This window comes from Triturus cristatus, chromosome 1_1, assembly GCF_964204655.1.
Source record: "Triturus cristatus chromosome 1_1, aTriCri1.1, whole genome shotgun sequence".
NCBI classification, from domain to species: Eukaryota; Metazoa; Chordata; class Amphibia; order Caudata; family Salamandridae; genus Triturus; species Triturus cristatus.
In genome coordinates this window covers 752161843-752450200 of record NC_140579.1, presented here as the reverse complement: position 1 = coordinate 752450200, position 288358 = coordinate 752161843, and positions in this window count along the sequence as shown.

The window sequence follows — 288358 nt, the reverse complement described above, 5'->3', positions numbered from 1 at the left end:
CTCATGAGGCATCTTTGCGATCCCTTGCCGGCTGGCTTGTGGGTCCCCTGAAGACTTCTTCATCAAACTAAAGGGCTTCCCTGGTTGCTCCAGGGCTGCCCTGACTTACCCTTGCTGGGTGAGTCCCTCAGACCTTGCTGGTCTGCACCGCTGACTTTCTTTGATTTCCACGAGACTTGCTGTTGCCAAGGCTTGTTGGCTCCAATCCGGTTGCCGACACCTCAGTAAGCTGCAGACTTTGTGGGACACTCCGAATCCAGCTCCTGGTCATCGTCGACGCTTCCTGGACCTCGTGGGTGAAGTCAAAATACCCTTGATCACCTGAAATCACCCGACTTCCATGGGAATCCCTCTTCCTGGCCCCGGGTCACTGGCAAGTGACTGTGAACACTGTCCCTTCTGCTTTCAGGTCATCTTCATCTTGAATCCAGCCTTGGATTCCACTGGACACTTCTTCAGTCTTCACAAGCAGCAAAACTTCTTCGGCTTCCATAGAAAACGACGACGCGACCCGACGCCAAAAGACACCTATGCACCCGGCTTCCCTGGGTGAGGTAACTCGTGCCCTCCGGTGCTCCAGTGGGTTTTGGCCCTCGAACTATTTACCTTGTAACTGACTTGCTTGTAGACTTCCTAGAAGTACCCTTAAACTTTAAAAATCTAACCGCGACCTGCTCCATTGAAATCAATAGGGAACACACTGCATACGTCTTCCGTGGGTCATTTACTTACCTTCCTTGGGTGGATTAGTGAAGCCCCAGATATTCCACAGGCCCTAGGCCTTGTCTCTTTACAAGTCGACTTTCCTAAACCTCTTTTTTAGTATATGGTCTGGTACGCCCCTAGGGCCTCAGCCATATTTGTGCTTAACTTATTGTGAAATGTTGATCTGTGCATATGTTCCTGACTTCTAATCTCATAAAGAGATTAGTAGAGTGTGTCTAGAAATAAATACATATATATTTTATATATATACCTGTGTGGTGTCCTTTCATTTGGTAATTCAAGAGATTATAAGGTAAAACAAGCTGCTTTACATTCCTCTGAGACTTAGCCTGAAGGCTGCTCTCCACAGCTACCACTAGGATAGCTTTCTTTAAAAGGTTGTCTTAAACCTATCTACCATAAGAGTCGAATTGGACTGGTGCAAGGTGGCCACTATAACTAGTGACCAGCATGTGCCAGGCCAACTTCTTACATTGGTGGGCAGCGTGTGGGATTCCAGCTTGCCATTGTTTTACCAGAAAATCTCTATTTGAATTACTAACTGAAAACCACTTAAGGTACTCAAGGTACATATAAAGTCAAGCTTAGTATCAATAAGTTCTACTGAACGTAGAGCTGTTTCTGAAGGGATAGCACACCCTTGCTACAGCTCAAGCTAGGATCGGTAGGCCACAAACTAGTGTAGGTAGTACAACACTGCACAACACTAGAATGTCCTCAAGGGATGGAGCCAGTGGGTCCACCCAACCTCAGTATAAGGACATGACCTTCTTTGACTTGAAGGCCATGTGTGTTGCAAGACACCTCTGGTTAGGACAGAGTCCCTACACACAACACCTGATAAATCTGCTGACAGCAGATGATCTTAGACTAGCTCTAGGAGCTAGTGGATCTGGACCAGGGGGTGGGTCAGCCATAGTCTCTGGGTCAGATGATGAAAATCAAGATGACCTGGAGTCTGTGATTGAAGAGCCAGACCCACATGGGTCTGAAAAGGACAGGGGAATTCTCCCTAAGACAGCTGACTGAGGTGAGGAGAGGCCTAGGTCCCCTTCAAGGGAATCTAACCACTCATATCACTCTGACAGAGAATCCTCTAGAAGAAGGTACAAAATGCTCCAGTATGAGGAAGCAAGACTTGCCCTCAAAACCAAGCAGCTGGCCTTAGATAGAGAAGCCTTTGAGCTCCAGAGAGCTTCTAGAAAAGAGGGGTTAGAACCCCCTGGTGGCAGCAACAGTGTCCCTACAGGCAGAGATTACATTCCAGATCATAGGAACCTGTCCAAGGTTGTTCCTCCCTACCAGAGTGGGGATGATATCCACAAGTGGATAACTGCTATGGAGAGGGCCTGTAGAGTACAACAGGTCCCCAGAAACAGTGGGCAACAATCTTGTGGCTCTCCTTTTCTGATAAAGGTAGAGACAAGCTCCTCACTGTTAGAGAAGAGGATGCTGATGATTATGGAGTCCTGAAGAGTGCACTGATAGATGGGTTTGGCTTAACCACTGAACAGTACAGGTTGAAGTTCAGAGATACCCAGAAAGCACGGACTCAGGACTGGACTGACTTTGTTGATTGTGCAACCAAGGCTCTGGAGGGTTGGCTGGTTGGTAGTAGAGTTACTGATTTTAAGTGATTGTATAATCTTATAATGAGAGAACAGATCCTTAATAATTGCCTAAACTAGTTGTGGCATCAGTACCTGGTGGACTCTGATCTGACCTCTCCCCAAGAATTGGGAAAGAAGGCAGACAAATGGGTCAGAACCAGGGTGAGGCAGAAAACCCAGAACCAAGGGGGTGACACCAAGAAGCAAGATCCTAAAGGCTCTGAGAAAGGTGGGGATAAGGCAAAAGACCAGAAGTCTTCACAAGGACCCCAAAAATCTGCATCTGGTGGGGATTCACAGTCTTTAAAGGGAAAATGCCAAACAAAAGAAGCCCTGGTGCAAATTCTGTAAACAGAAAGGGCACTGGACTTCTGATTGTACCAAGTCCAAAGACCAAACCACCACCACTCCTGCCCCTAAGGCAACTGTTCCCCCTAGTACAGCTACTGGTGGAGGTGGTAATCAGAATAAGGGTGTAGTAGGGTTGACACTGGGTTCTGAAGAGGGCTCTGGCCTAGTCAGAGTACCCACTCAGGCATTACTGGTTTGTAAGGGAGACATTGATATGTCCTTCCTAGTGAGCCCCAGTAATCTGGGCAGATACAAACAGCAGCCTGTAATAAATGGCAAACAGGCTTTGGCATTCAGGGACACAGGTGCTAGTGTCACCATGGTGGCAGAGGATCTGGTGGACCCTGAGCAGATCATCCTGGGTGAAATGTACCAGGTTACCAATGCAAGCAATGTCAGGACCAACCATAGTCTGGCAGTTGTGAATTTCTCCTGGGGAGGGGTAACTGGCCTCAAAAAGGTAGTAGTCAGTGCAGACCTCCCTGTCGAATGTCTATTGGGCAATGATCTAGAGACTTCAGCCTGGTCTGAAGTAGAGTTATGGACTCGTGCTGAGATGTTGGGCATACCTTCAGAGGTATTTGCTGTGACCAGGTCACAGGCCAAAATGCATAAAGATGAACCAGCTCTGGATCCTGAAACTATGGACCAGATGATACCAAAGAGGAGGAGCAGTAGGGTTAAGGCAGTGCCTTCCCCTCTGTCTCAGATCTCAGATTGCCCTCCTGAGGGAGGAAAAACAGATCCTGAAGAAGGAACTGCCCAAGAGGGACTTGAGCCTGATCAGGTTGAGTTCTTGGGGGCAGGGGGACCTTCCAGGGAAGATCTGAGTAAGGAACAACAGTGCTGCCCCTCTCTTGAACCCCTCAAACAGCAGGCTGCTGGGAGTGCTAGTAGGTCCCATAAGATTTATTGGGATGAGGGACTCCTATATTCTGAGGATAGAGATCCTACCCCTGGAGCCACCAGGAGGTTGGTAATACCTCAGATGTTTAGGGGGTTCCTCTTGACCCTAGCACATGACATCCCATTGGCAGGACACTTGGCCCAAAAAAAGACCTGGGACAGGCTTGTTCCGCATTTGCATTGGCCACACATGTCAGAGGACACCAAGGAGTTTTGTTGCTCCTGTGTCACTTGCCAAGCCAGTGGCAAGTCAGGTGGCACAACAAAGGCCCCCCTGATACCACTACCTGTGGTGGGGGTACCCTTTGAAAGGGTAGGGATTGACATTGTTGGTCCCCTTGACCCTCCAACAGCATCTGGGAACAGGTTTATCATGGTGGTAGTGGATCATGCCACCAGGTACCCAGAAGCAATTCCCCTCAGGACCACCACAGCCCCTGTGGTGGCAAGAGCCCTCTTTGGAGTCTTCTCCAGAGTGGGTTTCCCTAAGGAGGGTATATCTGACAGAGGTACAAACTTCATGTCAGGGTATCTGAAAGCAATGTGGAAGGAGTGTGGTGTCAATTATAATTTCATTACTCCCTATCACCCACAATGAAATGGGTTAGTTGAAAGGTTCAACAAAACCCTAAAGGGAATGATTAAAGGCCTCCCAGAAAAGCTTAGGCGAAAATGGGACCTTTTACTTCCCTGCCTTCTGTTTGCATACAGGGAGGTCCCACAGAAGGGGGTTGGCTACAGCCCTTTTGAACTTCTGTTTGGGCACCCTGTCTGAGGTCCATTATGTTTGGTGAAGGAGGGCTGGGAGTTACCTCTCAAACCTCCCAAATAGGATGTGATGGACTATGTACTTGGTCTCCACTCCAGGAAGGATGAATACATGAAGAAGGCGACCAAAAACCTGGAGGCAAGCCAAGAACTGCAAAAAGCTTGGCATGACCAAAAGGCTGTGCTGACTGTATACCAGCCAGGACAGAAAGTGTGGGTGTTGGAGCCTGTGGCCCCAGCAGCTCTCCAAGAAAAGTGGAGTGGCCCCATACAATTGTTGAGAAAAAGGGAGAAGTCACCTATCTGGTGGTTCTTGGAACTCCCAGGAGCCCTCCTAGGGTGTTCCATGTCAACAGATTGAAACCATATGTTGACAGGGCTGACATGGGCTTGCTCATGGCAACTGATGAGGAACAGGAGGAGGAGAGTGACCCTCTTCCTGACCTGCTCTCACAGAACGCTGATGATGGGTCAATAGATGGTGTTGCTTTGGAAAGCAGCCTCACTGACCATCAGCAAACTGAGTGCAGACAAGTTCTGCAGCAGTTTAGACATATGTTTAGCCTGACCCCTAGTCAGACTTCCTGGTGCACCCATGAGGTGGACACTGGAGACAGTCTGCCTGTCAAGAGTAAAATCTACAGGCATCCTGACCATGTTAGGGACTGTATCAGGACTGAGGTCCAGAAAAGGTTGAAACTAAGAGTGATTGAGCCTTCAGATAGCCCTTGGGCTAGTCCAGTAGTCCTTGTGCCTAAACCTCATACCCAGGGTGGTAAGAAAGAAATGAGGTTTTGTGTAGACTACAGAGGCCTCAATGCAGTCACCAGGACTGATGTCCATCCAATTCCCAGGGCAGATGAGCTCATTGATACTTTGGCCTCAGCCAAATATCTGAGTACATTTGACCTAACAGCTGGCTACTGGCAAATCAAGTTAGCTAATGATGCCAAGGCCAAAACAGCATTTTCAACCCCTGGTGGGCACTACCACTTTGTGGTGATGCCCTTTGGTTTGAAAAATGCACCTGCCACTTTTCAGAGGTTGGTGAACAAAGTTCTGACAGGTATGGAAACTTATTACTTAGCTTATCTAGATGATATTGCTGTCTTTAGTTCCACCTGGCAGAATCACCTGGTCCACCTCAGAAATGTTCTGAAGGCCCTGCAGAAAGCAGGCCTCACTATCAAGGCCACTAAGTGCCAGATAGGGCAGAGTCAGGTTGTGTACCTGGGCCACCTTGTAGGTAGAGGCCAGGTTCAACCTTTGCAGAGCAAAATCCAAACCATCATGGAATGGGTAACTCTAACCACCCAGACACAGGTGAGAGCCTTTTTAGGCCTGACTGGGTACTATAGGAGGTTTGTTAAGGGATATGGATCTATAGTGACCCCCTTAAATGATTTTACCTCTAAGAAAATGCCAAAGAAGGTTCAGTGGACAGCTAGCTGTCAAAAGACATTTGATGACCTAAAGCAGGCTATGTGCACAGCCCCCATCTTACAGAGTCCAGACTACACAAAAAAGTTAATTGACCAAACAGATGCTTCTGAGCTGGGTGTGGGAGCTGTACGTGGGAGCTGTACTGTCTCAACTGAATGATCAAGGTCAAGACCAGCCAGTAGCTTTTATAAGCAGAAGGCTGACCCCTAGAGAGAAACGTTGGTCAGCTATAGAGAGTGAGGCCTTTGCTGTGGTGTGGGCCCTAAAGAAACTGAGGCCATACTTGTTTGACACTCACTTCATAGTTCAGACTGACCACAAGCCCCTCCTATGGCTCGAACAGATGAAAGGTGAAAATCCTAAACTGCTAAGGTGGTCTATTTCCCTACAGGGGATGGACTATACAGTTGAACATAGACCTGGGACCCAACATGCCAATGCAGATGGACTCTCAAGGTATTTCCACTTAGAACACGAAGACTCAACTGGTCAAGGTTAGTTTAGTGTCCCTGCGTTTGGGGGGGGGTTGTGTAGGAGAGTAGGATCTGCACTTATGTTGCCCCCACTTTTTTCCTGATGCTAACACTGGTTTCTGGCTATAGTCTGGCTGGGTCCCTGCTAATCAGGGCCCCAGTCTCTCTGTTCTCTCTAAACAACTTGGAGTGCATATTAGATGCACTAGTGATTGGATACTGTGGTGCCTTATGAGCCCCTAGTATATGGTACCTTAGGTACCAAGGGCATAGGTACTTCACAGGCCTACCAGGGGCTGAAGCATGTATTATGCCACCCCTGGGAGGCAGACTAAATATGACACCACAGGCCTGCTACTGCAGCCTGGGTGAGGTAGTGTTAGCACTCCTTACTGAGGTATAGGTTCCTATATCTCACCATACACACACATATAAACCTATCAGTCACCCCTAAGGCAGGCCCTTTCAATCCTGAGGGCAGGGTGCTTGGTTTACAATGTGAGGGGGTGCCTCTGCCTGAGCAGGGCCCCTCTGAAGCTGGCAGAGTCTATTCTCTGTGGCTGTTTGTGGATGCGGTTAAACCATATACTCTTAAGTGCATTATAACCTACCGGTAAATGCTAACTTTGGAATGACTGCATCAAAACATGTTGTGTTTGGTGTCAAACAACTTGGAATCATACCCCCACACCAGAAACTGGTGTGGGAGTATGATCCCACCCTTCTAGAGGGGACGACATGTACCTACTGTGGGAACACAGTAGAAATCTGAAAGAGCCCTGGCATCACAAAATGGATGCCACCAGCACAGACACTGGGCTGCCCTCCTGCTGCTGACTGAAACTCGCAGTGGAGGAGGCCCAACAATAGGCATCCTGTCACAGGGAGGTGTCATCACCTTCCAGACAGGATTTAGTGTATTGGGGCTGGGTGGGTACACTCCTAGAGTGCTTTGAAGTCCTGAACTGGGGGAGCAGTAGGCTCCTCTGTGCATATGCCAGCTCAAACCGGTTCAGGGGCTACCTGCCCCTGCTCTGGCACGAAACTGGACAAAGGGAAGTGGGTGTAGCCACCCACTCCCCTGACCCTCCCAGAGGAGTGGTCATAGAGCTAGTCCCTTCCTTCCTTTTGGTATAAGTTAGGGAACCCTTGCCATTGCAAGTTAGATATCCCTGGATGACGCTTTACAAGAAGAATCCTGGCCCTTCGACGTTCCACTACCTTTGGAAGACAGAAGAATCTCCCTTGGAGTCAAGGGGTGACTCCCCTGCTTGGCAGGCACCAAAACTTTGCATCAACGGTCGCAAACTTTCCTGCTCCCGCCGGAGTCTGAAGTCCCTGCAGCCCCAGAAGTAGATTTCCTGACTTCTCCACGGCCATTGTGAGTCACCAGCGAAGCTGAGGCAAGTGGACCCCACGAGTGACGAGGAACTGCAATACCCGGGTACCGTGCACTATTGTCAAGTGCAACCCCTTCACAACATTCTACGAACTTGTGCTTTGGACCACGTGGTTCAACACATTTGACCACCGTTAAGCAGCGTTAAACGTCTTTCCGAGCCATTGCAGCCCACGAGTGACTCTTCCAACATTGCAGTCACCTTATATTTGAAAATTTGTCCTCGCACACCAAGATAGCAGCGACGCGCCCTATCCATAGTCTTTTTGGACCCAACCGATTGATCTTCTCTTCATTTATCAGAGGTCCTGATGAGAGACCCTTCAAATTAAGGGTTCTCGAAACGCGTAGACCTTGATATGTGACCACAAGAATTTCGAAATAGTTCAAAATCAAACAATATTGAAAGTAATTATCTCATTGATACTATCTGTGGTCTTATGAAATAGAATATTAAGTGTTCATGTTTTTTTCACAAGTTTGATAGAGTTGTGTGAATGCTTCATCGGTACCAGTATGCTTGGAATAAAGAAGAGTGTTTTGTCTAGAATGGTTGAAATGTATGCTTGAAAGGTATTTGTCTCACTCACGTATTATGTTTCATTTATGTGATTTGTAATTTCTTTGTTGCAATGTTTTTCATGGAAGGACGATAAAGTTTCCTTGATGAAAATAAATTGATGGATTAAATCGAAAAAAGAAATTTTCTCACGCATTTTGTTTTCCTTCAAAATGTGTCCTCATAAGTTGTTCTGAGGCTGAAATAGTAGCAGTATTAGCAATTTTGTTGTTCATTCTATTACGGTCTCAGCTTTACTGCTTTTGGCCTTCCTCCAGTTTTGGTGTGTGTTGGACCACGTGTGGCCCAAGCCTCCAGCAGGATTTCCCTCGAAAATCAGAGGCCTACCTCGTCCCGAGTGACCGTGGGCTCCTGTGAAGCGAATCCTCATGAGGCATCTTTGCGATCCCTTGCCGGCTGGCTTGTGGGTCCCCTGAAGACTTCTTCATCAAACTAAAGGGCTTCCCTGGTTGCTCCAGGGCTGCCCTGACTTACCCTTGCTGGGTGAGTCCCTCAGACCTTGCTGGTCTGCACCGCTGACTTTCTTTGATTTCCACGAGACTTGCTGTTGCCAAGGTTTGTTGGCTCCAATCCGGTTGCCGACACCTCAGTAAGCTGCAGACTTTTTGGGACACTCCGAATCCAGCTCCTGGTCATCGTCGACGCCTCCTGGACCTCGTGGGTGAAGTCAAAATACCCTTGATCACCTGAAATCACCCGACTTCCATGGGAATCCCTCTTCCTGGCCCCGGGTCACTGGCAAGTGACTATGAACACTGTCCCTTCTGCTTTCAGGTCATCTTCATCTTGAATCCAGCCTTGGATTCCACTGGACACTTCTTCAGTCTTCACAAGCAGCAAAACTTCTTCGGCTTCCATAGAAAACGACGACGCGACCCGACGCCAAAAGACTCCTATGCACCCGGCTTCCCTGGGTGAGGTAACTCGTGCCCTCCGGTGCTCCAGTGGGTGTTGGCCCTCGAACTATTTACCTTGTAAGTGACTTGCTTGTAGACTTCCTAGAAGTACCCTTAAACTTTAAAAATCTAACCGCGACCTTCTCCATTGAAATCAATAGGGAACACACTGCACGCGTCTTCCGTGGGTCATTTACTTACCTACCTTGGGTGGATTAGTGAAGCCCCAGCGATTCCACAGGCCCTAGGCCTTGTCTCTTTGCAAGTCGACTTTCCTAAACCTCTTTTTTAGTATATGGTCTGGTACGCCCCTAGGGCCTCAGCCGTATTTGTGCTTAACTTATTGTGAAATGTTGATTTGTGCATATGTTCCTGACTTCTAATCTCATAAAGAGATTAGTAGAGTGTGTCTAGAAATAAATACATATATATTTTATATATATACCTGTGTGGTGTCCTTTCATTTGGTAATTCAAGAGATTATAAGGTAAAACAAGCTGCTTTACATTCCTCTGAGACTTAGCCTGAAGGCTGCTCTCCACAGCTACCACTAGGATAGCTTTCTTTAAAAGGTTGTCTTAAACCTATCTACCATAAGAGTCGAATTGGACTGGTGCAAGGTGGCCACTATAACTAGTGACCAGCATGTGCCAGGCCAACTTCTTACATTGGTGGGCAGCGTGTGGGATTCCAGCTTGCCATTGTTTTACCAGATAATCTCTATTTGAATTACTAACTGAAAACCACTTAAGGTACTCAAGGTACATATAAAGTCAAGCTTAGTATCAATAAGTTCTACTGAACGTAGAGCTGTTTCTGAAGGGATAGCACACCCTTGCTACAGCTCAAGCTAGGATCGGTAGGCCACAAACTAGTGTAGGTAGTACAACACTGCACAACACTAGAATGTCCTCAAGGGATGGAGCCAGTGGGTCCACCCAACCTCAGTATAAGGACATGACCTTCTTTGACTTGAAGGCCATGTGTGTTGCAAGACACCTCTGGTTAGGACAGAGTCCCTCCACACAACACCTGATAAATCTGCTGACAGCAGATGATCTTAGACTAGCTCTAGGAGCTAGTGGATCTGGACCAGGGGGTGGTTCAGCCATAGTCTCTGGGTCAGATGATGAAAATCAAGATGACCTGGAGTCTGTGATTGAAGAGCCAGACCCACATGGGTCTGAAAAGGACAGGGGAATTCTCCCTAAGATAGCTGACAGAGGTGAGGAGAGGCCTAGGTCCCCTTCAAGGGAATCTAACCACTCATATCACTCTGACAGAGAATCCTCTAGAAGAAGGTACAAAATACTCCAGTATGAGGAAGCAAGACTTGCCCTCAGAACCAAGCAGCTGGCCTTAGATAGAGAAGCCTTTGAGCTCCAGAGAGCTTCTAGAAAAGAGGGGTTAGAACCCCCTGGTGGCAGCAACAGTGTCCCTACAGGCATAGATTACATTCCAGATCATAGGAACCTGTCCAAGGTTGTTCCTCCCTACCAGAGTGGGGATGATATCCACAAGTGGATAACTGCTATGGAGAGGGCCTGTAGAGTACAACAGGTCCCCCAGAAACAGTGGGCGGCAATCTTGTGGCTCTCCTTTTCTGATAAAGGTAGAGACAAGCTCCTCACTGTTAGAGAAGAGGATGCTGATGATTATGGAGTCCTGAAGAGTGCACTGATAGATGGGTTTGGCTTAACCAATGAACAGTACAGGTTGAAGTTCAGAGATACCCAGAAAGCACAGACTCAGGACTGGACTGACTTTGTTGATTGTGCAACCAAGGCTCTGGAGCGTTGGCTGGTTGGTAGTAGAGTTACTGATTTTAAGTGATTGTATAATCTTATAATGAGAGAACAGATCCTTAATAATTGCCTAAACTAGTTGTTGCATCAGTACCTGGTGGACTCTGATCTGACCTCTCCCCAAGAATTGGGAAAGAAGGCAGACAAATGGGTCAGAACCAGGGTGAGGCAGAAAACCCAGAACCAAGGAGGTGACACCAAGAAGCAAGATCCTAAAGGCTCTGAGAAAGGTGAGGATAAGGCAAAAGACCAGAAGTCTTCACAAGGACCCCAAAAATCTGCATCTGGTGGGGATTCACAGTCTTTAAAGGGAAAAGGCCAAAAGAAGCCCTGGTGCAAATTCTGTAAACAGAAAGGGCACTGGATTTCTGATTGTACCAAGTCCAAAGACCAAACCACCACCACTCCTGCCCCTAAGGCAACTGTTCCCCCTAGTACAGCTACTGGTGGAGGTGGTAATCAGAATAAGGGTGTAGTAGGGTTGACACTGGGTTCTGAAGTAGGCTCTGGCCTAGTCAGAGTACCCACTCAGGCATTGCTGGTTTGTAAGGGAGACATTGATATGTCCTTCCTAGTGAGCCCCAGTAATTTGGGCAGATACAAACAGCAGCCTGTAATAAATGGCAAACAGGCTTTGGCATTCAGGGACACAGGTGCTAGTGTCACCATGGTGGCAGAGGATCTGGTGGACCCTGAGCAGATCATCCTGGGTGAAATGTACCAGGTTACCAATGCAAGCAATGTCAGGACCAACCATAGTCTGGCAGTTGTGAATTTCTCCTGGGGAGGGGTAACTGGCCTCAAAAAGGTAGTAGTCAGTGCAGACCTCCCTGTTGAATGTCTATTGGGCAATGATCTAGAGACTTTAGCCTGGTCTGAAGTAGAGTTATGGACTCGTGCTGAGATGTTGGGCATACCTTCAGAGGTATTTGCTGTGACCAGGTCACAGGCCAAAATGCATAAAGATGAACCAGCTCTGGATCCTGAAACTATGGACCAGATGATACCAAAGAGGAGGAGCAGTAGGGTTAAGGCAGTGCCTTCCCCTCTGTCTCAGATCTCAGATTGCCCTCCTGAGGGAGGAAAAACAGATTCTGAAGAAGGAACTGCCCAAGAGGGACTTGAGCCTGATCAGGTTGAGTTCTTGGGGGCAGGGGGACCTTCCAGGGAAGATCTGAGTAAGGAACAACAGTGCTGCCCCTCTCTTGAACCCCTCAAACAGCAGGCTGCTGGGAGTGCTAGTAGGTCCCATAAGATTTATTGGGATGAGGGACTCCTATATTCTGAGGATAGAGATCCTACCCCTGGAGCCACCAGGAGGTTGGTAATACCTCAGATGTTTAGGGGGTTCCTCTTGACCCTAGCACATGACATCCCATTGGCAGGACACTTGGCCCAAAAAAAGACCTGGGACAGGCTTGTTCCCCATTTGCATTGGCCACACATGTCAGAGGACACCAAGGAGTTTTGTTGCTCCTGTGTCACTTGCCAAGCCAGTGGCAAGTCAGGTGGCACAACAAAGGCCCCCCTGATACCACTACCTGTGGTGGGGGTACCCTTTGAAAGGGTAGGGATTGACATTGTTGGTCCCCTTGACCCTCCAACAGCATCTGGGCACAGGTTTATCCTGGTGGTAGTGGATCATGCCACCAGGTATCCAGAAGCAATTCCCCTCAGGACCACCACAGCCCCTGTGGTGGCAAGAGCCCTCTTTGGAGTCTTCTCCAGAGTGGGTTTCCCTAAGGAGGTTATATCTGACAGAGGTACAAACTTCATGTCAGGGTATCTGAAAGCAATGTGGAAGGAGTGTGGTGTCAATTATAAATTCATTACTCCCTATCACCCACAATGCAATGGGTTAGTTGAAAGGTTCAACAAAACCCTAAAGGGAATGATTAAAGGCCTCCCAGAAAAGCTTAGGCGAAAATGGGACCTTTTACTTCCCTGCCTTCTGTTTGCATACAGGGAGGTCCCACAGAAGGGGGTTGGCTACAACCCTTTTGAACTTCTGTTTGGGCACCCTGTCTGAGGTCCATTATGTTTGGTGAAGGAGGGCTGGGAGTTACCTCTCAAACCTCCCAAATAGGATGTGATGGACTATGTACTTGGTCTCCACTCCAGGAAGGATGAATACATGAAGAAGGTGACCAAAAACCTGGAGGCAAGCCAAGAACTGCAAAAAGCTTGGCATGACCAAAAGGCTGTGCTGACTGTATACCAGCCAGGACAGAAAGTGTGGGTGTTGGAGCCTTTGGCCCCAGCAGCTCTCCAAGAAAAGTGGAGTGGCCCCATACAATTGTTGAGAAAAAGGGAGAAGTCACCTATCTGGTGGTTCTTGGAACTCCCAGGAGCCCTCCTAGGGTGCTCCATGTCAACAGATTGAAACCATATGTTGACAGGGCTGACATGGGCTTGCTCATGGCAACTGATGAGGAACAGGAGGAGAGTGACCCTCTCCCTGACCTGCTCTCACAGAACCCTGATGATGGGTCAGTAGATGGTGTTGCTTTGGAAAGCAGCCTCACTAACCATCAGCAAACTGAGTGCAGACAAGTTCTGCAGCAGTTTAGACATATGTTTAGCCTGACCCCTAGTCAGACTTCCTGGTGCACCCATGAGGTGGACACTGGAGACAGTCTGCCTGTCAAGAGTAAAATCTCCAGGCAACTTGACCATGTTAGGGACTGTATCAGGACTGAGGTCCAGAAAAGGTTGAAACTAGGAGTGATTGAGCCTTCAGAGTGCCCTTGGGCTAGTCCAGTAGTCCTTGTGCCTAAACCTCATACCCAGGGTGGTAAGAAAGAAATGAGGTTTTGTGTAGACTACAGAGGCCTCAATGCAGTCACCAGGACTGATGTCCATCCAATTCCCAGGGCAGATGAGCTCATTGATAATTTGGCCTCAGCCAAATATCTGAGTACATTTGACCTAACAGCTGGCTACTGGCAAATCAAGTTAGCTAATGATGCCAAGGCCAAAACAGCATTTTCAACCCCTGGTGGGCACTACCACTTTGTGGTGATGCCCTTTGGTTTGAAAAATTCACCTGCCACTTTTCAGAGGTTGGTGAACAAAGTTCTGACAGGTATGGAAACTTATTGCTTAGCTTATCTAGATGATATTGCTGTCTTTAGTTCCACCTGGCAGAATCACCTGGTCCACCTCAGAAATGTTCTGAAGGCCCTGCAGAAAGCAGGCCTCACTATCAAGGGCACTAAGTGCCAGATAGGGCAGAGTCAGGTTGTGTACCTGGGCCACCTTGTAGGTAGAGGCCAGGTTCAACCTTTGCAGAGCAAAATCCAAACCATCATGGAATGGGTAGCTCTAACCACCCAGACACAGGTGAGAGCCTTTTTAGGCCTGACTGGGTACTATAGGAGGTTTGTTAAGGGATATGGATCTATAGTGACCCCCTTAAATGATCTTACCTCTAAGAAAATGCCAAAGAAGGTTCAGTGGACAGCTAGCTGTCAAAAGACATTTGATGACCTAAAGCAGGCTATGTGCACTGCCCCCATCTTACAGAGTCCAGACTACACAAAAAAGTTAATTGACCAAACAGATGCTTCTGAGCTGGGTGTGGGAGCTGTACGTGGGAGCTGTACTGTCTCAACTGAATGATCAAGGTCAAGACCAGCCAGTAGCTTTTATAAGCAGAAGGCTGACCCCTAGAGAGAAACGTTGGTCAGCTATAGAGAGTGAGGCCTTTGCTGTGGTGTGGGCCCTAAAGAAACTGAGGCCATACTTGTTTGACACTCACTTCATAGTTCAGACTGACCACAAGCCCCTCCTATGGCTCGAACAGATGAAAGGTGAAAATCCTAAACTGCTAAGGTGGTCCATTTCCCTACAGGGGATGGACTATACAGTGGAACATAGACCTGGGACCCAACATGCCAATGCAGATGGACTCTCAAGGTATTTCCACTTAGAACACGAAGACTCAACTGGTCAAGGTTAGTTTAGTGTCCCTGCGTTTGGGTGGGGGGTTGTGTAGGAGAGTAGGATCTGCACTTATGTTGCCCCCACTTTTTTCCTGATGCTAACACTGGTTTCTGGCTATAGTCTGGCTGAGTCCCTGCTAATCAGGGCCCCAGTCTCTCTGTTCTCTCTAAACAACTTGGAGTGCATATTAGATGCACTAGTGATTGGATACTGTGGTGCCTTGTGAGCCCCTAGTATATGGTACCTTAGGTACCAAGGGCATAGGTACTTCACAGGCCTACCAGGGGCTGAAGCATGTATTATGCCACCCCTGGGAGGCAGACTAAATATGACACCACAGGCCTGCTACTGCAGCCTGGGTGAGGTAGTGTTAGCACTTCTCACTGAGGTATAGGTTCCTATATCTCACCATACACACACATATAAACCTATCAGTCACCCCTAAGGCAGGCCCTTTCAATCCTGAGGGCAGGGTGCTTGGTTTACAATGTGAGGGAGTGCCTCTGCCTGAGCAGGGCCCCTCTGCAGCTGGCAGAGTCTATTCTCTGTGGCTGTTTGTGGATGCGGTTAAACCATATACTCTTAAGTGCATTATAACCTACCTGTAAATGCTAACTTTGGAATGACTGCATCAAAACATGTTGTGTTTGGTGTCAAACAACTTGGAATCATACCCCCATACCAGTAACTGGTGTGGGAGTATGATCCCACCCTTCTAAAGGGGACGACATGTACCTACTGTGGGAACACAGTAGAAATCTGAAAGAGCCCTGGCATCACAAAATGGATGCCACCAGCACAGACACTGGGCTGCCCTCCTGCTGCTGACTGAAACTCGCAGTGGAGAAGGCCCAACAATAGGCATCAAGTCACAGGGAGGTGTCACCACCTTCCAGACAGGATTTAGTGTATTGGGGCTGGGTGGGTGCACTCTTAGAGTGCTTTGAAGTCCTGCACTGGGGGAGCAGTAGGCTCCTCTGTGCATATGCCAGCTCAAACCGGTTCAGGGGCTACCTGCCCCTGCTCTGGTGCGAAACTGGACAAAGGGAAGTGGGTGTAACCACCCACTCCCCTGACCCTCCCAGAGGAGTGCCCATAGAGCTAATCCCTACCTTCCTTTTGGTATAAGTTAGGGAACGCTTGCCATTGCAAGTTAGATATCCCTGGACGACGCTTTGCAAGAAGAATCCTGGCCCTTCGATGTTCCACTACCTTTGGGAGACAGAACAATTTCCCTTGGAGTCAAGGAGTGACTCCCCTGCTTGGCAGGCACCAAAAACTTGAATCAACAGTCGCGAACTTTCCCGCTCCCGCCGGAGTCCGAAGTCCCTGCAGCCCCAGAAGTAGATTTCCTGACTTCTCGATGGCCATTGTGAGTCCCCAGCGAAGCTGAGGCAAGTGGAGCCCACGAGTGACGAGGAACTGCAATACCCGGGTACGTGCACTATTGTCAAGTGCAACCCTTTCACGACGTTCTACGAACTTGTGCTTTGGACCTCCTGTGGCCCTAGCCTCCAGCAGGATTTCCCTTGAAAATTAGAGGCCTACCTTGTCCCGAGTGACCGTGGGCTCCTGTGAAGCGAATCCTCACGAGGCGTCTTCACGATCACTTGCCGGCTGGCTTGTGGGTCCCCTGAAGACTTTTTCATCAAACTAAAGGGGTCCCCTGGTTGCTCCAGGCCTACCCTGACTTACCCTTGCTGGGTGAGTCCCTCAAACCTTGCTGGTCTGCACCGCTGACTTTCTTTGATTTCCATGAGACTTGCTGTTGCCAAGGCTTGTTGGCTGTAATCCGGTTGCCGACACTTCAGTAAGCTGCAAACTTCGTGGAACACTCCAAATCCAGTACCTGGTTGTCATCGACGCCTCCTGGACCTCGTGGGTGAAGAGTCAAAATACCCTTGATCACCTGAAATCACCCGACTTCCGTGGGCATCCCTCTTCCTGGCCCCGGGTCACTGGCAAGTGACTGTGAACACTGTCCCTTCTGCTTTCAGGTCATCTTCATCTTGAATCCAGCCTTGGATCCCACCGGACAGTTCTTCAGTCTTCACAAGCAGCAAAACTTCTTCGGCTTCCATAGAAAACGACGACGCGACCCGACACCAAAAGACACCTATGCACTCAGTGGGTGTTGGCCCTCGAACTACTTACCTTGTAAGTGACTTGCTTGTAGACTTCCAAGAAGTACCCTTAATCTTTAAAAATCTAACCGCGACTTGCTCCATTGAAATCAGTAGGGAATCCGCGGCTGTGTTCTCACACTGCATACGTCTTCCGTGGGTCCTTTACTTACCTGGCTCGGGTGGATTAGTGAAGACCCAGCGATTCTACAGGCCCTAGGCCTTGTCTCTTTGCAAGTCGACTTTCCTAAACCTCTTTTTTAGTATATGGTCTGGTACGCCCCTAGGGCCCCAGCCATATTTGTGCTTAACTTATTGTGAAACGTTGATTTGTGCATATGTTCCTGATTTCTAATCTCATAAAGAGATTATTAGAGTGTGTCTAGAAATAAATACATATATATTTGATATATATACATGTGTGGTGTCCTTTCATTTGGTAATTCAAGAGATTATAAGGTAAAACAAGCTGCTTTACATTCCTGTGAGATTTAGCCTGAAGGCTGCTCTCCACAGCTACCACTAGGATAGCTTTCTTTAAAAGGTTGTCTTAAACCTATCTACCAAGAGTCGAATTGGACTGATGCAAGGTGGCCACTATAACTAGTGACCAGCATATGCCAGGCCAACTTCTCAAACTAAATCTTTTTTATTTCTGTTCACAGCTTCCTGAGGGAAAGTATTTAAAAAAGAAACCATCCCATTTATAAAGATTGAAAACATCGAATTCAATGCATAGTATTGAGATAACATAAGATATATCTTAGCTTTTCCTCCAGTATTTTGAAAGGTTTCTTTGTTTTATATTTTTTTAACAATACTTTACTGACAACCATTAACAAAGCCAATAGCTTGCTACTCACATTAGTGGAATCTATTGACTTTGCGGACGCTTGTTTCTCTCTCTCCCCTTGAGCATCAGTTTTGAACTAAGGGTGGACATAGTCCCAAATTCCACACCCTAACTATACCAATGACACTTGGCAATAGTCACAATCTGAAGTCTGTTTATTCATGTGCAGAAATATCTGAAAGGGCCCACATGCCTTTTGGATATGCATGGGGATGTCCAGGCATGGGACACATTTAACTGGCCAGGAGAGGATACTGAGAGGGCAGACATCTTGGGTTGTATAACACTGAGTGCCCAAGGGTGCAACAGGCATATGTGCGCACTTACTGTACCCAAGGGATATTTTGGTATTACTGAAATTGCTGCAGACACTGTTGCATCCCTTCTGTAATGCAGATCAGACTGGTGTGTTCTCAAGGGGGTAAGCCCTCATTTGCACAGGGGCATATTATATCGGAGCAGAGACAAAGGAGCTGTCATGGGGCATGCCCCATGGACCCCCACAAAATATCCCTGTGCTTCTGGCTACAGTTAATGAATGCACCCAACTTCAGGTTGATCTCTGTCCCCTTTGAGCGACACACGGACCACTTTAAACAGCTGGTCCATCTTTTACTTATGGCTTCCCCCAGGGTAACACAGTTTGTGGATGCTGTGGGGGCAGTGCACTAACCGTAATATAGTGCACTGTTCCAATCTACTCCAAGTGCATCCATTTAAAGGTGCGCTGTAGCTCATACCAGTGCAACCTCAGGCCATAATTGGGAAGTGCACTGACTGTGCGTCACAGTCAGTGTGCCCCTGTCAGCTCCTTTGACTCAGCGCCTCTGTGTGTAATATGGTTTGGGTGCAGAGGCAAAGTGTTTCTTTGTTTGTATGGGGCAATGTCCCCATGCAAATGAGGAACTCCTCCCCTTGAGATTGCGCGGGTGCACCTGTAGCGTCAGTAATATCTGTATTACAGAAGGGACCGCAGAAGCGTGTGCAGCTCCTTTTGGAATACAAAAGTAGTCTGGGTAAAAAAAATACAGGCGCATACACCTGCTGCGCCCCTGGGGCACTTTTAGTAATACAACCCCATGTTTCCACAAACAGGCCTAATTTATGCAACAACAACAAAAACACTGAACGATGTTGCCACATATAGACCCATGTTACAACTACCCTCTTATTACTGAGTTGGCTGAAAACTGTAGTTTCTGTCTTAATCAGCCTATGAGGTATGCAGTTGTTCTGCACGTGAAATTACCAGAGATCAAAACCTCAAATCAAAATTGTGTAATTTGAGAGGACATAAAGGTCAGGAATCACAGGATAACAAGCGAAAACCCTGTGACACCGATTTTCAATTTACATTCTATTTTACAAGTGGATTACTAATTTTATCTGTAATTCCCTCTCCTGCACTATCGCTGATACAGATGATGTTATTACCAAGAGCAGACTGTGTCCAAAAATAGACCCGGGCACCACAATGAAAGTGCCACCAATTATTGAACCAGATAGCTAAACATAAGTGGTCCACATTTGCAAATCAGGCCAGTGTTTACCTTGTAAATAAATGCAGTGTGTGTTTTTTCCACGTTATGTGAGACTGAATGCATTTGTCTGCTGCAAGCAATGATTGTGATAGTATCAGGAAATTCAACAATAAAAACTGATCCACCTGGCTATTAAATAGGCCCATAAACTGCTAAAAAAAACTGGCCCACACATTGATCTGTCAGACCAGTCCATTGGGCAGTGTTTGATTTTCCCTTCAGGCCAGTCTACAAGAAAAAAGGAAGAAAGCCAGGAGCTAGATTTTTAATGCATTTCAGAAGTCCGACAATTGGCACTATGACATATAATCAGGGCCACTAGAGTTATGCCTTTCTGCAGCTGCAACATTTTCCGCAGATTTTACTCATTTGCCACATGCTGCATCATGTGCTGCATAATTTGAAGATTTCACTCCAAAATAGATTTTGTTTCTAGCTCATTGGATCAAATGTATGAGGTTACCATTCAGTTGCTCATTGCTGTAGTCAGGTGTTCAGCTGGTACTGGTGGTGCACCTTTGCCCACTTCCAATAATTGCTTGGACGTCAAAATAAAGAAATAATACTGCTACAGATTGTGTCGCATTATGCCACATAATTGACTTTTCCAGGATGCATAATTTTGTCAGCTCTGTCATACAATTTGGTCTTCCACTGCTGCATAATTCCAGTGGCCCTGAATATAACATCCGCCATGCCTGTTTTTTCAGACAATACCATGCTGCATTGTGGGGCTTATAGTTTTGCTTTGAATGCTGCCACTATTGGCTCAAAGCCCAAGCATACAAAGTGCTGATGGATACACTGCAAGATGTTATGCATGGCATTAAGCCCTTCATAAACTTTGTTTAAAGTTTTACAAAGTTATCTAGCCCAATAAAGAAAACTGCTCATTCCGCACATATAATCAAAAGTTAACTCTGCTCACATATTTTGTGAGGATTCACTCTTTCATTCACATAATGCATTAAAACAAGCATTGGCAATGCAAATCGTTTTGTTTTTTTGTGTAGTGGTAAGTTTAATACCGAGCTTCACATCTCAACTAAGGTACAGCATTTGCAGCAGCAGCACAACTTTTCCCAAAACAAAGATTAAGTAAAAGACAGGCGACAGAAGCAGGGGTGGCATCACATGCTTCTCTCACACACACGACAAGTAGAAACCAGGCAGCTAATATGCTAAATAGGGTGTGAGAGGATTTAAAGGACTGTTGTATGCTCTCCGTGAACAGAGATCAACTTACAAGAAGTACAACAGCCCTGAAATAAACAGCTACATGCCCTGTGGAATTACCATATACCCATGCTCTCTCATAGGATGATGAAACCTCACCTACCTAGTATGATATGCTTCATCAGTGGGTTTCATAGCTAGCACTGGAAAGCATCCAAGAGTACTACTGTTCACTGGTTCAGTTTCCTAGTTATGGGCGAGGTTATGGCCCTCAAGTCGACAGTTACGCTCTTCCTTTGTTAAAGTCAGACCTATATTCAAATTGTGTGGGTGAGCTAAAATGTTTTAACTGGTGCCTCCTTTATACAAGATTTAAAATAGGAGGGTTGAGCAACAGATGCTGCTTCTCGTTTCCATCAACAGGTTCTGATGCTCATATACTACCCCTATGAGATCATGCACCGTCCTCAGAACTAAAGGTCTTGGTATCTCACATCAAATATTGTGAGTCATAGGCCATTTTATGCAAGCATATTCAATACAGCCTTTGTTTTTCCATAGGATGTAGAAACAGTGGGGGAGCAACCCATCTTCATATAGCAAGCAAATATTGGGCAGAAAAAGTGTTAGCTTCCTTCCATCAGAGGAGAGGTACATCTTGAACAGGAGCAGCGCAAGTTTCCCTCATCACAGCACATGTACAAATTACGTAGAAGCAGTGCAGGTTTCTGACACAATTCTCACTTATGTGATATTCCACATCAGCATCCTGAAAATTCTGCTGTCACTCGGAGACCTGCTATCCCTGCTTGTCTCCTAATGTCAGATTGTGCGGTCTTACTGCTGTCACTTCCTTTAGATGCAACTGCTGCCATTCACAGGCACAGTTGGTAAAGGACTAGGCCTTTGCTTTACCACCAAAACACACAAAGTACAGAGGGGTGAGAGGATGAACCCTCTTCGACTTCCCGCTCAATAATTAAATATCACAAAAAGAAGAGGGATTAAAAAGCTACGTGGAGATGAATAAGTGTGTGGAAATGCACTAGTTTTATAAAACTGCCCTCACACACAGCAAGCTGCGTCATGCTTCATCATAGGGCTGCTAACACACCTCCGCGCCAGCCAAACGCTGGAGGTGGAGCAATAGGGAAGGGAAGACAATACAACACACAATGTGAAGTGGAACCATAGGTGAGCTAACAGTGCAGAATAAGTGATAGCAAGTGATATAAAAATGGTACCGGGAGATCCTTATTACAATTTTAATATTAGGTGCCCCGTCCAAAATTTCAAAACAAAAACGTGGGTGGCAGGTTGGAGAGCTTATAATGAGATTCCAACCCCCCATGTTTCAGCCAGCACTAAATAATAACCCGGCTTTCCTCAGGACTTCTCACCACTATAATCCCTAGGTGCAGAACCTTCCTCCTCCCAATTTAGAGGATAAAAGGAAAATGTCACCTTAAGTGGAGCCCCTCGCCTTTCGAGAGGAGCCTTTAACAATTAAAAACAAACATAAATTTAATTGTGAGATACACTCAATCCCACTATGTGTAACAATAAGTGTCATTGATATGGTGAATCATGCCCAAACACACATAAATCTCCACTCAAGCATACTCACACCTCCCCTCGGAAAAGGATGAGGGTGGTTGCTTCCAATCCTAATGCCCTATAGCTGTTATAGCTACCGGCCAATACACTCCATTCGAAAAGTTTTCAAATCAGGAGATGTGGTTGTATACATTAACCTACTAAACATTGCACCGAACACCACAAGTATACCCGGCACCGTTCACTGCGCCAAACTTACCAAGTTTATTAAATTCGTAAACTCGAAATGGCGGGGAAGTGAGAACAGCTGCCCACACGCACTCTCTGTAAAGAAAGAGAATGCGAAGAAAAACTGGTAATTTTTTAAAATTTAAAAATATGTTGCACAATAGTAGGACTTTTATTATGAAGAGCCTAGTGACCTCTTACACATCAGATGAATATAGGTTCGTGTACTCTCGCCCTGTTCAGGTGCACCCTGTCTCTCAAGAGAAACCTCCTTGTTAGATATAGATTTGGAACAAGGGTCATCTGTATTACGGAACACAGCCCCGAGTTTTCCACCACCCTTAGTCGTCTCATTCTAGGGTGGAGTGCTACCAAACTTCCTCAACAAATGGAGATATCCTGCTGATCTCAAGATGCCAGCGAGACTAAAACACCCCGTCTGTGTGAGAGGCTAAGGACCCATGCCACGCGCCCCACCGTTAGCGAAATTCAATTATAATTTTACTATCTGACAACCAACTGCGTAGCCTCCAAATGCCCCCTACGTCCCGCTTACTGCTTTCAAGGTCAGCTGTTTGCCACCGTATTTCGTCTCTCCTGCTCCGCTGTGTAGGGTACTGCACTGGCGTTCTCTCAATACTTTTGAGGACGTCCAGGCCACACCCCTCACGGTGCGTCGTCCCTCGAGACCCACTAACAACACAGGTGTCACAGAGAAACACTAGATCGCTCAGAGAAATTTGAGCGCTCCTTCTCGGGTATTAAACTGAAGGACCCTGCCTAGTCAAAAGTTAAAAAAATATATATATATTGAGATAAAATTTCTCGTTTTTTTATATTAGTTTATTATATGAATATATTGGAACTCAAATATATATTGCAACACCTCTCCAACAGTCGGGCACGGCATTTTTATAAGAAAGGAGCCAGACTAACTAAATTGGTTCCAGATGCCTCATCATTCTGCCACACAACCAAATCGGGGTAGTATGGACTAAAGGGAGTAACTAAATTAATAAATACTAGGTATGTAGTGGTTAAACCTTACACAGAACTAGAACAACTAGAGATGAGTTAGAACCCAGAGAGACCCAAACAGGGTGAATGGAACTGTCTCCACAAAGGGCCCTAGATGTAATCAAAGTGTAATATGGTCTTCTATCTATCGCACTGGAAGGTTGGAAGTCTTTTTTATCTTATTAATACAGGCCCGAATCAGAGGAAAAGAGGATAGAAAAAACCAATGATATTCTATACTATACAATCTAGTATCTCTGATGATCCCAAGGAAGTAATACTCCATGTTATGCAGAAATACTATCCAGTGCGGCTCAAGGATTATAGAGGCTATTCCAAGGGATATCATCATTTAATCCCCTGATGGAACTCTGAGCTCTATAAATCCATTTCTGTTCACGCAAGAAAAGTGCTCTTTCTGGATTACCGCTGCTCAAGTTGATGTTCGGTTTGTCTATCACAGTCCAGAAGAAGTCCTCAGCCGAGTGCTTCTTCTCTTTAAAATGATTAGTCAATCTACTTGTTGTCCGTTGACATCTGAAGGTCGACCTATGCTCCATGATCCTTATCTTGACCCGTCTGGTCGTCATACCAAGGTGTAGTAGATCACAGGGGCATTTCAGCAAGTAAATTACGTAGGAGGAATTACAGTTTGTGTGACTCCTTTGTTCCCAAGGGTGGAGCAGCCCTAAGTCTATACATTTTGTATTTGCTGTTAGATGACAAACATCGCACATCCCACATCTTGTGTGCCCTGAGACTGGGGGAAGAAAACGTCTCTGATTCTCACCACCTGTTTCCTCTTGCCTGTTTCTGGTTTTTCTAGGTCTTGTGTGAACCAGAATATCTTTGATATTCTGGCTGCTCTTAAATGAAAACAGGGGCTTCTCAAAGGCAAGTCCCTTAGAATTTAAAATTCTCCAGTTTCGCAAAATGATTTTTTGAATGTCGTTTGAGGCTGTATTGAACGTAGTCACACAGACTGTTCTCTCAGTGGATGTTTTTTCATTAGACTCAAGAAGCGCCTCGCGGTGGCAGTTGGACGCTCTTTTCTTTGCCCTTCGCACTACTCTCGCGGGGTAGTCTCTTTGCAGAAGTTTCTTTTCAAGGGTTTCAGCTTCCAACTTGAAGTCTGTGCGACTTGAACAATTTCGCCGAAGCCGCAAAAATTGACCCACAGGGAGATTTTCCCTTAGGGATTTAGGGTGGAAGCTTTTGAATGACAATAAACTGTTTCTGTCTGTGGGCTTATGAAACATTCTTGTATGTAGGCAGCCACCTTCACAAAAAATAGTCAAATCCAAAAATGGAAGACTGTCCTTCGAGATAGTAGACGTAAAGAGAAGTAAGGGATTCCAACTATTCAACTAAGTCAGAAAATTGTCCAGAGAATCCCTGTCACCCTTCCATATCAAGAGGACGGCGTCAATAAACCACCTCCAGACCTTGATATGATTGAACCAAGGACCTCCATGGGTGTAGATGTACTGGTCCTCAAAGGCCGACATGTACAACCCAGCTAAGCTAGGAGCAAAAACACTCCCCATGGAGGTCCCATGGGTCTGGAGGTAGTAAGTCTCCTGAAATTCAAAAAACTTTCTGGTCAAGGCAATTTCTGCCAAATGTAGAATGAAGGGTCTGGGCGTGCTATATTCCCAGTCCAAAGTATACAAGATATCTTCAACCACCCTTAATGTTTCTATCTGCGGTATGTTTGTATATAAGGACTCCACGTCCAGACCTACCAAGAAATCCTCTGTGGGATCAAATTCCACGTTATTCAATAGTTTTAAAACCTCTGTCGTGTCCTTCAGATATGCTGGTCTAGATTGAACAGTAAGTTTAAAAAAGAAATCACAAAACTGTGACAATGGCTCCAAAAGTGACCCCGTACCCAAAACAATCGGCCTCCCTGGTGGGGGCCTTGTTGGTTTGTGCACTTTCTGGAGAATATAAAAATATGGGGTCACTGGTTTAGATTGGCAGAGGAATCTTCCCTCTTTCTCTGTGATCCAGTCATTTTGAATGGCTTCCTCCACCATCATTGCGATTTCCTTCTTAATATCCTCAGTAGGATCCTGTCCTAATACCCTATTGTTCCTCCTATTGGCAAGGAGTCTCAGACATTCTGTTTCATAAGCAACTCTACTTAGTACTACAGTTGCTCCACCCTTGTCTGCCTGCTTTATTACAATGTCATTGTTATTCTTAAGCTCATCAGGGGCTCTTCTTTCTTTAGCTGACAGGTTCATAAATGTAGCAGTCTTCTGCCTAGATAACAGTTCTACTTCATGAACAACAGCTTGTTCGAAAGCCTCTACTTCAATTGGGAGTTGTCCTAACGCTGGTATAAATTTAGATTTTGGGCAGAGGTTTGCGTCCCCCTTCTCTAGTTCCTCAACATTATGATCACCAAAGAACACCCTGAGTCGAATGTTCCTAAAGAAACCTGCTAGTTCTTGTCTGATCTTAATAATGTCTGGTGTGTTGGTAGGAACGTACCCCAACCCCTTCTCCAATACTTCGATTTGGGTATCCGACAATGCGGTTTCTGTCAGATTCATCACTAGGGATATCCTTCCCGGCTCGTGCCTGGGGTAGATTCCTTCGCCATGCTCCTGGTCACTCTCTGTTCCAACTCCTCCCATTGCACCCCTGATGTACCCTTCTGCTTGCCCCTGCCCCACCCTCGGCCTCTCCCTAAAAAAGGAGGATTCGGCATTTGGGGGAATTGTGGCATAGGGCCTCCCTGCATGCCTGGAAATTGGGTCGGGTATAATGGGGGCCAACCAAAGTTATTGTTGGGATAATGAGGGTATGGTGTATTAAACTGAGGGTGGGGACCTCCAAAGTATCCCCTCCCTTTCCCCCTTGTCCGAGGTCTTCTCTCATAATCACTGTCCTCACTGCCGGAGCTTGTTCTATCGGAGGTTCTGCTCTCCCTGTTGTTACCCTTTTTCATGTGATCCATTTTTTTTCTGGGCATAATCATCAGTGATATATGGATAGACTTTCTCCTTTGAGAATCTTTTCAAATCCCTCTGGAGTTTGTCCACTTTGGATCTTAGCAGATAATCCTTATGCTCTGCTATATCATTATTTATTTCCTCCAGCTTCTTTTTGAAGGATCCAGACAAGATGGTAGTCTTTATTCCCTGTTCATTTTCCTGGATTTTAATGTAGAGGGCATCGGCTGTTCTCTTGGCTGTATTAATAATGAGAATCAGCCAATCCCTCGTACATTTCCAGGTGATCAGGGACCAATCTTTACGGAAGACCGGGTCCTCCAGAAAGATCAAAGGCTCATTAGTCACCAGGAGTCCTCTGGGCGCCGCATTCCCTCTCAAGTATTCTGTTAGGATTGCCCCATGCAAGATCGTTTTAACATGGGATCTTTTCAGCTCTAAAAGAGTGTCCCAACCTTCCCCTTGTGTTAGGACCTGGGTAATTGTGGTGTCTCCGAGCATTGATGGCCCTCTGAGGATTGCTGCAACTGCATCATCCCCAAATGCCAAACCCTGTTCTTCAGCCATGTTACCAGGATGGAAATCCCAACCCGGCTATCCCCAGTAGGGTTATACTAGATGTGAGTTCAGGGAAAATCAAAAATTAAAAAACAGACCCCTGCGGCTCAGTGGCCGCGCTCAAGACCAAAACACACAAAGTACAGAGGGGTGAGAGGATGAACCCTCTTCGACCTCTGACTCAATAATTAAATATCACAAAAAGAAGAGGGATTAAAAAGCTACGTGGAGATGAATAAGTGTGTGGAAATGCACCAATTTTATAAAACTGCCCTCACACACAGCAAGCTGTGTCATGCTTCATCATAGGGCTGCTAACACCCCTCCGCGCCAGCCAAACGCTGGAGGTGGAGCAATAGGGAAGGGAAGACAATACAACACACAGGTTTCTGACACTATTCTCACTTATGTGATATTCCACATCAGCATCCTGAAAATTCTGATGTCACTCGGAGACCTGCTATCCCTGCCTGTCTCCTAATGTCAGATTATGCGGTCTTACTGCTGTCACTTTCTTTAGATGCAACTGCTGCCATTCACAGGCACAGTTGGTAAAGGACTAGGCCTTTGCTTTACCACTACAGAGACCTTCCCTATTCGTGATATGAAAGAAAATGGAGGGAGTGACTTGCTGAGTATGGACTGTTTAGAGAATAAATGGCAAAACCAAGCAAAAAAGCCTCTATGCTGCTTTTTTTGTTTTCCTCCACCATTGCTCCTTCTGTCTTCATTTCCCCTCTTTTTCTATTAAATATCCCTTTCTCTCTCTCTCACTCTTTCTATCCAGCCTCTACCTCTATCCATGCTCTCCTTTCCTACCTTTTCCCTCTTCCTTATTCTCTTTCCCTCCCTCTAGCTGCACCTCGTTGGGTTAAATTTCTGTCTCTTCTCAGTATCTTCTCATTTTCTCTTGCTTCACCTTTATTTGTCTTTTCGCCCTTTTCTCTTACCATCATCACCCTCACCCTCATGCTCACACCTGCCCCATTCTCGCCCTCTTCTTTGATGATTTAATCTCTTATAACATTCTGCTGCCCTACTTCTAATTTTTCCCACTCTCTCCCACCCCCAATATTTCTCAGTTGTATCTACTACTTCTGTCTTCATCTGCACCACCCAAGGCCAACACAAGGATTTTTGTCAACCCTAGTTCAAGGTATATTTTTATGTACCACCCACTCCAGTAATGGTGCCACATTTGCTGCTTGTAGTGTCAATGACACCCCCAGCTAGTGGCAGCTAGGATTCTCTTTCCCATCAATTGCCTCTGCTCTTATTTGTGTCACACTGACCTCTAGATGCACAGATACTGTGTTTTGCTCTTTATCATTTATCCCCTTCGTTTTCTGAAATGCATGAGCCTCGCATTTTCTCTTCCGAGCCCTTCACCCCCTTTCTCTATCTAACACAGTCCTGTCTCACACTTTTCACACAAACACACATTTCTGTCCATCCTCTGATACCCCGCTCTTTCTGCCCGTCTCACTTCCCTCATGCTCATCACCCACCTACTCTTTCTAGCAGTCACCTCACTATTGCATCTCATAAACTCATCCTTCCTTTCACATGGTTATAGTTTCACCTTCCCCTCACACCCTTCTCTCTTTACTGTCCCACACAATTCTCTTACCATCCCTCTTTCACTCACACGCACTCGTATCTTCACCTGTCAATGAAATGCTCCTCTCACATGCACACATTAATTCCCTCTTTCAAATCCTCCTTTCTCTCGCAAATCCCAATTACTTTTTCCCTCACACACTGAGCCTCCCTCACACTGAGCCTTCTCTTGCTTGTATCATTCTTTTTCTCAGCTCCTGTTTCTAACAAGCACTTTCACTTTTATATCCTCTGTCTTGCACAGACAAGCAACTTAAGGATGCCTTTGGTTGTTATAGTCCCTATCAACAGTTCACATGTTGAAGGACCATTTCTTAAATTTACATTGTTGAAAACAAAACTGTGCTCCGCAGTTTAGCAGCACCAACTAAGAGATTATGCTGTGAAGGCCTCGAGAGAAAATCGTATTCAGAAGCCTAGATGTAAATCGACGCAGGGATGATTTCATGATGAAACATGGATATGTAGCTGGGAAATTGGGGCCAAATGAAAGTTTTGGGCCATTTACACATTACTGCAGTTTGTGTAAGTTCTTTGCCTTTCCACATTTTGAGAAGTTGCCATTACCTCATGGTCATTGTTATTTTGAGAGCCCAGTAACTGCCTGACTAATGTTGCTTTAGATGGGCACACAGATGCCAATCTCTTCTAAAAGGTTGTGCATTCCCAGCCTCGGTGCTGCACTTGTTCAAGATGTGAAGAGCCACCAGTGGAATGGTCACTGATAGGAAAAATGTGTTTACCAGGAGAGGAACTTTATTGTTTGATTAATAAAAATCATTACAATGGTAAACATGCATCAATAATAATAATAAAAACATGAATCGATATTTTCCTTCTTATTTAAGAATCTTCCCAGGAGCGGCCAATTAGTCCGTTTGCATCGTCACAGTGAATTGAAAGATAGAGTTCATCTATAAATAGAAGAAAAAAAAAATCTAAAAATCTATGTTTGTTGATATAAGAAAATATTGACTTCATCTAGGCGATACAACTTCATTGGGAAAAAATAGAAGACAGTTAGGGGCCGTAATTGGCCCTTCTGGTTTAACGTCTACTAGGGCCACAGAGCAGGACCCTAGTTGTTAAGAGTTAGTGATTAATACCACTGGTGGCGCAGTTCCATTAATATGGTAAAATCCCTACATGCAGTGGTTTGAATGATCCTGGGGCGCGCAAGAGGTCAAGAAGTGATCCATATGAAGACGGCCATGGTCAACTGCTGTTTAGTGGAGCAGAGGACTTAATCCTCCCTTTTGTGGTTGACCGTTGTTTGCTTGCTGGCTCTCTCTGATTGTGAATCTTCTTAATACTCTTGTCAAAAACTTTGTGAACCGGATGTTGAGCAGTGAGTTATCTGGGTTCATTGATGCAAGGATAGCTTGTCGGCACGTGCGAATGCCAAGTTTATTCCATTTGCTCTTTAACAAGATCTTCCTGTCTTTGAGTAATGTGGGACAGAGACATGCCACATGCTCAATTGTTTCCTTGCTACTCCCGCACCCTCTGCACATTACATTGGTGTTTACGCGTTGCCAGCTCGGCAGATGGTGCAGGAATGGTCATTCGCCCATTCTGAGGGCCATGAATCTTTTTTTCCACAGCACGGAGTAGGTGCTTAACAGATATGGGGCCATAGTCCCTGGCTTGAACCGTGGTACAATTGTCCAGGCATGCTTACGTTGAGCCAGTTGGGCTCAATCCGAGTGGAAGGACCAAAGGCGGACATTCCTTTTGATGTGGATTTTGAGTGCCTGCTGCGATGGATTCGAGCTCCAGATTTCTTCTGAATCCAGGAGTTTTATGGAGTCTTGCAGATAACGCCAGTATGATCTTCCAAGTTGACCGGCTGAGATTTCCTGCCACAGGAAGGCCTCCAGGCTTCCTTTTCTGGAGGTACGCAACTTATTGCACAGCCTGATAAATGCTCCAGCTCCTACTGCTTGGTGGTCTTGAAGGCCAAACTAAAGACGTATTTGAGCAGGAGATGAAGATTTCGGAAGGCTCAACACTTGTTTGAATATTTTTGTTGATATTTTATTCACAAAGGTGATGTCCTTCCCTTGCATGATCTCCTGGCTGTAGGTAAGGGAGTTGATAATTTTTGCCTTCATAACTGTTATGAGTGGAGTCAGGCTGGGCCCAGACAGTTGCCTGGCAAGGGTCTTAAATGCCACCTGGATTTTCAAGGCTTTGGCTTCTACCTCATCTCTATGTTTGGAGAATGAGCCCCTTCTGTCCATGTGAACCCCCAGGTACTTATATGAGACGGCTCTATCAACACTTTTACCGTTGTATAACCAACCACCGCCTCGGTATTTCCTTGACCCAAAAGTGATTGCCCTTGTCTTTGTTAAGTTCAATTCTAGTTTGTTTCCAGTGGTATAAAGGGACAATCGATCAAGAAATCTCTGCAATCCAACCCTGGTGTGGCTTAGCAGGACTAAATCGTCTGCGTACAACAGATTACTAACTCTTACCCCGGCAAGTTTTGGTGGATGAGAATTAACTTCGAGTGACTCCGACAGGTCGGAAATAAAGAGATTGAAAAGAAGGGGCGCCAACACACAACCTTGTTTCACTCCGCGTGATGTTTGTATTTTTCTTGAGGTATATGATCCATCCCCAAGTTTTATGCAGATCCATGTTTTGGTGTGAAGCGCGATTATGGCTTGAAGAAGCATTGGTGGGATCCCCCATTTCTGCAACTTGAGCCATAATAGGCTTCGGGGTACACGGTCAAAGGCGGCCTTAAAGTCCACAAAGCAGCCATGCATTAGCGATCCTGATGAAGCCGCTTTGTCCAACAGAACAGATATGGCAAGCAAATTTGTTATGGTGCCTGATTTTTGCACAAATCCTGTCTGGTTAAAAGGTATTAGATGATCTTTTATTGCCCAGGACACCAGGTCTTGAAGGAGCAATTTGGAATAGTATTTTGATTCTACGTCCAGTAGAGTAATCATCCTATAATTTTTTGGGTCTGATCTCTTGTCTCCTTTATAAATTGGGTGTATGATGGCACCGCGCTATGATTCTGGTAATACCGAGTTGGACCAGCAGTAGGAAAAAAGGGGTGCCAGTTGATGGGCCCAAAATTCTGTGTCTTGTTTAAACAAAGACTGGGGTAGGCCATTTGGCCCTGGGGCTCTGTCTGAGCGACCCTCAGTTATAGTTTGAACTATTTTTTCCGTAGTGATTCCCAATGTTGTGAATGAATATTGGAATGGTTCCGCGGGTTTAGTGTTAGTTGCCAGTAGCGTCCTTGTGTTTGAATCGACTTTTCCTTTGGGGAGCCTACATCCGTTGTACCTGACGGTTGGCAGCCGTTGGATTGTTGGGCCATTACCAGGGGCTTGGCCAATGGACCGGCTTCTTTTTCTTGCCCCTCGAAATGGGTTGTTAGGTAGAATGCCCATTCAACTTCGGAGATATTAGCGCTACTTTGACCTCATTGCTTATGTATTTTGGAGTTGACGAGAAGGATTTTGAATTATGACTTCTACTTGCGTGTATCAGTTTTAGCCAAAACTGTTCAGAACGTTTGTTTTTTTCAAGGAATATTGCTTATTGAAGAGCTTTCTGGGCTTCCTTGTATTTATTGAGTTTGTGATCTTCCCCGGGGTGCCTATGAACTTGTCTTAATGTACTGTTACGTATTGATTTTAATTTCCTGATTTCATCTGTTGTTATTACTGGGTTGCATTTTTTGGTTTTTCCTGAAGTACGTGGAAAGTTTTTGAGCAGTTCCCGGGAGAAGGGATCCCATGCTGTAATTGGCGATAGCTCGTCGGTACTCCTTATGTCTTGCAAGACTCTGCATTTGCTCATTATTGCTGGTATTATTGGGTCTGACCATTTCAACCTTTTGAGATTTTCTGTATAATCTCCTCCTGAAGTTTGGCTTGTCACAGCATGATGTGCTAGGTGAAATGACATAGTGATCACTGTCACCTCGAGCAGCTATGGTGTAATTCTCGATCATGGGGAGGATTTCCTTGTTACAGATGGTGTAGTCTATGAAGGAATGAGTATGACAGTTTGATCTTGTCCAGTTCGGTGGATTGTCCTTGGGGAAACGACCATTCAAGATTGTGTAGCCCAGAGCACTGAATTGTAGCACCATATATTCACCGAGTTTGCTGTATTTGGTGCCGACAGGTTTTGTTTGTTCTAGGATGTCTGGCCATGGTGCAGCATATTCTTCTGGAAGTTCTTGAAAAAGGTTTGTGTTATAATCACCGGATACTAGACAGGCAGGACTTTTGTAATTACTTTCTATATTACACAGGGGCTGAATTAGGTGGTTGAACTTCGGTTTTTCCTCCCTGGTACTTGGTGCGATATAAACGTTGATCAAGATCAATTGGTCAGTGATTTTGATGTTATCTATCCTTACGCCGGAGATCCAATCTTCCTTGAATGTCAGTTGAGCGATATTGACATTTAACTTGGCTGAAATATAGATTGTGAGACCGCCGCTGGGTCGGCCAGATTTATGCAGCCTCTGAGCGGGGACTCTATATTCCAGATATCCTTCTATTGGAAGACTGACCATGGACCATGTTTCCTGCAATAGTACGACCTCATGTTTTTTTAAGAACTTTATCACGTCGGTAGATTGAATTTTCGGGGTAAGACCGTTGATATTCCATGAGCATACTGAAAGACCGGGTAGAATACCAGTTCAATTATGATTTCCCCCGTCCAGGGCCGCTGGCAGCCAGGCCCAGTCAGACGCCGTTATTTTGATCTCTGTTTCGGGGCATGTGGCCCTTCCTGGGGATCGGCCTTTGGCAGATCTTAGTATTGAGTATAATGGTGGTCCTGGTTGACCTAATGAAGCCGGAGATTTTGCAAGGACCAATGGGTACCGTGGTTCTGCTTGTTGGACTATTTTAATTCCCCATGTGTTAAGTAAATCGGACATTAGTAAAACCTGCTCCTTGATTACTGCAGTTGAGAAGGTAATTATCGTTGGTTCGGTGAGTTGATTATTTCCAATGGGTTTGAATTCAATCGAAATTATATCGTTGGATTCGATGTGACGCAGTTCAGGGATATTTTTAAAGAGTTTCAAAATGTTCCCTTTATTCAGGATGTCATGTGGTCCTTGAGTGTAATATTCGGGGATAAATAACAATTTGGTTTTTAGATTTGTTATTGTGGAGACCTGACCGAGGGTCTTATGATCTATTATCTGTGGTGGATTAATTCTCCTTTTTGTACGGTGTGATTGTTGCTTATGTCCCACTTGTTCTTCTTGAGGTTGGTAATCCTCTGTATTGGGGAGATGTTTACCCGTTTGTATTAGGTCCCGGTTCTTGAATAGTGTTATTTGGAAATTCTCTTTGCGTCTTAACCTATACTCATTCTCATGCTGATCTATCTTTTCCCTGTTTTTGTTTTTATTTTCCCTTGGTAAGTTTGCCATATCTGTTGAAGCTGTCGGGTCTTCAAGTCTGGTTTTAACCATGTGAGGCAATGTTTCCGGCTCGATAGCTCTTCCTTACTCGTCTAAAGTCAAATGATTTGGAGACTTTACTAGGACCTCACCCTTGGCCATGGATGAATCCTTATAGTTTTTGCTGTGGACGGGTGATGAAGGTGTCTTGCTGATTGACTCTGTGGTTACTTGCAGAGATGTGTTTTGTGATGGTGAAAAGAGACTATCATAACTAACGGAATTGGTTGAGCCACGTTGTGTGTTGTCCTTTTCGACATAGCGGGGAACACTAGTCGTATTTTGGGTCACTGTACTGCGTTTATTACGTTCTTTCCTTAGTCTCTTCCTTTCCCTTTTGCTTAGATGTTGGTTTTGAGGAGATTTATTCATTGATCTCGACCTCGGGTCGACATCTCGAGTATTGATGTCTTGCTTTGTCTCAGTCGTAAACAATGTTTCTGTTTATAACGTGATATTATTTGTATTGTTTGATTTGGCAATTTGAAGATACTGAACTCCTTAGGAGACACTTGGTTATCAAAAGACGGTACCACTGCTGGGACATTGGTCGGGCGAGTATCAATTTTTGCTGGTAAAACCTTGTTACCGTTGCTGGTTTTATTATGGTTTGTACTTTGGTCATTAACATTCTGAATAATTGCATTGTTTGTAGGTGGGCGTAAGTGATATGGTGTGTCTTGTGAACCTGATGGTAATTTCCTTATTTCTGTCAGGACCATAGTAAGGAATTGCGGAAGCGTCGACAGACTGTCAATGATTGGTGAGCAGCAGCATATCGCTTGGGTCAGGTTGACTTTGGATTGTGCTTTTCTAATTAAGGCATTCAGGCCTGCCAATTTGTTGTAAATCCCTGCTGTGTATACTGCTAGTGTGTTTAAAAGGTCAACTTGTAAGTCAAGTTTATCCGAGTGGTAATTTAATGCAGATTCTGTGGATTGTAGAGTTTGTAAAAGCTGGGGCCAGGCGGCAGTAGGTTCAAACGCTGTGGGGTCATGGCCTTCAGTCTCGTCTTTTGTTTTGTTTGGTTCAGATTTGAAAAATGATAAGTCCAGGAGGGAATGAAATTAAACATGAGCATTTATACAATTTCAGTGCACAAAGGCGCCTTTTGGCACATTAAAAGAATGCCTTGGCACATGGGGACTGCAAACTGTTGCAAACCTCTCTCATTGGATTGTAGAACTCAGCACATTTTTTTGTCATTTAAATCCAGAATTAACCCCTTTCATGCTCTTCACGGAGCGGTTCCGTCATGAGCATCGGTTGGGCTGTGCTTATGACGGAACCGCTCCGTCATGAGCACAGCCCCTGGGGGAAGCGCTGGTGCTCCCCCCCTGGGGCATCGATCCTGCCCCCACAGAGGGGGATGGCAGCGGAAGAGTTTCCGCTGCCACCCCCGAGCCCCCCCACGCTTCCCCATGATGTCAGCGCGCACAGCGCGCGCCGACGTCATCAGGAAGCGCTGGGACGCCTGGAAGCCATTTGCTTCCAGGTGTCCCAGGGAGAAGAAGGTAAGTTTCGCTGGCTGGTGGGGCCGCGGGGGTGATTTTCATTGTGATTGAGGCATCGGGGAGAGGAAAGAGTATTTCCTCTCCCCTGATGTCTCAATACAGTGCATTCCTGCAGCACGATCGCGTACAGCGTCGCAATCGTGCTACAGGAATGCCACCACTAGGCACCAGGGATGCTTTGTTGTTGAAACGGAAGCGACCCCTTGGGCAAGGGTCGCTTCCTGGGCCCCCATTTTTTTGGTAAGACTTTTCTGCCCCCTCTGGGGGCAGATCGGTTTCATTTTGTTGCCGTATCCGCTCCCAGGGGGGGCAGAAAAGCCCACTAGACACCAGGGATGTGTTTGTTGTTGTAGGAAGCGACCCCTTGGGCAAGGGTCGCTTCCTGGGCCCCATTTACTTTGGAAGACTTTTCTGCCCCCTCTGGGGGCAGATCGGTTTCATTTTGTTGCCGTTTCCGCTCCCAGGGGGGGCAGAAAAGCCCACTAGACACCAGGGACGTCTTTGTTGCGTGAAGGAAGCGACCCCTTGGGCAAGGGTCGCTTCCTGGGGCACCATTTTTGTTGGAAGAGTTTTCTGCCCCCTCTGGGGGCAGATCGGTTTGATTTTGTTGCTGTTTCCGCTCCCAGGGGGGGGGGCAGAAAAGCCCACTAGACACCAGGGATGTCTTTGTTGCGTGAAGGAAGCGACCCCTTGGGCAAGGGTCGCTTCCTGGGGGCCCAAATATTTTTCAAGACTTTTCTGCCAGATCGGTCTTTTGTGTAGCCGTTTCTGCTCCCAGGGTGGGCAGAAAAGCCTACTAGACACCAGGGATGTGTTTTTTTGAGTAAAGAAAGCGGCCCCTTGGGCAAGGGTCGCTTCCTGGGGGCCCAAATATTTTTCAAGACTTTTTATTGGAAGAGTTTTCTGCCCGGTCGTTTATGTAGCCGTTTCTGCTCCCAGGGTGGGCAGAAAAGCCTACTAGACACCAGGGATGTGTTTTTTTGAGTAAAGAAAGCGGCCCCTTGGGCAAGGGTCGCTTCCTGGGGGCCCAAATATTTTTCAAGACTTTTCTGCCAGATCGGTCTTTTGTGTAGCCGTTTCTGGTCCCAGGGGGGGCAGAAAAGCCCACTACACACCAGGGAATTAGTGTAAATAAAAATGGAAGTGACCCCTTGGGCAAGGGTCGCTTCCAGGATGCAATTTTTATAATATGTATTTGGCCCACCCGCCCCGGGACAGAGTAGCCTTTTTTTTCCTGCTGTTTTCTGCCCCAATTGGCACACAACCCATTTGACCATTTGGGTAGTAACATAGCATGTTATAATGTTTATTGTTATATTTTTTGTGAATTGCAATTGCAATGTTTTTTTTAAAAACTTTTTTGTTCTAGGTGAAGGCTTTTGCTCTTTCCAGTTTGCCGTTTCGTTACTGGTGGTTCTGCTGTTTGTGTAGTTTGGTAAGAGACTTTTTTTTGTGCAATGTAAATGTGTTTCATTTCTCTGCATGATTTTTTTTGCAAATGGTGTAATAATAGCAGTATGTTTGGTTTTTGAGTGTCAAAAACTGTTTGCATTTGTGCTCGATGTGTATTTTGTTGTCTTGTAAGTAATTTGTTTTTTTTTCTTCTTTCTAGTCGGATATCGTTGGTTTTTGCTGTGTCACTGCAGAGTAGGTTCTGGTGAGTGTAGCTGTCTCTTGTAATTGAATTCTATAGCTTTTGAGTACATTGATCTTTGTGATAAAGGTACACATTTCTTTACTTACTTGGTTTGCACATTGTTGGTTGTTGTTGACTTGTTTGTGCAGTCTTCTATCTTAGTAAGTATAATGGCTAGCTGCAGGATTACTGCTCAGCAGGTTGTTGGTTTGCTGTTTGAGTCTTCCTCTGACCATGGTTCAGAGACTAACTCTGTATCTGAGGGAGAGGAGGCAGGAGACGATTCTGGCAGTGAGTTTTCTCTCCATATGGAGTCATCGGATGATGAAGATACTCTTAGTGCGGATGAAGTGCCAGTGTTAGAGGAGGAGACTGATGTGCCGATAGTGCAGCAAGAAGCATCTGGGCTGCAGCCTGAGGCTGCAAGGCTTCCCGTTGGTGTAGTGCGGCAAGAGGCTTCTGGGCTGCAGCCTGCGGCTGCAAGGCTTCCCGTTGGTGTAGTGCGGCAAGAGGCATCTGGGCTGCAGGCTGGGGCTGCAAGGTTTCCTTTTGAAAGTGATGACCTCTGGGTTGCCCCTGGCATCGTGCAGCCGGCATTGCCAGACTTTACTGGTGTTCCAGGGTGTAGAGTGAATACTGAAAATGTTTTGCCGATAATTTTTTTTCAGATGTTTATGGACGATGTGTTTTTGGCAGAGATTGTTGAGCAGACTAATTTGTATGCCGAACAGTTTTTGAGGGACAACAGTGCCAGTCTTAAGCCGCACTCTAGAGCTACCCGGTGGACTCCCACAAATCTTGAAGAGATGAAGAAGTTCTTGGGTTTAACTTTTTTGATGGGCTTACTAAGGAAGCCATCAATGTCTTCATATTGGTCTACTAGTCCCTTGATGGCAACTGCTATTTTTCCGGCAGTCATGAGTCGTGACAGGTATTTGCTTCTGATGATGCATTTTGTTGATAATGGTTTAGCGTTGCCACGAGATCACCCTGAGTGTGACCGTCTTTTTAAGATTAGGCCTGTCCTTGAACACTTTGTTGATCGATTTTCTGAGATCTATGCTCCTGGGAAAGAAATTGCAGTGGATGAGTCTTTGGTGTTGTTCAAGGGCCGCTTGGTTTTTAGGCAATATATTCCTAGTAAGAGGGCACGCTATGGAATTAAGCTGTATATGCTGTGTGACAGTAGGACTGGATATGTCTCTAGTTTCAGGGTGTACACCGGTAAGGAATCCAGGATTAACCCCCCTGGTTGTCCGTCCACTTTTGGAGTGACTGAGAAAATTGTGTGGGAACTTGGTAGAGGAATTTTTAACAAAGGCCACCATTTATATGTAGATAACTTCTACACTGGTGTGCGGTTGTTCAGGGAATTGGCCAAAGTGGACACTGTTGCTTGTGGCACAATCCGCTCTAACCGTAAAGGTTTCCCAAAAGAACTGGTTTGTCAAAAGCTTGTGCGGGGACAGTGCAGTGCGTTGCGTTGCGAGGAGCTTCTTGCTGTGAAGTTTTCAGACAGGAGAGATGTCTACATGCTGACTACCATCCATGATGAAAGCACTGCACCTGTGACTGTTTGGGGTCAGGTCGCTGAAGTGCGTAAACCTGTGTGCATTTTAGACTATAATAGGCACATGGGTGGTGTTGACAGAGTAGATCAGAGGTTGGCACCTTACGCTGCTCTTCGTAAGGCTTACATTTGGTACAAGAAGTTGGCTATCCATCTTTTCCACTTGGCAATGTTTAATGCTTTTGTTGTGTTCCAAGATTCTTGCCCTGAGTCAAAGATGACTTTTGCTAAGTTTCAGGAGTCTGTAATAGGCAGCCTTGTTGTAGTGGAACAGGCAAGTGTTCCTAGAGTTGGAGTGGTGGAGGATGTTGCTAGATTGAGAGATCGCCTGCGGCGGGTACTTGGGCCTCCCACACAAGTGAGGCACCATTTTTACCGGGAGACCTGGGGGAACGCTGGGTGGTGGTAAATTTGTGTGAGCCCGGTGATGCCACAACTTTCCCACACCAAAATGTGTGAAAAAAGTGATTTTTTCAGTTAAAATTGAGGTTTGCAGGGGATTCTGGGTAAGGAAACGTTGGGGGATCCACGCAAACCATACCTCCCTGGAAGCCGCCGGGTGTCTAGTTTTCAGAAATGCGTGGGTTTGGTAGGTTTCCCTAGATGGCCGCCAAGCACCGGGACAAAAACCCAAGTGACCCCCCTTGCAAAACCAGGTGGTTTTGCGATAGGCCACTTTGATGTCGCCTCACTACGTTTTGGGCCCTTGCCTGCCGCGGGTACTTGGGCCTCCCACACAAGTGAGGCACCATTTTTACCGGGAGACCTGGGGGAATGCTGGGTGGTGGTAACCTAAGGCACCGGAGAAGTTCGGACTTTCACCCGCTGGTTGAAGAATGTGGGTACAGGTGCCTGTAGAAGTCCGGGCTCGGAATATTCCCGCACGTACTCTCCCTCCAGAATTTCTCCGCGTAGGAGCAGGTCTCCTCCTGGTAGTCCAAAGCCACCTTCTCCACGCCGGTCACGATCCAGGGATCGTCCCTCTTCTCACAGAAGGCCAAGATCTCCTTCCAAACACAGATCACGGTCCAGGGGTCATCACAGCGACCGTCCCCACAAGAGGCGACACACTAGATCACCCACCTGGTCTTCCTCCACAAGATCCTCGGTCCGGGACTATTCTCCGACCTTGTCTTCTACACCCCCGTCACGAGTGTCCCCTGTGGATGACATCGCTACTTTCTCTGACGTCCTGGGTAGAGGTGCGCAGAAATTGAATATCACGCTGCACACCCCTCTGGCCCCAACATCAATTATATTTGATATGTTGCATCACCGGTCAGCACCCAGACCTTTGCTACCATTGGTGCCAGGATTGTTGGAGCCAGCGATGGCCACATTTCTCACTCCTGCTACGGTGGGCTCTGTGCCTTCAAGAATAGCGAAAAAATATAAGGCTCCTGCTGAGGATCCCTTGTTTCTAAGGGCGGACCCACCAGCGGACTCAGTTATCGTGGCGGCTGCCATGAAGTCCCATTCTGCCTCTGTGTCCTCTTCTGTCCCCCCGGAGAAAGACAGCAAGCAAATGGATTCGTATGGCAGAAAGATGTGCAACACTTCTGCCTCACACATGAAAGTGGCTAGTGCTTCAGCCCTGCTAGGACGGTATGATCGCTCTCTGTGGGATTCCCTCTCCAGATTTGCTGAGAAACTGGCAAGGGAAGACAGGCAGGATTTTAATGAAATTCTCCTGGAAGGTGGGCTTGTAGCCAATCAAATTATCAGTGTGGCTGCGGATGCTTCGGACCTCGCCGCACATGGCTACTCTCATGGCGTTTGCTCTCGGCGCTCAGCCTGGCTACGGCTAACGGGCCTCAAGCCTGATGCGCAGAAAAAAAATCTTAATCTGCCTTTTAACGGGTCATGTTTGTTTGGGGCTCACGCTGATGACCAAATGAACAAAATGAAGGCAGATTTGGAAACCGTTAAAGCTGTTGGGCTGGAAAAGCACAAGGAATATCGAAAGCGCTTTCGCCAGGGTGACAAGCGTGCCTTTCATCAGCACGTTCAAACAACCCAATGGTCCTCCCAAAATCAGCAGAGGTCCCAGTTTCAACAAAGGGGTTGTGGCAGAGGGAGAGGAAATGCAAAGCAGCAACAGTCCTCCACCAAACAGCCCTCAAAACAGTGAGACCTTACTTCCTCCGCGCTCGTTCGCCACTCCGGTAGGAGGAAGTATCAGTGTTCATCTGGCAGAGTGGGACGCTATTACAACAGACAGATGGGTGCTGAATATTGTACAGCATGGCTACTTGCTGAGGTTCAAGTCTCCCCCTCCGCATGTATCCCCACGGAGGCAGCACCTCCCTCAAATCCAAAATCGGCTTTTACTGGGCGAAGGAGCTACTCTTCTCTCCAAGAACGCCATAGAGGAAGTTCCTCCCCTGCAAAGAAATCAAGGAGTATACTCCCGGTATTTTCTTGTTCAAAAACGAGGAGTAGTCAAAGAGTACAGACCCATTCTCGACCTCCGTCTGCTCAACGGATTTGTCAGGAAGGAAAAGTTCAGAATGCTGGCTCTGCATCAGATCTTCCCGCCTCTTCACCAGGGAGACTGGATGTGTGCCATCGACCTACAGGATGCCTACTTCCATATTCCTGTCTCAGTGAAACACCGGAAATTTCTCAGGTTTCAGATCTCTCATCAGCACTATCAGTACAGAGTTCTGCCGTTTGGCCTCAAATCCGCCCCACGGACATTCTCAAAGTGCATGGCGGTGGTAGCTGCCTTCCTCCGCAAACGGAAGATATTCGTCTATCCCTATCTAGACGACTGGCTCCTGAAGAGTTCCACTCCTGTTCGACTCCAGAGCCATCTCTCGTTCTGCCTCAATCTCCTACAGTCGCTGGGATTACAGGTCAATTACAAAAAGTCGGTCCTCAATCCCACTCAGCGGATTCACTACCTGGGCGCCTCTCTGGACTCTGCAAAGGCAAGCGTGTGTCCTTCGGAGGAGAGGTTATCATCCATGCTTCAGAAATGCCACACGCTTCTCAACGCGGCATTTCCCACAGCCAGGCAAGTGTCGTCACTTCTGGGGTCGATGGCTTCGTGCATTTACATTGTGCCCAATGCACGTCTTCACATGCGCCCTCTGCAACAAGAGCTAGAGGATCGGTGGTCGCAGAGGTCCGGCTGCTGGGAAGATCTCATCTCTCTTCACCAAGCTGCCAAAGACTCCATCAGATGGTGGATGAAACGCTCCCATCTACTTCACGGCGTCCCCTTCCATCAGGCGCCTCCGACACAGACAGTGGTCACAGATGCCTCCATGCAGGGCTGGGGTGCTCATATGGACCAGCTTCAGGTACAAGGTCTCTGGTCCAATACCGAACAGAGTTATCACATAAACTTCTTGGAGCTACGAGCAGTCCATCTAGCTCTCAAATCCCTGTATCCGTCCCTCCAAACCAACCATGTGCAGATTCAGACAGACAACACCACAACTATGTTCTATCTGAACAAGCAAGGAGGCACCAGATCACGAGTCCTATCTCTGGAAGCTCAGTCCGTTTGGCGATGGCTACTGGCGAGAGACCTTTCGATCATCGCTGTTCACCTGCCAGGGACCCTGAACGTCCAGGCAGACGGCCTCAGCAGAGACTTCGTCCAAGCGCACAACAGGGTGCTCAACGAAGACGTCGCTCAAGAGATCTTCCGGCAGTGGGGAGTACCGGACATAGATCTTTTCACAGACGTGGCAAACAAAAATTGCCCCGTCTTCGCCTCCAGGTTCCCCCAACAGGGATCTCAGGGGAACGCACTTTTGATCAGCTGGTCACGGACATTGCTATACGCTTTTCCTCCTCTCCCTCTCATCCCAGCTGTGATACAGAAATTCTACAGGACCAGAACGAGGATGATCCTGATAGCTCCGGAGTGGCCCCGTCAGTGGTGGTACCCGGGTCTACTACAGCTGTCAGAGGTGCCACACCGGAGATTCCCTTGCCGAACTTACTGACCAAGAGCCAGGGGAGAGTGTTCCATCCCAACCTCCCCTCTCTTCGCTTGACGACATGGCTCCTGAACTCATCCAGTACGGACATTTAGATCTTCCGGCGGACTGTATGAACATTCTGCGAGAAGCTAAAAGGCCCTCCACTAGGAAGTCTTATGCCTTCAAGTGGAAGAGGTTCTACATTTGGTGTAGAGATAACACCCTTGATCCGATCCGGGGTCAAGAACAGGTTATTCTCCCCTACTTATTGCACTTGGCAAAGTCTGGTATAAAGTATACTTCCATCAGAGTCCACTTAGCTGCTATCACAGCTTATAGAAAATCTCCTACCCAGGCCTCTTTCTTCCAGATGCCGGTAGTCAAAGATTTCCTAGAAGGGCTTAAGAAAGTATTTCCACCAGTGAGGTCTCCCTCCCCTCCCTGGGAACTCAACATTGTTCTCTCTAAGTTGATGGGAGCTCCTTTCGAGCCTATTCATAAGGCATCCTTACAGCATCTGACCTGGAAGGCTGCCTTCTTAGTAGCCATCACTTCTGCCCGCAGGGTGAGTGAAATTCAGGCCCTCTGCTGCAAGGAACCTTACACTGTTTTCCATGCTAATATAGTGGTACTACGTACTCATCTGAGGTTCCTGCCCAAGGTGGTCTCGGACTTCCACATTAATCAGGTTATCACGTTGCCCACTTTTTTTCCTCAGCCAACCACCCCCCCGGAGAGAGCTTTACATTCTCTTGACCTCCGGAGGGTATTGAAATTTTATCTTGCTAAGACCCTTTTGCTTAGAAAGTCTGACAGGCTCTTTGTTAATTACGGTCCAACGAATACCGGGCTGGCTGCCTCCAAGAGGTCCATTTCTAGATGGATTTTCTCATGTATAGCCTTGTCTTATCAGCTGTCTCACAAGGTTCTACAGGTTAGACCAAGAGCACACTCTACTAGAGGGAAAGCTTCTACTGTAGCTCTCCTTCGCAACGTTCCCATGTCTGGAATTTGCAAAGCGGCTACATGGCGCTCCATACATACTTTTACACGCCATTATTGCCTAGATTCAGACGCACAGGGCGACGCCCAGGTGGGGCAGGCCTCTTTGAGGAATTTGTTTGCATAACTGCTATGCTTATGTGATGTTAATGCATGTTCTAAATGCTATAGTGCTCGTCCGCGAGACTTTGGGTTTGGGTTTGCTACTCTATTCATAGATTATGACTATTGATGAGTATCCCCTGGATGAGAAGGATTAGTTATTTACCTGTAATCCTAGTTCTCATCCAGGGGTATACTCATCAAAGTCATAAGCGACCCACCCACCTCCCCGGACGAGCTTTTTCTCCTCAAGTCATTGTTTATTAATTGCAGATCTACTCAGGTGCGAGTGCACCGTCAAAAAGAACTGACCTAACTACCACCTGTGGTGCATTATGGGAGCAAGGGGTCTCCTGCAGGTCTTAAAGGCATGGTCCCCTTACTCTAATGCCTTAAAGGCAAGGTGTCAGTTTTCTTTGTTTCTTGATACTCTACTGCAGCCTACAGGCAAGTGCCTGCAATTACAAGTTTGCTTTATGGCAATAAAGCATTGTTGTGTGACAATTGGCTTGGTGCTTCCTTTTTTCCTTATGGGTTAGGGGGCACTACAATGCAAACCTATGTAATTTACAGCATTGCCATGTTTGAAACATTTTTAGGCTGCATGTATATGTTTTCACATATGCATATATATGTATATATATATGTATTTTCTATATGCTCCGGGATCCCGCACGTGGGCGGGGATTATTCATAGATTATGACTTTGATGAGTATACCCCTGGATGAGAACTCGGATTACAGGTAAGTAACTTATCCATGCAGTCCTGCCCGCCTGATGAGCCAACTTGCACTGTGGTGAACCCAATCAGTGCTACACATTATGGGGTGATCCTCTTCGCCGGATCACGTGACACATTGGTCCCTTATTACTCACGCCTCTTTTAGGGCGGAGCGTAGCAAGGCAAGCCCCCGGTTGTTCAGGCCCACAACCGCCCGAAGGGATAACGGGGCACCGACGTACTCCTTCCAGGAATTTGCCATGAGGACTCCTGGGATTTGGCTCTGGCACCCTTACTGTGCTCCTGCAGAGGTACCCTTCTGTACCCACCTGCTTCCAGATCGCCCTGTAACTCCACCACAGCTCTGGAGGCGGCCCGTCGCCTAAAGAGCCCCCCACCAACACAGCTAATTTCTCACCTGCAATCTGCTATTTCCCGGACCTCCTTCATGTCCAGCAGGGACAGGTCCATTTCCACCTGTTACAAGTGCACCCCCCACTTTCCACAATCACCTTTGGTGTTCGTCTGGGTTAGCCCATGCCTGATAAAGCAAAACCTCATGGCTCTGCGAACCTGCGCATGGCGCTGTTCATCCTTCTCCAGGACTGTTCGACTGCCTCACATGACCTGTAGGAATGTAATAGCGACCCAGGAGGGAGTTCTACTCTTAGCCATAGCTATGTTACCCTTCAAGCTAATGTAGGCTACGACCTTCCACAACCTGTGGTTGGTATCCCTCTAGCACTTTTGTGTGCCTAACACCTGTTTCCCCAATTTATGGACAGCAGCACACTTGTTTAGATGACTGTTTCCACAACCAGCCTGTCTACTATGGCTATGAGGGCGGGGAATTTTATGCATAACTAAAGCAACCCATAACCTGCCCAGAGAGCAGCGTGCACATACTTCGTTGAACTTGACCGGACCTTTGTACGGGCATTTCAGATTGCTCAACCATGGCGACCAAGAATGCTTGTATTGCGCACTTTAGTGCAGCCACAGCACCCTGGGCGGAGTCACAACTTCCTCCGTCTACCAGGCTTGCTTAAATAACTTTCGATCACGTGTCCCTTGAAGCTCAATCCAGCTATAGACCTAGTTCACTTTGTTATCCCTGGAATGATTGCCCTCCCCTAAATCAAATCCGCATTTTGGCTTACCTTTTGGTCACCTTAAATTTCAGGGTGGGACATACATACCCCGCATGGCCAGGGAGTCGTGCGTATTTTTAACAATGATACTGTTAGAATCTAATATTCCCAGTTGCAAGTATTGCCGCAGCCCCCTTTTGCGGGAAGCTGGGACCCCACTGCCTCACCGCACGTTACCTCCTACCTCATGCAACTATATTATGCTCTTGTGTGTCCCTGAATAGCACCTGGCAGGCTACCATCTGATGAACTAGGAGTCAGTGACAAAAGAAAGTGTGTCCTCTTGTACTTGCCATGAATCACTTTTTTCTTACAGATATTACAGCTGTTCGGTGGGAAAGGGAGTTCTAACCTTAACCACAGCTATATTACCCTTCGGGCTAATATAGGCTCCAACCTTCTGCAATCTGTAGTTGCCGTCCTTCTAGCACCGTATGTGCCTGAACACCAGTGACCCCAATCTATGGGACAGCAGCCCACTTGTTAGGTGACTGCTCCCACAACCCGCCTGTCTACTTTGGTTATCAGGGTGAGAAGTTTTATGCTTAACTGAAGCAACCCTTAACCTGCCCATGGAGCAGAGTGCACCTATTTGTTGAGGTTGACCGGACACTTGCACAGTCCATTTCGATTGCTAAATCAGGGCGCACAGGAATGTTCATACCTAGAAGTCTGTGACAATGAGCAAGTGTGTCCTCATGCACCTGCCATGTATCCCTTCTTCCTTATGGGAATTTCGCCTGCTCAGTTCCCTCGGTGGTGAAACCCCCTAGGCTTTCCAGGTTTGTGATTCTGTCTGATTTAATCGAGTGTGCACTGTCTGCAATATAGTGGTTAACATTCAGGATTGACTAAGCCCTTGTTTACCCCCATACTAGATTATTCCCAAATTTGGTGTTCAAACTGCCCACCCTGTGCAGCCCCAGAAGTGAAAAATTACCAGCTCCGTAAAATTTTAATTTTCTTGAATACTGAACATGCCAAATGTTCTTTTTACATAGTAGCTGTTTGTGCTTGACACCTTGTTTCCCCAATTATTAGGCCTGCAGCACACTATGTTGGCTGACAGCATCCCCACCCAGCCTGGCTAATATAAAGCTATCTGGGCGGGGCATTTGAGCTTACTGAAGCAACATGTCACCTACCCTCGGTTCTGGAGTGCACTTACTTTGCCACGTTGACCAGACAATTGCACAGACTTTTTTGATTGCTAAACCTTGGTGAACACATTATGATGTCAAATCTGGTTTGAAAGATATATGTATTGTGCCCACTATTGGAGACACCTCACCCTTTCGTGGAGTGACAACTGACGCAGCTCACCAGGCTTGCTTAACTGCCGTACGATCACAGATGCACAATACCTGCTAGATGCTTAAACCAGCAAGAGTTTCGGAATCCAAGATCCCCAGTTTCATGTTTAGCTGCAGCCCACCTTCATTGGATCCGCTGGGACCCTTCTGCATTCCTGCAAATGACCTCGTTACTTAATACCGCCCCTTAATGCCCTTGCCTGTCACTCAACGACACCTGGCAACAAAATGCCCAGCAGCTTGTTGAAGAGAATTTTTGAGTCCAACGGACCTCCGTCTGTGTTTCCAGCATTTATTCTTTATAGGGGCTCCAGTTCGTGTGAAGTGTGTGTCACTGTCCTGGCAAGGCATACCCAATAGCCTGTCCCACCTTGGTGACTATCCTGCCATGGAATATGTGACATTAAGCCAGGGAGTCCTCGTGTACTTGTCATTTATGCCTCCTTCCATACAGGAATTTTGCGTTACTGCTGGCCAAGTGTGCAGCTGCTGACGTTAATAAGGGGATCTCCCAGTTGCAACTTGCAATAAAACACTGCCCACCTTAATGTGCTACGTTGTAAGCGATTAAGTGCCTAACTTATATCTCTTCCCCTTGAAAAGATACCACAAACCGCATTGGTCATGAAAACCTTAAGAAGCACACAATTTTCACCTGGGCGTACCTCTAAATGATAATGGCTCTACACAGCCGCAAGGCCAGAGACACATATAACCTATTTACTGGTTTTTGCTACTTGGTACCCTTCTGGTTGGTGATGTGGAACCTCCTACCCAGCATAAGCTGACTGTCTATCGTTGCCGTCACACCACCCGTGTCCCTTGAATCACCCTCCATCCTCCTGTGCAATAGTCATACTGCTAAGTGGGCAATCAATTCAACATCCCTCCTTTCCTGCCGGACTGTTGCCTGTTCGGTTTAATCTGTGTTTACTGCACCCAGACTTCCTAGGCAGCTTTATTGCTGACAATGTGGGCAGTTGCTGACATTGAGGGAATCTCACGCTTGCAACTTGCAACTACAGCGATTATTTAACCCCTTCTGTGCTCATGATGGAGCGGTTCTGTCATGAGCCACGGTTGGCGTGTGCTCATGACGGAACCGCTCCGTCATTGCACCCACCCATGGGAGAAGCGCTGGCACTCCCCCATGGGCAGCCCAACATCATGCCACATGGGGGATGGCAGTGGAAGAGCTTCTGCTGCCACCCGACCCTCCCCTTGGCGATCCTGTGACGTCAGCGCGCAACAGCGCACGCCGACGTCATCAGGAAGTGCTGGACGCCTGGAAACCATTTGTTTCCAGGCATCCAGGCGAGGAGAAGGTGCGTTTCTGTGCTCCGGTGGGGCGGGGGGGGGGAGATTGGCAGGCATTGCGGCATCAGGGGAGAGGAAAGAGTGTTTCCTCTTCCCTGATGTCTCAATGCAGGGCATTCCTGCTGCACGATCGCGCACAGCGTGGCGATCGTGCAGCAGGAGTGCCCCCACTAGACACCTGGGATGTCTTTTTTGTTGAAAGGAAGCGACTCCTTGGGCAAGGGTCGCTTCCTATGGGGGATAATTATTTTAAAGACTTTTCTGCTCCACCTGGGGACAGATCGCCCGATTTTTTTTGCGTTTCTGGCCCTGGAGTGGGGGGGGGGGGCGGGGGGGCTGAAAAGCCAATGGGCAAGGGTCGCTTCCTTTTGGTCCTAAATTTTTTTAAGACATTTCTGCTCCCCTGGGGACAGATCGCCTGCATTTATTGGCATTTCTGGCCCGGGGGGTGGGGGGGCAGAAAAGCCCACTAGAGCCAGGAGGTTTTAAAAATTAAAATGTAAGCAACCCCTTGGGCAAGGGTCGCTTCCGGGGGCCATCATTTTTTTTAAAAGTATATCCGGCTCCCCGATGGGGGCAGATCGGTCTGTATATTTGGCCAAAAACCGCACTAGACATCAGGGAGTGTTTTCAATTTTAAATAGAAGTGACCCCTTGGGCAAGGGTCACTTCCTCATGGGCCTAAATAATTTTAAAGACTTTTCTGCCCCCTGGGGACAGATCGGTGCATTTTTTGGCGTTTCTGGCCGGGGGGGGCAGGAAAGCCCACTAGAGCCAGGGATTTAAAAATAAATAAATTGGAAGCGACCCCTTGGGCAAGGGTCGCTTACAGAGGACATATTTTTTAATGTGTATTCTGCCCCCGCCTGGGCAGATCGGCCAGTTTATTTGGCCTTTCTACCCCATGGGGGCAGAAAACCCCACTAGACACCAGGGAGTTATTTAAAATCAAAATGGAAACGACCCCTTGGGCAAGTGGCGCTTCCAGGGTGCAGATGTTTTTTAGTGTGTGTATTCTGCCCCCCCCCCCTCCGTGGGGCAGATCAGCCCTTTGTTTGGGCCTTTCTGTCCCCAGGGGGGGCAGAAAACCCCACTAGACACCAGGGACTTCTTTAAAATTAGAATGGAAGCTACACCTTGGGCAAGGGTCGCTTCCAGGGGGCAGATTATTTTTTAGGTGTGTGCCTATCGACCTTTTTTTGGCACCGGAGGGGGGGCAGAAAATCCACTAGGCACCATGGATTTTGTTTGTGTGTAATGGAAGCAACATGGTTGCTTCCAAGGGGGTAAAATTTGGTTAATGTTTTTTATGCCCATCCTGGGGACAGATCTGCCCCTTTTTTGGCCTTTCTGCCCTAGGCGGGAGAGGGGAGGCAGAAAACCCTACTAGGCACTAGGGATTTCTTTCTTTAGCAAGGGGGGCACATTTCAATCTTCTGTTTTCTGCCCCACCTGGGGGACAGATCGGCCTGGCAGAGAACCTCACCCGATCCCTTGGGCAAGATCACCCTCATTTTTCTCAGCCCTATTTAAAGGCCCATCTGGCAGATTGACTATTTGGGTAGTGACATAGCGTGTTATAATGTTAATTGTTTTATTTCTTGTGAATTACAATTGTAATGCTTTATTTCTCCCTTTTTGTTTTAGTTCAAGGCTTTTGCACTTTAGACTGTTCCAGGTTGCGGTTTCGTTACTGGTGGTTCTGCTGTTTGTGTAGTTGCATGTGTTTGGTAAGAGACTTTTTTTGTACAATGTAAATGTTTTTCATTTCTCTGCATGAATGTGTTTTTAGGTCTCGCCTGATCCAGCGCTTGCGCTGATCTGGCCGAGACATTTTGTATACAGGCTTTTCAAAGTGCTGCCGTGGCCTAAAGCTTCAGTGCACGTGAACGTGCACGCGCGCAGCGCCATGTGTCTATCCTCCGTAGCACGCGATCGTAATCGCGATCACTTTCACTTTCACTTTCACGGCCGCTTTTGTTATTTTAATGCTTAACGTTAGTTTTCATGTGCTGCATACGATGTAACTTTTGTGCAATATATATTGGCTTTGCCAATAAATGTTTTTACTAAATCCCACTTGACATTCTTTCTCTAAAGCCTGTCAATCTTAGAAAAGAAGATACTTGGGAAAAAGACGAATACTCCTCAACTTTCAAAGCTGATGTAAGTCGCTGATGCTCACAAATACGTGAGGTCACTTCCGGGCATGAAAGCTTTTTTATCAAGTTTACTGCGTGCACTTATTGCACAGTAAATATCCCTGTACGTCACGGGAAGGCTTCCAGTCTCAGTGTAGCTGCGTATGGCATCATGTCACTCCGCATTCTCCACTCGTCGTTTGTCCTCCTGGTTGGGTTCCTTCTAAAGACCTATTTGCACGCATTTGCCGACTGACTGTGTCAATCAATCGCATTACTTAATGCACAGTGTTGAGCTGCTCGCGCCTCCCGTTTTAACCTTGTTTCACGTGACCATAGAGATGGGGCTTGCATCAGCAGACCCACACACAGCGTGATTAGATTCTGTGGAGACATTTCTGCTCGCATTGAGGCTTTAAATGTAACCATGATGTGGTCGATCTTTGGGGGTAACAGAACAATTTATATTGATAAATAACACAACATCAAAAGAGCACTTTTAAGAAAAAGTATCTGTTTATTTATACATATATAACATTATGTTTCTCGATAGCTTTTGGAAATAAGTCACTTTGTATCGGAAGGAAATTTCTCGCATCGTTATAAGGGAAGTAACCTCTTCTCCTGGCCATACTTAAGGACAACAATCCGACCCCTTTATTCATTTACCTTCTATAGTATCTTCTTTCGTTTTCAGCTCTAATGACTGCCTCTCTCATTTTTCCCTATGCTGACCTCTGCTTCAGGAGCGCTGCCATTGCACAACATCAACTGGTAACTGGCGGTGCACGGATGGGGATTCACAGCTCAGTGCCAGCAAGCTATGTCCGAGAACAATTGCATTTACAGTACAGAGTGGGACATAGCCAGTGGCGGCAGGTTGCATTTGAAAGTGGTGAGCCGTGAAAGTTTTGGAGTGGTGCATCATTAGGGAACAGAGCGAGTGAGCACAACTGTCATAAGGGAAGCTAGGGGGGTTTCTCTCATCCCCCCCCCCGCCCCCCAAGAATTCGTTTTTAAAAAAGAGTGTAAAGCCAATATTACAAGCATGACGGTTCATAAAGCAATTTTGAAAGTGCAGACTTGAAATATTGACCAGAGAGCATAAAGTACGCACTCGGAGTATGCTAGTGTGCGGCCGGATTAAAATAGTTTGTGATGATACTGTGTCACTTGGCCACGCACAGTATGTCTGATGATCATGTAAATTGCAGAAGAAGCTTCGAAATTAAAACCATGATGATACTTTTATTTACGAATACCCTCATTGGCTTCAAAGTGCGCAGACTAAGCCCAGTCACAGCTTATTTTTGAACACACGTGTGCGCACAACTTCGGATTCAAACATGAAGCGTCTCGGCTGTTTGCAAATCAAACCAAAGAAAATATTTCTGCATTAACGGTAGTTTTCATGTGCTGCATACGATGTAACTTTTGTGCAATACATTGGTATTTTTTAACTTTTCGACAAGCACTTTTATTGAGTGCATGTCCCTGCAGTCCCTCTCCTTCCCTCCTGCTTTTTACTTTTCGGCGTGCTACCCTTTCTTTTTAACCTATGCTTTTTTTATTGTTTATTCCGTGTCAATATGGCGCAAACTCAACAGAAGGTATTGAAGCACTTTAAATGAGCACTGCACAGAAACCCATGTTTGCCTCCCATCGCCCGCCACGTCTTGATGTTCTGCTCATTTGAGAAGCGGTCCTTAGCACTGGGGCAGGTCAGGGGTGGCAGGGGAATCAGGAAGGCTAGGAAAAGATGCAGCATACTTTCTCTTCCTAAGCAGTGTCCTGAGCCACACGAGCAAGGCACCACAAAAGATAAACAATCATTTGCAAAGTCAATAGGTTTTGCCTACACAAAATCTTTTGGGTTTTTCAAATTATTTTGACATGTTGCACAGCAGTAGAGGTGCTTAAAGTAAAAATAAAATGCAATGACGAGGTTTAAAAAAGCACTATCATGCAGCCAGCAATTACAGCGTCATAGTGCTTTTATTTTACTTTAAACCTTGTTGCACAGCAGCTCAATTGATGTGCAACATGTAGAACACGTTGATAAAGCCAATAGATTTTGCATAGGAGAAACCTATTGGCTTTGCCAAGGTTGGTTTTAAAATGATCTTTATTGGTTTTATCACAGTTACAGGTGAATGTATTCTTTGGTTATTTTACAACTTCCGTTGTTTCAGTATACATGTTGTTGATGGATATATAGCCTCATAAGCTAGTACAATGCCATAGTTCCAGGTACTTTTTGTGGATTTAAGAAAAATGGTTGGAATTCTGAAGAGACCATCATATTTTTGCTATTTCAAACTGAGATTTGGATAGATGTGCCACTTTCTTTTGAAAAACTGTGCAAAATCAATGTACACTATTTTTTCAAATTTCTATTATTTACGCATATTTGTTCTTAAGGTTTATGTTTCATTTTTCGGTCTCAGTTTGAATTTATACAACATATTTGGGACAGATTCCTGAGGTCCAGGGAATTATTCCCAAATATCCGGGTTGCACCTGAGTTTTAAAGTATCTGAAAGTTTATTTTCTTGTTTAACTAATCAGCTTCCCCAGGATACGTATATGGCAACGTTTTACAGAAAAGGGAGTTACATTTAAATAATGACATGTGATTGCATCGTCTTAGATCCTGTTCACGGTGATAAAATGTTCTTACAGAATTTAAGGCATGCAGAAATAATTTTCACCGTGCTTTTGCACGTTTTCCTGGGGCTAAGGTTCATAAATTTATTAATTCCAAGAAATATGGGAAACGTCTTTTGAGGAGGGATTAGTAAATAAATCAGATTTGTTTTGTAGGAAATAGGGAGTCTTTATTAGAGAGAATGATAGTTAACATAACGGGGACACAGAAAGAGACACAGAGAGTAAATGAACGAGTTAATTAATTTATTTGTCTCACTTAATGAAAACTGCTACAATTAATCACAAAATAATAAAATCAATGAATAAAATCAGTTAGGAGCATATGAGCAGCAATCCCAAAATAGAACAATATTATAAAAATACAACTGTATAACAAAGAAGCATTTGCAATGCAATGCAATAGATCTCACGTTATTGAAAGTTTGAGTGTTTGGCTTTGCAAATTATATTGTTTGTTATGTTTTTTGTTAAAAAATATCCCAGCAGTAGCATTAGTAGAAAAGGGTGCAGTAACCCAGGCTGTTACTAGGTGTCCCTGTGGAGTTGTAAAGGGACCTTTATTAGCCACATAAGGTACTACACCCTCACTTATGCTACTGCTGGGAAGATTAAAAAAAAAAAAAATCTAAAAGGCATTATTATTTGCAATGCCAATAGCTCAAACTTTCAGTAATGCGAGACCTATTGCAGTGCAAATGCTTGTTTGCAAATGGTGTAATATAAGCAGTATGTTTGGCTTCTGTTTTTTGAGTGTCAAAAACTTTTTGCCTTTGTGCTCGATGTTTATTTTGTTGTCTTGTGCGTAATTGGTTTTGTTTTTTTCTTTCTAGTGGGATATTGTTGGTTTTTGCTGTCTCTCTGCAGAGTAGGTGCTGGTGAGTGTAGCTGTCTCTTGCAAGTGAATCGCATTGTTTTTGAATATATAGATCTTTGTGATAAAGGCACACATTTTTTTTACTTACTTATTTTGCACAGTGTTGGTTGTTGTTGACTTGTTTGTGCAGTCTCCTTTCTTAGTAAGGATAATGGCTAGCTGCAGGATTACTGCTCAGCAGGTTGTTTGTATGCTTTTTGAGTCTTCCTCTGACCAAGGTTCAGAGACTGACTCTGCATCTGAGGCAGAGGAGGGAGGGGAAGATTCAGGCAGTGAGCTTTCTCACTACATGGAATCATCGAATGATGAAGCTACTCTCAGTGCGGATGAAGCTACTCTTAGTGCGGATGAAGCGCCTGTTTTAGAGGAAGATATTGATGTGCCGATAGTGCAGCAAGAGGCATCTGGGCTGCAGCCTAGGGCTGCAAGGCTTCCAGCTGTAAGTGAGGACCTCTGGGTTGTCCCAGGCATGGTGCAGCCGGCATTACCAGACATTACTGGTATTCCAGGGTGTAGAATGAATACAAACTTTTTTTTGCCAATACATTTTTTTCAGTTGTTTATGGACGATGTGTTTTGGGCAGAGATTGTTGAGCAGACTAATTTGTATGCCGAACAGTTTTTGAGGGACAACAGTGCCAGCCTTAGGCCCCACTCTAGAGCTACCCGGTGGACTCCCACAAATCTGGAATAGATGAAGAAGTTCTTGGGTTTAACTATTTTAATGGGCTTGCTAAGGAAGCCATCAATGTCTTCATATTGGTCTACTAGTCCCTTGATGGCAACGGCTATATTTCCGGCAGTCAAGAGTCGTGATAGGTATTTGCTTCTGCTTCGGATGCTGCATTTTGTCGATAATGGTTTAGCATTGCCACAAGATCACCCTGAGTGTGACCGTCTTTTTAAGATTCTGTCTGCCATTGATGACTTTGTAGATCGATTTTCTGAGATCTATGCTCCAGAGAAAGAAATAGCAGTGGATGAGTCTTTGGTCTTTTTCAAGGGCCGCTTGGTTTTTAGGCAATAAATTCCTAGTAAGAGGGCACGCTATGGAATTTAGCTGTATATGCTGTGTGACAGTAGTACTGGATATGTCTCTAATTTCAGGGTGTACACCGGTAAGGAATCCAGGATTAACCCCCCTGGTTGTCCGTCCACTTTTGAAGTGACTGAGAAAATTGTGTGGGAACTTGGTAGAGGACTTTTTAATAATGGTCACCATTTATATGTAGATAACTTCTACACTGGTGTGCGGTTGTTCAGGGAATTGGCCAAAGTGAACACTTTTGCTTGTGGCACAATCCGCTCTAACCGTAAAGGTTTCCCAAAAGAACTTGTTTGTGAAAAGCTTGTGTGGGGACAGTGCAGTGCTTTGCGTTGCGAGGAACTTCTAGCTGTGAAATTTTCAGACAGGAGAGATGTCTACATGCTGACTACCATCCATGATGAAAGCACTTCACCTGTGACTGTTTGGGGTCAGGTTGCTGAAGCGCGCAAACCTGTGTGCATTTTAGACTATAATAGGCACATGGGTGGTGTTGATAGAGTAGATCAGAGGTTGGAACCTTACACTGCTCTTCGTAAGGCTTACATTTGGTATAAGAAGTTGGCTATCCATCTTTTCTGCTTGCCAACCTTTAATGCTTTTGTTGTATTCACGGATTCTTGTCCTGGGTTAAAGATGACTTTTGCTAAGTTTCAGGAGTCTGTAATTGGCAGCCTTGTTGTAGTGGAACAGGCAAGTGTTTCTAGAGTTGGAGTGGTGGAGGATGTGCCTAGATTGAAAGATCAACAAAACACGAAGGAACCACATCCTGGAACCATTCTGGCTGCACCCTCAAAACCTGGACTGTATGAATCCAATAAATCAAATGTTCCCATGCTTCTCTGTGTACTCCTTATTTTTACCATTTTAATCCTCTTTTCACATTTGCTTAATCAATTTATTTTACTCATGCGTCTCTCATGCTGTGACTGATGACTCAAACACAAATGGAGTGTGCGTTTCCACAAATCACGATTTTATTGGCATCACCCAATGCATTTCGGGAATAAACATTCCCTTCGTCAGGGGTATCTACAAAGCAAAGAGAGTATTCAAACACCACCATCAGTGTCCTGTCTTTTTACTAACTTCATTAAAAAGTTGCATTTAAAACCATGAAGTGTGTGGGCAGGCTTTCGAGGAGTCGTGGTGCTCATCTGCAATCCTTGGGAGGCGGGAATCCGGATGCGCCTGTCATCTACACACTTTCCTCTACTGGGCACAAGAAAGGTTATGCGTAGACTGCATTATATATTGTGCTGTGGTGCTAATTGATAAGGAACAGTGCTCCCCTAGGGTTGGCGAGGTGAGGAGACATTTTCAAATGTGAGCATCTTCCTTGTGCGAAGGGGGGCCAGCAGCTGAAAGGACAAGTGTTTTTGGGACAGGAGAGCGAAGGGTCAATACTTGAAAGCTGTACACTGGCGCTATTATAATTCTGCTAACATGGGCAAACCAGATAAAAATCAACCGCGCCTCAATTTTAATTTACGCAAGTCAGGTAAATCTTTGCATACTGCTGTTTCTGACTCTGAGCTGGACTCCGCCTCTCCGCACCCGACTGCTTTGGAACAGACCCTGATTGCCATCCAGGCCAGCTTGCAGTCCATTGACGGTAAGATAGAGGCCCTCAATGGTCGCATGGACCACATATCCGCTAAGCTGGATAAACATGCGGTGAGACTTGGAGAGGCGGAACAACGCATCTCGAATACTGAGGATGGGCTGCAACAAATCATCACAAAGACCACCGACATCGAGAACATTCTTGCAGTTATTCAGGCCAAGAACGAGGACCTTGAGGGGCGCTCACAGCATAATAACGTGTGCATTTTGGGCCTGCCAGAATCCACAAATGTAGGCCGGCTGGAAGCATATGTGGAAATCATGGTTCGTGACATATATGGTGCCGAAAATCTGTTTGCTCTGCTTACTGTTAAACAGGCTCATGGCTCTCTGGCGACCAGCCCTCCTCCGGCGACCCTCCTAGGCCCATTATTGCAAGGTTACTCAACTTTAGGGATCGAGATGCAGTCCTTCGCATCACTCGGCAGAAAGGCACCATCACCTACCAAGGAAATACTTTATCCTTTTACCCTGATTTCACGCCAATGTTCAATCTGCACGGAAGGAATTTCAGACTGTGAAAAAAATGCTGTTTCACGAAAATATCCCTTACGCCATGCTGTATCCAGCACACCTACGGATTGGTGCAGATGACAAGGCTAAGATTTTTACCAGCCCTAAGCTAGCGATGGACTTTGCAAAGTCCCTCCGCCGTAAAAAACAGCCTGCCCCCGATACATCTGATAATGAAGATTGATACATTGGATCCATGCCCCGAACTTATCACTGTGGGTTATTGTTAGAGCCCTGATGTTACTAGGAACACTGTTGTAATACTATAGATTCACTGAGGCTCAGTCGCTGAATGTCATGATGGGCACAGGTGGTGGGCTGTAAATGTAATTTCGTAGAATAGTTCGCCCGCTGACATGGTTCTCCTTATATAGTGCACCCTTAGATGTATGGGAATCAGGACATAACTGTTTCTCCTTTGCAGAGGGGGATGGCTCTGAGGAGCATCAAGTAATCGATTGCAGTTGCACTGGTTGTATGCCATATCTGATGTATGCTTAGATACATGCCACTGTAAGTTGTCCTTTTACTAAGATGGATGTGGACTCGAAAGAGTGTGAATTTGCCTTTGGTGTCCACCTCCTGGTCTCATCTGGGAGTTAGACGTGCCGCTGCAGCCCCCAACGAGTATACCCCATATTGAGTTACACAGTTTTTCTAACATGTTGGGGAAAGCTGGGTGTTTGCGAGATGGCTTTGGCACGTTGGGAATGCTAAAGTGGGTGGGGGTGGGAGGCTCTATGTTTTACATTGGGGGATTGTTCAATGTGATTGTACCCTTATCCTGGTTAACATGTCATTATATCACTGCACCCGAGTACACCTTGCTTTGTACCTTGTTTGCGCTTGGATTCCTCATACCTAACCATGGGTGATAAATACACCTGCCTAACCTGGAATATCCGCGTGTTAAACACGCCCAAAACGATTCGCCAAGTGTTTGCCTACTCCTACAGGAGACACACTTGACTAAAACGACTGAGACTAAAATAGTGCTTAAATGGGCGGGATATAAACTGGCCTCATCGTACTCCTCTTATGCTAGGGGGGTACTCATTTGACTGAAAATAGGTATTCCATTCACACCAATCATAACCCATACTGATGCCGAGGGGCGTTGGGCTATGGTGCATGGTAAGCTGGGAGCATCAATGGTTACGATAGTCAATATGTATGGCCCTGTAGTGGATGAGCCACAAGTATTTATACTACTGCTCAGCGTATTGCTCACCTGGCCGGAGGCAGCCATCTTGTGGGGCGGTAATCTAAATGCACACTTGGACCCTAATATGGACAAATCTAACTCGATGAGCTCACGCACAGTTAAAGTTGCCCAATGCTTATGAGACGCCATGGCGGAATTCGGGCTTGTAGATACATGGCGTTTACGAAATGCCACAATCAAGGGGGGCACACATGCCACGCCAGCACATAACAGCTAGTCCCGCCTGGATTACTGGTTACTAAGTGATGGGGCGAATGACTGGGTTACAGACATCTCACATCTCCCGCGCACTCTGTCTGATCATAACCCCGTGCGACTCAACCTCAATATTCCCACAAACACGCACCGCCCCTTCACCTGGCGCTTCCGTGCTGAAGCCTTACTAGATCCCATATACGAGGACACTGTTAGGAAGGCAATAACAGACTACTTCCAAATAAACTTGGGTACGGTCGATAGTGCCGCCACCTTATGGGAAGCCTTTAAGGCCACTGTGAGGGGGGCCTGTATTAGCACAACAGCAGGCATATTACATGACATCAGGGGTCAACTTTCGAAGACGGAGGAAGCGTTGGGGGTGTTGGAACAACAATACACGGCCACGCTGGTAGCCTCCATTCTAGCCCGCATACATGAGCTGTTACTGGAATACAACACGTTAGCTGAATCTGAAACACGCTATATTTCACGTCGGCATGTCGCCAGAGCATATGGCGAGGGGGGACAGCCAGGCAGACAGTTAGCAATGAGATTGAAATTCCGGGCCGAACACCACCATATCACCAAGATAGTGGATAGCCATGGAGAAGAACATTTCACACCTCAAGCAATTGTAGATCAGTTTAAGGAGTGTTATGCGGATATGTACACCTCACGAGGGGATATGGATGATGATGATTTGAACGATTACCTATCTGATATCACCTGTGCATGGTTATCGGACGGGCATCACGAGTATCTCAGCCAACCCATTGATGACGCTGATATTAAAGCAGCGATATTCTCCCTCCCCAATAACAAAGCACCGGGGCCGGACGGCCACACTGCCGAGTTTTGTAAAGCATATGTTCACCTATTAGTACCCTATTTACAGGAGATGTATGCGGAGGCACATGTGTCGGGCATACTACCGCCTTCCTTCGACAGGTCCAATCCGGGTTTACACCGGGACGCTCCACCTCCCTTAATTTGAGGACTATTTTCACCATGTTCCATGTCTTAGACCCTGCACTACCCGCGGCAGCCGTAATGTTGGATGCTGATAAAGCATTTGACTCCATTGAATGGAGATACATGTTTCATATCTTGAGCAGAATAGGGCTACTTGGCGTCTTTTTAGGATGGATATGATTGCTATATGCAGATTCATCGGCGCATGTTCGAGTGGGGGGCCTCACGTCTACACCATTCCGAATAGAACAAGGCACCCGTCAGGGATGCCCCTTATCGCCACTTCTATTTGCTCTCATACTCGTGCCACTGGCGTGCGTGATCCGGCAACGTCATACAGAATCAGTACTAAATTTTATGCGTCGCCCTATCGGAATATCGCTTTACGCAGACGATATGGTGCTTATCTGTGAACCGCAGACGTATCTGTCCCCAGTCCTACGGGAATATATTAGTTTTGGTTTATTTTCCGGCCTTACCATCAACTGGGACAAATTGGTGATAATCCCATTGACTACAAATACGGCACCTCCTCAGATGGAATACCCACTGGTCTGGTCAACTGAGCCTGTGGAATATCTGGGACTATGGGTGCATCGCGACCCGGAGATTGTGGTGCGTAAGAATTATGGTCAGGCCTACGCTGCCCTGGAGTCTCAGGTGGATAGATGGTCACCTCTCCCTAGCTGACCGCATTGCTGTCATTAAAATGGTTATATTGCCTCGCTTTTTATATCTCTTCTGTAATATTCCCATACAGCTATCAAAACACTTCTTTGTAACAGTGAGAACGCAGTTACTTAGAATTATATGGGGGGGTATACAAGCTAGAGTAGGGTGGAACATTTTAACACTGGACTATGCGAAGGGAGGCTTTTGTGCACCAGACTTCTACACCTACTGTATCTGTGCACAATATGCTTATTACTGGTATCGTCCGCATGCATATACACCTCATGTCGCAGTAAAAGATGGGGATGCACACCCTATCCCCCTTGCTGGTATAATAACGCACACTCGCAGAGGCACACCGAAATCGGAGATAAATACCTTAGATACCACAATTTCGGCTTGGCAGAACATAGGCAAACTCACGGATAAACTTCCTCTATACGCTCCGGCCATGCCGTTGGCCTTTTATGCGGCACTATCAGTGACACGGGAGATTGGCCCAATGCGTTCTCTCAAAGAGGCTGGTTTAGACCGCATTCAGGATCTATATCTGGATGGGGAGTTTCTAACATCGGAAGAACTTACATACATTACAAACCAAACCCCGCTCTTTCAATTCACATTCCACCGTCTGAAACTCGCAGTGAAAACACACTACCTGACTTTTCCCACTGAGCCGCCGCCTCTACACTCCCTGCAGCTGTTATTAGTGGCTCTCACTAGACGTCAGCCAAAACTGTATAAAGCAGTGAGGGGCGAGACAGTTAGAAGTGCGGATAGAAGTTTAGATTGTTGCTATGCTAAAATGCCAACCCCACTAACGATGTCTGAATGGGAACACATTTGTACCCTGACCGGACGGCTCACGCCTAATGGTAATCTGAGGATCATTCATTTTCAATACATTCATCAAATATATCACACCCCTCTTAAACTCTATAAAACTGGTCTCTGGGACACGAGGTGATCCATGCAAACCATACCTCCCTGGAATTCCACGGGTGTCTAGTTTTCAGATATGTGTGGGTTTGGTTTCCCTAGCTGGCCGCCGAGCACGGGGCCAAAAACCCAGATGACCACCTTTGCAAAACCAGGTAGTTTTGTGATAGGCAATTTTGATGTCACCTCAATACGTTTTGGGCCCTTGCCGGTCACGGGTACTTGGGCCTCCCACACGAGTGAGGCACCATTTTTATCAGGAGACCTGGGGGAACGCTGGGTGGTAGGAAATGTGTGTCAGCCCAGTGATCCCAGAACTTTCCCACACTAAAATGTGTCGAAAAAGTGATTTTTTTTCTGCAAAATTTGAGGTTTGCAGGGGATTCTGGGTAAGAAAACTTTGGGGGATTCATGCAAGCCGTGCCTCCCTGGAATTCTAGTTTTCAGAAATGTGTGGGTTTGGTAGGTTTCCGTAGCTGGCCTCCGAGCACTGGGCCAAAAACCCAGGTGACCCCCATGCAAAACCAACATGGCTCCTCAACACGTTTTGGGCCCTTGCCTGTCGCGTGTACTTGGGGTTCCCACACAAGTGAGACACCATTTCAACCCCGATCCACTCCGACGGACACAACGGTACAGAAGGCTCCCCACTTAAGGACCTCCTACACCACATTTGAAATCCAATCACCCAGGATTTTGTCCAGTTTGAGACATTATCACGTGTCTGCAACCGCCCTTTTTATTACAGTGCAATTGCACTGTGAGGTCTACTTTGACTGCACGATACTCTTCAATTATACTCTACATGCGCCTTTGCGCTTCATTGGCTGTCACTATTTGCCCTGAAGAAGCCCATGTTTGGGCGAAACGCGTTGGCTGTGGTTGTACCGAACTCTAAACATCTAAAGATTAAAGAACATTTGAGAATACAAGCTTCTGCGTGGACTCTCCAATTAATTGCACTACTGTATGAACACAGTGAAACGTATAACGTATTGCCTCTCATACCCTTGCAAATGTGAACTTATCTTATGGTCTTTCAGGCAGCTGGCCATTTGAGGTGGGCAATACCCTCATTGCTATAGAGTGACATGTCTAGGCAGTGCATTCATCTATAACCTAGCTGCTTTCTTCTGTATCTCTAGACACCATTTTTATCAGGAGACCTGGGGGAAAGCTGGGTGGTAGGAAATTTGTGTCAGCCCAGTGATGCCACAACTTTCCTACACAAAAATGTGTGGAAAAGGTGATTTTTTTTAGCTACATTTGAGGTTTGAAGGGGATTTGGGGTAAGAAAGCTTTGGGGGATCCACGCAATCCATACCTCCCCGGAATCCCCCGGGTGTCTAGTTTTCAGAAATGTGTGGGTTTGGTAGGTTTCCCTAGATGGCTGCCATGCACGGGGGCAAAAACACAGCTGACCCCCCTTGCAAAAATAGGTCATTTTGTGATAGGCAATTTTGATGTCTCCTCAATAAGTTTTGGGCCCTTGCCTGTTGCGGGTACTTGACCCACCCACACAAGTGAGGTGCCATTTTTCTCGGAAGACTTTGGGGAATGCGGGGTGGGTAGAATTGTGTGGATCCACGGAGATTCCAATACTTTCCACCACAGAAATGTGAGGTAAATGTGTTTTTTTCTTTTTTTTACAAATTTGGAGGTTTGCAAGGGATTCTGGGTAACAGAACCTGGTGTGAGTCAGACAAATCACTCCACCCTGGATTCCCCTGGGTGTCTAGTTTTAAAAAATGTATAGGTTTGCTAGGTTTCCATAGGTGCCGGCAGAGCTAGGGTTCAAAATCTACAGCTAGGCACTTTGCAAAAAAGGGTCAGTTTTCACTGTGAAAATGAGATGCGTCCACGTTGTGTTTTGGGCCGCTTCCTGTCACGGGCACTAGGCCTAATGTAGTAATGTAGTCCAGACAGGTTGAGGTATTTCAAGAGGATTTATTGTTAGATGATAAGTATCCTGGAATAAGCCCCACCAGGAGCAGCCAGCAGGCAGCTCAGCCCCATCATAACTGTGGCTTATCTTCAATCAGCACCCAACATTCCGTAGTACATCACAGTGCTGAAGCATTCCACTAGAAAGGCATTGAGTGGGTAAAGGCAGACATAGAAATATGCAATAGATAGAATACAACATACCTCCTTTTCTTCCACAACAGCAAACTAAACATAGAAGTATAGGAACACCTGTCAAAGAAAGCGTACCAATCATTACCCTCTATCACACCCACTGGCCAGACAGATGTGACAGAAAGCAATGCACAGCATGCAGAAAATACAGAAAAAAAGTGAAAGAATAAAATCAGACACATTCCTTCTCAGAGAACACAATGCAATAAAAAAATACAGAAAATAGAACAATAAGACTTGAGAAGTAAAACCGAAAAGTACAAACACATAAATAGACACTATTATTACCTCATCCAACCAACACATAAAAGGAACAAGAAGAAAAGTTAGACTGAGAGGATAGGTACTCTTCTTCCCTTCTCCAATGAATACACAAAAGAAACAGGAAGATATAAATACTTAGAGGAAACCACCTAAAGGTACGAACACAAAACAGTACTCTTGGAATAAGCCCCACCAGGAGCAGCCAGCAGGCAGCTCAGCCCCATCACAACTGTGGTTTATCTTCAACCAGCACCCAACATTCCGAAGTACATCATAGTGCAGAAGCATTCCACTAGAAGGGCATTGAGTGGGTAAAAGCAAACATAGAAATATGCAATAGATAGAATACAACACCTACCCACACAAGTGAGGTACCATTTATCTCGGAAGACTTTGAGGAATGTGGGGTGGGTGAAATTTTGTGGATCCACACAGATTCCAGAACTTTTTTAATAAATGTTGAGGTTTGCAAGGGATTCTGGGTAACATAACCTGGTGAGAGCCAGACAAGTCACCCCATCCTAGATTCCCCTGGGTGTCTAATTTTCAAAAATGTATAGGTTTGCTAGACTTCCCTAGGTTCCGGCAGAGCTAGGGTTCAAAATCTACAGCTAGGCACTTTGCAAAAAAAGGGTCAGTTTTCACAGTGTAAATGAGTTGTGTCCACGTTGCGTTTTGGGCCGTTTCCTGTCGCGGGCCCTAGACCTACCCACACAAGTGAGGTGCCATTTTTCTCGGAAGACTTTGGAGAATGCAGGGTTGGTGGAATTTTGTGGATCCACGCAGATTCCAGAACCTTCCACCACAGAAATGTGAGGAAAATGTGTTTTGTTTGACACATTTTTAGGTTTGCAAGGGATTCTGGGTAAGAGAACCTGGATTCCACACCACCAAAGCGTATTACCACAGTTGCTTTATGTCAACCTGTTGGAATAAACAATACTTCTCGTTGGTAGTATACTCATATTAACTTTCCCCCCTGATTTCAAGGTGTTCAAAGGGAGGCAGGATTTCAACCCCCACCTCCCTCAAGTCTGGCCTTTTACTAAGCTCATTAAAAGGAAACGTCGGCCCCGTCTGCACAAGCAAATTCAATGCAGCTGTCCAAGAGATAATATGAGTATACTACCAACGAGAAGTATTGTTTATTCCAACAGGTTGCCATAAAGCAACTGTGGTAATACGCTTTGGTGGTGTGGACTTGTACACATCCCCACGAAAGGGGGTTGCCGGTATGCATGGTCTGGGCAACTACCTGGTAAATATCCCATATGTTTGAACAAGAATTTTTATCATACACGCATCACGTGTACTGTTTTTAATATTGTGCTCTGTTCTAACTCTGTGTTGTGTGTTGTGTGTTGTGTTGTTGTCTGTGTCATGTTTCCCCAGGCATATAATCAAATTCAAAGTGTGGCAAGTACTGACCCCTCGCCCTGAAGAAATTGCCGTAAGTTTAAATGGCAATGAAACATGTTGGCCTTCCATAGAAACTGATGGTTTGCAACAGTGTGTCTTGGTTTTTAAATTGAGCAGACCCACAGCACTGATTAAAGTTAGCAGTTTTGCCAGTGGTGGTCTAGCTCGTTTTTAGCTTGGAGGAGTGAAATTCAGTGGGTATTTTGCTTTTTCATGAGGGGGTCAGAATAGGGTTGCATGCGGAAATTGTTCCAAGTGCATGGTTCACGTTTTTTCACACATCTACATAAAATTTTGCACATTTTTTCTTTCTTTTCTTGAATTAAGCACTTTATGGGTTACAGACTGGGGAATGACACTGAACAACTTTTAACTAAATGGACAGGAGCACCTAGGATTGAACAGCATTGAGGAAGCTGTTGTGAAGTATCAGAGCCAAGACATGGCATGGGGCATGCTCACAAAGATTGTCCTATATTAGATAGGGTCCTTTTTTGGTCGAATATGTGAGGGGAGGGCAGCCTGATCTGTATCCCTCTATAGCTCCTTTGTGTGTATGGCAGTAAATGACACCTAGACATCTGAAATATGCAGAGCCAAAAGTATTGTGTGTATAGTGGATTTTGTCTATACCCACAGATACCTTCAATCCATTCCCCATGTTTTTAGGTCTCGCCTGACCCAGCGCATGTGCTGGTCTGGCGAGACTTTTTGAGAGGGCTCCAAAAAGTGCTACCAGGCCAGCCTAGAGCTACAATGCACGTGCGCGGGCGCCCGCACCGCGCTCGACCGCGATTGCCTTCACTTTCACGGCCGTGGGGCCGCTTTGATGTTTACCGCGATTACTTTCACTTTCGCGGACGCGATCGCGATCACTTTTGCCAATAGGTCTCGCTTTTGGGACCTTATAAGTATTTAGTTATGCAAACTTATAAGGTCCCAAAGGCGAGACCTATTGTTGAAAGTAGTAATGTATTTTCTTCTCTTCTAATCTTCTCACCTGAAATCAGACTGGTCACAAGCTGGACCCTAACCATGGCTGCTAAACATCTGCTTTGCAACATGGGTGTATGCATGGTGTTCAGATGTTCTGTATCACAGGCATGGGACATGAATCATGTGTACTTGAAGAACACACAACAGGTAGACTCTGGCCTTTGCCCAGGTGTGCATGCTGTGAACAGAATGATGTTGATAAAGCGGCCGATCACAAGTGCTCTGAACTGTTGCACTCCCAGGGATGCTGGTACATTACAAACAATAACATAGGTACAAACAATAACATAGTTAACTATACCGTATAAGGCAACTCAGGTCTGAGTAACTTGCACTGCTCTAGGATGCCTTCAAATGTGGTGAGTGCCATGTTGAGTCCCACACTTCTGTAGACACTCACTCTTGGTGCCAGCACTGGGTCTTTCATGTGCGCCCATGGCCAGGATTTCTTCCACTGCTCTGGTTAATCAGAGCAACAACTGTTTCAGGAGATGGGGAGTTGAGAGGGAGTGAAATACCTGAATGACTCTTACACTACTATACATAGGTCCGCACACAAGCTGATGATGTAGCGCAGTATATAGTCCAACATCCAAACCTGATTCAAGAATTTACTGGTACCTTTGTCTACTGACGCGAACCGTAAGTGGAGACCACAAGCAGGTAATATCTTTCAGGTCTTTATTACAGGTTCTGCTCATATAACAACAGTACTTTTAGCCCTCACTGCAGCTCTCTTGATCCTCTGGCAGAGTTTCTCCGCCATCCCTTGTCTTTGTTCCTCAGGAAGGCTCCAAGCTCTTCGGAGCAGAACAGGAAGGTAGTCCCTTGACTCTCACTGGCTCCCTGAGGCGAGGACGTTCTTGCATCTTCTCTAGAAAGTTCTCCAGCAGGCTGGCTGTCAAGCAGTCAGGCAGAGCTCGCCCTAGCTAGGAAAGCAAGGAGCCATAGCAGTTCTGTTCCTCAGTCTCTCGAGAACCAGTACAAGGTCCTCAGGTCATGGCAGGTCAGCCGCATCTTGCCATACTTCACTTAAATCTGCTCCTAGAAGTGGGGCAAGTATTCATCTTCCAATCAGTGCAAGGATCCTTCGTACCAAATTCTTGGTGGGGATAAATCAGCAGTATGGCCACATTTCAGGGCATGACATCAACAGAATTGGTTGACACTGACATCAACTAGCATGGGTTCCGGGCCCGCTTTAGCGCTGGTGGCACCCGATGCATCTCTGGTGCATGACCTCCTTCTCCATGAATTCCCACACTACCACTTTCCAACATTGCGCCTCATCCCTTCAGAGCCTCTGTCTGACATACATTTCATTTTTTATAGCGCTACTCATAGTTCACTCACACTCAGTTCTGTGATCAGCATGGTATACGTTCTTTGCAGCAAGCACATTAACCCTTTGCACTACTTTGAGTTAAAACAGCCACTGGACAAAATTGAATCTCTCAAAAATAGGAGCATTAATCACAAGGGTTATCTTGACATTTTTATTGTTGCCCAAAAACTGCTGCTTTATTGTCAGAAACAGTGGTTCCTGTGGAATAATAGAATCATATATAGATAATAAGATGCACAATCGCAATGGAAGGGTTAAAATGATGTCGGAGGGCGAACAAACCACATACAACTATGGTTTTGGTTTGATACAATCGTATTTTATATTTCACAAACAAAATTCTATATACAATGAAAAAGAAAAATGTGCGTAGTGTCCCCAGTAAGAAACAGGAACCTAAAACATTGGTGACATAATTGTGACAGTATTTTACAAGGTTTCCAAGGTATTCTAAAAAGTCGACCATTTAGCAACTCAATACACAATATCAAAAACAACAGTTGATGGACAGAATGCAGAACAATGTCATACATTCACCCCAGTACAGAGATCTGGGCCTAAATCCATCGTTTTCTTGCTCATCATGCCATTCCAGTTTGAACCCAGCCATATGCAAACCAGTCTTGACCCTGTGCCTCATGGGAACAGTCCAGCCCGAACTGCCAAGCCAGGTCCTCCCTGGACTGGAAACAAGCATACTAGGACCGGTTTTGGGGTTTCACCCCTCTTCAGCCAGGATAGCTTGATTCCAGTGGCATGGAGAGCACGGGACCCACGTCTGGGCATACCCTTCCCACTCGGGGTGACAAAAGCAAAAACAACAGTTGATGGACAGAATGCAGAACAATGTCATAAATTCACCCCAGTGCAGAGCTCTGGGCCTAAATCCATCTTTTTTTGCTCATCCTGCCATTCCAGTTTGAACCCAGCCATCTGCAAATCAGTCTTGACCCTGTGCCTCATGGGAACAGTCCAGCCCGAACTGCCAAGCCAGGTCCTCCCTGGTGTGGAAACAAGCATCCTAGGACCGGTTTCGGGGTTTCACCCCTCTTCAGCCAGGATAGCTTGATTCCAGTGGCATGGAGAGCACGGGACCCACGTCTGGGCATACCCTTACCACTCGGGGTGACAAAAGCAAAAACAACAGTTGATGGACAGAATGCAGAACAATGTCATACATTCACCCCAGTACAGAAATCTGGGCCTAAATCCATCGTTTTTTTGCTCATCATGCCATTCCAGTTTGAACGCAGCCATATGCAAACTAGTCTTGACCCTGTGCCTCATGGGAACAGTCCAGCCCGAACTGCCAAGCCAGGTCCTCCCTGGACTGGAAACAAGCATCCTAGGACCGGTTTCGGGGTTTCACCCCTCTTCAGCCAGGATAACTTGATTCCAGTGGCATGGAGAGCACGGGACCCACGTCTGGGCATACCCTTCCCACTCGGGGTGACAAAAGCAAAAACAACAGTTGATGGACAGAATGCAGAACAATGTCATACATTCACCCCAGTACAGAGATCTGGGCCTAAATCCATCGTTTTTTTGCTCATCATGCCATTCCAGTTTGAACCCAGCCATATACGAATCAGTCTTGACCCTGTGCCTCATGGGAACAGTCCAGCCCCAACTGGCAAGCCAGGTCCTCCCTGGACTGGAAACAAGCACCCTAGGACCGGTTTCGGGGCTCTTCCGCCAGGATAGCTTGATTCCACTAGCATGGAGAGCACGGGACCTACGTCTGGGCATACCCTTCCCACTCTGGGTGAGAAAAGCAAAAACAACAGTTGATGGACAGAATGCAGAACAATGTCATACATTCGCCCCAGTGCAGAGATCTGGGCCTAAATCCATCGTTTTTTTGCTCATCATGCCATTCCAGTTTGAACCCAGCCATATGCAAATCAGTCTTGACCCTGTGCCTCATGGGAACAGTCCAGCCCGAACTGCCAAGCCAAGCTTTGTTCGCCCTAAGTTGGCAGGGTATGCCCAGACGTGGGTCCCTTGCTCACTTTTCCACTGGATTCAAGATAGCTTGGCTGATGAGGGTTATGAACCCGAAACCGGTCCCAGGATGCTTGTTTCCGGTCCAGGGAAGACATGGCTTGGCAGTACGGGCTGGACTGTTCCCATGAGGCACAGGGTCAGACTAATTTGCATATGGCCATGTCTGAACTGGGGTGGTGGAGTGAGCCAAAGAATGATGATGGATTAAACCCAGATCAGTTGACTGGGGGTGAGTGTTTGATTTGCTCAAATGCTCCGTTCATCATCCCCTTTGGTATCGCTTTGTTCGCCCTAAGTTGGCAGGGTATGCCCAGACGTGGGTCCCTTGCTCACTTTGCCACTAGATTCAAGATAGCCTGGCTGATGAGGGTTATGAAACCGAAACCGGTCCCAGGATGCTTGTTTCCGGTCCAGGGAAGACATGGCTTGGCAGTTCGGGTTGGACTGTTCCCATGAGGCACAGGGTCAGACTGATTTGCATATGGCCATGTCTGAACTGGGGTGGTGGAGTGAGCTAAACAATGATGATGGATTAAACCCAGATCACTTGACTGGGGGTGAGTGTTTGATTTGTTAAAATGCTCCGTCCATCATCTCCTTTGGTATCGCTTTGTTCGCCCTAAGTTGGCAGGGTATGCCCAGACGTGGGTCCCTTGCTCACTTTGCCACTGGATTCAAGATAGCCTGGCTGATGAGGGTTATGAACCCGAAACCGGTCCCAGGATGCTTGTTTCCGGTCCAGGGAAGACATGGCTTGGCAGTTCGGGCTGCACTGTTCCCATGAGGCACAGGGTCAGACTGATTTGCATATGGCTATGTCTGAACTGGGGTGGTGGAGTGAGCTAAATAATGATGATGGATTAAACCCAGATCAGTTGACTGGGGGTGAGTGTTTGATTTGCTCAAATGCTCCGTCCATCATCCCCTTTGGTATCGCTTTGATCGCCCTAAGTTGGCAGGGTATGCCCAGACGTAAGTCCCTTGCTCACTTTACCCCTGGATTCAAGATAGCCTGGCTGATGAGGGTTATGAACCCGAAACCGGTCCCAGGATGCTTGTTTCCGGTCCAGGGAAGACATGGCTTGGCAGTTCGAACTGGACTGTTCCCATGAGGCACAGGGTCAGACTGATTTGCATATGGCCATGTCTGAACTGGGGTGGTGGAGTGAGCTAAAGAATGATGATGGATTAAACCCAAATCAGTTGACTGGGGGTGAGTGTTTGATTTGCTCAAATGCTCCGTCCATCATCCCCTTTGGTATCACTTTGTTCGCCCTAAGTTGGCAGGGTATGCCCAGATGTGGGTCCGTTGCTCACTTTGCCACTGGATTCAAGATAGCCTGGCTGATGAGGGTTATGAACCCGAAACCGGTCCCAGGATGCTTGTTTCCGGTCCAGGGAAAACATGGCTTAGCAGTTCGGACTGGACTGTTCCCATGAGGCACAGGGTCAGACTGATTTGCATATGGCCATGTCTGAACTGGGGTGGTGGAGTGAGCTAAAGAATGATGATGGATTAAACCCAGATCATTTGACTGGGGGTGAGTGTTTGATTTCCTAAAATGCTCCGTCCATCATCCCCTTTGGTATCTCTTAGTTCGCCCTAAATTGGCAGGGTATGCCCAGACGTGGATCTCTTGCTCACTTTGCCACTGGATTCAAGATAGCCTGGCTGATGAGGGTTATGAACCCAAAACCGGTCCCAGGATGCTTGTTTCTGGTCCAGGGAAGACATGGCTTGGCAGTTCTGGCTGGACTGTTCCCATGAGGCACAGGGTCAGACTGATTTGCATATGGCCATGTCTGAACTGGGGTGGTGGAGTGAGCTAAACAATGATGATGGATTAAACCCAGATCAGTTGACTGGGGGTGAGTGTTTGATTTGCTCAAATGCTCCATCCATCATCCCCTTTGGTATCGCTTTGTTCGCCCTAAGTTGGCAGGGTATGCCCAGACGTGGATCTCTTGCTCACTTTGCCACTGGATTCAAGATAGCCTGGCTGATGAGGGTTATGAACCTGAAACCGGTCCCAGGATGCTTGTTTCCGGTCCAGGGAAGACATGGCTTAGCAGTTCGGACTGGACTGTTCCCTTGAGGCACAGGGTCAGACTGATTTGCATATGGCCATGTATGAACTGGGGTGGTGGAGTGAGCTAAAGAATGATGATGGATTAAACCCAGATCAGTTGACTGGGGGTGAGTGTTTGATTTCCTAAAATGCTCCGTCCATCATCCCCTTTGGTATCTCTTTGTTCGCCCTAAATTGGCAGGGTATGCCCAGACGTGGATCTCTTGCTCACTTTGCCACTGGATTCAAGATAGCCTGGCTGATGAGGGTTATGAACCCGAAACCGGTCCCAGGATGCTTGTTTCCGGTCCAGGGAAGACATGGCTTGGCAGTTCGGGCTGGACTGTTCCCATGAGGCGCAGGGTCAGACTGATTTGCAGATGGCCATGTCTGAACTGGGGGGGGTGGTAGAGTGAGCTAAAGAATGATGATGGATTAAACCCAGATCAGTTGACTGGGGGTGAGTGTTTGATTTGCTCAAAGGCTCCGTCCGTCATCCCCTTTGGTATCGCTTTGTTCGCCCTAAGTTGGCAGGGTATGCCCAGACGTGGGTCCCTTGCTCACTTTGCCACTGGATTCAAGATAGCCTTTCTGATGAGGGTTATAAACGTGAAACCGGTCCCAGGATGCTTGTTTCCGGTCCAGGGAAGACATGGCTTGGCAGTTCAGGCTGGACTGTTCCCATGAGGCACAGGGTCAGACTGATTTGCATATGGCCATGTCTGAACTGGGGTGGTGGAGTGAGCTAAACAATGATGATGGATTAAACCCAGATCAGTTGACTGGGGGTGAGTGTTTGATTTGCTCAAATGCTCCGTCCATCATCCCCTTTGGTATCGCTTTGTTCGCCCTAAGTTGGCAGGGTATGCCCAGATGTGGGTCCCTTGCTCACTTTGCCACTGGATTCAAGATAGCCTGGCTGATGAGGGTTATGAACCTGAAACCGGTCCCAGGATGCTTGTTTCCGGTCCAGGGAAGACATGGCTTGGCAGTTCGGGCTGGACTGTTCCCATGAGGCACAGGGTCAGACTGATTTGCAAATGGCCATGTCTGAACTGGGGTGGTGGAGTGAGCTAAAGAATGATGATGGATTAAACCCAGATCAGTTGACTGGGGGTGAATGTTTGATTTGCTCAAATGCTCCGTCCATCATCCCCTTTGGTATCGCTTTGTTTGCCCTAAGTTGTCAGGGTATGTCCAGATGTGGGTCCCTTGCTCACTTTGCCACTGGATTCAAGATAGCCTGGCTGATGAGGGTTATGAACCCGAAACCGGTCCCAGGATGCTTGTTTCCGGTCCAGGGAAGACATGGCTTGGCAGTTCGAACTGGACTGTTCCCATGAGGCACAGGGTCAGACTGATTTGCATATGGCCATGTCTGAACTGGGGTGGTGGAGTGAGCTAAAGAATGATGATGGATTAAACCCAAATCAGTTGACTGGGGGTGAGTGTTTGATTTGCTCAAATGCTCCGTCCATCATCCCCTTTGGTATCGCTTTGTTCGCCCTAAGTTGGCAGGGTATGCCCAGACGTGGGTCCCTTGCTCACTTTGCCACTGGATTCAAGATAGCCTGGCTGATGAGGGTTATGAACCTGAAACCGGTCCCAGGATGCTTGTTTCCGGTCCAGGGAAGACATGGCTTGGCAGATCGAGCTGGACTGTTCCAATGAGGCACAGGGTCAGACTGATTTGCATATGGCCATGTCTGAACTGGGGTGGTGGAGTGAGCTAAACAATGATGATGGATTAAACCCAGATCACTTGACTGGGGGTGAGTGTTTGATTTGTTAAAATGCTCCGTCCATCATCTCCTTTGGTATCGCTTTGTTCGCCCTAAGTTGGCAGGGTATGCCCAGACGTGGGTCCCTTGCTCACTTTGCCACTGGATTCAAGATAGCCTGGCTGATGAGGGTTATGAACCCGAAACCGGTCCCAGGATGCTTGTTTCCGGTCCAGGGAAGACATGGCTTGGCAGTTCGGGCTGAACTGTTCCCATGAGGCACAGGGTCAGACTGATTTGCATATGGCTATGTCTGAACTGGGGTGGTGGAGTGAGCTAAATAATGATGATGGATTAAACCCAGATCAGTTGACTGGGGGTGAGTGTTTGATTTGCTCAAATGCTCCATCCATCATCCCCTTTGGTATCGCTTTGATCGCCCTAAGTTGGCAGGGTATGCCCAGACGTAAGTCCCTTGCTCACTTTACCCCTGGATTCAAGATAGCCTGGCTGATGAGGGTTATGAACCCGAAACCGGTCCCAGGATGCTTGTTTCCGGTCCAGGGAAGACATGGCTTGGCAGCTCGAACTGGACTGTTCCCATGAGGCACAGGGTCAGACTGATTTGCATATGGCCATGTCTGAACTGGGGTGGTGGAGTGAGCTAAAGAATGATGATGGATTAAACCCAAATCAGTCGACTGGGGGTGAGTGTTTGATTTGCTCAAATGCTCCGTCCATCATCCCCTTTGGTATCGCTTTGTTCGCCCTAAGTTGGCAGGGTATGCCCAGATGTGGGTCCCTTGCTCACTTTACCCCTGGATTCAAGATAGCCTGGCTGATGAGGGTTATGAACCCGAAACCGGTCCCAGGATGCTTGTTTCTGGTCCAGGGAAAACATGGCTTAGCAGTTTGGACTGGACTGTTCCCATGAGGCACAGGGTCAGACTGATTTGCATATGGCCATGTCTGAACTGGGGTGGTGGAGTGAGCTAAAGAATGATGATGGATTAAACCCAGATCATTTGACTGGGGGTGAGTGTTTGATTTCCTAAAATGCTCCGTCCATCATCCCCTTTGGTATCTGTTTGTTCGCCCTAAATTGGCAGGGTATGCCCAGACGTGGATCTCTTGCTCACTTTGCCACTGGATTCAAGATAGCCTGGCTGATGAGGGTTATGAACCCGAAACCGGTCCCAGGATGCTTGTTTCTGGTCCAGGGAAGACATGGCTTGGCAGTTCTGGCTGGACTGTTCCCATGAGGCACAGGGTCAGACTGATTTGCAAAAGGCCATGTCTGAACTGGGGTGGTGGAGTGAGCTAAAGAATATTGATGGATTAAACCCAGATCAGTTGACTGGGGGTGAGTGTTTGATTTGCTCAAATGCTCCGTCCATCATCCCCTTTGGTATCGCTTTGTTCGCCCTAAGTTGGCAGGGTATGCCCAGACATGGGTCCCTTGCTCACTTTGCCACTGGATTCAAGATAGCCTGGCTGATGAGGGTTATGAACCCGAAACCGGTCCCAGGATGCTTGTTTCCGGTCCAGGGAAGACATGGCTTGGCAGTTCGGGCTGGACTGTTCCCATGAGGCACAGGGTCAGACTGATTTGCATATGGCCACGTCTGAACTGGGGTGGTGGAGTCAGCTAAACAATGATGATGGATTAACCCCTTGCATGCCCGCCCCTTTCCCCGCCCAGTGCCGCGCCTTCCATTAGCGGGCGGAGTTCATGACGAGCTGGACTCGTCATGGGCACAGCGCCACCGCAGCCCATGACGAGTCCAGCTCGTCATGGGCACTGAAGGGTTTAAACCCAGATCAGTTGACTGGGGGTGAGTGTTTGATTTGCTCAAATGCTCCATCCATCATCCCCTTTGGTATCGCTTTGTTCGCCCTAAGTTGGCAGGGTATGCCCAGATGTGGGTCCGTTGCTCACTTTGCCACTGGATTCAAGATAGCCTGGCTGATGAGGGTTATGAACCTGAAACCGGTCCCAGGATGCTTGTTTCCGGTCCAGGGAAGACATGGCTTAGCAGTTCGGACTGGACTGTTCCCTTGAGGCACAGGGTCAGACTGATTTGCATATGGCCATGTATGAACTGGGGTGGTGGAGTGAGCTAAAGAATGATGATGGATTAAACCCAGATCAGTTGACTGGGGGTGAGTGTTTGATTTCCTAAAATGCTCCATCCATCATCCCCTTTGGTATCTCTTTGTTCGCCCTAAATTGGCAGGGTATGCCCAGACGTGGATCTCTTGCTCACTTTGCCACTGGATGCAAGATAGCCTGGCTGATGAGGGTTATGAACCCGAAACCGGTCCCAGGATGCTTGTTTCCGGTCCAGGGAAGACATGGCTTGGCAGTTCGGGCTGGACTGTTCCCATGAGGCACAGGGTCAGACTGATTTGCATATGGCCATGTCTGAACTGGGGGGGTGGTAGAGTGAGCTAAAGAATGATGATGGATTAAACCCAGATCAGTTGACTGGGGGTGAGTGTTTGATTTGCTCAAAGGCTCCGTCCATCATCCCCTTTGGTATCGCTTTGTTCGCCCTAAGTTGGCAGGGTATGCCCAGACGTGGGTCCCTTGCTCACTTTGCCACTGGATTCAAGATCGCCTTTCTGATGAGGGTTATAAACGTGAAACCGGTCCCAGGATGCTTGTTTCCGGTCCAGGGAAGACATGGCTTGGCAGTTCAGGCTGGACTGTTCCCATGAGGCACAGGGTCAGACTGATTTGCATATGGCCATGTCTGAACTGGGGTGGTGGAGTGAGCTAAACAATGATGATGGATTAAACCCAGATCAGTTGACTGGGGGTGAGTGTTTGATTTGCTCAAATGCTCCGTCCATCATCCCCTTTGGTATCGCTTTGTTCGCCCTAAGTTGGCAGGGTATGCCCAGATGTGGGTCCCTTGCTCACTTTGCCACTGGATTGAAGATAGCCTGGCTGATGAGGGTTATGAACCTGAAACCGGTCCCAGGATGCTTGTTTCCGGTCCAGGGAAGACATGGCTTGGCAGTTCGGGCTGGACTGTTCCCATGAGGCACAGGGTCAGACTGATTTGCAAATGGCCATGTCTGAACTGGGGTGGTGGAGTGAGCTAAAGAATGATGATGGATTAAACCCAGATCAGTTGACTGGGGGTGAATGTTTGATTTGCTCAAATGCTCCGTCCATCATCCCCTTTGGTATCGCTTTGTTTGCCCTAAGTTGGCAGGGTATGTCCAGATGTGGGTCCCTTGCTCACTTTGCCACTGGATTCAAGATAGCCTGGCTGATGAGGGTTATGAACCCGAAACCGGTCCCAGTATGCTTGTTTCCGGTCCAGGGAAGACATGGCTTGGCAGTTCGAACTGGACTGTTCCCATGAGGCACAGGGTCAGACTGATTTGCATATGGCCATGTCTGAACTGGGGTGGTGGAGTGAGCTAAAGAATGATGATGGATTAAACCCAAATCAGTTGACTGGGGGTGAGTGTTTGATTTGCTCAAATGCTCCGTCCATCATCCCCTTTGGTATCTCTTTGTTCGCCCTAAGTTGGCAGGGTATGCCCAGACGTGGGTCCCTTGCTCACTTTGCCACTGGATTCAAGATAGCCTGGCTGATGAGGGTTATGAACCTGAAACGGGTCCCAGGATGCTTGTTTCCGGTCCAGGGAAGACATGGCTTGGCAGTTCGAGCTGGACTGTTCCAATGAGGCACAGGGTCAGACTGATTTGCATATGGCCATGTCTGAACTGGGGTGGTGGAGTGAGCTAAAGAATGATGATGGATTAAACCCAGATCAGTTGACTGGGGGTGAGTGTTTGATTTGCTCAAATGCTCCGTCTATCATCCCCTTTGGTATCGCTTTGTTCGCCCTAAGTTGGTAGGGTATGTCCAGATGGGGGTCCCTTGCTCACTTTGCCACTGGATTCAAGATAACCTGGCTGATGAGGGTTATGAACCCGAAACCGGTCCCAGGATGCTTGTTACCGGTCCAGGGAAGACATGGCTTGGAAATTCGAACTGGACTGTTCCCATGAGGCACAGGGTCAGACTGATTTGCATATGGCCATGTCTGAACTGGGGTGGTGGAGTGAGCTAAAGAATGATTATGGATTAAACCCAAATCAGTTGACTGGGGGTGAGTGTTTGATTTGCTCAAATGCTCCGTCCATCTTCCCCTTTCGTATCGCTTTGTTCGCCCTAAGTTGGCAGGGTATGCCCAGACGTGGGTCCCTTGCTCACTTTGCCACTGGATTCAAGATAGCCTGGCTGATGAGGGTTATGAACCCGAAACCGGTCCCAGGATGCTTGTTTCCGGTCCAGGGAAAACATGGCTTAGCAGTTCGGACTGGACTGTTCCCTTGAGGCACAGGGTCAGACTGATTTGCATATGGCCATGTATGAACTGGGGTGGTGGAGTGAGCTAAAGAATGATGATGGATTAAACCCAGATCAGTTGACTGGGGGTGAGTGTTTGATTTCCTAAAATGCTCCGTCCATCATCCCCTTTGGTATCTCTTTGTTCGCCCTAAATTGGCAGGGTATGCCCAGACGTGGATCTCTTGCTCACTTTGCCACTGGATTCAAGATAGCCTGGCTGATGAGGGTTATGAACCCGAAACCGGTCCCAGGATGCTTGTTGCCGGTCCAGGGAAGACATGGCTTGGCAGTTCGAGCTGGACTGTTCCAATGAGGCACAGGGTCAGACTGATTTGCATATGGCCATGTCTGAACTGGGGTGGTGGAGTGAGCTAAAGAATGATGATGGATTAAACCCAGATCAGTTGACTGGGGGTGAGTGTTTGATTTGCTCAAATGCTCCGTCCATCATCCCCTTTGGTATCGCTTTGTTCGCCCTAAGTTGGCAGGGTATGTCCAGATGGGGGTCCCTTGCTCACTTTGCCACTGGATTCAAGATAGCCTGGCTGATGAGGGTTATGAACCCGAAACCGGTCCCAGGATGCTTGTTACCGGTCCAGGGAAGACATGGCTTGGAAATTCGAACTGGACTGTTCCCATGAGGCACAGGGTCAGACTGATTTGCATATGGCCATGTCTGAACTGGGGTGGTGGAGTGAGCTAAAGAATGATGATGGATTAAACCCAAATCAGTTGACTGGGGGTGAGTGTTTGATTTGCTCAAATGCTCCGTCCATCATCCCCTTTCGTATCGCTTTGTTCGCCCTAAGTTGGCAGGGTATGCCCAGACGTGGGTCCCTTGCTCACTTTGCCACTGGATTCAAGATAGCCTGGCTGATGAGGGTTATGAACCCGAAACCGGTCCCAGGATGCTTGTTTCCGGTCCAGGGAAAACATGGCTTAGCAGTTCGGACTGGACTGTTCCCTTGAGGCACAGGGTCAGACTGATTTGCATATGGCCATGTATGAACTGGGGTGGTGGAGTGAGCTAAAGAATGATGATGGATTAAACCCAGATCAGTTGACTGGGGGTGAGTGTTTGATTTCCTCAAAATGCTCCGTCCATCATCCCCTTTGGTATCTCTTTGTTCGCCCTAAATTGGCAGGGTATGCCCAGACGTGGATCTCTTGCTCACTTTGCCACTGGATTCAAGATAGCCTGGCTGATGAGGGTTATGAACCCGAAACCGGTCCCAGGATGCTTGTTTCCGGTCCAGGGAAGACATGGCTTGGCAGTTCGGGCTGGACTGTTCCCATGAGGCACAGGGTCAGACTGATTTGCATATGGCCATGTCTGAACTGGGGGGGTGGTAGAGTGAGCTAAAGAATGATGATGGATTAAACCCAGATCAGTTGACTGGGGGTGAGTGTTTGATTTGCTCAAAGGCTCCGTCCATCATCCCCTTTGGTATCGCTTTGTTCGCCCTAAGTTGGCAGGGTATGCCCAGACGTGGGTCCCTTGCTCACTTTGCCACTGGATTCAAGATCGCCTTTCTGATGAGGGTTATAAACGTGAAACCGGTCCCAGGATGCTTGTTTCCGGTCCAGGGAAGACATGGCTTGGCAGTTTGGGCTGGACTGTTCCCATGAGGCACAGGGTCAGACTGATTTGCATATGGCCATGTCTGAACTGGGGTGGTGGAGTGAGCTAAACAATGATGATGGATTAAACCCAGATCAGTTGACTGGGGGTGAGTGTTTGATTTGCTCAAATGCTCCGTCCATCATCCCCTTTGGTATCGCTTTGTTCGCCCTAAGTTGGCAGGGTATGCCCAGATGTGGGTCCCTTGCTCACTTTACCCCTGGATTCAAGATAGCCTGGCTGATGAGGGTTATGAACCCGAAACCGGTCCCAGGATGCTTGTTTCCGGTCCAGGGAAGACATGGCTTGGCAGCTCGAACTGGACTGTTCCCATGAGGCACAGGGTCAGACTGATTTGCATATGGCCATATCTGAACTGGGGTGGTGGAGTGAGCTAAAGAATGATGATGGATTAAACCCAAATCAGTCGACTGGGGGTGAGTGTTTGATTTGCTCAAATGCTCCGTCCATCATCCCCTTTGGTATCGCTTTGTTCGCCCTAAGTTGGCAGGGTATGCCCAGATGTGGGTCCCTTGCTCACTTTACCCCTGGATTCAAGATAGCCTGGCTGATGAGGGTTATGAACCCGAAACCGGTCCCAGGATGCTTGTTTCTGGTCCAGGGAAAACATGGCTTAGCAGTTTGGACTGGACTGTTCCCATGAGGCACAGGGTCAGACTGATTTGCATATGGCCATGTCTGAACTGGGGTGGTGGAGTGAGCTAAAGAATGATGATGGATTAAACCCAGATCATTTGACTGGGGGTGAGTGTTTGATTTCCTAAAATGCTCCGTCCATCATCCCCTTTGGTATCTGTTTGTTCGCCCTAAATTGGCAGGGTATGCCCAGACGTGGATCTCTTGCTCACTTTGCCACTGGATTCAAGATATCCTGGCTGATGAGGGTTATGAACCCGAAACCGGTCCCAGGATGCTTGTTTCTGGTCCAGGGAAGACATGGCTTGGCAGTTCTGGCTGGACTGTTCCCATGAGGCACAGGGTCAGACTGATTTGCAAATGGCCATGTCTGAACTGGGGTGGTGGAGTGAGCTAAAGAATGATGATGGATTAAACCCAGATCAGTTGACTGGGGGTGAGTGTTTGATTTGCTCACATGCTCCGTCCATCATCCCCTTTGGTATCGCTTTGTTCGCCCTAAGTTGGCAGGGTATGCCCAGACATGGGTCCCTTGCTCACTTTGCCACTGGATTCAAGATAGCCTGGCTGATGAGGGTTATGAACCCGAAACCGGTCCCAGGATGCTTGTTTCCGGTCCAGGGAAGACATGGCTTGGCAGTTCGGGCTGGACTGTTCCCATGAGGCACAGGGTCAGACTGATTTGCATATGGCCATGTCTGAACTGGGGTGGTGGAGTCAGCTAAACAATGATGATGGATTAACCCCTTGCATGCCCACCCCTTTCCCCGCCCAGTGCCGCGCCTTCCATTAGCGGGCGGAGTTCATGACGAGCTGGACTCGTCATGGGCACAGCGCCACCGCAGCCCATGACGAGTCCAGCTCGTCATGGGCACTGAAGGGGTTAAACCCAGATCAGTTGACTGGGGGTGAGTGTTTGATTTGCTCAAATGCTCCATCCATCATCCCCTTTGGTATCGCTTTGTTCGCCCTAAGTTGGCAGGGTATGCCCAGATGTGGGTCCGTTGCTCACTTTGCCACTGGATTCAAGATAGCCTGGCTGATGAGGGTTATGAACCTGAAACCGGTCCCAGGATGCTTGTTTCCGGTCCAGGGAAGACATGGCTTAGCAGTTCGGACTGGACTGTTCCCTTGAGGCACAGGGTCAAACTGATTTGCATATGGCCATGTATGAACTGGGGTGGTGGAGTGAGCTAAAGAATGATGATGGATTAAACCCAGATCAGTTGACTGGGGGTGAGTGTTTGATTTCCTAAAATGCTCCATCCATCATCCCCTTTGGTATCTCTTTGTTCGCCCTAAATTGGCAGGGTATGCCCAGACGTGGATCTCTTGCTCACTTTGCCACTGGATGCAAGATAGCCTGGCTGATGAGGGTTATGAACCCGAAACCGGTCCCAGGATGCTTGTTTCCGGTCCAGGGAAGACATGGCTTGGCAGTTCGGGCTGGACTGTTCCCATGAGGCACAGGGTCAGACTGATTTGCATATGGCCATGTCTGAACTGGGGGGGTGGTAGAGTGAGCTAAAGAATGATGATGGATTAAACCCAGATCAGTTGACTGGGGATGAGTGTTTGATTTGCTCAAAGGCTCAGTCCATCATCCCCTTTGGTATCGCTTTGTTCGCCCTAAGTTGGCAGGGTATGCCCAGACGTGGGTCCCTTGCTCACTTTGCCACTGGATTCAAGATCGCCTTTCTGATGAGGGTTATAAACGTGAAACCGGTCCCAGGATGCTTGTTTCCGGTCCAGGGAAGACATGGCTTGGCAGTTCAGGCTGGACTGTTCCCATGAGGCACAGGGTCAGACTGATTTGCATATGGCCATGTCTGAACTGGGGTGGTGGAGTGAGCTAAACAATGATGATGGATTAAACCCAGATCAGTTGACTGGGGGTGAGTGTTTGATTTGCTCAAATGCTCCGTCCATCATCCCCTTTGGTATCGCTTTGTTCGCCCTAAGTTGGCAGGGTATGCCCAGATGTGGGTCCCTTGCTCACTTTGCCACTGGATTGAAGATAGCCTGGCTGATGAGGGTTATGAACCTGAAACCGGTCCCAGGATGCTTGTTTCCGGTCCAGGGAAGACATGGCTTGGCAGTTCGGGCTGGACTGTTCCCATGAGGCACAGGGTCAGACTGATTTGCAAATGGCCATGTCTGAACTGGGGTGGTGGAGTGAGCTAAAGAATGATGATGGATTAAACCCAGATCAGTTGACTGGGGGTGAATGTTTGATTTGCTCAAATGCTCCGTCCATCATCCCCTTTGGTATCGCTTTGTTTGCCCTAAGTTGTCAGGGTATGCCCAGACGTGGATCTCTTGCTCACTTTGCCACTGGATTCAAGATAGCCTGGCTGATGAGGGTTATGAACCCGAAACCGGTCCCAGTATGCTTGTTTCCGGTCCAGGGAAGACATGGCTTGGCAGTTCGGGCTGGACTGTTCCCATGAGGCACAGGGTCAGACTGATTTGCATATGGCCATGTCTGAACTGGGGGGGTGGTAGAGTGAGCTAAAGAATGATGATGGATTAAACCCAGATCAGTTGACTGGGGGTGAGTGTTTGATTTGCTCAAAGGCTCCGTCCATCATCCCCTTTGGTATCGCTTTGTTCGCCCTAAGTTGGCAGGGTATGCCCAGACGTGGGTCCCTTGCTCACTTTGCCACTGGATTCAAGATCGCCTTTCTGATGAGGGTTATAAACGTGAAACCGGTCCCAGGATGCTTGTTTCCGGTCCAGGGAAGACATGGCTTGGCAGTTTGGGCTGGACTGTTCCCATGAGGCACAGGGTCAGACTGATTTGCATATGGCCATGTCTGAACTGGGGTGGTGGAGTGAGCTAAACAATGATGATGGATTAAACCCAGATCAGTTGACTGGGGGTGAGTGTTTGATTTGCTCAAATGCTCCGTCCATCATCCCCTTTGGTATCGCTTTGTTCGCCCTAAGTTGGCAGGGTATGCCCAGATGTGGGTCCCTTGCTCACTTTACCCCTGGATTCAAGATAGCCTGGCTGATGAGGGTTATGAACCCGAAACCGGTCCCAGGATGCTTGTTTCCGGTCCAGGGAAGACATGGCTTGGCAGCTCGAACTGGACTGTTCCCATGAGGCACAGGGTCAGACTGATTTGCATATGGCCATATCTGAACTGGGGTGGTGGAGTGAGCTAAAGAATGATGATGGATTAAACCCAAATCAGTCGACTGGGGGTGAGTGTTTGATTTGCTCAAATGCTCCGTCCATCATCCCCTTTGGTATCGCTTTGTTCGCCCTAAGTTGGCAGGGTATGCCCAGATGTGGGTCCCTTGCTCACTTTACCCCTGGATTCAAGATAGCCTGGCTGATGAGGGTTATGAACCCGAAACCGGTCCCAGGATGCTTGTTTCTGGTCCAGGGAAAACATGGCTTAGCAGTTTGGACTGGACTGTTCCCATGAGGCACAGGGTCAGACTGATTTGCATATGGCCATGTCTGAACTGGGGTGGTGGAGTGAGCTAAAGAATGATGATGGATTAAACCCAGATCATTTGACTGGGGGTGAGTGTTTGATTTCCTAAAATGCTCCGTCCATCATCCCCTTTGGTATCTGTTTGTTCGCCCTAAATTGGCAGGGTATGCCCAGACGTGGATCTCTTGCTCACTTTGCCACTGGATTCAAGATATCCTGGCTGATGAGGGTTATGAACCCGAAACCGGTCCCAGGATGCTTGTTTCTGGTCCAGGGAAGACATGGCTTGGCAGTTCTGGCTGGACTGTTCCCATGAGGCACAGGGTCAGACTGATTTGCAAATGGCCATGTCTGAACTGGGGTGGTGGAGTGAGCTAAAGAATGATGATGGATTAAACCCAGATCAGTTGACTGGGGGTGAGTGTTTGATTTGCTCACATGCTCCGTCCATCATCCCCTTTGGTATCGCTTTGTTCGCCCTAAGTTGGCAGGGTATGCCCAGACATGGGTCCCTTGCTCACTTTGCCACTGGATTCAAGATAGCCTGGCTGATGAGGGTTATGAACCCGAAACCGGTCCCAGGATGCTTGTTTCCGGTCCAGGGAAGACATGGCTTGGCAGTTCGGGCTGGACTGTTCCCATGAGGCACAGGGTCAGACTGATTTGCATATGGCCATGTCTGAACTGGGGTGGTGGAGTCAGCTAAACAATGATGATGGATTAACCCCTTGCATGCCCACCCCTTTCCCCGCCCAGTGCCGCGCCTTCCATTAGCGGGCGGAGTTCATGACGAGCTGGACTCGTCATGGGCACAGCGCCACCGCAGCCCATGACGAGTCCAGCTCGTCATGGGCACTGAAGGGGTTAAACCCAGATCAGTTGACTGGGGGTGAGTGTTTGATTTGCTCAAATGCTCCATCCATCATCCCCTTTGGTATCGCTTTGTTCGCCCTAAGTTGGCAGGGTATGCCCAGATGTGGGTCCGTTGCTCACTTTGCCACTGGATTCAAGATAGCCTGGCTGATGAGGGTTATGAACCTGAAACCGGTCCCAGGATGCTTGTTTCCGGTCCAGGGAAGACATGGCTTAGCAGTTCGGACTGGACTGTTCCCTTGAGGCACAGGGTCAAACTGATTTGCATATGGCCATGTATGAACTGGGGTGGTGGAGTGAGCTAAAGAATGATGATGGATTAAACCCAGATCAGTTGACTGGGGGTGAGTGTTTGATTTCCTAAAATGCTCCATCCATCATCCCCTTTGGTATCTCTTTGTTCGCCCTAAATTGGCAGGGTATGCCCAGACGTGGATCTCTTGCTCACTTTGCCACTGGATGCAAGATAGCCTGGCTGATGAGGGTTATGAACCCGAAACCGGTCCCAGGATGCTTGTTTCCGGTCCAGGGAAGACATGGCTTGGCAGTTCGGGCTGGACTGTTCCCATGAGGCACAGGGTCAGACTGATTTGCATATGGCCATGTCTGAACTGGGGGGGTGGTAGAGTGAGCTAAAGAATGATGATGGATTAAACCCAGATCAGTTGACTGGGGATGAGTGTTTGATTTGCTCAAAGGCTCAGTCCATCATCCCCTTTGGTATCGCTTTGTTCGCCCTAAGTTGGCAGGGTATGCCCAGACGTGGGTCCCTTGCTCACTTTGCCACTGGATTCAAGATCGCCTTTCTGATGAGGGTTATAAACGTGAAACCGGTCCCAGGATGCTTGTTTCCGGTCCAGGGAAGACATGGCTTGGCAGTTCAGGCTGGACTGTTCCCATGAGGCACAGGGTCAGACTGATTTGCATATGGCCATGTCTGAACTGGGGTGGTGGAGTGAGCTAAACAATGATGATGGATTAAACCCAGATCAGTTGACTGGGGGTGAGTGTTTGATTTGCTCAAATGCTCCGTCCATCATCCCCTTTGGTATCGCTTTGTTCGCCCTAAGTTGGCAGGGTATGCCCAGATGTGGGTCCCTTGCTCACTTTGCCACTGGATTGAAGATAGCCTGGCTGATGAGGGTTATGAACCTGAAACCGGTCCCAGGATGCTTGTTTCCGGTCCAGGGAAGACATGGCTTGGCAGTTCGGGCTGGACTGTTCCCATGAGGCACAGGGTCAGACTGATTTGCAAATGGCCATGTCTGAACTGGGGTGGTGGAGTGAGCTAAAGAATGATGATGGATTAAACCCAGATCAGTTGACTGGGGGTGAATGTTTGATTTGCTCAAATGCTCCGTCCATCATCCCCTTTGGTATCGCTTTGTTTGCCCTAAGTTGTCAGGGTATGTCCAGATGTGGGTCCCTTGCTCACTTTGCCACTGGATTCAAGATAGCCTGGCTGATGAGGGTTATGAACCCGAAACCGGTCCCAGTATGCTTGTTTCCGGTCCAGGGAAGACATGGCTTGGCAGTTCGAACTGGACTGTTCCCATGAGGCACAGGGTCAGACTGATTTGCATATGGCCATGTCTGAACTGGGGTGGTGGAGTGAGCTAAAGAATGATGATGGATTAAACCCAAATCAGTTGACTGGGGGTGAGTGTTTGATTTGCTCAAATGCTCCGTCCATCATCCCCTTTGGTATCTCTTTGTTCGCCCTAAGTTGGCAGGGTATGCCCAGACGTGGGTCCCTTGCTCACTTTGCCACTGGATTCAAGATAGCCTGGCTGATGAGGGTTATGAACCTGAAACCGGTCCCAGGATGCTTGTTTCCGGTCCAGGGAAGACATGGCTTGGCAGTTCGAGCTGGACTGTTCCAATGAGGCACAGGGTCAGACTGATTAGCATATGGCCATGTCTGAACTGGGGTGGTGGAGTGAGCTAAAGAATGATGATGGATTAAACCCAGATCAGTTGACTGGGGGTGAGTGTTTGATTTGCTCAAATGCTCCGTCTATCATCCCCTTTGGTATTGCTTTGTTCGCCCTAAGTTGGCAGGGTATGTCCAGATGGGGGTCCCTTGCTCACTTTGCCACTGGATTCAAGATAGCCTGGCTGATGAGGGTTATGAACCCGTAACCGGTCCCAGGATGCTTGTTACCGGTCCAGGGAAGACATGGCTTGGAAATTCGAACTGGACTGTTCCCATGAGGCACAGGGTCAGACTGATTTGCATATGGCCATGTCTGAACTGGGGTGGTGGAGTGAGCTAAAGAATGATTATGGATTAAACCCAAATCAGTTGACTGGGGGTGAGTGTTTGATTTGCTCAAATGCTCCGTCCATCATCCCCTTTCGTATCGCTTTGTTCGCCCTCAGTTGGCAGGGTATGCCCAGACGTGGGTCCCTTGCTCACTTTGCCACTGGATTCAAGATAGCCTGGCTGATGAGGGTTATGAACCCGAAACCGGTCCCAGGATGCTTGTTTCCGGTCCAGGGAAAACATGGCTTAGCAGTTCGGACTGGACTGTTCCCTTGAGGCACAGGGTCAGACTGATTTGCATATGGCCATGTATGAACTGGGGTGGTGGAGTGAGCTAACGAATGATGATGGATTAAACCCAAATCAGTTGACTGGGGGTGAGTGTTTGATTTGCTCAAATGCTCTGTCCATCATCCCCTTTGGTATCGCTTTGTTCGCCCTAAGTTGGCAGGGTATGCCCAGACGTGGGTCCCTTGCTCACTTTGCCACTGGATTCAAGATAGCCTGGCTGATGAGGGTTATGAACCCGAAACCGGTCCCAGGATGCTTGTTACCGGTCCAGGGAAGACATGGCTTGGAAATTCGAACTGGACTGTTCCCATGAGGCACAGGGTCAGACTGATTTGCATATGGCCATGTCTGAACTGGGGTGGTGGAGTGAGCTAAAGAATGATGATGGATTAAATCCAAATCAGTTGACTGGGGGTGAGTGTTTGATTTGCTCAAATGCTCCGTCCATCATCCCCTTTCGTATCGCTTTGTTCGCCCTAAGTTGGCAGGGTATGCCCAGACGTGGGTCCCTTGCTCACTTTGCCACTGGATTCAAGATAGCCTGGCTGATGAGGGTTATGAACCCGAAACCGGTCCCAGGATGCTTGTTTCCGGTCCAGGGAAAACATGGCTTAGCAGTTCGGACTGGACTGTTCCCTTGAGGCACAGGGTCAGACTGATTTCCATATGGCCATGTATGAACTGGGGTGGTGGAGTGAGCTAAAGAATGATGATGGATTAAACCCAGATCAGTTGACTGGGGGTGAGTGTTTGATTTCCTAAAATGCTCCGTCCATCATCCCCTTTGGTATCTCTTTGTTCGCCCTAAATTGGCAGGGTATGCCCAGACGTGGATCTCTTGCTCACTTTGCCACTGGATTCAAGATAGCCTGGCTGATGAGGGTTATGAACCCGAAACCGGTCCCAGGATGCTTGTTTCCGGTCCAGGGAAGACATGGCTTGGCAGTTCGAGCTGGACTGTTCCAATGAGGCACAGGGTCAGACTGATTTGCATATGGCCATGTCTGAACTGGGGTGGTGGAGTGAGCTAAAGAATGATGATGGATTAAACCCAGATCAGTTGACTGGGGGTGAGTGTTTGATTTGCTCAAATGCTCCGTCCATCATCCCCTTTGGTATCGCTTTGTTCGCCCTAAGTTGGCAGGGTATGTCCAGATGGGGGTCCCTTGCTCACTTTGCCACTGGATTCAAGATAGCCTGGCTGATGAGGGTTATGAACCCGAAACCGGTCCCAGGATGCTTGTTACCGGTCCAGGGAAGACATGGCTTGGAAATTCGAACTGGACTGTTCCCATGAGGCACAGGGTCAGACTGATTTGCATATGGCCATGTCTGAACTGGGGTGGTGGAGTGAGCTAAAGAATGATGATGGATTAAACCCAAATCAGTTGACTGGGGGTGAGTGTTTGATTTGCTCAAATGCTCCGTCCATCATCCCCTTTCGTATCGCTTTGTTCGCCCTAAGTTGGCAGGGTATGCCCAGACGTGGGTCCCTTGCTCACTTTGCCACTGGATTCAAGATAGCCTGGCTGATGAGGGTTATGAACCCGAAACCGGTCCCAGGATGCTTGTTTCCGGTCCAGGGAAAACATGGCTTAGCAGTTCGGACTGGACTGTTCCCTTGAGGCACAGGGTCAGACTGATTTGCATATGGCCATGTATGAACTGGGGTGGTGGAGTGAGCTAAAGAATGATGATGGATTAAACCCAGATCAGTTGACTGGGGGTGAGTGTTTGATTTCCTCAAAATGCTCCGTCCATCATCCCCTTTGGTATCTCTTTGTTCGCCCTAAATTGGCAGGGTATGCCCAGACGTGGATCTCTTGCTCACTTTGCCACTGGATTCAAGATAGCCTGGCTGATGAGGGTTATGAACCCGAAACCGGTCCCAGGATGCTTGTTTCCGGTCCAGGGAAGACATGGCTTGGCAGTTCGGGCTGGACTGTTCCCATGAGGCACAGGGTCAGACTGATTTGCATATGGCCATGTCTGAACTGGGGGGGTGGTAGAGTGAGCTAAAGAATGATGATGGATTAAACCCAGATCAGTTGACTGGGGGTGAGTGTTTGATTTGCTCAAAGGCTCCGTCCATCATCCCCTTTGGTATCGCTTTGTTCGCCCTAAGTTGGCAGGGTATGCCCAGACGTGGGTCCCTTGCTCACTTTGCCACTGGATTCAAGATCGCCTTTCTGATGAGGGTTATAAACGTGAAACCGGTCCCAGGATGCTTGTTTCCGGTCCAGGGAAGACATGGCTTGGCAGTTTGGGCTGGACTGTTCCCATGAGGCACAGGGTCAGACTGATTTGCATATGGCCATGTCTGAACTGGGGTGGTGGAGTGAGCTAAACAATGATGATGGATTAAACCCAGATCAGTTGACTGGGGGTGAGTGTTTGATTTGCTCAAATGCTCCGTCCATCATCCCCTTTGGTATCGCTTTGTTCGCCCTAAGTTGGCAGGGTATGCCCAGATGTGGGTCCCTTGCTCACTTTGCCACTGGATTCAAGATAGCCTGGCTGATGAGGGTTATGAACCTGAAACCGGTCCCAGGATGCTTGTTTCCGGTCCAGGGAAGACATGGCTTTGCAGTTCGGGCTGGACTGTTCCCATGAGGCACAGGGTCAGACTGATTTGCAAATGGCCATGTCTGAACTGGGGTGGTGGAGTGAGCTAAAGAATGATGATGGATTAAACCCAGATCAGTTGACTGGGGGTGAATGTTTGATTTGCTCAAATGCTCCGTCCATCATCCCCTTTGGTATCGCTTTGTTTGCCCTAAGTTGTCAGGGTATGTCCAGATGTGGGTCCCTTGCTCACTTTGCCACTGGATTCAAGATAGCCTGGCTGATGAGGGTTATGAACGTGAAACCGGTCCCAGGATGCTTGTTTCCGGTCCAGGGAAGACATGGCTTGGCAGTTTGGGCAGAACTGTTCCCATGAGGCACAGGGTCAGACTGATTTGCATATGGCCATGTCTGAACTGGGGTGGTGGAGTGAGCTAAACAATGATGATGGATTAAACCCAGGTCAGTTGACTGGGGGTGAGTGTTTGATTTGCTCAAATGCTCCGTCCATCATCCCCTTTGGTATCGCTTTGTTCGCCCTAAGTTGGCAGGGTATGCCCAGATGTGGGTCCCTTGCTCACTTTGCCACTGGATTCAAGATAGCCTGGCTGATGAGGGTTATGAACCTGAAACCGGTCCCAGGATGCTTGTTTCCGGTCAAGGGAAGACATGGCTTGGCAGTTCGAACTGGACTGTTCCCATGAGGCACAGGGTCAGACTGATTTGCATATGGCCATGTCTGAACTGGGGTGGTGGAGTGAGCTAAAGAATGATGATGGATTAAACCCAAATCAGTTGACTGGGGGTGAGTGTTTGATTTGCTCAAATGCTCCGTCCATCATCCCCTTTGGTATCGCTTTGTTCGCCCTAAGTTGGCAGGGTATGCCCAGACGTGGGTCCCTTGCTCACTTTGCCACTGGATTCAAGATAGCCTGGCTGATGAGGGTTATGAACCCGAAACTGGTCCCAGGATGCTTGTTTCCGGTCCAGGGAAAACATGGTTTAGCAGTTCGGACTGGACTGTTCCCATGAGGCACAGGGTCAGACTGATTTGCATATGGCCATGTCTGAACTGGGGTGGTGGAGTGAGCTAAAGAATGATGATGGATTAAACCCAGATCAGTTGACTGGGGGTGAGTGTTTGATTTCCTAAAATGCTCCGTCCATCACCCCCTTTGGTATCTCTTTGTTCGCCCTAAATTGGCAGGGTATTCCCAGACGTGGATCTCTTGCTCACTTTGCCACTGGATTCAAGATAGCCTGGCTGATGAGGGTTATGAACCTGAAACCGGTCCCAGGATGCTTGTTTCCGGTCCAGGGAAGACATGGCTTGGCAGTTCGGGCTGGACTGTTCCCATGAGGCACAGGGTCAGACTGATTTGCATATGGCCATGTCTGAACTGGGGTGGTGGAGTGAGCTAAAGAATGATGATGGATTAAACCCATATCAGTTGACTGGGGGTGAGTGTTTGATTTGCTCAAATGCTCCGTCCATCATCCCCTTTGGTATCGCTTTGTTCGCCCTAAGTTGGCAGGGTATGCCCAGACATGGGTCCCTTGCTCACTTTGCCACTGGATTCAAGATTGCCTGGCTGATGAGGGTTATGAACCCGAAACCGGTCCCAGGATGCTTGTTTCCGGTCCAGGGAAGACATGGCTTGGCAGTTCGAACTGGACTGTTCCCATGAGGCACAGGGTCAGACTGATTTGCAAATGGCCATGTCTGAACTGGGGTGGTGGAGTGAGCTAAAGAATGATGATGGATTAAACCCAAATCAGTTGACTGGGGGTGAGTGTTTGATTTGCTCAAATGCTCCGTCCATCATCCCCTTTGGTATCGCTTTGTTCGCCCTAAGTTGGCAGGGTATGCCCAGACGTGGGTCCCTTGCTCACTTTGCCACTGGATTCAAGATAGCCTGGCTGATGAGGGTTATGAACCCGAAACCGGTCCCAGGATGCTTGTTTCCGGTCCAGGGAAAACATGGTTTAGCAGTTCGGACTGGACTGTTCCCATGAGGCACAGGGTCAGACTGATTTGCATATGGCCATGTCTGAACTGGGGTGGTGGAGTGAGCTAAAGAATGATGATGGATTAAACCCAGATCAGTTGACTGGGGGTGAGTGTTTGATTTCCTAAAATGCTCCGTCCATCACCCCCTTTGGTATCTCTTTGTTCGCCCTAAATTGGCAGGGTATTCCCAGACGTGGATCTCTTGCTCACTTTGCCACTGGATTCAAGATAGCCTGGCTGATGAGGGTTATGAACCCGAAACCGGTCCCAGGATGCTTGTTTCCGGTCCAGGGAAGACATGGCTTGGCAGTTCGGGCTGGACTGTTCCCATGAGGCACAGGGTCAGACTGATTTGCATATGGCCATGTCTGAACTGGGGTGGTGGAGTGAGCTAAAGAATGATGATGGATTAAACCCAGATCAGTTGACTGGGGGTGAGTGTTTGATTTGCTCAAATGCTCCGTCCATCATCCCCTTTGGTATCGCTTTGTTCGCCCTAAGTTGGCAGGGTATGCCCAGATGTGGGTCCCTTGCTCACTTTGCCACTGGATTCAAGATAGCCTGGCTGATGAGGGTTATGAACCCGAAACCGGTCCCAGGATGCTTGTTACCGGTCCAGGGAAGACATGGCTTGGCAATTCGAACTGGACTGTTCCCATGAGGCACAGGGTCAGACTGATTTGCATATGGCCATGTCTGAACTGGGGTGGTGGAGTGAGCTAAAGAATGATGATGGATTAAACTCAAATCAGTTGACTGGGGGTGAGTGTTTGATTTGCTCAAATGCTCCGTCCATCATCCCCTTTGGTATCGCTTTGTTCGCCCTAAGTTGGCAGGGTATGCCCAGACGTGGGTCCCTTGCTCACTTTGCCACTGGATTCAAGATAGCCTGGCTGATGAGGGTTATGAACCCGAAACCGGTCCCAGGATGCTTGTTTCCGGTCCAGGGAAAACATGGCTTAGCAGTTCGGACTGGACTGTTCCCTTGAGGCACAGGGTCAGACTGATTTGCATATGGCCATGTATGAACTGGGGTGGTGGAGTGAGCTAAAGAATGATGATGGATTAAACCCAGATCAGTTGACTGGGGGTGAGTGTTTGATTTCCTAAAATGCTCCGTCCATCATCCCCTTTGGTATCTCTTTGTTCGCCCTAAATTGGCAGGGTATGCCCAGACGTGGATCTCTTGCTCACTTTGCCACTGGATTCAAGATAGCCTGGCTGATGAGGGATATGAACCCGAAACCGGTCCCAGGATGCTTGTTTCCGGTCCAGGGAAGACATGGCTTGGCAGTTCAGGCTGGACTGTTCCCATGAGGCACAGGGTCAGACTGATTTGCATATGGCCATGTCTGAACTGGGGGGGGTGGTAGAGTGAGCTAAAGAATGATGATGGATTAAACCCAGATCAGTTGACTGGGGTGAGTGTTTGATTTGCTCAAAGGCTCCGTCCATCATCCCCTTTGGTATCGCTTTGTTCGCCCTAAGTTGGCAGGGTATGCCCAGACGTGGGTCTCTTGCTCACTTTGCCACTGGATTCAAGCTAGCCTTTCTGATGAGGGTTATAAACGTGAAACCGGTCCCAGGATGCTTGTTTCCGGTCCAGGGAAGACATGGCTTGGCAGTTCAGGCTGGACTGTTCCCATGAGGCACAGGGTCAGACTGATTTGCATATGGCCATGTCTGAACTGGGGTGGTGGAGTGAGCTAAACAATGAAGATGGATTAAACCCAGATCAGTTGACTGGGGGTGAGTGTTTGATTTGCTCAAATGCTCCGTCCATCATCCCCTTTGGTATCGCTTTGTTCGCCCTAAGTTGGCAGGGTATGCCCAGATGTGGGTCCCTTGCTCACTTTGCCACTGGATTCAAGATAGCCTGGCTGATGAGGGTTATGAACCTGAAACCGGTCCCAGGATGCTTGTTTCCGGTCCAGGGAAGACATGGCTTGGCAGTTCGGGCTGGACTGTTCCCATGAGGCACAGGGTCAGACTGATTTGCAAATGGCCATGTCTGAACTGGGGTGGTGGAGTGAGCTAAAGAATGATGATGGATTAAACCCAGATCAGTTGACTGGGGGTGAATGTTTGATTTGCTCAAATGCTCCGTCCATCATCCCCTTTGGTATCGCTTTGTTTGCCCTAAGTTGTCAGGGTATGTCCAGATGTGGGTCCCTTGCTCACTTTGCCACTGGATTCAAGATAGCCTGGCTGATGAGGGTTATGAACCCGAAACCGGTCCCAGGATGCTTGTTTCCGGTCCAGGGAAGACATGGCTTGGCAGTTCGAACTGGACTGTTCCCATGAGGCACAGGGTCAGACTGATTTGCATATGGCCATGTCTGAACTGGGGTGGTGGAGTGAGCTAAAGAATGATGATGGATTAAACCCAAATCAGTTGACTGGGGGTGAGTGTTTGATTTGCTCAAATGCTCCGTCCATCATCCCCTTTGGTATCGCTTTGTTCGCCCTAAGTTGGCAGGGTATGCCCAGACGTGGGTCCCTTGCTCACTTTGCCACTGGATTCAAGATAGCCTGGCTGATGAGGGTTATGAACCTGAAACCGGTCCCAGGATGCTTGTTTCCGGTCCAGGGAAGACATGGCTTGGCAGTTCGAGCTGGACTGTTCCAATGAGGCACAGGGTCAGACTGATTTGCATATGGCCATGTCTGAACTGGGGTGGTGGAGTGAGCTAAACAATGATGATGGATTAAACCCAGATCACTTGACTGGGGGTGAGTGTTTGATTTGTTAAAATGCTCCGTCCATCATCTCCTTTGGTATCGCTTTGTTCGCCCTAAGTTGGCAGGGTATGCCCAGACGTGGGTCCCTTGCTCACTTTGCCACTGGATTCAAGATAGCCTGGCTGATGAGGGTTATGAACCCGAAACCGGTCCCAGGATGCTTGTTTCCGGTCCAGGGAAGACATGGCTTGGCAGTTCGGGCTGAACTGTTCCCATGAGGCACAGGGTCAGACTGATTTGCATATGGCTATGTCTGAACTGGGATGGTGGAGTGAGCTAAATAATGATGATGGATTAAACCCAGATCAGTTGGCTGGGGGTGAGTGTTTGATTTGCTCAAATGCTCCGTCCATCATCCCCTTTGGTATCGCTTTGATCGCCCTAAGTTGGCAGGGTATGCCCAGACGTAAGTCCCTTGCTCACTTTACCCCTGGATTCAAGATAGCCTGGCTGATGAGGGTTATGAACCCGAAACCGGTCCCAGGATGCTTGTTTCCGGTCCAGGGAAGACATGGCTTGGCAGTTCGAAGTGGACTGTTCCCATGAGGCACAGGGTCAGACTGATTTGCATATGGCCATGTCTGAACTGGGGTGGTGGAGTGAGCTAAACAATGAAGATGGATTAAACCCAGATCAGTTGACTGGGGGTGAGTGTTTGATTTGCTCAAATGCTCCGTCCATCATCCCCTTTGGTATCGCTTTGTTCGCCCTAAGTTGGCAGGGTATGCCCAGATGTGGGTCCCTTGCTCACTTTGCCACTGGATTCAAGATAGCCTGGCTGATGAGGGTTATGAACCTGAAACCGGTCCCAGGATGCTTGTTTCCGGTCCAGGGAAGACATGGCTTGGCAGTTCGGGCTGGACTGTTCCCATGAGGCACAGGGTCAGACTGATTTGCAAATGGCCATGTCTGAACTGGGGTGGTGGAGTGAGCTAAAGAATGATGATGGATTAAACCCAGATCAGTTGACTGGGGGTGAATGTTTGATTTGCTCAAATGCTCCGTCCATCATCCCCTTTGGTATCGCTTTGTTTGCCCTAAGTTGTCAGGGTATGTCCAGATGTGGGTCCCTTGCTCACTTTGCCACTGGATTCAAGATAGCCTGGCTGATGAGGGTTATGAACCCGAAACCGGTCCCAGGATGCTTGTTTCCGGTCCAGGGAAGACATGGCTTGGCAGTTCGAACTGGACTGTTCCCATGAGGCACAGGGTCAGACTGATTTGCATATGGCCATGTCTGAACTGGGGTGATGGAGTGAGCTAAAGAATGATGATGGATTAAACCCAAATCAGTTGACTGGGGGTGAGTGTTTGATTTGCTCAAATGCTCCGTCCATCATCCCCTTTGGTATCGCTTTGTTCGCCCTAAGTTGGCAGGGTATGCCCAGACGTGGGTCCCTTGCTCACTTTGCCACTGGATTCAAGATAGCCTGGCTGATGAGGGTTATGAACCTGAAACCGGTCCCAGGATGCTTGTTTCCGGTCCAGGGAAGACATGGCTTGGCAGTTCGAGCTGGACTGTTCCAATGAGGCACAGGGTCAGACTGATTTGCATATGGCCATGTCTGAACTGGGGTGGTGGAGTGAGCTAAACAATGATGATGGATTAAACCCAGATCACTTGACTGGGGGTGAGTGTTTGATTTGTTAAAATGCTCCGTCCATCATCTCCTTTGGTATCGCTTTGTTCGCCCTAAGTTGGCAGGGTATGCCCAGACGTGGGTCCCTTGCTTACGTTGCCACTGGATTCAAGATAGCCTGGCTGATGAGGGTTATGAACCCGAAACCGGTCCCAGGATGCTTGTTTCCGGTCCAGGGAAGACATGGCTTGGCAGTTCGGGCTGAACTGTTCCCATGAGGCACAGGGTCAGACTGATTTGCATATGGCTATGTCTGAACTGGGATGGTGGAGTGAGCTAAATAATGATGATGGATTAAACCCAGATCAGTTGGCTGGGGGTGAGTGTTTGATTTGCTCAAATGCTCCGTCCATCATCCCCTTTGGTATCGCTTTGATCGCCCTAAGTTGGCAGGGTATGCCCAGACGTAAGTCCCTTGCTCACTTTACCCCTGGATTCAAGATAGCCTGGCTGATGAGGGTTATGAACCCGAAACCGGTCCCAGGATGCTTGTTTCCGGTCCAGGGAAGACATGGCTTGGCAGTTCGAAGTGGACTGTTCCCATGAGGCACAGGGTCAGACTGATTTGCATATGGCCATGTCTGAACTGGGGTGGTGGAGTGAGCTAAAGAATGATGATGGATTAAACCCAAATCAGTTGACTGGGGGTGAGTGTTTGATTTGCTCAAATGCTCCGTCCATCATCCCCTTTGGTATCGCTTTGTTCGCCCTAAGTTGGCAGGGTATGCCCAGATGTGGGTCCCTTGCTCACTTTGCCACTGGATTCAAGATAGCCTGGCTGATGAGGGTTATGAACCCGAAACCGGTCCCAGGATGCTTGTTTCCGGTCCAGGGAAAACATGGCTTAGCAGTTTGGACTGGACTGTTCCCATGAGGCACAGGGTCAGACTGATTTGCATATGGCCATGTCTGAACTGGGGTGGTGGAGTGAGCTAAAGAATGATGATGGATTAAACCCAGATCATTTGACTGGGGGTGAGTGTTTGATTTCCTAAAATGATCCGTCCATCATCCCCTTTGGTTATTCTTTGTTCGCCCTAAATTGGCAGGGTATGCCCAGACGTGGATCTCTTGCTCACTTTGCCACTGGATTCAAGATAGCCTGGCTGATGAGGGTTATGAACCCGAAACCGGTCCCAGGATGCTTGTTTCTGGTCCAGGGAAGACATGGCTTGGCAGTTCTGGCTGGACTGTTCCCATGAGGCACAGGGTCAGACTGATTTGCAAATGGCCATGTCTGAACTGGGGTGGTGGAGTGAGCTAAAGAATGATGATGGATTAAACCCAGATCAGTTGACTGGGGGTGAGTGTTTGATTTGCTCAAATGCTCCGTCCATCATCCCCTTTGGTATCGCTTTGTTCGCCCTAAGTTGGCAGGGTATGCCCAGACATGGGTCCCTTGCTCACTTTGCCACTGGATTCAAGATAGCCTGGCAGATAAGGGTTATGAACCCGAAACCGGTCCCAGGATGCTTGTTTCCGGTCCAGGGAAGACATGGCTTGGCAGTTCGGGCTGGACTGTTCCCATGAGGCACAGGGTCAGACTGATTTGCATATGGCCATGTCTGAACTGGGGTGGTGGAGTGAGCTAAACAATGATGATGGATTAAACCCAGATCAGTTGACTGGGGGTGAGTGTTTGATTTGCTCAAATGCTCCATCCATCATCCCCTTTGGTATCGCTTTGTTCGCCCTAAGTTGGCAGGGTATGCCCAGATGTGGGTCCGTTGCTCACTTTGCCACTGGATTCAAGATAGCCTGGCTGATGAGGGTTATGAACCTGAAACCGGTCCTAGGATGCTTGTTTCCGGTCCAGGGAAGACATGGCTTAGCAGTTCGGACTGGACTGTTCCCTTGAGGCACAGGGTCAGACTGATTTGCATATGGCCATGTATGAACTGGGGTGGTGGAGTGAGCTAAAGAATGATGATGGATTAAACCCAGATCAGTTGACTGGGGGTGAGTGTTTGATTTCCTAAAATACTCCGTCCATCATTCCCTTTGGTATCTCTTTGTTCGCCCTAAATTGGCAGGGTATGCCCAGACGTGGATCTCTTGCTCACTTTGCCACTGGATGCAAGATAGCCTGGCTGATGAGGGTTATGAACCCGAAACCGGTCCCAGGATGCTTGTTTCCGGTCCAGGGAAGACATGGCTTGGCAGTTCGGGCTGGACTGTTCCCATGAGGCACAGGGTCAAACTGATTTGCATATGGCCATGTCTGAACTGGGGGGGTGGTAGAGTGAGCTAAAGAATGATGATGGATTAAACCCAGATCAGTTGACTGGGGGTGAGTGTTTGATTTGCTCAAAGGCTCCGTCCATCATCCCCTTTGGTACCGCTTTGTTCGCCCTAAGTTGGCAGGGTATGCCCAGACGTGGGTCCCTTGCTCACTTTGCCACTGGATTCAAGATAGCCTTTCTGATGAGGGTTATAAACGTGAAACCGGTCCCAGGATGCTTGTTTCCGGTCCAGGGAAGACATGGCTTGGCAGTTCAGGCTGGACTGTTCCCATGAGGCACAGGGTCAGACTGATTTGCATACGGCCATGTCTGAACTGGGGTGGTGGAGTGAGCTAAACAATGATGATGGATTAAACCCAGATCAGTTGACTGGGGGTGAGTGTTTGATTTGCTCAAATGCTCCGTCCATCATCCCCTTTGGTATCGCTTTGTTCGCCCTAAGTTGGCAGGGTATGCCCAGATGTGGGTCCCTTGCTCACTTTGCCACTGGATTCAAGATAGCCTGGCTGATGAGGGTTATGAACCTGAAACCGGTCCCAGGATGCTTGTTTCCGGTCCAGGGAAGACATGGCTTGGCAGTTCGGGCTGGACTGTTCCCATGAGGCACAGGGTCAGTCTGATTTGCAAATGGCCATGTCTGAACTGGGGTGGTGGAGTGAGCTAAAGAATGATGATGGATTAAACCCAGATCAGTTGACTGGGGGTGAATGTTTGATTTGCTCAAATGCTCCGTCCATCATCCCCTTTGGTATCGCTTTGTTTGCCCTAAGTTGTCAGGGTATGTCCAGATGTGGGTCCCTTGCTCACTTTGCCACTGGATTCAAGATAGCCTGGCTGATGAGGGTTATGAACCCGAAACCGGTCCCAGTATGCTTGTTTCCGGTCCAGGGAAGACATGGCTTGGCAGTTCGAACTGGACTGTTCCCATGAGGCACAGGGTCAGACTGATTTGCATATGGCCATGTCTGAACTGGGGTGGTGGAGTGAGCTAAAGAATGATGATGGATTAAACCCAAATCAGTTGACTGGGGGTGAGTGTTTGATTTGCTCAAATGCTCCGTCCATCATCCCCTTTGGTATTGCTTTGTTCGCCCTAAGTTGGCAGGGTATGCCCAGACGTGGGTCCCTTGCTCACTTTGCCACTGGATTCAAGATAGCCTGGCTGATGAGGGTTATGAACCTGAAACCGGTCCCAGGATGCTTGTTTCCGGTCCAGGGAAGACATGGCTTGGCAGTTCGAGCTGGACTGTTCCAATGAGGCACAGGGTCAGACTGATTTGCATATGGCCATGTCTGAACTGGGGTGGTGGAGTGAGCTAAAGAATGATGATGGATTAAACCCAGATCAGTTGACTGGGGGTGAGTGTTTGATTTGCTCAAATGCTCCGTCCATCATCCCCTTTGGTATCGCTTTGTTCGCCCTAAGTTGGCAGGGTATGTCCAGATGGGGGTCCCTTGCTCACTTTGCCACTGGATTCAAGATAGCCTGGCTGATGAGGGTTATGAACCCGATACCGGTCCCTGGATGCTTGTTACCGGTCCAGGGAAGACATGGCTTGGAAATTCGAACTGGACTGTTCCCATGAGGCACAGGGTCAGACTGATTTGCATATGGCCATGTCTGAACTGGGGTGGTGGAGTGAGCTAAAGAATGATGATGGATTAAACCCAAATCAGTTGACTGGGGGTGAGTGTTTGATTTGCTCAAATGCTCCGTCCATCATCCCCTTTCGTATCGCTTTGTTCGCCCTAAGTTGGCAGGGTATGCCCAGACGTGGGTCCCTTGCTCACTTTGCCACTGGATTCAAGATAGCCTGGCTGATGAGGGTTATGAACCCGAAACCGGTCCCAGGATGCTTGTTTCCGGTCCAGGGAAAACATGGCTTAGCAGTTCGGACTGGACTGTTCCCTTGAGGCACAGGGTCAGACTGATTTGCATATGGCCATGTATGAACTGGGGTGGTGGAGTGAGCTAAAGAATGATGATGGATTAAACCCAAATCAGTTGACTGGGGGTGAGTGTTTGATTTGCTCAAATGCTCCGTCCATCATCTCCTTTGGTATCGCTTTGTTCGCCCTAAGTTGGCAGGGTATGCCCAGACGTGGGTCCCTTGCTCACTTTGCCACTGGATTCAAGATAGCCTGGCTGATGAGGGTTATGAACCTGAAACCGGTCCCAGGATGCTTGTTTCCGGTCCAGGGAAGACATGGCTTGGCAGTTCGAGCTGGACTGTTCCAATGAGGCACAGGGTCAGACTGATTTGCATATGGCCATGTCTGAACTGGGGTGGTGGAGTGAGCTAAAGAATGATGATGGATTAAACCCAGATCAGTTGACTGGGGGTGAGTGTTTGATTTGCTCAAATGCTCCGTCCATCATCCCCTTTGGTATCGCTTTGTTCGCCCTAAGTTGGCAGGGTATGTCCAGATGGGGGTCCCTTGCTCACTTTGCCACTGGATTCAAGATAGCCTGGCTGATGAGGGTTATGAACCCGAAACCGGTCCCAGTATGCTTGTTACCGGTCCAGGGAAGACATGGCTTGGAAATTCGAACTAGACTGTTCCCATGAGGCACAGGGTCAGACTGATTTGCATATGGCCATGTCTGAACTGGGGTGGTGGAGTGAGCTAAAGAATGATGATGGATTAAACCCAAATAAGTTGACTGGGGGTGAGTGTTTGATTTGCTCAAATGCTCCGTCCATCATCCCCTTTCGTATCGCTTTGTTCGCCCTAAGTTGGCAGGGTATGCCCAGACGTGGGTCCCTTGCTCACTTTGCCACTGGATTCAAGATAGCCTGGCTGATGAGGGTTATGAACCAGAAACCGGTCCCAGGATGCTTGTTTCCGGTCCAGGGAAAACATGGCTTAGCAGTTCGGACTGGACTGTTCCCTTGAGGCACAGGGTCAGACTGATTTGCATATGGCCATGTATGAACTGGGGTGGTGGAGTGAGCTAAAGAATGATGATGGATTAAACCCAGATCAGTTGACTGGGGGTGAGTGTTTGATTTCCTAAAATGCTCCGTCCATCATCCCCTTTGGTATCTCTTTGTTCGCCCTAAATTGGCAGGGTATGCCCAGACGTGGATCTCTTGCTCAATTTGCCACTGGATTCAAGATAGCCTGGCTGATGAGGGTTATGAACCCGAAACCGGTCCCAGGATGCTTGTTTCCGGTCCAGGGAAGACATGGCTTGGCAGTTCGAGCTGGACTGTTCCAATGAGGCACAGGGTCAGACTGATTTGCATATGGCCATGTCTGAACTGGGGTGGTGGAGTGAGCTAAAGAATGATGATGGATTAAACCCAGATCAGTTGACTGGGGGTGAGTGTTTGATTTGCTCAAATGCTCCGTCCATCATCCCCTTTGGTATCGCTTTGTTCGCCCTAAGTTGGCAGGGTATGTCCAGATGGGGGTCCCTTGCTCACTTTGCCACTGGATTCAAGATAGCCTGGCTGATGAGGGTTATGAACCCGAAACAGGTCCCAGGATGCTTGTTACCGGTCCAGGGAAGACATGGCTTGGAAATTCAAACTGGACTGTTCCCATGAGGCACAGGGTCAGACTGATTTGCATATGGCCATGTCTGAACTGGGGTGGTGGAGTGAGCTAAAGAATGATGATGGATTAAACCCAAATCAGTTGACTGGGGGTGAGTGTTTGATTTGCTCAAATGCTCTGTCCATCATCCCCTTTCGTATCGCTTTGTTCGCCCTAAGTTGGCAGGGTATGCCCATACGTGGGTCCCTTGCTCACTTTGCCACTGGATTCAAGATAGCCTGGCTGATGAGGGTTAAGAACCCGAAACCGGTCCCAGGATGCTTGTTTCCGGTCCAGGGAAAACATGGCTTAGCAGTTCGGACTGGACTGTTCCCTTGAGGCACAGGGTCAGACTGATTTGCATATGGCCATGTATGAACTGGGGTGGTGGAGTGAGCTAAAGAATGATGATGGATTAAACCCAGATCAGTTGACTGGGGGTGAGTGTTTGATTTGCTCAAAGGCTCCGTCCATCATCCCCTTTGGTATCGCTTTGTTCGCCCTAAGTTGGCAGGGTATGCCCAGACGTGGGTCCCTTGCTCACTTTGCCACTGGATTCAAGATCGCCTTTCTGATGAGGGTTATAAACGTGAAACCGGTCCCAGGATGCTTGTTTCCGGTCCAAGGAAGACATGGCTTGGCAGTTCGGGCTGGACTGTTCCCATGAGGCACAGGGTCAGACTGATTTGCATATGGCCATGTCTGAACTGGGGTGGTGGAGTGAGCTAAACAATGATGATGGATTAAACCCAGATCAGTTGACTGGGGGTGAGTGTTTGATTTGCTCAAATGCTCCGTCCATCATCCCCTTTGGTATCGCTTTGTTCGCCCTAAGTTGGCAGGGTATGCCCAGATGTGGGTCCCTTGCTCACTTTGCCACTGGATTCAAGATAGCCTGGCTGATGAGGGCTATGAACCTGAAACCGGTCCCAGGATGCTTGTTTCTGGTCCAGGGAAGACATGGCTTGGCAGTTCGGGCTGGACTGTTCCCACGAGGCACAGGGTCAGACTGATTTGCAAATGGCCATGTCTGAACTGGGGTGGTGGAGTGAGCTAAAGAATGATGATGGATTAAACCCAGATCAGTTGACTGGGGGTGAATGTTTGATTTGCTCAAATGCTCCGTCCATCATCCCCTTTGGTATCGCTTTGTTTGCCCTAAGTTGTCAGGGTATGTCCAGATGTGGGTCCCTTTCTCACTTTGCCACTGGATTCAAGATAGCCTGGCTGATGAGGGTTATGAACGTGAAACCGGTCCCAGGATGCTTGTTTCCAGTCCAGGGAAGACATGGCTTGGCAGTTTGGGCAGAACTGTTCCCATGAGGCACAGGGTCAGACTGATTTGCATATGGCCATGTCTGAACTGGGGTGGTGGAGTGAGCTAAAGAATGATGATGGATTAAACCCAGATCAGTTGACTGGGGGTGAGTGTTTGATTTTCTCAAATGCTCCGTCCATCATCCCCTTTGGTATCGCTTTGTTTGCCCTAAGTTGTCAGGGTATGTCCAGATGTGGGTCCCTTGCTCACTTTGCCACTGGATTCAAGATAGCCTTTCTGATGAGGGTTATAAACGTGAAACCGGGACCCAGGATGCTTATATCCGGTCCAGGGAAGACATGGCGTGGCAGTTCGGGCAGGACTGTTCCCATGAGGCACAGGGTCAGACTGATTTGCATATGGCCATGTCTGAACTGGGGTGGTGGAGTGAGCTAAACAATGATGATGGATTAAACCCAGATCAGTTGACTGGGGGTGAGTGTTTGATTTGCTCAAATGCTCCGTCCATCATACCCTTTGGTATCGCTTTGTTCGCCCTAAGTTGGCAGGGTATGCCCAGATGTGGGTCCCTTGCTCACTTTGCCACTGGATTCAAGATAGCCTGGCTGATGAGGGTTATGAACCTGAAACCGGTCCCAGGATGCTTGTTTCTGGTCCAGGGAAGACATGGCTTGGCAGTTCGGGCTGGACTGTTCCCACGAGGCACAGGGTCAGACTGATTTGCAAATGGCCATGTCTGAACTGGGGTGGTGGAGTGAGCTAAAGAATGATGATGGATTAAACCCAGATCAGTTGACTGGGGGTGAATGTTTGATTTGCTCAAATGCTCCGTCCATCATCCCCTTTGGTATCGCTTTGTTTGCCCTAAGTTGTCAGGGTATGTCCAGATGTGGGTCCCTTGCTCACTTTGCCACTGGATTCAAGATAGCCTGGCTGATGAGGGTTATGAACGTGAAACCGGTCCCAGGATGCTTGTTTCCGGTCCAGGGAAGACATGGCTTGGCAGTTTGGGCAGAACTGTTCCCATGAGGCACAGGGTCAGACTGATTTGCATATGGCCATGTCTGAACTGGGGTGGTGGAGTGAGCTAAACAATGATGATGGATTAAACCCAGATCAGTTGACTGGGGGTGAGTGTTTGATTTTCTCAAATGCTCCGTCCATCATCCCCTTTGGTATCGCTTTGTTTGCCCTAAGTTGTCAGGGTATGTCCAGATGTGGGTCCCTTGCTCACTTTGCCACTGGATTCAAGATAGCCTTTCTGATGAGGGTTATAAACGTGAAACCGGTCCCAGGATGCTTATATCCGGTCCAGGGAAGACATGGCTTGGCAGTTCGGGCAGGACTGTTCCCATGAGGCACAGGGTCAGACTGATTTGCATATGGCCATGTCTGAACTGGGGTGGTGGAGTGAGCTAAACAATGATGATGGATTAAACCCAGATCAGTTGACTGGGGGTGAGTGTTTGATTTGCTCAAATGCTCCGTCCATCATCCCCTTTGGTATCGCTTTGTTCGCCCTAAGTTGGCAGGGTATGCCCAGATGTGGGTCCCTTGCTCACTTTGCTACTGGATTCAAGATAGCCTGGCTGATGAGGGTTATGAACCTGAAACCGGTCCCAGGATGCTTGTTTCCGGTCCAGGGAAGACATAGCTTGGCAGTTCGGGCTGGACTGTTCCCATGAGGCACAGGGTCAGACTGATTTGCATATGGCCATGTCTGAACTGGGGTGGTGGAGTGAGCTAAAGAATGATGATGGATTAAACCCAGATCAGTTGACTGGGGGTGAGTGTTTGATTTGCTCAAATGCTCCGTCCATCATCCCCTTTGGTATCGCTTTGTTCGCCCTAAGTTGGCAGGTTATGTCCAGATGTGGGTCCCTTGCTCACTTTGCCACTGGATTCAAGATAGCCTGGCTGATGAGGGTTATGAACCCGAAACCGGTCCCAGGATGATTGTTACCGGTCCAGGGAAGACATGGCTTGGCAATTCGAACTGGACTGTTCCCATGAGGCACAGGGTCAGACTGATTTGCATATGGCCATGTCTGAACTGGGGTGGTGGAGTGAGCTAAAGAATGATGATGGATTAAACCCAAATCAGTTGACTGGGGGTGAGTGTTTGATTTGCTCAAATGCTCCGTCCATCATCCCCTTTGGTATCGCTTTGTTCGCCCTAAGTTGGCAGGGTATGCCCAGACGTGGGTCCCTTGCTCACTTTGCCACTGGATTCAAGATAGCCTGGCTGATGAGGGTTATGAACCCGAAACCGGTCCCAGGATGCTTGTTTCCGGTCCAGGGAAGACATGGCTTGGCAGTTCGAACTGGACTGTTCCCATGAGGCACAGGGTCAGACTGATTTGCAAATGGCCATGTCTGAACTGGGGTGGTGGAGTGAGCTAAAGAATGATGATGGATTAAACCCAGATCAGTTGACTGGGGGTGAATGTTTGATTTGCTCAAATGCTCCGTCCATCATCCCCTTTGGTATCGCTTTGTTTGCCCTAAGTTGTCAGGGTATGTCCAGATGTGGGTCCCTTGCTCACTTTGCCACTGGATTCAAGATAGCCTGGCTGATGAGGGTTATGAACCCGAAACCGGTCCCAGGATGCTTGTTTCCGGTCCAGTGAAGACATTGCTTGGCAGTTCGGGCTGGACTGTTCCCATGAGGCACAGGGTCAGACTGATTTGCATATGGCCATGTCTGAACTGGGGTGGTGGAGTGAGCTAAACAATGATGATGGATTAAACCCAAATCAGTTGACTGGGGGTGAGTGTTTGATTTGCTCAAATGCTCCGTCCATCATCCCCTTTGGTATCGCTTTGTTCGCCCTAAGTTGGCAGGGTATGCCCAGATGTGGGTCCCTTGCTCACTTTGCCACTGGATTCAAGATAGCCTGGCTGATGAGGGTTATGAACCTGAAACCGGTCCCAGGATGCTTGTTTCTGGTCCAGGGAAGACATGGCTTGGCAGTTCGGGCTGGACTGTTCCCATGAGGCACAGGGTCAGACTGATTTGCAAATGGCCATGTCTGAACTGGGGTGGTGGAGTGAGCTAAAGAATGATGATGGATTAAACCCAAATCAGTTGACTGGGGGTGAGTGTTTGATTTGCTCAAATGCTCCGTCCATCATCCCCTTTGGTATCGCTTTGTTCGCCCTAAGTTGGCAGGGTATGCCCAGACGTGGGTCCCTTGCTCACTTTGCCACTGGATTCAAGATACCCTGGTTGATGAGGGTTATGAACCCGAAACCGGTCCCAGGATGCTTGTTTCCGGTCCAGGGAAGACATGGCTTGGCAGTTCGAACTGGACTGTTCCCATGAGGCACAGGGTCAGACTGATTTGCAAATGGCCATGTCTGAACTGGGGTGGTGGAGTGAGCTAAAGAATGATGATGGATTAAACCCAGATCAGTTGACTGGGGGTGAATGTTTGATTTGCTCAAATGCTCCGTCCATCATCCCCTTTGGTATCGCTTTGTTTGCCCTAAGTTGTCAGGGTATGTCCAGATGTAGGTCCCTTGCTCACTTTGCCACTGGATTCAAGATAGCCTGGCTGATGAGGGTTATGAACCCGAAACTGGTCCCAGGATGCTTGTTTCCGGTCCAGTGAAGACATGGCTTGGCAGTTCGGGCTGGACTGTTCCCATGAGGCACAGGGTCAGACTGATTTGCATATGGCCATGTCTGAACTGGGGTGGTGGAGTGAGCTAAACAATGATGATGGATTAAACCCAAATCAGTTGACTGGGGGTGAGTGTTTGATTTGCTCAAATGCTCCGTCCATCATCCCCTTTGGTATCGCTTTGTTCGCCCTAAGTTGGCAGGGTATGCCCAGATGTGGGTCCCTTGCTCACTTTGCCACTGGATTCAAGATAGCCTGGCTGATGAGGGTTATGAACCTGAAACCGGTCCCAGGATGCTTGTTTCTGGTCCAGGGAAGACATGGCTTGGCAGTTCGGGCTGGACTGTTCCCATGAGGCACAGGGTCAGACTGATTTGCAAATGGCCATGTCTGAACTGGGGTGGTGGAGTGAGCTAAAGAATGATGATGGATTAAACCCAAATCAGTTGACTGGGGGTGAGTGTTTCATTTGCTCAAATGCTCCGTCCATCATCCCCTTTGGTATCGCTTTGTTCGCCCTAAGTTGGCAGGGTATGCCCAGACGTGGGTCCCTTGCTCACTTTGCCACTGGATTCAAGATAGCCTGGCTGATGAGGGTTATGAACCCGAAACCGGTCCCAGGATGCTTGTTTCCGGTCCAGGGAAAACATGGTTTAGCAGTTCGGACTGGACTGTTCCCATGAGGCACAGGGTCAGACTGATTTGCATATGGCCATGTCTGAACTGGGGTGGTGGAGTGAGCTAAAGAATGATGATGGATTAAACCCAGATCAGTTGACTGGGGGTGAGTGTTTGATTTCCTAAAATGCTCCGTCCATCACCCCCTTTGGTATCTCTTTGTTCGCCCTAAATTGGCAGGGTATTCCCAGACGTGGATCTCTTGCTCACTTTGCCACTGGATTCAAAATAGCCTGGCTGATGAGGGTTATGAACCCGAAACCGGTCCCAGGATGCTTGTTTCCGGTCCAGGGAAGACATGGCTTGGCAGTTCGGGCTGGACTGTTCCCATGAGGCACAGGGTCAGACTGATTTGCATATGGCCATGTCTGAACTGGGGTGGTGGAGTGAGCTAAAGAATGATGATGGATTAAACCCAGATCAGTTGACTGGGGGTGAGTGTTTGATTTGCTCAAATGCTCCATCCATCATCCCCTTTGGTATCGCTTTGTTCGCCCTAAGTTGGCAGGGTATGTCCAGATGTGGGACCCTTGCTCACTTTGCCACTGGATTCAAGATAGCCTGGCTGATGAGGGTTATGAACCCGAAACCGGTCCCAGGATGCTTGTTACCGGTCCAGGGAAGACATGGCTTGGCAATTCGAACTGGACTGTTCCCATGAGGCACAGGGTCAGACTGATTTGCATATGGCCATGTCTGAACTGGGGTGGTGGAGTGAGCTAAAGAATGATGATGGATTAAACCCAAATCAGTTGACTGGGGGTGAGTGTTTGATTTGCTCAAATGCTCCGTCCATCATCCCCTTTGGTATCGCTTTGTTCGCCCTAAGTTGGCAGGGTATGCCCAGACGTGGGTCCCTTGCTCACTTTGCCACTGGATTCAAGATAGCCTGGCTGATGAGGGTTATGAACCCGAAACCGGTCCCAGGATGCTTGTTTCCGGTCCAGGGAAAACATGGCTTAGCAGTTCGGACTGGACTGTTCCCTTGAGGCACAGGGTCAGACTGATTTGCATATGGCCATGTATGAACTGGGGTGGTGGAGTGAGCTAAAGAATGATGATGGATTAAACCCAGATCAGTTGACTGGGGGTGAGTGTTTGATTTCCTAAAATGCTCCGTCCATCATCCCCTTTGGTATCTCTTTGTTCGCCCTAAATTGGCAGGGTATGCCCAGACGTGGATCTCTTGCTCACTTTGCCACTGGATTCAAGATAGCCTGGCTGATGAGGGTTATGAACCCGAAACTGGTCCCAGGATGCTTGTTTCCGGTCCAGGGAAGACATGGCTTGGCAGTTCGGGCTGGACTGTTCCCATGAGGCACAGGGTCAGACTGATTTGCATATGGCCATGTCTGAACTGGGGGGGTGGTAGAGTGAGCTAAAGAATGATGCTGGATTAAACCCAGATCAGTTGACTGGGGGTGAGTGTTTGATTTGCTCAAAGGCTCCGTCCATCATCCCCTTTGGTATCGCTTTGTTTGCCCTAAGTTGGCAGGGTATGCCCAGACGTGGGTCCCTTGCTCACTTTGCCACTGGATTCAAGATAGCCTTTCTGATGAGGGTTATAAACGTGAAACCGGTCCCAGGATGCTTATTTCCGGTCCAGGGAAGACATGGCTTGGCAGTTCGGGCAGGACTGTTCTCATGAGGCACAGGGTCAGACTGATTTACATATGGCCATGTCTGAACTGGGGTGGTGGAGTGAGCTAAACAATGATGATGGATTAAACCCAGATCAGTTGACTGGGGGTGAGTGTTTGATTTGCTCAAATGCTCCGTCCATCATCCCCTTTGGTATCGCTTTGTTCGCCCTAAGTTGGCAGGGTATGCCCAGATGTGGGTCCCTTGCTCACTTTGCCACTGGATTCAAGATAGCCTGGCTGATGAGGGTTATGAACCTGAAACCGGTCCCAGGATGCTTGTTTCCGGTCCAGGGAAGACATAGCTTGGCAGTTCGGGCTGGACTGTTCCCATGAGGCACAGGGTCAGACTGATTTGCATATGGCCATGTCTGAACTGGGGTGGTGGAGTGAGCTAAAGAATGATGATGGATTAAACCCAGATCAGTTGACTGGGGGTGAGTGTTTGATTTGCTCAAATGCTCCGTCCATCATCCCCTTTGGTATCGCTTTGTTCGCCCTAAGTTGGCAGGTTATGTCCAGATGTGGGTCCCTTGCTCACTTTGCCACTGGATTCAAGATACCCTGGTTGATGAGGGTTATGAACCCGAAACCGGTCCCAGGATGCTTGTTTCCGGTCCAGGGAAGACATGGCTTGGCAGTTCGAACTGGACTGTTCCCATGAGGCACAGGGTCAGACTGATTTGCAAATGGCCATGTCTGAACTGGGGTGGTGGAGTGAGCTAAAGAATGATGATGGATTAAACCCAGATCAGTTGACTGGGGGTGAATGTTTGATTTGCTCAAATGCTCCGTCCATCATCCCCTTTGGTATCGCTTTGTTTGCCCTAAGTTGTCAGGGTATGTCCAGATGTGGGTCCCTTGCTCACTTTGCCACTGGATTCAAGATAGCCTGGCTGATGAGGGTTATGAACCCGAAACTGGTCCCAGGATGCTTGTTTCCGGTCCAGTGAAGACATGGCTTGGCAGTTCGGGCTGGACTGTTCCCATGAGGCACAGGGTCAGACTGATTTGCATATGGCCATGTCTGAACTGGGGTGGTGGAGTGAGCTAAACAATGATGATGGATTAAACCCAAATCAGTTGACTGGGGGTGAGTGTTTGATTTGCTCAAATGCTCCGTCCATCATCCCCTTTGGTATCGCTTTGTTCGCCCTAAGTTGGCAGGGTATGCCCAGATGTGGGTCCCTTGCTCACTTTGCCACTGGATTCAAGATAGCCTGGCTGATGAGGGTTATGAACCTGAAACCGGTCCCAGGATGCTTGTTTCTGGTCCAGGGAAGACATGGCTTGGCAGTTCGGGCTGGACTGTTCCCATGAGGCACAGGGTCAGACTGATTTGCAAATGGCCATGTCTGAACTGGGGTGGTGGAGTGAGCTAAAGAATGATGATGGATTAAACCCAAATCAGTTGACTGGGGGTGAGTGTTTCATTTGCTCAAATGCTCCGTCCATCATCCCCTTTGGTATCGCTTTGTTCGCCCTAAGTTGGCAGGGTATGCCCAGACGTGGGTCCCTTGCTCACTTTGCCACTGGATTCAAGATAGCCTGGCTGATGAGGGTTATGAACCCGAAACCGGTCCCAGGATGCTTGTTTCCGGTCCAGGGAAAACATGGTTTAGCAGTTCGGACTGGACTGTTCCCATGAGGCACAGGGTCAGACTGATTTGCATATGGCCATGTCTGAACTGGGGTGGTGGAGTGAGCTAAAGAATGATGATGGATTAAACCCAGATCAGTTGACTGGGGGTGAGTGTTTGATTTCCTAAAATGCTCCGTCCATCACCCCCTTTGGTATCTCTTTGTTCGCCCTAAATTGGCAGGGTATTCCCAGACGTGGATCTCTTGCTCACTTTGCCACTGGATTCAAAATAGCCTGGCTGATGAGGGTTATGAACCCGAAACCGGTCCCAGGATGCTTGTTTCCGGTCCAGGGAAGACATGGCTTGGCAGTTCGGGCTGGACTGTTCCCATGAGGCACAGGGTCAGACTGATTTGCATATGGCCATGTCTGAACTGGGGTGGTGGAGTGAGCTAAAGAATGATGATGGATTAAACCCAGATAAGTTGACTGGGGGTGAGTGTTTGATTTGCTCAAATGCTCCGTCCATCATCCCCTTTGGTATCGCTTTGTTCGCCCTAAGTTGGCAGGGTATGTCCAGATGTGGGTCCCTTGCTCACTTTGCCACTGGATTCAAGATAGCCTGGCTGATGAGGGTTATGAACCCGAAACCGGTCCCAGGATGCTTGTTACCGGTCCAGGGAAGACATGGCTTGGCAATTCGAACTGGACTGTTCCCATGAGGCACAGGGTCAGACTGATTTGCATATGGCCATGTCTGAACTGGGGTGGTGGAGTGAGCTAAAGAATGATGATGGATTAAACCCAAATCAGTTGACTGGGGGTGAGTGTTTGATTTGCTCAAATGCTCCGTCCATCATCCCCTTTGGTATCGCTTTGTTCGCCCTAAGTTGGCAGGGTATGCCCAGACGTGGGTCCCTTGCTCACTTTGCCACTGGATTCAAGATAGCCTGGCTGATGAGGGTTATGAACCCGAAACCGGTCCCAGGATGCTTGTTTCCGGTCCAGGGAAAACATGGCTTAGCAGTTCGGACTGGACTGTTCCCTTGAGGCACAGGGTCAGACTGATTTGCATATGGCCATGTATGAACTGGGGTGGTGGAGTGAGCTTAAGAATGATGATGGATTAAACCCAGATCAGTTGACTGGGGGTGAGTGTTTGATTTCCTAAAATGCTCCGTCCATCATCCCCTTTGGTATCTCTTTGTTCGCCCTAAATTGGCAGGGTATGCCCAGACGTGGATCTCTTGCTCACTTTGCCACTGGATTCAAGATAGCCTGGCTGATGAGGGTTATGAACCCGAAACTGGTCCCAGGATGCTTGTTTCCGGTCCAGGGAAGACATGGCTTGGCAGTTCGGGCTGGACTGTTCCCATGAGGCACAGGGTCAGACTGATTTGCATATGGCCATGTCTGAACTGGGGGGGTGGTAGAGTGAGCTAAAGAATGATGCTGGATTAAACCCAGATCAGTTGACTGGGGGTGAGTGTTTGATTTGCTCAAAGGCTCCGTCCATCATCCCCTTTGGTATCGCTTTGTTTGCCCTAAGTTGGCAGGGTATGCCCAGACGTGGGTCCCTTGCTCACTTTGCCACTGGATTCAAGATAGCCTTTCTGATGAGGGTTATAAACGTGAAACCGGTCCCAGGATGCTTATTTCCGGTCCAGGGAAGACATGGCTTGGCAGTTCGGGCAGGACTGTTCTCATGAGGCACAGGGTCAGACTGATTTGCATATGGCCATGTCTGAACTGGGGTGGTGGAGTGAGCTAAACAATGATGATGGATTAAACCCAGATCAGTTGACTGGGGGTGAGTGTTTGATTTGCTCAAATGCTCCGTCCATCATCCCCTTTGGTATCGCTTTGTTCGCCCTAAGTTGGCAGGGTATGCCCAGATGTGGGTCCCTTGCTCACTTTGCCACTGGATTCAAGATAGCCTGGCTGATGAGGGTTATGAACCTGAAACCGGTCCCAGGATGCTTGTTTCCGGTCCAGGGAAGACATAGCTTGGCAGTTCGGGCTGGACTGTTCCCATGAGGCACAGGGTCAGACTGATTTGCATATGGCCATGTCTGAACTGGGGTGGTGGAGTGAGCTAAAGAATGATGATGGATTAAACCCAGATCAGTTGACTGGGGGTGAGTGTTTGATTTGCTCAAATGCTCCGTCCATCATCCCCTTTGGTATCGCTTTGTTCGCCCTAAGTTGGCAGGTTATGTCCAGATGTGGGTCCCTTGCTCACTTTGCCACTGGATTCAAGATACCCTGGTTGATGAGGGTTATGAACCCGAAACCGGTCCCAGGATGCTTGTTTCCGGTCCAGAGAAGACATGGCTTGGCAGTTCGAACTGGACTGTTCCCATGAGGCACAGGGTCAGACTGATTTGCAAATGGCCATGTCTGAACTGGGGTGGTGGAGTGAGCTAAAGAATGATGATGGATTAAACCCAGATCAGTTGACTGGGGGTGAATGTTTGATTTGCTCAAATGCTCCGTCCATCATCCCCTTTGCTATCGCTTTGTTTGCCCTAAGTTGTCAGGGTATGTCCAGATGTGGGTCCCTTGCTCACTTTGCCACTGGATTCAAGATAGCCTGGCTGATGAGGGTTATGAACCCGAAACTGGTCCCAGGATGCTTGTTTCCGGTCCAGTGAAGACATGGCTTGGCAGTTCGGGCTGGACTGTTCCCATGAGGCACAGGGTCAGACTGATTTGCATATGGCCATGTCTGAACTGGGGTGGTGGAGTGAGCTAAACAATGATGATGGATTAAACCCAAATCAGTTGACTGGGGGTGAGTGTTTGATTTGCTCAAATGCTCCGTCCATCATCCCCTTTGGTATCGCTTTGTTCGCCCTAAGTTGGCAGGGTATGCCCAGATGTGGGTCCCTTGCTCACTTTGCCACTGGATTCAAGATAGCCTGGCTGATGAGGGTTATGAACCTGAAACCGGTCCCAGGATGCTTGTTTCTGGTCCAGGGAAGACATGGCTTGGCAGTTCGGGCTGGACTGTTCCCATGAGGCACAGGGTCAGACTGATTTGCAAATGGCCATGTCTGAACTGGGGTGGTGGAGTGAGCTAAAGAATGATGATGGATTAAACCCAAATCAGTTGACTGGGGGTGAGTGTTTCATTTGCTCAAATGCTCCGTCCATCATCCCCTTTGGTATCGCTTTGTTCGCCCTAAGTTGGCAGGGTATGCCCAGACGTGGGTCCCTTGCTCACTTTGCCACTGGATTCAAGATAGCCTGGCTGATGAGGGTTATGAACCCGAAACCGGTCCCAGGATGCTTGTTTCCGGTCCAGGGAAAACATGGTTTAGCAGTTCGGACTGGACTGTTCCCATGAGGCACAGGGTCAGACTGATTTGCATATGGCCATGTCTGAACTGGGGTGGTGGAGTGAGCTAAAGAATGATGATGGATTAAACCCAGATCAGTTGACTGGGGGTGAGTGTTTGATTTCCTAAAATGCTCCGTCCATCACCCCCTTTGGTATCTCTTTGTTCGCCCTAAATTGGCAGGGTATTCCCAGACGTGGATCTCTTGCTCACTTTGCCACTGGATTCAAAATAGCCTGGCTGATGAGGGTTATGAACCCGAAACCGGTCCCAGGATGCTTGTTTCCGGTCCAGGGAAGACATGGCTTGGCAGTTCGGGCTGGACTGTTCCCATGAGGCACAGGGTCAGACTGATTTGCATATGGCCATGTCTGAACTGGGGTGGTGGAGTGAGCTAAAGAATGATGATGGATTAAACCCAGATCAGTTGACTGGGGGTGAGTGTTTGATTTGCTCAAATGCTCCGTCCATCATCCCCTTTGGTATCGCTTTGTTCGCCCTAAGTTGGCAGGGTATGTCCAGATGTGGGTCCCTTGCTCACTTTGCCACTGGATTCAAGATAGCCTGGCTGATGAGGGTTATGAACCCGAAACCGGTCCCAGGATGCTTGTTACCGGTCCAGGGAAGACATGGCTTGGCAATTCGAACTGGACTGTTCCCATGAGGCACAGGGTCAGACTGATTTGCATATGGCCATGTCTGAACTGGGGTGGTGGAGTGAGCTAAAGAATGATGATGGATTAAACCCAAATCAGTTGACTGGGGGTGAGTGTTTGATTTGCTCAAATGCTCCGTCCATCATCCCCTTTGGTATCGCTTTGTTCGCCCTAAGTTGGCAGGGTATGCCCAGACGTGGGTCCCTTGCTCACTTTGCCACTGGATTCAAGATAGCCTGGCTGATGAGGGTTATGAACCCGAAACCGGTCCCAGGATGCTTGTTTCCGGTCCAGGGAAAACATGGCTTAGCAGTTCGGACTGGACTGTTCCCTTGAGGCACAGGGTCAGACTGATTTGCATATGGCCATGTATGAACTGGGGTGGTGGAGTGAGCTAAAGAATGATGATGGATTAAACCCAGATCAGTTGACTGGGGGTGAGTGTTTGATTTCCTAAAATGCTCCGTCCATCATCCCCTTTGGTATCTCTTTGTTCGCCCTAAATTGGCAGGGTATGCCCAGACGTGGATCTCTTGCTCACTTTGCCACTGGATTCAAGATAGCCTGGCTGATGAGGGTTATGAACCCGAAACTGGTCCCAGGATGCTTGTTTCCGGTCCAGGGAAGACATGGCTTGGCAGTTCGGGCTGGACTGTTCCCATGAGGCACAGGGTCAGACTGATTTGCATATGGCCATGTCTGAACTGGGGGGGTGGTAGAGTGAGCTAAAGAATGATGCTGGATTAAACCCAGATCAGTTGACTGGGGGTGAGTGTTTGATTTGCTCAAAGGCTCCGTCCATCATCCCCTTTGGTATCGCTTTGTTTGCCCTAAGTTGGCAGGGTATGCCCAGACGTGGGTCCCTTGCTCACTTTGCCACTGGATTCAAGATAGCCTTTCTGATGAGGGTTATAAACGTGAAACCGGTCCCAGGATGCTTATTTCCGGTCCAGGGAAGACATGGCTTGGCAGTTCGGGCAGGACTGTTCTCATGAGGCACAGGGTCAGACTGATTTGCATATGGCCATGTCTGAACTGGGGTGGTGGAGTGAGCTAAACAATGATGATGGATTAAACCCAGATCAGTTGACTGGGGGTGAGTGTTTGATATGCTCAAATGCTCCATCCATCATCCCCTTTGGTATCGCTTTGTTCGCCCTAAGTTGGCAGGGTATGCCCAGATGTGGGTCCCTTGCTCACTTTGCCACTGGATTCAAGATAGCCTGGCTGATGAGGGTTATGAACCTGAAACCGGTCCCAGGATGCTTGTTTCCGGTCCAGGGAAGACATAGCTTGGCAGTTCGGGCTGGACTGTTCCCATGAGGCACAGGGTCAGACTGATTTGCATATGGCCATGTCTGAACTGGGGTGGTGGAGTGAGCTAAAGAATGATGATGGATTAAACCCAGATCAGTTGACTGGGGGTGAGTGTTTGATTTGCTCAAATGCTCCGTCCATCATCCCCTTTGGTATCGCTTTGTTCGCCCTAAGTTGGCAGGTTATGTCCAGATGTGGGTCCCTTGCTCAGTTTGCCACTGGATTCAAGATAGCCTGGCTGATGAGGGTTATGAACCCGAAACCGGTCCCAGGATGCTTGTTACCGGTCCAGGGAAGACATGGCTTGGCAATTCGAACTGGACTGTTCCCATGAGGCACAGGGTCAGACTGATTTGCATATGGCCATGTCTGAACTGGGGTGGTGGAGTGAGCTAAAGAATGATGATGGATTAAACCCAAATTAGTTGACTGGGGGTGAGTGTTTGATTTGCTCAAATGCTCCGTCCATCATCCCCTTTGGTATCGCTTTGTTCGCCCTAAGTTGGCAGGGTATGCCCAGACGTGGGTCCCTTGCTCACTTTACCACTGGATTCAAGATAGCCTGGCTGATGAGGGTTATGAACCCGAAACTGGTCCCAGGATGCTTGTTTCCGGTCCAGGGAAAACATGGCTTAGCAGTTCGGACTGGACTGTTCCCTTGAGGCACAGGGTCAGACTGATTTGCATATGGCCATGTATGAACTGGGGTGGTGGAGTGAGCTAAAGAATGATGATGGATTAAACCCAGATCAGTTGACTGGGGGTGAGTGTTTGATTTCCCAAAATGCTCCGTCCATCATCCCCTTTGGTATCTCTTTGTTCGCCCTAAATTGGCAGGGTATGCCCAGACGTGGATCTCTTGCTCACTTTGCCACTGGATTCAAGATAGCCTGGCTGATGAGGGTTATGAACCCGAAACCGGTCCCAGGATGCTTGTTTCCGGTCCAGGGAAGACATGGCTTGGCAGTTCGGGCTGGACTGTTCCCATGAGGCACAGGGTCAGACTGATTTGCATATGGCCATGTCTGAACTGGGGGGGTGGTAGAGTGAGCTAAAGAATGATGCTGGATTAAACCCAGATCAGTTGACTGGCGGTGAGTGTTTGATTTGCTCAAATGCTCCGTCCATCATCCCCTTTGGTATCGCTTTGTTCGCCCTAAGTTGGCAGGGTATGCCCAGATGTGGGTCCCTTGCTCACTTTGCCACTGGATTCAAGATAGCCTGGCTGATGAGGGTTATGAACCTGAAACCGGTCCCAGGATGCTTGTTTCCGGTCCAGGGAAGACATGGCTTGGCAGTTCGAACTGGACTGTTCCCATGAGGCACAGGGTCAGACTGATTTGCATATGGCCATGTCTGAACTGGGGTGGTGGAGTGAGCTAAAGAATGATGATGGATTAAACCCAAATCAGTTGACTGGGGGTGAGTGTTTGATTTGCTCAAATGCTCCGTCTATCATCCCCTTTGGTATCGCTTTGTTCGCCCTAAGTTGGCAGGGTATGCCCAGACGTGGGTCCCTTGCTCACTTTGCCACTGGATTCAAGATAGCCTGGCTGATGAGGGTTATGAACCCGAAACCGGTCCCAGGATGCTTGTTTCCGGTCCAGGGAAAACATGGTTTAGCAGTTCGGACTGGACTGTTCCCATGAGGCACAGGGTCAGACTGATTTGCATATGGCCATGTCTGAACTGGGGTGGTGGAGTGAGCTAAAGAATGATGATGGATTAAAACCAGATCAGTTGACTGGGGGTGAGTGTTTGATTTCCTAAAATGCTCCGTCCATCACCCCCTTTGGTATCTCTTTGTTCGCCCTAAATTGGCAGGGTATTCCCAGACGTGGATCTCTTGCTCACTTTGCCACTGGATTCAAGATAGCCTGGCTGATGAGGGTTATGAACCCGAAACCGGTCCCAGGATGCTTGTTTCCGGTCCAGGGAAGACATGGCTTGGCAGTTCGGGCTGGACTGTTCCCATGAGGCACAGGGTCAGACTGATTTGCATTTGGCCATGTCTGAACTGGGGTGGTGGAGTGAGCTAAAGAATGATGATGGATTAAACCCATATCAGTTGACTGGGGGTGAGTGTTTGATTTGCTCAAATGCTCCGTCCATCATCCCCTTTGGTATCGCTTTGTTCGCCCTAAGTTGGCAGGGTATGCCCAGACATGGGTCCCTTGCTCACTTTGCCACTGGATTCAAGATAGCCTGGCTAATGAGGGTTATGAACCCGAAACCGGTCCCAGGATGCTTGTTTCCGGTCCAGGGAAGACATGGCTTGGCAGTTCGAACTGGACTGTTCCCATGAGGCACAGGGTCAGACTGATTTGCAAATGGCTATGTCTGAACTGGGGTGGTGGAGTGAGCTAAAGAATGATGATGGATTAAACCCAGATCAGTTGACTGGGGGTGAATGTTTGATTTGCTCAAATCCTCCATCCATCATCCCCTTTGGTATCGCTTTGTTTGCCCTAAGTTGTCAGGGTATGTCCAGATGTGGGTCCCTTGCTCACTTTGCCACTGGATTCAAGATAGCCTGGCTGATAAAGGTTATGAACCCGAAACCGGTCCCAGGATGCTTGTTTCCGGTCCAGTGAAGACATGGCTTGGCAGTTCGGGCTGGACTGTTCCCATGAGGCACAGGGTCAGACTGATTTGCATATGGCCATGTCTGAACTGGGGTGGTGGAGTGAGCTAAACAATGATGATGGATTAAACCCAAATCAGTTGACTGGGGGTGAGTGTTTGATTTGCTCAAATGCTCCGTCCATCATCCCCTTTGGTATCGCTTTGTTCGCCCTAAGTTGGCAGGGTATGCCCAGATGTGGGTCCCTTGCTCACTTTGACACTGGATTCAAGATAGCCTGGCTAATGAGGGTTATGAACCTGAAACCGGTCCCAGGATGCTTGTTTCTGGTCCAGGGAAGACATGGCTTGGCAGTTCGGGCTGGACTGTTCCCATGAGGCACAGGGTCAGACTGATTTGCAAATGGCCATGTCTGAACTGGGGTGGTGGAGTGAGCTAAAGAATGATGATGGATTAAACCCAGATCAGTTGACTGGGGGTGAATGTTTGATTTGCTCAAATGCTCCGTCCATCATCCCCTTTGGTATCGCTTTGTTTGCCCTAAGTTGTCAGGGTATGTCCAGATGTGGGTCCCTTGCTCACTTTGCCACTGGATTCAAGATAGCCTGGCTGATGAGGGTTATGAACCCGAAACCGGTCCCAGGATGCTTGTTTCCGGTCCAGGGAAGACATGGCTTGGCAGTTCGAACTGGACTGTTCCCATGAGGCACAGGGTCAGACTGATTTGCATATGGCCATGTCTGAACTGGGGTGGTGGAGTGAGCTAAAGAATGATGATGGATTAAACCCAAATCAGTTGACTGGGGGTGAGTGTTTGATTTACTCAAATGCTCCGTCCATCATCCCCTTTGGTATCGCTTTGTTCGCCCTAAGTTGGCAGGGTATGCCCAGACGTGCTTCCCTTGCTCACTTTGCCACTGGATTCAAGATAGCCTGGCTGATGAGGGTTATGAACCCGAAACCGGTCCCAGGATGCTTGTTTCCGGTCCAGGGAAAACATGGTTTAGCAGTTCGGACTGGACTGTTCCCATGAGGCACAGGGTCAGACTGATTTGCATATGGCCATGTCTGAACTGGGGTGGTGGAGTGAGCTAAAGAATGATGATGGATTAAACCCAGATCAGTTGACTGGGGGTGAGTGTTTGATTTCCTAAAATGCTCCGTCCATCACCCCCTTTGGTATCTCTTTGTTCACCCTAAATTGGCAGGGTATTCCCAGACGTGGATCTCTTGCTCACTTTGCCACTGGATTCAAGATAGCCTGGCTGATGAGAGTTATGAACCCGAAACCGGTCCCAGGATGCTTGTTTCCGGTCCAGGGAAGACATGGCTTGGCAGTTCGGGCTGGACTGTTCCCATGAGGCACAGGGTCAGACTGATTTGCATATGGCCATGTCTGAACTGGGGTGGTGGAGTGAGCTAAAGAATGATGATGGATTAAACCCAGATCAGTTGACTGGGGGTGAGTGTTTGATTTGCTCAAATGCTCCGTCCATCATCCCCTTTGGTATCGCTTTGTTCGCCCTAAGTTGGCAGGGTATGTCCAGATGTGGGTCCCTTGCTCACTTTGCCACTGGATTCAAGATAGCCTGGCTGATGAGGGTTATGAACCCGAAACCGGTCCCAGGATGCTTGTTACCGGTCCAGGGAAGACATGGCTTGGCAATTCGAACTGGACTGTTCCCATGAGGCACAGGGTCAGACTGATTTGCATGTGGCCATGTCTGAACTGGGGTGGTGGAGTGAGCTAAAGAATGATGATGGATTAAACCCAGATCAGTTGACTGGGGGTGAGTGTTTGATTTGCTCAAATGCTCCGTCCATCATCCCCTTTGGTATCGCTTTGTTCGCCCTAAGTTGGCAGGGTATGTCCAGATGTGGGTCCCTTGCTCACTTTGCCACTGGATTCAAGATAGCCTGGCTGATGAGGGTTATGAACCCGAAACCGGTCCCAGGATGCTTGTTTCCGGTCCAGGGAAAACATGGCTTAGCAGTTCGGACTGGACTGTTCCCTTGAGGCACAGGGTCAGACTGATTTGCATATGGCCATGTATGAACTGGGGTGGTGGAGTGAGCTAAAGAATGATGATGGATTAAACCCAGATCAGTTGACTGGGGGTGAGTGTTTGATTTCCTAAAATGCTCCGTCCATCATCCCCTTTGGTATCTCTTTGTTCGCCCTAAATTGGCAGGGTATGCCCAGACGTGGATCTCTTGCTCACTTTGCCACTGGATTCAAGATAGCCTGGCTGATGAGGGTTATGAACCCGAAACTGGTCCCAGGATGCTTGTTTCCGGTCCAGGGAAGACATGGCTTGGCAGTTCGGGCTGGACTGTTCCCATGAGGCACAGGGTCAGACTGATTTGCATATGGCCATGTCTGAACTGGGGGGGTGGTAGAGTGAGCTAAAGAATGATGCTGGATTAAACCCAGATCAGTTGACTGGGGGTGAGTGTTTGATTTGCTCAAAGGCTCCGTCCATCATCCCCTTTGGTATCGCTTTGTTTGCCCTAAGTTGGCAGGGTATGCCCAGACGTGGGTCCCTTGCTCACTTTGCCACTGGATTCAAGATAGCCTTTCTGATGAGGGTTATAAACGTGAAACCGGTCCCAGGATGCTTATTTCCGGTCCAGGGAAGACATGGCTTGGCAGTTCGGGCAGGACTGTTCCCATGAGGCACAGGGTCAGACTGATTTGCATATGGCCATGTCTGAACTGGGGTGGTGGAGTGAGCTAAACAATGATGATGGATTAAACCCAGATCAGTTGACTGGGGGTGAGTGTTTGATTTGCTCAAATGCTCCGTCCATCATCCCCTTTGGTATCGCTTTGTTCGCCCTAAGTTGGCAGGGTATGCCCAGATGTGGGTCCCTTGCTCACTTTGCCACTGGATTCAAGATAGCCTGGCTGATGAGGGTTATGAACCTGAAACCGGTCCCAGGATGCTTGTTTCCGGTCCAGGGAAGACATGGCTTGGCAGTTCGGGCTGGACTGTTCCCATGAGGCACAGGGTCAGACTGATTTGCATATGGCCATGTCTGAACTGGGGTGGTGGAGTGAGCTAAAGAATGATGATGGATTAAACCCAGATCAGTTGACTGGGGGTGAGTGTTTGATTTGCTCAAATGCTCCGTCCATCATCCCCTTTGGTATCGCTTTGTTCGCCCTAAGTTGGCAGGTTATGTCCAGATGTGGGTGCCTTGCTCACTTTGCCACTGGATTCAAGATAGCCTGGCTGATGAGGGTTATGAACCCGAAACCGGTCCCAGGATGCTTGTTACCGGTCCAGGGAAGACATGGCTTGGCAATTCGAACTGGACTGTTCCCATGAGGCACAGGGTCAGACTGATTTGCATATGGCCATGTCTGAACTGGGGTGGTGGAGTGAGCTAAAGAATGATGATGGATTAAACCCAAATCAGTTGACTGGAGGTGAGTGTTTGATTTGCTCAAATGCTCCGTCCATCATCCCCTTTGGTATCGCTTTGTTCGCCCTAAGTTGGCAGGGTATGCCCAGACGTGGGTCCCTTGCTCACTTTGCCACTGGATTCAAGATAGCCTGGCTGATGAGGGTTATGAACCCGAAACCGGTCCCAGGATGCTTGTTTCCGGTCCAGGGAAAACATGGCTTAGCAGTTCGGACTGGACTGTTCCCTTGAGGCACAGGGTCAGACTGATTTGCATATGGCCATGTATGAACTGGGGTGGTGGAGTGAGCTAAAGAATGATGATGGATAAAACCCAGATCAGTTGACTGGGGGTGAGTGTTTGATTTGCTCAAATGCTCCGTCCATCATCCCCTTTGGTATCGCTTTGTTCGCCCTAAGTTGGCAGGTTATGTCCAGATGTGGGTGCCTTGCTCACTTTGCCACTGGATTCAAGATAGCCTGGCTGATGAGGGTTATGAACCCGAAACCGGTCCCAGGATGCTTGTTTCCGGTCCAGGGAAGACATGGCTTGGCAGTTCGGGCTGGACTGTTCCCATGAGGCACAGGGTCAGACTGATTTGCATATGGTCATGTCTGAACTGGGGGGGTGGTAGAGTGAGCTAAAGAATGATGCTGGATTAAACCCAGATCAGTTGACTGGGGGTGAGTGTTTGATTTGCTCAAAGGCTCCGTCCATCATCCCCTTTGGTATCGCTTTGTTCGCCCTAAATTGGCAGGGTATGCCCAGACGTGGCTCCCTTGCTCACTTTGCCACTGGATTCAAGATAGCTTTTCTGATGAGGGTTATAAACGTGAAACCGGTCCCAGGATGCTTGTTTCCGGTCCAGGGAAGACATGGCTTGGCAGTTCGGGCAGGACTGTTCCCATGAGGCACAGGGTCAGACTGATTTGCATATGGCCATGTCTGAACTGGGGTGGTGGAGTGAGCTAAACAATGATGATGGATTAAACCCAGATCAGTTGACTGGGGGTGAGTGTTTGATTTGCTCAAATGCTCCGTCCATCATCCCCTTTGGTATCGCTTTGTTCGCCCTAAGTTGGCAGGGTATGCCCAGATGTGGGTCCCTTGCTCACTTTGCCACTGGATTCAAGATAGCCTGGCTGATGAGGGTTATGAACCTGAAACCGGTCCCAGGATGCTTGTTTCCGGTCCAGGGAAGACATGGCTTGGCAGTTCGAACTGGACTGTTCCCATGAGGCACAGGGTCAGACTGATTTGCATATGGCCATGTCTGAACTGGGGGGGTGGTAGAGTGAGCTAAAGAATGATGCTGGATTAAACCCAGATCAGTTGACTGGGGGTGAGTGTTTGATTTGCTCAAAGGCTCCGTCCATCATCCCCTTTGGTATCGCTTTGTTCGCCCTAAGTTGGCAGGGTATGCCCAGACGTGGGTCCCTTGCTCACTTTGCCACTGGATTCAAGATAACCTGGCTGATGAGGGTTATGAACCCGAAACCAGTCCCAGGATGCTTGTTTCCGGTCCAGGGAAAACATGGTTTAGCAGTTCGAACTGGACTGTTCCCATGAGGCACAGGGTCAGACTGATTTGCATATGGCCATGTCTGAACTGGGGTGGTGGAGTGAGCTAAAGAATGATGATGGATTAAACCCAGATCAGTTGACTGGGGGTGAGTGTTTGATTTCCTAAAATGCTCCGTCCATCACCCCCTTTGGTATCTCTTTGTTCGCCCTAAATTGGCAGGGTATTCCCAGACGTGGATCTCTTGCTCACTTTGCCACTGGATTCAAGATAGCCTGGCTGATGAGGGTTATGAACCCGAAACCGGTCCCAGGATGCTTGTTTCCGGTCCAGGGAAGACATGGCTTGGCAGTTCGGGCTGGACTGTTCCCATGAGGCACAGAGTCAGACTGATTTGCATATGGCCATGTCTGAACTGGGGTGGTGGAGTGAGGTAAAGAATGATGATGGATTAAACCCATATCAGTTGACTGGGGGTGAGTGTTTGATTTGCTCAAATGCTCCATCCATCATCCCCTTTGGTATCGCTTTGTTCGCCCTAAGTTGGCAGGGTATGCCCAGACATGGGTCCCTTGCTCACTTTGCCACTGGATTCAAGATAGCCTGGCTGATGAGGGTTATGAACCCGAAACCGGTCCCAGGATGCTTGTTTCCGGTCCAGGGAAGACATGGCTTGGCAGTTCGAACTGGACTGTTCCCATGAGGCACAGGGTCAGACTGATTTGCATATGGCCATGTCTGAACTGAGGTGGTGGAGTGAGCTAAAGAATGATGATGGATTAAACCCAAATCAGTTGACTGGGGTTGAGTGTTTGATTTGCTCAAATGCTCCGTCCATCATCCCCTTTGGTATCGCTTTGTTCGCCCTAAGTTGGCATGGTATGCCCAGACGTGGGTCCCTTGCTCACTTTGCCACTGGATTCAAGATAGCCTGGCTGATGAGGGTTATGAACCCGAAACCGGTCCCAGGATGCTTGTTTCCGGTCCAGGGAAAACATGGTTTAGCAGTTCGGACTGGACTGTTCCCATGAGGCACAGGGTCAGACTGATTTGCATATGGCCATGTCTGAACTGGGGTGGTGGAGTGAGCTAAAGAATGATGATGGATTAAACCCAGATCAGTTGACTGGGGGTGAGTGTTTGATTTGCTCAAAGGCTCCGTCCATCACCCCCTTTGGTATCGCTTTGTTCGCCCTAATTTGGCAGGGTATTCCAAGACGTGGATCTCTTGCTCACTTTGCCACTGGATTCAAGATAGCCTGGCTGATGAGGGTTATGAACCCGAAACCGGTCCCAGGATGCTTGTTTCCGGTCCAGGGAAGACATGGCTTGGCAGTTCGGGCTGGACTGTTCCCATGAGGCACAGGGTCAGACTGATTTGCATATGGCCATGTCTGAACTGGGGGGGTGGTAGAGTGAGCTAAAGAATGATGATGGATTAAACCCAGATCAGTTGACTGGGGGTGAGTGTTTGATTTGCTCAAAGGCTCCGTCCATCATCCCCTTTGGTATCGCTTTGTTCGCCCTAAGTTGGCAGGGTATGCCCAGACGTGGGTCCCTTGCTCACTTTGCCACTGGATTCAAGATAGCCTTTCTGATGAGGGTTATAAACGTGAAACCGGTCCCAGGATGCTTGTTTCCGGTCCAGGGAAGACATGGCTTGGCAGTTCGGTAGGACTGTTCCCATGAGGCACAGGGTCAGACTGATTTGCATATGGCCATGTCTGAACTGGGGTGGTGGAGTGAGCTAAACAATGATGATGGATTAAACCCAGATCAGTTGACTGGGGGTGAGTGTTTGATTTGCTCAAATGCTCCGTCCATCATCCCCTTTGGTATCGCTTTGTTCGCCCTAAGTTGGAATGGTATGCCCAGATGTGGGTCCCTTGCTCACTTTGCCACTGGATTCAAGATAGCCTGGCTGATGAGGGTTATGAACCTGAAACCGGTCCCAGGATGCTTGTTTCCGGTCCAGGGAAGACATGGCTTGGCAGTTCGAACTGGACTGTTCCCATGAGGCACAGGGTCAGACTGATTTGCATATGGCCATGTCTGAACTGGGGTGGTGGCGTGAGCTAAAGAATGATGATGGATTAAACCCAGATCAGTTGACTGGGTGTGAGTGTTTGATTTCCTAAAATGCTCCGTCCATCACCTCCTTTGGTATCTCTTTGTTCGCCCTAAATTGGCAGGGTATTCCCAGACGTGGATCTCTTGCTCACTTTGCCACTGGATTCAAGATAGCCTGGCTGATGAGGGTTATGAACCCGAAACCGGTCCCAGGATGCTTGTTTCCGGTCCAGGGAAGACATGGCTTGGCAGTTCGGGCTGGACTGTTCCCATGAGGCACAGGGTCAGACTGATTTGCATATGGCCATGTCTGAACTGGGGTGGTGGAGTGAGCTAAAGAATGATGATGGATTAAACCCATATCAGTTGACTGGGGGTGAGTGTTTGATTTGCTCAAATGCTCCGTCCATCATCCCCTTTGGTATCACTTTGTTCGCCCTAAGTTGGCAGGGTATTCCCAGACATGGGTCCCTTGCTCACTTTGCCACTGGATTCAAGATAGCCTGGCTGATGAGGGTTATGAACCCGAACCCGGTTCCAGGATGCTTGTTTCCGGTCCAGGGAAGACATGGCTTGGCAGTTCGGGCTGGACTGTTCCCATGAGGCACAGGGTCAGACTGATTTGCAAATGGCCATGTCTGAACTGGGGTGGTGGAGTGAGCTATAGAATGATGATGGATTAAACCCAGATCAGTTGACTAGGGGTGAATGTTTGATTTGCTCAAATGCTCCGTCCATCATCCCCTTTGGTATCGCTTTGCTTGCCCTAAGTTGTCAGGGTATGTCCAGATGTGGGTCCCTTGCTCACTTTGCCACTGGATTCAAGATAGCCTGGCTGATGAGGGTTATAAACCCGAAACCGGTCCCAGGATGCTTGTTTCCGGTCCAGGGAAGACATGGCTTGGCAGTTCGAACTGGACTGTTCCCATGAGGCACAGGGTCAGACTGATTTGCATATGGCCATGTCTGAACTGGGGTGGTGGAGTGAGCTAAAGAATGATGATGGATTAAACCCAAATCAGTTGACTGGGGTTGAGTGTTTGATTTGCTCAAATGCTCCGTCCATCATCCCCTTTGGTATCGCTTTGTTCGCCCTAAGTTGGCAGGGTATGCCAGGACGTGGGTCCCTTGCTCACTTTGCCACTGGATTCAAGATAGCCTGGCTGATGAGGGTTATGAACCCGAAACCGGTCCCAGGATGCTTGTTTCCGGTCCAGGGAAAACATGGTTTAGCAGTTCGGACTGGACTGTTCCCATGAGGCACAGGGTCAGACTGATTTGCATATGGCCATGTCTGAACTGGGGTGGTGGAGTGAGCTAAAGAATGATGATGGATTAAACCCAGATTAGTTGACTGGGGGTGAGTGTTTGATTTGCTCAAAGGCTCCGTCCATCACCCCCTTTGGTATCTCTTTGTTCGCCCTAAATTGGCAGGGTATTTCATGACGTGGATCTCTTGCTCACTTTGCCACTGGATTCAAGATAGCCTGGCTGATGAGGGTTATGAACCCGAAACCGGTCCCAGGATGCTTGTTTCCGGTCCAGGGAAGACATGGCTTGGCAGTTCGGGCTGGACTGTTCCCATGAGGCACAGGGTCAGACTGATTTGCATATGGCCATGTCTGAACTGGGGGGGTGGTAGAGTGAGCTAAAGAATGATGATGGATTAAACCCAGATCAGTTGACTGGGGGTGAGTGTTTGATTTGCTCAAAGGCTCCGTCCATCATCCCCTTTGGTATCGCTTTGTTCGCCCTAAGTTGGCAGGGTATGCCCAGACGTGGGTCCCTTGCTCACTTTGCCACTGGATTCAAGATAGCCTTTCTGATGAGGGTTATAAATGTGAAACCGGTCCCAGGATGCTTGTTTCCGGTCCAGGGAAGACATGGCTTGGCAGTTCGTGCTGGACTGTTCCCATGAGGCACAGGGTCAGACTGATTTGCATATGGCCATGTCTGAACTGGGGTGGTGGAGTGAGCTAAACAATGATGATGGATTAAACCCAGATCAGTTGACTGGGGGTGAGTGTTTGATTCGCTCAAATGCTCCATCCATCATCCCCTTTGGTATCGCTTTGTTCGCCCTAAGTTGGCAGGGTATGCCCAGATGTGGGTCCCTTGCTCACTTTGCCACTGGATTCAAGATAGCCTGGCTGATGAGGGTTATGAACCTGAAACCGGTCCCAGGATGCTTGTTTCCGGTCCAGGGAAGACATGGCTTGGCAGTTCGGGCTGGACTGTTCCCATGAGGCAAAGGGTCAGACTGATTTGCAAATGGCCATGTCTGAACTGGGGTGGTGGAGTGAGCTAAAGAATGATGATGGATTAAACCCAGATCAGTTGACTGGGGGTGAATGTTTGATTTGCTCAAATGCTCCGTCCATCATCCCCTTTGGTATTGCTTTGTTTGCCCTAAGTTGTCAGGGCAGTCCAGATGTGGGTCCCTTGCTCACTTTGCCACTGGATTCAAGATAGCCTGGCTGATGAGGGTTATGAACCCGAAACCGGTCCCAGGATGCTTGTTTCCGGTCCAGGGAAGACATGGCTTGGCAGTTCGAACTGCACTGTTCCCATGAGGCACAGGGTCAGACTGATTTGCATATGGCCATGTCTGAACTGGGGTGGTGGAGTGAGCTAAAGAATGATGATGGATTAAACCCAAATCAGTTGACTGGGGGTGAGTGTTTGATTTGCTCAAATGCTCCGTCCATCATCCCCTTTGGTATCGCTTTGTTCGCCCTAAGTTGGCAGGGTATGCCCAGACGTGGGTCCCTTGCTCACTTTGCCACTGGATTCAAGATAGCCTGGCTGATGAGGGTTATGCACCCGAAACCGGTCCCAGGATGCTTGTTTCTGGTCAAGGGAAAACATGGTTTAGCAGTTCGGACTGGACTGTTCCCATGAGGCACAGGGTCAGACTGATTTGCATATGGCCATGTCTGAACTGGGGTGGTGGAGTGAGCTAAAGAATGATGATGGATTAAACCCAGATCAGTTGACTGGGGGTGAATGTTTGATTTCCTAAAATGCTCCGTCCATCACCCCCTTTGGTATCTCTTTGTTCGCCCTAAATTGGCAGGGTATTCCCAGACGTGGATCTCTTGCTCACTTTGCCACTGGATTCAAGATAGCCTGGCTGATGAGGGTTATGAACCCGAAACCGGTCCCAGGATGCTTGTTTCCGGTCCAGGGAAGACATGGCTTGGCAGTTCGGGCTGGACTGTTCCCAAGAGGCACAGGGTCAGACTGATTTGCATATGGCCATGTCTGAACTGGGGTGGTGGAGTGAGCTAAAGAATGATGATGGATTAAACCCAGATCAGTTGACTGGGGATGAGTGTTTGATTTGCTCAAATGCTCCGTCCATCATCCCCTTTGGTATCGCTTTGTTCGCCCTAAGTTGGCAGGGTATGTCCAGATGTGGGTCCCTTGCTCACTTTGCCACTGGATTCAAGATAGCCTGGCTAATGAGGGTTATGAACCCGAAACCGGTCCCAGGATGCTTGTTTCCGGTCCAGGGAAGACATGGCTTGGCAGTTCGAACTGGACTGTTCCCATGAGGCACAGGGTCAGACTGATTTGCAAATGGCTATGTCTGAACTGGGGTGGTGGAGTGAGCTAAAGAATGATGATGGATTAAACCCAGATCAGTTGACTGGGGGTGAATGTTTGATTTGCTCAAATCCTCCATCCATCATCCCCTTTGGTATCGCTTTGTTTGCCCTAAGTTGTCAGGGTATGTCCAGATGTGGGTCCCTTGCTCACTTTGCCACTGGATTCAAGATAGCCTGGCTGATAAAGGTTATGAACCCGAAACCGGTCCCAGGATGCTTGTTTCCGGTCCAGTGAAGACATGGCTTGGCAGTTCGGGCTGGACTGTTCCCATGAGGCACAGGGTCAGACTGATTTGCATATGGCCATGTCTGAACTGGGGTGGTGGAGTGAGCTAAACAATGATGATGGATTAAACCCAAATCAGTTGACTGGGGGTGAGTGTTTGATTTGCTCAAATGCTCCGTCCATCATCCCCTTTGGTATCGCTTTGTTCGCCCTAAGTTGGCAGGGTATGCCCAGATGTGGGTCCCTTGCTCACTTTGACACTGGATTCAAGATAGCCTGGCTAATGAGGGTTATGAACCTGAAACCGGTCCCAGGATGCTTGTTTCTGGTCCAGGGAAGACATGGCTTGGCAGTTCGGGCTGGACTGTTCCCATGAGGCACAGGGTCAGACTGATTTGCAAATGGCCATGTCTGAACTGGGGTGGTGGAGTGAGCTAAAGAATGATGATGGATTAAACCCAGATCAGTTGACTGGGGGTGAATGTTTGATTTGCTCAAATGCTCCGTCCATCATCCCCTTTGGTATCGCTTTGTTTGCCCTAAGTTGTCAGGGTATGTCCAGATGTGGGTCCCTTGCTCACTTTGCCACTGGATTCAAGATAGCCTGGCTGATGAGGGTTATGAACCCGAAACCGGTCCCAGGATGCTTGTTTCCGGTCCAGGGAAGACATGGCTTGGCAGTTCGAACTGGACTGTTCCCATGAGGCACAGGGTCAGACTGATTTGCATATGGCCATGTCTGAACTGGGGTGGTGGAGTGAGCTAAAGAATGATGATGGATTAAACCCAAATCAGTTGACTGGGGGTGAGTGTTTGATTTACTCAAATGCTCCGTCCATCATCCCCTTTGGTATCGCTTTGTTCGCCCTAAGTTGGCAGGGTATGCCCAGACGTGCTTCCCTTGCTCACTTTGCCACTGGATTCAAGATAGCCTGGCTGATGAGGGTTATGAACCCGAAACCGGTCCCAGGATGCTTGTTTCCGGTCCAGGGAAAACATGGTTTAGCAGTTCGGACTGGACTGTTCCCATGAGGCACAGGGTCAGACTGATTTGCATATGGCCATGTCTGAACTGGGGTGGTGGAGTGAGCTAAAGAATGATGATGGATTAAACCCAGATCAGTTGACTGGGGGTGAGTGTTTGATTTCCTAAAATGCTCCGTCCATCACCCCCTTTGGTATCTCTTTGTTCACCCTAAATTGGCAGGGTATTCCCAGACGTGGATCTCTTGCTCACTTTGCCACTGGATTCAAGATAGCCTGGCTGATGAGAGTTATGAACCCGAAACCGGTCCCAGGATGCTTGTTTCCGGTCCAGGGAAGACATGGCTTGGCAGTTCGGGCTGGACTGTTCCCATGAGGCACAGGGTCAGACTGATTTGCATATGGCCATGTCTGAACTGGGGTGGTGGAGTGAGCTAAAGAATGATGATGGATTAAACCCAGATCAGTTGACTGGGGGTGAGTGTTTGATTTGCTCAAATGCTCCGTCCATCATCCCCTTTGGTATCGCTTTGTTCGCCCTAAGTTGGCAGGGTATGTCCAGATGTGGGTCCCTTGCTCACTTTGCCACTGGATTCAAGATAGCCTGGCTGATGAGGGTTATGAACCCGAAACCGGTCCCAGGATGCTTGTTACCGGTCCAGGGAAGACATGGCTTGGCAATTCGAACTGGACTGTTCCCATGAGGCACAGGGTCAGACTGATTTGCATGTGGCCATGTCTGAACTGGGGTGGTGGAGTGAGCTAAAGAATGATGATGGATTAAACCCAGATCAGTTGACTGGGGGTGAGTGTTTGATTTGCTCAAATGCTCCGTCCATCATCCCCTTTGGTATCGCTTTGTTCGCCCTAAGTTGGCAGGGTATGTCCAGATGTGGGTCCCTTGCTCACTTTGCCACTGGATTCAAGATAGCCTGGCTGATGAGGGTTATGAACCCGAAACCGGTCCCAGGATGCTTGTTTCCGGTCCAGGGAAAACATGGCTTAGCAGTTCGGACTGGACTGTTCCCTTGAGGCACAGGGTCAGACTGATTTGCATATGGCCATGTATGAACTGGGGTGGTGGAGTGAGCTAAAGAATGATGATGGATTAAACCCAGATCAGTTGACTGGGGGTGAGTGTTTGATTTCCTAAAATGCTCCGTCCATCATCCCCTTTGGTATCTCTTTGTTCGCCCTAAATTGGCAGGGTATGCCCAGACGTGGATCTCTTGCTCACTTTGCCACTGGATTCAAGATAGCCTGGCTGATGAGGGTTATGAACCCGAAACTGGTCCCAGGATGCTTGTTTCCGGTCCAGGGAAGACATGGCTTGGCAGTTCGGGCTGGACTGTTCCCATGAGGCACAGGGTCAGACTGATTTGCATATGGCCATGTCTGAACTGGGGGGGTGGTAGAGTGAGCTAAAGAATGATGCTGGATTAAACCCAGATCAGTTGACTGGGGGTGAGTGTTTGATTTGCTCAAAGGCTCCGTCCATCATCCCCTTTGGTATCGCTTTGTTTGCCCTAAGTTGGCAGGGTATGCCCAGACGTGGGTCCCTTGCTCACTTTGCCACTGGATTCAAGATAGCCTTTCTGATGAGGGTTATAAACGTGAAACCGGTCCCAGGATGCTTATTTCCGGTCCAGGGAAGACATGGCTTGGCAGTTCGGGCAGGACTGTTCCCATGAGGCACAGGGTCAGACTGATTTGCATATGGCCATGTCTGAACTGGGGTGGTGGAGTGAGCTAAACAATGATGATGGATTAAACCCAGATCAGTTGACTGGGGATGAGTGTTTGATTTGCTCAAATGCTCCGTCCATCATCCCCTTTGGTATCGCTTTGTTCGCCCTAAGTTGGCAGGGTATGCCCAGATGTGGGTCCCTTGCTCACTTTGCCACTGGATTCAAGATAGCCTGGCTGATGAGGGTTATGAACCTGAAACCGGTCCCAGGATGCTTGTTTCCGGTCCAGGGAAGACATGGCTTGGCAGTTCGGGCTGGACTGTTCCCATGAGGCACAGGGTCAGACTGATTTGCATATGGCCATGTCTGAACTGGGGTGGTGGAGTGAGCTAAAGAATGATGATGGATTAAACCCAGATCAGTTGACTGGGGGTGAGTGTTTGATTTGCTCAAATGCTCCGTCCATCATCCCCTTTGGTATCGCTTTGTTCGCCCTAAGTTGGCAGGTTATGTCCAGATGTGGGTGCCTTGCTCACTTTGCCACTGGATTCAAGATAGCCTGGCTGATGAGGGTTATGAACCCGAAACCGGTCCCAGGATGCTTGTTACCGGTCCAGGGAAGACATGGCTTGGCAATTCGAACTGGACTGTTCCCATGAGGCACAGGGTCAGACTGATTTGCATATGGCCATGTCTGAACTGGGGTGGTGGAGTGAGCTAAAGAATGATGATGGATTAAACCCAAATCAGTTGACTGGAGGTGAGTGTTTGATTTGCTCAAATGCTCCGTCCATCATCCCCTTTGGTATCGCTTTGTTCGCCCTAAGTTGGCAGGGTATGCCCAGACGTGGGTCCCTTGCTCACTTTGCCACTGGATTCAAGATAGCCTGGCTGATGAGGGTTATGAACCCGAAACCGGTCCCAGGATGCTTGTTTCCGGTCCAGGGAAAACATGGCTTAGCAGTTCGGACTGGACTGTTCCCTTGAGGCACAGGGTCAGACTGATTTGCATATGGCCATGTATGAACTGGGGTGGTGGAGTGAGCTAAAGAATGATGATGGATAAAACCCAGATCAGTTGACTGGGGGTGAGTGTTTGATTTGCTCAAATGCTCCGTCCATCATCCCCTTTGGTATCGCTTTGTTCGCCCTAAGTTGGCAGGTTATGTCCAGATGTGGGTGCCTTGCTCACTTTGCCACTGGATTCAAGATAGCCTGGCTGATGAGGGTTATGAACCCGAAACCGGTCCCAGGATGCTTGTTTCCGGTCCAGGGAAGACATGGCTTGGCAGTTCGGGCTGGACTGTTCCCATGAGGCACAGGGTCAGACTGATTTGCATATGGTCATGTCTGAACTGGGGGGGTGGTAGAGTGAGCTAAAGAATGATGCTGGATTAAACCCAGATCAGTTGACTGGGGGTGAGTGTTTGATTTGCTCAAAGGCTCCGTCCATCATCCCCTTTGGTATCGCTTTGTTCGCCCTAAATTGGCAGGGTATGCCCAGACGTGGCTCCCTTGCTCACTTTGCCACTGGATTCAAGATAGCTTTTCTGATGAGGGTTATAAACGTGAAACCGGTCCCAGGATGCTTGTTTCCGGTCCAGGGAAGACATGGCTTGGCAGTTCGGGCAGGACTGTTCCCATGAGGCACAGGGTCAGACTGATTTGCATATGGCCATGTCTGAACTGGGGTGGTGGAGTGAGCTAAACAATGATGATGGATTAAACCCAGATCAGTTGACTGGGGGTGAGTGTTTGATTTGCTCAAATGCTCCGTCCATCATCCCCTTTGGTATCGCTTTGTTCGCCCTAAGTTGGCAGGGTATGCCCAGATGTGGGTCCCTTGCTCACTTTGCCACTGGATTCAAGATAGCCTGGCTGATGAGGGTTATGAACCTGAAACCGGTCCCAGGATGCTTGTTTCCGGTCCAGGGAAGACATGGCTTGGCAGTTCGAACTGGACTGTTCCCATGAGGCACAGGGTCAGACTGATTTGCATATGGCCATGTCTGAACTGGGGGGGTGGTAGAGTGAGCTAAAGAATGATGCTGGATTAAACCCAGATCAGTTGACTGGGGGTGAGTGTTTGATTTGCTCAAAGGCTCCGTCCATCATCCCCTTTGGTATCGCTTTGTTCGCCCTAAGTTGGCAGGGTATGCCCAGACGTGGGTCCCTTGCTCACTTTGCCACTGGATTCAAGATAACCTGGCTGATGAGGGTTATGAACCCGAAACCAGTCCCAGGATGCTTGTTTCCGGTCCAGGGAAAACATGGTTTAGCAGTTCGAACTGGACTGTTCCCATGAGGCACAGGGTCAGACTGATTTGCATATGGCCATGTCTGAACTGGGGTGGTGGAGTGAGCTAAAGAATGATGATGGATTAAACCCAGATCAGTTGACTGGGGGTGAGTGTTTGATTTCCTAAAATGCTCCGTCCATCACCCCCTTTGGTATCTCTTTGTTCGCCCTAAATTGGCAGGGTATTCCCAGACGTAGATCTCTTGCTCACTTTGCCACTGGATTCAAGATAGCCTGGCTGATGAGGGTTATGAACCCGAAACCGGTCCCAGGATGCTTGTTTCCGGTCCAGGGAAGACATGGCTTGGCAGTTCGGGCTGGACTGTTCCCATGAGGCACAGAGTCAGACTGATTTGCATATGGCCATGTCTGAACTGGGGTGGTGGAGTGAGGTAAAGAATGATGATGGATTAAACCCATATCAGTTGACTGGGGGTGAGTGTTTGATTTGCTCAAATGCTCCATCCATCATCCCCTTTGGTATCGCTTTGTTCGCCCTAAGTTGGCAGGGTATGCCCAGACATGGGTCCCTTGCTCACTTTGCCACTGGATTCAAGATAGCCTGGCTGATGAGGGTTATGAACCCGAAACCGGTCCCAGGATGCTTGTTTCCGGTCCAGGGAAGACATGGCTTGGCAGTTCGAACTGGACTGTTCCCATGAGGCACAGGGTCAGACTGATTTGCATATGGCCATGTCTGAACTGGGGTGGTGGAGTGAGCTAAAGAATGATGATGGATTAAACCCAAATCAGTTGACTGGGGTTGAGTGTTTGATTTGCTCAAATGCTCCGTCCATCATCCCCTTTGGTATCGCTTTGTTCGCCCTAAGTTGGCATGGTATGCCCAGACGTGGGTCCCTTGCTCACTTTGCCACTGGATTCAAGATAGCCTGGCTGATGAGGGTTATGAACCCGAAACCGGTCCCAGGATGCTTGTTTCCGGTCCAGGGAAAACATGGTTTAGCAGTTCGGACTGGACTGTTCCCATGAGGCACAGGGTCAGACTGATTTGCATATGGCCATGTCTGAACTGGGGTGGTGGAGTGAGCTAAAGAATGATGATGGATTAAACCCAGATCAGTTGACTGGGGGTGAGTGTTTGATTTGCTCAAAGGCTCCGTCCATCACCCCCTTTGGTATCGCTTTGTTCGCCCTAATTTGGCAGGGTATTCCAAGACGTGGATCTCTTGCTCACTTTGCCACTGGATTCAAGATAGCCTGGCTGATGAGGGTTATGAACCCGAAACCGGTCCCAGGATGCTTGTTTCCGGTCCAGGGAAGACATGGCTTGGCAGTTCGGGCTGGACTGTTCCCATGAGGCACAGGGTCAGACTGATTTGCATATGGCCATGTCTGAACTGGGGGGGTGGTAGAGTGAGCTAAAGAATGATGATGGATTAAACCCAGATCAGTTGACTGGGGGTGAGTGTTTGATTTGCTCAAAGGCTCCGTCCATCATCCCCTTTGGTATCGCTTTGTTCGCCCTAAGTTGGCAGGGTATGCCCAGACGTGGGTCCCTTGCTCACTTTGCCACTGGATTCAAGATAGCCTTTCTGATGAGGGTTATAAACGTGAAACCGGTCCCAGGATGCTTGTTTCCGGTCCAGGGAAGACATGGCTTGGCAGTTCGGTAGGACTGTTCCCATGAGGCACAGGGTCAGACTGATTTGCATATGGCCATGTCTGAACTGGGGTGGTGGAGTGAGCTAAACAATGATGATGGATTAAACCCAGATCAGTTGACTGGGGGTGAGTGTTTGATTTGCTCAAATGCTCCGTCCATCATCCCCTTTGGTATCGCTTTGTTCGCCCTAAGTTGGAATGGTATGCCCAGATGTGGGTCCCTTGCTCACTTTGCCACTGGATTCAAGATAGCCTGGCTGATGAGGGTTATGAACCTGAAACCGGTCCCAGGATGCTTGTTTCCGGTCCAGGGAAGACATGGCTTGGCAGTTCGAACTGGACTGTTCCCATGAGGCACAGGGTCAGACTGATTTGCATATGGCCATGTCTGAACTGGGGTGGTGGCGTGAGCTAAAGAATGATGATGGATTAAACCCAGATCAGTTGACTGGGGGTGAGTGTTTGATTTGCTCAAATGCTCCGTCCATCATCCCCTTTGGTATCACTTTGTTCGCCCTAAGTTGGCAGGGTATGCCCAGACATGGGTCCCTTGCTCACTTTGCCACTGGATTCAAGATAGCCTGGCTGATGAGGGTTATGAACCCGAACCCGGTTCCAGGATGCTTGTTTCCGGTCCAGGGAAGACATGGCTTGGCAGTTCGGGCTGGACTGTTCCCATGAGGCACAGGGTCAGACTGATTTGCAAATGGCCATGTCTGAACTGGGGTGGTGGAGTGAGCTATAGAATGATGATGGATTAAACCCAGATCAGTTGACTAGGGGTGAATGTTTGATTTGCTCAAATGCTCCGTCCATCATCCCCTTTGGTATCGCTTTGCTTGCCCTAAGTTGTCAGGGTATGTCCAGATGTGGGTCCCTTGCTCACTTTGCCACTGGATTCAAGATAGCCTGGCTGATGAGGGTTATGAACCCGAAACCGGTCCCAGGATGCTTGTTTCCGGTCCAGGGAAGACATGGCTTGGCAGTTCGAACTGGACTGTTCCCATGAGGCACAGGGTCAGACTGATTTGCATATGGCCATGTCTGAACTGGGGTGGTGGAGTGAGCTAAAGAATGATGATGGATTAAACCCAAATCAGTTGACTGGGGTTGAGTGTTTGATTTGCTCAAATGCTCCGTCCATCATCCCCTTTGGTATCGCTTTGTTCGCCCTAAGTTGGCAGGGTATGCCAGGACGTGGGTCCCTTGCTCACTTTGCCACTGGATTCAAGATAGCCTGGCTGATGAGGGTTATGAACCCGAAACCGGTCCCAGGATGCTTGTTTCCGGTCCAGGGAAAACATGGTTTAGCAGTTCGGACTGGACTGTTCCCATGAGGCACAGGGTCAGACTGATTTGCATATGGCCATGTCTGAACTGGGGTGGTGGAGTGAGCTAAAGAATGATGATGGATTAAACCCAGATTAGTTGACTGGGGGTGAGTGTTTGATTTGCTCAAAGGCTCCGTCCATCACCCCCTTTGGTATCTCTTTGTTCGCCCTAAATTGGCAGGGTATTTCATGACGTGGATCTCTTGCTCACTTTGCCACTGGATTCAAGATAGCCTGGCTGATGAGGGTTATGAACCCGAAACCGGTCCCAGGATGCTTGTTTCCGGTCCAGGGAAGACATGGCTTGGCAGTTCGGGCTGGACTGTTCCCATGAGGCACAGGGTCAGACTGATTTGCATATGGCCATGTCTGAACTGGGGGGGTGGTAGAGTGAGCTAAAGAATGATGATGGATTAAACCCAGATCAGTTGACTGGGGGTGAGTGTTTGATTTGCTCAAAGGCTCCGTCCATCATCCCCTTTGGTATCGCTTTGTTCGCCCTAAGTTGGCAGGGTATGCCCAGACGTGGGTCCCTTGCTCACTTTGCCACTGGATTCAAGATAGCCTTTCTGATGAGGGTTATAAATGTGAAACCGGTCCCAGGATGCTTGTTTCCGGTCCAGGGAAGACATGGCTTGGCAGTTCGTGCTGGACTGTTCCCATGAGGCACAGGGTCAGACTGATTTGCATATGGCCATGTCTGAACTGGGGTGGTGGAGTGAGCTAAACAATGATGATGGATTAAACCCAGATCAGTTGACTGGGGGTGAGTGTTTGATTCGCTCAAATGCTCCATCCATCATCCCCTTTGGTATCGCTTTGTTCGCCCTAAGTTGGCAGGGTATGCCCAGATGTGGGTCCCTTGCTCACTTTGCCACTGGATTCAAGATAGCCTGGCTGATGAGGGTTATGAACCTGAAACCGGTCCCAGGATCCTTGTTTCCGGTCCAGGGAAGACATGGCTTGGCAGTTCGGGCTGGACTGTTCCCATGAGGCAAAGGGTCAGACTGATTTGCAAATGGCCATGTCTGAACTGGGGTGGTGGAGTGAGCTAAAGAATGATGATGGATTAAACCCAGATCAGTTGACTGGGGGTGAATGTTTGATTTGCTCAAATGCTCCGTCCATCATCCCCTTTGGTATTGCTTTGTTTGCCCTAAGTTGTCAGGGCAGTCCAGATGTGGGTCCCTTGCTCACTTTGCCACTGGATTCAAGATAGCCTGGCTGATGAGGGTTATGAACCCGAAACCGGTCCCAGGATGCTTGTTTCCGGTCCAGGGAAGACATGGCTTGGCAGTTCGAACTGCACTGTTCCCATGAGGCACAGGGTCAGACTGATTTGCATATGGCCATGTCTGAACTGGGGTGGTGGAGTGAGCTAAAGAATGATGATGGATTAAACCCAAATCAGTTGACTGGGGGTGAGTGTTTGATTTGCTCAAATGCTCCGTCCATCATCCCCTTTGGTATCGCTTTGTTCGCCCTAAGTTGGCAGGGTATGCCCAGACGTGGGTCCCTTGCTCACTTTGCCACTGGATTCAAGATAGCCTGGCTGATGAGGGTTATGCACCCGAAACCGGTCCCTGGATGCTTGTTTCTGGTCAAGGGAAAACATGGTTTAGCAGTTCGGACTGGACTGTTCCCATGAGGCACAGGGTCAGACTGATTTGCATATGGCCATGTCTGAACTGGGGTGGTGGAGTGAGCTAAAGAATGATGATGGATTAAACCCAGATCAGTTGACTGGGGGTGAATGTTTGATTTCCTAAAATGCTCCGTCCATCACCCCCTTTGGTATCTCTTTGTTCGCCCTAAATTGGCAGGGTATTCCCAGACGTGGATCTCTTGCTCACTTTGCCACTGGATTCAAGATAGCCTGGCTGATGAGGGTTATGAACCCGAAACCGGTCCCAGGATGCTTGTTTCCGGTCCAGGGAAGACATGGCTTGGCAGTTCGGGCTGGACTGTTCCCAAGAGGCACAGGGTCAGACTGATTTGCATATGGCCATGTCTGAACTGGGGTGGTGGAGTGAGCTAAAGAATGATGATGGATTAAACCCAGATCAGTTGACTGGGGGTGAGTGTTTGATTTGCTCAAATGCTCCGTCCATCATCCCCTTTGGTATCGCTTTGTTCGCCCTAAGTTGGCAGGGTATGTCCAGATGTGGGTCCCTTGCTCACTTTGCCACTGGATTCAAGATAGCCTGGCTGATGAGGGTTATGAACCCGAAACCGGTCCCAGGATGCTTGTTACCGGTCCAGGGAAGACATGGCTTGGCAATTCGAACTGGACTGTTCCCATGAGGCACAGGGTCAGACTGATTTGCATATGGCCATGTCTGAACTGGGGTGGTGGAGTGAGCTAAAGAATGATGATGGATTAAACCCAAATCAGTTGACTGGGGGTGAGTGTTTGATTTGCTCAAATGCTCCGTCCATCATCCCCTTTGGTATCGCTTTGTTCGCCCTAAGTTGGCAGGGTATGCCCAGACGTGGGTCCCTTGCTCACTTTGCCACTGGATTCAAGATAGCCTGGCTGATGAGGGTTATGAACCCAAAACCGGTCCCTGGATGCTTGTTTCCGGTCCAGGGAAAACATGGCTTGGCAGTTCGGGCTGGACTGTTCCCATGAGGCACAGGGTCAGACTGATTTGCATATGGCCATGTCTGAACTGGGGGGGTGGTAGAGTGAGCTAAAGAATGATGCTGGATTAAACCCAGTTCAGTTGACTGGGGGTGAGTGTTTGATTTGCTCAAAGGCTCCGTCCATCATCCCCTTTGGTATCGCTTTGTTTGCCCTAAGTTGGCAGGGTATGCCCAGACGTGGGTCCCTTGCTCACTTTGCCACTGGATTCAAGATAGCCTGGCTGATGAGGGTTATGAACCTGAAACCGGTCCCAGGATGCTTGCTTCCGGTCCAGGAAAGACATGGCTTGGCAGTTCGGGCTGGACTGTTCCCATGAGGCACAGGGTCTGACTGATTTGCAAATGGCCATGTCTGAACTGGGGTGGTGGAGTGAGCTAAAGAATGATGATGGATTAAACCCAGATCAGTTGACTGGGGGTGAGTGTTTGATTTGCTCAAATGCTCCGTCCACCATCCCCTTTGGTATTGCTTTGTTCGCCCTAAGTTGGCAGGGTATGCCCAGACGTGGGTCCCTTGCTCACTTTGCCACTGGATTCAAGATAGCCTGGCTGATGAGGGTTATGAACCCGAAACCGGTCCCAGGATGCTTGTTTCCGGTCCAGGGAAAACATGGTTTAGAAGTTCGGACTGGACTGTTCCCATGAGGCACAGGGTCAGACTGATTTGCATATGGCCATGTCTGAACTGGGGTGGTGGAGTGAGCTAAAGAATGATGATGGATTAAACCCAGATCAGTTGACTGGGGGTGAGTGTTTGATTTCCTAAAATGCTCCGTCCATCACCCCCTTTGGTATCTCTTTGTTCGCCCTAAATCGGCAGGGTATTCCCAGACGTGGATCTCTTGCTCACTTTGCCACTGGATTCAATATAGCCTGGCTGATGAGGGTTATGAACCCGAAACCGGTCCCAGGATGCTTGTTTCCGGTCCAGGGAAGACCTGGCTTGGCAGTTCGGGCTGGACTGTTCCCATGAGGCACAGGGTCAGACTGATTTGCATATGGCCATGTCTGAACTGGGGTGGTGGAGTGAGCTAAAGAATGATGATGGATTAAACCCAGATCAGTTGACTGGGGGTGAGTGTTTGATTTGCTCAAATGCTCCGTCCATCATCCCCTTTGGTATCGCTTTGTTCGCCATAAGTTGGCAGGCTATGCCCAGACATGAGTCCCTTGCTCACTTTGCCACTGGATTCAAGATAGCCTGGCTGATGAGGGTTATGAACCCGAACCCGAAACCGGTCCCAGGGTGCTTGTTTCCGGTCCAGGGAAGACATGGCTTGGCAGTTCGGGCTGGACTGTTCCCATGAGGCACAGGGTCAGACTGATTTGCATATGGCCATGTCTGAACTGGGGTGGTGGAGTGAGCTAAACAATGATGATGGATTAAACCCAGATAAGTTGACTGGGGGTGAGTGTTTGATTTGCTCAAATGCTCCGTCCATCATCCCCTTTGGTATCGCTTTGTTCGCCCTAAGTTGGCAGGGTATGCCCAGATGTGGGTCCCTTGCTCACTTTGCCACTGGATTCAAGATAGCCTGGCTGATGAGGGTTATGAACCTGAAACCGGTCCCAGGATGCTTGTTTCCGGTCCAGGGAAGACATGGCTTGGCAGTTCGGGCTGGACTGTTCCCAAGAGGCACAGGGTCAGACTGATTTGCATATGGCCATGTCTGAACTGGGGTGGTGGAGTGAGCTAAAGAATGATGATGTATTAAACCCAGATCAGTTGACTGGGGGTGAGTGTTTGATTTGCTCAAATGCTCCGTCCATCATCCCCTTTGGTATCGCTTTGTTCGCCCTAAGTTGGCAGGGTATGTCCAGATGTGGGTCCCTTGCTCACTTTGCCACTGGATTCAAGATAGCCTGGCTGATGAGGGTTATGAACCCGAAACCGGTCCCAGGATGCTTGTTTCCGGTCCAGGGAAGACATGGCTTGGCAGTTCGAACTGGACTGTTCCCATGAGGCACAGGGTCAGACTGATTTGCATATGGCCATGTCTGAACTGGGGTGGTGGAGTGAGCTAAAGAATGATGATGGATTAAACCCAAATCAGTTGACTGGGGGTGAGTGTTTGATTTGCTCAAATGCTCCGTCCATCATCCCCTTTGGTATCGCTTTCTTCGCCCTAAGTTGGCAGGGTATGCCCAGACGTGGGTCCCTTGCTCACTTTGCCACTGGATTCAAGATAGCCTGGCTGATGAGGGTTATGATCCCGAAACCTGTCCCAGGATGCTTGTTTCCGGTCCAGGGAAGACATGGCTTAGCAGTTCGGACTGAACTGTTCCCATGAGGCACAGGGTCAGACTGATTTGCATATGGCCATGTCTGAACTGGGGTGGTGGAGTGAGCTAAAGAATGATGATGGATTAAACCCAGATCAGTTGACTGGGGGTGAGTGTTTGATTTCCTAAAATGCTCCGTCCATCATCCCCTTTGGTATCTCTTTGTTTGCCCTAAATTGGCAGGGTATGCCCAGACGTGGATCTCTTCCTCACTTTGCCACTGGATTCAAGATAGCCTGACTGATGAGGGTTATGAACCCGAAACCGGTCCCAGGATGCTTGTTTCCGGTCCAGGGAAGACATGGCTTGGCAGTACGGGCTGGACTGTTCCCATGAGGCACAGGGTCAGACTGATTTGCATATGGCTATGTCTGAACTGGGGGGGTGGTAGAGTGAGCTAAAGAATGATGATAGATTAAACCCAGATCAGTTGACTGGGGGTGAGTGTTTGATTTGCTCAAAGGCTCCGTCCATCATCCCCTTTGGTATCGCTTTGTTCGCCCTAAGTTGGCAGGGTATGCCCAGACGTGGGTCCCTTGCTCACTTTGCAACTGGATTCAAGATAGCCTTTCTGATGAGGGTTATAAACGCGAAACCGGTCCCATGATGCTTGTTTCCGGTCCAGGGAAGACATGGCTTGGCAGTTCGGGCTGGACTGTTCCCATGAGGCACAGGGTCAGACTGATTTGCATATGGCCATGTCTGAACTGGGGTGGTGGAGTGAGCTAAACAATGATGATGGATTAAACCCAGATCAGTTGACTGGGGGTGAGTGTTTGATTTGCTCAAATGCTCCGTCCATCGTCCCCTTTGGTACCGCTTTGTTCGCCCTAAGTTGGCAGGGTATGCCCAGATGTGGGTCCCTTGCTCACTTTGCCACTGGATTCAAGATAGCCTGGCTGATGAGGGTTATGAACCTGAAACCGGTCCCAGGATGCTTGTTTCCGGTCCAGGGAAGACATGGCTTGGCAGTTCGGGCTGGACTGTTCCCAAGAGGCACAGGGTCAGACTGATTTGCATATGGCCATGTCTGAACTGGGGTGGTGGAGTGAGCTAAAGAATGATGATGGATTAAACCCAGATCAGTTGACTGGGGGTGAGTGTTTGATTTGCTCAAATGCTCCGTCCATCATCCCCTTTGGTATCGCTTTGTTCGCCCTAAGTTTGCAGGGTATGTCCAGATGTGGGTCCCTTGCTCACTTTGCCACTGGATTCAAGATAGCCTGGCTGATGAGGGTTATGAACCCGAAACCGGTCCCAGGATGCTTGTTTCCGGTCCAGGGAAGACATGGCTTGGCAGTTCGAACTGGACTGATCCCATGAGGCACAGGGTCAGACTGATTTGCATATGGCCATGTCTGAACTGGGGTGGTGGAGTGAGCTAAAGAATGATGATGGATTAAACCCAAATCAGTTGACTGGGGGTGAGTGTTTGATTTGCTCAAATGCTCCGTCCATCATCCCCTTTGGTATCGCTTTGTTCGCCCTAAGTTGGCAGGGTATGCCCAGACGTGGGTCCCTTGCTCACTTAGCCACTGGATTCAAGATAGCCTTTCTGATGAGGGTTATAAACGTGAAACCGGTCCCAGGATGCTTGTTTCCGGTCCAGGGAAGACATGGCTTGGCAGTTCGGGCAGGACTGTTCCCATGAGGCACAGGGTCAGACTGATTTGCATATGGCCATGTCTGAACTGGGGTGGTGGAGTTAGCTAAACAATGATGATGGATTAAACCCAGATCAGTTGACTGGGGGTGAGTGTTTGATTTGCTCAAATGCTCCGTCCATCATCCCCTTTGGTATCGCTTTGTTCGCCCTAAGTTGGCAGGGTATTCCCAGATGTGGGTCCCTTGCTCACTTTGCCACTGGATTCAAGATAGCCTGGCTGATGAGGGTTATGAACCTGAAACCGGTCCCAGGATGCTTGCTTCCGGTCCAGGGAAGACATGGCTTGGCAGTTCGGGCTGGACTGTTCCCAAGAGGCACAGGGTCAGACTGATTTGCATATGGCCATGTCTGAACTGGGGTGGTGGAGTGAGCTAAAGAATGATGATGGATTAAACCCAGATCAGTTGACTGGGGGTGAGTGTTTGATTTGCTCAAATGCTCCGTCCATCATCCCCTTTGGTATCGCTTTGTTCGCCCTAAGTTGGCAGGGTATGTCCAGATGTGGGTCCCTTGCTCACTTTGCCACTGGATTCAAGATAGCCTGGCTGATGAGGGTTATGAACCCGAAACCGGTCCCAGGATGCTTGTTACCGGTCCAGGGAAGACATGGCTTGTCAATTCGAACTGGACTGTTCCCATGAGGCACAGGGTCAGACTGATTTGCATATGGCCATGTCTGAACTGGGGTGGTGGAGTGAGCTAAAGAATGATGATGGATTAAACCCAAATCAGTTGACTGGGGGTGAGTGTTTGATTTGCTCAAATGCTCCGTCCATCATCCCCTTTGGTATCGCTTTGTTCGCCCTAAGTTGGCAGGGTATGCCCAGACGTGGGTCCCTTGCTCACTTTGCCACTGGATTCAAGATAGCCTGGCTGATGAGGGTTATGAACCCAAAACCGGTCCCTGGATGCTTGTTTCCGGTCCAGGGAAAACATGGCTTGGCAGTTCGGGCTGGACTGTTCCCATGAGGCACAGGGTCAGACTGATTTGCATATGGCCATGTCTGAACTGGGGGGGTGGTAGAGTGAGCTAAAGAATGATGCTGGATTAAACCCAGTTCAGTTGACTGGGGGTGAGTGTTTGATTTGCTCAAAGGCTCCGTCCATCATCCCCTTTGGTATCGCTTTGTTTGCCCTAAGTTGGCAGGGTATGCCCAGACGTGGGTCCCTTGCTCACTTTGCCACTGGATTCAAGATAGCCTGGCTGATGAGGGTTATGAACCTGAAACCGGTCCCAGGATGCTTGCTTCCGGTCCAGGAAAGACATGGCTTGGCAGTTCGGGCTGGACTGTTCCCATGAGGCACAGGGTCTGACTGATTTGCAAATGGCCATGTCTGAACTGGGGTGGTGGAGTGAGCTAAAGAATGATGATGGATTAAACCCAGATCAGTTGACTGGGGGTGAGTGTTTGATTTGCTCAAATGCTCCGTCCACCATCCCCTTTGGTATTGCTTTGTTCGCCCTAAGTTGGCAGGGTATGCCCAGACGTGGGTCCCTTGCTCACTTTGCCACTGGATTCAAGATAGCCTGGCTGATGAGGGTTATGAACCCGAAACCGGTCCCAGGATGCTTGTTTCCGGTCCAGGGAAAACATGGTTTAGAAGTTCGGACTGGACTGTTCCCATGAGGCACAGGGTCAGACTGATTTGCATATGGCCATGTCTGAACTGGGGTGGTGGAGTGAGCTAAAGAATGATGATGGATTAAACCCAGATCAGTTGACTGGGGGTGAGTGTTTGATTTCCTAAAATGCTCCGTCCATCACCCCCTTTGGTATCTCTTTGTTCGCCCTAAATCGGCAGGGTATTCCCAGACGTGGATCTCTTGCTCACTTTGCCACTGGATTCAATATAGCCTGGCTGATGAGGGTTATGAACCCGAAACCGGTCCCAGGATGCTTGTTTCCGGTCCAGGGAAGACCTGGCTTGGCAGTTCGGGCTGGACTGTTCCCATGAGGCACAGGGTCAGACTGATTTGCATATGGCCATGTCTGAACTGGGGTGGTGGAGTGAGCTAAAGAATGATGATGGATTAAACCCAGATCAGTTGACTGGGGGTGAGTGTTTGATTTGCTCAAATGCTCCGTCCATCATCCCCTTTGGTATCGCTTTGTTCGCCATAAGTTGGCAGGCTATGCCCAGACATGAGTCCCTTGCTCACTTTGCCACTGGATTCAAGATAGCCTGGCTGATGAGGGTTATGAACCCGAACCCGAAACCGGTCCCAGGGTGCTTGTTTCCGGTCCAGGGAAGACATGGCTTGGCAGTTCGGGCTGGACTGTTCCCATGAGGCACAGGGTCAGACTGATTTGCATATGGCCATGTCTGAACTGGGGTGGTGGAGTGAGCTAAACAATGATGATGGATTAAACCCAGATAAGTTGACTGGGGGTGAGTGTTTGATTTGCTCAAATGCTCCGTCCATCATCCCCTTTGGTATCGCTTTGTTCGCCCTAAGTTGGCAGGGTATGCCCAGATGTGGGTCCCTTGCTCACTTTGCCACTGGATTCAAGATAGCCTGGCTGATGAGGGTTATGAACCTGAAACCGGTCCCAGGATGCTTGTTTCCGGTCCAGGGAAGACATGGCTTGGCAGTTCGGGCTGGACTGTTCCCAAGAGGCACAGGGTCAGACTGATTTGCATATGGCCATGTCTGAACTGGGGTGGTGGAGTGAGCTAAAGAATGATGATGTATTAAACCCAGATCAGTTGACTGGGGGTGAGTGTTTGATTTGCTCAAATGCTCCGTCCATCATCCCCTTTGGTATCGCTTTGTTCGCCCTAAGTTGGCAGGGTATGTCCAGATGTGGGTCCCTTGCTCACTTTGCCACTGGATTCAAGATAGCCTGGCTGATGAGGGTTATGAACCCGAAACCGGTCCCAGGATGCTTGTTTCCGGTCCAGGGAAGACATGGCTTGGCAGTTCGAACTGGACTGTTCCCATGAGGCACAGGGTCAGACTGATTTGCATATGGCCATGTCTGAACTGGGGTGGTGGAGTGAGCTAAAGAATGATGATGGATTAAACCCAAATCAGTTGACTGGGGGTGAGTGTTTGATTTGCTCAAATGCTCCGTCCATCATCCCCTTTGGTATCGCTTTCTTCGCCCTAAGTTGGCAGGGTATGCCCAGACGTGGGTCCCTTGCTCACTTTGCCACTGGATTCAAGATAGCCTGGCTGATGAGGGTTATGATCCCGAAACCTGTCCCAGGATGCTTGTTTCCGGTCCAGGGAAGACATGGCTTAGCAGTTCGGACTGAACTGTTCCCATGAGGCACAGGGTCAGACTGATTTGCATATGGCCATGTCTGAACTGGGGTGGTGGAGTGAGCTAAAGAATGATGATGGATTAAACCCAGATCAGTTGACTGGGGGTGAGTGTTTGATTTCCTAAAATGCTCCGTCCATCATCCCCTTTGGTATCTCTTTGTTTGCCCTAAATTGGCAGGGTATGCCCAGACGTGGATCTCTTCCTCACTTTGCCACTGGATTCAAGATAGCCTGACTGATGAGGGTTATGAACCCGAAACCGGTCCCAGGATGCTTGTTTCCGGTCCAGGGAAGACATGGCTTGGCAGTACGGGCTGGACTGTTCCCATGAGGCACAGGGTCAGACTGATTTGCATATGGCTATGTCTGAACTGGGGGGGTGGTAGAGTGAGCTAAAGAATGATGATAGATTAAACCCAGATCAGTTGACTGGGGGTGAGTGTTTGATTTGCTCAAAGGCTCCGTCCATCATCCCCTTTGGTATCGCTTTGTTCGCCCTAAGTTGGCAGGGTATGCCCAGACGTGGGTCCCTTGCTCACTTTGCAACTGGATTCAAGATAGCCTTTCTGATGAGGGTTATAAACGCGAAACCGGTCCCATGATGCTTGTTTCCGGTCCAGGGAAGACATGGCTTGGCAGTTCGGGCTGGACTGTTCCCATGAGGCACAGGGTCAGACTGATTTGCATATGGCCATGTCTGAACTGGGGTGGTGGAGTGAGCTAAACAATGATGATGGATTAAACCCAGATCAGTTGACTGGGGGTGAGTGTTTGATTTGCTCAAATGCTCCGTCCATCGTCCCCTTTGGTACCGCTTTGTTCGCCCTAAGTTGGCAGGGTATGCCCAGATGTGGGTCCCTTGCTCACTTTGCCACTGGATTCAAGATAGCCTGGCTGATGAGGGTTATGAACCTGAAACCGGTCCCAGGATGCTTGTTTCCGGTCCAGGGAAGACATGGCTTGGCAGTTCGGGCTGGACTGTTCCCAAGAGGCACAGGGTCAGACTGATTTGCATATGGCCATGTCTGAACTGGGGTGGTGGAGTGAGCTAAAGAATGATGATGGATTAAACCCAGATCAGTTGACTGGGGGTGAGTGTTTGATTTGCTCAAATGCTCCGTCCATCATCCCCTTTGGTATCGCTTTGTTCGCCCTAAGTTTGCAGGGTATGTCCAGATGTGGGTCCCTTGCTCACTTTGCCACTGGATTCAAGATAGCCTGGCTGATGAGGGTTATGAACCCGAAACCGGTCCCAGGATGCTTGTTTCCGGTCCAGGGAAGACATGGCTTGGCAGTTCGAACTGGACTGATCCCATGAGGCACAGGGTCAGACTGATTTGCATATGGCCATGTCTGAACTGGGGTGGTGGAGTGAGCTAAAGAATGATGATGGATTAAACCCAAATCAGTTGACTGGGGGTGAGTGTTTGATTTGCTCAAATGCTCCGTCCATCATCCCCTTTGGTATCGCTTTGTTCGCCCTAAGTTGGCAGGGTATGCCCAGACGTGGGTCCCTTGCTCACTTAGCCACTGGATTCAAGATAGCCTTTCTGATGAGGGTTATAAACGTGAAACCGGTCCCAGGATGCTTGTTTCCGGTCCAGGGAAGACATGGCTTGGCAGTTCGGGCAGGACTGTTCCCATGAGGCACAGGGTCAGACTGATTTGCATATGGCCATGTCTGAACTGGGGTGGTGGAGTTAGCTAAACAATGATGATGGATTAAACCCAGATCAGTTGACTGGGGGTGAGTGTTTGATTTGCTCAAATGCTCCGTCCATCATCCCCTTTGGTATCGCTTTGTTCGCCCTAAGTTGGCAGGGTATTCCCAGATGTGGGTCCCTTGCTCACTTTGCCACTGGATTCAAGATAGCCTGGCTGATGAGGGTTATGAACCTGAAACCGGTCCCAGGATGCTTGCTTCCGGTCCAGGGAAGACATGGCTTGGCAGTTCGGGCTGGACTGTTCCCATGAGGCACAGGGTCTGACTGATTTGCAAATGGCCATGTCTGAACTGGGGTGGTGGAGTGAGCTAAAGAATGATGATGGATTAAACCCAGATCAGTTGACTGGGGGTGAGTGTTTGATTTGCTCAAATGCTCCGTCCACCATCCCCTTTGGTATTGCTTTGTTCGCCCTAAGTTGGCAGGGTATGCCCAGACGTGGGTCCCTTGCTCACTTTGCCACTGGATTCAAGATAGCCTGGCTGATGAGGGTTATGAACCCGAAACCGGTCCCAGGATGCTTGTTTCCGGTCCAGGGAAAACATGGTTTAGCAGTTCGGACTGGACTGTTCCCATGAGGCACAGGGTCAGACTGATTTGCATATGGCCATGTCTGAACTGGGGTGGTGGAGTGAGCTAAAGAATGATGATTGATTAAACCCAGATCAGTTGACTGGGGGTGAGTGTTTGATTTCCTAAAATGCTCCGTCCATCACCCCCTTTGGAATCTCTTTGTTCGCCCTAAATTGGCAGGGTATTCCCAGACGTGGATCTCTTGCTCACTTTGCCACTGGATTCAATATAGCCTGGCTGATGAGGGTTATGAACCCGAAACCGGTCCCAGGATGCTTGTTTCCGGTTCAGGGAAGACATGGCTTGGCAGTTCGGGCTGGACTGTTCCCATGAGGCACAGGGTCAGACTGATTTGCATATGGCCATGTCTGAACTGGGGTGGTGGAGTGAGCTAAAGAATGATGATGGATTAAACCCAGATCATTAGACTGGGGGTGAGTGTTTGATTTGCTCAAATGCTCCGTCCATCATCCCCTTTGGTATCGCTTTGTTCGCCATAAGTTGGCAGGGTATGCCCAGACATGGGTCCCTTGCTCACTTTGCCACTGGATTCAAGATAGCCTGGCTGATGAGGGTTATGAACCCGAAACCGGTCCCAGGATGCTTGTTTCCGGTCCAGGGAAGACATGGCTTGGCAGTTCGGGCTGGACTGTTCCCATGAGGCACAGGGTCAGACTGATTTGCATATGGCCATGTCTGAACTGGGGTGGTGGAGTGAGCTAAACAATGATGATGGATTAAACCCAGATCAGTTGACTGGGGGTGAGTGTTTGATTTGCTCAAATGCTCCGTCCATCATCCCCTTTGGTATCGCTTTCTTCGCCCTAAGTTGGCAGGGAATGCCCAGACGTGGGTCCCTTGCTCACTTTGCCACTGGATTCAAGATAGCCTGGCTGATGAGGGTTATGATCCCGAAACCTGTCCCAGGATGCTTGTTTCCGGTCCAGGGAAAACATGGCTTAGCAGTTCGGACTGAACTGTTCCCATGAGGCACAGGGTCAGACTGATTTGCATATGGCCATGTCTGAACTGGGGTGGTGGAGTGAGCTAAAGAATGATGATGGATTAAACCCAGATCAGTTGACTGGGGGTGAGTGTTTGATTTCCTAAAATGCTCCGTCCATCATCCCCTTTGGTATCTCTTTGTTCGCCCTAAATTGGCAGGGTATGCCCAGACGTGGATCTCTTCCTCACTTTGCCACTGGATTCAAGATAGCCTGACTGATGAGGGTTATGAACCCGAAACCGGTCCCAGGATGCTTGTTTCCGGTCCAGGGAAGACATGGCTTGGCAGTACGGGCTGGACTGTTCCCATGAGGCACAGGGTCAGACTGATTTGCATATGGCTATGTCTGAACTGGGGGGGTGGTAGAGTGAGCTAAAGAATGATGATGGATTAAACCCAGATCAGTTGACTGGGGGTGAGTGTTTGATTTGCTCAAAGGCTCCGTCCATCATCCCCTTTGGTATCGCTTTGTTCGCCCTAAGTTGGCAGGGTATGCCCAGACGTGGGTCCCTTGCTCACTTTGCAACTGGATTCAAGATAGCCTTTCTGATGAGGGTTATAAACGCGAAACCGGTCCCATGATGCTTGTTTCCGGTCCAGGGAAGACATGGCTTGGCAGTTCGGGCTGGACTGTTCCCATGAGGCACAGGGTCAGACTGATTTGCATATGGCCATGTCTGAACTGGGGGGGTGGTAGAGTGAGCTAAAGAATGATGATGGATTAAACCCAGATCAGTTGACTGGGGGTGAGTGTTTGATTTGCTCAAAGGCTCCGTCCATCATCCCCTTTGGTATCGCTTTGTTCGCCCTAAGTTGGCAGGGTATGCCCAGATGTGGGTCCCTTGCTCACTTTGCCACTGGATTCAAGATAGCCTGGCTGATGAGGGTTATGTACCTGAAACCGGTCCCAGGATGCTTGTTTCCGGTCCAGGGAAGACATGGCTTGGCAGTTCGGGCTGGACTGTTCCCAAGAGGCACAGGGTCAGACTGATTTGCATATGGCCATGTCTGAACTGGGGTGGTGGAGTGAGCTAAAGAATGATGATGGATTAAACCCAGATCAGTTGACTGGGGGTGAGTGTTTGATTTGCTCAAATGCTCCGTCCATCATCCCCTTTGGTATCGCTTTGTTCGCCCTAAGTTGGCAGGGTATGTCCAGATGTGGGTCCCTTGCTCACTTTGCCACTGGATTCAAGATAGCCTGGCTGATGAGGGTTATGAACCCGAAACCGGTCCCAGGATGCTTGTTTCCGGTCCAGGGAAGACATGGCTTGGCAGTTCGAACTGGACTGTTCCCATGAGGCACAGGGTCAGACTGATTTGCATATGGCCATGTCTGAACTGGGGTGGTGGAGTGAGCTAAAGAATGATGATGGATTAAACCCAAATCAGTTGACTGGGGGTGAGTGTTTGATTTGCTCAAATGCTCCGTCCATCATCCCCTTTGGTATCGCTTTGTTCGCCCTAAGTTGGCAGGGTATGCCCAGACGTGGGTCCCTTGCTCACTTTGCCACTGGATTCAAGATAGCCTGGCTGATGAGGGTTATGAACCCGAAACCGGTCCCAGGATGCTTGTTTCCGGTCCAGGAAAAACATGGCTTGGCAGTTCGGGCTGGACTGTTCCCATGAGGCACAGGGTCAGACTGATGTGCATATGGCCATGTCTGAACTGGGGGGGTGGTAGAGTGAGCTAAAGAATGATGCTGGATTAAACCCAGTTCAGTTGACTGGGGGTGAGTGTTTGATTTGCTCAAAGGCTCCGTCCATCATCCCCTTTGGTATCGCTTTGTTTGCCCTAAGTTGGCAGGGTATGCCCAGACGTGGGTCCCTTGCTCACTTTGCCACTGGATTCAAGATAGCCTTTCTGATGAGGGTTATAAACGTGAAACCGGTCCCAGGATGCTTGTTTCCGGTCCAGGGAAGACATGGCTTGGCAGTTCGGGCAGGACTGTTCCCATGAGGCACAGGGTCAGACTGATTTGCATATGGCCATGTCTGAACTGGGGTGGTGGAGTGAGCTAAACAATGATGATGGATTAAACCCAGATCAGTTGACTGGGGGTGAGTGTTTGATTTGCTCAAATGCTCCGTCCATCATCCCCTTTGGTATCGCTTTGTTCGCCCTAAGTTGGCAGGGTATTCCCAGATGTGGGTCCCTTGCTCACTTTGCCACTGGATTCAAGATAGCCTGGCTGATGAGGGTTATGAACCTGAAACCGGTCCCAGGATGCTTGCTTCCGGTCCAGGGAAGACATGGCTTGGCAGTTCGGGCTGGACTGTTCCCATGAGGCACAGGGTCTGACTGATTTGCAAATGGCCATGTCTGAACTGGGGTGGTGGAGTGAGCTAAAGAATGATGATGGATTAAACCCAGATCAGTTGACTGGGGGTGAGTGTTTGATTTGCTCAAATGCTCCGTCCACCATCCCCTTTGGTATTGCTTTGTTCGCCCTAAGTTGGCAGGGTATGCCCAGACGTGGGTCCCTTGCTCACTTTGCCACTGGATTCAAGATAGCCTGGCTGATGAGGGTTATGAACCCGAAACCGGTCCCAGGATGCTTGTTTCCGGTCCAGGGAAAACATGGTTTAGCAGTTCGGACTGGACTGTTCCCATGAGGCACAGGGTCAGACTGATTTGCATATGGCCATGTCTGAACTGGGGTGGTGGAGTGAGCTAAAGAATGATGATGGATTAAACCCAGATCAGTTGACTGGGGGTGAGTGTTTGATTTCCTAAAATGCTCCGTCCATCACCCCCTTTGGTATCTCTTTGTTCGCCCTAAATTGGCAGGGTATTCCCAGACGTGGATCTCTTGCTCACTTTGCCACTGGATTCAATATAGCCTGGCTGATGAGGGTTATGAACCCGAAACCGGTCCCAGGATGCTTGTTTCCGGTCCAGGGAAGACATGGCTTGGCAGTTCGGGCTGGACTGTTCCCATGAGGCACAGGGTCAGACTGATTTGCATATGGTCATGTCTGAACTGGGGTGGTGGAGTGAGCTAAAGAATGATGATGGATTAAACCCAGATCAGTTGACTGGGGGTGAGTGTTTGATTTGCTCAATTCTCCGTCCATCATCCCCTTTGGTATCGCTTTGTTCGCCATAAGTTGGCAGGGTATGCCCAGATATGGGTCCCTTGCTCACTTTGCCACTGGATTCAAGATAGCCTGGCTGATGAGGGTTATGAACCCGAAACCGGTCCCAGGATGCTTGTTTCCGGTCCAGGGAAGACATGGCTTGGCAGTTCGGGCTGGACTGTTCCCATGAGGCACAGGGTCAGACTGATTTGCATATGGCCATGTCTGAACTGGGGTGGTGGAGTGAGCTAAACAATGATGATGGATTAAACCCAGATCAGTTGACTGGGGGTGAGTGTTTGATTTGCTCAAATGCTCCGTCCATCATCCCCTTTGGTATCGCTTTGTTCGCCCTAAGTTGGCAGGGTATGCCCAGATGTGGGTCCCTTGCTCACTTTGCCACTGGATTCAAGATAGCCTGGCTGATGAGGGTTATGAACCTGAAACCGGTCCCAGGATGGTTGTTTCCGGTCCAGGGAAGACATGGCTTGGCAGTTCGGGCTGGACTGTTCCCAAGAGGCACAGGGTCAGACTGATTTGCATATGGCCATGTCTGAACTGGGGTGGTGGAGTGAGCTAAAGAATGATGATGGATTAAACCCAGATCAGTTGACTGGGGGTGAGTGTTTGATTTGCTCAAATGCTCCGTCCATCATCCCCTTTGGTATCGCTTTGTTCGCCCTAAGTTGGCAGGGTATGTCCAGATGTGGGTCCCTTGCTCACTTTGCCACTGGATTCAAGATAGCCTGGCTGATGAGGGTTATGAACCCGAAACCGGTCCCAGGATGCTTGTTTCCGGTCCAGGGAAGACATGGCTTGGCAGTTCGAACTGGACTGTTCCCATGAGGCACAGGGTCAGACTGATTTGCATATGGCCCTGTCTGAACTGGGGTGGTGGAGTGAGCTAAAGAATGATGATGGATTAAACCCAAATCAGTTGACTGGGGGTGAGTGTTTGATTTGCTCAAATGCTCCGTCCATCATCCCCTTTGGAATCGCTTTCTTCGCCCTAAGTTGGCAGGGTATGCCCAGACGTGGGTCCCTTGCTCACTTTGCCACTGGATTCAAGATAGCCTGGCTGATGAGGGTTATGATCCCGAAACCTGTCCCAGGATGCTTGTTTCCGGTCCAGGGAAAACATGGCTTAGCAGTTCGGACTGAACTGTTCCCATGAGGCACAGGGTCAGACTGATTTGCATATGGCCATGTCTGAACTGGGGTGGTGGAGTGAGCTAAAGAATGATGATGGATTAAACCCAGATCAGTTGACTGGGGGTGAGTGTTTGATTTCCTAAAATGCTCCGTCCATCATCCCCTTTGGTATCTCTTTGTTCGCCCTAAATTGGCAGGGTATGCCCAGACGTGGATCTCTTCCTCACTTTGCCACTGGATTCAAGATAGCCTGACTGATGAGGGTTATGAACCCGAAACCGGTCCCAGGATGCTTGTTTCCGGTCCAGGGAAGACATGGCTTGGCAGTATGGGCTGGACTGTTCCCATGAGGCACAGGGTCAGACTGATTTGCATATGGCTATGTCTGAACTGGGGGGCTGGTAGAGTGAGCTAAAGAATGATGATGGATTAAACCCAGATCAGTTGACTGGGGGTGAGTGTTTGATTTGCTCAAAGGCTCCGTCCATCATCCCCTTTGGTATGGCTTTGTTCGCCCTAAGTTGGCAGGGTATGCCCAGACGTGGGTCCCTTGCTCACTTTGCAACTGGATTCAAGATAGCCTTTCTGATGAGGGTTATAAACGCGAAACCGGTCCCATGATGCTTGTTTCCGGTCCAGGGAAGACATGGCTTGGCAGTTCGGGCTGGACTGTTCCCATGAGGCACAGGGTCAGACTGATTTGCATATGGCCATGTCTGAACTGGGGTGGTGGAGTGAGCTAAACAATGATGATGGATTAAACCCAGATCAGTTGACTGGGGGTGAGTGTTTGATTTGCTCAAATGCTCCGTCCATCGTCCCCTTTGGTATCGCTTTGTTCGCCCTAAGTTGGCAGGGTATGCCCAGATGTGGGTCCCTTGCTCACTTTGCCACTGGATTCAAGATAGCCTGGCTGATGAGGGTTATGAACCTGAAACCGGTCCCAGGATGCTTGTTTCCGGTCCAGGGAAGACATGGCTTGGCAGTTCGGGCTGGACTGTTCCCAAGAGGCACAGGGTCAGACTGATTTGCATATGGCCATGTCTGAACTGGGGTGGTGGAGTGAGCTAAAGAATGATGATGGATTAAACCCAGATCAGTTGACTGGGGGTGAGTGTTTGATTTGCTCAAATGCTCCGTCCATCATCCCCTTTGGTATCGCTTTGTTCGCCCTAAGTTGGCAGGGTATGTCCAGATGTGGGTCCCTTGCTCACTTTGCCACTGAATTCAAGATAGCCTGGCTGATGAGGGTTATGAACCCGAAACCGGTCCCAGGATGCTTGCTTCCGGTCCAGGGAAGACATGGCTTGGCAGTTCGAACTGGACTGTTCCCATGAGGCACAGGGTCAGACTTATTTGCATATGGCCATGTCTGAACTGGGGTGGTGGAGTGAGCTAAAGAATGATGATGGATTAAACCCAAATCAGTTGACTGGGGGTGAGTGTTTGATTTGCTCAAATGCTCCGTCCATCATCCCCTTTGGTATCGCTTTGTTCGCCCTAAGTTGGCAGGGTATGCCCAGACGTGGGTCCCTTGCTCACTTTGCCACTGGATTCAAGATAGCCTGGCTGATGAGGGTTATGATCCCGAAACCTGTCCCAGGATGCTTGTTTCCGGTCCAGGGAAAACATGGCTTAGCAGTTCGGACTGAACTGTTCCCATGAGGCACAGGGTCAGACTGATTTGCATATGGCCATGTCTGAACTGGGGTGGTGAAGTGAGCTAAAGAATGATGATGGATTAAACCCAGATCAGTTGACTGGGGGTGAGTGTTTGATTTCCTAAAATGCTCCGTCCATCATCCCCTTTGGTATCTCTTTGTTCGCCCTAAATTGGCAGGGTATGCCCAGACGTGGATCTCTTCCTCACTTTGCCACTGGATTCAAGATAGCCTGACTGATGAGGGTTATGAACCCGAAACCGGTCCCAGGATGCTTGTTTCCGGTCCAGGGAAGACATGGCTTGGCAGTTCGGGCTGGACTGTTCCCATGAGGCACAGGGTCAGACTGATTTGCATATGTCTATGTCTGAACTGGGGGGGTGGTAGAGTGAGCTAAAAAATGATGATGGATTAAACCCAGATCAGTTGACTGGGGGTGAGTGTTTGATTTCCTAAAATGCTCCGTCCATCACCCCCTTTGGTATCTCTTTGTTCGCCCTAAATTGGCAGGGTATTCCCAGACGTGGATCTCTTGCTCACTTTGCCACTGGATTCAAGATAGCCTGGCTGATGAGGGTTATGAACCTGAAACCGGTCCCAGGATGCTTGTTTCCGGTCCAGGGAAGACATGGCTTGGCAGTTCGGGCTGGACTGTTCCCATGAGGCACAGGGTCAGACTGATTTGCATATGGACATGTCTGAACTGGGGTGGTGGAGTGAGCTAAACAATGATGATGGATTAAACCCAGATCAGTTGACTGGGGGTGAGTGTTTGATTTGCTCAAATGCTCCGTCCATCATCCCCTTTGGTATCGCATTGTTCGCCCTAAGTTGGCAGGGTATGCCCAGACATGGGTCCCTTGCTCACTTTGCCACTGGATTCAAGATAGCCTGGCTGATGAGGGTTATGAACCCGAAACCGGTCCCAGGATGCTTGTTTCCGGTCCAGGGAAGACATGGCTTGGCAGTTCGGGCTGGACTGTTCCCATGAGGCACAGGGTCAGACTGATTTGCATATGGCCATGTCTGAACTGGGGTGGTGGAGGGAGCAAAACAATGATGATGGATTAAACCCAGATCAGTTGACTGGGGGTGAGTGTTTGATTTGCTCAAATGCTCCGTCCATCATCCCCTTTGGTATCGCTTTGTTCGCCCTAAGTTGGCAGGGTATGCCCAGATGTGGGTCCCTTGCTCACTTTGCCACTGGATTCAAGATTGCCTGGCTGATGAGGGTTATGAACCCGAAACCGGTCCCAGGATGCTTGTTTCCGGTCCAGGGAAGACATGGCTTGGCAGTTCGGGCTGGACTGTTCCCATGAGGCACAGGGTCAGACTGATTTGCATATGGCTATGTCTGAACTGGGGGGGTAGTAGAGTGAGCTAAAGAATGATGATGGATTAAACCCAGATCAGTTGACTGGGGGTGAGTGTTTGATTTGCTCAAAGGCTCCGTCCATCATCCCATTTGGTATCGCTTTGTTCGCCCTAAGTTGGCAGGGTATGCCCAGACGTGGGTCCCTTGCTCGCTTTGCAACTGGATTCAAGATAGCCTTTCTGATGAGGGTTATAAACGCGAAACCGGTCCCAGGATGCTTGTTTCCGGTCCAGGGAAGACATGGCTTGGCTCTTCGGGCTGGACTGTTCCCATGAGGCACAGGGTCAGACTGATTTGCATATGGCCATGTCTGAACTGGGGTGGTGGAGTGAGCTAAACAATGATGATGGATTAAACCCAGATCAGTTGACTGGGGGTGAGTGTTTGATTTGCTCAAATGCTCCGTCCATCATCCCCTTTGGTATCTCTTTGTTCGCCCTAAATTGGCAGGGTATTCCCAGACGTGGATCTCTTGCTCACTTTGCCACTGGATTCAAGATAGCCTGGCTGATGAGGGTTATGAACCCGAAACCGGTCCCAGGATGCTTGTTTCCGGTCCAGGGAAGACATGGCTTGGCAGTTCGGGCTGGACTGTTCCCATGAGGCACAGGGTCAGACTGATTTGCATATGGACATGTCTGAACTGGGGTGGTGGAGTGAGCTAAAGAATGATGATGGATTAAACCCAGATCAGTTGACTGGGGGTGAGTGTTTGATTTGCTCAAATGCTCCGTCCATCATCCCCTTTGGTATCGCTTTGTTCGCCCTAAGTTGGCAGGGTATGCCCAGACATGGGTCCCTTGCTCACTTTGCCACTGGATTCAAGATAGCCTGGCTGATGAGGGTTATGAACCCGAAACCGGTCCCAGGATGCTTGTTTCCGGTCCAGGGAAGACATGGCTTGGCAGTTCGGGCTGGACTGTTCCCAGGAGGCACAGGGTCAGACTGATTTGCATATGGCCATGTCTGAACTGGGGTGGTGGAGTGAGCTAAACAATGATGATGGATTAAACCCAGATCAGTTGACTGGGGGTGAGTGTTTGATTTGCTCAAATGCTCCGTCCATCATCCCCTTTGGTATCGCTTTGTTCGCCCTAAGTTGGCAGGGTATGCCCAGATGTGGGTCCCTTGCTCACTTTGCCACTGGATTCAAGATAGCCTGGCTGATGAGGGTTATGAACCTGAAACCGGTCCCATGATGCTTGTTTCCGGTCCAGGGAAGACATGGCTTGGCAGTTCGGGCTGGACTGTTCCCAAGAGGCACAGGGTCAGACTGATTTGCATATGGCCATGTCTGAACTGGGGTGGTGGAGTGAGCTAAAGAATGATGATGGATTAAACCCAAATCAGTAGACTGGGGGTGAGTGTTTGATTTGCTCAAATGCTCCGTCCATCATCCCCTTTGGTATCGCTTTGTTCGCCCTAAGTTGGCAGGGTATGCCCAGACGTGGGTCCCTTGCTCACTTTGCCACTGGATTCAAGATAGCCTGGCTGATGAGGGTTATGAACCCGAAACCGGTCCCAGGATGCTTGTTTCCGGTCCAGGGAAGACATGGCTTGGCAGTTCGGGCTGGACTATTCCCATGAGGCACAGGGTCAGACTGATTTGCATATGGCTATGTCTGAACTGGGGGGGTGGTAGAGTGAGCTAAAGAATGATGATGGATTAAACCCAGATCAGTTGACTGGGGGTGAGTGTTTGATTTGCTCAAAGGCTCCGTCCATCATCCCCTTTGGTATCGCTTTGTTCGCCCTAAGTTGGCAGGGTATGCCCAGACGTGGGTCCCTTGCTCACTTTGCAACTGGATTCAAGATAGCCTTTCTGATGAGGGTTATAAACGCGAAACCAGTCCCAGGATGCTTGTTTCCGGTCCAGGGAAGACATGGCTTGGCAGTTCGGGCTGGACTGTTCCCATGAGGCACAGGGTCAGACTGATTTGCATATGGCCATGTCTGAACTGGGGTGGTGGAGTGAGCTAAACAATGATGATGGATTAAACCCAGATCAGTTGACTGGGGGTGAGTGTTTGATTTGCTCAAATGCTCCGTCCATCATCCCCTTTGGTATCGCTTTGTTCGCCCTAAGTTGGCAGGGTATGCCCAGATGTGGGTCCCTTGCTCACTTTGCCACTGGATTCAAGATAGCCTGGCTGATGAGGGTTATGAACCTGAAACCGGTCCCAGGATGCTTGTTTCCGGTCCAGGGAAGACATGGCTTGGCAGTTCGGGCTGGACTGTTCCCATGAGGCACAGGGTCAGACTGATTTGCAAATGGCCATGTCTGAACTGGGGTGGTGGAGTGAGCTAAAGAATGATGATGGATTAAACCCAGATCAGTTGAATGGGGGTGAATGTTTGATTTGCTCAAATGCTCCGTCCATCATCCCCTTTGGTATCGCTTTGTTTGCCCTAAGTTGTCAGGGTATGTCCAGATGTGGGTCCCTTGCTCACTTTGCCACTGGATTCAAGATAGCCTGGCTGATGAGGGTTATGAACCCGAAACCGGTCCCAGGATGCTTGTTTCCGGTCCAGAGAAGACATGGCTTGGCAGTTCGAACTGCACTGTTCCCATGAGGCACAGGGTCAGACTGATTTGCATATGGCCATGTCTGAACTGGGGTGGTGGAGTGAGCTAAACAATGATGATGGATTAAACCCAAATCAGTTGACTGGGGGTGAGTGTTTGATTTGCTCAAATGCTCCGTCCATCATCCCCTTTGGTATCGCTTTGTTCGCCCTAAGTTGGCAGGGTATGCCCAGACGTGGGTCCCTTGCTCACTTTGCCACTGGATTCAAGATAGCCTGGCTGATGAGGGTTATGAACCTGAAACCGGTCCCAGGATGCTTGCTTCCGGTCCAGGGAAGACATGGCTTGGCAGTTCGGGCTGGACTGTTCCCATGAGGCACAGGGTCTGACTGATTTGCAAATGGCCATGTCTGAACTGGGGTGGTGGAGTGAGCTAAAGAATGATGATGGATTAAACCCAGATCAGTTGACTGGGGGTGAGTGTTTGATTTGCTCAAATGCTCCGTCCATCATCCCCTTTGGTATCGCTTTGTTCGCCCTAAGTTGGCAGGGTATGCCCAGACGTGGGTCCCTTGCTCACTTTGCCACTGGATTCAAGATAGCCTGGCTGATGAGGGTTATGATCCCGAAACCTGTCCCAGGATGCTTGTTTCCGGTCCAGGGAAAACATGGCTTAGCAGTTCGGACTGAACTGTTCCCATGAGGCACAGGGTCAGACTGATTTGCATATGGCCATGTCTGAACTGGGGTGGTGAAGTGAGCTAAAGAATGATGATGGATTAAACCCAGATCAGTTGACTGGGGGTGAGTGTTTGATTTCCTAAAATGCTCCGTCCATCATCCCCTTTGGTATCTCTTTGTTCGCCCTAAATTGGCAGGGTATGCCCAGACGTGGATCTCTTCCTCACTTTGCCACTGGATTCAAGATAGCCTGACTGATGAGGGTTATGAACCCGAAACCGGTCCCAGGATGCTTGTTTCCGGTCCAGGGAAGACATGGCTTGGCAGTTCGGGCTGGACTGTTCCCATGAGGCACAGGGTCAGACTGATTTGCATATGTCTATGTCTGAACTGGGGGGGTGGTAGAGTGAGCTAAAAAATGATGATGGATTAAACCCAGATCAGTTGACTGGGGGTGAGTGTTTGATTTCCTAAAATGCTCCGTCCATCACCCCCTTTGGTATCTCTTTGTTCGCCCTAAATTGGCAGGGTATTCCCAGACGTGGATCTCTTGCTCACTTTGCCACTGGATTCAAGATAGCCTGGCTGATGAGGGTTATGAACCTGAAACCGGTCCCAGGATGCTTGTTTCCGGTCCAGGGAAGACATGGCTTGGCAGTTCGGGCTGGACTGTTCCCATGAGGCACAGGGTCAGACTGATTTGCATATGGACATGTCTGAACTGGGGTGGTGGAGTGAGCTAAACAATGATGATGGATTAAACCCAGATCAGTTGACTGGGGGTGAGTGTTTGATTTGCTCAAATGCTCCGTCCATCATCCCCTTTGGTATCGCATTGTTCGCCCTAAGTTGGCAGGGTATGCCCAGACATGGGTCCCTTGCTCACTTTGCCACTGGATTCAAGATAGCCTGGCTGATGAGGGTTATGAACCCGAAACCGGTCCCAGGATGCTTGTTTCCGGTCCAGGGAAGACATGGCTTGGCAGTTCGGGCTGGACTGTTCCCATGAGGCACAGGGTCAGACTGATTTGCATATGGCCATGTCTGAACTGGGGTGGTGGAGGGAGCAAAACAATGATGATGGATTAAACCCAGATCAGTTGACTGGGGGTGAGTGTTTGATTTGCTCAAATGCTCCGTCCATCATCCCCTTTGGTATCGCTTTGTTCGCCCTAAGTTGGCAGGGTATGCCCAGATGTGGGTCCCTTGCTCACTTTGCCACTGGATTCAAGATTGCCTGGCTGATGAGGGTTATGAACCCGAAACCGGTCCCAGGATGCTTGTTTCCGGTCCAGGGAAGACATGGCTTGGCAGTTCGGGCTGGACTGTTCCCATGAGGCACAGGGTCAGACTGATTTGCATATGGCTATGTCTGAACTGGGGGGGTAGTAGAGTGAGCTAAAGAATGATGATGGATTAAACCCAGATCAGTTGACTGGGGGTGAGTGTTTGATTTGCTCAAAGGCTCCGTCCATCATCCCATTTGGTATCGCTTTGTTCGCCCTAAGTTGGCAGGGTATGCCCAGACGTGGGTCCCTTGCTCGCTTTGCAACTGGATTCAAGATAGCCTTTCTGATGAGGGTTATAAACGCGAAACCGGTCCCAGGATGCTTGTTTCCGGTCCAGGGAAGACATGGCTTGGCTCTTCGGGCTGGACTGTTCCCATGAGGCACAGGGTCAGACTGATTTGCATATGGCCATGTCTGAACTGGGGTGGTGGAGTGAGCTAAACAATGATGATGGATTAAACCCAGATCAGTTGACTGGGGGTGAGTGTTTGATTTGCTCAAATGCTCCGTCCATCATCCCCTTTGGTATCTCTTTGTTCGCCCTAAATTGGCAGGGTATTCCCAGACGTGGATCTCTTGCTCACTTTGCCACTGGATTCAAGATAGCCTGGCTGATGAGGGTTATGAACCCGAAACCGGTCCCAGGATGCTTGTTTCCGGTCCAGGGAAGACATGGCTTGGCAGTTCGGGCTGGACTGTTCCCATGAGGCACAGGGTCAGACTGATTTGCATATGGACATGTCTGAACTGGGGTGGTGGAGTGAGCTAAAGAATGATGATGGATTAAACCCAGATCAGTTGACTGGGGGTGAGTGTTTGATTTGCTCAAATGCTCCGTCCATCATCCCCTTTGGTATCGCTTTGTTCGCCCTAAGTTGGCAGGGTATGCCCAGACATGGGTCCCTTGCTCACTTTGCCACTGGATTCAAGATAGCCTGGCTGATGAGGGTTATGAACCCGAAACCGGTCCCAGGATGCTTGTTTCCGGTCCAGGGAAGACATGGCTTGGCAGTTCGGGCTGGACTGTTCCCAGGAGGCACAGGGTCAGACTGATTTGCATATGGCCATGTCTGAACTGGGGTGGTGGAGTGAGCTAAACAATGATGATGGATTAAACCCAGATCAGTTGACTGGGGGTGAGTGTTTGATTTGCTCAAATGCTCCGTCCATCATCCCCTTTGGTATCGCTTTGTTCGCCCTAAGTTGGCAGGGTATGCCCAGATGTGGGTCCCTTGCTCACTTTGCCACTGGATTCAAGATAGCCTGGCTGATGAGGGTTATGAACCTGAAACCGGTCCCATGATGCTTGTTTCCGGTCCAGGGAAGACATGGCTTGGCAGTTCGGGCTGGACTGTTCCCAAGAGGCACAGGGTCAGACTGATTTGCATATGGCCATGTCTGAACTGGGGTGGTGGAGTGAGCTAAAGAATGATGATGGATTAAACCCAAATCAGTAGACTGGGGGTGAGTGTTTGATTTGCTCAAATGCTCCGTCCATCATCCCCTTTGGTATCGCTTTGTTCGCCCTAAGTTGGCAGGGTATGCCCAGACGTGGGTCCCTTGCTCACTTTGCCACTGGATTCAAGATAGCCTGGCTGATGAGGGTTATGAACCCGAAACCGGTCCCAGGATGCTTGTTTCCGGTCCAGGGAAGACATGGCTTGGCAGTTCGGGCTGGACTATTCCCATGAGGCACAGGGTCAGACTGATTTGCATATGGCTATGTCTGAACTGGGGGGGTGGTAGAGTGAGCTAAAGAATGATGATGGATTAAACCCAGATCAGTTGACTGGGGGTGAGTGTTTGATTTGCTCAAAGGCTCCGTCCATCATCCCCTTTGGTATCGCTTTGTTCGCCCTAAGTTGGCAGGGTATGCCCAGACGTGGGTCCCTTGCTCACTTTGCAACTGGATTCAAGATAGCCTTTCTGATGAGGGTTATAAACGCGAAACCAGTCCCAGGATGCTTGTTTCCGGTCCAGGGAAGACATGGCTTGGCAGTTCGGGCTGGACTGTTCCCATGAGGCACAGGGTCAGACTGATTTGCATATGGCCATGTCTGAACTGGGGTGGTGGAGTGAGCTAAACAATGATGATGGATTAAACCCAGATCAGTTGACTGGGGGTGAGTGTTTGATTTGCTCAAATGCTCCGTCCATCATCCCCTTTGGTATCGCTTTGTTCGCCCTAAGTTGGCAGGGTATGCCCAGATGTGGGTCCCTTGCTCACTTTGCCACTGGATTCAAGATAGCCTGGCTGATGAGGGTTATGAACCTGAAACCGGTCCCAGGATGCTTGTTTCCGGTCCAGGGAAGACATGGCTTGGCAGTTCGGGCTGGACTGTTCCCATGAGGCACAGGGTCAGACTGATTTGCAAATGGCCATGTCTGAACTGGGGTGGTGGAGTGAGCTAAAGAATGATGATGGATTAAACCCAGATCAGTTGAATGGGGGTGAATGTTTGATTTGCTCAAATGCTCCGTCCATCATCCCCTTTGGTATCGCTTTGTTTGCCCTAAGTTGTCAGGGTATGTCCAGATGTGGGTCCCTTGCTCACTTTGCCACTGGATTCAAGATAGCCTGGCTGATGAGGGTTATGAACCCGAAACCGGTCCCAGGATGCTTGTTTCCGGTCCAGAGAAGACATGGCTTGGCAGTTCGAACTGCACTGTTCCCATGAGGCACAGGGTCAGACTGATTTGCATATGGCCATGTCTGAACTGGGGTGGTGGAGTGAGCTAAACAATGATGATGGATTAAACCCAAATCAGTTGACTGGGGGTGAGTGTTTGATTTGCTCAAATGCTCCGTCCATCATCCCCTTTGGTATCGCTTTGTTCGCCCTAAGTTGGCAGGGTATGCCCAGACGTGGGTCCCTTGCTCACTTTGCCACTGGATTCAAGATAGCCTGGCTGATGAGGGTTATGAACCTGAAACCGGTCCCAGGATGCTTGCTTCCGGTCCAGGGAAGACATGGCTTGGCAGTTCGGGCTGGACTGTTCCCATGAGGCACAGGGTCTGACTGATTTGCAAATGGCCATGTCTGAACTGGGGTGGTGGAGTGAGCTAAAGAATGATGATGGATTAAACCCAGATCAGTTGACTGGGGGTGAGTGTTTGATTTGCTCAAATGCTCCGTCCACCATCCCCTTTGGTATTGCTTTGTTCACCCTAAGTTGGAAGGGTATGCCCAGACGTGGGTCTCTTGCTCACTTTGCCACTAGATTCAAGATAGCATGGCTGATGAGGGTTATGAACCCGAAACCGGTCCCAGGATGCTTGTTTCCGGTCCAGGGAAAACATGGTTTAGCAGTTCGGACTGGACTGTTCCCATGAGGCACAGGGTCAGACTGATTTGCATATGGCCATGTCTGAACTGGGGTGGTGGAGTGAGCTAAAGAATGATGATGGATTAAACCCAGATCAGTTGACTGGGGGTGAGTGTTTGATTTCATAAAATGCTCCGTCCATCACCCCCTTTGGTATCTCTTTGTTCGCCCTAAATTGGCAGGGTATTCCCAGACGTGGATCTCTTGCTCACTTTGCCACTGGATTCAATATAGCCTGGCTGATGAGGGTTATGAACCCGAAACCGGTCCCAGGATGCTTGTTTCCGGTCCAGGAAAGACATGGCTTGGCAGTTTGGGCTGGACTGTTCCCATGAGGCACAGGGTCAGACTGATTTGCATATGGCCATGTCTGAACTGGGGTGGTGGAGTGAGCTAAACAATGATGATGGATTAAACCCAGATCAGTTGACTGGGGGTGAGTGGTTGATTTGCTCAAATGCTCCGTCCATCGTCCCCTTTGGTATCGCTTTGTTCGCCCTAAGTTGGCAGGGTATGCCCAGATGTGGGTCCCTTGCTCACTTTGCCACTGGATTCAAGATAGCCTGGCTGATGAGGGTTATGAACCTGAAACCGGTCCCAGGATGCTTGTTTCCGGTCCAGGGAAGACATGGCTTGGCAGTTCGGGCTGGACTGTTCCCAAGAGGCACAGGGTCAGACTGATTTGCATATGGCCATGTCTGAACTGGGGTGGTGGAGTGAGCTAAAGAATGATGATGGATTAAACCCAGATCAGTTGACTGGGGGTGAGTGTTTGATTTGCTCAAATGCTCCGTCCATCATCCCCTTTGGTATCGCTTTGTTCGCCCTAAGTTGGCAGGGTATGTCCAGATGTGGGTCCCTTGCTCACTTTGCCACTGGATTCAAGATAGCCTGGCTGATGAAGGTTATGAACCCGAAACCGGTCCCAGGATGCTTGTTTCCGGCCCAGGGAAGACATGGCTTGGCAGTTCGAACTGGACTGTTCCCATGAGGCACAGGGTCAGACTGATTTGCATATGGCCATGTCTGAACTGGGGTGGTGGAGTGAGCTAAAGAATGATGATGGATTAAACCCAAATCAGTTGACTGGGGGTGAGTGTTTGATTTGCTCAAATGCTCCGTCCATCATCCCCTTTGGTATCGCTTTGTTCGCCCTAAGTTGGCAGGGTATGCCCAGACGTGGGTCCCTTGCTCACTTTGCCACTGGATTCAAGATAGCCTGGCTGATGAGGGTTATGATCCCGAAACCTGTCCCAGGATGCTTGTTTCTGGTCCAGGGAAAACATGGCTTAGCAGTTCGGATTGAACTGTTCCCATGAGGCACAGGGTCAGACTGATTTGCATATGGCCATGTCTGAACTGGGGTGGTGGAGTGAGCTAAAGAATGATGATGGATTAAACCCAGATCAGTTGACTGGGGGTGAGTGTTTGATTTCCTAAAATGCTCCGTCCATCATCCCCTTTGGTATCGCTTTGTTCGCCCTAATTTGGCAGGGTATGCCCAGACGTGGGTCCCTTGCTCACTTTGCCACTGGATTCAAGATAGCCTGGCTGATGAGGGTTATGATCCCGAAACCTGTCCCAGGATGCTTGTTTCCGGTCCAGGGAAAACATGGCTTAGCAGTTCGGACTGAACTGTTCCCATGAGGCACAGGGTCAGACTGATTTGCATATGGCCATGTCTGAACTGGGGTGGTGGAGTGAGCTAAAGAATGATGATGGATTAAACCCAGATCAGTTGACTGGGGGTGAGTGTTTGATTTCCTAAAATGCTCCGTCCATCATCCCCTTTGGTATCTCTTTGTTCGCCCTAAATTGGCAGGGTATGCCCAGACGTGGATCTCTTCCTCACTTTGCCACTGGATTCAAGATAGCCTGACTGATGAGGGTTATGAACCCGAAACCGGTCCCAGGATGCTTGTTTCTGGTCCAGGGAAGACATGGCTTGGCAGTACAGGCTGGACTGTTCCCATGAGGCACAGGGTCAGACTGATTTGCATATGGCTATGTCTGAACTGGGAGGGTGGTAGAGTGAGCTAAAGAATGATGATGGATTAAACCCAGATCAGTTGACTGGGGGTGAGTGTTTGATTTGCTCAAAGGCTCCGTCCATCATCCCCTTTGGTATCGCTTTGTTCGCCCTAAGTTGGCAGGGTATGCCCAGACGTGGGTCCCTTGCTCACTTTGCAACTGGATTCAAGATAGCCTTTCTGATGAGGGTTATAAACGCGAAACCGGTCCCATGATGCTTGTTTCCGGTCCAGGGAAGACATGGCTTGGCAGTTCGGGCTGGACTGTTCCCATGAGGCACAGGGTCAGACTGATTTGCATATGGCCATGTCTGAACTGGGGTGGTGGAGTGAGCTAAACAATGATGATGGATTAAACCCAGATCAGTTGACTGGGGGTGAGTGTTTGATTTGCTCAATGCTCCGTCTATCATCCCCTTTGGTATCGCTTTGTTCGCCCTAAGTTGACAGGGTATGCCCAGATGTGGGTCCCTTGCTCACTTTGCCACTGGATTCAAGATAGCCTGGCTGATGAGGGTTATGAACCCGAAACCGGTCCCAGGATGCTTGTTTCCGGTCCAGGGAAGACATGGCTTGGCAGTTCGAACTGCACTGTTCCCATGAGGCACAGGGTCAGACTGATTTGCATATGGCCATGTCTGAACTGGGGTGGTGGAGTGAGCTAAAGAATGATGATGGATTAAACCCAAATCAGTTGACTGGGGGTGAGTGTTTGATTTGCTCAAATGCTCCGTCCATCATCCCCTTTGGTATCGCTTTGTTCGCCCTAAGTTGGCAGGGTATTCCCAGATGTGGGTCCCTTGCTCACTTTGCCACTGGATTCAAGATAGCCTGGCTGATGAGGGTTATGAACCTGAAACCGGTCCCAGGATGCTTGCTTCTGGTCCAGGGAAGACATGGCTTGGCAGTTCGGGCTGGACTGTTCCCATGAGGCACAGGGTCTGACTGATTTGCAAATGGCCATGTCTGAACTGGGGTGGTGGAATGAGCTAAAGAATGATGATGGATTAAACCCAGATCAGTTGACTGGGGGTGAGTGTTTGATTTGCTCAAATGCTCCATCCATCATCCCCTTTGGTATCGCTTTGTTCGCCTTAAGTTGGCAGGGTATGTCCAGATGTGGGTCCCTTGCTCACTTTGCCACTGGATTCAAGATTGCCTGGCTGATGAGGGTTATGAACCCGAAACCGGTCCCAGGATGCTTGTTTCCGGTCCAGGGAAGACATGGCTTGGCAGTTCGGGCTGGACTGTTCCCATGAGGCACAGGGTCAGACTGATTTGCATATGGCTATGTCTGAACTGGGGGGGTAGTAGAGTGAGCTAAAGAATGATGATGGATTAAACCCAGATCAGTTGACTGGGGGTGAGTGTTTGATTTGCTCAAAGGCTCCGTCCATCATCCCATTTGGTATCGCTTTGTTCGCCCTAAGTTGGCAGGGTATGCCCAGACGTGGGTCCCTTGCTCGCTTTGCAACTGGATTCAAGATAGCCTTTCTGATGAGGGTTATAAACGCGAAACCGGTCCCAGGATGCTTGTTTCCGGTCCAGGGAAGACATGGCTTGGCTCTTCGGGCTGGACTGTTCCCATGAGGCACAGGGTCAGACTGATTTGCATATGGCCATGTCTGAACTGGGGTGGTGGAGTGAGCTAAACAATGATGATGGATTAAACCCAGATCAGTTGACTGGGGGTGAGTGTTTGATTTGCTCAAATGCTCCGTCCATCATCCCCTTTGGTATCTCTTTGTTCGCCCTAAATTGGCAGGGTATTCTCAGACGTGGATCTCTTGCTCACTTTGCCACTGGATTCAAGATAGCCTGGCTGATGAGGGTTATGAACCCGAAACCGGTCCCAGGATGCTTGTTTCCGGTCCAGGGAAGACATGGCTTGGCAGTTCGGGCTGGACTGTTCCCATGAGGCACAGGGTCAGACTGATTTGCATATGGACATGTCTGAACTGGGGTGGTGGAGTGAGCTAAAGAATGATGATGGATTAAACCCAGATCAGTTGACTGGGGGTGAGTGTTTGATTTGCTCAAATGCTCCGTCCATCATCCCCTTTGGTATCGCTTTGTTCGCCCTAAGTTGGCAGGGTATGCCCAGACATGGGTCCCTTGCTCACTTTGCCACTGGATTCAAGATAGCCTGGCTGATGAGGGTTATGAACCCGAAACCGGTCCCAGGATGCTTGTTTCCGGTCCAGGGAAGACATGGCTTGGCAGTTCGGGCTGGACTGTTCCCAGGAGGCACAGGGTCAGACTGATTTGCATATGGCCATGTCTGAACTGGGGTGGTGGAGTGAGCTAAACAATGATGATGGATTAAACCCAGATCAGTTGACTGGGGGTGAGTGTTTGATTTGCTCAAATGCTCCGTCCATCATCCCCTTTGGTATCGCTTTGTTCGCCCTAAGTTGGCAGGGTATGCCCAGATGTGGGTCCCTTGCTCACTTTGCCACTGGATTCAAGATAGCCTGGCTGATGAGGGTTATGAACCTGAAACCGGTCCCATGATGCTTGTTTCCGGTCCAGGGAAGACATGGCTTGGCAGTTCGGGCTGGACTGTTCCCAAGAGGCACAGGGTCAGACTGATTTGCATATGGCCATGTCTGAACTGGGGTGGTGGAGTGAGCTAAAGAATGATGATGGATTAAACCCAAATCAGTAGACTGGGGGTGAGTGTTTGATTTGCTCAAATGCTCCGTCCATCATCCCCTTTGGTATCGCTTTGTTCGCCCTAAGTTGGCAGGGTATGCCCAGACGTGGGTCCCTTGCTCACTTTGCCACTGGATTCAAGATAGCCTGGCTGATGAGGGTTATGAACCCGAAACCGGTCCCAGGATGCTTGTTTCCGGTCCAGGGAAGACATGGCTTGGCAGTTCGGGCTGGACTATTCCCATGAGGCACAGGGTCAGACTGATTTGCATATGGCTATGTCTGAACTGGGGGGGTGGTAGAGTGAGCTAAAGAATGATGATGGATTAAACCCAGATCAGTTGACTGGGGGTGAGTGTTTGATTTGCTCAAAGGCTCCGTCCATCATCCCCTTTGGTATCGCTTTGTTCGCCCTAAGTTGGCAGGGTATGCCCAGACGTGGGTCCCTTGCTCACTTTGCAACTGGATTCAAGATAGCCTTTCTGATGAGGGTTATAAACGCGAAACCAGTCCCAGGATGCTTGTTTCCGGTCCAGGGAAGACATGGCTTGGCAGTTCGGGCTGGACTGTTCCCATGAGGCACAGGGTCAGACTGATTTGCATATGGCCATGTCTGAACTGGGGTGGTGGAGTGAGCTAAACAATGATGATGGATTAAACCCAGATCAGTTGACTGGGGGTGAGTGTTTGATTTGCTCAAATGCTCCGTCCATCATCCCCTTTGGTATCGCTTTGTTCGCCCTAAGTTGGCAGGGTATGCCCAGATGTGGGTCCCTTGCTCACTTTGCCACTGGATTCAAGATAGCCTGGCTGATGAGGGTTATGAACCTGAAACCGGTCCCAGGATGCTTGTTTCCGGTCCAGGGAAGACATGGCTTGGCAGTTCGGGCTGGACTGTTCCCATGAGGCACAGGGTCAGACTGATTTGCAAATGGCCATGTCTGAACTGGGGTGGTGGAGTGAGCTAAAGAATGATGATGGATTAAACCCAGATCAGTTGACTGGGGGTGAATGTTTGATTTGCTCAAATGCTCCGTCCATCATCCCCTTTGGTATCGCTTTGTTTGCCCTAAGTTGTCAGGGTATGTCCAGATGTGGGTCCCTTGCTCACTTTGCCACTGGATTCAAGATAGCCTGGCTGATGAGGGTTATGAACCCGAAACCGGTCCCAGGATGCTTGTTTCCGGTCCAGAGAAGACATGGCTTGGCAGTTCGAACTGCACTGTTCCCATGAGGCACAGGGTCAGACTGATTTGCATATGGCCATGTCTGAACTGGGGTGGTGGAGTGAGCTAAACAATGATGATGGATTAAACCCAAATCAGTTGACTGGGGGTGAGTGTTTGATTTACTCAAATGCTCCGTCCATCATCCCCTTTGGTATCGCTTTGTTCGCCCTAAGTTGGCAGGGTATGCCCAGACGTGGGTCCCTTGCTCACTTTGCCACTGGATTCAAGATAGCCTGGCTGATGAGGGTTATGAACCTGAAACCGGTCCCAGGATGCTTGCTTCCGGTCCAGGGAAGACATGGCTTGGCAGTTCGGGCTGGACTGTTCCCATGAGGCACAGGGTCTGACTGATTTGCAAATGGCCATGTCTGAACTGGGGTGGTGGAGTGAGCTAAAGAATGATGATGGATTAAACCCAGATCAGTTGACTGGGGGTGAGTGTTTGATTTGCTCAAATGCTCCGTCCACCATCCCCTTTGGTATTGCTTTGTTCACCCTAAGTTGGAAGGGTATGCCCAGACGTGGGTCCCTTGCTCACTTTGCCACTAGATTCAAGATAGCATGGCTGATGAGGGTTATGAACCCGAAACCGGTCCCAGGATGCTTGTTTCCGGTCCAGGGAAAACATGGTTTAGCAGTTCGGACTGGACTGTTCCCATGAGGCACAGGGTCAGACTGATTTGCATATGGCCATGTCTGAACTGGGGTGGTGGAGTGAGCTAAAGAATGATGATGGATTAAACCCAGATCAGTTGACTGGGGGTGAGTGTTTGATTTCATAAAATGCTCCGTCCATCACCCCCTTTGGTATCTCTTTGTTCGCCCTAAATTGGCAGGGTATTCCCAGACGTGGATCTCTTGCTCACTTTGCCACTGGATTCAATATAGCCTGGCTGATGAGGGTTATGAACCCGAAACCGGTCCCAGGATGCTTGTTTCCGGTCCAGGGAAGACATGGCTTGGCAGTTTGGGCTGGACTGTTCCCATGAGGCACAGGGTCAGACTGATTTGCATATGGCCATGTCTGAACTGGGGAGGTGGAGTGAGCTAAACAATGATGATGGATTAAACCCAGATCAGTTGACTGGGGGTGAGTGGTTGATTTGCTCAAATGCTCCGTCCATCGTCCCCTTTGGTATCGCTTTGTTCGCCCTAAGTTGGCAGGGTATGCCCAGATGTGGGTCCCTTGCTCACTTTGCCACTGGATTCAAGATAGCCTGGCTGATGAGGGTTATGAACCTGAAACCGGTCCCAGGATGCTTGTTTCCGGTCCAGGGAAGACATGGCTTGGCAGTTCGGGCTGGACTGTTCCCAAGAGGCACAGGGTCAGACTGATTTGCATATGGCCATGTCTGAACTGGGGTGGTGGAGTGAGCTAAAGAATGATGATGGATTAAACCCAGATCAGTTGACTGGGGGTGAGTGTTTGATTTGCTCAAATGCTCCGTCCATCATCCCCTTTGGTATCGCTTTGTTCGCCCTAAGTTGGCAGGGTATGTCCAGATGTGGGTCCCTTGCTCACTTTGCCACTGGATTCAAGATAGCCTGGCTGATGAAGGTTATGAACCCGAAACCGGTCCCAGGATGCTTGTTTCCGGCCCAGGGAAGACATGGCTTGGCAGTTCGAACTGGACTGTTCCCATGAGGCACAGGGTCAGACTGATTTGCATATGGCCATGTCTGAACTGGGGTGGTGGAGTGAGCTAAAGAATGATGATGGATTAAACCCAAATCAGTTGACTGGGGGTGAGTGTTTGATTTGCTCAAATGCTCCGTCCATCATCCCCTTTGGTATCGCTTTGTTCGCCCTAAGTTGGCAGGGTATGCCCAGACGTGGGTCCCTTGCTCACTTTGCCACTGGATTCAAGATAGCCTGGCTGATGAGGGTTATGATCCCGAAACCTGTCCCAGGATGCTTGTTTCTGGTCCAGGGAAAACATGGCTTAGCAGTTCGGATTGAACTGTTCCCATGAGGCACAGGGTCAGACTGATTTGCATATGGCCATGTCTGAACTGGGGTGGTGGAGTGAGCTAAAGAATGATGATGGATTAAACCCAGATCAGTTGACTGGGGGTGAGTGTTTGATTTCCTAAAATGCTCCGTCCATCATCCCCTTTGGTATCGCTTTGTTCGCCCTAATTTGGCAGGGTATGCCCAGACGTGGGTCCCTTGCTCACTTTGCCACTGGATTCAAGATAGCCTGGCTGATGAGGGTTATGATCCCGAAACCTGTCCCAGGATGCTTGTTTCCGGTCCAGGGAAAACATGGCTTAGCAGTTCGGACTGAACTGTTCCCATGAGGCACAGGGTCAGACTGATTTGCAAATGGCCATGTCTGAACTGGGGTGGTGGAGTGAGCTAAAGAATGATGATGGATTAAACCCAGATCAGTTGACTGGGGGTGAGTGTTTGATTTCCTAAAATGCTCCGTCCATCATCCCCTTTGGTATCTCTTTGTTCGCCCTAAATTGGCAGGGTATGCCCAGACGTGGATCTCTTCCTCACTTTGCCACTGGATTCAAGATAGCCTGACTGATGAGGGTTATGAACCCGAAACCGGTCCCAGGATGCTTGTTTCTGGTCCAGGGAAGACATGGCTTGGCAGTACAGGCTGGACTGTTCCCATGAGGCACAGGGTCAGACTGATTTGCATATGGCTATGTCTGAACTGGGAGGGTGGTAGAGTGAGCTAAAGAATGATGATGGATTAAACCCAGATCAGTTGACTGGGGGTGAGTGTTTGATTTGCTCAAAGGCTCCGTCCATCATCCCCTTTGGTATCGCTTTGTTCGCCCTAAGTTGGCAGGGTATGCCCAGACGTGGGTCCCTTGCTCACTTTGCAACTGGATTCAAGATAGCCTTTCTGATGAGGGTTATAAACGCGAAACCGGTCCCATGATGCTTGTTTCCGGTCCAGGGAAGACATGGCTTGGCAGTTCGGGCTGGACTGTTCCCATGAGGCACAGGGTCAGACTGATTTGCATATGGCCATGTCTGAACTGGGGTGGTGGAGTGAGCTAAACAATGATGATGGATTAAACCCAGATCAGTTGACTGGGGGTGAGTGTTTGATTTGCTCAATGCTCCGTCTATCATCCCCTTTGGTATCGCTTTGTTCGCCCTAAGTTGACAGGGTATGCCCAGATGTGGGTCCCTTGCTCACTTTGCCACTGGATTCAAGATAGCCTGGCTGATGAGGGTTATGAACCCGAAACCGGTCCCAGGATGCTTGTTTCCGGTCCAGGGAAGACATGGCTTGGCAGTTCGAACTGCACTGTTCCCATGAGGCACAGGGTCAGACTGATTTGCATATGGCCATGTCTGAACTGGGGTGGTGGAGTGAGCTAAAAAATGATGATGGATTAAACCCAAATCAGTTGACTGGGGGTGAGTGTTTGATTTGCTCAAATGCTCCGTCCATCATCCCCTTTGGTATCGCTTTGTTCGCCCTAAGTTGGCAGGGTATTCCCAGATGTGGGTCCCTTGCTCACTTTGCCACTGGATTCAAGATAGCCTGGCTGATGAGGGTTATGAACCTGAAACCGGTCCCAGGATGCTTGCTTCTGGTCCAGGGAAGACATGGCTTGGCAGTTCGGGCTGGACTGTTCCCATGAGGCACAGGGTCTGACTGATTTGCAAATGGCCATGTCTGAACTGGGGTGGTGGAATGAGCTAAAGAATGATGATGGATTAAACCCAGATCAGTTGACTGGGGGTGAGTGTTTGATTTGCTCAAATGCTCCGTCCACCATCCCCTTTGGTATTGCTTTGTTCACCCTAAGTTGGCAGGGTATGCCCAGACGTGGGTCCCTTGCTCACTTTGCCACTGGATTCAAGATAGCCTGGCTGATGAGGGTTATGAACCCGAAACCGGTCCCAGAATGCTTGTTTCCGGTCCAGGGAAAACATGGTTTAGCAGTTCGGACTGGACTGTTCCCATGAGGCACAGGGTCAGACTGATTTGCATATGGCCATGTCTGAACTGGGGTGGTGGAGTGAGTTAAAGAATGATGATGGATTAAACCCAGATCAGTTGACTGGGGGTGAGTGTTTGATTTCCTAAAATGCTCCGTCCATCACCCCCTTTGGTATCTCTTTGTTCGCCCTAAATTGGCAGGGTATTCCCAGACGTGGATCTCTTGCTCACTTTGCCACTGGATTCAATATAGCCTGGCTGATGAGGGTTATGAACCCGAAACCGGTCCCAGGATGCTTGTTTCCGGTCCAGGGAAGACATGGCTTGGCAGTTCGGGCTGGACTGTTCCCATGAGGCACAGGGTCAGACTGATTTGCATATGGCCATGTCTGAACTGGGGTGGTGGAGTGAGCTAAAGAATGATGATGGATTAAACCCAGATCAGTTGACTGGGGGTGAGTGTTTGATTTGCTCAAATGCTCCGTCCATCATCCCCTTTGGTATCGCTTTGTTCGCCATAAGTTGGCAGGGTATGCCCAGACATGGGTCCCTTGCTCACTTTGCCACTGGATTCAAGATAGCCTGGCTGATGAGGGTTATGAACCCGAAACCGGTCCCAGGATGCTTGTTTCCGGTCCAGGGAAGACATGGCTTGGCAGTTCGGGCTGGACTGTTCCCATGAGGCACAGGGTCAGACTGATTTGCATATGGCCATGTCTGAACTGGGGTGGTGGAGTGAGCTAAACAATGATGATGGATTAAACCCAGATCAGTTGACTGGGGGTGAGTGTTTCATTTGCTCAAATGCTCCGTCCATCATCCCCTTTGGTATCGCTTTGTTCGCCCTAAGTTGGCAGGGTATGCCCAGATGTGGGTCCCTTGCTCACTTTGCCACTGGATTCAAGATAGCCTGGCTGATGAGGGTTATGAACCTGAAACCGGTCCCAGGATGCTTGTTTCCGGTCCAGGGAAGACATGGCTTGGCAGTTCGGGCTGGACTGTTCCCAAGAGGCACAGGGTCAGACTGATTTGCATATGGCCATGTCTGAACTGGGGTGGTGGAGTGAGCTAAAGAATGATGAAGGATTAAACCCAGATCAGTTGACTGGGGGTGAGTGTTTGATTTGCTCAAATGCTCCGTCCATCATCCCCTTTGGTATCGCTTTGTTCGCCCTAAGTTGGCAGGGTATGTCCAGATGTGGGTCCCTTGCTCACTTTGCCACTGGATTCAAGATAGCCTGGCTGATGAGGGTTATGAACCCGAAACCGGTCCCAGGATGCTTGTTTCCGGTCCAGGGAAGACATGGCTTGGCAGTTCGAACTGGACTGTACCCATGAGGCACAGGGTCAGACTGATTTGCATATGGCCATGTCTGAACTGGGGTGGTGGAGTGAGCTAAAGAATGATGATGGATTAAACCCAAATCAGTTGACTGGGGGTGAGTGTTTGATTTCCTAAAATGCTCCGTCCATCATCCCCTTTGGTATCTCTTTGTTCGCCCTAAATTGGCAGGGTATGCCCAGACGTGGATCTCTTCCTCACTTTGCCACTGGATTCAAGATAGCCTGACTGATGAGGGTTATGAACCCGAAACCGGTCCCAGGATGCTTGTTTCCGGTCCAGGGAAGACATGGCTTGGCAGTACGGGCTGGACTGTTCCCATGAGGCACAGGGTCAGACTGATTTGCATATGGCTATGTCTGAACTGGGGGGGTGGTAGAGTGAGCTAAAGAATGATGATGGATTAAACCCAGATCAGTTGACTGGGGGTGAGTGTTTGATTTGCTCACATGCTCCGTCCATCATCCCCTTTGGTATCGCTTTGTTCGCCCTAAGTTGGCAGGGTATGCCCAGATGTGGGTCCCTTGCTCACTTTGCCACTGGATTCAAGATAGCCTGGCTGATGAGGGTTATGAACCTGAAACCGGTCCCAGGATGCTTGTTTCCGGTCCAGGGAAGACATGGCTTGGCAGTTCGGGCTGGACTGTTCCCATGAGGCACAGGGTCAGACTGATTTGCATATGGCCATGTCTGAACTGGGGTGGTGGAGTGAGCTAAAGAATGATGATGGATTAAACCCAAATCAGTTGACTGGGGGTGAGTGTTTGATTTGCTCAAATGCTCCTTCCATCATCCCCTTTGGTATCGCTTTGTTCGCCCTAAGTTGGCAGGGTATGCCCAGACGTGGGTCCCTTGCTCACTTTGCCACTGGATTCAAGATAGCCTGGCTGATGAGGGTTATGAACCCGAAACCGGTCCCAGGATGCTTGTTTCCGGTCCAGGGAAGACATGGCTTGGCAGTTCGGGCTGGACTGTTCCCATGAGGCACAGGGGCAGACTGATTTGCATATGGCCATGTCTGAACTGGGGTGGTGGAGTGAGCTAAACAATGATGATGGATTAAACCCAGATCAGTTGACTGGGGGTGAGTGTTTGATTTGCTCAAATGCTCCGTCCATCATCCCCTTTGGTATCGCTTTGTTCGCCCTAAGTTGGCAGGGTATGCCCAGACATGGGTCCCTTGCTCACTTTGCCACTGGATTCAAGATAGCCTGGCTGATGAGGGTTATGAACCCGAAACCGGTCCCAGGATGCTTGTTTCCGGTCCAGGGAAAACATGGTTTAGCAGTTCGGACTGCACGGTTCCCATGTGGCACAGGGTCAGACTGATTTGCATATGGCCATGTCTGAACTGGGGTGGTGGAGTGAGCTAAAGAATGATGATGGATTAAACCCAGATCAGTTGACTGGGGGTGAGTGTTTGATTTCCTAAAATGCTCCGTCCATCAACCCCTTTGGTATCTCTTTGTTCGCCCTAAATTGGCAGGGTATTCCCAGACGTGGATCTCTTGCTCACTTTGCCACTGGATTCAAGATAGCCTGGCTGATGAGGGTTATGAACCCGAAACCGGTCCCAGGATGCTTGTTTCCGGTCCAGGGAAGACATGGCTTGGCAGTTCGGGCTGGACTGTTCCCATGAGGCACAGGGTCAGACTGATTTGCATATGGACATGTCTGAACTGGGGTGGTGGAGTGAGCTAAAGAATGATGATGGATTAAACCCAGATCAGTTGACTGGGGGTGAGTGTTTGATTTGCTCAAATGCTCCGTCCATCATCCCCTTTGGTATCGCTTTGTTCGCCCTAAGTTGGCAGGGTATGCCCAGACATGGGTCCCTTGCTCACTTTGCCACTGGATTCAAGATAGCCTGGCTGATGAGGGTTATGAACCCGACACCGGTCCCAGGATGCTTGTTTCCGGTCCAGGGAAGACATGGCTTGGCAGTTCGGGCTGGACTGTTCCCATGAGGCACAGGGTCAGACTGATTTGCATATGGCCATGTCTGAACTGGGGTGGTGGAGTGAGCTAAACAATGATGATGGATTAAACCCAGATCAGTTGACTGGGGGTGAGTGTTTGATTTGCTCAAATGCTCCGTCCATCATCCCCTTTGGTATCGCTTTGTTCGCCCTAAGTTGGCAGGGTATGCCCAGATGTGGGTCCCTTGCTCACTTTGCCACTGGATTCAAGATAGCCTGGCTGATGAGGGTTATGAACCTGAAACCGGTCCCAGGATGCTTGTTTCCGGTCCAGGGAAGACATGGCTTGGCAGTTCGGGCTGGACTGTTCCCAAGAGGCACAGGGTCAGACTGATTTGCATATGGCCATGTCTGAACTGGGGTGGTGGAGTGAGCTAAAGAATGATGATGGATTAAACCCAGATCAGTTGACTGGGGGTGAGTGTTTGATTTGCTCAAATGCTCCGTCCATCATCCCCTTTGGTATCGTTTTGTTCGCCCTAAGTTGGCAGGGTATGTCCAGATGTGGGTCCCTTGCTCACTTTGCCACTGGATTCAAGATAGCCTGGCTGATGAGGGTTATGAACCCGAAACCGGTCCCAGGATGCTTGTTTCCGGTCCAGGGAAGACATGGCTTGGCAGTTCGAATTGGACTGTTCCCATGAGGCACAGGGTCAGACTGATTTGCATATGGCCATGTCTGAACTGGGGTGGTGGAGTGAGCTAAAGAATGATGATGGATTAAACCCAAATCAGTAGACTGGGGGTGAGTGTTTGATTTGCTCAAATGCTCCGTCCATCATCCCTTTTGGTATCGCTTTGTTCGCCCTAAGTTGGCAGGGTATGCCCAGACGTGGGTCCCTTGCTCACTTTGCCACTGGATTCAAGATAGCCTGGCTGATGAGGGTTATGAACCCGAAACCGGTCCCAGGATGCTTGTTTCCGGTCCAGGGAAGACATGGCTTGGCAGTTCGGGCTGGACTATTCCCATGAGGCACAGGGTCAGACTGATTTGCATATGGCTATGTCTGAACTGGGGGGGTGGTAGAGTGAGCTAAAGAATGATGATGGATTAAACCCAGATCAGTTGACTGGGGGTGAGTGTTTGATTTGCTCAAAGGCTCCGTCCATCATCCCCTTTGGTATCCCTTTGTTCGCCCTAAGTTGGCAGGGTATGCCCAGATGTGGGTCCCTTGCTCACTTTGCCACTGGATTCAAGATAGCCTGGCTGATGAGGGTTATGAACCTGAAACCGGTCCCAGGATGCTTGTTTCCGGTCCAGGGAAGACATGGCTTGGCAGTTCGGGCTGGACTGTTCCCATGAGGCACAGGGTCAGACTGATTTGCATATGGCCATGTCTGAACTGGGGTGGTGGAGTGAGTTAAAGAATGATGATGGATTAAACCCAGATCAGTTGACTGGGGGTGAGTGTTTGATTTGCTCAAATGCTCCGTCCATCATCCCCTTTGGTATCGCTTTGTTCGCCCTAAGTTGGCAGGGTATGCCCAGATGTGGGTCCCTTGCTCACTTTGCCACTGGATTCAAGATAGCCTGGCTGATGAGGGTTATGAACCTGAAACCGGTCCCAGGATGCTTGTTTCCGGTCCAGGGAAGACATGGCTTGGCAGTTCGAACTGGACTGTTCCCAAGAGGCACAGGGTCAGACTGATTTGCATATGGCCATGTCTGAACTGGGGTGGTGGAGTGAGCTAAAGAATGATGATGGATTAAACCCAGATCAGTTGACTGGGGGTGAGTGTTTGATTTGCTCAAATGCTCCGTCCATCATCCCCTTTGGTATCGCTTTGTTCGCCCTAAGTTGGCAGGGTATGTCCAGATGTGGGTCCCTTGCTCACTTTGCCACTGGATTCAAGATAGCCTGGCTGATGAGGGTTATGAACCCGAAACCGGTCCCAGGATGCTTGTTTCCGGTCCAGGGAAGACATGGCTTGGCAGTTCGAACTGGACTGTTCCCATGAGGCACAGGGTCAGACTGATTTGCATATGGCCATGTCTGAACTGGGGTGGTGGAGTGAGCTAAAGAATGATGATGGATTAAACCCAAATCAGTTGACTGGGGGTGAGTGTTTGATTTCCTAAAATGCTCCGTCCATCATCCCCTTTGGTATCTCTTTGTTCGCCCTAAATTGGCAGGGTATGCCCAGACGTGGATCTCTTCCTCACTTTGCCACTGGATTCAAGATAGCCTGACTGATGAGGGTTATGAACCCGAAACCGGTCCCAGGATGCTTGTTTCCGGTCCAGGGAAGACATGGCTTGGCAGTACGGGCTGGACTGTTCCCATGAGGCACAGGGTCAGACTGATTTGCATATGGCTATGTCTGAACTGGGGGGGTGGTAGAGTGAGCTAAAGAATGATGATGGATTAAACCCAGATCAGTTGACTGGGGGTGAGTGTTTGATTTGCTCAAAGGCTCCGTTCATCATCCCCTTTGGTATCGCTTTGTTCGCCCTAAGTTGGCAGGGTATGCCCAGACGTGGGTCCCTTGCTCACTTTGCATCTGGATTCAAGATAGCCTTTCTGATGAGGGTTATAAACGCGAAACCGGTCCCATGATGCTTGTTTCCGGTCCAGGGAAGACATGGCTTGGCAGTTCGGGCTGGACTGTTCCCATGAGGCACAGGGTCAGACTGATTTGCATATGGCCATGTCTGAACTGGGGTGGTGGAGTGAGCTAAACAATGATGATGGATTAAACCCAGATCAGTTGACTGGGGGTGAGTGTTTGATTTGCTCAAATGCTCCGTCCATCATCCCCTTTGGTATCGCTTTGTTCGCCCTAAGTTGGCAGGGTATGCCCAGATGTGGGTCCCTTGCTCACTTTGCCACTGGATTCAAGATAGCCTGGCTGATGAGGGTTATGAACCTGAAACCGGTCCCAGGATGCTTGTGTCCGGTCCAGGGAAGACATGGCTTGGCAGTTCGGGCTGGACTGTTCCCATGAGGCACAGGGTCAGACTGATTTGCATATGGCCATGTCTGAACTGGGGTGGTGGAGTGAGCTAAAGAATGATGATGGATTAAACCCAAATCAGTCGACTGGGGGTGAGTGTTTGATTTGCTCAAATGCTCCTTCCATCATCCCCTTTGGTATCGCTTTGTTCGCCCTAAGTTGGCAGGGTATGCCCAGACGTGGGTCCCTTGCTCACTTTGCCACTGGATTCAAGATAGCCTGGCTGATGAGGGTTATGAACCCAAAACCGGTCCCAGGATGCTTGTTTCCGGTCCAGGGAAGACATGGCTTGGCAGTTCGGGCTGGACTGTTCCCATGAGGCACAGGGGCAGACTGATTTGCATATGGCCATGTCTGAACTGGGGTGGTGGAGTGAGCTAAACAATGATGATGGATTAAACCCAGATCAGTTGACTGGGGGTGAGTGTTTGATTTGCTCAAATGCTCCGTCCATCATCCCCTTTGGTATCGTTTTGTTCGTCCTAAGTTGGCAGGGTATGCCCAGACTTGGGTCCCTTGCTCACTTTGCCACTGGATTCAAGATAGCCTGGCTGATGAGGGTTATGAACCTGAAACCGGTCCCAGGATGCTTGTTTCCGGTCCAGGGAAGACATGGCTTGGCAGTTCGGGCTGGACTGTTCCCATGAGGCACAGGGTCAGACTGATTTGCATATGGCCATGTCTGAACTGGGGTGGTGGAGTGAGTTAAAGAATGATGATGGATTAAACCCAGATCAGTTGACTGGGGGTGAGTGTTTGATTTGCTCAAATGCTCCGTCCATCATCCCCTTTGGTATCGCTTTGTTCGCCCTAAGTTGGCAGGGTATGCCCAGATGTGGGTCCCTTGCTCACTTTGCCACTGGATTCAAGATAGCCTGGCTGATGAGGGTTATGAACCTGAAACCGGTCCCAGGATGCTTGTTTCCGGTCCAGGGAAGACATGGCTTGGCAGTTCGGGCTGGACTGTTCCCAAGAGGCACAGGGTCAGACTGATTTGCATATGGCCATGTCTGAACTGGGGTGGTGGAGTGAGCTAAAGAATGATGATGGATTAAACCCAGATCAGTTGACTGGGGGTGAGTGTTTGATTTGCTCAAATGCTCCGTCCATCATCCCCTTTGGTATCGTTTTGTTCGCCCTAAGTTGGCAGGGTATGTCCAGATGTGGGTCCCTTGCTCACTTTGCCACTGGATTCAAGATAGCCTGGCTGATGAGGGTTATGAACCCGAAACCGGTCCCAGGATGCTTGTTTCCGGTCCAGGGAAGACATGGCTTGGCAGTTTGAATTGGACTGTTCCCATGAGGCACAGGGTCAGACTGATTTGCATATGGCCATGTCTGAACTGGGGTGGTGGAGTGAGCTAAAGAATGATGATGGATTAAACCCAAATCAGTAGACTGGGGGTGAGTGTTTGATTTGCTCAAATGCTCCGTCCATCATCCCTTTTGGTATCGCTTTGTTCGCCCTAAGTTGGCAGGGTATGCCCAGACGTGGGTCCCTTGCTCACTTTGCCACTGGATTCAAGATAGCCTGGCTGATGAGGGTTATGAACCCGAAACCGGTCCCAGGATGCTTGTTTCCGGTCCAGGGAAGACATGGCTTGGCAGTTCGGGCTGGACTATTCCCATGAGGCACAGGGTCAGACTGATTTGCATATGGCTATGTCTGAACTGGGGGGGTGGTAGAGTGAGCTAAAGAATGATGATGGATTAAACCCAGATCAGTTGACTGGGGGTGAGTGTTTGATTTGCTCAAAGGCTCCGTCCATCATCCCCTTTGGTATCGCTTTGTTCGCCCTAAGTTGGCAGGGTATGCCCAGATGTGGGTCCCTTGCTCACTTTGCCACTGGATTCAAGATAGCCTGGCTGATGAGGGTTATGAACCTGAAACCGGTCCCAGGATGCTTGTTTCCGGTCCAGGGAAGACATGGCTTGGCAGTTCGAACTGGACTGTTCCCATGAGGCACAGGGTCAGACTGATTTGCATATGGCCATGTCTGAACTGGGGTGGTGGAGTGAGCTAAAGAATGAGGATGGATTAAACCCAAATCAGTTGACTGGGGGTGAGTGTTTGATTTGCTAAAATGCTCCGTCCATCATCCACTTTGGTATCGCTTTGTTCGCCCTAAGTTGGCAGGGTATGCCCAGACGTGGGTCCCTTGCTCACTTTGCCACTGGATTCAAGATAGCCTGGCTGATGAGGGTTATGAACCCGAAACCGGTCCCAGGATGCTTGTTTCCGGTCCAGGGAAGACATGGCTTGGCAGTTCGGGCTGGACTGTTCCCATGAGGCACAGGGTCAGACTGATTTGCATATGGCCATGTCTGAACTGGGGTGGTGGATTGAGCTAAACAATGATGATGGATTAAACCCAGATCAGTTGACTGGGGGTGAGTGTTTGATTTGCTCAAATGCTCCGTCCATCATCCCCTTTGGTATCGCTTTGCTCGCCCTAAATTGGCAGGGTATGCCCAGATGTGGGTCCCTTGCTCACTTTGCCACTGGATTCAAGATAGCCTGGCTGATGAGGGTTATGAACCTGAAACCGGTCCCAGGATGCTTGTTTCCGGTCCAGGGAAGACATGGCTTGGCAGTTCGGGCTGGACTGTTCCCATGAGGCACAGGGTCAGACTGATTTGCATATGGCCATGTCTGAACTGGGGTGGTGGAGTGAGTTAAAGAATGATGATGGATTAAACCCAGATCAGTTGACTGGGGGTGAGTGTTTGATTTGCTCAAATGCTCCGTCCATCATCCCCTTTGGTATCGCTTTGTTCGCCCTAAGTTGGCAGGGTATGCCCAGATGTGGGTCCCTTGCTCACTTTGCCACTGGATTCAAGATAGCCTGGCTGATGAGGGTTATGAACCTGAAACCGGTCCCAGGATGCTTGTTTCCGGTCCAGGGAAGACATGGCTTGGCAGTTCGAACTGGACTGTTCCCAAGAGGCACAGGGTCAGACTGATTTGCATATGGCCATGTCTGAACTGGGGTGGTGGAGTGAGCTAAAGAATGATGATGGATTAAACCCAGATCAGTTGACTGGGGGTGAGTGTTTGATTTGCTCAAATGCTCCGTCCATCATCCCCTTTGGTATCGCTTTGTTCGCCCTAAGTTGGCAGGGTATGTCCAGATGTGGGTCCCTTGCTCACTTTGCCACTGGATTCAAGATAGCCTGGCTGATGAGGGTTATGAACCCGAAACCGGTCCCAGGATGCTTGTTTCCGGTCCAGGGAAGACATGGCTTGGCAGTTCGAACTGGACTGTTCCCATGAGGCACAGGGTCGGACTGATTTGCATATGGCCATGTCTGAACTGGGGTGGTGGAGTGAGCTAAAGAATGATGATGGATTAAACCCAAATCAGTTGACTGGGGGTGAGTGTTTGATTTCCTAAAATGCTCCGTCCATCATCCCCTTTGGTATCTCTTTGTTCGCCCTAAATTGGCAGGGTATGCCCAGACGTGGATCTCTTCCTCACTTTGCCACTGGATTCAAGATAGCCTGACTGATGAGGGTTATGAACCCGAAACCGGTCCCAGGATGCTTGTTTCCGGTCCAGGGAAGACATGGCTTGGCAGTACGGGCTGGACTGTTCCCATGAGGCACAGGGTCAGACTGATTTGCATATGGCTATGTCTGAACTGGGGGGGTGGTAGAGTGAGCTAAAGAATGATGATGGATTAAACCCAGATCAGTTGACTGGGGGTGAGTGTTTGATTTGCTCAAAGGCTCCGTTCATCATCCCCTTTGGTATTGCTTTGTTCGCCCTAAGTTGGCAGGGTATGCCCAGACGTGGGTCCCTTGCTCACTTTGCAACTGGATTCAAGATAGCCTTTCTGATGAGGGTTATAAACGCGAAACCGGTCCCATGATGCTTGTTTCCGGTCCAGGGAAGACATGGCTTGGCAGTTCGGGCTGGACTGTTCCCATGAGGCACAGGGTCAGACTGATTTGCATATGGCCATGTCTGAACTGGGGTGGTGGAGTGAACTAAACAATGATGATGGATTAAACCCAGATCAGTTGACTGGGGGTGAGTGTTTGATTTGCTCAAATGCTCCGTCCATCATACCCTTTGGTATCGCTTTGTTCGCCCTAAGTTGGCAGGGTATGCCCAGATGTGGGTCCCTTGCTCACTTTGCCACTGGATTCAAGATAGCCTGGCTGATGAGGGTTATGAACCTGAAACCGGTCCCAGGATGCTTGTTTCCGGTCCAGGGAAGACATGGCTTGGCAGTTCGGGCTGGACTGTTCCCATGAGGCACAGGGTCAGACTGATTTGCATATGGCCATGTCTGAACTGGGTTGGTGGAGTGAGCTAAAGAATGATGATGGATTAAACCCAAATCAGTTGACTGGGGGTGAGTGTTTGATTTGCTCAAATGCTCCTTCCATCATCCCCTTTGGTATCGCTTTGTTCGCCCTAAGTTGGCAGGGTATGCCCAGACGTGGGTCCCTTGCTCACTTTGCCACTGGATTCAAGATAGCCTGGCTGATGAGGGTTATGAACCCGAAACCGGTCCCAGGATGCTTGTTTCCGGTCCAGGGAAGACATGGCTTGGCAGTTCGGGCTGGACTGTTCCCATGAGGCACAGGGGCAGACTGATTTGCATATGGCCATGTCTGAACTGGGGTGGTGGAGTGAGCTAAACAATGATGATGGATTAAACCCAGATCAGTTGACTGGGGGTGAGTGTTTGATTTGCTCAAATGCTCCGTCCATCATCCCCTTTGGTATCGCTTTATTCGTCCTAAGTTGGCAGGGTATGCCCAGACTTGGGTCCCTTGCTCACTTTGCCACTGGATTCAAGATAGCCTGGCTGATGAGGGTTATGAACCTGAAACCGGTCCCAGGATGCTTGTTTCCGGTCCAGGGAAGACATGGCTTGGCAGTTCGGGCTGGACTGTTCCCATGAGGCACAGGGTCAGACTGATTTGCATATGGCCATGTCTGAACTGGGGTGGTGGAGTGAGTTAAAGAATGATGATGGATTAAACCCAGATCAGTTGACTGGGGGTGAGTGTTTGATTTGCTCAAATGCTCCGTCCATCATCCCCTTTGGTATCGCTTTGTTCGCCCTAAGTTGGCAGGGTATGCCCAGATGTGGGTCCCTTGCTCACTTTGCCACTGGATTCAAGATAGCCTGGCTGATGAGGGTTATGAACTTGAAACCGGTCCCAGGATGCTTGTTTCCGGTCCAGGGAAGACATGGCTTGGCAGTTCGAACTGGACTGTTCCCAAGAGGCACAGGGTCAGACTGATTTGCATATGGCCATGTCTGAACTGGGGTGGTGGAGTGAGCTAAAGAATGATGATGGATTAAACCCAGATCAGTTGACTGGGGGTGAGTGTTTGATTTGCTCAAATGCTCCGTCCATCATCCCCTTTGGTATCGCTTTGTTCGCCCTAAGTTGGCAGGGTATGTCCAGATGTGGGTCCCTTGCTCACTTTGCCACTGGATTCAAGATAGCCTGGCTGATGAGGGTTATGAACCCGAAACCGGTCCCAGGATGCTTGTTTCCGGTCCAGGGAAGACATGGCTTGGCAGTTCGAACTGGACTGTTCCCATGAGGCACAGGGTCAGACTGATTTGCATATGGCCATGTCTGAACTGGGGTGGTGGAGTGAGCTAAAGAATGATGATGGATTAAACCCAAATCAGTTGACTGGGGGTGAGTGTTTGATTTCCTAAAATGCTCCGTCCATCATCCCCTTTGGTATCTCTTTGTTCGCCCTAAATTGGCAGGGTATGCCCAGACGTGGATCTCTTCCTCACTTTGCCACTGGATTCAAGATAGCCTGACTGATGAGGGTTATGAACCCGAAACCGGTCCCAGGATGCTTGTTTCCGGTCCAGGGAAGACATGGCTTGGCAGTACGGGCTGGACTGTTCCCATGAGGCACAGGGTCAGACTGATTTGCATATGGCTATGTCTGAACTGGGGGGGTGGTAGAGTGAGCTAAAGAATGATGATGGATTAAACCCAGATCAGTTGACTGGGGGTGAGTGTTTGATTTGCTCAAAGGCTCCGTTCATCATCCCCTTTGGTATCGCTTTGTTCGCCCTAAGTTGGCAGGGTATGCCCAGACGTGGGTCCCTTGCTCACTTTGCAACTGGATTCAAGATAGCCTTTCTGATGAGGGTTATAAACGCGAAACCGGTCCCATGATGCTTGTTTCCGGTCCAGGGAAGACATGGCTTGGCAGTTCGGGCTGGACTGTTCCCATGAGGCACAGGGTCAGACTGATTTGCATATGGCCATGTCTGAACTGGGGTGGTGGAGTGAGCTAAACAATGATGATGGATTAAACCCAGATCAGTTGACTGGGGGTGAGTGTTTGATTTGCTCAAATGCTCCGTCCATCATCCCCTTTGGTATCGCTTTGTTCGCCCTAAGTTGGCAGGGTATGCCCAGATGTGGGTCCCTTGCTCACTTTGCCACTGGATTCAAGATAGCCTGGCTGATGAGGGTTATGAACCTGAAACCGGTCCCAGGATGCTTGTTTCCGGTCCAGGGAAGACATGGCTTGGCAGTTCGGGCTGGACTGTTCCCATGAGGCACAGGGTCAGACTGATTTGCATATGGCCATGTCTGAACTGGGGTGGTGGAGTGAGCTAAAGAATGATGATGGATTAAACCCAAATCAGTTGACTGGGGGTGAGTGTTTGATTTGCTCAAATGCTCCTTCCATCATCCCCTTTGGTATCGCTTTGTTCGCCCTAAGTTGGCAGGGTATGCCCAGACGTGGGTCCCTTGCTCACTTTGCCACTGGATTCAAGATAGCCTGGCTGATGAGGGTTATGAACCCGAAACCGGTCCCAGGATGCTTGTTTCCGGTCCAGGGAAGATATGGCTTGGCAGTTTGGGCTGGACTGTTCCCATGAGGCACAGGGGCAGACTGATTTGCATATGGCCATGTCTGAACTGGGGTGGTGGAGTGAGCTAAACAATGATGATGGATTAAACCCAGATCAGTTGACTGGGGGTGAGTGTTTGATTTGCTCAAATGCTCCGTCCATCATCCCCTTTGGTATCGCTTTGTTCGCCCTAAGTTGGCAGGGTATGCCCAGATGTGGGTCCCTTGCTCACTTTGCCACTGGATTCAAGATAGCCTGGCTGATGAGGGTTATGAACCCGAAACCGGTCCCAGGATGCTTGTTTCCGGTCCAGGGAAGACATGGCTTGGCAGTTCGAACTGGACTGTTCCCATGAGGCACAGGGTCAGACTGATTTGCATATGGCCATGTCTGAACTGGGGTGGTGGAGTGAGCTAAACAATGATGATGGATTAAACCCAGATCAGTTGACTAGGGGTGAGTGTTTGATTTGCTCAAATGCTCCGTCCATCATCCCCTTTGGTATCGCTTTGTTCGCCCTAAGTTGGCAGGGTATGCCCAGATGTGGGTCCCTTGCTCACTTTGCCACTGGATTCAAGATAGCCTGGCTGATGAGGGTTATGAACCTGAAACCGGTCCCAGGATGCTTGTTTCCGGTCCAGGGAAGACATGGCTTGGCAGTTCGAACTGGACTGTTCCTATGAGGCACAGGGTCAGACTGATTTGCATATGGCCATGTCTGAACTGGGGTGGTGGAGTGAGCTAAAGAATGAGGATGGATTAAACCCAAATCAGTTGACTGGGGGTGAGTGTTTGATTTGCTAAAATGCTCCGTCCATCATCCACTTTGGTATCGCTTTGTTCGCCCTAAGTTGGCAGGGTATGCCCAGACGTGGGTCCCTTGCTCACTTTGCCACTGGATTCAAGATAGCCTGGCTGATGAGGGTTATGAACCCGAAACCGGTCCCAGGATGCTTGTTTCCGGTCCAGGGAAGACATGGCTTGGCAGTTCGGGCTGGACTGTTCCCATGAGGCACAGGGTCAGACTGATTTGCATATGGCCATGTCTGAACTGGGGTGGTGGATTGAGCTAAACAATGATGATGGATTAAACCCAGATCAGTTGACTGGGGGTGAGTGTTTGATTTGCTCAAATGCTCCGTCCATCATCCCCTTTGGCATCGCTTTGCTCGCCCTAAGTTGGCAGGGTATGCCCAGATGTGGGTCCCTTGCTCACTTTGCCACTGGATTCAAGATAGCCTGGCTGATGAGGGTTATGAACCTGAAACCGGTCCCAGGATGCTTGTTTCCGGTCCAGGGAAGACATGGCTTGGCAGTTCGGGCTGGACTGTTCCCATGAGGCACAGGGTCAGACTGATTTGCATATGGCCATGTCTGAACTGGGGTGGTGGAGTGAGTTAAAGAATGATGATGGATTAAACCCAGATCAGTTGACTGGGGGTGAGTGTTTGATTTGCTCAAATGCTCCGTCCATCATCCCCTTTGGTATCGCTTTGTTCGCCCTAAGTTGGCAGGGTATGCCCAGATGTGGGTCCCTTGCTCACTTTGCCACTGGATTCAAGATAGCCTGGCTGATGAGGGTTATGAACCTGAAACCGGTCCCAGGATGCTTGTTTCCGGTCCAGGGAAGACATGGCTTGGCAGTTCGAACTGGACTGTTCCCATGAGGCACAGGGTCAGACTGATTTGCATATGGCCATGTCTGAACTGGGGTGGTGGAGTGAGCTAAAGAATGAGGATGGATTAAACCCAAATCAGTTGACTGGGGGTGAGTGTTTGATTTGCTCAAATGCTCCGTCCATCATCCCCTTTGGTATCGCTTTGTTCGCCCTAAGTTGGCAGGGTATGCCCAGACGTGGGTCCCTTGCTCACTTTGCCACTGGATTCAAGATAGCCTGGCTGATGAGGGTTATGAACCCGAAACCGGTCCCAGGATGCTTGTTTCCGGTCCAGGGAAGACATGGCTTGGCAGTTTGGGCTGGACTATTCCCATGAGGCACAGGGTCAGACTGATTTGCATATGGCCATGTCTGAACTGGGGTGGTGGATTGAGCTAAACAATGATGATGGATTAAACCCAGATCAGTTGACTGGGGGTGAGTGTTTGATTTGCTCAAATGCTCCGTCCATCATCCCCTTTGGTATCGCTTTGCTCGCCCTAAGTTGGCAGGGTATGCCCAGATGTGGGTCCCTTGCTCACTTTGCCACTGGATTCAAGATAGCCTGGCTGATGAGGGTTATGAACCTGAAACCGGTCCCAGGATGCTTGTTTCCGGTCCAGGGAAGACATGGCTTGGCAGTTCGGGCTGGACTGTTCCCAAGAGGCACAGGGTCAGACTGATTTGCATATGGCCATGTCTGAACTGGGGTGGTGGAGTGAGCTAAAGAATGATGATGGATTAAACCCAGATCAGTTGACTGGGGGTGAGTGTTTGATTTGCTCAAATGCACCGTCCATCATCCACCTTTGGTATCGCTTTGTTCGCCCTAAGTTGGCAGGGTATGTCCAGATGTGGGTCCCTTGCTCACTCCGCCACTGGATTCAAGATAGCCTGGCTGATGAGGGTTATGAACCCGAAACCGGTCCCAGGATGCTTGTTTCCGGTCCAGGGAAGACATGGCTTGGCAGTTCGGGCTGGACTGTTCCCATGAGGCACAGGGTCAGACTGATTTGCATATGGCCATGTCTGAACTGGGGTGGTGGAGTGAGCTAAAGAATGATGATGGATTAAAACCAGATCAGTTGACTGGGGGTGAGTGTTTGATTTGCCCAAATGCTCCGTCCATTATCCCCTTTGGTATCGCAATACACAATATACAGCAGCTATATACAATAATACGCAATGTTAATGGTTCGCTTTCTTTTGTTGCCGATGACGTTTCGACCCTATACCTGATCTAGGGTCTAATCAGGACCAATGGATTTAGGGACATCTGACGGGTAGATTGCGCAGCCACGTGAGGTGTACGAGCCAACAGCCGGGTACCCAAGTGAGAGTGAAGGCTGGCACTCTGTGGGTAGCTGATCACTGTTACTGTGTTGATGATACACGGAGATATGTATGAAGACGGTGATGAGGAACTCTGGAGTTGGTGTTAATCACAAGCAGTGCTGTCGCGCTGACCTGTGAATCACGAATGTTCAATATATTGGTCTGTACCTACATATGGTGTGAAGCCCATTTATAAAAGCGAGTATTTTTCAATGAAGATGAATCCTTCAATAATAGCAGTCCTCAAAGCACGTGACCATCCACTACGCGGGAAGCACAAGGAATTTCAGGTGCTTTTAAACCAATAGCTATTTTTAACGCAGTGCCTCCCCCCCCTCCCATACCCATCAAAGTCAGCACCAGGTGCAGCTGCACCGGTCACAGCGTCCTAAAGCCAACCCCGCTTGGGTTAGTCACCAACTCTGATTGGAAAGAAGAAAAAAAACAAGACCAGGCACAGGGCAATGCCAACGGCTCTTGGCTACAATAGGTAAAAATGGGAGACATAGGAAGCACTGAAAGAAGGGCAGGATAGAACACCTGACTGCACAGTGTGGTAACTTGAATGACAGACGACTTCAACTGCAGGTGGGTCTGGTGGCTCAGTGGATTCATGTATCCATTCCACTGATCTGTGTGACTTTATGATGGGTCCACTCTGCCTTTTATCCTTTTGAAGTCAATAAAACGAGTACCATTGAGTTAGATGACAATAATCCTCTGCCATACAGCGCACAAAGGTGTGAATGCGCGCTGTACAAATACAGGTTTTGTTACAGACACATATGTCGGAACTTTGGGGCATATCAGCAAGGCGAGGCGATAGAATTATCGCCGCTTTTGCAGCCGTTTTCGGCCGAAAAGCAGCGATAATTTTATCGGCCAATTAGCAAGCTCACACTAACGCGTGAAAACTTGCGTTAGCGCAGGAATTCCTAACGCCCAGCTTTGCATCTCTAATGAGATGCAAAGTGGGGGTTCCTGACCTGACATGACAGGAGAAATGTCGCTAAGCGACATTTCTCCTATCATCAAGCCCCACGCTATGAAGCATAGTGGCAAGAAAAGTAGCGATAACCCCTGTTATCGCTACTTTCCTTATGCCTGCTTCAAGACTGACTTAGCCATGAAAGCCTATGGAAGGTGGATATCATGGCTAAATTTGTGAGGCCGTAATCTCAAGTTAGGCAGTTAGCGTAAGGATTTTTATCGCTTTTGAGATAAGCGTTGCTAATAGCACGGTATCTCAGCGATAAAAATCCACGCTAGCCGGCGATAATTATCCTAGCACTAAGTGCGCTTAGCGATAATTATCGCCGGTTGTTGCTAATATGCCCCCAAATCTTTTTGTAAAAAGCCTGCATGAGAAATACTTGTCTTGTAAGCTCAAACATCTCAAGTTCTGCCAACGCCACTCTTATTCCTGCATCTCAAAACCTACAATCATGCCCCAAAACCACTACTCCCCTCCTCTTTAATAGCCCACAACTGTCCAGACACTGTTCGCAAACACCACACCCATATTTGAGCCCAAATCAAAACTTAAACAATGTCTTTCACTCTGTGTACATTCAAAACAAAAACATGTTAACAAAAAAACAGTCAGGTATTTCACATTTTCTAAGCATACTTGGCAACTTTCAGTGACCGAAAGAGGTAAGGAAATTTCACGTTTTAAAACAACCCTTTGGCATAATGGTGACATCACTGGAAATGACATTGCATGCCCTCTAACCTGATGATTATATTGACAGGAAATTGAATTCCGAACTGCGCAGTTTTCAGAGGGCTGCTGGAAATCCTCTTCTTGCTGAGGAAGCTGGGTTCCCCTCTTAATAGGTTCAATCTTAGCTGCAATTTCCCCTGAGTCAGTTGGTAGATTCAGAACAATCTGTAGTCTACATTTTTGCTAAAAAATAAAAAAAAAAAGCAGTTGTCTTCCCAGTCCCTAATTTGTGAGGGTGGTGGCCACTGGCACACATTTCTGAAGACTGGGATTTCATACTCCTACTCGGAACCACAAAGAGAAATTAAGAAGGAATTTGTCTCCTCAGTGCTGTCCGGAGTGAGGCTGGCTGCTGTCTGAGGTGCTGTGTGGTCGCTCTATTCTTCGGTCGGAAGGCAGCTTCTTGGAAGTTTCTCTGGGGCATTCCCTGTGTGATCTACTCTCGGCGCCACTTTCCAACATCCTCACTCCCTCAGCTGATCGTCGATGTTGACTTTCCTCAGCTGAGGCGCTCAGGGTGCGCTGCCGATTTTGGCCTCTGGGTGGCAGTGTGGCTCAAGTTTTCAGTCCGGTTGTGAGGAGATCGTCTCCAGCGCTAGTACACTTTCCATTCACGTTGTGGGACCCTCTATCAAGCTAATTTTTCCTACGTTCGCTGATGGGCACAGCTCAAGGGATTCCTGCCTGTCATATCACGCTGACGGGCACAGCTGCACATTGTGTTAATCACTGCTGGGCACAGTCATACCTCTTAGGACGTGCTTGTCTGCTCACGCTGACAGGCTCAGCTGCTCCTCGCTAATTGTTGCTGTCACACGCTCTAAGGGTCATTTTTTCATTTTGAGGAGATTTCCATCATATACTGCGGAGTTTAGTGATTCTTTTGCTTATACGTCATGGTTACTGCACATTGGTGATTTTGTTTCTTATACCTCATATTGTCTGTACAAGCGTATACCTTGGATTTTATGTACTGCTTCATTCATGTATTGCAGTGTACAAGGGGGTTGTGCATGTGGGGGGTGGTAAAGCAAAAGTAGAAATTGTGATTGCTTGTCTGGATTCTCAGCAACGTTTTGCATTGTGTGGGGTGCTCTTTCCAGTCTTTGTACATAATGGCAGCCGCTAATATGTCGCAGCCTCCACCATTCCTTAACGAGGCAGGAGAGCCAGTTCTGCCTTGGAAACAATGGTTTGGGTTACTGGAGTCCTATTTAATTGCTATAGGGGGGGAGAAATTTTCCCATTTACGTAAATTACACACCCTGTTACACAATTTGGGTATTGAGGGACGTAAAGTGTATGATGACATCTCCACTAATGCAGAGGGTGGAAGTGACAGTGATGACGATGAGAATGTGTATATGGTGGCAGTAAATAAACTACAAAAACATTTTAGTAAGAAAATAAATGTAGTTTTAGAGAGGCATAAGTTCTTTTCAAGAACACAGGGCAAACATGAGAAAGTTAAACCATTTATTGCAGCGTTAAAGGGTTTAGCGAACACGTGTGAGTTTGAATCCCTTCAGGATTCCCTAATTAGGGACCAATTGGTCAGGTGCACCAACAATCATAAGATTCAGGAGAGGCTTCTGGTGGCAAACCCTGACCTCAAGGAAGCCATAGATATAGCGGTAGGGATTGAGCACACAGCTGATTGTATGGTGGAAATGAAAGGTGAAGGAAGCAAAACCACGGAGGTCAATGCCATAAGCAAAGATCTTAAAAATAAGTTGGCTAACACCTCATCTCAGGGGAGTAAACTCAAGTGTTATAGATGTGGCAGCCCAACGCACCTAGCTAACAACCCGATATGCCAAGCACGTTCTGTTGTCTGCCACAAATGTGGGAAAAAAGGACATTTGTCCAGGGTTTGTCATGATCAGCGTTCGAAATCAGTGTTGGAGATCGAGTCGCAAGCATTTCCTGATCCTAAATTGATTTTTCAATTAAAAGACACTAACAATTCAGACAAATTTCCTTCTTGCAACATCACTCTTGATAACAAAACTCTAACTGTCTTTGCTGATTCGTGTTCCCCATACACCCTGGTTGATGCTAGTATATTTTCACAACTGTTCCCCTCCTGGGAAGAAACTGTACAGCCCCCAGACATTCAACCTGGAGGCTACAATGGGGACCCCATACCCCTGTTGGGCATGACCACGAAGGAAATAGGGTTCAAAGGGAGGAACACGGTGGGCAAGATCTACATTACCCAGAAGGGGTCCAACTTGTTGGGTTGGAAACACCAGAGGGAACTCGGGATTAAGCTAGATCCTAACAGCCCCGATCAGGTCCTCTTAGTGGATCCCTCAGTTGGAGGGATGGATGTTTGCAATGACTTCCCAAAGGTATTTTCGGATGACCTAGGCTTACTCAAGAATTATCAGCATTCCATCAAATTAAAATCCAATGCCAAGCCGGTAGCACACAAAGCCAGACCCATGCCACATTTAATGCATGTTCCCCTTCGTAATGAGTTGGACAGATTGTTGTCGTTGGGGGTGATTGAACCCATAGAGTGTTCACAATGGTTGGCCCCCATTGTTCTTACCACCAAGGCTACCAGTAAGGATATCAGGCTATGTGTAGACCTCAGGAACCTTAACCAGAACATATGGGTAGACAGGCACCCTCTCCCATGAATTCATGAGGTGCTTACCCTCATTAATGGTGCGAGTTGTTTCAGCGTTCTCGACCTATCCTCTGCTTATCACCAGGTGGAGCTTCATCCCAACTCACGCCATCTCACCTCCTTTGTGTCACCCCTGGGAGCATTCCAATTCCTTCGCATGCCTTTCGGGTTGGCTTCCGCTGCGGCTGCCTTCCAGAGGATCATGCAGCATGTCTTGAAAGACCTTCCCAGAACTCTCTGTTTCCAAGACGATATACTAATCTACGGGAAGGACTTGACTGAGCATAATGCCACTCTCAGGATGGTCTTGACCAACTTGGAAAAAGCTGGCCTCACGCTAAAAAAAGAGAAATGTCGTATTGGAGTGGGATCGGTTGAGTACCTGGGGCACACCATCTCTCAAGATGGTATCAAACCTAAAGTAGACCTAGTTAAGGCTATTCGGGACACTGTTCCCCCTAAAGGTGTTCAAGACCTCAAATCGTTTTTGGGCCTTTCCGAATATTATTCCAAATTTGTGCGGAACTATTCCTCCATTGTGGAACCTTTACGCAATTTACTCAAATCCAGAACTTCATTTGTGTGGTCCGATGCCTGTCAGAAGGCCTTTGAATTGGTCAAAGAGAGCATAATTTCTGCCCCATCGCTGGGTAGGTTTGACCCTAAAAAAACCACAGTCCTTTGCACAGATGCAAGCAATAAAGGGTTGGGGGCCAGTCTCACCCAAATGGGGGAGGGTAAGGAACACATTGTGGCTTTTGCATCTCGTGCTCTAAAGGGTGCTGAAATCAACTACTCGGTGGTGGAGAAAGAAGCATTAGCTTGTTTCTGGGCGATCAAACACTTCCGCTTCTTTCTGTGGGGCATTCCTTTTACGGTGAAGACGGACCACAAACCACTGATGTTTGCTTTCACCACCAAAGGAGCCAACAAAACCACTCCCAGAATTGCTAGATGGATTTTGGGTTTGGAAGGCTACAATTTTTGCGTGAAATACATGCCAGGTTATCAAAACACGGTTGCTGACTTTTTGTCACGGTCTCCATTAGAGGGGGAGAGTGCTCTTGTTAGTAGTGAATGTGATGATGTAATACTGCAACTTACCTGCTTAAATAAGGAAGAATGGATTGACAGTATGAAAGCTGATGCAGAAATGTGTTCGATCAAAGAATTCATCAGAAATGGTTGGCCTGGAAACAAGAACGACATTCCCACCAATTTAGGTAAATTCTGGGATGTCAGAGTAGAACTTAACATACAAGGAAATGTGATTTGCAGAGGGGAGAAAGTTATTCCTCCAGAGAACTTGAGAGAGAAGATTGTGGGTCTAGCACACGTAGGACACTTAGGGCGGAGTCTAACCAAGAACAAAATCAGACTGGAGTATTGGTGGCCAGGTATGGACGCCATGACGGAACACGTGGTGAGAAATTGTGTAGACTGTAGCCATAGTGACAAAACTCACCAGACTCGCAAGCCCCCCCTTTCTCCCGTCGAAGTGCCTGATCGACCATGGTCTAAGTTAGCCTTGGACATCATTGGTCCTCTCAACTTAAAAACATTGAAGGGACGCTTCATCTTGGTGCTGGTGGACTATCACTCACGGTGGTTGGTCTACAAATGCGTCCACCAAATCGACACAAGAGTCCTCATACAATTCCTAGAAAGTGTGTTCTTTGAGGAGGGGTTACCTGACACCCTCATAACAGACAATGGAGTACAGTTCACTTCAGACAACATGAAAGAGTTTCTGTGTCACAGGGGCATCACTCACCACAAATCAGCATTGTATTGTCCCCGTGCAAACGGTTTAGTGGAAAGGATCAACCGGTTGTTCAAAGAGTGTTTGCAGAGGGCTGAAGTGATGGGGACACCAGCAAATTCAGCGTTAGTGGAAACGGTATGGGCTTATCGCACTTCTCCTAATAGTGTCACTGGGGTTTCCCCGTTCACTTCTCTTAAAGGAAGGATCCCGAAGACGAAACTTTCTCCACCTGTAGGGTCAAGAAAGGACACTTGTGTAGTAAACCGAGGTGAAATTTCAAGAAAAGTGGGAGAACACCAAACTAAGTACAAAATCAGATACGACCAGACCAAACATGTAAAAAAACAAATGTTCAAGGAGGGAGATTGGGTCCGGGTGGATTTACCTAAAGCACGCAGGAAAGAAGCGTCAAGATTTTCAGATCCGTGCAAAATATCTAGTGTAGGAAAGAATGTAGTCCATCTGGACAATGGCCAAACGTGGAGCATGGACAGAATCATCCCTCATGGACAAGGGGGTGTTTTCGACAACGGTGGTAACCTAGAGACAGAGTCTCAAACTCTCAGTCCCAGAAGATCACTGAGAACAAGGAGCTCACCTATCTGGACCAGAGACTACTGTGTTAAGTGAGAGATATTGTTATTGTTTCTTCCTTGTTCCCTTGCAGGACTTGTTATTTAACTACTTACCTGGTTTTGCAGTGGACTGTCGCTGCCCGCTTGATACTGCTTTCACCTTGTAGACTCCTGGTTCTCTCTCCTTCCCCTCTCTTTATCTCTTTCTTTCTCTCTCTCATTCGCCCTATGCAGGGAGGTGTGTTGTAATCCTTCCACTTGGTACGTTCCTTCCCCCCCCTCCCCCTCTTCCCTTAGTGGTTTCTCCCTTCCCCTGTCACGAACATTCCAATACACCCTTCTACAGTTATGCTGGAACCTGTGATGGTGATTGACCAATAAAGAAGAGTTCCTTCTTACCTGCCTATTGGTTGATTTTATAACAAAGGAATGAAAGGATAGCACAACAGCGACAAAGGGAGAACGCTGGAATGAAAGAAAACTTGCAGAGTGCCCTAAAGAGGCGGGAAGTGTAGGCTGGTGGACTCAAGGACAGGTAGCTAGCGTGTTATTCAGCCAACCAGGCTTTTTCCGCCTGAACTTTTGTTTTAACAAATTATGGGGCATATCAACAACAACCGGTGATAATTATCGCTAAGCGTTCTTAGCGCTAGGATAATTATCGCTGGCTAGCGTGGATTTTTATCGCCGAGATAGCGTGCTAGCAGCAACGCTTATCTCAAAAGCGATAAAAATCCTAGCACTAACTGCCTAACGTGAGATTATCGCTGGAAACCCAGCAATAATCTCACGAAATGTGGCGTTAGCTTGTTGATAGGGCCTCCCAAACTTAGCCATGATATCCACCCTCCATAGGATATCATGGCTAAGTCAGTCCTGAAGCAGGCGTAAGAAAAGTAGCGATAACAGGGGTTATCGCTACTTTTCTTGCCGCTATGCTTCATAGCGTGGGGCTTGATGATAGGAGAAATGTCGCTTAGCGACATTTCTCCTGTCATGTTAGGTCAGGAACGCCCACTTTGCATCTCGTTAGAGATGCAAAGCTGGGCGTTAAGATCTGTGCGCTAAAGCAAGGTTTCACTCGTTAGTGTGACCTTACTAATTAGGCGATAAAATTATCGCCACTTTTTGGCCGAAAAACGGCCGCACAAGCGGCGATAATTTTCTATCGCCTCGTTGCTGATATGCCCCATAGTGGGTGTGCAGAATCTTGCAGTCTACCACCACTGTAATGGCCACCAATCGGAGTGATTTGCACTTTGTGGCCTACCTCATTAACATTTGTGAGAAGGTTAGATACAACACATTACAAATCAGATTTTAATGAGTCTACCTATTGGAACGTACGTCAGTTCGTACAATTAATTCTTGGTCACACACATACTCGTTACAAATTATGACCACTTTTTGGTAACAAGTAAATCGTACATCTGAGCCCAGTGGAGAACTGCACATTTGAAGTGGTCTATTAGTGATAAGTGGACATTTCGTTGGTTTACTTAAGTTACTGTAGCTAAATAGTCTATAGGGTTTTTTGAAAAGTATTATTTTATTTCACTGTAATTGGTCACTGCCTCCTGTGTATTAAAAGGAAACAGGTGTCACAAGAAAAGACAGAAGCTAGTTGTCAACAGCTTCAATACTCAACCTGTTCCACTTAAATTTTAGAACACCGGGGACCCTATTCAAGTATTAGTCTGACATACTTGTGAACATAAAAAATTTCACAACTGTACAACATTTCTTGACATTCTCAAAAGTAGGGGGTCTATTAGGATGCCGAGCGGACTTCAGTCCGCCCGCCACCCTAGGACCGGCCGCCAGTGGTGCGGTGGTCCCGCACCTCTAATTAGGATGCGACCGCCACCGTAGCGGTCGCATCCCGCATATTCAACATTGTGGTGGGCGGTGCTGTGAGCAGCACCCGCCACAATCTAGAAAATGCATGTTGTGCTTGGCATGCACAACGTGACAGGCACCGCAAGGTGCCTGCCACCTTGTGTATGCCAATGTAGGGGGGTACCATGGGTACCCCCCAAGTGCAGGAGTCCACCCCCCACCCCCACGGGGGCCCACAACGGGTCCCCAAAGCGATTCCCGCATGCCTTTCCATGGCGGAGTCTCCGCCATGGAAAGGCATTACACCGCCCACATCATAAAATGGATGGCGGTGCCTGCAAGGCACCTCCACCATAGTATAGGCCTTTTCCGCCCGGTAAGCAATCGTGACGATTGCCTACCAGCGGAAAAGCGGCAGATAGTCTTTCCGTCAGCAGCGGTACCCCCCGCCATGCTAATGTGGCGGCGGGTAAAAGGCCGTCCGGCTAGGTGCTTTGGCGGGCAGATCTTCACTGTCAGTTGGGGGGTGGCGAGCCACCCCGCATGCTAATAGGCCCCTAGGTTTTGCACTCATAAAAAGATTTACTCACACAAGAAGATTTTCGTTTGAATAAATATACTCCCAGCACTAGGGAGGGGAAATTACAGCTTGAACACAGTGACAGTTTGGAAACACCAACAAAGGTACTTTATTTTAATTTTATTTTGCGGAGTTTTATATAGCGCAAACTTGACCCAAAGGTATCGGGTATCAGAGCGTTTTACATAGCACCAGTTGCGTTACATGAGGACACATTCATTTTTGGTAGGCACGGGGAGATCAATGGATTTGCCCAGAATCACAGGATGTTCAGCGTCATTGCCGAGAGTCAAACCCAGTTCCCCAGATTCGAGGTTGACCGCTATAGCCGTTAGGCCAACTCTTCTCCCTTGTTTGTGGGTATTCAGAATCATCTCCTTGACTACTCAGAAAACAGTTGTAGGTTTACTCCTACCAAGGGCGGAGGAGTAAATCTCTATCCAGGAATGGAATAGACAGCACACACTCCCAAAGCGTGTGACGGTGTAGATAAAGGGATTGCTCAATGGGAAAAATATTTGCCCTCTGAAGAAAAAAAGAAAAGAATGAGATTGCACTCATGGGAAGGCATTATTACCACACGTACATTCTCCATGCTGACTGTCTGCTGCATGCATTCAAGGAGGAATTTACAAAAGTCCGGAGACCTGCACTTGCAGATGGGCTTCAAGAGGACTCTTGGAAAACTCTGTACTATAACTCAGAAGTCAGCACTCACATCATTGTTCTATCTTACTGAATAATTGAAACATCAATGCTGCCTGAAAAAGGGATCCACACATGGCAAAAAGTAGCTGGATGTATCACATACGCCTGCTTTGCCAAAGGAGTGCTTCTGCTTCACATGGGCAGTGTACTTGCAGATTGTGGGACTCATTCTCTTTATACAAATGCTTCTTCTTCATCTTGGAACTGGCTGGCCTCCATCCTCATGCACTTGTAAAGCAGATAATATCAGTCAAGTTCTTCTGGTTCAAGGACTGATTATGCAAGTTGAAGTGATGTTCTGCTTAGTGCAATGGAGGATTGGCTACAGAGAGTGGGAGATGACCTTCACCAATGACACCAGCAACACTACTGCCAATACCACAAATAATATCAATGTTATGACCAACAATACCACCCCCATCACTGCCAGTATCACCACCACAATTGGCACCACTACCAAACACAACCAATAACACCACCCATACCATCCCCTCTACCAATACCACAGTCACGATTACCATCATTGTTAGGAATGGGGGTCTCTAGTTGGCAAGGGTTTGCACCTTTGTCCAAGTAAGGACCCTTCTTCCTAGTCAGGGTAAGGAGGATACACTCCTAAAATACCCCTGCTCATCCACCTTGGTAGCTTGGCACGAGCATACAGCCTTATCTCAGAGGCAGTTTGTAAAGCATTTGTGAACACATACAGTAATACAGTGGAAACACTACACATAGGCACCATACCAGTTTAGAAAAATAAGTAATCTTTATCTAAACCAAAACAAGACCAAAATGACAAAAATCCACAATACAGTACTAAAAATATGATTCTTAAAAGGTAGAAACAGTTCTGTTCCAAGAAAATGTTGGATGCGACACTTTTACACAGAGTACCATGGATGCGTCGAAAAATGCAAACAAAAAGGGTCAAAGGGAAGGCGATGCCTTGGTTCCTTACACTCAGGAAAGGTGATGCTTTGGTTCCTTGCTCCGGCAGAGGTGATGAGTCGGTTCCTTACTGCTGCGCAGGGGAGGTGATGCGTTGGTTACTTACCGTAGAGAAGGTGATGCATCGGTTTCTTACTGTGTGGAGAGGTGATGCATCGGTTTCTTACTGCGTCCCCCAACGATGCGACAGACTTGACGCTTCGATGCGCAGCGTCAAAATCCGGTACAATACAATGTGTGAAGACTCGGGATGCGCTGCGACGATTTCAGCAGTGTCCCCTTGATGTGTTGGTTCTTCCACAACAGGGCCTGCGTCAGAATCGGTGCGGTGATCTCGGACGTTGGATATCAGTGCACAAGATTCGTCGAACAGCAGACACTTCAACTGCGAGCAGGTGCTGCGTTGATTCTTCAGTGGCGGCGATGCATCAGAAAATTCTTCTCATACCGCTGCGATGTGTCGGAAACAGGGGATGTGTTGATTTTCACAGCTTTTGCACTTTCCAGTCCTAAAACAACCTCCAGAGGTTCAGAACACTGGCAGGATCCTCTCAGCAGGTCAGAACTCCCAGCAAAGAAGTTCAGGGGGGACTGGGGTGAAGTCTTTGTGTCCCTGAGACTTCAGAACAGGAGGCAAGATCTATTTCAAGCCTTTGGAGATCTTCGTCAAGCAGGGGACACAGCACACAGCAAAGTCCTTCTCCTTTCCTTGGCAGAAAGTAGCCACTGCGGGTGAACTCTAGACAGCAAATAGCACAGGGGCAGTATTCCTCCTCAGTTTCTCCAGCTCTTCTCCTTGACAAAGGTTCCTCTTGATTCCCAGAAGTGATCTCTGACTATCCCTGAGACTTCCAACAGGAGGCAAGCTCCACTTCAAGCCCTTGGAGAAAAGTCTAACAGCAGCAGGATGAAAGCAAAGTCCAGTCCTTTTCCTGCCCAAAACAGAAGCAACCACTGCAGGCCAATCCCAACAGCACACAGCACAGGCGCAGTACTCCTCCTCCAGCTTTCCCAGTTCTTCTTCCTGACAAGTTCCTTAGTTCTGGGGTCTGGGCCCCACTTTATTATAGCACACATTCCTTTGTTCTCTGGTCGCAGAGAAGTTCTTTGCCCAGCCAAACCTGTTCTGTCCTCTCTGGTGCAGCCTTCTGGCAGGAGGTGGAGACAGCATTGTCCAAGGCAGGCAGGTGAGAAAGACATCTCCTTCACCTACTTTAAATGCAGCCCAGGTCTATTCAGCCCATCCCTGACTCATCCAGAAAAGGCTGCACACTCATAACCCCCCCCACCCCCCACACCCGGTGGCCGTCTGAGAGAATGCACATCCCCAACCCCTGTCTTTCCAAAGCCAGACAGTCAATATACAAACCATCAAAGGCACACAGTGCCACACTGCTAAGCAAGAAAATACCCACTTTCTAAAAGTGCTATTTTCAAACACACAATATAAAAATCATCTTTACTAAAAGGTGCATTTTTATATTGTGAGTTCAGGCATACTAAATTCCAACTTTCTATTTTGCCCCAATGTGAAGTTATATTTATAAGATGTTATACCTAAACTCCCATTCTATCCTATGGGACAGATAGCCTTTCAATAGTAAAAAAATCAAAATTGGCAGTATTTCAGTATCAGGACATGCCACACTTATCAGGGCATTTCCTCCCTTTCACATACACTGCACACTGCCCACAGGGTACCTTGGGCCTACCTTAGGGGTGACTCACATGTAAAAAAAGGATAGGTTAGTGCCTGGCAAGTGGGTGCACTTGCCAGGTCGACATGGCAGTACCAAACTCTGCACAGACACTGCATTGGCAGGTCTGAGTTACATTTACAGGCTGCTCGTGTGGTTTGCACAATCAGTGCTGCAGGCCCACTAGCAGCATTTGATTTACAGACCCTGGGCACACACAGTGCATGATACTAGAGACTTAGTAGTCAATCAAATAAGCCAATTATGAAAACACTAATCCATAATCATAATTTACAGGGAGAACATATGCACTTTAGCACTGATTAGCAGTGGTAAAGTGCCCAGAGTCATAAAACCAACAAAAATAGGACTAGAACAGAAGGCCAAAAAGCAAAAAGTCTGAGGAGAAACCCGTTGGACAAGCCATGTCTAACAACCATCAATGCGGCAAATAACACCTATACCACCACCACTAATATCACCAACAATGCCATACTGCTTCCTCGGTGCTGAACCCTGAGAGTTTGGGAACTCAGGGCACAGAACATGATTAGCGCTAGAACACCGTTCCCGGGGTCTGCATTATTTGTGACTGGGACCTGGCATGTAGCACGATTGCTTGCTACCTGTTGTACTCAATTTTCACACCACTCCAGAAGAAACTCTCTGCCAATCCTTGCAATATGTCAACTACAGACCTGTCTTAGGGGTCCCTGTGTTGCTAAAACATTAGAATAAATTGTACCCCATGAACTCTGACTTTACCAAGAGTCAAACGACCCCCATCCGGGCTAGTTTCCTACCTCAACAAGGGACTGCGCTATTGTTCCTGAATATCCGGTAGGAATTTCTCAACACATGCGACCAAGGTAAGCTATGTAGACTACTTCTATAAGACCTCTCACCATGTTTGATACAATTGATCACAACATGCTGCCTTAAAGGCAGACAGCAGGAGCCGGCATTGGCAGCACAGTTTCCTTCTCAGGATCATACACATCAGGCCAAACAGGGCCATTTGCTTTCTAGATAAGATATCAGATATAAAACATCTCAAGGGTGAATCCTATCACCTACATTTTTCAATATCTATATGGCTACATTCATTCAGAATTTCAGCACCCACACATTTTCACTACCAGATCTATGCTGATGATACTGAAGACAACTCTGGAGATTTCCCTAATGCTACTCACTGCATTTCAGAGGTTCTGCATTGAATGTAAAAAACCTGGTTGTACTTGAATTGGGAGAACACTGAGATTGTACTGGTAGGTCATGTAACTCCATAAGATTTCCTAATCATCTGGCCTGAAACACTCGGTACTCCTGCACTACCCGTAGAACGATCCCGGAATTTAGGAATATGGTTCCACAGTGAGCTCTCATTCATAATCCAATTAAAGCTCTTGCTTTATCATCCTTCTACTTTTTATTTATCACAGTCTCACTTTCATCACAGCCCATCCAGGTTACTCATACGGCCAAGTGCAGGGCTGCCAAGACCTGCCGTGTGAAAAGGTGGAGATGTGGCCCTCCGCATCATTCCAGTTCAAGACAGGTTCTCTTTTAAAAATTCCAATCTATGTGAGTCATTTAGGGATTAGGACATGCTCTGATACAGCAATATGCTCTTGAGCACTATGGCGCTATGATTTATAGTCCTGTGAAGTAATATGCTCTCAAACACAATTGCTCTAAAATGCAGTGACCACAAGCTTTGGGTTTACTTGGGCACAGTTACAAAAAAGTCTGGAGAACTGAGAGTTGCCTTGATAGAATGAGGAACATTCTGAAAAACACCCATCCATGGTCAGGCAAGACTTTGAGATCTCGACGGCCATTTCGGACCTAATGGTATAAATACCCATCTGGGTCCAGCCTTGCTAAGCAATCTGGACATGACGAGAGACTATCTGAGACTTAAGACAGGGAATTTTCTTAGCAGATCGCCACATAATTGCAATTCGTGGAAGCGGAGTCATCAGTAGAGCTTCCAGGTAAACAAACCTGAAAAGGAAAACAGGTATCTTAATCAAGTTAGACGCAATGCATAATGCTAGAGTAAGTGTACATTATATGTAGAACTTGATGCAAGAAATATAACATTTTGAGACACGCCTTGCAGCTATGTATTACCAAACTACAATCACGAAGTATACAGGACAAGAAAACAGGAGATTTGATTAACTCTATTAGGATATCAGTGCAATTTAGAAGAAAACGAGAGACACTGGGGACACATGTCTTACTGAAAGATTAAACAACAAACCATGAAGTGCATAATCAACGGGGATGTGAGGTGTTATGTGCAATGACTCAAACTATTGAAAACTTGATATTAATAGAAATGTTCTCTTTCTAGAATGTGATCAGGAAGAGGTAATTGGTAAAATTGAGCAGCAAGACTTCAGAAGACAGGTCTCGGAGTTGTGAAGAAACAAACATCTGTGAGCAGTCTCTCTAATCCCCTTCTCCTTTCTCCTTGTGTCCATGCTCCGCATAGAAACATTGGTACACTGTTTTTTTTTTAGGTGTGCACACATAGGCAGAGGAGCCAATACACTGATGCTGTTCGATCAGTACAAACAAATTAGTGGTTTAGACCAAGAACAGGATAATACTGCTTCTCCTCCAGTTCTTTAAAAAAAAATCACATTAGCCTTCCCATTCATCACACGCTGACTAAATGACTCGAAGAGCATCTAAACAGGTCTCCTCTAGAAGTAACTCACTAAATGACAAAGAGGCAAAAAGCATACTGATTTATCAATATTTGGTCTGAAAAATTCCTCCACTGGTTATTCTTAAAAAAAAATCTGTTTGTTGGTTTTTATATTATAAAGCCATTAAGCGCATTGTCAGAAGTTATTAATGGTTGACAAGTGTGAGAGTGGGCCTAATAGTCAATCATTTCAACATGTTATATTAGTTACATGTAGTTTTCTATCAAGTGGTAAATAATTTCTGTATCCAGTCTCGCATTATCTACAAATTCTAAATCTGTAAATAAACCAATATCTTGCTGAAGGATTGATTCACTGCTTCGGTTGTGATCTTATATTACAGGCTACTCAAATGGTGTATTTGCTGGTTAGTGTGGTTTGGATGGTCATCTCTCTGTTCCCGTTATGGTGTATTAGTGTCTTAGTTCTGGATCTATGTTGAAAGGTTGAGTGAGAGTGCTATGGAATTACCTCAGTAAAGAGGTCACCTTTGCTGTCAGTTTGTAATTGTGTTATTTGTTTAGCTTGTGTATCCTTCCTTGCTTTTTTTGAAGGAGGCCTTGACTTCGTCTCATAGCTGTGCCAGTGACATTATTTTAGCCCACTTTTTAGGTCTCGCTCTGCGTTGCAGCGCGAAAGCGCTGCCATCGCTTTGCGAGGCATGCAGTATATACTGTAGTGTGGAAGCTTTGTGGAAGCTCCACCCACTGGCTGCCCATTGGCTTTTGTCTTAAATGCTGCCTTCCGATTGGTTTGAGGCTTGTTAGTCCCTCCTCATTCATCATTTGTATCCTTCCATGGCTACCAGCCCCTTTACTTCCAACAGTATTTTTCTTCCCCTGCCTTCCCCCTCCCCTCCCACAGTCTGTGACTTCTCAGACCACACCAGCCCCCTCCCCCCACTCCTTTTCGTGCCTTCTTCCCACCCTCATTTCCGATTCTAATGCAATAGGTCTCGCGTAAATGCGAGTCTGATTGCCTTTTCAATGCTTGCTTATAAAGTCCTTTCTGTGACATAGGAGGCAGATTTGATATCCCGGCATGCCTCCAAATCCCGGCATGCCTCTGTACCCAATTGCGTCTACCGCAGTGCTCACATGACCGGTTCAAGCAGCGAGCAGAACTTTCACATTCGGTTGTTTAGTTTGGAAACGTAAATGCGATGTAAATACGTTAAATGCCTGCTGCTTTACCATTAAGTACGCCCCTGTCTCTGGCGAGCAGACATCGAGTCAGGCACTCCCTGTCTTCGTGGTAAAGTTTTATTGCACCAGCTGCCAGACTGCGAGGCTTACAGATACAAGGTTGCACCTTCACTTCTGCTTGCCGTCTCAGTTGCTCAAGCACCTAAAAAAAAGCTTCACTCACACAGTTACGGCTCCTAATGTGGTGGAAACAGCATTTAGAGCAGAACTGCACAGAAAAGAAAAGCGTGTACTATTGAATCACTATGAGGAACGTAATTAAGTGTCGAGCAGATGTGACCCTTTTGTCGAACCAGACAGTGTTCAGGAAATGTGTGGGGGGGTGGTAGGGAGAGTGTGCCATTGTGCTACTGTCCAAGGCGGCAGAAGCGGCCGGCCTGCCCAGTGCAAGGAAGCAGTTCCGTCACCCCAACAGGAAATACCATCAGAATCATAGCCGAGCTCAGTGTAGTGAGGGGAGTTGAGGGCCAGCCGCAAAAGACAGCAGGACGAGGAAGCAAGCCTCAGAGCAGCAAAGTCAATCGAGGAAAGAGACCCCGAAGCACGTAAATGCAAGCCGAGTATAGCGAGGCAAGTTATACTTCTCATGAACACTGCAGGGAAAAAACACTCGCAGAGTGGTTGGGTGCGTTTGTTGAAGAGCGTTTTATAACTATGTACATTCTGTCTATAAAAAACAATGTTTAGGGCGGCACTGATGCAATGCTTTCCTATTTTTTAAGTGTCCTATTTCTCAGACATCCTGTGCAGATGAGGCGTAACGGCCAGAGCTGCCAGCTATGGAACTAGCTAGGTTCAAGTCACGGCGTCGCCTAAACATCCTGTGATACTGGGCAAATCACATAATCACTCTGTGCCTGCAAAAAAATGAATGTGCTCCTGTGTAATGTAACTGGTGCACATGTAAAGCTCTTCACTACCCTCGGATGGTGTGCGCCGATATAAAACTGTACATAGAATATAGGAAGCAGAACATGGCACAGTGAGGCGAAATGTGCCATCTGCTGAGGGTACGGGTGATGAAGAGAGCACAATATAACCAGTTTTTGTAATGAATATAACGGATTTCTGTTAGGGTTTATAGTTGGTACTCAAGAAAGGAGTGGCTTGTAAGAATCCTGGGCCAGGGAAGTTCAAAACTGAGGTGCCGATCATGATCCGGTAAAAAATTTCCCCGTACGACTCGTATCCGGTCTTTTTACCGTACGAATCGTACAAGTGCCGTACAAACTGCCAATCACGATTCGCATGGTAAAAAGTCCATACGAACCGCATTGGGAATTATTCCCCACACGTCCTCGGGTCGGAAAATGTGTCCGACACGTCCTCGGACGATTTACCGTACAAATGTGAAAAGTGAAGTCCGACCGAGGAATCACGATCCATCCCGTGCGTCCGATGTTACAACCGTATGGAAAAAACACCGTCCACACCGAACTCCCATAGCAACCATGGAGACATGTGCCCGCATACGCGCCCAACACTCCCCCCAGCCCCTTAACGTCCGAGACGTACCCCCCGTGTATGTACGTGTCGTACCCCCATGTATGTACACCCCTGTACGTGTCGTACCCCCCGTGTATGTACACCCCTGTACGTGTCGTCCCTCCCGTGTATGTACACCCCTGTACGTGTCGTACCCCCGTGTATGTACACCCCTGTACGTTCGAGTCGTACCCCCACCCGTGTACGTGTCGTACCACCGTGTATGTACACCCCTGTACGTTCGAGTCGTACCCCCACCCATGTACGTGCCGTACCACCGTGTATGTACACCCCTGTACGTTCGAGTCGTACCCCCACCCCTGTACGTCTCGTACCCCCGTGTATGTACACCCCTGTATGTGTCGTACCCCCCGTGTATGTACACCCCTGTACGTGTCGTACCCCCCGTGTATGTACACCCCTGTACGTGTCGTACCCCCGTGTACGTACACCCCTGTACGTGTCGTACCCCCGTGTATGTACACCCCTGTACGTTCGAGTCTTACCCCCACGAACCGCATTGGGAATTATTCCCCACACGTCCTCGGGTCGGAAAATGTGTCCGACACGTCCTCGGACGATTTACCATACAAATGTGAAAAGTGAAGTCCGACTGAGGAATCACGATCCATCCCGTGCGTCCGATGTTACAACCGTATGGAAAAAACACCGTCCACACCGAACTCCCATAGCAACCATGGAGACATGTGCCCGCATACGCGCCCAACACTCCCCCCAGCCCCCTAACGTCCGAGACGTACCCCCCGTGTATGTACACCCCCACCCGTGTATGTACACCCGTGTACGTGTCCTACCCCCCGTGTATGTACACCCCTGTCCGTGTCGTACCCCCCGTGTATGTACACCCCTGTACGTGTCGTACCCCCGTGTATGTACACCCCTGTACGTTCGAGTCGTACCCCCACCCCTGTACGTGTCGTACCACCGTGTATGCCCTGTACGTTCGAGTCGTACCCCCACCCCTGTACGTGTCGTACCACCGTGTATGTACACCCCTGTACGTTCGAGTCGTACCCCCCGTGTATGTACACCCCTGTACGTGTCGTACCCCCGTGTATGTACACCCGTGTACGTGTCGTACCCCCCGTGTATGTACACCCCTGTACGTTCGAGTCGTACCCCCCGTGTATGTACACCCCTGTACGTGTCGTACCCCCTGTGTATGTACACCCGTGTACGTGTCGTACCCCCCGTGTATGTACACCCGTGTACGTCAGAGTCGCACCCCCACCACAACCTCCTAAGTACGGAGCGCACCCCAGGCCCCAACATCACAACTGCATGTACGAGTCGTACCAAGCCACACACAAGGACAGCACTGTACAACCAAATGGCCCATGTACACACCGTACACACGCTAAAAACGCACGTACACAACCAGGACAAAACAAAACAACACAAGAATACACCATTCGAATGGCACAAAGCCACTAAACATGTCCAACAACCACTAAAACAACACATTCACTGACCTGCAACTGCCAAAAACAAACAGAGGCCCAAAACACCACCACTCCCTATAACACACCCACCCAAACTTCAAACACAGCCACACCCACCAATGGACCAATAAAAAGGGCCCACACACACAAACCATGAGCCTTTGCAACAGACTCACTGCTGCCAGACCCCACAGACAACCTACAGCACCATACTACAAGCTTCACCACGTGGTTCACCCCCCAACACTGGGGGGGAAGACTCACAGGACCCGGCTCTGCGGGAGGCCGATCCCACCGACAGCGACGACTCTCACCACTCTGTGGACGACCCCGACCAACCTGGCCCCTCTGGTGTCCAACGACCTGCAGCACCTGCGTCAGTTACAACGGGGCCAACCACCACCCCCACTCCTGCCACATCCCAGGAGACACCCAGGATCCCTGCCCCACCACCACAAAGCAGCCAGGCTGGCCAGGAGGGACACGGTGTCCCGGGCACCCAGGAGGAGGCAGGCGACAACGCCAATGCCACCCCTCAGGGGTCCCGGAGACCCGATGTGCCCACAAGGGCCGGCCAGGTGCAAGTGGGCAGGGGTGGTGGGAGTGGAGGACGGCGGAGGCGCCAGCCTGACCAGTTGGCTGGGGAACCGGTATATTCCCATGTCCGTAATATCCTGGACACATACCGGCAGGACACCACGGGCATGGCCCAGGTTGTGTCCACCCTCAATGAGATGAAGGGGACCCTCGATGAGATAAAGACCCAGCAGGCCCAGCAACATACCTGTCTACTGCAACACCAACGGAGGATGGAGGACAGACACATGTTGGTTGCTGCAACAGCTGCAGCTTTTGAGGGTGCTCCAACATCAACCTAATGGGAACCCCCCACACATACATGACATAGTCACATCGTGCACCGTGGGTAGTGACAAGTCAGGTGTGGTAACCCCTGTACCGGGCATCAGGGGACACTTCTGTGTGTTGGTGTCCGTGCCATGCCAGTGTCGGTCATCCCAAGTGTGCAGTACGACATGCACACATGTCCAAGGAGTCAAGGGCATGCCTGGCACACATTGCACCGTCACACATTACATCTGTACACATCTCATCATACATCTGGTGCCTTCTCGACTCAGGAGTAATGTGCCACATCACAGCCTGTCACACCTGTGCCCCACACATGTAGTACTGCACAGACAATGCCTTGATGTCCATCCATGGACAAGTATGTCCGCCCTATTCCTTCCTGTGTGCTGCCTGTCACCACTGTGATGTGTGAAAACCGCCGTACTGCTGCTAAGAGGGCCTGTGTACGTTCCCATATCACTATGGGAGTGCTGCCGTATGTGTACCCATAGTGATGGTGAGCGTACAGGCATGTGTACGGTCAGAAAGTACACATACGCGAGAACACCCATAGTGGTACGGCCCGTACACACGCCTGTACGTTCACTATCACTATGGGTGTCCTCGCGTATGCGTACTCGTAGTGATAGTGAGCGTACAGGCGTGTGTACGGGCCGTACCACTATGGGTGTCCTCGCGTATGCGTACTCGTACTGGTACGGCCCGTACACACGCCTGTACGTTCACTATCACTATGGGTGTCCTCGCGTATGCGTACTCGTACTGGTACGGCCCGTACACACGCCTGTACGTTCACTATCACTATGGGTGTCCTCGCGTATGCGTACTCGTAGTGATAGTGAGCGTACAGGCGTGTGTACGGGCCGTACCACTATGGGTGTCCTCGCGTATGCGTACTCGTACTGGTACGGCCCGTACACACGCCTGTACGTTCACTATCACTATGGGTGTCCTCGCGTATGCGTACTCGTACTGGTACGGCCCGTACACACGCCTGTACGTTCACTATCACTATGGGTGTCCTCGCGTATGCGTACTCGTAGTGATAGTGAGCGTACAGGCGTGTGTACGGGCCGTACCACTATGGGTGTCCTCGCGTATGCGTACTCGTACTGGTACGGCCCGTACACACGCCTGTACATTCACTATCACTATGGGTGTCCTCGCGTATGCGTACTCATACTGGTACGGCCCGTACACACGCCTGTACGTTCACTATCACTATGGGTGTCCTCGCGTATGCGTACTCGTAGTGATAGTGAGCGTACAGGCGTGTGTACGGGCCGTACCAGTACGAGTACGCATACGCGAGGACACCCATAGTGATAGTGAACGTACGCACGCGTGTACGGGCCGTTGCTATGCATTTGGGGTGCCCTAGGGGCCCGGAACGCAACGTACCTGTGGGTGAAGCTCAATTTTACATAGGGGACACATGAGGGACAAGTATTGAGGCCTACATGCATGCTGGTTGTCATGGAGCCCAAATTTCCAGTTTGAATTTGTTTTGGAAGGTGCACAGCAGAAGTCAGTTGGAATGAATCTACTTTGTTGCAATGTGTTTGTGGGGTTGACATCATGCTGAAGAAAAAAACACGATGAGAACCCACTGACTGTGCTAGGTTTGAAGGGATTGGGGGAAACATAGGATGCAAATCTGAGTGACCAATCACTCTGTACTCCTGTGCATGAAACAGGCCAGCAAGGCAGATATAAGGCAGCCAGGTCCCATGAGGGAGCACTTGCCTGCACATATTTCCTATCTAACACACTGCTGCTGCTTGTGATTCCCTGGAACCATGTCAAGGTCTGTGGAGAGGTCACAGCCATTCACCCTGGAGGAGAACCTGGCATTGCTGGATGTGATCCTCCCACAGTACCCCCTGCTGTATGGGCGACCAGGGTATCAGGTGAGTGCAGAGCTACTAGCACAGACTGTGTCCCTTCTTTTGTGACAGTGACTTCTGCCATTGTGTCCAGGTGTGACACACATGCTATGTACTGTAGTGGGGGTCCCAGGGGGGGAATGCCTGATGTCTCCCAGCAGTGCCCAGAGACAGGAGGGGTGGGTGCAGAGTCCTCCCAGCAGTGCCGAGAGACAGGAGGGGTGGGCGCCTATCACTCCCAGCAGTGCCCAGAGTCAGGAGGGGTGTGTGTAGAGTCCTCCCAGCAGTGCCCAGAGACAGGAGGGGTGGGTGCAGAGTCCTCCCAGCAGTGCCCAGACATAGGAGGGGTGTGTGCAGAGTCCTCCCAGCAGTGCCCAGAGACAGGAGGGGTGGGCGCCTATCACTCCCAGCAGTGCCCAGAGTCAGGAGGGGTGTGTGTAGAGTCCTCCCAGCAATGCCCAGAGACAGGAGGGGTGGGTGCAGAGTCCTCCCAGCAGTGCCCAGACATAGGAGGGGTGTGTGCAGAGTCCTCCCAGCAGTGCCCAGAGACAGGAGGGGTGGGTGCAGAGTCCTCCCAGCAGTGCCCAGAGACAGGAGGGGTGGGTGCCTATCACTCCCAGCAGTGCCCAGAGTCAGTAGGGGTGTGTGTAGAGTCCTCCCAGCAGTGCCCAGAGACAGGAGGGGTGGGTGCAGAGTCCCCCCAGCAGTGCCCAGAGTCAGGAGGGGTGGGTGCCTATCACTCCCAATAGTGCCCAGAGACAGGAGGGGTGGGTGTGATGCACAGTGTGAGCCTGGATCATTGATTGTGTAGTTGCCCTCATTCCACCTGTGTCCTTTCAATGGCACGTACTGCTTTTGGCCTTCCCCAGAGGATCATGTCCCTATGACAAAGGTGCAATGCGTTGGATGCATACTATGCCTAGTTGTAAACAGCAAATGTGTTCTAATCTGTGTCTCTGTGACATGTGCCAGGTGTATTGATGTAGTGTCACTTGTTCATCCTCACAGGTAGACGCCTCTGCCAAGGAGCAGATATGGCTGGACGCTGTCAGCGCCGTGAGGAGTGCGGATGGTCGGAGGCGGCACCTGTCCCAGGTGAGGAAACGCTGGCAGGATATCCGGTGCTGGACGCGGAGGATCGCACGGGTCCTGCTGGGGGACTCACCTGAGAGCCCTAAGAACCGCGGGCGTGCCGTCTCTCCCACATCCACAAGCGTGTGCTGGCGGTGGTCTTTCCAGACTTGGACAGGCGCCTACAGGAGATGCAGCAGCAGGAAGGGGGTAGGTACATGTGTGTTTGTTGTGTTTCACCAGCATTTGTACGTACACTGTTCCATGGATACACTGCCAGGGTTTTATGGTGCTGTGCAGATCCTGTTACCCACAGTATTGCAGTGCTCTCCTGCCTCCCTTCCCCTCCTTGCAATGTGTTCCCTGGTCTGTGTGTAGTCACTCTGTCACAAGGTTATGTAGCCTGGCACCTTCTCCAAGTGTACTATGCCTGCTGCATCATGTGTGGGGGTGGTGTGTAACATGTTTTGGGACCTTGCCTGTGCCCTGTCCAGTTCTGGTCTTGTGGGTTCCATGTCAGTTGGCACTAATGCTGAGTCCAGACATGGGAGTTAGTCTCTCAAGTGTGAGGCCTTACAGCACGCATGTCCTATGTGGTGGCCTGTGAGATGATGTGCATGAGTGTGCGGTACGCATAGTGCGGGGATGGTAGCGTGTGTTGCAGTCATTCCCATTCAGGAGCATGGAGTTGTGTGGCCACCACTGTCCCCAGGGGCATGTTTTCCTAGGTATCATGTGTGTAATCCGAATATGTTGACAATCTCTGTGTCTACAGCATAGGTTGTGCTCTGTGCCATTGTCCCCTGGCCAAATGTATATTGACGTGAAATGTAGTACAAGTGTCCACTGTACAGACTGACCTGATTTTCCTTGTTCATACTCACGGTGGACATTGCCTGTGTATCTTGTTACAATCATCTGATGATGCCCATTTGTACATGATTATTTGGACAGGCGCACCTTGGGTATTTTGTGTGCAACCTTGATTTGTTGCATCCCATGTGTATTTCACCCAGACTAAGGGATGTAAGTGCTTCCTGTGTCTCAAAATAATAGTCTCATGTAGGGGGTGGGTGGTGCGGGCATGGCCTTCATGTCACAACCTGATATCTCCTTGCTAGGACTGGCCAGTGTGTGATGTTGGTCTGGACATGCACTCAAGGTGCAGTGGGCCAGTCATGGTGGGCATGTTTTCAGTTTAACCTATGCTGCATGTGCCTCTTGTTCCTGGATATGGTCCCTGCTCATCCCTATTTCCTGCCACGCTGTGTGGTGCAGATGCAGTGCTGGATAGTCCCCAGGGCCGTGCTCCTCAGTCAAAATTCCATTCCATCTCATTTGCTATTGTGTCATGCTCTCCATAGTTTTTCGGTGGCATGGTGGGTCAAAAAACTGTGTCTTGCATGCCCTACATATGTACCTTGTTTTGTAGATGTAACTCTTCTTTTGTTTCAGGCTATGCACTGTGACCTATGTAGATTGGACTCATGTGACATATGTATACAGGTGTATGATTAATTTCTGTTTCTTCACCCTGCCCATCGTCGGGGGACACGGAGGGAGACATGGGCACAGACGGAGCAGAGGGACCGAGCACCAGTGCCAGCGGTGACATCGGGGCTGGCACATCAAGTGGGACAGAGGCGGAGGAGAGTGAACCCGGGGACCTGTCGACTGGCACAACAGAGTATGAAACTGACGGGTCCGAGGATGATCTCTCCGAGTGGGCGGCGGCTGCACCAGCAGCTGACAGCGGCACTACATCTCGCCCCGCCCCCTCCATTGCCATCAGCCGCCTCCCACTTGCTCGTGTCCCTTCCCAGCGTGCCCGGTCACCACATGTCTCCTTCCTGCCAGGCACCGCACTCCCTGCCCCTGTCTCCACTGCTGCCGCCAATGCCGAGTCTGTGGACATCCAGCGGCAGTTGCAGGTTGGTCAGGCTGCGATCCTTAATGTCCTCCATGGCCACAGCCAAGTGCTGCACAACATGGAGGCATACTTGGAGGGCATTCATTCATCGCAGGCTGACCAACGCAGCTTGCTGAGGTCGATAGACTCGACACTGACTGCAGCAGTGGGTCTCCTGCAGCGCTACGTCCCACCCCCTACCCCTGCCCCATCCACACTTCCCACTCCCATGCCTGTCCCACGTACACCCAGACGTCAGCATGCACCCACCACAACACACACAGGCACCACACCAGCAGGGAAGGTCCACCGCACACCTCCTGACACGCACACACAGGGTGAAGTAGGCACACCCACTGGGTCGGGGGGCAAACGTGTGACACGCAGCCAGAGTGGGAGTCCGCATTCCACCCAATCCACTCCCTCCAAATCCCCTCCCCTCAGCTCTCCTGGCCACATCTCCCCCAAAGACTCCTTCATGGCCGCTCTGTCCCTGAGCCCCACAGTGACACCACCACGCAAGCGGTCAAGGAAGTCCTCGGTCAGGGTGGTTGATCCCCCCCCTGTCTACACCATCCCCCAGTGGCGCTGCGACCCATCCCTCTGACCCCCCCCCTCATTGGGGCCTGTGGTTCCTTCGGGTGCAGGGGATTCCCTGGAGGACCTTGCTAAGGTGTGCAGCGAGATCCTGGCCTCCGCCTTTGGCCCTGCCCCACCCCCTGTGGTGGAGTCCTCCATCCCTGCACCCACGACGCCTACCCTTCACCCTCCTGTCCCTGCGGTGCCTGGTTCTTCCCCCCCACATGATGCCCTCACCCCTGTGGAAGACGACGGAATGTAACTGTGCAGGCAAGCTAGGGGACACGCATCCCACTGTGTCCCCCGTTCCAGCTGTGACTTCTGGACTGCCCAATGGGCTTTGTAAATATTGAACTTTCTACGAACATACAATTTTTGATATTGCTGATTAAAGCCATTTTTGTTTCCTTTGAACACTACTGCTTTTCTGATATTGCTGTTGGTGGGGCTGCTACATGATTTTGGGTGGTGATCATGTGTTGGTTGTGTGGGAAATGTAGTAGTGTGCTGGTCATAGGGGGGACCCTGGGATCTGTGTGCCATCACACGGTGTTAGCTAGGTTTCTCTGTTCATGTAAGCAGTTGCTGCATGGTGAAATTGTCCAAAGGTATATTCCTTCCTCTGTGTACCCTGACATCTTCCCTGCAGGGTGTTCCCAATATTTAGCGCTGAGCTGTGTGTACATTAGCTGGGTGTGTGACGGACTCCTTCTACTTTGCACATGCATGCTGAGCGATGTCTCCACCTGCATCATTCGTGGCATTCTTGGTAGTCATTGTACTTGTGTATGTGGACTATTGACATGACTTCATGTGTACATGTTTTCTTTTCTGCGCTATGCATGCGTATACTCCCAGCCTCGCACACATGTGGTACATGTACTGCAGGGTCTTTGTGCACCTGACTGAAATTTGTTGGCATGGTATCTGTGGCTACTCCACCCTTTGCGTTCCATGGGCACTGCTGTGAGTGATAGGCACTCACCCCTCCTGTCTCTGGGCACTGCTGGGAGTGATAGGCACCCAACCCTCCTGTCTCTGGGCACTGCTGGGAGTGATAGGCACCCACCCCTCCTGTCTCTGGGCACTGCTGGGAGGACTCTACACACACCCCTCCTGACTCTGGGCACTGCTGGGAGTGATAGGCACCCACCCCTCCTGTCTCTGGGCACTGCTGGGAGGACCCTGCACACACCCCTCCTGTCTCTGGGCACTGCTGGGAGGACTCTGCACCCACCCCTCCTGTGTCTGGGCACTGCTGGGAGTGATAGGCACCCACCCCTCCTGATTCTGGGCACTGCTGGGAGGACTCTGCACCCACCCCTCCTGTCTCTGGGCACTGCTGGGAGGACTCTGCACCCACCCCTCCTGTGTCTGGGCACTGCTGGGAGGACTCTGCACCCACCCCTCCTGTCTCTGGGCACTGCTGGGAGGACTCTGCACCCACCCCTCCTGTCTCTGAGCACTGCTGGGAGGACTCTGCACACACCCCTCCTATTTAACAATATGTACGCTTTGTCCATACACGTGTGTGGGTTCGCTCCATGGGGGTACGGGTCGTACTTACACTGTTGGGGTGGGAGTACGCTCCATACGTCCGCGGGTGAGGGTACGGGTCATACTTACACTGTTGGGGTGGGGGTACGCTCCATACGTCCGCGGGTACGGGTCGTACTTACACTGTTGGGGTGGGGGGTACGCTCCATGCATACGCGGGTGAGAGTAAGGGTCGTACATACACGGTTGGGGTGGGGGGTACGCTCCTTGCATACGCGCGTGGGGGTACGTGTCGTACTTACACTGTTGGGGTGGGGGGTGCGCTCCATGCATACGCAGGTGAGGGTACGGGTCGTACATACACGGTTGGGGTGGGGGGTACGCTCCTTGCATACGCGGGTGGGGGTACGTGTCGTACTTACACTGTTGGCATGGGGGGTATGCTCCTTGCATACACGGGTGGGGGTACGGGTCGTACTTACACTGTTGGGGTGGGGGGTACACTCCATGCATACGCGGGTGAGGGTACGGGTCGTACATACACGGTTGGGGTGGGGGGTACGCTCCTTGCATACGCGGGTGGGGGTATGTGTCGTACTTACACTGTTGGCATGGGGGGTACGCTCCTTGCATACGCGGGTGGGGGTACGGGTAGTACTTACACTGTTGGGGTGGGGGGTACGCTCCATGCATACGCGGGTGAGGGTACGGGTCGTACATACACGGTTGGGGTGGGGGGTACGCTCCTTGCATACGCGGGTGGGGGTACGTGTCGTACTTACACTGTTGGCATGGGGGGTACGCTCCTTGCATACGCGGGTGGGGGTACGGGTCGTACTTACACTGTTGGGGTGGGGGGTACGCTCCATGCATACGCGGGTGAGGGTACGGGTCGTACATACACGGTTGGTGTGGGGGGTACGCTCCTTGCATACGCGGGTGGGGGTACGTGTCGTACTTACACTGTTGGCATGGGGGGTACGCTCCTTGCATACGCGGGTGGGGGTACGTGTCGTACTTACACTGTTGGCATGGGGGTACGCTCCTTGCATACACGGGTGGGGGTACGTGTCGTACTTACACTGTTGGGGTGGGGGTACGCTCCATACGTATGCGGGTGGGGGTACGGGTCGTACTTACACTGTTGGGGTGGGGGTAAGCTCCATGCATACGCGGGTGAGGGTACGGGTCATACATACACGGTTGGGGTGGGGGTATGCTCCTTGCATACGCGGGTGGGGGTACGTGTCGTACTTACACTGTAGGCATGGGGGTACGCTCCTTGCATACGCGGGTGGGGGTACGTGTCGTACTTACACTGTTGGCATGGGGGGTACGCTCCTTGCATACGCGGGTGGGGGTACGTGTCGTACTTACACTGTTGGAGTGGGGGTACGCTCCATACATACGCAGGTGGGGGTACGGGTCGTACTTACACTGTTGGGGTGGGGGGTACGCTCCATGCATATGCGGGTGAGGGTACGGGTCGTACATACACGGTTGGGGTGGGGGGTACGCTCCTTGCATACGCGGGTGGGGGTACGTGTCGTACTTACACTGTTGGCATGGGGGGTACGCTCCTTGCATACGCGGGTGGGGGTACGTGTCGTACTTACACTGTTGGCATGGGGGTACGCTCCTTGCATACGCGGGTGGGGGTACGTGTCGTACTTACACTGTTGGGGTTGGGGGTACGCTCCATGCATACGAGGTAGGGGTACGGTCCGTACACATCCGTCCCCACGCTATGTGATGCTTGTGCGGGCCGTACCCAGGCCTTTGCCATGTGGGTACGAGCCGTCCCGCCATTGTTGGGGTGACGTAGGTGTGGGCGTGGTACGACTCGTACCCACGCTCTTAAGGCGTGGGTACGGGACGTACCTGTCTGGTTGTGTTGCCGGTTCGCGTCGTCAAGAACTTCCGTTGTGGCGGTCGCTGGCTTAGCTGGACACGCCCCCACCCCCTCGTAGTGACCAGGGCCTGAGGGTCAGGTATGTCCAGGGCATGTGTGCTGTGTGACTATGGTGGTGGTTTTGTGGCCTGCCCTGGACCTGCCCCCCCCCCCCTTCCCCCCTCCCTTTGTTGTTCTGACCTTCTGCGGCGTCTGCGTCGTAACCTGTAGAGGAGGTCGACTGCTATGAGGGCCGGGATGACACGTAGGTTCGGGTCCATGTCTGTCCGTCGCGTACGGGTACTCCTTGTTCGCGTCGTCCTGTCTGTCCGTCGCGTACTGGTACTACTTGTTCGCGTCGTCCTGATTTCCCGGCAGTTTTTGGCAGCCGGAAAATATTCACCGTGCGGGATGACGTCGGTGCGAATCGTAATTCCTGGTTCGTGAATGGCAGGCTGCGTGCGTCCCGACGTCAGGTCGGCGCTTTCCCGGATCGCATTTGTATGTTTATTTTAGTCGGTCGGGGTTTTGTACGATTCGTACGGAAATGGTGTTTCCGTGCGAATCGTAATTCCATGTTGGTATATTTTGACGACCGGGTACGCGTCGGATGGAGAATATGCTCCGTCTGACGGTTCGTACCCGGTTTTTACAGGATCGTAATTGGCACCTGAGTCTTTGAGAATACCTGTCTCCTCTTACCGCCTTGGTTGTGGCTGGTTCATTCGGTTTCTGAAGGAGACCGAGAAGCAGGTAATGCCACCCCTTAGCCCCCGCTATCCCTGTGAGTCTGAAGCATGATAACTTGTAAAATAAATGCTAGAGGCGGGCAGTGTGTGTTTCACTCTATTCTTCAGGGTGAAAAACTGGAGAAACCCTGGGGAAGGGTCGGGAAGATGGTGAATTCAACACTTGCCCAGGGAAATGTGGCTCAGCTCTTACTTTAAAGAAATCAACTGGAAAACAGTATCCAAATAAGATGGGGTGACTCAGGCCCATAGACGTCACCCGGCACGCCTCGATTGTGACTCAAAGCACAGCAGTTCTACATCGTTAACTTCTTATGGTCATTGTGCAGAACGTTTTACATTATCCACTGCAAATGTCCATTCTATGCAGAAGGCAAAACCATCATGAGCTGGAGGTTCGTGTATGCCTGTGTTGTGAAAGAGGCGGGGGGGGATGGGGGGAGCCAGCATAAGGCAGTCTCACCTGTGTTTTGTTTTCTTCTGCCTCGTGATTTTCAAATAGATGTATCGGCGTTATCGTGTTCTGCTGCAGGCATTGTTTAGCAGAGTAAGTCCTGGATATTGTGCAGTTGGCTGTCCCTTGCCAGCTGTTTGAATCGCGCACCCACCTTCCTGTAGAGCAGTTCGTGGATTGTTAACAATGTGGGCTACTTCTCAGCCACATTGGAGCGAAGTGCTGGATGTGTACATTAACATTTCGACGGCAATAGACAAGACCACACAGGTTTTCATTTAAGGTCAATTATGCTGCTGGCTCCATTGCGTTGATCCTGTGACCCTAGGGCAGTATTGCCTTCTCTGCTCCCAATGGAGTTGTTTGCTGCAAAAATGCCTTTAACACCATCGGAAGCGTTAGTGCAAAAACTCAAGAGCAAGAAATATAACGTACACTGATCAGTGACATGTTGTTTAAGGGTTAGTGTTAGGGAGGGATTCACAATAGAAAATGGCAACAAAAGGAGGACTCCGAGTGGCACTGCCCGTAAGTGCACTGTGGGTCCAATATGGCTTCCTTAATTTATACAGCAGGAACAGGATCCCTGGGAGGCCTCTCCTATCTACTATAGGGAGGAGAGGTATTTACTGTGGCATTGATATGAAATACTAAGGTGCGATCCTCATAATGACGCAATAAGCTTCTTACTCACCTGTGCAAAACCTCAGAGGTGCACTGTCTCCTATAATAATTATTGTAATATGCTTAATCTAAAAATATTATGTATGAAATATTTGTCTTATATGTTCATGTGCTTCCAATCACTTTTTACAAAATTCCTCTGACTTTGGAATGAAAACCTTAAATGAGAGAGAAAAAATGTGAGAACATTGGAATTGTCGTGCCCGTATACTTCATGTTTATTGGACTATCAACACATTATGGTAAATGGTGCGGTTGCTGCATAAAAAACGCTTGGAATCCGTTTACTTCAACACAGATGTCGAAAGCATGGCATGTCTTTCCTATTTCTGCATACACCGGAAGTTGTTTTGCAATTGCTAATGTTCTATAGTGAAAGTGCACCCATGCTGATCAGTGGTGCAACTCCAGTGTGGTGCAGGGCATGAAAACCACACATGGTAGAGGGTTGATTCTTGATGGTTCTTGAGTGTGCACTTTATATGTGAAGGCCAGTTCTTGTTGATATATTGATTTTGTAGGGGAAGTGAACTAGCCTGCAAAATTTCTCACCCTTTTTTTGATATTGACACATTAAAAAAAAATATACATAATAATCACCAGTAATCGTTGGGTCTTCCCTGTGCTGTGGTGATTACCATCAGCTGGGCTTGTCATTGTGCTGAATAAACATGTGACTGAGGCTATGGTGCAATAATATTTGATAATGTGCTGAACCGCTAAATACTTATAAGGTGTCAAAGGCGAAACTGATTGCATTGCAAATGCTTGTTGTCCTCCCCACTTCGCTTGTATGACCCTGATGATTGTGCCATATGTTTGGAAGTGGTTGGCTAGTAGGTGATATTACTCCTTTCCCTCCACCGGCTATAGATAAAAGAGAGATAACAATGTAAAACCCTGGGCCTCACCCACAAATGGTCTTTGTCCAAGCCATATCTTCAAGATGCATATTCCGTATCAACCACCTAGAAGCCTACGATCATCCAATCTTACCCTACTCACCACTCAGCAGACCAGACATAAGAAATGTAGTGATATACTTCTCCATGTTCAAGGGATCGAATACTCCAGTGAAACCTGCTGACTTGAAAATGAGCTCTTCAAATCCAGAACGTTATTAAAACTCACCTCTTCATCCAGAACTCATGTGATCCTCCTCTCTATTACAACTTTAATGTTTATGTGACGCTTTATGCTCTATCCTTGCTGCATGTTTTGCCTATTGCTCAGGGCCGTTTCTACCATTTATGCAAGACTAGGAGGCCGCCTATTGCAGCAAAAGGGCTAGGGCGGCATAAGGGGAAAAAAAAAATCAATTTGAAGGCAGCAGCACCTGTATGTGAGTGCAAGCGCACCTGCTTGTATGTGCTGCACAGCGCACCCTAGCATAGTGGTGTGTGGAGCGGGCCGGCAGTACCAGTGTATGTGGGTCCCCAGGGCCGTCAATCTTGTAGCGCGGGAAAGCGCTTCCAATGACGGCCCTGGGCATAATTTTTGGCCAGTCCCCGAGCTGTGCTTTTTATGCAGCAGCCAGTGACGGTGACTCGCACCACCCTCTCTCTTGGCGCGACGGGGACGGACTGTGTGTAGGCTGCTCTGGTACCTTGGTGAATTGATTACTGCTGCCTGTGCCACACATTCCTGTCCCGTCATTTATCCCGAGTCCTCCCGGAGTCTCACTCTCTGGACAGATCGACGGAATGGAGTAATACTAGTCACGCTCACGCAGTGTCTGTCGGACTCAGAGACCGGCCTGCGTGCACTGGGCCTGGCGTGTGTGCTGCTGTGGCCCCGCGGTATCTCTGGTCCCGTTTTTCGATACGGGTGAAAGTTGGAAGGACACCACATGTGAAGATACCCGAAGGCGAGGGGCAGGCCTGTGGAATGCATGTGGATGAGAAAGCATGGAACTGCCTTCCCTGTGTGTTTTATAGTGCCTTTTTCCCTGGTGGGACGGTGTGTTACTTTTGCTGCTGCATTAAAGGAAAAAATATGTAAATTGCATTTTTGTACTCTTGAAATTATTCTTCTAGCCTGGATGACGGGGAGAGAGTGATGGTAGTAAAAGGGAGGGGGCGGCATTTTTTAATTCTCGCCTAGGACGGCAAAACACCTAGAAATAGCCCTGAGCACAGTGTGGAATTGCCAGCATGCTGGGGGTTTGGCCAGAGGGCCTGGTGGCAGACCAGGCACTGTGATCAACGCCCTACTGCGCATGGCCAACGGCTGTATGCAGCGGGAGTTGGAAGCAGGTTCTGGCTGCAACACCGGCCCTATGGCTAACCCCACGCCATGCACAAGCAAAGGCCATTTGCGCATTGGGGTTGGCTGCCTCTGGGTGGCTGCCTACGGGGAATTGGCTGCAAGTCAAGCTCTGCATTCAACCCCACATCGTGTGCAACGAAAGGCTGTGTGCAGCGTGAGGTTGACTGTCTGCAGGAAGGTCGGCTGCCTCCGGGTGGGTTGGCTACAGTGCCTGGCGGCAGGCCAGGTCCTGGTGCCAACCCCCTGCAGCGCATGGTCAAAGGTCGTGCACAGAGTGGGACTGGCTGCCTATGGGGAGTTTGCTTTGCTAACTATAACTGGTGAATTTCTGTGTTTTTTTAGTTTAAACATTATGGGTGGGACTAAAATTTTCATCTAACCATCTAACTAAAACGTCAACTTAACCCTTTTTTTCAGTCTAAACATATATAAATATACATATATATGTGTGTGTGTGTGTGTGTGCATATATATTACCTACTGGCGGTCGCCAGTAGGTAGTTATAGTTAGGACCTATTTTCCATAGGAAATCCGCAACTTTCTATTCCCAATAAGTCTGGCTCCGGTTGACGAATTTTCGCGAAATTATCCAAACTTTTGGCCAGCTCCGGTCCGCTCCTATCCTGAAAGTTTCGTGGTGATTTGTCAAGCGGGGGCTGAGAAAAAAGGGGGTCCCAAAACACTTTTTCCCCATGCAATTTCCCATAGGGACCTTTAGTCGCAGCTACAGCCCGAACTGCTGAACGGAATTACACCAAATTTGGCAGAAAGGTAGACCTTTGTTCAGAGTCGTGCCTTTTGCTTAAATGGTGTAAATCCGTTTAGTAGTTCCTGAGAAAATCAAAAGTAAAATCACATATATATCTGGGTGGAGCCTAACCACACATCTCATCGTGAGATCTGATTGGCTGTCAGCACTTCAACCAAGAAGTGTTGGCAGCCATCTTCGGACCAATATACATGATAGCACCTCATTAAAAAGCATTGCAGTTAATAGAAGGTTTTAAGACTTTAGTTACATTATAAATCATTTGTTGATGGTACCATACTCATTTTAGGAATTGTGGTATGTTCTAAGGTGATTTTACCATGTGAAAAAGCCTCCTGCTGGGATATCATGAATCATGTTTGAGAGAAATCTATTTTCACATGCTTTTCCCACAGAGGTTTGGAAGGTGAACTATAAGCTAAACTGAGAGCATATTTTCTGTAAATTCACATTATCTTTCTTAGTCATGTGAGAATGAAGTCTGACATTCTCAGTAAAACATGTACATCCAACAAGGGCAGAGACTGTCAGTTGATTCCTTTGTGTTCTACTACAGCTTCCCAGAGTGTTCCAAAGAACAACTAGAGCGCTAACACTCCTACTTATGATAAACGTATGGCACACCTGAAGCCATCTTGATTGGAATGAAGTGGTAACTCTTAAAACATTTAATTTAAAAAGGAACAAAATGAGGGGGTTGATTTTGCCATAAAATGTATGATTAGTGCTGCAGAAAGAAAAATTAGGGCACATTTTGAGTAACTTCTCAAATTCTCTCCTATTTCATTAAAGAATTCTGACATGCAGACTGAAACATGCACTTTCAATACCAGCAGCAGACTTCCCTGGTGAGTAGTAGCTTTACTACAGTGATCTAATGAGCAACTAGAGTGCTAACATTCTGAATTCATGGCAAATGTGTGACACATCTGAATGCCTTCATTGAATCAAAGTAAAAAACTGACAGTATGCCTACTGAGGTGACTGTAGTAAATGAGGAAATTAGGAAACTTCATAACAAGTCTCCCAAGATGGCCACCAGAGACAAAAGAGCCCAAATGTAGCACAAATATCACCGAGATGTAGCCCAAGTATAGCCCAATGACAGAAATCCCAGAGTGTTTTAAAGAACAACTAGAGCGCTAACAGTCTTACTTGCGACAAAAGTATGGCACACCTGAAGCCATCTTGATTGGAATAAAGTGGTAACACTTAAAATATTTAATTTGCAAAGGAACAAAATGAGGGGGTTCATTTTGCCATAGAAATTATGATTAGTGCTGCAGAAAGAAAAATTAGGGCACATTTTGACTTCTCAAATCCTCTTCTATTTCATTAAAAAGTTCTGACATGCAGACTGAAACATGCACTTTGAATACCAGCAGCAGACTTCCCTGGTGAGCAGTAGCTTTACTACAGTGATCTAATGAGGAACCAGAGTGCTACCATTCAGAATTTATGGAAAATGTGTCACATCTGAATGCCTTCTTGATGGAACCAAAGTAAACAAGCATTGAAAATGCAATAGGTCTCGCCCTCGTTTAAGTTAAAGCAATTCTGTTTGTAATTAGGTGGCTTTTTAGCTTTGCTTTTATTAGTGTTTTTCAAAAGTTCATGTACATAACGTGCATATATGTATATGTATGCATGCATTTATATTCATATAGATATGCAGATTATATATATGTTTATATATGTGTGTATATATATACACATACATATATATAAATGCATATGCATATATGTGCATATGTGTGCGTGTAGAGAGAGGTGTAGAGAGGTAGAGGTGTAGAGGTAGAGACAGAGACGTAGAGGTAGAGAGGTAGAGGTAGAGAGTAGTAGAGAGAGGTAGAGAGGTAGAGTGTAGAGGATGAGTAATAGAGAGTAGAGAGAGAGTAGTAGAGAGTAGTAGAGTGAGTAGGAGAGAGTAGTAGAGTGAGTAGTAGAGAGTAGTAGAGTGAGAAGCAGAGAGTAGTAGAGAGTAGTAAAGAGTGAGTAGTAGAGAGTAGTAGAGAGTGAGTAGTAGAGAGTAGTAGAGAGTGAGTATTAGAGAGTGAGTAGTAGAGAGTAGTAGAGAGTGAGTAGTGGAGACTGAGTAGCAGAGAGAGAGTAGTAGAGAATGAGTAGTAGAGAGTAGTAGAGAGTGAGTAGTAGAGAGTAGTAGAGAGAGAGTAGTAGAGAGTGAGTAGTAGAGAGTGAGTAGTAGAGAGAGAGTAGTAGAGAGTGAGTAGTAGAGAGTAGTAGAGAGTGAGTAGTAGAGAGCAGTACAGAGTGAGTAGTAGAGAGTGATTAGTAGAGAGTAGTGGAGTAGTAGAGAGTGAGTAGTAGAGAGTAGTAGAGAGTGAGTAATAGAGTGAATAGTAGAGTGAGTAGTAGAGAGCAAGTAGTAGAGAGTGTGTAGTAGAGAGAGAGTAGTAGAGTGAGTAGTAGAGAGTGAGTAGTAGAGAGAGTAGTAGAGAGTAGTAGAGTAGTAGAGAGTGAGTAGTAGAGAGTAGTAGAGAGTGAGTAGCAGAGAGAGTAGTAGAGTAGTAGAGAGTGAGTAGTAGAGTGAGTAGTAGAGAGCGAGTAGTAGAGAGTGAGTTGTGGAGAGTGAGTAGTAGAGAGTGAGTAGTAGAGAGTGAGTAGTAGAGAGTGAGTAGTAGAGAGAGAGTAGGAGAGAGTAGTAGAGAGTGAGTAGTAGAGTAGTAGAGAGTGAGTGGTAGAGAGTAGTAGAGAGTAGTAGAGAGTGAGTAGTAGAGAGTGAGTAGTTGAGAGTGAGTAGTAGAGAGTGAGTAGTGGAGAGTAGAGAGTAGTAGAGAGTGAGTAGTAGAGAGTGAGTAGTAGAGAGTGAGTAGTAGAGAGTGAGTAGTAGAGAGTAGTGGAGTAGTAGAGAGTAGTAGAGAGTGAGTAGTAGGGAGTAGTAGAGAGTGAGTAGTAGAGAGCAAGTAGTAGAGAGTGTGTAGTAGAGAGAGAGTAGTAGAGAGTGAGTAGTAGAGAGTGAGTAGTAGAGAGTGCGTAGTAGAGAGTAGTAGAGAGTGAGTAGCAGAGAGAGTAGTAGAGAGTAGTAGAGTAGTAGGGAGGGAGTAGTAGAGAGTAGTAGAGCGAGTAGTAGAGAGTGAGTAATGGAGAGTGAGTAGTAGAGTAGTACAGAGTGAGTAGTAGAGAGAGAGTAGTAGAGAGTAGTAGAGTGAGTAGTAGACAGTGAGTAGTAGAGAGAGTAGTAGAGAGTGAGTAGTAGAGTAGTAGAGAGTGAGTGGTAGAGAGTAGTAGAGTAGTAGAGAGGGAGTAGTAGAGAGAGAGTAGTAGAGAGTAGTAGAGAGTGAGTAGTAGAGTAGTAGAGAGTGAGTGGTTGAGAGTAGTAGAGAGCAGTAGAGTGAGTAGTGGAGAGTGAGTAGTAGAGAGTAGTAGTAGAGAGTAGTAGAGAGTGAGTAGTAGAAAGTAGTAGCGAGTGAGTAGTTTAATTTAAAAGGAACACAATGAGGAGGTTCATTTTGCCATAGAAATTATGATTAGTGCGGAAAAAAGAAAATTAGGGCACATTTTGAGTGACTTCTCAAATCCTCTTCTATTTCATTAAAAAATTCTGACATGCAGACTGAAACATGCACTTTCAATACCAGCAGCAGACTTCCCTGGTGAGCAGTAGCTTTACTACAGTGATCTAATAAGCAACTAGAGTGCTAACATTCCGAATTTAGGGCAAATGTGTGACACATCTGTATGCCTTCTTGATGGAATGAAAGTAAAAAACCTGAAAGTATTTCCTACTGTTGTAAATGAGGAAATTAGGAAACTTCAAAACAAATAAGTCTCCCAAGATGGCCACCAGAGACAAAAGAGCCCAAATGTAGCACAAATATCACCGAGATGTAGCCCAAGTATAGCCCAATGATAGAATGTCCCAGAGTGTTTTAAAGAACAACTAGAGCGCTAACAGTCTTACTTATGACAAAAGTATGGCACACCTGATGCCATCTTGATTGGAATAAAGTGGTAACACTTAAAACATTTAATTTGCAAAGGAACAAAATGAGGGGGTTCATTTTGCCATAGAAATTATGATTAGTGCTGCAGAAAGAAAGATTAGGGCACATTTTGACTTCTCAAATCCTCTTCCATTTCATTAAAAAATTCTAACATGCAGACTGAAACATGCACTTTGAATACCAGCAGCAGACTTCCCTGGTGAGCAGTAGCTTTACTACAGTGATCTAATGAGCAACTAGAGTGCTACCATTCAGAATTTATGGAAAATGTGTGACACATCTGAATGCCTTCTTGATGGAATCAAAGTAAACAAGCATTGAAAATGCAATAGGTCTCGTCCTCGTTTAAGTTAAAGCAATTCTGTTTGTAATTAGGTGGCTTTTTAGCTTTGCTTCTATTGGAGTTTTTCAAACTTTCATGTACATACCATGCATATGTTGTAAGATTCGTCACCAGCTTCCACGTTGCTCAGGAAAAGACGAACACAGACCCAGGTATCAGTGCAAGAATATTCTATTTATTTTCACCCAGCACTGCTGCAATTTTTACGCGTTTCGGCCTGCCAAAGGCCTTGATCACATGACATGTGAGGAAAACATTCACATTCTCAAAGTGCTAGTGCATAATCACGTGGTGTATACTTAATAAAGCACCATAGACATAGAAACAATTTCTCCGACCTTTCCGAATTATCGGTATGTCTTCGTTTTTTTGGGAAAACATAAACTTGCAAACGTGTCATCATTATTATGTAATCATAATGAACAAACATCCTTGAATAGTTATATACTATTGTGCAAAAAAGGCATTGTTGCAAGCAAACTTCAGTCATGTTGCTAATGAAGGACAATGACGTTGTTCAGATTTAAAAGAACCAAATATAAATACATAAATATAAATATATAAATAGACGTTCTTATTAATGTCATAAATATGATAAAAAAATAAAACCCAAGTGGGTATATTCTAAAATTTCATACCACAATTATTATTCAATAAAATCAAAGATGAATAATAAATAGTTCAACAAAAAACAAATATCCAAACTACCTTCATATAGATTCATAAATAAAGTGCTAATGCTTGAGCATAAAGGTCTTACTAGCTTAGGGTTGAGCTGTTTCTAAGAACAAAGGTGCCTGTGCAAATTTAAAGTGCTACCCAGTGTTAAAATTATGTATAAAAATATAAGATTTTTTTATAAAACAAAAAGGGAAGGGGCTGTCAATGATACTACTTAATCTCGTCTATCATTTTTCTTTTGGAGTTTTCCATTAAACAGTAACAGTACCTGGTATCAATTTCATAGACACGTATAAAAATCCTCATTGGCATTCAAACCATTTGGTAACTTAGTATCTAGTTCTAGAATATATCGAGTTTCAAGTTTGCGCAACATGGCTTCACGATTGCCACCTCTTCTGAGTGGCAATACACAATCTATCGCAAAATATTTCAAATGCACAATAGCATTGTCATGGCTTTCTTTGAAATGTCTCACGACTGGATAAGCAGGGTCGCTGTTAGAAATTGCTCTGATGTGCTGGAGTATCCTCTTGTGGACCTGCAACATGGTACTAACAACATATTGCAGGCCACAGGGACACCCCAGCACATAAACAGCGAACTCTGTTTTGCAGGTTAAAAATTTGCTTATCTTCCTCTCTTCCATATGAAATGGAGTCCTGTATGTTGTTGTGCTAACGCCATGTTTGCATGCCTTACAGTTTTTGCAACGAATAAAACCCTTCCTAGAATTCAGCCAGTTTTTAGTTAGAATGATCTCTGGGCTGCTTTTAACCAAGTCACTCGACATGGAACGTGCTTTTCTGAAAGTGATATTGGGGACCAATGTGGTTTGCTTTCCGATTACAGGGTCATTACGAATAAGATTCCAATTGTGTCTGATAATTTTTCGGATAGTGCGATGTTGTCGATTGTATGTCAGTATCAATCTAGTTGGCTCTGTGGGTTGATTATCAATGAGGCTAGGGGCAATCTGACTGTTCTTTGGACATCCGTCCTGGATGTCAGATTGGCTCTCCTGGTTGCCTGGTCAACATCTTTTGCTAAGTAGCCCCTAGCTAGAAATCTTTTCCTGCTTTCATTTTGTGCCAATAAACATTCCTCCTGTTGGCTGCAAATCCGTCTGATGCACAACATTTCCCCATAAGGAATGCTGCGTATCAGATGGCCTGGGTGATGGCTAGACGCATGGGGTATAGAGTTCCCAGCAGTGGGTTTTCTGTGGAGCCTAGTTTGTATTTGATTCTCACAAATATAAACCTCTACATCAAGAAATGTGATGATTTCCCTACTCATGTTGACTGTGAATTCCATATTAAGAGTATTGACATTAATCTGATCAACAAAATGTATGGCCTGTGCTTCAGTACCTTTTCAAATTATAAACAGATCATCAATGAAACGGTACCAGCAAATCACATGAGTAGTTAGTGTTTCAGAGAAAGTTGATCTGAGGACCTGCTCCTCCCACAGTACCATATGCAAACAAGCATAACTGGGAGATAAGCAAGCCCCCATTGCAACACCCCTGACCTGCTGATATATTTGATTCTGAAACATAAAGAAGTTGTTGTGTAAGCAGGTATGAATCATGGTCACCAACATCTTGTTGTGGTTACTCATGTGGATGAATTTGGTACCTAGATAGTGTTCCACCGCCTTTATACCATCCAGATGATGAATGCTGGTGTAAAGGCTAGTAACATCAAGTGTTATCAATAGACATTCCGGATCCCATTTAATGTCTTTGATCCTATTTAGGAAATCACTGGTATCACTGATATATGATGGGAGCTGTTTAACATGTTCCTGTAGAAAATAATCTACATATCTGGAGGTGTTTTCAGTGATACTGTTTCTGGCCGAGATGATAGGTCTGCCTGGTGGTCTTTCTAAGCTTTTATGCACCTTAGGGATGAAATACATGGCCGGTATGACAGGATGATAATTTTTAAGAAATTTAAGTTCATCAATACTTATGAGACCCGCACTTCTCCAAGCAGTCAACTTCAAATAGATAGATAGATAAATATTTATTGCACAGTTAATTAAAACCATTACAAGAGAAAAAAGAAAAAGAACCTAAAAAAAAAAGAACTTTGTACATCAATAATGCCCAACGTAAGATAAAAAAAAGCTGTGTGTTTAAAAACTACGTTCAAAGTTTGAGAGTCCAGAGATCAGTTCCAGTGCTGGGGAAAGTGCTGAGCTGAGGAGTTCTCACGTGTCCTGTAGGCTATTTAGGCTTGACCAGAATTAGTGTTGCTCTGTCGAGTTTCGAATTGTATTGTGACAATCCTTGGTGACCGACTTACAAGAGCGTGTTCTCCACATGTCAATATGTTGTGTACTGATTTGGTAGTCTTACTGCTCCGAAGTGGTCGTTAATGCCCAAGTTTTATATTCCCACTAAGGGGTCAGGTGTAAAGCTGGTATCCTTTTATGTGTTTTCCTTTAATCTTCAGGATTGTGCCTTCTCCTTTCTTAAAGATTTGCAGTCAACTTCAAATAGAAATCGCACCACATTTGTTTTACCGTGCCAATTTCACTTCTCCTATAGCAGTTATGATCGTTCAACTGACTCAATGCCTCTTCCAGATACAATTCTCTAGACCATAAAACAATGTTTCCCCCCTTATCTGCCTGGCGCACAATAATATTGCCGTTAGATTGGAGCTTCTTAATAAATTGGGAATAACATTGGTTCTGGTGTGTATATCTACGTTTGGAATAGCCAATAGATGTATACAGTCGTTTTAGTTCAATTGTAATCAGTTCTGAAAATGTATCAATATTATCATGAAGCATGATAGGAGTAAAGGTAGATTTGGCCTTGAAATGTGTGCTGTCAGTCATATTCAATGTAATTAGATCTTGATTGATATCACTGTTACTTTCTTCAGCCAGATCATAAAGGCTTTGTAACGCTCCCAAATCATTGGCACTCAAATCAGATGTTACTTGTATGGTCGTTTTAGATTGTTTTTCTCTTTGGTATTTGTTGAGTGTAAAATATTTACATACCTTCATTTTTCTAGTGAATTTGTAAATATCGATCCGCGTCTGGGCATAGTTGAAATCGCTGGCTGCACTGTAGGTTAAACCTAATGATAAAATGTCAGTTTCAGTTACCATGCATATGTATGCATATATGTATATGTATATGTTTGCATGCATTTATATTTATATAGATATGCAGATTATATTTATATGTTTATATATGTATATATATACACACATACATGTATATAAATGCAGATGCATATATATGCATATATATGTGCATATGTGTGCATGTACAGAGAGGTAGAGAGGTGGAGGTGTATAGGTAGAGGTGTAAAGGTAGAGGTAGAGAGTTGTAGAGAGAGAGGTAGAGCGAGGTAGAGAGGTAGAGAGTAGAGAGCGAGTAATAGAGAGTAGAGAGTGAGTAGTAGAGAGTAGTAGAGAAAGTATCAGAGAGTGAGTAGTAGAGAGTAGTAGAGTGAGTATTAGAGAGTGAGTAGTAGAGAGTGAGTATTAGAGAGTGAGTAGTAGAGTGAGTAGTAGAGAGTGAGTAGCAGAGAGAGAGTATTAGAGAGTAGTAGAGAGTGAGTAGCAGAGTGAGTAGTAGAGAGTAGTAGAGAGAGAGTAGTAGAGAGTGAGTAGTAGAGAGTGAGTAGAGAGTGAGTAGTAGAGAGAGAGTAGTAGAGAGTGAGTAGTAGAGGGTAGTAGAGAGTGAGTATTAGAGAGTAGTAGAGAGTGAGTAGTAGAGAGTGAGTAGTAGAGAGAGAGTAGTAGAGAGTAGTAGAGTGAGTAGTAGAGAGTGAGTAGTAGAGAGTAGTGGAGAGTGAGTAGTAGAGAGTAGTAGAGAGTGAGTAGTAGAGTGAGTACTAGAGAGTAGTAGAGAGCGAGTAGCAGAGAGCAAGTAGTAGAGACTGTGTAGTAGAGAGTGAGTAGTAGAGAGTGAGTAGTAGAGAGAGAGTAGTGGAGAGTGAGAAGTAGAGAGAGTAGTATAGTAGTAGAGAGTGAGTAGTTGAGAGCGAGTAGTAGAGAATGAGTAGTGGAGAGTGAGCAGTAGAGAGTAGTAGAGAGTGAGTAGTAGAGAGTGAGTAGTACAGAGTGAGTAGTAGAGAGTAGTAGAGAGTGAGTAGTAAAGAGTAGTAGAGTGAGTAGGTGAGAGTGAGTAGTAGATAGAGAGTAGTAGAGAGTGAGTAGTAGAGAGTGAGTGGTAGAGAGTAGGAGAGAGTAGAAGAGTGAGTAGTAGAGAATAGTAGAGAGTGAGTAGTAGAGCGAGTAGTAGAGTAGTAGAGAGTGAGTAGTAGCGAGTGAGTAGCAGAGAGAGTAGCAGAGAGTGAGTAGTAGAGAGCGAGTAGTAGAGAGTGAGCAGTAGAGAGCGAGTAGTAGAGAGCAAGTAGTAGAGAGTGAGTAGTAGAGAGTGAGTAGTAGAGAGTAGTAGAGAGTGAGTAGTAGAGAGTGAATAGTAGAGAGTAGTAGTAGAGAGTAGTAGAGAGAGAGTAGTAGAGAGTGTAGTAGAGAGTGAATAGTAGAGAGTAGTAGCGAGTGAGTAGTAGAGAGTAGTAGCGAGTGAGTAGTAGAGAGTAGTAGAGTGAGTTGTAGAGAGTAGTAGAGAGAGTAGTAGTAGACAGTGAGTAGTAGAGAGTAGTAGAGCGTGAGTAGTAGAGAGTAGTAGCGAGTGAGTAGTAGAGAGTGAGTAGTAGTAGAGAGTGAGTAGTTGAGAGTGAGTAGTAGAGAGTGAGTAGTAGAGAGTAGTAGAGTAGAAGAGAGTGAGTAGTAGAGAGTGAGTAGTAGAGTAGTAGAGAGTAGTCAGTCAGTGTCAGTCAGTGTCAGTCAGTCAGTGTCAGTCAGTCAGTGTCAATCAGTGTCAGTCAGTCAGTGTCAGTCAATCTGTGTCAGTCAGTGTCAATCAGTCAGTGTCAGTCAGTCAGTGTCAGCTAGAGCAGCTCTGCTGACCTGGTTCTCTGGCTCTAAAGCAGCTCTGCTGACCTGGTTCTCTCTCTCTAAAGCAGCTCTGCTGACCAGGTTTCTCTGGCTCTACAACAGCTCTGCTGACCTGGTTCTCTGGCTCTAAAGCAGCTCCGCTGACCCAGTTCTATGGCTCTGAAGCAGTTCTTGCTGACATGGTTCTCTGGCTCTAGAGCATCTCTGCTGACCTTGTTCTCTCCCTCTAAAGCAGCTCTACTGACCAGGTTTCTCTGGCTCTGCAGCAGCTCTGCAGACCTGGTTCTCTGGCTCTAAAGCAGCTTGTTTGCATGCATTTATATTTATATAGATATGCAGATTATATTTATATGTTTATATATGTATATATATACACACATACATGTATATAAATGCAGATGCATATATATGCATATATATGTGCATATGTGTGCATGTACAGAGAGGTAGAGAGGTGGAGGTGTATAGGTAGAGGTGTAAAGGTAGAGGTAGAGAGTTGTAGAGAGAGAGGTAGAGCGAGGTAGAGAGGTAGAGAGTAGAGAGCGAGTAATAGAGAGTAGAGAGTGAGTAGTAGAGAGTAGTAGAGAAAGTATCAGAGAGTGAGTAGTAGAGAGTAGTAGAGTGAGTATTAGAGAGTGAGTAGTAGAGAGTGAGTATTAGAGAGTGAGTAGTAGAGTGAGTAGTAGAGAGTGAGTAGCAGAGAGAGAGTATTAGAGAGTAGTAGAGAGTGAGTAGCAGAGTGAGTAGTAGAGAGTAGTAGAGAGAGAGTAGTAGAGAGTGAGTAGTAGAGAGTGAGTAGAGAGTGAGTAGTAGAGAGAGAGTAGTAGAGAGTGAGTAGTAGAGGGTAGTAGAGAGTGAGTATTAGAGAGTAGTAGAGAGTGAGTAGTAGAGAGTGAGTAGTAGAGAGAGAGTAGTAGAGAGTAGTAGAGTGAGTAGTAGAGAGTGAGTAGTAGAGAGTAGTGGAGAGTGAGTAGTAGAGAGTAGTAGAGAGTGAGTAGTAGAGTGAGTACTAGAGAGTAGTAGAGAGCGAGTAGCAGAGAGCAAGTAGTAGAGACTGTGTAGTAGAGAGTGAGTAGTAGAGAGTGAGTAGTAGAGAGAGAGTAGTGGAGAGTGAGAAGTAGAGAGAGTAGTATAGTAGTAGAGAGTGAGTAGTTGAGAGCGAGTAGTAGAGAATGAGTAGTGGAGAGTGAGCAGTAGAGAGTAGTAGAGAGTGAGTAGTAGAGAGTGAGTAGTACAGAGTGAGTAGTAGAGAGTAGTAGAGAGTGAGTAGTAAAGAGTAGTAGAGTGAGTAGGTGAGAGTGAGTAGTAGATAGAGAGTAGTAGAGAGTGAGTAGTAGAGAGTGAGTGGTAGAGAGTAGGAGAGAGTAGAAGAGTGAGTAGTAGAGAATAGTAGAGAGTGAGTAGTAGAGCGAGTAGTAGAGTAGTAGAGAGTGAGTAGTAGCGAGTGAGTAGCAGAGAGAGTAGCAGAGAGTGAGTAGTAGAGAGCGAGTAGTAGAGAGTGAGCAGTAGAGAGCGAGTAGTAGAGAGCAAGTAGTAGAGAGTGAGTAGTAGAGAGTGAGTAGTAGAGAGTAGTAGAGAGTGAGTAGTAGAGAGTGAATAGTAGAGAGTAGTAGTAGAGAGTAGTAGAGAGAGAGTAGTAGAGAGTGTAGTAGAGAGTGAATAGTAGAGAGTAGTAGCGAGTGAGTAGTAGAGAGTAGTAGCGAGTGAGTAGTAGAGAGTAGTAGAGTGAGTTGTAGAGAGTAGTAGAGAGAGTAGTAGTAGACAGTGAGTAGTAGAGAGTAGTAGAGCGTGAGTAGTAGAGAGTAGTAGCGAGTGAGTAGTAGAGAGTGAGTAGTAGTAGAGAGTGAGTAGTTGAGAGTGAGTAGTAGAGAGTGAGTAGTAGAGAGTAGTAGAGTAGAAGAGAGTGAGTAGTAGAGAGTGAGTAGTAGAGTAGTAGAGAGTAGTCAGTCAGTGTCAGTCAGTGTCAGTCAGTCAGTGTCAGTCAGTCAGTGTCAATCAGTGTCAGTCAGTCAGTGTCAGTCAATCTGTGTCAGTCAGTGTCAATCAGTCAGTGTCAGTCAGTCACTGTCAGCTAGAGCAGCTCTGCTGACCTGGTTCTCTGGCTCTAAAGCAGCTCTGCTGACCTGGTTCTCTCTCTCTAAAGCAGCTCTGCTGACCAGGTTTCTCTGGCTCTACAACAGCTCTGCTGACCTGGTTCTCTGGCTCTAAAGCAGCTCCGCTGACCCAGTTCTATGGCTCTGAAGCAGTTCTTGCTGACATGGTTCTCTGGCTCTAGAGCATCTCTGCTGACCTGGTTCTCTCCCTCTAAAGCAGCTCTACTGACCAGGTTTCTCTGGCTCTGCAGCAGCTCTGCAGACCTGGTTCTCTGGCTCTAAAGCAGCTCTACTGACCTGGTTTGATGGCCCTAAAGCAGCTCTGCTGATTTGGTTCTCTGGCTCTAGAGTAGCTCTGCTGATCTGGTTCTCTGGCTCTAAAGCAGCTCTGCTAACCTGGTTCTCTGGCTCTAAAGCAGCTCTGCTGGCCTGGTTCTCTGGCTCTAAAGCAGCTCTGCTGACCTGGTTCTCTCCCTCTAAAGCAGCTCTGCTGACCTGGTTTCTCTGGCTCTACAGCAGCTCTGCTGACCTGGTTCTCTGGCTCTAGAGCAGCTCTGCTGACCTAGTTCTTAGGCTCTAGAGCAGCTCTGCTGACCTGGTTCTCTGGCTCTACAGCAGCTCTGCTGACTTGGTTTTCTGCACTCACGATGCACACTCCCGACTTCGCGAAAATATATTTAAAAATAATATAAGTTTATTATAAGTACAAATATATAATTTTGATGAATATCTTACATAATCTCTTGCCTTAATATGTATATTAAGGACACATACATATCATTTTGGAACATAATTTTTTTTTGCGGGGGTCGCGCACCCTGCATGCCCCAGCACGTATATGATGTCACGCGGGACCCGCAACCGCGCAAACATCTCGTACCGTAATGCGCATGTGTGGCGAATGCACGGGAGCAGGAGTCGCAGACTGGTCGCATACCAATCGCGCATATCACGTGATGTTAAATGTATATGATGTAACTGAAAAACACGCAGCCGTCGCACACCATACGCGGATCCTTCATGACTTTTCTAAAATGGCAGCTAGAATGCACGCACCCACCGTGATGTGTACACTTTGAGTGCGAGACTCCGAAAAAAATTTGATTTTTTTTTTTAAAGAAAATAATATAATTATATTAAATAAAAAATGAAAACAAGAAAATTAATCAATATTTCAGTTTTAAAAAAAAATGTGTTTGCAATTTTCTGAAAATTATATAATGTTATTTAATGAATAAAATATTTATAAATAAACAGTTAAAAAACTGTAACAAATCAGTACAAAAAAATAGATATAACTACTATCACACTTAAAAGTTAGCATTTAAAAAACCTTTGAAATTCACTGAAAAAAAACATAGGTTTCAGAGACGTTATAGTTAGAAATTAGCATTTAAAAAACCTTAGAAATTCACAGAAAAAACCATAGGTTTCAGGGGTGTTATAGTTAGCTGCCCATTTCACTCCATAGAAATTCCTCAGTTATAGTTAGTTCTGCTAACTATAACTCACGCGCCCGCAATGCACTGCTGATGATGTCACATATTGCATCATTCATGACATGGTCACTGACATCACTGATGACATCTCAAATGACATCACTGATGATATCATCCACTTGACAATCTGATACATCTCATCATACACTAGTATAACCTTTCATCACTCACTGTAAAATACAGAGTACCATATTTGAAACCATTGACACACCAATACCAGTTACTACATACCCACTCACTGATTCCTATGTCTACACACACAACTACGCATTCAACAACAGAATCATCTATACATGCAGTCATTGATTAATAGAACACTATCAAATGCACTTATACACATATATAGACATTGACACATCAGCAGTCATCTTAGTCGGTTATTCAGTCATCCAAATCACTCATGAAAGAAATGTATCGCACTTAAATTTACTCACTTACACAATTATCCAACAACACCTCATTTATTCAAACACATAGTAACTCATCGTTAATATGTTAAAAAAGCACCATTACAATTATACACTCATTCATATAGTTACTCTCTCACAATCACTGAGTCTTACACATACTTATTTATATACACCAACTCTGCCTTTTATTTTTTTACTTCGTTGAAGATGTACAACTAAAACATATATTCGCTCACCAACACACAAATAAATACACTCAGTCACCCAAACAACTGTTTCCACAAGCACTCTTAAACCCATACACCTAGTCAATCAACCATTCACACATCTATGCATAGAGTTACACACACACCCCATCCAACCACACACAAACTCAGTGTCCCATACAAATACTCACCCAACTAATCAATAACTAATATACACACTCGTGTAGTTAGTGACCAACTGATGCAGCATGTTATACAACAACAGAGACAGTGCTGCACACATTCACATAGTTTAGTTACTAATCCATGTATTAAGTGAGACACTTTTAATTACTCACTTAAAAAGACAGCTACTAAATCATCCATCCAGACAGTTATCTATCCACTCAATCTTCAATACAGATTGGTATATATATAATACATATTTAAATTTCAAACTAAACCACATTCAGTGGATGATGTCATCAGTGATGTCATTTGAGATGTCATCAGTGATGTCATCAGTGATGTCACTGAAAATGTCATGAATGATGCAATATGTGACATCATCAGCAGTGCATTGCGGGCGTGTGAGTTATAGTTAGCAGAACTAACTATAACGGAGGAATTTCTATGGTTTTGTATGAGTGAAATGGGCAGCTAACTATAACACCCCTAAAACCTATGGTTTTTTCTGTGAATACATATATATATATATTACCTACTGGCGGTCGCCAGTAGGTAGTTACAGTTAGGACCTATTTTCCATAGGAAATCCGCAACATTCTATTTGGAATAACTTTGGCGCCCATTGACGGACCTTCGCAAAATTTTCAAAACTTTTGGCCAGCTCCAGTCCGCTCCTATCCTGAAAGTCTCGGGATGATTCGTGTAGCGGGGGCTGAGAAAAAAGGGGGGTTCCAAAACGTGTTTTCCCCATGCAATTTCCCATAGGACCTTTAGCCGCAGCTACAGCCCGAACTGCTGAACGGAATTACACCAAATTTGGCAGAAAGGTAGACCTTGGTTCAGAGTCGTGCCTTTTGCTTAAATGGTGTAAATCCGTTCAGTAGTTCCTGAAAAAATCAAAAGTAAAATCACATATATATATGGGCGGAGCCTAACCACACATCTCATCGTGAGATCTGATTGGCTGTCAGCACTTCATCCAAGAAGTGTTGGTAGCCATCTTGGGACCAATATACATGATAGCACCTCATTAAAAAGCATTGCAGTTAATAGAAGGTTTTAAGACTTTAGTTACATTATAAATCATTTGTTGATGGTACCATACTCATTTTAGGAATTGTGGTATGTTCTAAGGTGATTTTACCATGTGAAAAAGCCTTCTGCTGGGATATCATGAATCATGTTTGAGAGAAAACTATTTTCTCATGCTTTTCCCACAGAGGTTTGAAAGGTGATCTATAAGCTAAACTGAGAGCATATTTTATGTAAATTCACATTATCTTTCTCAGTCATGTGAGAACGAAGTCTGACATTTTCAGTAAAACATGTACATCCAACAAGGGCAGAGACTGTCAGTTGATTCCTTTGTGCTCTACTGCAGCTTCCCAGAGTGTTCCAAAGAACAACTAGAGCGCTAACAGTCCTACTTATGATAAACGTATCGCACACCTGAAGCCATCTTGATTGGAATAAAGTGGTTACTCTTAAAACATTTAATTTAAAAAGGAACAAAATGAGGGGGTTCATTTTGCCATAGAATGTATGATTAGTGCTGCAGAAAGAAAAATTAGGGCATATTTTGACTTCTCAAATCCTCTTCTATTTCATTAAAAGATTTTGACATGCAGACTGAAACATGCACTTTGAATACCAGCAGCAGACTTACCTGGTGAGCAGTAGCTTTACTACAGTGATCTAATGAGGAACTAGAGTGCTACCATTCAGAATTTATGGCAAATGTGTGACACATCTGAATGCCTTCTTGTTGGAAGCAAAGTAAACAAGCATTGAAAATGCCATAGGTCTCACCCTCGTTTAAGTTAAAGTAATTCTGTTTGTAATTAGGTGGCTTTTTAGCTTTGCTTTTATTAGTGTTTTTCAAACTTTCATGTACATAACATGCATATATGTATATGTATGAATGCATTTATATTTGTATTTTATAGATATGCAGATTATATATATGTTTATATATGTATGTATATATATATTCACTGAAAAAAACAGAGGTTTCAGGCACGTTATAGTTAGAAATTAGCATTTAAAAAACCTTAGAAATTCACTGAAAAAACCATAGGTTTCAGGAGCGTTATAGTTAGCTGGACATTTCCCTCGTACAAAACCATTGAAATTCCCCCGTTAGAGTTAGTTCAGCTAACTATAACTCGCGCCCCCGCAATGCACTGCTGATGACGTCACATATTACATCACTCATGACATGGTTTTTTCAGTGAATATATATATATATACACACAGCCACTTCCGTCGCATATACTAACAGAATGGTACTCCGGACAATGCTCCTAATAGTGTTTATTGTGATTTCAAAATTTACAGCGAACTTGGCAGATCACCATGACAGCGTCAAGATGCATTTCGGCTTGGTCAGCCTTTTTCACAACATCATTGTGATCTGCCAAGTTCGCTGTAAATATTGAAAATGAAATAAACACGATTGGAATCATCACCCGGAGTGGCGTTCTGTTCGTATATGCGACGGAAGTAGGTGGATGCAAATGCGCACAGGAGTTTCATGCAGACCCTCGATGATCTGGTCGCTCACCAGCTGTACACGGAGACCTGGAGATATATATCTATAGATATAGATATAGTTCCCAACTTTGTCCGCAGAACAGAGTTGTTCTCTTCATAAGGGTTAAAATCCAGCAAAGACAAAACATTTCTTTTGGAATCCATGTCTTTATTGCCTTACGCATTTCGGACTCTCACAAGTCCGCATGTGACATCTACAAGTGTCACGAACCACCAGTTCGACTTATAATTGCACATTTATCACCCTCAAGTGGGCCTCACAGGTGAGTTAGTTAGGTCTCGCGAGCCAAAGGCTCGAAAGAGACATTTTATATGTGGGAATTTCAAAGTGCTACCCACACTTTTGGCTGGCCTAAACCTTGAGTGCATGAGATCACATGCACGTGCACAGCTGCTCCTCTGCTCATTGCATTTCCCCCCTCCCTTCTCACCCAGCCCTTTGATGCTCTGCTGGAGTACTTTCACTTTCGCCGCTTTGACCCTTGCATTCCCCCCTCCCTTCTCACCCAGCCCTTTGATGCTCTGCTCGCATCTCCCTCCTCCCTGGGCATGAAGGGAGACAGAGCCATCCTGCTTGATTAATGGCATTCTTATGTGTTCCCGTAAGCGCTCGCTTTAGGTCTTTCTCTATAACCTGTAACCCCACCCAGTCTTATCGCCCTCTCCATGTGTCCTGTTCTCCTCATGGGGTCGCGCTCTTTGCTCCCCATGTACCTCCCTTGCACCCTCCTTTTGCCCCCTCTTTGCCCCTTTCTCCCTCTCCTTGCTTCCTTTTCACCTTCCGTACTTTTTCTCTGTTCTCCCACTTCACAAGCTCCTCCCGCTCTCACTCGCATGTACTGCTCCATCAGTGCCAGAAGCTTCCCAAAGGAGTGAGTCACGGCTGCCAGGTGGCCCCGGGCCATGCGTGGCACTTTCAATCCGAGCAGAACTCCCACCCCGCGTGCACACGCCTCGAGGCGCACTACAAACACTGTTCAGTTTTGCGTGTAGTCACAGTTCTACCACAGAAATGTACACATTCTATTGCTTACAGACTTCAAGCCCATTGCACTCTAGCTGCAAAACCGATCCATTCATGTGAGTGTTTTAGTACAACGCGCACACAGCGCACTTTCAGTTCTGTGCCGGTGCGAATTACAGCGCGCCATGGGTATACACAGACGTTGCCAAAGGTGGCTATTGACAAACACTGAATGGGTTTCAAGCCGCTACCCAAAAAACAATACATTGATATACAGAGCACGCGCACAGATTTGCGTGTAGCCACAGTTCTAACACAGAAATGTACACATTCTATTGCTTACAGACTTACAGCCCATTGCACTCTAGCCTGTGGGCCCCGTGAACTGTGGAGAATACAAAGTTGGACTCGCATGTTCAGCACAAACTCCCCCATCCTCCCCCACCCTCCCAAAAAATGGAAAGGCACAAGTTTAAAACTTTAAAGGGCTCCGTTTATTATTGGAATGGCACCAACATCGTATTTCTGGCTATGGCTCCTCACACTGTCTCATTAAGCAAGCCCCCCCCCTCAGCCGCTGCCAAACCGATACATTCATGTGAGTGTTTGAGTACAACGCGTACATAGCGCACTTTCAGTTCTGTGCCGGTGCTGATTACAGCGCGCCATGGGTATACACAGGCACTGCCCAAGGTGGCTATTGACAAACGCTTTATAGGTTTCACGCTGCCAAAATGATCCATTCATGTGAGTGTTTTAGTACAACGCGCACACAGCGCACTTTCAGTTCTGTGCCGGTGCTCATTACAGCGCGCCATGGGTATACACAGGCACTGCCCAAGGTGGCTATTAACAAACGCTGTATAGGTTTCACGCTGCCAAACACATCCATTCATGTGAGTGTTTTAGTACAACGCGCACACAGCGCGCTTTCAGATCTGTGCCGGTGCTCATTACAGCGCACCATGGGTATACACGAGCACTGCCCAAGGTGGCTATTGACAAACGCTGTATAGGTTTCATGCTGCCAAACCGATCCATTCATGTGAGTGTTTTAGTACAACGCGCACACAGTGCACTTTCAGTTCTGTGCCGGTGCTCATTACAGCGCGCCATGGGTATACACAGACGTTGCCAAAGGTGGCTATTGACAAACACTGAATGGGTTTCGAAGCCGCTACCCAAAAAACAATACATTGATATACAGAGCACGCGCACACAGTTCTAACACAGAAATGTACACATTCTATTGCTTACAGACTTACAGCCCATTGCACTCTAGCCTGTGGGCCCCGTGAACTGTGGAGAATACAAATTCGGACTCGCATGTTCAGCACAAACTCCCCCATCCTCCCCCACCCTCCCAAAAAATGGAAAGGCACAAGTTTAAAACTTTAAAGGGCTCGGTTTATTATCGGAATGGTACCAACATCGTATTTCTGGCTATGGCTCCTCACACTGTCTCATTAAGCAAGCCCCCCCCTCAGCCGCTGCCAAACCGATACATTCATGTGAGTGTTTGAGCACAACGCGTACACAGCGCACTTTCAGTTCTGTGCCGGTGCTGATTACAGCGCGCCATGGGTATACACAGGCACTGCCCAAGGTGGCTATTGACAAACGCTGTATAGGTTTCACGCTGCCTAACCGATCCATTCATGTGAGTGTTTTAGTACAACGCACACACAGCGCACTTTCAGTTCTTTGCCGGTGCTCATTACAGCGCGCCATGGGTATACACAGGCACTGCCCAAGGTGGGTATTAACAAACGCTGTATAGGTTTCACGCTGCAAAACACATCCATTCATGTGAGTGTTTTAGTACAACGCACACACAGCGCGCTTTCAGATCTGTGCCAGTGCTCATTACAGCGCGCCATGGGTATACACAAGCACTGCCCAAGGTGGCTATTGACAAACGCTGTATAGGTTTCACGCTGCCAAACCGATCCATTCATGTGAGTGTTTTAGTACAACGCGCACACAGCGCACTTTCAGTTCTGTGCCGATGCTCATTACAGCGCGCCATGGGTATACACAGGCACTGCCCAAGGTGGCTATTAACAAGCGCTGTATAGGTTTCACGCTGCCAAACACATCCATTCATGTGAGTGTTTTAGTACAACGCGCACACAGCGCACTTTCAGATCTGTGACAGTGCTCATTACAGCGCGCCATGGGTATACACAAGCACTGCCCAAGGTGGCTATTGACAAACGCTGTATAGGTTTCACGCTGCAAAACCGATCCATTCATGTGAGTGTTTCAGTACAACGCGCACACAGCGCACTTTCAGTTCTGTGCCGGTGCTCATTACAGCGCACCATGGGTATACACAGGCACTGCCCAAGGTGGCTATTGACAAACGCTGTATAGGTTTCACGCTGCCAAACCGATCCATTCATGTGAGTGTTTTAGTACAACGCGCACACAGCGCACTTTCAGTTCTGTGCCGGTGCTCATTACAGCGCGCCATGGGTATACACAGCACTGCCCAAGGTGGCTATTAACAAACGCTGTATAGGTTTCACGCTGCCAAACACATCCATTCATGTGAGTGTTTTAGTAAAACGCGCACACAGCGCGCTTTCAGATCTGTGCCGGTGCTCATTACAGCGCGCCATGGGTATACACAAGCACTGCCCAAGGTGGCTATTGACAAACGCTGTATAGGTTTCACGCTGCCAAACCGATCCATTCATGTGAGTGTTTTAGTACAACGCGCACACAGCGCACTTTCAGTTCTGTGCCGGTGCTCATTACAGCGCGCCATGGGTATACACAGACGTTGCCCAAGGTGGCTATTGACAAACACTGAATGGGTTTCAAGCCGCTACCCAAAAAACAATACATTGATATACAGAGCACGCGCACAGTTTTGCGTGTAGCCACAGTTCTAACACAGAAATGTACACATTCCATTGCTTACAGACTTACAGCCCATTGCACTCTAGCCCGTGGGCCCCGTGAACTGTGGAGAATACAAAGTCGGACTCGCATGTTCAGCACAAACTCCCCCATCCTCCCCCACCCTCCCAAAAAATGGAAAGGCACAAGTTTAAAACTTTAAAGGGCTCTGTTAGACCTGGCACCATTGGCGTGGATCACCCTTCCATTTTTGTCTGTGCCTCAATGTGTTTTGTGTTGGTGTTAGCTGCTCAGGGCACTGTGCCACTGCCATCCAGTGCCACAGTGCAAGTGCTCCCTATGGTAAAATGTATTATGTGAATTGACTTCCACGTTTGGTTTATTTGGTTTACTATCAGTCCCTAGTAGAGTGCACCAGGGGTGCCAAGGGCTTGTATATCCAAATGCTGCTAGTGGGCTTGCAGCACTGGTTGTGCCACCCACCGAAGCAGCGGGGTAAAATGTGTCTAGGGTCTGCCACTGCAGAACCTGCGCGCGGTCTGGTACCGTCGCGCTGACTGAGCAAGTGTCCCCACTTGCCAGTCCCTAAACCTTCCATTAACTACATCTTAGTCACCCCTCTGGTAGGCCTAAGCGCAGGGTGCATTGTAGGCATAAGGTAGGACATGCCCTGATGTGTTTGGCATGTCTTGATAGTGAATTACAGCCCTTTTCGTTTTTCACTATTGAAGGCTACCTGCTCTCCATAGGCCAGAATGGGCTGCTGGGATCGCTACACGCTGTGACCCCAGTGGACTCAGAGAGCATGGTAGAAAGTCATGTTTAGTATGCCTGAACTCGGGATAATAAAATACATCTTTTAGTAGAGGTTATTTTAATATCCTGGGTTTGCAAATGCTACTTTTAGAAAGTTAGCCTATTGAAGGCTACCTGCTCTCCATAGGCCAGAATGGGCTGCTGGGATCGCTACACGCTGTGACCCCAGTGGACTCAGAGAGCATGGTAGAAAGTCATGTTTAGTATGCCTGAACTCGGGATAATAAAATACATCTTTTAGTAAAGGTTATTTTAATATCCTGGGTTTGCAAATGCTACTTTTAGAAAGTTAGCCTTTGCGTGCCTGACCATCTCAGTCCGCCTCTGCTGTGGGTGTGTGTTCTGCCTAGCAACAGTACAGGAGCAGGGCTGGGGGATTCCAGGAGACAGGTTGGCTGCCAGGTGGTGGGTAGAGAGATCGCACCAGGATGGGTGGGAGGAGTCCACCCTGACTCTTGAATAGACCTGTGCTCTGCCACCACAAAGCCGGCTCCGCCCCCTGTGGAGCGGCTGATGTCTCTGCCCTGCTGCTGAAAGGAAAGAGCCGAGTCACCAAAACAAAGTACTCCAGAACTGGACTGAGCCAGGCCCAGGCCCCCTGGCGCTAAAGAACAAAAGAATCACTGTATAAAAGTAGGAGCCTGGCTCCTAAGAAATCAGATCCAGATTGAACCACGAAGGAACTCTGCCCGACTAGAAGGACCTGGAAGAAGCTGAAGGAGGAGTAACTTTCCCTGACCTGAGGGACTGGCCTGCAGTAGGTGCCTTGCTGAGGAAGGAGAGGAAAAGACTGAAAGAGACTTTGCACTTTGTTTTCAACTATCTCCAAGGGCTTGGAAGAAGAGCTTGCCCCCTGAACTGAACCCCAGGACCAGTGGGTTCACCGTGTCTCCGCTCGTCTGAGAACTCGAGCCGTGTGCTTTCTCCCGCCGGAGTGCTCTGCGCACCTTCGCATCCCTCCTAGGGCCGTGACACCCAGAAGCCTGGCCGCCTCCCCTCGCCGAGAGCCCCGCTCTACCTGAGTCGCTCTGGACCCATCGAGGCTGGCCGCCCCGCTTCCCTGTCACCTGCCTGCCACTGGAGCGTGCCTGGTGCCCTCTCGCCCTCCCGCCGGATTTCTAATTGGGAAGTGAAATCAAGCCTCGGACGGCCGCCCGTACGTCATAACGTATCCGGCCGCCCCGCTTCACCTCCCAGCCTGAGTCTGACCGTGCCGCCCTCCGCAGTGACCTCCCGCACAGTCCGTGCCGGAGGCCCTGGGCCGCACCTGTCTACCGAGAGCCGCCCACTGAATTCTTGATCCGGAAGACCCGCGAGGTGCAGAACCTGCATCTCCCCCAAAGACTCGTCCAAGCACATCGCACGTTCCCAGGTACAGTGAACTCTCTATCGGACTCGGGGTCCACAACGTTCTGATTTCCCCGTATCACTGTACCCCGGGTGCACTGCGCATCATCGTGACTGGACCGACTCAACCGAGCCCTTTGAAGCGCTCGTGATCGAATAAGTTACCAAAGAAAAGAACAGTGCCTAATTATCATCTTGTGGCTTCCATTTCGCAACCGTTATTGATGGTCTTGTACATGCCTGCGTAACCAAGAATCTTTTATATAAAGCATCCGTATTTTTGATACAACTTACGCCTGGTGTCCATTTGTGGGGGATCGTTGTGGTTTACTGTGTGTGATCATAAATGCTTAACTGACTAGCGCCCTGAAGTTTAGCCCTGACTGCTCGCGCCACACTACCTATAGGGTGAGCAGGGGTTGTTCTGAAGGGGTAATTCTCTCGCCCTGAATAGAAGAAGGGACCACTGCTTGTCACAAGTACCTACCTGTGCCAACCAGAGGTTCCCCATTCTAACATTGGTGGCAGCGGTGGGATTTCGAATTTGCATTTATGATTTACATACAGTGAATTATTGATCACCACGTAGAGCAGACCTATAACGCAGCCACAGATTGATTGACAGTTGTTGCTAAAGAAGAATCTCCACCTTAAGAAACCATGCCTAGCTCAGTCAGTGGAGGCGGAGCGTCCTCTGTATTCTCTGGAGTGGATGACATCGATTGGGAGCCCGAGGCACTGAGGAAGTGCACAAATGATGTCCTGAAGGGATATCTCTCCAAGTACAGAATCAAGCAAAGTGGACTAAGCACCAAGGATCAGTACGTAAAAGCGCTGAGAGCCTGGCACGAATCAAAGTTCCCCGAGAATGCACGGGAGGTGATACCCCCAGAAGGTGTTTTTGAGCCTAGCAGAGGCCTGTCGCCAGAGGAGATGGCCCACAGGAGTGCTGCACGAGCACATGAGGTGGAGATGGCAAAACTGCAAATGGAGATGGAAAGGCAAAAACTGGCCATGGAGCATGAGGTAAAAATGAGGGAGTTGGATCTCAAGGCCAGGAGTTTAGACAACTCACCCTCTGGTGGCAGCAATTCAACAGAGTCAAGGGTGCACATTCCTAAAGATGTAGTCAAAGAATATTATAAGCAGGATGATATTGGGCAGTGGTTCAGGGCCTATGAAGTAGCCATGTCCTCCCACCGGGTCCCTGAGAAGGATTGGGGAGCGGGGTTGTGGGGAAGGTTCCTAAGTGAAGGGCGGGACACCCTGCTGGATCTCCCCTCGGAGGTCAAGACATCCTATCCACACATGAAGGAGGCTCTTATGACAAGGTATGGGTTAACTCCTGAATTGTACAGACAGAGATTTAGGGATTGCACCAAGAAACCTGGTACCACTTATGTAGAATATGTGACCTTTTTTTGCAGAGCGCTGGATGGTTGGGTGAAGGGTAGCAAAGTGAATGATTACCAAGGGCTGTTTGATTTAATTGCATGGGAGCACTTGTCGGATAATTGTTTTCCTGAGCTACGCCAGCACCTGATCGATAGCAAGCTGTCCAACCCGAGGAAGCTTGCTGAGGAGGCGGACCGCTGGATCAGCACCAGGGTCTACAAGGGTCCCGTGGGAGGCCCCGCCAAAGGTGTTCAGGGTCCCCAGCAGAAGAGTGGGGGGGACAAGGGTAAACAGAGGGAGTTCTACAGAGGGCCCCAAAGTAATTCCCAAGGGAACCAAGGGAAAGGTTCTCAGCCACCCCCACCCCCGAAGCAGACCGGGGCCCCGACAGGTAACCCTGTTCAAAGAGGGCCCCTCAGATGTTACAAGTGTAACAACCTGGGGCACATTTCCGTGGATCCCAAGTGCCCCCTGTATGGTAAACCAGCACCCTCTGGTGCTCCACCCCCCAAGCAGGTGAATAGTGTAGCCTTGGGGAGGGAGATAGATGTCCAAGGAGCGGGGGATCCCGTACAGATGACCCTAGTCTCATTAGGAGACAGTGAGATGGTCGCTGAGGCCCAACTGCCCCCCAATATTAAAAAGTATGGGCAGTGGGTGACCATAAATGGCCGAAGGGTGGGGGCTCTTAGAGATACAGGAGCCAGTGTGACTGCTGTCAAGCAACACCTGGTGTCTCAAGAGCAGGTTGTCCCACACGCATTCTGCCGTGTTGTCAACGCCGACAACACAGAGAGTCAGTGTCCAATGGCTCAGGTTCCCTTTGAGTGGGGGGGGGGTCTCTGGTACTCTGCAAGTGGCTGTGAGAGAGGCCAGGCCTGTTGATTGTCTCCTAGGTAACGATTTGGAGAGCTCCCCTTGGGAAAAGGTGGAGAAGACAACTCACCTGCGGATGGTGGGCTTGCCTGATTGGGCGTGCGTGACCACCCGGTCAATGGCAGCCGGTAGGGGTGTTGAAGGAACCCTGGAGCCTGAGGGAGAGGCCCAGGAACCGGCCTTAGAGAGAGGGAAAGGGAGGCATGGGAATCCGGCTCCTGAAGTTCCCACGGCCCAGGAGGAAGCAGACCTTGAGGGGGATGCCCTGGAGCCTACCGGGGAACAGATAGCCGAACTGGGGGACCTGCCTGAGCTGACCCATTGGCAGCAAGAAGGAGGCCCCACCAGGGAGGAATTCTGCAGGGAGCAGAAGGAGTGCCCCTCTCTAGAGGGTATGCGGCAGCAGGCTGCAGCCCAGGCCAATGGTGATCAGTCCGGAACTCACTTGATCTACTGGGAGAGCGATCTCCTATACTCAGAGCCTAAGGTTGCTGAACCTGGGTCAGCCCGTGCGCTGGTGGTACCCCAGAAGTTCAGAGCCTTCCTACTGGGGCTGGCTCACGACGTACCGTTAGCAGGACATTTGGGGCAGGACAAGACCTTTGAAAGGCTTGTCACCCACTTTTATTGGCCCCAAATGCGCAGGAGTTCTGACACTCACTGCAGGACATGCCAGACTTGCCAGGCAAGTGGCAAGAGTGGAAGGAAGCTGAGAACTCCACTCCAACCTTTCCCTGTGGTCAGTACCCCATTCCAGCGGGTGGGGATTGACATTGTGGGGCCACTGGACCCCAAGACAGCCATGGGCAACAGGTTTATCCTGGTCTTGGTGGACCATGCCACCCGGTACCCTGAAGCCATCCCTCTGAGGACAGTGACGGCCCCCGTGGTGGGACGGGCACTGATGGGAATTTTCTCACGAGTAGGATTCCCTCTAGAGGTGGTGTCTGACAGGGGGACCAACTTCATATCGAAATATATGAAGTCCCTTTGGCAAGAGTGTGGTGTGACCTACAAGTTCACCACCCCTTACCATCCCCAAGGAAACGGGTTGGTTGAGCGCTTCAACCGAACCCTGAAGGGCATGATTATGGGTCTCGAGGAACCCATGAGGCGTAAGTGGGACGTCCTCTTACCATGCCTTCTCTTTGCGTACCGCGAGGTGCCCCAAAAGTCTCTAGGGTTCTGTCCCTTTGAGCTTTTGTACGGCCACCCAGTACGAGGACCTCTTAGTCTGGTCAAGGAAGGCTGGGAGCAATCTCCCAGGAAACCTCCCCAGAATGTATACAGTTACATGCTGGCTTTCCGGAACCAGACTAGGCGTTTCAGGCAACTTGCTGAGGCAAACCTGGAAGCCAGCCAGGAGGTAATGAAGCGGTGGTACGACCAGAATGCCACTCTGGTTGAGCTTCAACCTGGTCAAAAAGTGTGGGTCTTGGCCCCTGTGGAGCCTTGTGCACTCCAGGACAAGTGGAGAGGACCCTTTGAGATTGTGGAGCACAAGAGTTCTGTCACCTACTTGGTGAACTTGCGGTCTCCTAGGAACCCCTTAAGGGTCCTGCATGTCAATCGACTGAAGCCCCACTTGGAGAGGTCCGAAGTGGGCATGCTCTTGGCCACCGATGATGGGACGGAAGAGGAGTCCGAGCCTCTTCCTGACCTCTTGGTAGCCTCAGAGCGAGACGGGTCAGTGGATGGAGTTAACCTCTCACCCACCCTGACCCCTGAGCAACAGGGTGACTGCCGCCAGCTGCTGGGGCAGTTTCCTGACCTGTTCTCCCTGGTTCCTGGTATCACAAATTGGTGCGTCCATGATGTGGATACAGGAGACAGCTTACCTGTGAAGCACAAAGCCTACCGGGTAACTGACAGGGTCAGAGCCTGCATCAAAGAGGAGGTCTCGAAGATGCTTGCTCTAGGGGTGGTTGAGTCCTCCAGTAGTCCTTGGGCCAGCCCAGTGGTCTTGGTCCCAAAGGCTGCAGCGCCGAGTGCCACGCCCGAACTCCTGTTCTGTGTGGACTACCGAGGACTCAACTCAGTCACGAAGACTGACTCGCACCCCATCCCCCGAGCTGATGAGCTCATCGATCGGTTAGGGGCTGCACGGTACCTCAGCACGTTTGATTTAACGTCTGGGTACTGGCAGATCGCCTTAACTGATGGGGCCAAAGAGAGGTCCGCATTCTCTACACCAGATGGGCATTACCAGTTCCGGGTGATGCCCTTTGGGATGAAGAATGCCCCTGCCACCTTCCAGAGGTTGGTCAACCAGGTGTTGGCTGGGCTGACCGAGTTCAGCGCCGCCTACCTGGATGACATCGCTGTGTTCAGCGGCACATGGGAAGAACACCTGCAACATCTCTGGGAAGTGTTGATGGCGCTGCGCAAGGCAGGCCTCACGATCAAGGCAAGCAAGTGTCAGATCGGGCAGGGTTCAGTGGTGTACTTGGGACACCAAGTGGGGAGCGGCCAGGTGGCGCCCCTCCAACCCAAAGTTGAAACCATCCTGGCTTGGGAGCCCCCAAAGACCCAGACGGAGGTGAGGGCCTTTTTAGGACTCACCGGGTACTACAGGAGGTTTGTCAAGGGGTATGGCAGCATCGTTGCCCCCTTGACAGAGCTGACTTCGAAGAAGCAGCCCAGAAAAGTGATATGGACTGACACCTGTCAGAAAGCCTTCGACACCCTGAAAACTGCCATGTGCACGGCGCCCGTGCTCTTGGCACCTGACTTCTCCAAAGAGTTCCTGGTGCAGACGGATGCATCAGAGCATGGTGTAGGGGCTGTTCTCTCACAGATCACTGAGGAGGGCTTTGACCAACCCGTAGCCTTTATTAGCAGGAGGCTACTTTCCCGGGAACAAAGGTGGAGTGCGATAGAACGAGAAGCATTTGCTGTGGTCTGGGCGCTGAAGAAGCTAAGACCCTACTTGTTTGGGTCTCACTTCCGGGTTCAGACCGACCACAGGCCCCTCAGATGGTTGATGCAAATGAGGGGGGAGAACCCAAAACTGTTGAGGTGGTCCATCGCCCTACAGGGTATGGACTTTACGGTGGAGCATCGCCCTGGCACAGATCACGCCAATGCTGACGGTCTGTCCAGGTTTTTCCGCCTTAGTGATGAAGAACTCCCTGGGGTAGGGTAGTTCTCCCCACTTTTCAGCTGGAGGGGACACGTGTTAGACCTGGCACCATTGGCGTGGGTCACCCTTCCATTTTTGTCTGTGCCTCAATGTGTTTTGTGTTGGTGTTAGCTGCTCAGGGCACTGTGCCACTGCCATCCAGTGCCACAGTGCAAGTGCTCCCTATGGTAAAATGTATTATATGAATTGACTTCCACCTTTGGTTTATTTGGTTTACTATCAGTCCCTAGTAGAGTGCACCAGGGGTGCCAAGGGCTTGTATATCCAAATGCTGCTAGTGGGCTTGCAGCACTGGTTGTGCCACCCACCGAAGCAGCGGGGTAAAATGTGTCTAGGGTCTGCCACTGCAGAACCTGCGCGCGGTCTGGTACCGTCGCGCTGACTGAGCAAGTGTCCCCACTTGCCAGTCCCTAAACCTTCCCTTAACTACATGTTAGTCACCCCTCTGGTAGGCCTAAGCGCAGGGTGCATTGTAGGCATAAGGTAGGACATGCCCTGATGTGTGTGGCATGTCTTGATAGTGAATTACAGCCCTTTTCGTTTTTCACTATTGAAGGCTACCTGCTCTCCATAGGCCAGAATGGGCTGCTGGGATCGCTACACGCTGTGACCCCAGTGGACTCAGAGAGCATGGTAGAAAGTCATGTTTAGTATGCCTGAACTCGGGATAATAAAATACATCTTTTAGTAAAGGTTATTTTAATATCCTGGGTTTGCAAATGCTACTTTTAGAAAGTTAGCCTTTGCGTGCCTGACCATCTCAGTCCGCCTCTGCTGTGGGTGTGTGTTCTGCCTAGCAACAGTACAGGAGCAGGGCTGGGGGATTCCAGGAGACAGGTTGGCTGCCAGGTGGTGGGTAGAGAGATCGCACCAGGATGGGTGGGAGGAGTCCACCCTGACTCTTGAATAGACCTGTGCTCTGCCACCACAAAGCCGGCTCCGCTCCCTGTGGAGCGGCTGATGTCTCTGCCCTGCTGCTGAAAGGAAAGAGCCGAGTCACCAAAACAAAGTACTCCAGAACTGGACTGAGCCAGGCCCCCTGGCGCTAAAGAACAAAAGAATCACTGTATAAAAGTAGGAGCCTGGCTCCTAAGAAATCAGATCCAGATTGAACCACGAAGGAACTCTGCCCGACTAGAAGGACCTGGAAGAAGCTGAAGGAGGAGTAACTTTCCCTGACCTGAGGGACTGGCCTGCAGTAGGTGCCTTGCTGAGGAAGGAGAGGAAAAGACTGAAAGAGACTTTGCACTTTGTTTTCAACTATCTCCAAGGGCTTGGAAGAAGAGCTTGCCCCCTGAACTGAACCCCAGGACCAGTGGGTTCACCGTGTCTCCGCTCGTCTGAGAACTCGAGCCGTGTGCTTTCTCCCGCCGGAGTGCTCTGCGCACCTTCGCATCCCTCCTAGGGCCATGACACCCAGAAGCCTGGCCGCCTCCCCTCGCCGAGAGCCCCGCTCTACCTGAGTCACTCTGGACCCATCGAGGCTGGCCGCCCCGCTTCCCTGTCACCTGCCTGCCACTGGAGCGTGCCTGTTGCCCTCTCGCCCTCCCGCCGGATTTCTAATTGGGAAGTGAAATCAAGCCTCGGACGGCCGCCCGTACGTCGTAACGTATCCGGCCGCCCCGCTTCACCTCCCAGCCTGAGTCTGACCGTGCCGCCCTCCGCAGTGACCTCCCGCACAGTCCGTGCCGGAGGCCCTGGGCCGCACCTGTCTACCGAGAGCCGCCCGCTGAATTCTTGATCCGGAAGACCCGCGAGGTGCAGAACCTGCATCTCCCCCGAAGACTCGTCCAAGCACATCGCACGTTCCCAGGTACAGTGAACTCTCTATCGGACTCGGGGTCCGCAACGTTCTGATTTCCCCGTATCACTGTACCCCGGGTGCACTGCGCATCATCGTGACTGGACCGACTCAACCGAGCCCTTTGAAGCGCTCGTGATCGAATAAGTTACCAAAGAAAAGAACAGTGCCTAATTATCATCTTGTGGCTTCCATTTCGCAACCGTTATTGATGGTCTTGTACATGCCTGCGTAACCAAGAATCTTTTATATAAAGCATCCATATTTTTGATACAACTTACGCCTGGTGTCCATTTGTGGGGGATCGTTGTGGTTTACTGTGTGTGATCATAAATGCTTAACTGACTAGCGCCCTGAAGTTTAGCCCTGACTGCTCGCGCCACACTACCTATAGGGTGAGCAGGGGTTGTTCTGAAGGGGTAATTCTCTCGCCCTGAATAGAAGAAGGGACCACTGCTTGTCACAAGTACCTACCTGTGCCAACCAGAGGTTCCCCATTCTAACAGGCTCCGTTTATTATCGGACTGGCACCAACATCGTATTTCTGGCTATGGCTCCTCACACTGTCTCATTAAGCAAGCCCACCCCTCAGCCGCTGCCAAACCAATACATTCATGTGAGTGTTTGAGTACAACGCGTACACAGCGCACTTTCAGTTCTGTGCCGGTGCTGATTACAGCGCGCCATGGGTATACACAGGCACTGCCCAAGGTGGCTATTGACAAACGCTGTATAGGTTTCACGCTGCCAAACCGATCCATTCATGTGAGTGTTTTAGTACAACGCGCACACAGCGCACTTTCAGTTCTGTGCCGGTGCTCATTACAGCGCGCCATGGGTATACACAGGCACTGCCCAAGGTGGCTATTAACAAACGCTGTATAGGTTTTACGCTGCCAAACACATCCATTCATGTGAGTGTTTTAGTACAACGCGCACACAGCACGCTTTCAGATCTGTGCCGGTGCTCATTACAGCGCGCCATGGGTATACACAAGCACTGCCCAAGGTGGCTATTGACAAACGCTGTATAGGTTTCACGCTGCCAAACCGATCCATTCATGTGAGTGTTTTAGTACAACGCGCACACAGCGCACTTTCAGTTCTGTGCCGGTGCTCATTACAGCGCGCCATGGGTATACACAGGCACTGCCCAAGGTGGCTATTAACAAACGCTGTATAGGTTTCACGCTGCCAAACACATCCATTCATGGGAGTGTTTTATTACAACGCGCACACAGCGCACTTTCAGTACTGTGCCGGTGCGAATTACAGCGCGCCATGGGTATACACAGACGTTGCCCAAGGTGGCTATTGACAAACACTGAATGGGTTTCAAGCCGCTACCCAAAAAACAATACATTGATATACAGAGCACGTGCACAGTTTTGCGTGTAGCCACAGTTCTAACACAGAAATGTACACATTCTATTGCTTACAGACTTACAGCCCATTGCACTCTAGCCTGTGGGCCCCGTGAACTGTGGAGAATACAAAGTCGGACTCGCATTTTCAGCACAAACTCCCCCATCCTCCCCCACCCTCCCAAAAAATGGAAAGGCACAAGTTTAAAACTTTAAAGGGCTCCGTTTATTATCGGAATGGCACCAACATCGTATTTCTGGCTATGGCTCCTCACACTGTCTCATTAAGCAAGCCCCCCCCTCAGCCGCTGCCAAACCGATACATTCATGTGAGTGTTTGAGTACAACGCGTACACAGCGCACTTTCAGTTCTGTGCCGTTGCTGATTACAGCACGCCATGGGTATACACAGGCACTGCCCAAGGTGGCTATTGACAAACGCTGTATAGGTTTCACGCTGCCAAACCGATCCATTCATGTGAGTGTTTTTGTACAACGCGCACACAGCGCACTTTCAGTTCTGTGCCGGTGCTCATTACAGCGCGCCATGGGTATACACAGGCACTCCCCAAGGTGGCTATTAACAAACTCACACAAACAAGACACTAAACCACACACACAACCACACACAAACAAGACACAAAACGACACACTCAAACACACACACACAACTACACACACAAAACACACACACAACCACACAGAGAGACACAAAATCACACACATACAACCACACACAAACCCACACACACACTCAACCACACACACTAACAGAACAAAAAAGCACACACAAACAGACACACATAACCAAACACACACACAACCACACACACACACTCAACCATACACACTCAACCACACACACTCAACCACACACACACTCAAACACACACACAAACACACATACACACAACCAAACACAAAACCACACACACAACCACACATACAACCACACATACAACCACACACATACAACCACACACCTACAAACACACACAAACACACACACACACTCAACCACACACACACTCAACCACACGCACACACACTCAACCACACACACACACACTCAACCACACACACACACACTCAACCACACACACACAAAACAACACACACACACACACAACTACACACACACACACAACCACAAACAATTTTTGGGCTGACAGCATAAATACGCTGTCAACAAACCCGATGAACACTCGGGAAAATTTAGAAAGTCACCCCCAACTTTCAAACCATCTTGCTGTTGCAAAGTGTGTGCTGTACACATGGCACACCGTGCCACAGCGCACTGTTGCAAGGAATGCTTTGATCCTCGGAGGCTAACAGACCTCACTCTCTGCATTAGTTAACCCCGTCTTGGCACTGCATGAAAACAGGGTACACACTGTCCACCATGAAGTGAGACATTGTCCTCGGGGCTGGAGATCCTATTTAGCAATCTGCTTTAAACATTGTGATTCATTTAGGCCATTAAACATAAAGGAGCACTGGGAACGCTGATAACATGGATTCCATTTTGAGTATTGACTACAACTTTTAAAAAGCACGCAGTACTGAAACAAGCATTTACACTGCAATAGGTCTCGCATTTAAAAACAGGCATTTGCAATGCACTAGATCTCGCATTGACACGAGTTCGAGATATTGGCATTGCACATAACAATGCATTTTTTTTGGGATTACTTTTTGAATACTTAAATAGAAAGGATTTGTTATTTACAATACCAATAGCTCCAACTCCAATAAATGCGAGACCTATTGCATTGCAAATGCTTGTTTTCAATTGCATTCTGGTACTAGTGATTCGAGTTTTAATTTCCATTCAGTGGGTGTTGCAGATGCCAGAAATTTCAAACATGTCCATCGCCCTCCAGTGGACTGTCATTTTGTCCATAATAAATTCATATATCTTGCCTCTAACGTTCCAAAGCTCATTCTGCCCAATCTAAATAAAACAGATACGTGTTCCTTTCAAGCAGTGGTGCAAGCTTCACGGCAGGCCTACCATCACACTTTGTTGCCACCTTTGCTACATTTTTCCACAGAACGAAGCTGCACTCTTCGTAAGGGTAAAAATCCAGAAAATACAAAATATTTATTTTGAAATCCATGCCTTTATTGCCTTACACGTTTCAGAATCTCACAAGTCCTTGATCACAGGGTGCATGTGACATCTAAAAGTGCCATGAACCACAAGTTTGAGTTTTAAATTGCACATTTATCACCCTCAAGTGGGCCTCACACATTTTGTGGTGATTCCGCATTATGAGCCTGTGATCAAGGACTTCTCGCTGATCAGATACCTGTGACCAGATAGCGCTCCATCACTGAAGAACAATTCAGTGTGGGATTTTGTTTCTCAAATGTCATCGTTAATCCACTTTAAAGGAAGAATGCTTTTACAGTCTCAACCAGCAGATTGACTGACTTGTTCTCCCGGAGTGTTATTTCTTCTTTGTTCCTAGTATTTTCACCCCAAGTGCTCTGAGACTGCCTAAGGTGCTATGTTGCACTTTACAAAAACTATAAATAAAGAAGTTATTACCATATGGTTACTCACTGATCCATACACGTCAACTAAAGCAGAGAGTAACACGCTACTGGCAATAATACAAACACTGTAGCCCCCTTATCGGATGGCCAGAATATTTTGTATAACCTCTGCACTAGTCTGCCACTGGTGTGATCAAGTGACAATAACTCAGAACTTTCACCATAGGACCTCTTGTAAACTCTCTGGACTTCCTCAGGGTGGGTTTCTTTTGGGCATCTCAGTCTCTGCTCTCAAAGTGTAATTAGTAACCATAAGGGATTTTAGGATGCTGAGGGATTTTAGGTCTGTTGATACTTATCGTTCCCGCCTATTTGAAGCTTTTTCCGTTCCCACCCATAATCTTATTCTGTTCCCTAGGGCTCGTCCTCTCTTGGAGCTTCAAGGGGATGAAATTTATGAAGATTCTTTCTGCTAAAGTGCTAATCTTTTATGTCCATTACATTTGTTTTACTATACTGTACTGGACATGGTTGGCATAGTAGGGCTGTAACAGTCCTATGCCTGAGGTTCTGAGGATCTGAGTTGATGGTTTAATTGGCTGGCAGAGTTGTATTACCTAAGAACTTCGGTGTTCACTAAGGCTTTTCTGTCTTTCACTTTTTAACAGTGGCGACTGGCACGAGACTCTGAAACATAATCTCAAGTTCCTTAGTTCGAAAGGAGGCTTACTCCAGAGTTTTCTACTACTTCTTAGTGAGCGCAAAATAGAAACGGTCAGCGCAGTCAAGGCGGACATTAACCACTGACTCCACTACAGATGGTGAAGTTGGAGGATAGCAAATATAGATGATTTTTTATTTGGAACAGCCTCAATTGTACATATTTAAAACAAACCACAATTTGGAAATATATTGTCAGTTGTTGGTCAAGCCAAACTACAAGATTTTTAACCCTTTTTGATCCTAGTGCCTCAGGTGAGCAAAAAAAGGTCCAAAGGGGGTAGATTCCAGGGAACCAGGGCCAAAAAGGAAATCCCTGGCTCATCGACCGGGCGGAAAACATGGTTAATATGGTGGCGGTGTCTGCAAGACACCGCCATCCATATTATGATAACGGCGGAGATTAACCTGGACAGGCATGCGGTCTTTGCTATTGGGGGCCCGTAGCGAGCCCCCAGGAGGTTGGGGATGTGGCGGGTGCACATGGGGGGTACCTATGGTACTCCCTTGCATTGGCATGGACAAGGTGCTAGGCACCGATCGGTGCCTGTCACCTTTTGCATGCCAATGCACAACGTGCATTCCCAGTGCTGGGAATAGGGCATCCTAATTGCAGGTGCGGCACCGCCGCATCCCTGGCAGACGGTCCCGCATTCCATTACAGTGGCGGGCGGACCGTAATAGACCCCCATAGTTGTTAAAAATATCGATTTTGTTTCATTAATGTTATGTATTTTAGTATATATTTTATGTGTGTGATGTTTTTTTTTGTATGAGAATTGTTTGTATTTTTATTATATGTGTTAAAATTTTAGTAGTTCATATATTTTTTTATTTCATTTTTCGTTTTTAGTTCCGTAGTGGGTTGTGGGTTTATAGGGGAATAGGGGGAAGTAATTTAATTATATGACATTTTTTGAATAATTTATAATTATTCATAAATGTATAATTCTGATGTTATAGAGTTTAATGTGTAAATTAATGTATTAATAATTGTTTGATAATTAGTTGTTAATTCATTTAAATTAATTAATTATGGTAATTGTTTGATTAATTGTAGGTGTGTGTTGTGGTGTTTATAGGTGTAGATGGTGGGAAAGGTGGGAAATAATTTATTTTTTATTGATTCATTAATAATTATTTGTTAATTAATTTAAATTAATTAATTAGTAATTATTAATTGTAATTGTGTAATTAATTTTAGGTGTCTGTGGTAGATATTATAGTGTTAAAGAATGTGTAATGAATGAATGTTTATTTTTTTAATAATATATTTTACATTTAATATTAATTATGTTAATTATGAATATACAATTTAATAAAAATGTTGATGTCATTTTTTTATTGGTGTGGTATCCAACACATTACCCCTCCGCTATCCAGCACTTTCCCTGCTGTTGCACTCATTGGAGTGGGAATACTAATTTTTACCTCTCGGCTATCCAACACTTTCCCTTCTGTTGCACTCATTGGAGTGGGAATAGTAATTTTTACCCCTCCGCCATCCAGCACTTTCCCTACAGTTGCATTCACTGGAGTGGCAATAGTAATTTTTACCCCTTTGCTATCCAACACTTTCCCTGCTTTTGCACTCACTGGAGTCGGGAAAGTAATTTTTACCCCTCCGCTATTCAACACTTTCCCTGTAGTTGCACTCACTTTAGTGGGAATACTAATTTTTAGCCCTCTGCTATCTAGCACTTTCCCTACTGTTGCAATCACTGGAGTGGGAATAGTAATTTTTAGCCCTCCGCTATCCAACACTTTTCCTGCTGTTGCACTCACTAGAGTGGGAATAGTAATTTTCACCCCTCCGCTATCCAACACATTCCCTGCTGTTGCACTCACTGGAGTTGGAATACAAATTTTTACCCCTCCGCTATTCAACATTTTCCCTACTGTTGTATTTATTGTGTTGCAAAATGTATGTTTTATTTTTGTTTTAATAGTTTAATGTTTTAATTAATTTTAGAATGTTTTATTTTAAATTATAGATGTATGTATATATTTTATTTTTATATATTTTAAAAAGTTTATAAATTAAATAAATATAATAGTTAATACATTATATTTAAGTAAATATATGTGTACATTTTTATGCTTGTGTGTTTATATTTTTTTAAATTAAGTTCATTTGTTATATTTAGTTAAAATATATATTAAATGTAATTAATTTTGTTAAAAATATTAATAACATTTACTATTTTATTTAAGTCATATATATTTTTTGCTTCGATATTTTTGATTTGATATTATTGTACTTACCTGTTTAATTATAGGGAGTCGATATTTTTGGATTCGATATTTTTACCACGATATTTTTGTATGTCTATGTTTATTACATCGATATTTAATCAGGGAACCATCCAGGGGTACCGGTATCATCAAAAGACAAGTTTCTGCAATCCTCTGGAAAGTATAACATAGGAGAAAAACAGTGAATACACAATAACATGGGTTATTAGCGCATAGCATAACAGAGACACACGTCAAATGGGGCACGGAAGGTAGGGGGGAATGGTAAAAAGGGGTAAGGAATGCATAATCGGGTCAGGCAGACCGGCAAGAGGGAAAGTACTTACAAAACAATCACAGTAAAAGACATTCAAACCGGCTGGAGACCAACAATCATAAACATCCCATGAATCGGTGATTGTATAAGATGGCAGGGGAGAAGGAGACCAAAGGGGGGGGGGGGACTTGAGGAAAAATACAGACAGGCAAACAAGGAGCAGTCCAGCAACAATGAGGATAGGTCGAAACCGCCAAGATGGAGGACCCAGGCCATGGGAACCGACTGCATCAACCCAAAATGGCAGAACACACAAAAATCCAACACAAAAACCACAAGGCAGCAGACTCGAAGGCTTCACGCAGGGTCGGATGGGGAAGGCAGCCACATGACCACAGAGGGAGGCGGGCAGGACACCGCCGATCACAAAGTGGGTCGTCGACATACACACACTGGGGGCTCCAGGGGCAGCAGCATCGCCATTCAGAATGCCGCAAAGACAGGGGAAGGTTAGATTCGGGCGCCAGGCAACAGCCCCGGAGAGGTGGAGGCAGCAATGGGGATCAGGAGGGCGCGCCTCCCCAAAACTCAAGAAGCAAAACAAGCTCGGGGGCACTGGTCAGCAGCGCCCCAGTACTCACTGCCGCTGAACCCCCGCTGGGAGAAGCAAGACTCATGCATCTTCGTCGTCGCTAGGGAGGCGGTGCAAGAGGACAGGCAACCGCAGCTAAACCCGGAGGGTAGGGGATGGCCAGGAGGGGAGATCCCCAGCCGATCCCCTCCCCAGGCATACCCCACCGGTCATTGGCCGCTGAAATGGCTCCGCCGCCAACAGATCCTCGGCAACTCGTCGGAAGGCGGGGGAGGAGCTGAAAACACAGCGGAGAGACGAGGACACACCATGTTCAATGTCCGACTGGGTAGGTGACGGCTGAGGGGGAGAGCCAGAGCCAATCTCCTCTATAGCTGCCGAAACAGCTCCACCGGGCATCGGCCATGTTGATCGAGGCTCCGCGGTCAGCACACTACTCAAGGTTCATTGGAAGATCTCGAACTGGGTCACGGGAACTGGAGAGCCGAATGGCCGCAGTCCATAAGGACCTCAGGTGAGCAAAAAAAAAGGTCCAAAGGGGTTAGATTCCAGGGAAGCAGGGCCAAAAAAGAAATCCCTGGCCAGGGAGCTCCCGACTGGAGCTCCTCACCTGGCGGCCATCTTGTCCATTATGCCCCATTACTGTTATGGTGTCTAAGCACCAAAACAGGGAGTGAAAAAAAAGGTAAAAACAGGAAGAACAAAGGAGAACGGAGGCAAAAGGGATGTATAAAAGGGAGAGGAAAGAGAGGGTGGATTGAAATAACAGGATGAGCAAAAAAGGGGGCTGGGATGTCAGAAATAAGGGGGTAAGAATGAATGATGATAGACAGTAGGGGTAGAAAAAATATTGAGAAGGCTAATGTTGAAGGAGAAAAAGGGGCGATCTCTCACCCTGCTAATGCCATTTCCAGCACCAACACTCTTCTAAATTACTTCAATGCCTTTTTGGAACACTATATTCAATCCACCCCCCAACGAAAACATGCTAGCCAAAACCTTCAGCACCCTGGTATTTTAAAAACCTCACTGACAAAAAAATGCGCCATGCACAGACAGTGAGGAAAATGAAAGAATCAAACACCCAGTGACCTCATGATACTGAGTCGCTCTGCACAACACATAGCAGCTGATCACATCAGTCAAAGGAAAATGGTGTACCAACACCATCAATGAAGCCACCAATATAAGCAGAACATTTTTCAAGACATTCAAGCACTTCATCAGCCCCTGCCGTGCAGGAACAAATGTTATGCTATCAACATATTCTTTAGAGCAAAAAAGAAGTTACATCAGCATATCAACAGCACCTCCTCATACACTCACCCCTTTTTTAGAATACTACAGCGGCCATCTGTCAAAGTTCCATCTCTGATAGACCCTGCCGACATATTCAACTACCTCAAAACCACCTTCTCAGAAGATAATGTCTTACCATCCTCCTTTATCAAAGCTCTATCTGGTGAGGCTCTCAGATCCCTTTTCACCATAGTCAATATCTCCCTCACTAAAAGCATCTTCCCAGATGCTCTCTTACACCTTTAATACATCCTGATGACCAGGACAAACTACTGACCCATCATTTACCTACCCTTCATCAGCAAAATCACTGAAAAAGCAGTCTACGGTCAACTCTAAGATCACATCAATGCTATCTCCTGCATGACTACCATTCTGGCTTTAAGTAACATTGCAGCACGGAGATCCCAACCTTACACATAATAGATGACGCCCTCCTGACCACAAATGAAGAGGACCCCGCCTCCTTATATTGCTGAACCCAGAACTCAAGCCCCAATGCCCCCCACTCCCGGCCCCCTTCTACTCCCCGGCCAAAGACTTAATTACATTTTATCAGGGCCGATGAGTGACAGAGGATAAGCTGATCGGATTACAAAAAAAAAATACAGGCTTCAGTTTGTTTTCAAACTAATACTCCCATGGGACAGGACCCAGTGGATTGCTTGTTTTATTTTGTTATTGGGAGGGGGGTGCTGGGCCCACTTGTGGTTGGTTCTATGGCTGCAGTTTGTGGCTTGAAAAAGTTTTAAAAACTCAGAGATGTTTATTTTGTTAATGCTTTATTAACCACTTAGGTGCTTGTGTCAGACAATGGGCGACTAATGCACACCCTCCCCAGTGCGTCAGTCGGCCATTAGCTGATACCAAGGCGGGTTCAAAAGGATCCGGGGAAGACGCAGAATCGCTTCCGGGTCTCTCACTGCCTCCCCCCATCCATGTGTGACATCAGGACTACGCAAGGCATGCTGACATCAACATTTTCCCCACTGGAGCAGAGAAATGAGCCGGTAAACCCACTCTCCACTCTAGTGGGGAAGAGAGGCCCAAAAAGGCCTCCCCATATTTCAGGGAGACCTTGTTTGAAAAGGCAGAGTCTCCCCTTTCAAACGAAGCCTTCCTGAAACAGTTTCCTGGCAGTGGATAGCAGCCAAGCCTCAATCCACAGCCAGGGAACCCCACTAGGCACCGGGGATTTGTAGTGGAGGTCAGCCTCGTGCTATCTGCCACCCCGGGGCATATTGTTTTTTAATGAAAAAGGTTATTTTTTTTCTCTCTGGGGTGCAATCGTGCCCCCCTGGGGAATCTTGTATTAAACAAGCATTTGCAATGCAATAGGTCTCGCATTTACGCGAGTTTGAGATATTGACATTGCAAATGACAATGCCTTTTATTTTTGTTTTTAAAACCTAAATAAAAGGCATTGTCATTTACAATGCCAATAGGTTAAATTCGTGTAAATACGAGACCTATTGCATTGCAAATGCTTGTTTGTTGCTGGAACCGTAATCCTGCCTTCCTGTCCCTGCTTAGAGGGCAGCTAAGGAATGAGCTTCCCAGAGATAAGCACCTGATTTATGAGGTCTTTGAGCTCCACATGAAGGCCCCTTGATGTTTACAATCCCTTGTGTTCGCACTGAAAGGGGGGGGGGGGGTTTATGGCCTTCACAGTCGCCTGCTAGAAGCTTCTTATATGTTAGCTGTATCTGGGCCCGTGTTGTAATTGTGCTGCATGCAAAAAAAAAAAAAAAAAAGCATTTGCAATGCAATAGGTCTCTCATTTACGCTTGTTTAAGCTATTGACATAGCAAATAATAATGCCTTTTATTTTTGTTTTAAAAACATAAATACAAGGCATTGTTATTTACAATGCCAATAGCTGTAACTCTCGTAACTGCGAGACCTATTGCATTGCAAATGCTTGACATCTGTGACACTTCCGCTATCCACCTTTGCTTCGCCCCTTCCTTCAGTGGCACAGTAGATTGCACTCTGGCTGCAGGGAATTCCCGCTGAATAAAGTCACTGTGTGCCCGTCTCCCTCCTCACAGCCACAGAAGAGCCATCTCACTTTAAGAGGGGAGAGGGTGCTGCTTTAGGGCTAGAGCGAATCACACTCCGTGACGAAAACCTCACACGTTCTTGGTGACAAGACGGGAAGTGACATGCAGTTCTTTTGTCCTGGGGTGGGGGTGGGGTGAGCACCACTCGAGATGACATCATGAAAGGAGTAAACAGTTCTGGTTTAAATATACAATACATTCTGCATATTACTGATACAGCTCACTGACACTTCTAGGCACTACAGCCCTATCTGTATAATTGCTCAAAATAATGATTCATACACGTTAGATCAGAGGATGTGCAAAGACGTTATTGGGGTGACAGCAACTCCACAGAGGAAGGAAGTCTATCTGGCAACTTCATCATTTCTAAAAGCTGTCAGTTCAACGATTTTGTATACACGTGGAAGTAACGCACACAGTAAAATGTGAATGACAATCAGAAGCGCAACTAGAGCCAGATTTCGGGGGGGGCTGAGCAAAAATTTCGGGGGGGGCTGAGCAAAAATTTCGGGGGGGGGCTGAACTTTAAGCAATAGGCAGAGTGGAGCTGCAGGGGCTCTTAGAAGGGGTGAAACAACAGCGAGGCCTCATTAACATGCAAATGGTCTTTTAAAGACCTGTGAAGTGCTCGGGTGCGGCTGCTTTTTTGCCCGGGAAGGTGTCTCCTCCCGGGCTGCCACACACGACGGGGGGGGGGGGGGGCTGAAGCCCTGTGAGTCCAATGGGTGTTGCGCGCCTGATGACAATACAGGCAGTGACTTTTAAATTAGCCCCTTTCAAAATACAACTGTATTTTGCCTCCTGTTTGCTGCTGTGTGTATAGCAGTTGGGGAATGCCACGTCTTAAAATAAATCGCGCCGCCTTGTCTTTTTTTTTTTTTTATAGAAACCGCATGTGCGTTTAAGTAACATAAAATAACAGCACTCAGTATGGGTGTACATACTATGTTTTCCTTGTCAGTTTGTTGGAAGGGAACTTCATTTCTAAAAGCTGTCAGTTCAACGATTTTGTGTACACGTGGAAGTAACACACACAGTAAAATGTGAATGACAATACAGGCAGTGACTTTTAAATTTGCCCCTTTCAAAATACAACTCTATTTTGCCTCCTGTCTGCTGCTGTGTGTATAGCAGTTGGGGAATGCCACGTCTTAAAATAAATCGCACCGCCTTGTCTTTTTTTTTTTTTTATAGAAACCGCATGTGCGTTTAAGTAACATAAAATAACAGCACTCAGTATGGGTGTACATACTATGTTTTCCTTGTCAGTTTGTTGGAAGGGAACTTCTTTCGAACAACTAAAATGCAAGCCTAAACCGTTTGCAAGTGTGTGAGGGGTAGCCCATACATTAGAACAGAGTACATTCTTTCCCAGAACTGTTTCACCTGAAAACGTTTCTTTGTATGCTGTGGTTGGTGCAAGAGTGTGTTGTAATTTATGTAAAACGCGCACGAGGCACACATTACAGCGTCTTGACACAATGTGTACATTGTATGTCTAGACTGTTTAATTGTAAATGAAGAATATAACGATGCTGTTTTCTTTTAGAGTGCTCTTTGTACACGCAGGCTGCCACAGTGTGAATGTGATCGCGATCACATCAAAGCGGCCGTGCCACACTTCAAAGCGCGGCTGTGTGACAGGCGAAAGTGAAAGACGAGTGCTTTCAGGCTGCCAAATGGTGCGCGCGCCCGGCACACATGCACAGTAGTTGGCGGCCTGAAAGCACTCGTTTGCACTTCCAAAAGTGCTTACTATAAGTCTCGCCAGAACAGCGCTAAAGCGCTGTCTCAGGCGAGACCTAAAAACGGGGAAAATATAGCGTTTAAAAAAATGAAATTGTCAGGGGGTCAGCCCTTGTAGACATGGGCCGACCCCCCCTGTGGACCTATAATTTGTTTTCCCCAATCGTCCGCCAGGGGGACCACACATTTTCAAGAAAAAAAATAAAAGGGCTGGTTGTAGCGCCTAGTGCAACAATCTATTTTGGTGCCCCCCCATGACCTCCTCTTCGGATTCCCTCACTATCACCCATCAAAGTACCCCTGAACTCTCGATAACCTTTCCCTCACATACAATTCATGTGTTTGAAAGTGCTTGCAAAGGCTGGCTGTACTAATCCACTCAGCTATCCAAATAAAATACAGATCTGTTCTTTGCTGCAGGCATATTAACCGTCTGCACTACTTTATGTTGAGTCAAAACTGCTACTAGCCAAATGCTCTCTTCCTCCCTAGCAGGAATATTAATCACAAGAGTTATCTTGACATTTTAATTCCTGCCTAAAAGCTGCATGCACAAGAAACTCTGCAGCAGGTGCTTTTAAATCGTAAGTTATGCTAAACACAGTGCCCCACCGGAGGTCAGTGACCCCTTCCAGCTCAGCGCCCAGTGCAGATGCACAGGTTGTACCGCCCAAAAGCAGGCCCTGAATGTAGGTAAGGAGTCGACCCCCAGGCTATGCTGGCTTTATATATATGTTGATTTATATATCATTGATCTTGAGATCAAATGGAGATTTGTAGCTTTGGGGAATTACATTTATATTGGCAAATGCCCAGCAGCTCCCCATACAATAAAGTTTTGCTTAAGTAATGTTAAGTTGGATCACTGACGAAATATCGAGAAGAAGAATATCGAATTGCCAAAATATCGAAGGAAAAACATAGAATGCCAAAATATCGAAGCCCTATCTCCAAACAGGTAAGTACAAAAATATAGAATCCAAAATATCGTTATAAAAAATATAGTTAGTCACAATATCGAATTATTTTAAATATCTTAAAATTAATGTAAAATTAATGAAATAAAACATATAGTTAACTGAAACATACTTAAAAATACTTAAATTACTTTAAAATTAATAAATAATTAGGTGCCGATTCCGATTCTGTAAAACCCGGGTACAAATGGTCGTACGGAGCGTATTCTCCGTCCGACTTGTACTCGGGAAAACCACCTTACAAACCCGCAAGTACAATTCGTACAGAAATGCCATTTCCGTACGAGTCGTACAAAACACCGACCGGCTAAAAAATACCCACAATTCCGATCCGGGACATCGCGTACGTGACGTCCGGACGGAGTCAGGCAGCGTTTTACGAACCAGCAAGTACGATTCGTGCCTACGTCACTCCGCACGTAGCATTTTTTACGGTAGCCAAAAACTGCCGGGAAATTGAGGATGACACGAACAAGGAGCACCGGTACGCGACGGACAGCCATGGACCCCATCCTACGTGTCATCCCGGCCCTCCTAGCCTACGACCTGGTGCACCGAAACCGACTCAGACGCCGCAGAAGGTCAGAACAACACCCAGGGGCAAAGGGGTGGGGGGGCGAGGGGCAGGAAACATAACCCCCCCCCCAAGTTAAAACATATATATCCTGCACATAACTTACCCCCATGGTCTGGTCACTTCGGGGGGCATGTCCACCAATCCCACGTACCGCCACAACGGAAGTGGACGTGGACGTGTACCCGTCACCACTACAATGGTGGTACGGCCCGTACCCAGGCTCTGGGGGGCGTGGGTATGGGCCTTACCACCATTGTAGTGGTGATGGAGGTCTATGCGCCGTACCCACGCTGTGGGGGCGTGGGTACGGGCCGTACCACCAGTGGAGTGGTGATGGAGGGTTCGCGCCGTACCCACGCCCTCACAGTGTGGGTACGGTGTGTACCCCTCCATCACCACCACAATGGTGGTACGGCCCGTACCCACGCCCCCACAGCGTGGGTATGGCTCGTACACCTCCATCAACACTACAATGGTGGTCCCGGCCGTACCCACGCTCTGGGGGGCGTTGGTACGGGACGTACCACCATTGTAGTGGTGATGGAGGGGTACACACCGTACCCACGCGGTGAATGTGGGGTTAGGGTCCGTGCCACCTGTACCCCTACGGCACCAGTGCAGAATGGATACAAGGCGTACACACGCCACGAATGTTGGCGTAGGGCATGTTGTAGCATATAAGCAGTATATTGGTGTGTGTGTATGCACAGGACAGCAGTGTACTGCACCAAGGGGGCAGGTAGGTTGGTGGGTGGGTGGGTGGCTGCAGAGGACTCCCAGCAGTGGACAGAGACATGGGGGAGGGTGCATATCACTCCCAGCAGTGCCCATACATATGAGGGGTGGGTGCAGAGGACTCCCAGCAGTGCCCAGACATATGAGGGGTGGGTGCAGAGGACTCCTAGCAGTGCCCAGACATATGAGGGGTGGGTGCAGAGGCCTCCCAGCAGTGCCCAGACATATGAGGGGTGGGTGCAGAGGACTCCCAGCTGTGCCCAGACATATGAGGGGTGGGTGCAGAGGCATCCCAACAGTGCCCAGACATATGAGGGGTGGGTGCAGAGGCCTCCCAGCAGTGCCCAGACATATGAGGGGTGGGTGCAGAGGACTCCCAGCAGTGCCCAGACATATGAGGGGTGGGTGCAGAGGCATCCCAGCTGTGCCCAGACATATGAGGGGTGGTGCATATCACTCCTAGCAGTGCCCAGACATATGAGGGGTGGGTGCAGAGGCATCCCAGCAGTGCCCAGACATATAAGGGGTGGGTGCAGAGGCCTCCCAGCAGTGCCCAGACATATGAGGGGTGGGTGCAGAGGACCCCCAGCAGTGCCCAGACATATGAGGGGTGGGTGCAGAGGCATCCCAGCAGTGCCCAGACATATGAGGGGTGGGTGCATATCACTCCCAGCAGTGCCCAGACATATGAGGGGTGGGTGCAGAGGCCTCTCAGCAGTGCCCAGACATATGAGGGGTGGGTGCATATCACTCCCAGCAGTGCCCAGACATATGAGGGGTGGGTGCAGAGGACTACCAGCAGTGCCCAGACATATGAGGGGTGGGTGCAGAGGCCTCCCAGCAGTGCCCAGACATATGAGGGGTGGGTGCAGAGGACTCCCAGCAGTGCCCAGACATATGAGGGGTGGGTGCAGAGGACTCCCAGCAGTGCCCAGACATATGAGGGGTGGGTGCAGAGGCCTCCCAGCAGTGCCCAGACATATGAGGGGTGGGTGCAGAGGACTCCCAGCAGTGCCCAGACATATGAGGGGTGGGTGCATATCCCTCCCAGCAGTGCCCAGACATATGAGGGGTGGGTGCATCATCCTCAGATGACCACAACTCCATGGGTCCATGAACGCATCGAATGTAACAATAGGTAGGGGAAGACAAGGATCAATTGTGATCCAGTAGGGCAATAATTACCATTCACTAGAGAAGGGAATGGAAGGTCCGGCCACAGTCGTAGCCCCAGATATGAAAGCAACAAAAAGAGATGACTGGGCTGTTCCTTATGAAAGGAAAGAGGAAAGGAGCACTAGGAAAAAAGGGGTTAGTGCTCAATGGAGGACAACCCCTGGGTATCCAATTTGTTGGATATAATGGCCTCACACACCCTTGCGAGTGTCATGCTTCATCATCGGCAATGCTCCACGTTGGGCAGGCCTTGCAATGCCCAACGGGCTCACCTCTAAGAGGGGCTCTTTATCGGAGATCTTTTATCCAACTGCCTATGGGTGAAGTGGGGGTGAGGTGCCAGGACAGAGTAGATAGTGTGGGTGAGGATAAAATGTGGCCTAAGGTACCGGAAAGCAATTTTTATTCTGGTGGTCCTCTGCCACAAGTAAAATCAAGGATAGCCGGTGGTCATGGGGACCATGGTTTCCCGGAATGGACCAGGGCTAGAGTGCAAATGGTGTGGTCAACATGTTTATCGCTTCTAGTACATTGACTGCGATTCTTCAGGACCTAGTAAAAAACTACAATCTACAAAACATGACCTAATGATTAGTATCAGTTTAAATACAGCACATAAGTTGTACTACCTGTATGACACTGCTCCTACCTAGAAAGTAAAGATAAAGGAGAACATTACCACAGGTAAGTAACAACATGTGACCCTGTAGTGACCGTGAACACACTGTGAAGAAGTGACATACTAGTGCAGATAGTGACTAGTATGTGATTAAAACCAAGTTAAAAACTGGTAGCATCAGTATCCATTTGAACTACTTCACGCACCCATGGAATCGGTGATACTGTTACTCATCGAAGGGTTAGCGTTATAGGGTGTCAACAGTACCCGGTGGATCTGACATCAAGGGAGAAGCCCTAAAGTTTCAGGCTGGGAAGAAAAGGACAAAAGTGGGATGGTATTGAGATAAGTGGTAAACTCAAATGTTGGGCGCATATGTATCCTGCTGCCTCGGTGCAGACGTTCTGTCTACGGGGTAGAAAGCCAAATGGTGGAATATTGGCTAAGTAGTATGTATTTGAGGGTCTACACGGCACTACGTGGGAGTAATCTAAATTTCCTCTATCCAGTCAATAATAACCCGTTAATAGATGGTGGACTGGGCTGGGTTTGTGGACATGTTAGGTAGCTAACAATGGGGAGACGCTCCCATTGTAGTTGTATTATAAAGATATTGCAAAGATAGAGTAAAAATATAGTAAAATTAGACCCGAGTCGTGGGACACTAATGCGCCGCAGAGAGTACTTGTCAAAAACGGATATTAATTCCTGGTCGCTGTAAAAGCGCACAATTCAAAACTGCTGTTTGTTCCTCCCAGGGCCGCTATAAGAATAACAGGAAAATAGTCAGGCAAAAGGACCCTGCAGCGCGGTAAAGAGGTTTTCGTCATAATGGGTTGGAAATCCCTACTGGTGTGGAGGGCGGTACACTTACTTTCTACTGCTCGTGTCAGGGCCAGTCAAGCCTACCCATCTCACCGGGTCCGGATAGTGGAAAGCCGGTCGTGTCCCTCCTCATTAAGTAGCACCCATGGTGTGTTCCACAGGATCCCAAACAGGAAGTAGGACCCGCCCGTAGATCATGTGGTTTCCCTCGCGAATCGGGTGGCCATGATGGAGTGGGGGGTAGTGTACAAAGAGTCAGTGAACACATTCAGGGTTATGTCACTAAAATGGCGGTGTAGCTCAGTGATAAGTGGGAAGTGATTGGCCTTATTAAGTGTGGTACGCCAAGGCATGTGTATTGGCCATGATAACTGTTGTAAGACCAAGCCAGCGGGTGTACACTGAACTTTGCATAGTTCGCTGGGCGGATCAGGGATGTTTTGGCAGAGATGTGTTCACAGAGCACTCCACGGTATATCCTCATTCAATCCCTGGCTGTCGGTGGACAAACGATGTATCCACCTCTGTTCCTTAAGAAAAAGACTGTGCTTGGATTTGTCTGGGGAGGATTCAAGAACTAACCAGGACAATGAGTCAGCCGTGTGGTTCTGTTCTAGGTAGTGCCTGCACATCTTGGTGTTTGTTTTCTTACAACGGAAGTTGCTTCTATGTTCAGAGATGCGGATTTTCACAGGGCGGGAGGTCATGCCTACGTACTGCAGACCGCATGGGCATCTCAACAAGTAGATGCAATTAGAAGTGTTGCAGTTAGTATGGCCACGCAGTTCACAGCGGAAGGTGTCCGTCAGGGGGATAGTTTTGTATGTGCTGGTGAAAGAGCACACACTGCAGGAGCCGCACTGATAGTGCCCACGTACAGGCGGTAATTGCCACAGGGTGGTTTGTTTAGGTGGCTCTGCCTTCCTCGGTCTGGTATGCACCAGAATATCCTTAATATTCCTTGACCTTTTGAAGGCAAATCTGGGCGGTGTAAGACTGAGGTTGCCCGTATTCAGAATTTGCCAGTGTCGTTTGATTATCTTTTTGATTTCGTTTGAAACTGGCGAAAAGGTGGTGACACAAGTAAGGAGATCTGACTCTTGTGTCGTCTGGGTCTTGTATTCAAGTAGGGCCCCCCTATGGTTGTTTTGTGCACGTTTGCGTGCCCTAGAAATCTCTCTAGTGGGGTACCCTCTATCCCTCAGATTTCTGGATAGTAAGGAAGACTCGGTTTTGTAATCTGACAGGAGGGAGCAGTTGCGCCTGACCCGCAGAAATTGTCCGAAAGACAGATTCAGTCTCAAGGCCTTAGGGTGGTGGCTGGTAAAGTAGAGCAAACTGTTGTGGTCTGTTGGTTTGCGATACATAGTTGTATCAATTTTGCCCCCCTCCAGTCTAACGGTGAGATCCAAGAAGGCAATTTTGGATGCAGACGCCGTTATGGTGAAGTTGAGGTATTCGTTCAGCGTGTTTAGCCAGCTGAAGAACTCCTTGTATAGGGTTTCAGTGCCTGTCCAGAGTACCAGGATATCATCAATGAACCTCCTCCATAGTTTGATGTTCAGATGGTAGGGGTTCTCTGGTCCATTGATGTGTCTTTCTTCGAAGTCTGACATGTAGAGGCAGGCTACCGAGGGGGCAAAAGTACTGCCCATGGAAGTGCCCTGGGTCTGGTGGTAATATTGCCCTTTAAACTCAAAGTAGTTCTCCGTAAGGGCAAGGGTAGCACATTCCATAATAAAGGAAGGCGGCGTGGGGGAGCTCCATTCTTCAGCACTGAGGATTCTCTCAATCACCCCTAGTGAGGCCCTCTGGGGGATGTTAGTATAGAGGGCCTCCACGTCTAGGGTGATGAGAAAATCGATCTGGATACCCTCTTGTAGATTATCCAAGAGGCGTAGGACATCAGTGGTGTCCTGAACATATGAAGGTATTCGTTTGACCAGCGGCTGTAGAAAGTGGTCACAGAACTGTGATAAAGGATCTAGGACAGAGTCGATGCCTGATACAATCGGGCGTCCTGGTACAGGGGTGGTCCCCTTATGTATTTTCGGAAGGGTGTAAAAATAGGGGACCTTGGGTTCTTTTTTTTTATAGAAAGTCAGCCTCCTTTTTGGAGATCCACTTATGACATTCAGCAGTCTCGACCAGCCCAGTGATAGCTGTTTTCAGACGTTCAGTGGGGTTGGAAGGGATGGGGGTGTAGTATCGCCTATCCCCTAGTTGTCTAAGACATTCAGTGTCATAGTCAGTGGTATCCATTAGGACTGTCGCCCCGCCTTTGTCTGCCTGCTTAATGGTGATGGTCTGATCGTTGGCTAAGGAATCTAGCATCTGTCTCTCAGAATTAGAGAGGTTGTGATGTTTCTTGCCTGGTCTCATAGACCCAATGTCTTTGAGCACAGCCTGCTCATACGTTAGGATTTCATTGGGGACCATCCCACTATGTGGGATGAAGTTCGAAGGGTTGTGGAGACCTGAGTCAGTTGGGGTTTCTTGTGGTCTCCCATCAAAGAAGGCTCTCAACCTGATCTCACGAAAAAAAAATTGGATTTCACAGCTCTGTTGGAAATGGTCAATCTTGGGTGTGGGGACGAACCCGAGTCCCTTTTGAAGCACTTCTTCTTCGCCTGCAGTGAGTTGGCATGAAGAGAGATTCACCACTAAGCTTATTTTCGTGCTGTCTTGCTCCGGGTGTCAATCCCTTGACCTTGAGTGTCCTCCCATTGTACCCTCTTGTCTGACCCGTTTCCTCGCTTGCGCCCGCGCCCTCTGCCCCAACCTTTGTCTGAAAAAGGCTGCTGGTTGGTCCATGGGGGGCAAATTGAGGTGGATATTGGGGTGCATACGGTGGCATAGGGGGTGGAAATTGGGGGTATTGCCAAAACGGTGGGCCCTGGAGAGGAGGGTGTGGATAAAATGATTGTCCACGTCTCCCTCCTCTCTTACCCCTCCGGGGTTGTGATTGCCAATCGTCACCGCTCGAGTTGCTGTCACTATTTGATCCTCTCCTGGAGGAATTGGCACTGGAGTCTGAAAGGTATCCCGTCCCAGGGGGGACGTAGTCGTCTTTGAGATACGGATAACGCTGGATATCTTTCTGTAACTTAGTTACCTTCTGCTTCATCAGAAATTCTTTATGTTCAGATATTTCTTTGTTCAATTCAGCCAGCTTGGTTTTGAAGCCTGGATTCTGCCCGGCACTCTTTAGTACACTTTCTGCGGCCTGAATCTTGGTGAGCAGCTCATCCGCTAATCGTTTTGCTGTATTGACCAGTAAAATAAGGAGGTCATGTGTACACTTCCAAGAGATTAGTGACCATTCGATCTTAAAATGGCCATCCTCCCAGAATATCCTGGGGAAGTTCTTAACGATAAGGCCATTTGGTGCTATTTTTGCCTTAAAATACTCAGCCATGAGTGCTCCATGTAGGGTAATTCTAACCCACTCTCTCTTCATATTGGAGAGTGATTTCCAATCCGCTGAGTTACTCCCAGTGGCTGTTTCTGTATCGATGCCAAGAATGGATGGGAGTCTATGCATACCTGCCGCATCATCGTCACCGAAACTCAGTCCTTGTCCATCCATCTTGTGGTGATACAGGTATAGAGAGGTGAGATGGAGATGTAAATTAAAGAAGAAGAAATAGGGGAGCCCCGAAAAAAAATATTTTTAAAAACGGGCCCTTAGGTCACTCAGTTATTGGCTGAGGATAAAAAGTTGGGGGAATGAACTAATCTTACCCGCCTGAGAGTGAGTCCCCACGGTGGTTAGCCGTGCAGAGAATGTAACACTAGGTAGGGGAAGACAAGGATCAATTGTGATCCAGTAGGGCATTAATTACCATTCACAAGAGAAGGGAATGGAAGGTCCGGCCACAGTCGTAGCCCCAGATATGAAAGCAACAAAAAGAGATGACTGGGCTGTTCCTTAGGAAAGGAAAGAGGAAAGGATCACTAGGAAAAAAGGGGTTAGTGCTCAATGGAGGACAACCCCTGGGTATCCAATTTGTTGGATATAATGGCCTCACACACCCTTGCGAGTGTCATGCTTCATCATCGGCAATGCTCCACATTGGGCAGGCGGTGCAATGCCCAACGGGCTCACCTCTAAGAGGGGCTCTTTATCGGAGATCTTTTATCCAACTGCCTATGGGTGAAGTGGGGGTGAGGGGCCAGGACAGAGTAGATAGTGTGGGTGAGGATAAAATGTGGCCTAAGGTACCGGAAAGCAATTTTTATTCTGGTGGTCCTCTGCCACAAGTAAAATCAAGGATAGCTGGTGGTCATGGGGTCTATGGTTTCCCGGAATGGACCAGGGCTAGAGTGCAAATGGCGTGGTCAACATGTTTCTCGCTTCTAGTACATTGACTGCGATTCTTCAGGACCTAGTAAAAAACTACAATCTACAAAACATGACCTAATGATTAGTATCAGTTTAAATACAGCACATAAGTTGTACTACCTGTATGACACTGCTCCTACCTAGAAAGTGAAGATAAAGGAGAACATTACCACAGGTAAGTAACAACATGTGACCCTGTAGTGACCGTGAACACACTGTGAAGAAGTGAAATAATAGTGCAGATAGTGACTAGTATGTGATTAAAACCAAGTTAAAAACTGGTAGCATCAGTATCCATTTGAACTACTTCACGCACCCATGGAATCGGTGATACCAGTTTTTAACTTGGTTTTAATCACATACTAGTCACTATCTGCACTAGTATGTCACTTCTTCACAGTGTGTTCATGGTCACTACAGGGTCACATGTTGTTACTTACCTGTGGTAATGTTCTCCTTTATCTTCACTTTCTAGGTAGGAGCAGTGTCATACAGGTAGTACAACTTATGTGCTGTATTTAAACTGATACTAATCATTAGGTCATGTTTTGTAGATTGTAGTTTTTTACTAGGTCCTGAAGAATCGCAGTCAATGTACTATAAGCGAGAAACATGTTGACCACACCATTTGCACTCTAGCCCTGGTCCAATCCGGGAAACCATAGTCCCCATGACCACCGGCTATCCTTGATTTTACTTGTGGCAGAGGACCACCAGAATAAAAATTGCTTTCCGGTACCTTAGGCCACATTTTATCCTCACCCACACTATCACTGACTCTTTGTACACTACCCCCCACTCCATCATGGCCGCCCGACAAAATAAAGTATTTATTTTTGGTGGGGTAAGTCTTTTGGTGGATGAAGTAAGGTGCTCTACCGGGTGCATAGAATCCAAAGTTCACAGGGGGAGATGGCATCCTTGTCAGTTGGAGTCATCAGAGTCCAGACCACAGTGTTGGTCATCATTGGTCAGACTGTGACCAGCAAGTCCATGTGGCAGAGAATGTCATTGGGTGAGGTGGTGTTGTTGCGCCATAGGGCCAGGTGCCAGGCCAGGTGACCTGGGAGATGTGGATGGTCCGCTGACTCTCACGGTCTTTTCCGTGGACGACCCACCTTCCTCCGGGGACCCTCAGATGCAGGCCATGACGATGTCTGTGATGCTCCGTCGGACGAATCCTCCTCCACCTCCTCCCTCCCTGTGGCTGGTGCTGGTCTTCACCTGGTGTCACAGGGAGGGTTGACCATGTTGTCGGCAATCCGACGGAGTGAACGGCTCATGTCCGTTTGCACCGCCAGGAGCTCAGCCAGTCTTGCCTCCATCCGTCCTTGGTGTTGTTGTTGACTGGCATGTTGCTCGGCCTGCAGGTTCTTCATCTCGTCGAGGGTCCCCTTCATCTCTGTGAGGCTCGACACTACCTGGCTGATGCCCCTGGTGTCACGCCGGTATGTGTCCAGGATGTGGCGTATGTGTGACATACCGGTTCCCTCAGCTGGCTGGTCAGGTTCGCGTCTCCGCCTGCCTCCACTCCCACCACCCCTGCCCACACGAGCCTGGCCTGCCGTTGTGGGCACATCGGGTCTACGGGACCCCTGAGGGATGGCATTATCGGGGTTGTCTGCCTCCTCCTGGGTGCCCGGAGAACCTTGTCCCTCCTGGTCAGACTGGCTGTGTTGTTCAGTGCGAGCAGGGCTCCTGGGTGTCTCCTGGGATGTGGCAGGAATGGGGGTGGTGGTTGGCACAGATGTACCTGACGCAGGTGCTGCAGGGGCTTGGGCACCAGAGGGGCCAGGTTGGTCGGGGTCATCCACAGAGGGGTGAGAGTCGTCGCTGCCGGTGGGATCATCTTCACGCTGAGCCTGGGACTATGATTGTTCCCCCCCATTGTTGGGGGGAGGTCGATGACGTTGCCCTGTGTGTGAGAGGGAGACAATGTTAATGCTGTTTCATACCACATCCATGTTTCATACATATTCAAGTTGTCACAGATCCTCCAGGTAGTTGGATGTGCCTAGCATTCCTCTCAATGTCCACTTGGGGATGGGTATGTTGCGGGGGACAGTTTGGTATGTTCTCCTGAGTGTTTGACCAGTAGAATTTTGGCTCGGATGCTTATTTGGCGATGGATTGGTCTTGTTGTGTCACATGTCCATTGTGAGAGTGGGTAAATCCGTTGCCTGCCCCGGGGGTGTGTGCTTGTGTGAGGGGGGGGGGGGGGTGTGACCGGGCCTGCTGTTGGGTGTAGTGTGATTTGTCATTGGGTCTCCCATGTGATGTGTCTGTCCCCTCATGGTGCATGCTGGCATGACAGTGAGTGTGAGTGCCTGTGCTAGATATCTGAGCTTGTGTACTTGGTGTTTGAGTGTACAGTGGTCACAGAAGGGCCTTGTGCTGCATACAGCAGGGCCAAGTGTCAGCTACCTTGTCAGTACTTTGCCAGTCCCTGTGCATTGGGCATGGTGCATGGGTATGTACCTAGGCCATTTGGGCTGAGGGCATTGGTGTCTGCTTCGGAGTTGCACAATGTGTTGTGTGACCCCACCCTCCCAGCACCTCGGACATCCAGTCTTGGGTTTGTGGTTGGTGTGGCCTGGGACATGGCATTGCCTTTATTTGTGAATGGGCATGGAGACGTTAGTGGCATGAGCGTGGTTTTAGAGTGTGGTTGTGTGCGGTGAGCGGTTGGGGGAAGTTGTGTGCATTTGGTGTATTTGTGGTGTGGATGGCATTCCCCCCATGTTACGTGAGTTGTTTGTGTACTCACCAGGCTCTGCGACTCCTTCGACTCCGTGTACTCCCACTGGCAGTAGCATGGCCATCACTTTCTCCTCCCAGGGATGGTAATGTACGGGTCTGCGGCGCAGCCCTCCTCCAGTGATGTTACTCTAGGCGTATTCCTCGTTCATCTTCCTCTTGACTGCCCTGCGCAGATCGTACCACCTGGCTTGGCATTCATGCCTGGTCCTTTGGATGGGCGCAACAGCATTCACCTTGTCGACGATCCTCTGCCACAGGCTTGTTTTTTGGGCTATGCTGGTCTGTCTGACCAATGTTCCAAACAGCTGTGGCTCGACTCTGATGACTTCGTTGACGAGGAGGTCCAGCTCCGCCATTGTGAACTTTGGATTCTTGTCTGTGGGCATGGTGTGGGGTGTGGGTGTGGATGGTTGTGGGTGTGTGGGTGTGAAGGTGTAGGTGTGTGTGTGAATGTGAAGAGGGGGTGTTTGTGAATGAGGTTGTGTGAAGGTGTGTAAGTGAAGGTGTAGTTAAGGTGTACGTAAGGTGCAGTTGTTTGTCTGTGGGGTCTGGCAGCAGTGAGTCTGTTGCAAAGGCTCATGGGTTGTGTGTGTGGGCCCTTTTTATTGGTCCATTTGTGGGTGTGGCTGGGTTTGAATTTGTGGTGGGTGTGTTATAAGAGGTGGTTGTGATTTAGGGCCTCTGTTTGCCTGTTTGGATGTGCTAGGTCAGTCATAGAGATGTATTTTGTCATGTTGACGTGTTTTGTGGTGTTGTGCGAGTCGAATTGACCCTCCTTGTGCTGTTTTACAGTGTCCTGGTTCTGTAGGAGTCTTTTTTGTGTAGGTAAGGTCCGTACATATGCGATGCTGGGCGAGGGTGCTGGGGAACGGTGTTGGGGTACGGTGTGTACAGGCACGGGGCTGGGGTACGAGCCTGGGGTGTGTCGCGTACAGGTGGGGGGCTGTGCTAAGGTGTTGGGGTACGGTGTGTACAGGTGCGGGGCTGTGCTACGGTGTTGGGGTACGGTGCGAACAGGTACAGGGATGGGCTACGGTGCGTACAGGTGCGGGGCTGTGCTACGGTGTTGGGGTACGGTGCGTACAGGTGCGGGGATGTGCTAGGGTGTTGGGGTATGGTGCGTACAGGTGCGGGGCTGGGCTACGGTGTTGGGGTACGGTGCGTACAGGTACGGGGCTGGGCTACGGTGTTGGGGTACAGTGTGTACAGGTACGGGGCTGGGCTACGGTGTTGGGGTACGGTGCGTACAGGTACGGGGCTGGGGGACGGGCCTGGGGTGCAGCGCGTACAGGTGGGGGCCTGGGGTACGGTCCTGGGGTACGGGGCGTACAGGTGCGGGGCTGGGAGACAGGCCTGTGGTGCGGCACGTACAGGTGTGGGGCTGTGCTACGGTGTTGGGGTACAGTGCGGAGGGGGGTACGGTGCTGACATACGTCGCGTACAGGTGGGGGGCTATGCTAAGGTGTTGGGGTACTGTGCGTACAGGTGCGGGGCTGTGCTACGGTGTTGGGGTACGGTGCGTACAGGTACGGGGCTGGGCTACAGTGTTGGGGTACGGTGCGTACAGGTACAAGGCTGGGCTACGGTGTTGGGGTACGGTGCGTACAGGTGCAGGGCTGGGATACGGGCCTGGGGTGCAGCGCGTACAGGTGGGGGGCTGGCATATGGGGCGTACAGGTGCGGGGCTGGGAGATGGGCCTGGGGTGCAGCGCGTACAGGTGCGGGGCTGTGCTACGGTGTTGGGGAACGGTGCATACAGGTACGGGGCTGGAAGACGGGCCTGGGGTGCGGCGCGTACAGGTGGGGGGCTGGGGTACGGTCCTGGGGTATGGGAAGTACAGGTGCAGGGCTGGGAGACAGGCCTGTGGTGCGGCACGTACAGGTGTGGGGCTGTGCTACGGTGTTGGGGTACAGTGCGGAGGGGGGGTACGGTGCTGACATACGGGGGTACGGTGCTGACATGTGCAGGGTGAGGGGGGCTGTACGACTCGTATCCGGGCACAAGTTTACCCGTGTACATGTAGGCTACAGCGTTCGCTCCGTACGGGGCATTTTACATGCGGTTATGTATTCGGACGGGCGGTACGGATCGTACTTGCGCGCTCGGACTTCTGTTTTACGATTTGCACGTAAAAATGTCCGGCTCCCTATCGCACACTTTTCGCGACGCTATTCGGACGTAAAAATTTACGGCTCCCTCTCGGACCATTTTCCCGACGCAATTCGTATGTATTTTTTACGTACGAATCGTACTTCGCAGTTTGTACGGGACTTGTACGATTCGTACGTGAAAATATACGGATACGAGTCGTACGCAATTTTTTTTTCCCGGATCGGATTCGGCAACTTAATGTAAGTAAAAAAATAATAATAATACATATATATTAACGTAATATTAATTAAAAAAATTCAATATTTTTTGCGTAGGATAGCGGGCGGGTAAAATTTACTATTACCACTCCAGTAAGTGCAATAGTAGGGAAAACATTGGATAGCGGGAAGGTAAAAATTACTATTCCCACTCCACAGAGTGCAACAGTAGGGAAAGCGTTGGATAGCGGGAGGGTAAAAATTAGTATTCCCACTCCAGTGAGTTCAACAGTAGGGAAAGCATTGGATAGCGTAGGGGTAAAAATTACTATTCCCACTCCAAACAGTGCAACAGTAGGGAAAGCGTTGGATAGAATAGGGCTAAAAATTACTATACCCACTCCAGAGAGTGCAACAGTAGGGAAAGCGTTGGATAGCGTAGGGGTAAAAATTACTATTCCCACTTCAGAGAGTGCAACAGTAGGGAAAGCGTTGGATAGCGGGAGGGCAAAATTTACTATTCCCACTCCAGTGAGTGCAACAGTAGGGAAAACGTCAGATGGCGTAGGGGTAAAAATTACTATTCCGACTCCAAAGAGTGCAACAGTAGGGAAAGCGTTGGATAGCGTAGGGGTAAAAATTACTATTCCCACTCCAGAGAGTGCAACAGTAGGGAAAGCGTTGGATAGCGTAGGGGTAAAAATTACTATTCCCACTCCAAAGAGTGCAACAGTAGGGAAAGCGTTGGATAGCGTAGGGGTAAAAATTACTATTCCCACTCCAGTGAGTGCAACTGTAGGGTAAGCGTTGGATAGCGTAGGGGTAAAAATTACTATTCCCACTCCAGATAGTGCAACAGTAGGGAAAGGGTTGAATAGCGGGAGGGTAAAAATTACTATTCCCACTCCAAAGAGTGCAACAGTAGGGAAAGCGTTGGATAGCATAGGGGTAAAAATTACTATTCCCACTCCAAAGAGTGCAACAGTAGGGAAAGCGTTGGATAGCGTAGGGGTAAAAATTACTATTCCAATTCCAGAGAGTGCAACAGTAGGGAAAGCGTTGGATAGCGGGAGGGTAAAATTTACTATTCCCACTCCAGTGAGTGCAACTCTAGGGTAAGCTTTGGATACCGTAGGGGTAAAAATTATTATACCCACTCCAGTGAGTGCAATAGTAGGGAAAGCGTTGGATAGCGTAGGGGTAAAAATTACTATTCCCACTCCAGTGAGTGCAATAGTAGGAAAATAATAATGTAATATTTTATTACAAATAAATAAATTATTAATACCAAATAAAAATATTAAAATTAATTACCAATCACACAATATTTACTTAATTTATTATAAATACCAATGTTTTTTATTAATAACCTATTAATAATTAATTAACAACCAATTAATTTTCAATACCAAAAATTAATAAATACAATTTATACCAATTAATAATTAATTAGGAATAAATTAATTAGCAATATACAAAAATTATTGCAATAATTAATTATTTACAATTAAATTAATTCCCACCATATTCCCCTATAAACCCACAACCCGCTACAAATAATAAATTAATACAATTAACATAATTATCAATTAAACAATTAATACTAATTAATTACCAATTAATACAAATTATTTACCAATTAATAATTAATCAACAACCAATTAATTTTCAATACCAATTAATAATTACCTAATAACAATTAAATTACTTCCCACCCTATTCCCTTATAAACCCACAACCCGCTACAGAAGTAAAACACAAAATTAAATTAAAAATAATTAATAATTCCTAAAAATTATTATTCAGGTGTCGATTCCGATCCGGTAAAACTAATTTGCGTACAACCCGCATCCGTATTTTCTTACGTACGAGTCGCACAAGTACTGTACAAACTGGCAAGTACGATTGGGACGTGAAAAATAACTACGAATAGTGTTGGGAAAAGTCTACGAGTGTGCGTCGGAAAGTGTCCACGTCCGAATATCGTCTGGAAAAGTGTACGAAAGTGATCCGGACAGTTTAACTTACAAATCCGAGCGCGCAAGTACGATCCCGACCGCCCGTCCGAATACAGAATCGCACGTAAAAAGGCCCGTACGGAGCCAACGCTGAAGCACACATGTACACGGGTAAACTCATGCCCGTGTACGAGCCGTACAGCCCCCCCAATATGTCTGCACCGTACACCACCCTGTCCGCACTGTACCCCCAGCCCCACCACCGCATTTACTTGCCGCACACCAACACCGAACCCCAGCACCCTCACACAGCATCACGAATGTACGGATCGTACCTACGCGAAAAAGACACATACAGAACCAGGACAGTGGAAAACAGCACAAGGAGGGCCAAAGCTACTCGCACAAAAACACAAAACACGTCTACACGACAAAATACAACTCAATGACTGACCTGCCACATCCAAACTGGCCAACAGAGGCCCCAAACACAACCACCTCTTATAACACACCCACCAAAATTCAAACACAGCCACACCCACAAATTGACCAATAAAAAGGGCCCACACACACAAACCATGAGCCCTTGCAACAGACCTACTGCGGACAGAGCTCACACACAAACCACCCCATAGAACTCATACCTTTGCTACACCGCCACTCACACACCTTCACACAACCTCCCCCACAAACATCCCCCTCTTCACAGTCTCACACACACACACATTCACACCCACACACCCACAACCGCCCACACCCCACACCATGCCCACAGACAAGAATCCAAAGTTCACTACGGCGGAGCTGGAGCTCCTCGTCAACGAAGTCATCACAGTCGAGCCACAGCTGTTTGGAACAATGGTCAGACAGACCAGCATATCTGAAAAATCTGCCATGTGGCAGAGGATCATCGACAAGGTGAATGCTGTTGCGCCCGTTCGAAGGACCAGGCATGAATGCCAAGCCAGGTGGTACGATCTGCGCAGGGCAGTCAAGAGGAAGATGAATGAAGAACATGCCCAGACCAACATTACTGGAGGTGGGCCGCCCCGCAGACCCGTACACTACCATTCCTGGGAGGAGAAGGTGATGGCCATGCTACCGCCGGTGGGATTACATGGAGTGGAAGGAGTCGCAGAGCCTGGTGAGTACACAAACAACTCACGTAACATGGGGGGAATGGCATCCACACCCCAACAACAACAAATGCACGCACCCACCCCCAAGCACTCACCGCACACAACCACACTCAATAACCATGCCCATGCCACGAACGTCACCATTCACCCTTCACAAATCAAGGCAAGGCCATGTCCAAGGCTACAACAACCACAAACACAAGACAGGATGTCCGGGAGGCTGGGAGGGTGGGCCCCACACAACACATCGTGAAAATGAGACGCAGACACCAATGTCCCAGCCCATATGGCATAGGGACATATCCATGCACAATGCACAGGGACTGGCAAACTACTAACAAGGTCGCTGACACTGGGTCCTGCTGTATGCAGCACAAGGCCCTCCTGGGACCACTGTACAGTCAAACACCAACTCCACAAGCACAGGCATCTAGCACAGGAACTCACACACACTGTCATGCCAGCATACACCATGAGGGAACACACACATCACCTGGGAGACCCAATGACAACTCACACAACACACCACAGCACGCCCGGTCACCCCCCCACACACAAGCACACACCCCCGGGGCAGGCAACGGATACACCCACTCCCACAATGGACATGTGACACAACAAGACCAATCCGGAGCCAAGTAAGCATCAGAGCCAGGCGGGCAACTAGAGCCAATTTCCAGGGGGGGGGGCAGAAAAAGATTTGGGGGGGGGCTAAATCAACCAGCCATAGGCAGAGTGGCTGTAAGAAGGGGTGAAAACACAACAAAAGCCTCATTTACGAGTAAATGGTCTACCATACACCTGTGAAGTACTCGCAAGGCTGTCTCAGCCGGGCTGACACACATGACGGGGGGGCAGAAGCCCGGTGAGCCCAATGGGTGTTGCGTGCATGATCAGAGCCAACTATCTACAGGCCACACACTCAGGAGAACATCCCAATCTGTCCCCCGCAACATACCCATCCCCAAGTGGACACTGAGAGGAATGCCAGGGACATCCAACTACCTGGGGGAACTGTGTCAACTTGAATATGTATGAAACATGGAGGTGGCATGAAACAGCATTAACATTGTCTCTCACACACAGGGCGACGTCGACGATCTCCCCCAACACTGGGGGGGAACAATCACAGTCCCAGGCTCAGCGTGAAGATGATCCCACAGGCAGCGACGACTGTCACCACTCTGTGGATGACCCCGACCAACCTGGCCCCTCTGGTGCCCAAGCCCCTGCAGCACCTGCGTCAGGTACATCTGTGCCAACCACCACCCCCATTTCTGCCACATCCCAGGACACACCCAGGATCCCTGCTCGCACTGAACAACACAGCCAGTCTGACCAGGAGGGACAACGTTCTGCGGGCACCCAGGAGGAGGCAGACAACCCTGCCGATGCCATCCCTCAGGGGTCCCGTAGACCCGATGTGCCCACAACGGCAGGCCAGGCTCGTGTGGGCAGGGGTGGTGGGAGTGGAGGCAGGCGGAGGCGCGAACCTGACCAGCCAGCTCAGGACCCCGGTATGGCACACATACGCAACATCCTGGACTCATACCGGCGTGACACCAGAGGCATCAACCAGGTCGTGTCCAGACTTTCCGGGATGCAGGGGACCCTCGATGAGATAAAGAACCTGCAGGTCGAGCATCATGTCAGTCACCAACAACACCAAGGACGGATGGAGGCAAGACTGGCTGAGCTCCTGGCGGTGCACAGGGACGTGAGCCAATCACTCCGTCAGATCGCCCAAAGTCTGGCAAACCCTCCCTGTGCCACCAGGCTTAGACCAGCACCAGAAACAGGGAGGGAGGAGGAGGAGGAGGATTCATCTGACGGAGCGTCCCTAACATCGTCAAGGCCTGCATCTGAGGGTCCCCAGAGGAAAGTGGGTCGTCCACGTAAATGACCGTGAGAGTCAGCGGACCATCCCCATCTCCCAGGTCACCTGGCCCTCTGGCGCAACAGCAGCACCTCACCCAATGACATTCTCTGCCACATGGACTTGCTGGTCCCAGTCTGACCAATGATGACCAACACTGTGGTCTGGACTCTGATGACTTCCAATGCCAAGGATGCCATCTCCCCCAGTGAACTTTGGATTCTATTCCCCCGGTAGAGCACCTTAGCACATGTACCAAAAGACTCACCCCACCAAAAATAAATTCACATTGTTCTGCACAGGAGATGTTGCAGTCAGTTTGCCATATTCTACGACATATGTGTGTGGAAATGTCTAACTATACCTGAGTGTTGAACCAACTCCAGCCATCCATCCCCTGGGAACAGAGTGTGGTACAGGACACACATGGGTCACAAGTATCATTCAATGTAGGCATGGAGCACAACACTCACCTGTGATGGCCTCTGGCTGCTGAGGGGGGGCTTGCTAAACTGTGCGGACAGACCTATTTGGGAGATCATCATCAAGGCGTAGAGGCCATGGCCCATGTGGAGGTACCCGGGGAGGGAGTCCCAGGTATTTGTGGCCAGGTGGGAGAACTATGTCATGTATGCTGGAGTACGGTGGATGTGAAGAACGGTGGCCAGGGCAAGGTTGGATGCACGGAGATGGACCAACGGGATCTAGGATGACAGACGTACAAGGTTGGTGTGGAGTCGGGTTTGTGGACTGCCTCCTGAGTGTGGGTGGGGTGTGCGGAGGACATCCTGCAGCAGACAGTGATCCATTGCAGCTATCTATGGTGGACGGTGAGGTGGCTGGGCGCAGGGTGTAGAAGCTGAGGTGTGCAGATGCCCCCTGGAAGTGGACCAGTGTCCTTGGAGTTTGGATGTACTTGCTCCGTAGAGGGCAGGGCAGTATATGAGATGGATGTCGTCATGGACCTGGGGGATGGTCTGTCGTAACTTGGAGTGGATCTATCTGTGGATCATGTGCATGATGCAGAGGGTGTTGCAGCATGGGGTACAGATGCTGTGGCCTAGCATGGCAAATGTGAGCGAACCAAACATGATGCACAACATCTTGTGAGTGTGGCCACTGGGTGCCTGTGCAGGGC